At 42.6% G+C, this 285,255-nt stretch overlaps 15 protein-coding genes, 2 long non-coding RNA genes and 2 other non-coding genes across 27 annotated transcripts; 8 read left to right on the top strand and 11 right to left on the bottom strand.

Moving 5' to 3' along the window:
* Nucleotides 1-1,549: 1,549 nt before the first annotated feature.
* LOC125136678 (olfactory receptor 11H6-like) lies at nt 1,550-2,555 on the top strand. Its single transcript, XM_047797489.1, has one exon. It carries the CDS (start codon nt 1,605-1,607, stop codon nt 2,553-2,555), a length of 951 nt encoding a protein of 316 aa, XP_047653445.1. The 5' UTR covers nt 1,550-1,604.
* Nucleotides 2,556-7,207: 4,652 nt separating this feature from the next.
* Nucleotides 7,208-8,141, top strand: LOC125136091 (olfactory receptor 11H7-like). Its single transcript, XM_047796723.1, is given in 2 exon segments — nt 7,208-8,007; nt 8,009-8,141. Coding segments are annotated over 2 exon segments (933 nt in total).
* Nucleotides 8,142-21,151: 13,010 nt separating this feature from the next.
* On the bottom strand, nt 21,152-22,096 carry LOC125135585 (olfactory receptor 11H6-like). The gene has a single exon (XM_047795853.1). The coding sequence runs from the start codon at nt 22,094-22,096 to the stop codon at nt 21,152-21,154; it is 945 nt and encodes a 314-aa protein (XP_047651809.1).
* Nucleotides 22,097-36,491: 14,395 nt separating this feature from the next.
* Nucleotides 36,492-37,518, top strand: LOC125136418 (olfactory receptor 11H4). Its single transcript, XM_047797207.1, has one exon. The coding sequence runs from the start codon at nt 36,522-36,524 to the stop codon at nt 37,464-37,466; it is 945 nt and encodes a 314-aa protein (XP_047653163.1). The 5' UTR covers nt 36,492-36,521; the 3' UTR covers nt 37,467-37,518.
* An 8,058-nt stretch (nt 37,519-45,576) lies between these two features.
* Nucleotides 45,577-64,128, bottom strand: TTC5 (tetratricopeptide repeat domain 5). Of its 2 annotated transcripts, XM_047796684.1 has the most exons (10): nt 64,047-64,128; nt 59,863-59,995; nt 58,763-58,974; nt 57,976-58,126; nt 56,339-56,430; nt 53,263-53,319; nt 52,579-52,725; nt 52,188-52,402; nt 48,632-48,776; nt 45,577-45,736 (listed from the first exon to the last, which is right to left on the bottom strand). In XM_047796684.1, exons 1-10 carry the CDS (start codon nt 64,095-64,097, stop codon nt 45,617-45,619), a joined length of 1,323 nt encoding a protein of 440 aa, XP_047652640.1. In that variant the 5' UTR covers nt 64,098-64,128; the 3' UTR covers nt 45,577-45,616. The 2 variants fall into 2 exon arrangements, with proteins under 2 accessions (XP_047652640.1, XP_047652641.1); XM_047796685.1 differs by lacking the exons at nt 56,339-56,430; nt 57,976-58,126.
* A 3,275-nt stretch (nt 64,129-67,403) lies between these two features.
* CCNB1IP1 (cyclin B1 interacting protein 1) lies at nt 67,404-75,204 on the bottom strand. Its single transcript, XM_047797147.1, has 4 exons — nt 73,955-75,204; nt 72,381-72,713; nt 70,841-71,174; nt 67,404-67,967 (listed from the first exon to the last, which is right to left on the bottom strand). Exons 2-4 carry the CDS (start codon nt 72,675-72,677, stop codon nt 67,765-67,767), a joined length of 834 nt encoding a protein of 277 aa, XP_047653103.1. The 5' UTR covers nt 72,678-72,713; nt 73,955-75,204; the 3' UTR covers nt 67,404-67,764.
* Nucleotides 75,205-78,535: 3,331 nt separating this feature from the next.
* LOC125135940 (uncharacterized) lies at nt 78,536-81,541 on the bottom strand. The gene is made up of 3 exons (XR_007137082.1): nt 81,473-81,541; nt 80,250-80,440; nt 78,536-78,752 (listed from the first exon to the last, which is right to left on the bottom strand). It is a non-coding gene; the product is annotated as an uncharacterized LOC125135940 (long non-coding RNA).
* On the bottom strand, nt 79,069-79,217 carry LOC125137050 (small nucleolar RNA SNORA79). Its single transcript, XR_007137358.1, has one exon. It is a non-coding gene; the product is annotated as a small nucleolar RNA SNORA79 (small nucleolar RNA).
* LOC125137058 (small nucleolar RNA SNORD126) lies at nt 81,216-81,296 on the bottom strand. The gene has a single exon (XR_007137364.1). It is a non-coding gene; the product is annotated as a small nucleolar RNA SNORD126 (small nucleolar RNA).
* Nucleotides 81,542-91,251: 9,710 nt separating the features above from the next.
* PARP2 (poly(ADP-ribose) polymerase 2) lies at nt 91,252-107,179 on the top strand. 2 transcript variants are annotated; one of them, XM_047796360.1, is made up of 16 exons: nt 91,252-91,373; nt 92,276-92,425; nt 92,807-92,877; nt 93,906-93,956; nt 101,156-101,252; nt 101,686-101,761; nt 102,395-102,497; nt 103,258-103,420; nt 103,667-103,805; nt 104,807-104,870; nt 104,951-105,085; nt 105,343-105,470; nt 105,630-105,729; nt 106,366-106,464; nt 106,673-106,797; nt 106,914-107,179. In XM_047796360.1, the coding sequence occupies exons 1-16, from the start codon at nt 91,331-91,333 to the stop codon at nt 107,071-107,073; spliced, it is 1,704 nt and encodes a 567-aa protein (XP_047652316.1). In that variant the 5' UTR covers nt 91,252-91,330; the 3' UTR covers nt 107,074-107,179. The 2 variants fall into 2 exon arrangements, with proteins under 2 accessions (XP_047652316.1, XP_047652317.1); XM_047796361.1 differs by lacking the exon at nt 93,906-93,956.
* Nucleotides 107,180-112,073: 4,894 nt separating this feature from the next.
* TEP1 (telomerase associated protein 1) lies at nt 112,074-153,458 on the bottom strand. 3 transcript variants are annotated; one of them, XM_047795007.1, is made up of 55 exons: nt 153,144-153,458; nt 149,888-150,658; nt 148,348-148,527; nt 147,721-147,855; nt 146,815-146,976; nt 146,251-146,412; nt 145,863-145,937; nt 144,193-144,317; nt 143,823-143,980; nt 140,294-140,403; nt 139,765-139,855; nt 139,097-139,283; nt 135,062-135,230; nt 134,414-134,572; nt 134,153-134,233; nt 132,333-132,463; nt 131,914-131,973; nt 130,557-130,712; nt 129,771-129,947; nt 129,466-129,586; nt 128,768-128,892; nt 128,402-128,515; nt 128,195-128,312; nt 127,842-128,036; nt 127,530-127,705; nt 127,286-127,442; nt 126,994-127,173; nt 126,448-126,540; nt 126,024-126,156; nt 125,753-125,903; nt 125,375-125,508; nt 125,103-125,191; nt 124,711-124,825; nt 124,038-124,278; nt 123,721-123,844; nt 122,334-122,458; nt 122,116-122,215; nt 121,763-121,918; nt 121,405-121,617; nt 121,047-121,200; nt 120,450-120,662; nt 119,660-119,820; nt 119,277-119,390; nt 118,176-118,283; nt 117,395-117,527; nt 117,240-117,316; nt 117,003-117,135; nt 116,725-116,861; nt 116,437-116,561; nt 114,893-115,036; nt 114,655-114,745; nt 113,346-113,451; nt 113,035-113,240; nt 112,803-112,907; nt 112,074-112,307 (listed from the first exon to the last, which is right to left on the bottom strand). In XM_047795007.1, the coding sequence occupies exons 1-55, from the start codon at nt 153,189-153,191 to the stop codon at nt 112,185-112,187; spliced, it is 8,127 nt and encodes a 2,708-aa protein (XP_047650963.1). In that variant the 5' UTR covers nt 153,192-153,458; the 3' UTR covers nt 112,074-112,184. The 3 variants fall into 3 exon arrangements, with proteins under 3 accessions (XP_047650963.1, XP_047650964.1, XP_047650966.1); XM_047795008.1 differs by having other exon boundaries at nt 153,256-153,458; XM_047795010.1 differs by lacking the exon at nt 145,863-145,937.
* Nucleotides 153,459-162,415: 8,957 nt separating this feature from the next.
* On the bottom strand, nt 162,416-171,374 carry KLHL33 (kelch like family member 33). Its single transcript, XM_047796605.1, is given in 5 exon segments — nt 162,416-164,352; nt 164,459-164,626; nt 164,742-164,924; nt 164,926-165,664; nt 170,398-171,374. Coding segments are annotated over 5 exon segments (2,391 nt in total). The 5' UTR covers nt 171,146-171,374; the 3' UTR covers nt 162,416-163,799.
* On the top strand, nt 170,207-173,975 carry LOC125136016 (uncharacterized). Its single transcript, XR_007137090.1, has 3 exons — nt 170,207-170,311; nt 173,607-173,704; nt 173,790-173,975. It is a non-coding gene; the product is annotated as an uncharacterized LOC125136016 (long non-coding RNA).
* Nucleotides 173,976-179,744: 5,769 nt separating this feature from the next.
* On the bottom strand, nt 179,745-187,301 carry OSGEP (O-sialoglycoprotein endopeptidase). The gene is made up of 11 exons (XM_047794988.1): nt 186,763-187,301; nt 184,987-185,106; nt 184,614-184,789; nt 182,145-182,240; nt 181,959-182,008; nt 181,736-181,814; nt 180,812-180,877; nt 180,598-180,688; nt 180,292-180,367; nt 180,096-180,194; nt 179,745-179,943 (listed from the first exon to the last, which is right to left on the bottom strand). Exons 1-11 carry the CDS (start codon nt 186,875-186,877, stop codon nt 179,904-179,906), a joined length of 1,008 nt encoding a protein of 335 aa, XP_047650944.1. The 5' UTR covers nt 186,878-187,301; the 3' UTR covers nt 179,745-179,903.
* Nucleotides 187,302-187,396: 95 nt separating this feature from the next.
* On the top strand, nt 187,397-189,897 carry APEX1 (apurinic/apyrimidinic endodeoxyribonuclease 1). Of its 2 annotated transcripts, none has more exons than XM_047794989.1 (5): nt 187,397-187,482; nt 187,791-187,916; nt 188,129-188,316; nt 188,760-188,952; nt 189,096-189,897. In XM_047794989.1, exons 2-5 carry the CDS (start codon nt 187,859-187,861, stop codon nt 189,611-189,613), a joined length of 957 nt encoding a protein of 318 aa, XP_047650945.1. In that variant the 5' UTR covers nt 187,397-187,482; nt 187,791-187,858; the 3' UTR covers nt 189,614-189,897. The 2 variants fall into 2 exon arrangements, with proteins under 2 accessions (XP_047650945.1, XP_047650946.1); XM_047794990.1 differs by lacking the exon at nt 187,397-187,482 and adding an exon at nt 187,493-187,599.
* An 83-nt stretch (nt 189,898-189,980) lies between these two features.
* Nucleotides 189,981-194,494, bottom strand: PIP4P1 (phosphatidylinositol-4,5-bisphosphate 4-phosphatase 1). 2 transcript variants are annotated; one of them, XM_047794992.1, is made up of 7 exons: nt 194,084-194,494; nt 193,561-193,751; nt 193,085-193,191; nt 191,992-192,097; nt 191,737-191,789; nt 191,542-191,632; nt 189,981-190,817 (listed from the first exon to the last, which is right to left on the bottom strand). In XM_047794992.1, exons 1-7 carry the CDS (start codon nt 194,223-194,225, stop codon nt 190,674-190,676), a joined length of 834 nt encoding a protein of 277 aa, XP_047650948.1. In that variant the 5' UTR covers nt 194,226-194,494; the 3' UTR covers nt 189,981-190,673. The 2 variants fall into 2 exon arrangements, with proteins under 2 accessions (XP_047650948.1, XP_047650947.1); XM_047794991.1 differs by having other exon boundaries at nt 194,063-194,361.
* A 170-nt stretch (nt 194,495-194,664) lies between these two features.
* PNP (purine nucleoside phosphorylase) lies at nt 194,665-214,383 on the top strand. 3 transcript variants are annotated; one of them, XM_047796492.1, is made up of 7 exons: nt 194,882-194,923; nt 201,418-201,461; nt 210,021-210,190; nt 212,080-212,183; nt 212,386-212,561; nt 212,675-212,865; nt 213,713-214,383. In XM_047796492.1, exons 2-7 carry the CDS (start codon nt 201,430-201,432, stop codon nt 213,925-213,927), a joined length of 888 nt encoding a protein of 295 aa, XP_047652448.1. In that variant the 5' UTR covers nt 194,882-194,923; nt 201,418-201,429; the 3' UTR covers nt 213,928-214,383. The 3 variants fall into 3 exon arrangements, with proteins under 3 accessions (XP_047652447.1, XP_047652448.1, XP_047652446.1); XM_047796491.1 differs by lacking the exon at nt 201,418-201,461 and having other exon boundaries at nt 194,665-194,923; XM_047796490.1 differs by lacking the exons at nt 194,882-194,923; nt 201,418-201,461 and adding an exon at nt 206,759-206,893.
* Nucleotides 214,384-250,697: 36,314 nt separating this feature from the next.
* Nucleotides 250,698-251,454, top strand: RNASE10 (ribonuclease A family member 10 (inactive)). Its single transcript, XM_047797099.1, has one exon. The coding sequence runs from the start codon at nt 250,757-250,759 to the stop codon at nt 251,396-251,398; it is 642 nt and encodes a 213-aa protein (XP_047653055.1). The 5' UTR covers nt 250,698-250,756; the 3' UTR covers nt 251,399-251,454.
* A 25,127-nt stretch (nt 251,455-276,581) lies between these two features.
* RNASE9 (ribonuclease A family member 9 (inactive)) lies at nt 276,582-282,909 on the bottom strand. Its single transcript, XM_047797488.1, has 2 exons — nt 282,887-282,909; nt 276,582-277,203 (listed from the first exon to the last, which is right to left on the bottom strand). The coding sequence occupies exons 1-2, from the start codon at nt 282,907-282,909 to the stop codon at nt 276,582-276,584; spliced, it is 645 nt and encodes a 214-aa protein (XP_047653444.1).
* Nucleotides 282,910-285,255: the final 2,346 nt, after the last annotated feature.

Raw genomic sequence — 285,255 nt, 5'->3', positions numbered from 1 at the left:
AGTCCATTGAACTACATCATTTGGATAAAATTTAAATTTTCCTAAAAATCATGTTTATTAGTGGTCTTTCTCATCATTCTAAAAAATATTGTTAATCAATACAAATACCTAGCATTACTTTGGTAATAAAAACATTTATCCTCTGGATTTGCTCCAGGTTTTATCAGACACTAAGAGGCAGGCCTCTTTCACTCTGAAGATTATATAAACTGCAAAAGGATGAAATTTTGTGAGTATCTTAACAATGACATTAATAAATAATATGTTCAGTTATCCTACTTTTGTAATTAATATATCACTAAATTTAAAAAATATCTTGAAGTCTAATCAGGAAACTCCAAAACATAGATATAAGCCCAGCCCAATAGTTTTAGGAAGGTTGTTAGCAAAATATATAAGTTTATAGTCCTGTCTCAACTCCTAAATCAACCAATATTAGAAAGGTCTTGACCCATCTGAAGGCAAGGTCTCTACTCATTATTTAATTCAAGTAAAAGCAAGATGATGAATGGACAAGTTACGGTGTTTATGGCTTAATTCCCAGCAAAAATGAAGATACTCGGTGTTATATACCATATCCAGCTGCAAGTTACCTCAAGAGTTCCACCATGATGTGAAATAGTGAAGCTCAGGGGGAAACGACTCGGGAAAATGGTGGCTTCCAAAAGAAATCATGTTTAGGGGGAGTCAGTGGTTAGCGAACCCAACTAGGATCCATGAGGACAAGGGTTCGATCCCTGGCCTCTCGGGGTTAAGGATCCGCATTGCCGTGAGCTGTGGTGTAGGTCACAAACATGGCTCAGATCTGGCGTTGCTATGGCTGGTATAGGCTGGCAGCTGTAGCTCTGATTAGACCCCTAGCCTAGGAACCTCCATATGCCAAGGGTGTGGCCCTAAAAAATTAAAAATAAATAAAAATAAAGTGCTTTGAGAGAACTAGAGTGCCTCAAGATTGGGGTGGGTTGAATTGTTCAGCAAATCCAGATGCCACACAGAATGTGACCTAGAGAAAGCTGGATAAATGGTTTTCAAACCATTTTGCAGAATCCTGAGGGTTCTACAGCACCTCCCTAAAGACAGAAAAACAAAAGGGCTCAAGATCCCCGCACTGCAGTTCTACTCTTATCTGCTTTTTAATTAAACTTCTATAGATATATTTGCTTCAGATTTATACCCAATTTTATTTCAAAGTAAAAAGATATGTCTAAAGTTTATATCTGTATATAGGATAAATATCCAAAGGGTAATGATTTAAACATGAAAGACAAAGCACTCCTTAGCCTTATAGGAATATTTGAAATGAAGTGGGGTTTGTTTCAACCAGTCTCCCGATGAACCAGAGTATCTAGGAGTTACTGGCTTTGCACATTCAAGCAAACCCCTTAAACCTCTATGAATTTCAGTTTTCTTACCTGTAAAAAAGAAGGATAAAGCACACCTCCCTATAGCTCAAAGGGTCACTAGGAAGATAAAATGAGATAATGTATTTATAAATATTTTGTATATTTTCAAACAGTTTGTTAGCAAAACCTACAAACATCCATTATTATTCACTGCTTTGTTATTTCTGCTATCTACCAGTTCGGGGATCCCAGAACACGACAATGCATTTTGTGACTGAGTTTGTCCTCCTCGGTTTCCATGGTCAAGGGGAGATGCAAATTTTCTTCTTCTGGTTAATCCTGGTGGTCTATCTCCTGACACTGCTGGGGAATGGGGCTATTGTCTGTGCCGTGAAATGGGACAGGCGGCTTCACACACCCATGTACATCTTCTTGGGAAAATTTGCCTTTCTAGAGATCTGGTATGTTTCCTCCACTGTCCCAAACATGCTGGTCAACATGCTTTCTGATACCAAGACCATCTCCTTCACTGGCTGCTTCCTCCAATTCTACTTCTTTTTTTCACTCGGTACCACGGAGTGTTTCTTCCTATCGCTTATGGCCTATGACCGCTACCTGGCCATCTGTCGCCCACTACATTATCCTTCCATCATGACTGGGAAGTTCTGTGTGATCCTGGTCTGTTTTTGCTGGATGAGTGGATTTCTCTGCTACCCAGTCCCCATTGTCCTTATCTCCCAACTTCCATTCTGTGGGCCCAACATCATTGACCACTTTGTGTGTGACCCAGGTCCACTGTTTGTACTGGCTTGCATCCCTGCTCCTTCCACTGAGCTTATCTGTTACACCTTCAACTCAGTGATTATCTTTGGGCCTTTCCTTTCCATCTTGGTATCATATATGCTGGTACTCAGAGCTGTGCTTCGTTTTCCCTCTAGTGCTGGTAGAACTAAAGCTTTCTCCACATGCGGGTCCCACCTAATGGTGGTGTCTCTGTTCTATGGAACCCTTATGGTGATGTATGTGAGCCCAACATCAGGGAACCCAGTGGGAATGCAGAAAATTATCACTTTGATATACTCAGCAGTGACTCCACTCTTAAACCCCCTTATCTACAGTCTCCGAAACAAAGACATGAAAGATGCCATAAAGAAAGTCCTGGGTTTAAGAATTAATCAAAACCGATGTCTACCAGTTCGGGTACATTTCTGAAAGATAGCAGAATGCCATTTCTGACCTTAACTATTTAAAACAGCAATAGAGAAATGCTTCAATCAGTCATGTTCTGGCTCACACTTAAGTAGAAAGAGAGATTTATTCTCACAGTTCCTTAGCAATTCAAATTCAGCTCAATAATGATAAATGCTCAGTAAAACATTTTAAACATGCACAACCTCAGTGAACAATTATATGGTGTTGTGTGTGTGTGTGTGTGTGTGCGTGTGCGCATGCGCACGCGTGTGTGTGTGTGTGTGTGTGTGTGTGTGTGTGTGGTGTATCTTTGCTGGATTAATCTTATTTGGTGAAGAAATCAAAGGCATGTGTACCTGGAGCCTTTCAAGAAAGGGTACGCTCTTTTAAATTCAGAAAATAAATATTCTTAAAGACAATGGGTCAAAGGGTCATAAAAATAAAAACACATAGTAATGGACATTTTCCATTTTTTGAGGCTCTTTCACAGCAAAAACACAGTATGCTTCATATCTCTATCACTTACAGATAAAATACAAACTCTTCTTCCTGCCACTCAAAATGCTCACTCAATAAACTGCTCCATTCAGTCTTCTCTCCTACTGATCCACTGGTCCTATACTTCACAATGATCAATAATCTTATTTTGCCTGCAATATATTTTCTCCCAGTTGTGCATTTTTACTCATAGTGCTTCCTCCAAAATCAATTTTGGCAACCCCATTACCACTTGTAATATAGGATAACAATGCCCCAAACATACTTTGATGTCTCTCAGAAAGCTGTAGGGCAAAGTCTCAAGTGGGAAAGTATTCAGAGAAAATTATACCAAGAACAATTTCCATTTTTGCACCAAAAGCCATGCAGAGACAGGAAAGTCATCAGCTGAAAGGCTAATCTACTTAAAATGAAAGTATATCCCTTTAGTCATGGCTACACTGGGAATGAAATTAGGTGTGCCAGAAAGACAGTTCTGCTGGTGCCAAGTGATGAAACACTCAAGTACAGTGTTTCTCAAACCTTTCTATCACTGGAGGATGTTTAGCAATGGTGGCCAGAAAACATAGGGCATTTGGAGGTAATATTTCTTTGAATTCCAAAGTGCTATCTTAAAAATTATACTTTCTGCTCCATAGAACATACATATTTGGTATAGTACAAAGTTATCTCCTCTGAGTAAAACTGTCCCTTCCTCAGAAGGTATTTAACTAGGGCATTTGTGTATCCCATGGCACAAAATCACATACTCTGTTTGAGAAGCGCAAGCTTGAGGAGACTATGGGGTTCCCCCAGAGTCAATGCAGCACATTATTTCTAATAATCCCTATAGACCAACTTACCAAAAATATTAATGAAGTCCCAGGCAAGAAGTAAAGAAGGTCTCTAAGGAAAGCATGGAAAATTATAGGATCACATGTAAGAAGGAGATACCTGAGAATTCTCAACAGTGGCTAAAAATGATGCATAAATTAAGACCCTATACTTTACAAGGATCAATATTCATTAGCACATAGTTAGAACACCCTCTGTAGAAACAGGGCCACTAGAACCTTATCATGCAAGTGGAGTGAAATAAGCTATGCGTGAAGCTCTCACATAGGGCTTCCACATTAAAGCCAGTGAAGGAGAGAATCTACAGACTCTCCTCAGGATGACCTAGGAAAGCTTCACACCATGCAGAAGTCTTCTCTGCCAGGTACAGCTGTTATCATACACCACAGGTAGGCCTATTCACCTATACATTTATACATTCAATGTGCTCAAGAGATGAAGTGTCAAAAAAATATACTCAAGATCCAAAAAAAAAAAAATCTGAGAAAATTTAGATCACCATGGAACTCATATTCTCCAAATTAAAGGCACTAAACAGTGCCAAAGTCAGCCAAAGGTTTTCCCCTTCTCAGAAAGTGGCTGGGGCATCAGGAATGGGGTGACTTTTATAGATATTTTGAACAAAACAGTATGAAACTAGTTCCATCTACTGGGGCTAAACCCAAGAAAAAGAGATGTGGGGGGGGGGGGTTCTATCCTTTTTCAGTTGCCACCTCTTTGTCCGCCCTCTTATTCATCTTGAGGAAAAGTGACACTTAAAAATTGTTTTACTCTGCTATTATTTCCCGGGACACATACTTTTATTCATTTCTCATATATGAAATAATAGTATTCTGTATCCAGCCTTATAATACATTGTATTCATAATGGCCACGTATGATTTTACTATTGAAAATAGTTTAGTTTTTACGACTTGTTCTTTAAAATTCTATTAAAATTTAAATTTAATTTAAAATTTTAATAAAAATTTTACATTCAGAAAACAATGTTTTTACAGTAAAATCAAATCAGTGTGTATGAGGACTAAGATTCACATAAGGGTTTAATGGTGACTATATAAGAACTGCTGCTTACAATTATCTGAGAAATTATCTGTGAAATTCATTTACAATGATTTTGCTACAGTTGACTGATAGTTTTTCTGTGATTTTTCTTTTCTCTTTTGGTCACACACGCAGCATATGGAAGTTCCCAGACCAGTGATGGAATCTGAGCTGCAGCTGTGACCTATGCCACAGCTGTGGCAACAAGGGATCCTTAATCCACTGCGCCAGACCAGGGTCGAACACATGTTGCCACAGAGACAATGTTCAATCCTTAACACACTATACCACAGCAGGAACTCCTGATTTTTTTATTTTAATGTTAAAAAGTGTGGTCTACAGCTCAAATACATGGAGCTAAGTCTTGTGCATTTTGGTTTTGAGTCAAAGCCTATCACTCTAAGACTATGAATTTAAGTCATTGTCGGTGCTGTTCCAGGGGTGAACGGCTACTCTCTGCACCATTGCTTTCTTGTCTTGTTACAAACAGAGGGCTCTAGCTTGGAAAGAACCAAGTTACCATACTGAAGCACCAGTGGCTCCAATGGGGAGCCATTTTTTCCAGACGTCTCATCAAAATCATCATCGATGCAAGTTTAGTTCTTCGGAATCATCCCAGTTTAAAAAATTAAAAATTATCTAAAAATTATCTTCATCTCTCATTTTCCTTCTCCTCTTGATTTCTTACCCACAGGATACAACTTGCTTTGACATAACCAGTTCAATAGGAAGGCTATCTGTGCTTCTAGATGAGTAGGTTCATAGTTTATGTGTTACTAATCTACAGAGCCTGCAACATCTGTATTATTATAAATATATTTATCTTATTTAATACAACTTCACCGACTAGGATTTTTTTCTATTATGCCCAGTAGGTTCTATAAATATTATATATATATATACCATTTTATCAAAATTATTTTAAAGGAAATTTCCTCTTAACAGTTAAAACCATCTTGTTAAAAAATGTCTGTAGGAGCTCCCATCGTGGCTCAGCAGTAACTAACTCAACTAGAATCTGTGAGGTGGTAGGTTCAATCCCTGGCCTCTCTCAGTGGGTTAAGGATCCAGCGTTGCTGTGGTGTAGGTCACAGCAGCTCAGAGCTGGTATTGCTATGGCTGTGGCACAGGCCAGCAACTGCAGCTCCAATACGACCCCTAGCTCATATGCTTCCATATGCTGCAGGTGCAGCCCTAAAAAGCCAAAAACAAAAAAAAAGTCTGAAGTTCCCATTTTGTTAAAGGTATCATTGTGATGTTTTCTCTATGTTGCATTTGAATCTTGAAATGACATCTTCTTTGGAGATGGTATTCTAAAGAGAAAAAGGGTAAATTTTGGCATATAGGTAAATAATTATTTTTGAAATATTTCTGATTCTCTTGTTTTCTGTCATTTTGAAAATTGAGGACTACTGTTTAAATAAAGTAAGGTAAAATCTTTCAAATACTGAATATTAAGGGAAACCTGTGGCAACAGTAACAAGAGCTTTAGAAGAAAATCTCTTGGTTACGTTAATTTTCTTCTCCAGTACCTCTTATATGTTTTATTCATCTCTAATGAGATCTATTTTAAATGCATATGAAGCATGATAAATTATCATGTAGCACTAATCATGGAGTAAATAATAATGACTTTTCATTGCTAAAAACAAAGGATTAAATATCAAATTATAAGTGAGTTGTGGTGCAATATAAATGTCTTTAAATAGGAACAGCAAGATATATAAATAATTCATTATCTGAATACCCTTTTTTATTTTCTTCTGGTATCATGGGAGGAAATGACAGAAAATCTCCTAATGAAAGCAGCTCAAGAAAAAAAGAGAGAGAAGAGAGGGAAGGAAGGGACATTCTGAAGTAATGTCAAAGGTCAAATCACTCAAATCTGTAGCAAGAGTCAGGTTCAAATCTATTTTAAAATGGCAGCATATGTCGTGTCCTCCCATTTTTGAAGTGAATAGCATTAACTGCCATACATGAATCTTTTTCTGAAAAAAAAAAGACTAAGACAAACCATTTCCGCCACTATTTCGAAAAAATTTTATACTAAGAGGAGATGAAATTTAACTAATTTTGTCCACTGGCAAAGAAGGTTCAAGCAGCCTAGAATCATACATTTACAAAGAGTCAGGGTCAAAGTGCTCTTTCAGAATCAGACAGGAGTTATTCAAGACTTGTTTTAGAACATTCAATACATTTGCCTGCATGAATAAAACTCCCTGTCCAAAGAAAAGTTTCAAATGCCTCAGCAGCAAAGTGACTTTTCATTGTCTGTCTTCTCTCCACAGTCTGGGGACCATGAATAAGTCTGAGATATCTACAGTTACACAGTTTGTCTTGTTGGGTTTTCCTGGTCCCTGGAAAATGCAGATCATGTTTTTTTCAACGATTCTGTTGGTCTATGTCTTGACTCTAACTGGGAATATGGCCATCATTTGTGCCGTGAGGAGGGACCACCGACTCCATACCCCTATGTACATGTTCCTGGCTAACTTTTCCTTCCCAGAGATCTGGTATGTGACTTGCACAGTCCCCAAAATGCTGGCCAATTTTCTCTCCAAAACCAAGACCATATCCTTCTCCAGTTGCTTCACTCAATTCTACTTCTTCTTTTCCCTGGGCACAACTGAATGCTTCCTCCTCTGTGTCATGGCTTATGATCGCTACCTGGCCATCTGTCGCCCACTACACTATCCCTCCATCATGACTGGGCAGCTCTGTGCCATTCTAGTGTCTCTTTGTTGGCTCACCGGCTTCCTTGGATACTCCATTCCAATTTTCTTCATTTTTCAACTACCATTTTGTGGTCCCAACATCATTGATCACTTTTTGTGTGATGTGAACCCACTGATGGCATTGTCCTGTGCCCCCTCACCCATTATAAAGCATGTATTCTATTCTCTAAGCTCTATTATCATCATTCTCACCATTTTGTACATCCTTGGGTCCTATACCCTGGTTCTCAGATCTGTGCTTCAAGTTCCTTCTTCAGCTGGGCGACAAAAGGCTTTCTCTACCTGCGGATCCCACTTGGTTGTGGTGTCTTTGTTCTATGGAACCATTATGGTGATGTATGTGAGTCCTGCATCTGGCAACTCATAAGATTATCACACTGATATACTGCATAGTGACACCATTCTTAAACCCCCTCATCTATAGCCTACGCAACAGGGACATGAAATCTGCCCTCCATCAGGTCCTCTGTGGAATGAGAATTATCCAAAGTTCATGAAAAGATTTTGTGAAACCTGATGACCCTTTTTCTGTAAGTAGAAGAACAATCATTTTTCTACAATCCAAACCAATTTTGCTTTATTCATAACCATCATGGTCCTTTTGTGCAAAGCAAAATTCATCATGTACTTGATTATTTTTTGATGCACCTTTAGTTTCATAAATGTGTTTCTCTGGGAAGAGACTGCCACTTAACACATAGTAAAAATAACTCTTAAAAGAATTTTAAGGAGTCTCCTGGCAGCTCAGCAGGTTAAGGACCCTGCATTGTCACTGCTGTGGCTCAGGTCACTGCTGTGGCACAAGTTCAATCTCTGGCCTAGGAACTTCCACATGCCAAGGGCATGGCCAAGAAAAATATTAATATTTACTTCCAGGAAGATTTTTATTTTTTCAATATGTAATCTCCATCCACACAACTTTAAGAGACATGAATCAAAGTGGTTATTTGCTTACTTGGCTGTCTAACACTTTGTTTAAAAGATGTGTAACACAAAAAATGCCTGTTGTCCTGAATTTTGGGCAGAAACCCTGCACATCAATGTTGTATACACTAACAGGCTGTTAAACCAGTGTTACAATTCTTAGTTCATCATCCTCATCAACGGTGTACAAGGGTAGGCTATAAGTTTGTTTGAAACCATGAGTAAGAATATCTTTGGTAACACCATATGATATCACTTATATCTGGAATCTAATATATGGCACAAATGAACCTTTCCACAGAAAAGAAAATCATGGAAATGGAAAACAGACTTCTTGTGGTTGCCAAGGTGGGGGATGGGGTAGGGTGGACTGGGAATTTGGGGTTAATAGATGCAAACTATTGCCTTTGGAATGGATAAGCAATGACATCCTGTTGTGTAGCACTGGGAACGATATCTAGTCCGGAGCATGATAATGTGAGAAAAAAGAATGCATGCAGGTATGCATAACTGGGTCACCCTGCTGTACAGCAGAAAATTGACAGAACACTGTAAACCAACTATAATGGAAAAAATAAAAATCATTATTAAAAAAATATATCTTTGGTGAGTTGTCAGCATGCAAAACCCATAAGTAAAATGAAGATTACATCAAAAGAAACACTCAGAAGTCTTGCTCTTGTCTTCTGGAGTTTAAGAGACACTTGTACCGTCCCTGGTTCATACCCAGAAAAAAAAAAACTTAAATACTGTGGAAGAATTCGCTCTGAGAGCAGAGCAGAAAGACACAGGCTGTTAACAGGAGTAAAGTGAATTCCCACAAATAATAGAACAAACATAGAATACTCTGGCCTAGTTAGAGCTCATGGAAGATAAAAAATTGGAGGAATTCCCATTGTGGCTCAGCAGATTACGAACCCAACTTGTATCCACGAGGATGTGGGTTCAATTCCTGGCCTCACTCAGTGGGTTAAGGATCCAGCATTACTGTGAGCTGTGGTGTAGGTCTCAGACATGGCTCAGATCTGGCATTGCTGTGGCTGTGGTTTAGGCCAGAAGCTGCAGCTCTGATCTGACCCCTCGCTCAGGAACTTCCATTTGCCACAGGTATATGGAAAAGACAAAAAAAAATTTTTTTTGGACTATCTTTAAAGGGATTCCATACAAAAGTACTACTTAGAGAAGTAAGGTAACCCCAAAAGTTAGTCTATATGGACTGGGTCACCAGAATCCAGAAATGAAGGAATTATAAAGAGCTCACATCAAGGAATTGCAGTTTAGGATGCTCCCTTCTCCCAAAAAAGAGAGAAAAAAATCTTTCCATGAGAGAAAAAAATCAACATAAAAATTTTCATCAAGCCTGTAAGGCAACCATACCAGTGAAGGAAAAGCCTTTCTACCTTTGCTTCTTTCCCCAGTCAAACCTGAAGTAACCAGAGGGACTGTAGAAATGTGGGAGAGGAGGAATGACAGAGCAAAGGAAAAGGAGGAGATCAAAAGAAGTAGAAGCCTGAGTCAGACTGTCTTGAGAAATAAGTTTTAATTTAGATAAAAAAATTCAATTGGTTTTAGATTGTACTAGAATTGCTAATACCTGGATAAGGAAACAATGTATTAATACTAAAAGTAATCATAAAAATTATTCATACTGGCCTAAAATACTATCCATGGGTGAAGGCAAAGAGAACATCAGAAAGTCTTTGAAGTAGACATGACGAGAAAAAATAAAGTTCCTTCGTGTTTATACCTTCCCAATTCCAAATCATCCCATTAAATAAAGTACAAATGTTTAAGCACAGCTGTAGCCTAAGAAAGGAAGAAAACATTTATTTATTTATTTGAAAGTCCTCTTGGGCAACTGGGAGAGCACTATGCTTCAGCATGGGTAGAGGGACCTCAAAACAAGTGGGAAGAGGAATCCAAAAGTGTGCTTAGAAATCTACTAAAGACAAATTTGAAATACCCATCACAGTTGTGCCTTGATTCAGCACTAGTATTTTAATGACTCAACTGAATTCACTAGCTGAAAGAAGAACAGAAAACATTTTGTATAAAACTCAATAGCTCATAAGCATCCTATTGCTACAACATACTAGATATTGAATATGTAGCTACACCTGTTATTTCTTACATTAAGAGTATTTTTTCTTTCATGAAGATTCAACTCACATATCACCTCCACTAGAAAGTCTTTATATATAAAATCCCCAGGCTAGATTATGTGTCCCTCTATAATACATCTACAATACACCAGGTCATATTCCATCATTGTACTTAAAAGACCTCTTAAGGTGAGTCTATTATGTGGCTGTGTCTCTTCCCCTAGACCCTTTGAGGACAAGAACAAGATCTTATCTTTTTATCCCCAGCATCAGCATGTTAACTTACTGATTCATAGTAAGAAGGTGGTAAAAGAAGCAGTTTTTAGAATTGGATAAGTGAGCTAGTTCTTGAATCAGTCGTCTGTAGAGTTAATATACTTTGATGTCAAAACCACTATTTACATTTTCTAATATTTAAGAAATGTACCTGTTTTTAAAACTACATTTTGATATGTGTTTTTATTACAAAATAATATATGCTTGTCACAAATTTTTCAAATACATGAGAGTATTTAAAGTTAAGGGCAAAGGTTCCCACCCTACCTTCATACAATCCCACTTCCCACAAATAACAAATTTAGTACTTGTCAGTTTCTATCTATATACAAGCATGCAAACATATGTACATATAATGGTTGTCATTTCTTCAAACTGACCATATTATACAAACTATTTCATAGATATTTTTAATTCTCTTAAAAATTTGTAAACTTCAATTCAAATGAATACAATTAGACATGGCTTATAGTTTAAAACTGTCCTCCTGTGAATAAACCGTAACTTATTTAATTTTCCCTTACTGCTAGATACATGTATTTTAAAGTGTTTTGTTCTCTCATACGTTCAAGCTTTTAAAAAAAAAGTTTAGGAAGGGTCTTGTTAGAGACAATAATAAATCTACCACAAATCCTGTTTTAAAATTACACATCATACATACATAAAAATCTATGTAATACATATGCAAGTTTAAAGAATACGAAATTTATAAATGTCTGTGCCCTTCTTTATCCACGTAAAACAGATGGAATATTATCAGCAATTTAGAAGTTTCCTGTGATGTATCCCCAATATCAGTCTACGCAGCAAAGGGGAAAGGGAAATTTTGTGTTAATAATTTCCTTGTTTTCCTTCAGCTTTACCACTTATTTACCTCTAAACAAAAATGATGGAGTAGGAAACTCCAAAGATCCCATTCCTCCACAGAAAGACTTAAAACACAAGCAAAAATTGTGAGAATCAGTTTTATTAAAATTCTGGAAAATATCTGAAGATTTATAGCAACCAAATAAATGCCTCATCAAAGAAAAAGCAAATAAAACATGGTAGGAGAGCTTCATGGTATTGTATTTGAGCTTACCTTTGCCACATTCCTTTCTTCTCAGTTCAGCAGCATTTAAAAGATATAAGACCATATTCCTAGAAGGTTTTTCTTGTTCCAGAGTAAACAGAATAGATTTCACTCTCAAAAGTTTCCTATTTATTTTGACCTGACTAGGCACTTCCTGAAAGACTACCACAGAGGGCTTGCCTTTATTTCACCTAAATTGGAATTCTATCAGAACAGATAAACATGGAGTGTGTTCTGCAAAAACATTTAAAGGCAGAGTTCCTGTAGTGGCTCAGCAGAAACAAATCTGACTAGCATCCATGAGGACACTGGTTCGATCCCTGGCCTCACTCAGTGGGTTAAGGATCTGGCATTGCCATGAGCTGTGGTGTAGGTCATAGACACAGCTCGGATATGGTGTTGCTGTGGCTGTGGTGTAGGCCGGCAGCTATAGCTCTGATTGGACCCCTAGCCTGTGAACCTCCATACGTAGCAGGTGTGGCCTTAAAAAAAAAAAGAAGAAGAAGAACATTAAAAGAACATTAAAAGGCAAATGAACCAGCCACTGCCACCCAGGGTAAAGGATATGGATTGAGACAATGGACACATTAAAAATCCTGGGAAGAAAAGCTGGGGAGGTCTTATTACTTTGGATAATAAGGACTCTGAAGAGCTCCCATATATTCCTGGGGATCTTTCCTAATAGAGAATGTCAGTAAAGAGAAATTATACAAAAGAACCAAATTAAATTACAGAGCTAAAAAGTACAATAACGGAAGTGAAAAATTCACTATATAGGTTTAACAATATATTTGAGCAAGCAGAACAAAGAATCACTGAACTTGAAAATAGGTCAACTGAGATTATCCAATCTGAGAAAGCTAAAGAACGAAGTAAAACCAACAGAATCTAAGAGACCTGCGGGGAACATCAAATATATAAATATGCAGATAATGGAAGTCCAGAAGAGGAGAGAGAAGGAAAAAAATAGAAAGAAACTTTGAAGAAATAATCATTAAAATTTCCCAATGATGAGAGACATGACTCTACATGTTTAAGATGCTCAATGAACTCCAAGTAAACGAGATCACATTGAACCACATTATTATAAAACTCTCAAATACAAAGAGAATAAAAGAATCTTGAAAGCAGAAAAAGAAGTAATTTTTTATGAATAAGGGATACAAAGATGAACAGCCAGTTTCTCATGAGAAACCAGGAAAGCCAGATGGCACTGGGATGAAAAATTTAGAGCCCTAAAAGAAAAAAATCAACCAAGAATTCTGGCAAATCTACCCTAAAAATATGTCAAAGGGAGTCCTCCAAGCTGAAATGGAAGGACAAGAGGCAGTAACTTGAAACCATATGAAGATATAAAAAACACTGATAAAGGTAACTACATAGATAAAAATAAAGGCCAGTATTTTTGTATTTTTAATTTGTAACTTTTTTCTATGAAATGTAAAACACAAATGCACAAAACAATGAATTTAAATCTATGTTAATGGGAAAGCAATGGCATGAGAGCATTTTTCAGTTGGAAATTCATACCAGTAAATATCTACATTTAAAAAGAAGAGGACTTCCCTTCACGGCTTGGCAGAAACAAATCTGACTAGTATCCATGAGGACACAGGCTCGATCCCTGGCCTCACTCAGTGGGTTAAGGATCTGGCATTGCCATGAGCAGGTGTGGGTCACAGATGTAGCTCAGATCTAGTGTTGCTGTGGCTGTGGTGTAGGCTAGTGGCTACAGCTCTGATTCATCCCCTAGTCTGGAAACCTCCATATGCCTTGGGCATGGCCCTAAAAAAAAAAAAAAAAAAAAAAAGAGGAGTTCCCACTGTGGCACAACAGGATCAGAGGTGTCTTAGGAATTCTGAGGCTCAGGTTCAAATCCTGGCCCAGCACAGTAAACAGGACTATGAAAAAAAAGAAAGAAAGAAACACTCAAATTACAAGGAAGGAAGGAGGGAAGGAAGGGAGGGAGGGATAAATGGAGGGATGGAGAAAGACAGGCAGTGGAACACTGCTATCAACCTTAGAGAAATAAAAAGAATTATAAGAGATTACTCTGAGCTATTATATGCCAACAAACTAGATAACTTAAACAAAATGTACAAACTTATAGAAACATACAAACTACCAAAACTGACTCAAGAAAAAATAGAAAATATTACTATACTTACAAAAAAAGCAGAAATACTGAACTGATAATCAAAATCTGCCTAAAAGGAGAAAACTCAGGGCCATATCACTACAATGATGTAATCCACCAAATATTTAAGAAAAATTAACATCAGTCTTTCGCATATCCTTCCAAAAATAAAAGAGGAAAGAAACTTCCTAACTCATTTTATGAATTCAGCATTACCCAGACACCAAACCAGAGAAAGACATCAAAAGAAAATTAAAACAACAAGATTTCCCACTGTGGCCCAGTGGGTTAAGAATCCAACTGCAGCAGAGACAAGATGAGAATGTTTACTTTCACAACAATGTGAAAGCTTCTCAGCTTCCCCAGTTGTGTGGGGCACTGCCCAAGAGACCCATTTCTTTCTTGCCCACCCAGAATACTGAGGTAATCTGCACAATTGAGGGGTTAGGAGAGGCTAGGAGCATACAGCAACCAAGGCTCAGAATTCATCAAAGGGACAGTACTAATTGCTTCATGACTGAACCTACTGATTGCTTCAAGAATACCATTAAGAAGTCCACCCACAAGCTGCTTAGAACATCTAGCCCTCCGGTGCCCCCAGGGCTCCACAGACTTCACCTACCCTCACTCTTAAACACAATTCCAGCTCCCAACATGCACTCTTGCAGATGGTGAACGTTAAGTCTTTACAGACAGCTAGAGAGTACATGTAGAAAGTCAGCCTAACTCTTTGGGATTTGGAGAAGGCTCACAAACTTGAGTATTTCAGGGCACTACCCTAGGGAAAACAAATAGAAGGCTGATGGTGCCTGGGTGGCATTGCAAGATAGTAAAAAAAAGAATACAATCTTCAGAATTCTCCCACAAGAAAGAATAAGAAGTGTGGAGCAGATAAATCCATAGAAAATGGATTCCTAACCAAACTGACTATTGGAGGTATTTCTCTCCTGAAACAGTTAGCAAAGATCAGAGGAAATGCATCATCATCATCATCATCATCATAATAAAGATTGGAGGAAATGACTGTTCATTCAGTTGTGAATACAGCAGATAATTTTTTTAAAAAAGAAAGAAAATAAACTATCAAACTGTTTTCCAAAGTGCTGTACCATTTTTGTATTCACACTGGCAGTGTATGAAAGCTCCAATTCTTTTACATCATCACCAACACTTGTATGGTCAGTCTTTTTAATTTTAGTCATCCTAGTATGTATATAGTAGTAGCTCTTTGTGGTTTTACTTTGTATTTCCCTAATGATATTGAACATATTTTCATTTGCTTATTAGCCATTTGTATGTGTTCTGTTTAATGCCTTCAAAGAGATATATGCTGTGCCAATATTTTTTCCCAGTCTGTGGCTTGTCCTTGCATTAACATTTTTTTTTTAAGTTTTACTGATGTATAGTTGATTTACAATGCTGTGACAATTTCTGCTTCACATCAAAGTGATTCAGTTACTCATGTTCACACATCCATTCTTTTTCAGATTCTTCCATTACCTTAATAGTGTCTTTCAAAGGGCAGATATTTTTAATTTTCATGGACTCCAATTTATCATACTGTTATTTTGTGGATCATGCTTTTAGTGTTATATTGACAAATCTTTGCCTAAGCAGGGATCACAAGGATTTTACCCTATGTTTTCTTTCAGATTTGTGTGTGTGTGTGTGTGTGTGTGTCTTTTCTAGGGAGGCACCCACGGCATATGGAGGTTTCCAGGCTAGGGGTCAAATCAGAGGTGTAGCCACTGGCCTACACCAGAGCCACAGCAACGTGGGATCCAAGCGGTGTCTGCGACCTACACCACAGCTTACGACACTGCCAGATCCTTAACCCACTGAGCAAGGCCAGGGATCGAACCCATAACCTCATAGTTCCTAGTCGGATTCGTTAACCACTAAGCAACGACGGGAACTCCTTTCAGATGTTTTATAGTTTTAGGCTTTATATTTAAGACCATGACCCATTTTGAGTTGATTTTTGTAAATATTGTGAGGTTGTTCAAACACTGATGTTCAATTTTTCAGACATGAATAGTCAACTATTCCAGGACCATTTATTAAGATTCTCCTTTCTACACTGAGTTGCTTTTCCATTTTTGTTGAAAACCAGTTTTCCTTAAATGGGGTCTATTTATGGACTCTATTTTGTTCTTGTCGTCTATTTGCTTAACAATGCTGAAGCCACACTGGCTTGATTATTATAGTTTTATAATAAATAAGTCTTAAAATCAGATAATGTTACTCCTTCAACTTTGTTTTGTCTAGTCTAAGTTCTTTGCATTTCCATATAAATTTTAAAATCAGTATTCCAATTTCTACCAAAAAAAACCCAGTCCTCTGGAAGCTTGAGTGGGATTACAATGAATCCACAGACATTTGGAAGAATTGATACTTTAACAATACTGAATTTCCAACCAATGAACAAGTTATATTTTTTACGTTTATTTATATCCTTAATTCCTCATAGCTATGCTTTTTAGTTTTAATTGTATAGGTCTTTCACATCTTTTATCAGCTTCATCTCTATTTAATATTCTTTAAGGTACTATAGATGACATTTTTAATATCAATTTCTTATTGTTATTAGTACCTGTGTATAGAATACAAGAGATTTTTGTATGAGATTCTTTTTGTGCAAGATTCTTTAAATCTTGCAAAACTCGTGTTGACCAAAAATAGACTGCCAGATAGTTCTCAAAAAAAAAAAAAAAAAAAAAAAGGGTTTATTCGAAATCAGCCTAGGGACTTCCCATCATGGTGCAGTGGAAATGAATCCAACTGGGAACCAAGGGGTTGTGGGTTTGACCCCCGGCCTCGCTCAGTGGGTTAAGGATCCGGCATTGCCATGAGCTATGGTGTAGGTTGCAGACACAGTTCAGATCTCGAGTTGCTGCGGCTCTGGCGTAGGCCAGCAGCAACAGCTCCGATTGGACCCCTGGCCTGGGAACCTCCATATGCCACAGGTGTGGCCCTAAAAAGAACAAAAAAGAAAAGAAAAAAATTTCAAACAACCCAGTTCTGAGAAAAGTTTTGCCCTTAATGTTCAATCATGTCAGATTAACTATTCCAACTTCCCACTTCTTTTCAGTTCTAGGTCAGACTTTCCTTCAACTCCTAACTTTTCTTAAGCAACCAAGTGTGAGAGCCCTGCACAAAAACATTACTTCCAGTGGAGAAAGAAATTTAATAAACTTCTTGAGGGAAATATATAATATCAACAATTCCTTTCATTCTTGTGACAACTCCTCCAATGTTAACTTCTACATGAAAAAAGTGAAGCTTGGTATCCAAATTTAAGAGCTATTAATCTTTGACTTGGGTGAATATGCAATTAACTCTAAAATTTAATAAACTACAAAAATCTAGGTCAGATTTTTGGGTTAAGGGAGATCATCAGAAAGCTCATATTTGGACCACAATCCTTAAACCTGGGAAGAATTCCTTCTATTGAGTTGTACTTCTACATAATGCTTTCAAATTTTATTGAAGAACTCTATAAAAAGCAACTCTATTGAATCCACTATATACATATATATAACATTATTTAGGAGACCACAGTTCACTGTATCTCTGTCTTTTGAATATTAATCCCTATGAAGGAAGTTATTTTAGAACTAGAAGCCATTAATTTAGATTCTCCTAAAGAACCCATTTGTTTTCTTTTTATAGATAATGAAAGTCATATAACAGATAATATTTCTCCATTCCTCACTTTGCTTTAAAGGGAGCTGAAAATGCATTTGGGAATTTTACTTTTTATCAGCATAAAATCTTGTAATCCATAAAGCTTCATCCCATTTTTTTTCCTTTTTAATTAATATTTCTCTTCATTCTTTTTGAACATTTTGTGTTGAGTACATCAAATCCTTGATAAAACAGAGATGAATATAGTGAAAGCATTTTGTTTGTTTGTTTGTTTTGTCTTTTTTGTTGTTGTTGTTGTTGCTATTTCTTGGGCCGCTCCCGCGGCATATGGAGGTTCCCAGGCTAGGGGTCTAATCGGAGCTGTAGCCACCGGCCTACGCCAGAGCCACAGCAACGCGGGATCCGAGCCGCGTCTGCAACCTACACCACAGCTCACGGCAACCCACTGAGCAAGGGCAGGGACTGAACCCGCAACCTCATGGTTCCTAGTGGGATTCGTTAACCACTGCGCCACGACGGGAACTCCGTGAAAGCATTTTTAATTAAACGTTAGTAAATAAGTAGTTCCAAGTCAAAAGCTGCTTAGAAAATGGGATTTTCATTAAGCCTTCCCCTTAGTTTTTAGTATTGAGCAGGCTTCCCCAGAGTTCAGATAAAACATTCTTTATGTGACCTAGAAAATTCTAGGTGATCAGATAAGGCCTATTCCTACATCTTCATATACTATTTTCTTCTGGATAGCTGTACTTATGTGAAACCTAATTCCCCTATATCTTTGCATGCTTTATTCCATTACTTGAAATATCACCTGCTCACAAACACATTCTCTGAGCATCCAATCTAAACTATATCTGGAGTACCCGTGGTGGCGCAGTGGTTAACGAATCCGACCAGGAGCCATGAGGTTGCAGGTTCGATCCCTGGCCTTGCTCAGTGGGTTAAAGATCCGATGTTGCCGTGAGCTATGGTGTAGGTTGCAGACGCAGCTCGGATCCTGAGTTGCTGTGGCTCTGGCGTAGGCCAGATGCTACAGCTCCGATTGGACCCCTAGCCTGGGAACCTCCATATGCCTCGGGAGCAGCCCTAGAAAAGGCAAAAGGACAAAAATAAATAAATAAATAAAAATAAATAAACTATATCTTATCCTGCCCCAATAATTTCTACACCCATATTCTCCATCATTTTTATATTACTTATGACTTCTGGAATTACAGACTTATAGATGTAACTTTATTATCTAACTCTCTCACCAGAATGTGATTTTTACAGAGGAAGGAACTTGATCTTCTACACTGATGAAAACTCAGGGCACATCAAAGAGCTAAATAAATGTTTATTGAATGAATGAAATGTATCAACCTCAGATGTCAACTTGATTAGTTTATTTTTGACCTAATCGTTGGGCCAAATCGCCTAGAGCTATCATCAAATTCCTCTTCAACTGTTTTCATTTCAGTATCTTAGAATCACTGGCTTTTATTCTCTGTCTGCTTTTACCTTTTTTGGGCTTTATGCGTAAGTCCTTCCTTCATGTGACACTAACTCAAACTATATTGCCACGATATGCTAATCTTCTTTTAAAATATAAACCTATTTCCAGCTATATTAATTATTTTGTACAGGCAGAAAAAGGTAAGGAAAATGTAATCTATTTCTTATTTTATAAGTAGATCTGAAAACAGAGGCAGGAGAACAAAACTACTGCTACTATCATGAGTGTTTGAGTCACCTATACTACTCATTGTAACTTCCTTCATTTTTCCCAACTAATACAAGATTTTTATTTCTCTGTCATGTATTTACTTAAAATAGAGGCTCTATAAGATTAGCCTGTGACTTCAAAAATGAACATGGTTACCAACAGGGACAGGCATGGGGGGGGGCATTTGGGATTGGCATATGAACACTACTGTATATGGGATATAGGTCAACAGGGACCTATTGTATAGCACAAGAAACTTGACCCAACATTCTGTAATAACATATATGGGGAAAGAATCTGAAAACAATGGGTATGTGTATATGAACAACTAAATCACTTTGTTGTACAGCAGAAATTACACAACATTGTAAATCAACCATAGTTCAATAAAACTTAAAAAAGATTAGTCTGTGAACTGGTGATGGTCTAGGTATACCAGAATCATTTGAGTAACATAAAATAAGGATTTCCAGGGTCCCCTTAGAGATTCTGATTTAGGAGATTTGTAGAAAGGCCTAGGAATCTATTCTTCTAAAAAAAAAAAAAAAAAAAGCTCCTCAATTAACTATAAAACAGACAGATTTGCAAGACAGTGCTTTAGGTCAATATTAATCTTTGGATATCAACTAAGTAAAAATTCTGGCTCAGTTTTGACTTGATTGACACTAAATTCCACTTTTTTCTGAGTTAAAAGGCATGAAAGCTCTACTCTTCTGCAGAAGAGCAGAGATCTTTAAGCCAGAAAAACCAAATAGAACAACGGGTGTACTTATGGCCAAGGGGATCCTGCTGTATAGCATAGGGAACTGGGTCTCCCTTGGAAGAACTAATCTCTTGGAACAGACCATGATGGAGGATGAAATGAGAAAAAGAATATATATATATTTATGACCTGGTCACTTTGCTGTACAGCAGAAATTGCCACAACATTGTAAATCAACCATACTGTACTTTAATATAAACAAGCAAACGAACAAATAAGAATGGATTCACTTAACAGAAACCAAAAAAGCATGAGGTCAAGGACCAGGTAAGTGATCACTGATAAAAGGGCAAGTGCTTATTGAAGATCTGCTTAGGAAAAGAGTCTAAAGTCCAGACATACAGGACATTTAATTCAATTTACCATCTACCAAATCCTGATTTAAAGGCAAGGCCTGCTTTAACTCCATGTACTAATGTTCATTTTTAACTAGGCAGTAACAGATCAATTTGAGTCTGCATCTCCAGAACACCTACTTTTTTCAGAATATAAAGAATATAGGAGTTCCCGTCGTGGCGCAGTGGTTAACGAATCCGACTAGGAACCATGAGGTTGCGGGTTCGGTCCCTGCCCTTGCTCAGTGGGTTAACGATCCGGCGTTGCTGTGAGCTGTGGTGTAGGTTGCAGACGCGGCTCGGATCCCGCGTTGCTGTGGCTCTGGTGTAGGCCGGTGGCTACAGCTCCGATTAGACCCCTAGCCTGGGAACCTCCATATGCCGAGGGAGCGGCCCAAAGAAATAGCAAAAAGGCAAAAAGGCAAAAAAAAAAAAAGAATATAGATAAGACCATAAAGAAGAATATAAATCATATAAAGACTTAATTTTAAATGGGGCCTAGAAATGAGTTAAAATAATAATTCTGATCTTGAATCACCCATGGGCTCTCACTTACTTTGACTAATTTTTGTGCACATCTGGATTTTTCTCAAGGCAGCCTTCATGTCCTTGTTCCGGAGACTATAGATCAGAGGGTTTACAAGTGGCGTCACTGATGAGTACAACAAGGTGACAATCTTCTGTATCCCAGCTGGATTTCCAGAGGTTGGGCTGATGTACATCACCATGAGGGTTCCATAGAATAGTGACACAACGACCAAGTGGGAACCACAGGTGGAGAAGGCCTTACGTCTGCCAGCTGCTGAAGGGACACGCAACACGGCTCTGAGAACCAGGGTGTAAGACCCAAGGATGAAGAAGAAAGTGATGAAGATAATAAGAGAGCTCAATATGGAACAGGAGAGCTCAATTCCAGGGGCAGGGATGCAAGAGAGGGCCAGTAAAGGACCAGGGTCACAGACAAAGTGGTCAATGGTATTGGGGCCACAAAAGGGAAGTTGTGTGATAAGATATATAGGGACTGGATAGCAGAGGAAGGCTGTTACCCAGCAGAGGACCACCAAGTTCATGCAGAGATGGCTGCTCATGATGGTAGGATAGTGGAGAGGTCGGCAGATGGCCAGGTACCGATCAAAAGCCAGGAGGGGCAGTAAGAAGGTCTCAGTTGTGCCCATAGAGAAGAAGAAGTAGAACTGGAGGAAGCAGGCAGTGAAAGAGATGGTTTTGGTCTCAGAGAGAAAGTTCCTTAACATATTGGGAACGGTGGTGTTGACGTAACAGAGCTCTAGGAATGAGAAGTTGGCCAACAGCGTGTACATGGGGGTGTGGAGTCTGTGATCCAGCTTCACTGCACAGACAATGGCCCCGTTCCCCATCAGTGTCAGGATGTAGGACACAAAGAACAGCACAAAGAGGAGGACCTGAACCTCTCTAGAGCAGGGAAAACTCAGGAGTATGAATTCAGTCACTTTGTTGACTCCTGACGCATTCATGGCTTCCTAAGAGGTGAAAAGGAAAAACTGACAATTATGAAGACGATTTTATTTTTCCATGGCTGTACCCACAGCATATGGAATTTCCCTGGCAGTGGGTATGGAACCCATGCCTCTACAGCAACCCAAATTGCTGCAGTCAGATTCTTAACCCACTGCACCACAGGGGGAACTCCAGATGACTTTATTCTTTAATCCTCATGAATATTGCTTCTTAAGAGACACTTAGATCCCACAGGTCCCATTATTCCATTAAACAAATAATAATCTAACTATTCTGCTGAAGACTGTCAAACTTTAAGGATGCTTCCTATGACCAGACTTTGAATTTTGGACTTTCTCATGCCTCTTTCAAAATTTTCTCACATTAAAGACAGGCAGACATTAAAGACAGCTGCTTATAAGCAACTTGGAGGTTAACAAAATACTTATAAATGTAAGTTAAGTATGATAACCATATATTTGTATCTATATAATAAGATATAAAAGACTCTTAATATTGGACACAGAGGATTCCTGTTGTGACTCAGCAAGTTTAGTACACAATGTAGTGTCTGTGAAGATGCAGGCTCGATCCCTGGCCTCACTCAGTAGGTTAAGGATCAGGCATTGCTGTGGCTGTGGTGTAGGCCGGAAGCTATAGTTCCAATTGGACCACTAGCCTGGGAACCTCCATATGCCGTGGGTGAGGCCCTAAAAAGACAAAAAAAAAAAAGAAATAGAAAGAAAGAAATTAGAAGTGTTTATATCTTTAACGTGGCCTGATAACCAAGACTAAAAATGTCAAATGTGCTATACTTTCTTTAGCGTTCATCATGGTTTGTTAATTCAAGAAAAGTTTAAACATCCAGACAAATGGCTTTCAATCTGGTCCCATCTTTCACCTGTTGTATTTTTGATCTAAGTTAAAATTCTACTTAGAATTTTTTTTAAGTAAGCAATGTATCTGATACATTACTTAAGGATTTTGGAAGGTTTTGCCTGATGTGTCAGAATTCTACAAAGGCCTCTATTCTGCTTTAGGGACAGATTCAGAAAATCACAAATGCTTACAATACTGTTGTCAGTAGTTTGGACTTAATTTATTAATTCGTTCTCTGGATCCCTGCTGTTAGTGAGAAACAGTCATCATTTGGACCCAAATGATCCAAAGTGACATGATTAAGTGATGATATTTATTCAGGAAAATATAAACGCAGAATACAGCCCACATACTTTTAATAAAAGTATTCTAGCTGAGAATATTTAACATATTAGTTATAAAATGTGTTACTTTCCAGATCACGTCATGTCATAGCTTTAAGGATAATCTTGATGATTTCAATGAGTGACTCAAGGGATGAAAGAAATTCAGAATTTTTCATATCACATTTCACTGCAAGGCTCCTCTTCAGTCTGTAAAGAAATCACATATGGCATAGCAAAGCTGTGAATAATACCTCTGTATCAGGAATTGAGAGTAACCCGGAAGCCAAAGTAACCACGAGGAAAGAGTGAAAACAGCAAGGAATATTTGGTGCTATTGCGCCTGAGGATTCCAATGGCTTTGTAAACCATATAGGAGTGAACTCACCAATCTGGAGTGCTCCATCATCGCACTGCTCTCCCTCCTTGCAGAGGCAGCAGGCAATCATCAGCTCTGTGGCAGAGCCAAATACAGCTAAAAACAAGGAGAACTTAAGCTTTTTTCTGCCCTTCTCCTCAGAGCTGTTTTGTCAGTTATTTCCTTCCAGATGTCATTTTGCTAACGTCCTCTTTCCCCCAAAGCCCTGGTTCTGACTGGGTACAGCTCCTTGATTAGTAAGAACAAAACGTGCACACTGTTGAGGCTCTTTCCTCACCTTCAACACTCTCAGTTCCCTGATTCCCAGCCCTCTTGTTGTAAGGATGAATCTCCTTACATTAATTCACACATCTTGAAATGTTATTGTGTTGTTTTGGTTTGGTTTTTTGTTCACACACACAGCATGTGAAAGTTCCCAGGCCAGGGATGGAACCCACACCACAGCAGTGACCCTAGCCACGATAGTGAAAATGCTGGATCCTTAACCAGCTGCACCACAAGGGAACTCCAAGTGTTACTGTTTTCAAAGTCCCACGAAAGAAGGCAGAACTATAAAGAACACTTAAGAGCTGTATTATACTTGTACCTCTTCTGAACCTGTTTCCTCATTGAACTGGTTGGTCTGACTTGTAATCTTCTACTTTCACTGCACCAAAAGGCAGCAACTGCCCAAAGAAGGGGTTATCCTTACTGGACACTGATACAGGTTTAAAGAGAAACTGGCGTATTTGCCGCACAACAGAGACTTATCTACATTGCTCTGAAACCTATGTCTTATTCCTTCAAAAGGCTATATTCTCCTATGAATTCCAAAAGTGGGAACTTATGAGGAAAGATTGTCAATAGTATTTCAAATGTTCCCTTCCCTTGGAGCCCATTAATTGCCCTTTGGGACCCAGTTTCCCCAGTGGTGAATTTTCCTCTCATGCTATTTTTGGAACAAATGTTTATTTTGTCCTATAGATAGGTTACCTTCATGGCAGTGCAAACTCTGCAACAACATCAGCATAGCTGGAACACAAGGTTTTTATCTTTCTATTCCTTTACACTCATTTGGTTCATTTTTTCAGTCTGTCTGCAGGTCTGGAACTTTCTTATTTGTCAATATCAGAGTTATGTCATTGAAGTTATCATTTTCTTTCCTACTGATGCATCCAATGGCTTCAAAGGGGTTATTCCCTTTTTTAGTAAAAGGCTTTCTCTCCTGTGTCACCTCTGTGCTTCTGCGTGGTACTGATAAATAAATAGTCCATGGTGAGTAGGTCCCAGGAGACCGTGGCACAGTGGGGAAATGCCAAACTTCTAGGAGACTCCGCCCATTTAGCACTTCATAGCATTTCAAACTGCCCTCAGCAGGTGGCCCTAAAGCCTGGCATGAATGTTGAAATTTTCTTGCTTCTTTTAGGTAAGGCACTGCTGAGAGAAATGACTCAAACTTTTGAAGCCCTTCTTTCTTTTTTATTGAAGTATAATGACATATAACAGTATGTTAATTTTGGGTGTATATTACAATGGTTCAATAGCTGTATATACTATAAAATAATTGCCACAAGTCTACTTAATATACATCATTATACATCACATATTTTTTTTCTTGTGATGAGAATTTTTAAGATCTACTCTCTTAGAAACTTTCAAATATGCAACATAGCATTCTTTTCGTTTTCTTCCTTTGGCGGCACTGGCCCCATATGGAAGGTCCGCGGCCAGGGATCAAATCTGAGCTGCAACTGCAACCTATGCCACAGCCATGTCACCTGTCATCCTTTTAACCCACTGTGCCTCAGCGAGAACTTGAGCAACACAGTATTCTTAACTACAGTCATCATTCTATATATTACATCCTCAGGACTTATTTTATAACTAGAAATTTGTACCTTTTCATCCACTTTACCCATCTCACCTCCCATCTCCCACCTCTGGCAACCACCCTGGGTTCTCTGTATCTATGAAAATGGTTTGCCATGGGATGTGGGGGAGTTTTAGAGTCCACATAAAAGTAAGGTCACACAGTATTTGTCCTTCTCTGTCTAGCTTATTTTTACTCAGCATAATGTCCTCAAGGTCCATCTGTATTATTGCAAATGCTAAGATTTTCATTCTTTTTTATGGCTGAATAATATTCCATTACAGATATAATCTTCTTTATCCATTCATATATTGATAAACACTTAACGTTATTTCCATAAGTTGTCTGTTGTAAGTAATGCTGCAATGACATGGGGTTGCCTATATCTTTTCTTCTGTGTTTTCATTTCCTTTGGATATATCACCAAAAGTGGAATTTCTGGATCATATAGTAATGCTCTTTTGAATTTTTTGAAGAATTCCACACTGTTTTCCATGGTGGCTGCACCAATCTACAACAACAGTGCACAAAGCTTCCTTTTCTCTTCATCCTTGCCAACACTTGTTATTTCTTTCCCTTTTTATTATAGCCATTCTAACTGGTATGAGTTGTTTCACTGTGGTTATGATTTAATTTCCCTGATGATTAGTGATATTGAGCATCTTTTCATGTACCTGTTGACCATCTATATGTATTCTTTGGAAAAATGTCTATTTAGATCTTCTGCCCATTTTTAATAGGAGTGTTTGGGGGTTTTATTTGGTTAGCTATTGAGCTATGTAAGTTTTTCATCTATTTTAGAATATTAACCCTTTATCAGATATATGATTTGCAAATACTTTCTGCCATTCAGTATGCTGCCTTTGAGAGAAGGATCAAGATGGCAGAGGAGTAAGACATCACACAACCTTCTCCCACAAACACATCAAAAAAAAATCTACATGTAGAATAATTCACACAGAACATCTACTGAAATGCTGGCAGAAGAACTTAAACCTCCAAAAAGGGTAAGAAACTCTCCACATAGCTGGGTAGAACAAAAGAAAAAAAAAAGGCAGCATGTTGCCTTTTATTTTGTTGATGGCTCCTTCACTGGACAAACACTTTTTAGTTTGAGCTTTTATTGTCTTTGCTTTTGGTATAGCCAAAAACCATTAAGAAGACCGACGTCAAGAGACCTACTACCTATGTTTTCGTCTACAAATTTTACAGTTTCAAGACTTACATTCAAGTCTTTAATCCATTTTGAGTTAATTTTTGTTTACAGTATAAGATATCAGTCCAGTTTCACTCTATTACATGCGGCTATCCAGTTTTTTCAATATTATTTATTGAAGAGACTATTCCTTTCCCATTGTATATTCTTGCCTCCTTTCTCATAAATTAATTGACCTTATACATGTGGGTTTATTTCCGGGCTCTCTATTCTGTTCCATTGATCTGTGTGTCTGTTTTTATGCCAAAACCATACTGTTTTTATTACTATAGCTGGTGTGTGTGTGTATCTTTTTAGGGGCATACCTGCAGCATATGGAAGTTCCCAGGTTAGTGGTTGAGTTGGAGCTGCAGCCACCAGCCTACACCACAGCCACCAGCAATACCAGATCAGAGCCACATCTGTGACCTACACTGCAGCTCACAGCAACATCAGGTCCTTAATCTACTGAGCGAAGCCAGGGATCAAACCCGCATCCTCATGGATACTAGTCAGATTCATTACTGCTGGGCCATAATGGGAACTCCGATATAACTTTGTAATATAATTTGAAATCAAGACATGTGATGCCTACTGATCATCAGAGAAATGTATATCAAAACCACAATGAGATATCACCTTACACCTGTCAGACTGGTGATTATCAAAAAGAACACAAATAACAAAAGATGTCAAGGATGCCAAGAAAAGGGAACCCTTGTACACTATTGTTGGAAATGTTAATTGGTACAGCTATGTGGAAAAGAGTATGGAGGTTACTCAAAAAATTAAAACTAGCATATAATCCAGCAATTCTACTATCAAATAAATATCCAAAGAAAATGAAAACACTAATTCAAAAAGATACATCACTCCAAGGGTCACAGCAGCATTATTTATAATGGGCAAGATATGCAAGACATGGAAGCAACCTAAACGCCCATCAACAGATGAATGGATAAGGATGACTTAGTGTGTGTGTGTGTGTGTGTGTGTGTATACATATAGTATATGTATATATATTATATATATACACACTTAGTATATATACACAATGACTTACTACTCATCCATAAAAAAGAACAAAATTTTGCCATTTGTAACAACATGGATGAACTTGGTAAGACTTAGTGAAAATCAGTCATACAGAAAAAACAATACTGTATGTTATCACTTGTATGCGGAATCTAAAAAATAAAATAAACAAATGAATATAACAAAACAGAAACAGACTCACAGATATATAAAACAACGTAGCGGTTACCATTGAGGAGAGGGAAGAAAGGAGGGGCAAAATGCAGTAGGAGTTTAAGAGGAACAAACTACCATGTATACAATAAATATGCTATAAGGATATACTATACAGCACAGGGATACAGCTGATATTTTATAACTTTAAATGGAGTATAATCTCTAAAAACTTTGAATCACCATATTGTATACCTGAAACTAGTATAATATGATAAATCAACTATAGCTGAATAAAAATAAATAAATACAATTTTTAAACTAATTTTTTTTTATTTTTTGACCACCCTGCAGCACATGGAGTTTCCAGGCCAGGGACCAGATCTGAGTGGTAACACCATCTCCTTAACCCACTGTGCCAGACCAGGGATTGAACCTGCATACAGAGCACTGCTGATCCCTGTTCCACAGTGGGAACTCCTAAATAAATTAATTTGCAATGCAGCAATAAGAACATAAACAAAAAAAGCTAAAGGCTTTAACAGACACCTCACCAAAGAAGACATACAGGTGGCAAATAAGCATGATAAGACGTTCTGCATCATAAGTAATCAGGGAAATGCAAGTTGAAACAATAACTAGATATCACTACACACCTATTAGAATGGTCAAAAGCCAGAACTCTGACAAAATCAAATGCTCGTGAGGATGTGAAGCAACAGGAACTCTCACACACTGGTAGGAATGCAAAATGGGGAATACAAAATGGTACAGCCACTTCAGAAGACAATTTGGAAGTTTTTACAAAGCTAAGCATACTCTTACCAACAGCATTCCTTGATATTTATCCATAAATTAAAAGTTAAAAACTTATGTCCACACAAAAACCTGCATTCAGATATTTATAGCAGCTTTAGTCATAATTGCCAAAATTTGGAAGCAACTGAGACGTCCTTCAGCAGGTGAAGGGATAAATAAACTGTAGTACATCCTGCAATGGAATATTATTCAATGCTAAAGAGAAATTTGCTATGAAACCATGAAAATACATGCAGGAACCTTAAATGCATATTACTAAGCAAAATAAGCCAATTTGAAACAGGCTACAAACTGTATGATTCCAACTATGACGTTCTGGAAAGAGCAAAACTATGGAGACACTAAACATTAATCTGGGAAAGATGCATTCAAAACTACGCAGGGGCCTTTCCCCAGTTTCTCAAGATTGAAACAGTACTCTCACAGTTTGTAACTTTCCTCCCAGGAGAAGGAGACGCGGCGAAAGAAGGAAACATTAAAAGTGCTCATACCGCAAGAGTAAAAACGGAAACACGGAATTCAGGTGCATGCTCAAGCCCCACACCTCAGAGTTAGCCAGCCTCTCTTCTGACGTTTATCTCCCGGCAGGAAAAAACCGCAGCTCAGTCCAGCTCTCCTGCCCAGACTCCGGGGCGCCCTCCTGCGGCAGTGACGCGCATGCCTGAAGGGAGCGCTGACGTACCAAGCGTCGGGCGGGGCCTCCCTGACTGTGGGATAGGGGCGCACCGGCCCGGGTTAGCGTCGCCTGTTACCGCTGCTTGCTCTGGTGTCACAGGTGTGCCAGGCTTCTGCAGTCCTTCCCTGTTTATTGCGCCAGCGCTGTGCTTTACAGCCCTGAAGAATCTATGCTTTTCCCTTCATTTTTTTCCCTGTGGTAATAAATCCCACTATGGAGACCCGAAAAGGAAAAAACAAAAAAACTAATGCTCGCCAGGGATGGAGGAAGGGTGTTGGAAAAATGAATAAAGCTGTGTACAGAGGATTTTTAAGACCGTGACATGGGGGGAAAAATGTAATTGTAATGTATACATGTAAGGATAACCTGACCCCCTTGCTGTACAGTGGGGAAAAAAAAAAAAAAAAAAAGACCGTGACAATACTCTGTATGTTACTGTAATGATGGGTATAAGTCCAAAACCACAGAATGTACAACACCAAGCGTAAGATCTAAGATAAACCATGGACTTTGGGTGATTGTAATGTGTCTTTGTAGCTTTATCCTTGGTTTAAAAAAAAAAAAAAAAAGTTCCATTCTGGTGAGTGATGTCAGTAAAGGGAGAAGCTGTGTATGTGTGTGATTTGGGGATCTATAGGAAATCTCTGTGTCTTCTTCGCAATTTTGTTGTAAACCTAAAACTGCCCCTTAAAAAAGATGGTCTTAATTAAAAGTCTATCAGACTTATGTCAGAAAAATATGGTAAATATAAATGAACTCCCCAATAAACAACTAAAAGGCATGCTAAAATATATACTATACCTGCACGCTCATGACACATCAATAAAATACTGTGAGAAACAACATAAACACAAACAGGTCAGATCAATAAATAAAACTTTCAATTTAAGAATAAAACATTTTTGTGGATCCTAGAATCCAAGGCAAAAAAAAAGCAAAATAAATTATATTGTTCTGATTATATAATAAGACAATATATATCAGAGAAGCAAAATTTTACAAAGCACAATACTTCAAAAGCACTTGGGAGTTCTGTGGCCCAGCAGGTTAAGGATCCTGTAATTGTCACTGCAGTGGCTTGGGTTGCTGCTATAGCACAGGATACCATCCCTGGCCCCTGGGGTGGGGGTGGAGGGATTCAATTAGGTTCTCCATGATTTATCTAAAAACTTATTTATTACAACTTTCTTTAAAATGCAATACAAAGCAGAAAATGCATAAAACATATGGAAAGTATAATGAGTATAATGAAAAATTATAAAGCAAATATCCAATTGCCACTACAAAAGACAGGAAATAGGGCACTGTATGTCTTTTATTGTTTTTGATCATTCCTATCTCTCCCACTAATATTTATTATAAACTTCTTTGCTTTACATTTTTTATTTACCTACTAAAAAATAGATTTACCTGTTTTAAAACTTTCCATAAGAGGAATAATATTTAACATATTCTAGTTTTTTAATTTACTTACTTTTACTTTATATACAGTAAAATTCACTGCTTGAATTAACTTCACTTTGATCAGTTTTTGCTTATGTATTTTGAAGCTCTATTGTTAGGTACATCATACCTTTAAAATTGTTATATCTTCCTGAAGAAATGACTCCTTTTGAATCATGCTGTAGCCTTCTTTAGTCTTGGCAGTGTTTCTCATTCTAAAGTCTACTTTTTCTGATGTTAATATAACTATTGCAACTTTCTTTTGATTAATGTCTATATGGTATATGTTTTTCTAATAGTTTACATTTAATCTATTTTTAATCTAAAATCAAATTTCTTATAGAGAGTACAAAATTGCCTTATTTTTTTCCCCAATTTACAATATCAATCTTTTAATTTGTTTCTTTAGACCTTTTGTATTTAATTTCTGATATGGTTAGATTAAAATCTACCATTTTGCTAATTCCATTCTGTATTTATTCTATCCAGTTCTTTTTTCCCTCTTTTTCTGCTATCTTTTGGCTTTTTTTTTTTTAATGAACCCATCTGAACTCCATTATTAAATAACTGTTAATAACCATTTTTAAATGGATGTCCTAAGGTTTATAAGATATATATTTATTTAATCAGAGTCTAACTTCTAATATTGTTATACTCTTGGTATATATAAGAGATTTATAGCAGTATATTCCCAACCAATCCCTCACTCTTATCCTTTGGGATGTTTTTGTTATAGACTTTAACTTTATGCTGTAAACACCCAAAATATTGCATTTAATTACTGTATTTCACTTTTATTTCATTATTGCATTTAATTTTAATATTGCATTTCACTTTTATTTCATTTCCAGTGCTTTTCATGTCTTTTAGATTCCATACACAAGTGAAATCATAACAGTATTTATCTGTGTACTTATTTCAGCATATAGTTTATATTTCTTTTAGCATAGTGCCTTCCACAATCATCCACGTTGTTGCAAGCGGTAGAATTTCCTTCATTTTTACAGCTGAACAGTATTTCATAGCTTTGGCTATTTGGGTCATTTGTGGTTTCATGCAAAAATTAGGATTGCTTTTATTTCTATGAAAAATGCCATTGGTATTTTGATAAGACTTGCATGGAATCTAGTAATGGCTTTGGGTATTATGGACATTTTTTACAATATTTGTTCTTCCACTCCAGACACAGGATATTCTTCCATTTATTAGTGTCTTCTTCAGTTTCTTTCATCAGAGTTCTATAGTTTTAGTACAGCTTTCACCTTCTCAGTTAAATTTATTCTTAGGTTTTTTGTTGTTGTTATTTTTAGTATTTTATTGTTTTTGATGCTTGGTGGCAGGTGTATTTCTGGCATATGGCTAAGAGTGGCCAAAGCTGAGTTAACAGGCCATTTCAGGACCTGCAGATGGACTAAGATCAGAGAGCCTAAGGGACATGAAATTTTGTCTGGAACCACAAAAGATTCCCAAATATCAAAAGCAATCCTGAGAAAGAAGAACAAAATTGGGCATCAGACTTCTTAATTTCAAACTATGCTACAAAGATATAGGAATCAAAACAGTATGGTACTGGCATAAAAAATAGACACATAGACCAATGGAAGAAAATCAAGAATCCAGAAATAAACCCTCATAAGTACAAGCAACTAATATTTGACAAGGAAGCCAAGAATAATCAATGGGGAAATGGCATTGAGTGTCACTGAATATCAAGTTCACTTACAACCTGTCCCAATAACCATCTGTGAAGATTTTCTCATTGATCATCACTCACCTTTCCCTAGAGGTCATATTTTACAGAAGTGGTTTAAGAGGACCCTAGGAAGAATTCCCAGTTCTTTTAGAAGAAAAACAAAAGACCAAAGATTAAAGTTTCTTCTCACATTTCCACTGGTTTCAAATTCCCCATTCTTAGAAAGTGAAATCAGAGTGGAAACTGACAATTTGACTAGATAAGTCAATTAAATGATTTCTGCAATCTTGGGTTTTCTTCCACAGCAAGTAAGGTCATTCTAGATCATGATCAGGTCATGCAAGGCAGTTCTTACCTAGTACCAGCTACCTGGTCATTACAGTGAAAGACTCCAGGAAATTTTAGTGGATTTAATTTTAAAGTGACCAACAGAATACCATTTCCTGTTTCTCTGTGTTGTAGCACTTCATTTTAGCTAGAGAGGAAATATTTGTTCAAAAATATGTCGTGGGGAAAAAAAAAAAAAAAAAAGGAGTTCCCGTCGTGGCGCAGGGGTTAACGAATCCGACTAGGAACCATGAGGTTGCGGGTTCGATCCCTGCACTTGCTCAGTGGGTTAACGATCCAGCGCTGCCGTGAGCTGTGGTGTAGGTTGCAGACGCAGCTCGGATCCCGCGTTGCTGTGGCTCTGGTGTAGGCCGGTGGCTGCGGCTCCGATTAGACCCCTAGCCTAGGAACCTCCATATGCCGTGGGAGCGGCCCAAGAAATAGCAAAAAGACCAAAAAAAAAAAAAAATGTCGTGGTTTCAGAATTACAGTCAAGGGCAAAACTTCCATTTATTGTACTCATCCCTGCAGAGGGTGATTCCTTAGTGAAATGCAATCTCTGCAGTTAAAAGCCTCCTGAAATTTAGTCATTTCCCCTGGATTCTCTGTTTCCTTGACAGTAGCCCCCCCCCTAGAAGTTAATCTACTAAAATCCAGATGAGCCTGAAAGATGGAAAAGAGGAGCCTCTCCAGGGGAAACTTAAGGAAGACACTGAGACCACTTGGGAAGAGATATGGAGTTTTAGAGAAATCCCTGAGAGGAAACATGGATTAAACATTGCTTCATATGTTAAATATCTCTGCAGAGTCCTAAGAAACAAGTCTCTGGAGCCTCCAGAAATGAAGGCAGTCCAGTGGACCACATAAAATGCCCTCACCTGGAGTTTTCCTCCTCAGAGCCAATGAGGAGCAGATGACTTTATGTTCAGCTCCACTATGCCCATCCCACTCTCCAAGCTGAGCCAGGAAATCCACCATTCTATGTAAGAGAAAAGGATTAACTGTCCATATTACAACCACTGCTCTGCTATACTACAGGGGGGTACCTTTTACTTTCTATATCTGATTAGTCATTGTTCCTATGTAGTAGTATACTGAAACTGTTCCATAAATTAACATAGAACATTTATGTTAATTGGATAAAAAGTCATGCACCCTCTCTGAAGCCTATCTATAAAATGAACAGTTAGAATAGATCATCTGCACCATTTTTTTCACAATTCTATAATTAGTGATTATTAGGGATCATCTTTCTGAAAGCAGTTTCACATTCCAGGAGTAATCAGGTGGTATACTCTTCTCTCAGACTACCTCAGTATACCAAGTGAAGAACATTTGGAAAGAAGCTACTTCATCAAGCTATTATACTTGAGGTGGATGTACTAGTGAGTTGATTGGTTAGCTGGTTGGTTGGTTTCTTGTACTGGAAAGGAGTGTATAAAAATATGGTTCCCTAGGATTATCCTTATATAATGATTGATGAATCTCCAAAGCATGAGGTGTTTATGGCATAAAATGGTGGATATTCCACTCTAATACCCTGACTATTCCCAGCAAGTAGTTTTATTTTTTGTGTGTGTGTATGTGCTTTTTAGGGCCACACCCACAGCATATGGAAGTTCCCAGGCTAGGGGTCTAATTGGAGCTACAGCTGCCAGCCTACACCACAGCCACAGCAACGCTGGATCCTTAACCCACTGAGCAAGGCCAGGGATTGAGAACGCACAACCTCATGGTTCCCAGTCAGATTTGTTTCCACTGCGCCATGATAGGAACTCCCCCAGCAAGTAGTTTTAGAGATTTGGAGGGTGGAGTTATGAAGAACTTAATGGAGTCAGTTTAATCCATCAGTGGTTAAAATAAAAATTGATTACTCTGGCTTTTCCATTAAGCTTCCCACCCTTTTGATTGTCGCATTACTTATCTACACTTGCACAAAAGGCTATAGGAAAAATAATGTTGCTGCTAATAAATCTTACAGAAGATGATGGCAGAACAATGAAATGAGGCGTGAAGTTGTCAGTGTATAATGGAGAGTGTCCTGAACACTTAGTGTTATTCACATTAAGCAGACACGGTTCATTTTTTTCAGAAAGAAGGACAGGAAGCACAGATCTTATGATTCTGGTCTGGTGTAAATCTGTGAGCCTAGACTTAGGTTCTGACCTGTAGCAAAGAAAATGATTTAGTTATGCTTTATAAATAATCTGAGAATCATCTATTGAGCACTTTATTCAGTGAAAGTGGTAAGCAAATTTTTTTTTGGGGGGGGGAGTCTTTTTAGGGCCACACTTGTGGAGTACAGAAGTTCCCAGGTTAGGGTCTAATCAGAGCTGTAGCTGACGGCCTACACCACAGCTCACGTTACCACTAAGCCACGACAGGAAACTAGAAAGCGTTAGAGCTTGGATGTGCAAACTTCCTTTTTCATATGCTTTCTTAAAAACCCCCAACATGGTACTAGTCCCTAGTCCAAATCTTGGTTCCTAAATATCATACATGATCCTTCTTTCAAATTCTCTGTTCTTTGTCTCTCAAATGTCTTTATCTCACATTCCTAACAAAGTTTTGACTCGTGACTTCCAATATACAATGCAAGAGATTTGAAATGAACAAGAAAATTCAATATTGAAATTATTATTTTTAACTCTTAATAAGTGTTTTAATATTCACCAGTTACAAGATTACTCTGTTGTTTAAACACAAAGATTTACACATTTTTGTTCAATTTTTAAATACCACCTAGCACCTGCCTGTCCAAATATTTTAAAATGCCTTCTCTTCCTTTTCAGAAAACAAAATTAATTCTACCAGACAAAATTGCAGGCAAAACCCCATGTGATCGCAAATCCTTTTATTTGTTTTTATTACCCCAAAATACTGAATGTACTAAACCTTTGTATTGAAAACAACATTTTCTTTTAGGTTGGATCTGAATGTAAACGGTTCATTTTTGTATTATATATGTAAAAACATGAAAATAAATATTATAAATAGGGATATTTAAAAAATCATGTTCTCATTCTTTATTATAAACTGGGTCTTTTGTATTTTTTTAGGTATCACTCACTGGTCAGAGTACTATTTTAAAAGAAAATTTTAAAGGAAAATTTAGGAACAGCCTTGAGTCTTGAGTATAGTAATGTTTGTCACAACAAACTCAGTTGATTAGACTATTTTGAAAAGCCAGTGTTCAGGAGTAAGTTTTATCTCCATGTGTATATCAACTAATTCTGTTCTGTTGCCAAAGACTTAGCTCAACCTCACACTAGCAGTCCTCAAAATATATGTTGCTGGGGTTTTTTTTAAAGGTATGCTAAATAAGAGGAAGTAGATGAATTTGTCCATGAAGATCCATAATCTACTTTAGAGAAACAGACCAAAATCAGAAAAAGTGTTCTTCTTAAGGATCAAAGTAAAAAAGAAATAAATGTATACCACTGGTTGTACAAACTAATATGGATTTTGCTGCAGTGGATTCTAGGAAAATAATACTGAGATTTAGAACCACGGTCAATTCAAAAATGATATTTATTCCCACCTGCGTTCAGAATATCTCATATATTTTCCTGTAGTGTTGAAGTTCCCTTTCAAAAAAATCTTTAAAATATTCAGGAAGCAAAGCAACTTGCGTAACACTCGTGTCTTTCTTCCTCGTAGATTTAAGACCCATGAACAGGTCAGCAACACACATCGTGACTGAGTTTGTCATCCTGGGATTCCCTGGTTGCTGGGAGATACAGATTTTTCTCTTCTCACTGTTTTTAGTGGTGTATGCCTTGGCCTTGCTGGGGAATGGAGCCATTATCTGTGCAGTGAGATGGGACCCACAACTGCACACCCCCATGTACTTTCTGTTGGGAAATTTTGCCTTCCTTGAGATCTGGTATGTTTCCTCCACTGTTCCTAACATGCTAATCAACATTCTCTCCAAAACCAAGGCCATCTCATTTTCTGGCTGCTTCCTGCAGTTCTATTTCTTCTTTTCCCTGGGCACAGCTGAATGTCTCTTCCTGGCAGTAATGGCTTATGATCGGTACTTGGCCATCTGCCACCCACTGCACTACCCCACCATCATGACTGCAAAGCTCTGTGGAATGCTCGTGTCTCTGTGCTGGCTCATTGGATTCCTTGGCTACCCAATCCCCATTTTTTTCATCTCCCAACTTCCCTTCTGTGGACCCAATATCATTGATCACTTTCTGTGTGACATGGACCCACTGATGGCTCTGTCCTGTGCTCCAGCCCCCATCACTGAACTTATTTTCTATACTCAGAGCTCCCTTGTCCTCTTTTCCACTATTCTGTACATTCTTCGATCCTATACTATATTGCTCAAAGTGGTTCTTCAGGTCCCTTCTGCCGCTGGCCGGAGAAAGGCCTTTTCCACCTGTGGTTCTCATTTAGCTGTGGTGTCTCTTTTCTATGGGACAGTCATGGTAATGTATGTGAGTCCAACATATGGCATCTCAACTTTGATGCAGAAAATCCTCACACTGGTATACTCAGTAATGACTCCTCTTCTTAATCCCCTGATCTATAGTCTTCGTAATAAGGACATGAAACTGGCCCTGAAAAATGTCCTGTTTGGAATGAGACATAGTCAAAATTTATGAGCCAAAGACATGCCAAAGACTTCCAGGTTCTAATGAAGAATAATATGGAGATACAGAGTTTCTGTCTGTGTTCAATCCCTGGCCTTGTTCGGTGGGTTAAGGATCCGGCATTGCCATGAGCTGTGGTTGTAGGTCACAGACGCAGCTCAGATCTGATGTTGCTGTGGCTGTGGCATAGACCAGTGGCTACAGCTCCAATTGGACCCTTAGCCTGGGAACCTCCATGAGCCGTGCGTATAGCCCTGAAAAGACAAAAAAAAAATTAATTTTAATTTTTAAAAAAAAGAATAATGTGGAGATATGTAAGGTGGTCTTTTAGTCCACACTCTTGAGTAGTAGAGACCGTATTTTTTTTCCTGGAAGTGTGCCCAGCTTCAATACCTATACTGACTGCTAAAACCTTAGTTCACTGGATTTCAACAAGCAGTAAACATTTTTAAAGGCTGTCCTTATTGGAATGATAAAATAAGGTTGCTGTATGAGAGAAACTATACTTTCCTGAAAGATTTATCATCAGTTTTAGGACGAGTCTAAGGACCTGTACCAAATGGTTAAAGGTACTTTTTAAAAACAATTTTTATTAGGTATAATTGATATACAAAAAAGACTGCATGTGTTTAATGTATATTAAAGGTGCAGTGACTTTTAACAAACCGTGAGATCTTTCTATAATCTTTTTTAAAAATAGACACTTCTTTCTTAGACTTACTCTAACAATCTTATCTAAACACACTCTCAATTAAAATGAAAAGAGAGGGAAAAACTCTCTCAACCAGAAGATACTGTCAACATATTTTCTTAGGAATATAGTTCCTTTGTGGTAAATTTGAAATAAAACTTGAATACATGATAAATAATAATGTGTTGCTTTTAACACTTCTGTTATTACACGTACCACACTGTAGTATAATTTATTTACATGCACTTCTCCTTGAGAGAGCCCCTGAAGGACAGGAATTCCTGTTTTCATTTCTGGATCCCCAATACAAAGTGACAGAAAGGAAAGCAGTCCCTGGAATCTAGGAGCTGGCCTGGAACGATCACCCAGGCCATGGTGTAATCCTATTGAACATAAACAAGTTCACAGAATGTCAACATCAGACAAGGTCACTATGTGAGCATGATGGATCAAGATGAAATAAGATCACTCTATAGTCACCTCAGATCATAGACAAAATCAAGAACACTGTCCCAACCACAAAAAATAACCAAACATCCTCCCCCTTTAGGCTAATATGAGTGACTGCTGTCTCTTTACTAAGTAAAGCTTTAGCCCAAGTGCCTTCTAGATAACACTTAAGATAATCATAGAATTTTCTTCCACTTTCTGACAGCATCCAGATAAAAATATCTATCTACTCCCTTAAGTTCTCCCTGAAGTCACCTAACACAAGCTCCATTCATATAATAAATCCCATCTAACATTTTTCTGCTGAGATACCCCATGTTCTTCATGGCATATTCTCTCTCTCTCTTTGCAAAAAGCCCATCTTTGTTCAACTACAGGTGTGTTCCTAAGGGTCTTTGTGTCACTGGGAATCAATAGTAGTACAATATCTAACATAGAATAAGAGTTCAAAATTTTTTAAATACTTGTATCTCAATTTTTTACTTGCAAAAATAATACGTAATTGTTTTAACAAAGTCAAGCAATGAAGACATGTACAATGATGATGGATCTTCCACCTTCACTCTCATCCACATCAGTCCTTCACTCTGGTCCTCAGAGTCAGCACATCTCATAGGACCCACTAACCCTACTTTGTTTTCCATTGCTTCCCAACATGTAATAGTCACTTAACTACTCCACCCCCTATCATTTCCACATCTTTGCTTGGGGTGCTCTTTAAACCTGAGAGCCTCTTCTCATCTTCATGCAACTTGAGAAAGAGACTTAATACTAAGATTCATAGGGTCTTATTTTACAAAATGGATATGTAACATATTTTTAACAATGTCACAAGGAATTAAAGACAGTTATGTAAGTCCCATAAACACAGTAAAAATATATAGGAGGTTCTCAGCACGTGTGTTACCCTCTCATGTCTTTCAAATTTGCCATGAATAAGTTACTACTTATTCTCCTGGATTTTCACTATGCTCATGCAAGCCTTCATTGCCAGGTAATACATATACATATGTACACAAAGCTAATGCCTTAGTTAAAGTGCAAACACTGGAGTCAGATTTATCATATCCTAACTTATCTGCTTGCTGTGTGACCTTGGGCAAGTCTCTTGAATGCTACAGACTTCGGCTACTTTACCTGTAAAGTGAGATGATAAATAATAGCTATGTCATAGGGTTATTAATGAGTCAACACTTTTAAAGCTCATAGCATTGTGCCTAGCAAACAGTAGAGCTCGAAAAACATCAGCTAAAAGAATATTTTTTAACTCAGTAAAATATCATGATATCTTTCAAAGTCGGTACATATAATTTTACCTCAATTTAATAGGAATATTTTGTTCCATCAAATTATTGCTGAGGCTTTTGAAGGATGAATTTGTGGAATATTAACATTTTTTTATCCTTGGATGAGTCTTAGAGATACTTATTAGATACTGGATGTACTTTTTTTTTTTTGCCTTTTTGCCTTTTTGCCATTTCTTGGGCTGCTCCCGCAGCACATGGAGGTTCCCAGGCTAGAGGTCGAATCGGAGCTGTAGCCACCAGCCTACACCAGAGCAACATGAGATCCGAGCTGCGTCTGCAAACCACACCACAGCTCACGGCAACACCGGATCCTTAACCCACTGAGCAAGGCCAGGGATCGAACTCACAACCTCATGGTTCCTAGTCAGATTCGTTAACCACTGAGCCACGACGGGAACTCCTGGATGTACAATTTCTAAAGATGAAAAATTGTGGAGAAAGACAAAACTTATCACAATGAGCATTCTCACTGACTTATTCCTCTCTGTCATTTATTGAGGGGAAAATGAAGCAACCCTAGAAGCTTTTAGGGTTTTGCTTTCTAAACTTCTAGAAGCTTAGCCCTACAAATTTTCCTTTGTCCATGGTCTTACCCAGCCACTGTGCTCTGCTGCTCTCTGGTGGTCATCTTGCTTCCATTGTACACCTAAGTACAAAACAAAAAACCTCAACCCACCCAGACTTGTGGAAAGGGTAATGTTTATTTAAATATTCTTTAGGTTTTTATTATAGTTTATTTACAATGTTCTGTCAATTTCTGCTGTACAGCAAAGTGACCTAGTTACACATTTATTTACATTCTTTTTTCTCACATTATCCTCCATCATGTTCCATCACAAGTGATTAGATATAGTTCCCTGTGCTATACAGCAGGATATTTCAAACTTCTGGATAACTGAGGACTGATCAGAAAAATCCTTTGGATATTGAGTATTAAAATCTTTCTAAAGTGTATTTGCCAACTTTTGTACCTTGATATATTATAAATGACTTAATCTTTCACCACACAAGAACTCAGGACATGCAGTACACAGTCAGACCATAGTCATTCTAATTCCAATTCTACCACCACCACTAGTTATGAGTCCTTACATAAGTCACTTCACCTCTCTGGCCTCAGCTCCTCTATCTATAAGACAGAAGGTGAGTGAATCTAGGGTTGCTTCATTTCTCCCTCAATTTATGACAAGTCTCATAGCACTTACATATTAAGGGAGAACAGATGATGGACAGCCCAGTTTAATTTGATGTGTGTGAAGAACTGTCCTGTGGTAAACATAGGATGCTAAGAGCATATGGAAGGAGCATATGACCCAGTCAAGGCTGAGGGTATACAGGGGCTGGCAGGAAAATTAAAACTGGAGAGAGGGGATGAGTTATAAGGATAATGGTGACCTGATCTAGAACAGTACTTCTCAAAGTATGGTCCACAACAAGAAAAGAACAGAAACTGAGAGGAAACTTTGGAAACTTTTATAGCAAATCAATGTTATTATAATAGCCAAGTGCATGATCAAAGGACTCATCTCATTGAACAGGATATATACTGTTTGGGTACTATAGTCCTATCTGTACATATTAGTCATACACAATAGAACTACATTAAAATGGGTGATATTTTAAGGTCGTTTGTAAGCTATAACCCAAAGTATGTAAAACTTGAGAAAACATACACGTATTTATTTTTATATCTTGCTTTTACAATAATTTAAATTTTAATATATAGTTTAATATAAGTTAAATTCAGGGAAGAGAATTTATATTATTTTTAACTCTAATTTGTCTATGGCAAAACAAGCTATACAGAGTCTTTTTCAAGAAAAGACATTCCTTTCTGATTGTAGCCATAGTGGTAAACCAAATGACAACACTGGAAATGGTACCCAAGAAATGAACCAAGTTTATACTAGTTTACTCAGAAGAATGAACCCTCATTTATTTTAAACTATAATTGACCATGAAGTACTAAAACTACAATGTATTATTTGCAGAGAAACATTAGCTAATGAAACTATTAATCCTTAAGCATTTTATATGTAAAACATAAAGAAGTAAGTTCAAAACCAAAAGTTTTTTTTTTCTTTTTAGACCCACACCTGAGCCATATGGAAGTTAGCAAATCGGCCTACACCACAGCAGCACTGAATCCAAACCACATCTGTGATCTACGCCACAGCTTACAGAAATGCCAGATCCTTAACCCACTGAGGCCAGGGATTGAGCCCCCATCCTCACAGACACTATGTTGTGTTCTTAACCTGCTGAGCCACAATGGGAACTCCAAAAGTTTTTTAAAAGACATATTATTGAGGAGTTCCTCAGTGGTTAACGAATATGACTAGGAACCATAAGGTTGTAGGTTCAATCCCTGGCCTCACTCAAGTGGGTTAAGGATCCAGCATTGCTGTGAGCTGTGGTGTAGGTCACAGACACAGCTCAGATCTCGAGTTGCTGTGGCTCTGGCGTAGGCCAGTGGCTACAGCTCCGATTAGATCCCTAGCCTGGGAACCTCCATATCCCATGGATGTGGCCCTAGAAAAGACAAAAAAAGAAATGAAAAGAACTATTATTGAATTAAAAAGAAGAAAAAAATTAAAATGTTCAATATCCCATTTGAACATCAATGACTTGAGATCTTATAAAAAAACATTTTGGAGTTCCCGATGTGGCTCAGTGGAAACAAATCTGACTAGCATCCATGAGGACACAGGTTCGATCCCTGGCCTCATTCAGTGGGTTAAGGATCTGGCGTTGCCCTGAGTTATGGTATAGGTCACAGACGTGGCTCAGATCTAGCATTGCTGTGACTGTGGCATAGGCCAGTGGCTACAGCTCCAATTCAACCCCTAGTCTGGGAACCTCTATATGCCGCAGGTGCAGGCCTAAAAAAAAAAACAAAAAAAAATTAAAATTAAAAAAATACAAAAATAAAAGATGAACATTTTGAGCTGCTAAAACAAAGAACTATACAATTGCTGAGTCATCAAGGAAAGACTGTAAGAAAGATGCTTGCTAGCAAATCTTGAATGAATCCATGACCAAGAAGGTAGCTCAACCACCACTCTTCAATGACACCACAGCTCAATGTATTAAAGAACTAGATCATAGACTAAATAAAGTTAGCAAATTATTTTCCATGCGACTTGATGGATAGCTACCGCTATACAATTGTATATGTGCAATTTGAACATGTTGGTGATAAGAAGAGGATTTTTTTTTTGCCTTTTTGCCTTTTTGTCTTTTTTAGGGCTGCATCCGCGGCATATGGAGGTACCCAGGCTAGGGGTGGAATCGGAGCTGTAGCCACCGTCCTACGCCAGAGCTACAGAAACTCAGGTTCTGAGCCATATCTGCAACATACACAGCTCACAACAACATGGGATCCTCACTGAGTGAGGCCAGGGATAGAACCTACAACCTCATGGTTCCTAGTCGGATTCGTTTCTGCTGCACCATAATGGGAACTCCAGGAATTTTTTTTTTTCCAGCTTCATTCCTGACAAAACAATTAGCTCTAAATGGATATAACTATTAAGGATTACACTGTCAACAAATATGTTTGGGGTTTAAATATTGAGTATGTATATTCTGATGATGTAGCTTCAGTGACACAAAAAGATTCTCTAGCAGTTACCCAAATTACGGAGTTTATTCCAAACTTGCAAATTCGATTCATTCATTTATTTTAGCTCCCCTAAAGTCTGACTACTACTGATCTGATGAAAGTGAGATTCTAAAAGTTAAAGCTGAGGAAATCCGGTCCTGATTCATTTGTCACAGTTTGCATTCCACCTTCAGATACTCCTACATCCTGGTTGGTCCTTTTTTTGTTTGCATAAAGCTCACTTTTTGTGATGTACAGTTCTGTGAGTTTTGATAAATGTATAGTCATGTATTTACTACCTACCCCAATACAATACGATACAGTTCCTATACCCTAAAAATCCCCCTGTGCATTCCTTTTGTAGTCAACCACTTCCCTCTCCCTCACTCCCTAGCAATCACTAATATATTTATTGTCCCTATAGCATTCTTTAGCTAATAGCCCCTTCTGCTATCTTCAAATCTATCAGCATAATATCTTCCAATCTCCATCTCTCTGTCTCTCCTTTAGCCATCACATTATCTGTCTTTGATTTTCCTGCCTTCTTCTTATGAGGACCCTTATGATTACATTAACCTATGTAATTACAGCTAATATAGCATAACCTCCCCCATCACAATATATTTAGCCTAATCATATATGCAAAGTCCCTTTTCCCATGTAATGTAACATTCAGCCTACCACACTGCCAGAGAGGAAAGTTACAGTTGAGCAAGCAAATAAAGCAAGAATAAACTCTGCATTACTAAGTTAGTGTCAGAGACATCATTATGAATTCATACTTATCTCAATATATATATACATATGAATATATAATTATAAAGATGTGTATATACATGACATGATATACATACATATATATTATGCAGCTCTGTCTGCTAAAAGAGCATGGAAGCAATGACACTCCAGTAGCAATAAACACCGCTAGCATCCATTTATTGGTTTCTAAATACCATCTTTCAGTAAAAGGTACCAGGACTCCTTGGATAAATGACTGATTCTAGAGCTGGGACAGAGAAAATACAAGATGAGCCTGAAGCATCTTGTAGTACAAGAATAAATTCTCAAAAAGCAAAAAGATGAAGACATGTCAAAGGGATACAGGAGCTAAACTGAAAGTCCTCACAAGGCCAAAACTGGAACAATTTGAGCAACAAAATAAATAATGTAGTAGTGGATTTTAACTGGATTATAAGTATGAAATAAATATACTTGAGTCCATACTGAAATAAATAAATGATTGAATAAATAAATAAATTGGGAGAAAGAGACAACTCTTCCTTACAGAAGAATTCTAAGTAATATATGTAGATACTCCTTCCTCCGGGAAGTAAAGCTTAAACCCTTTTCCTGAAAGTGGCCTAGACATAGTGACTTGCTTCCAGAGAATATTAAGGAGAGGGAAAAAGAGTAACTTTACAGTGAAGAAACATGGCAAGCACAACATCAACCATGTGATAAAGGTTAATATCCCCAGTGATATGTGGATATTATATCCCCTGATATGACATGACAAGAAGGGTACTTTACCTCTGTGGTATCTTTCCCTAAAACTCACAGTCTAATTATGAAGAAAGCTACCTCACAAGACCTTTTAACATTACATTTGTCAATAACAGAAAAAGAAGAGCTGTGGAGATTTAAAGAATGATCACACCCTTAAATATGATCGAAAGAGGTTGAATTATCCAAATTCTGGTTAATAACCAGAGAAGAGAGAAAGCAATGTATATCTACCATCTGCTACCATGTATTTATGCAAAGAAAATTTCTCATCAATGGTAAATGCCTAGAATTTGAAGAGATTGTCATTCAAAGTCTTGACTAGGAATTGCATGAACTATACAAGTTTTAAGAAAACTGATACTTTAAAAAAGCGGTATATTTAAAAATTACATGAAGTGAAACAGATTCAAATTTTCACTTGAAACTTAAAAAATATATTATTTAGAAAATTTAGGAGTTCCCATCATGGCTCAGTGGACAAGACTTAAATATACTCCTGGAAGAGAATATAGGCAAAACATTCTCTGACATCAACCTTACAAATGTGTTTGCAGGTCAGTCTCCCAAAGCAATAGAAATAAAAGCAAAAATAAACCAATGGGACCTAATCACACTGTGGCCGAGATGCCACTGTGGCAGCAGCCTGGCTGCTGGAGCCCTGAGGCTTCCCATTCACCACTAACAGGAGGGGCGTCTCCACACGAACACTGGAAAAGGAATAGTCCTGGAAAAGACAAAAACACAGAGGCTCGTTACAGATTCTAACATGGAAGAAACTATAGCACAGGGATATACCACCTGTGACATTCTCCTCCTCCTCTCTGCTCTCCTCAGTAGATACACCCTTTATTTCCACCTCACACTAAACAAAACTGAGCTGACACAGGGAATGTAATTTTCCAAGTTTTCAATCTTCAGAAGAAAAATATGGGTCAAGTAGGGTGCCAGTGCTGTCACTGTAAGAATGGGACAATTCTCTTGATTCAAAAAGGACAGGATCCTGGCAATGCCCAAAAAAACAAGGATCCCATCACCTCTACAGAATCTGCCCTTCCCACAGAGTTTATCAACAATTATAACTAATACACACAGCAGCCAACCAGAGCCAATGAAAAGTCTGAGAAACTCTTGGATCAAGTTTGTAAGGCCATAAACTGATCTGTCAAATATAAATCAGACTTACTTCTTCTTTTATATCAGGAAGAATCAACAAAATGTAAACACTGTCCTAATAACAGAAGATGTCAGGTCATTTTATCAGTTCAAATGTATTTTAAGCTGTAAACATGCTGTTTGAACCATGAGGTTGAGGGTTCGATCCCTGGCCTCACTCAGTGGATTGAGGATCCGGCGTTGCCGTGAGCTGTGGTGTAGGTCACAGACGCGGCTTGGATCTGGCATTGTTGTGGTTCTGGTATAGGCCAGTGGCAACAGCTCCAATTGGACCCCTGGCCTGGGAACCTCCATATGCCTTGGGTGTGGCTCTAAAAAGACAAAAGACAAAAAAAAAAAAAAAACTTCATCCAAAAAATACTATTCTACTTAGAGTGTAAAGAAGGTTCTTTTAAGTCAAAGTAAAGAAGTAAACTGAAAAGTTCTCATAAATCAATTTTTTGATGACATCCTAACAGGAATATAGGCAAGTGACCAAAAAAAAATTTATAAAAGGATTATAAATAGTCAATAAACATATGATAAAATTTTCAGCCTCACCAATAATCAAGAAACCAAAGCCAAGCAATATTGATACTATACTTTTCATATAAAAGCAGCAAATAATTTTCCAGAGGTTTCTATACAGAGGTGCAAACAAAACTAGAAAAAAACAATTACTCATATCCACTGTTGGTAATAACTGATACAACATTCCAAAAAATAATTTGGTAATATGTATCAAAAGTCTTAGAATTCTGCATACTCTTTAGAGCCAGCATTTTATCTTAGAAATTCACTTAATTTCTTTAATAAATTAAATGTATTTAATAATCATGGATATGGGCCGATATAAAAATATTTACTATGGTACTTTTATAATAAGAAAAATTACAAATAATCTAGATCTGAGATCAGCAAATTTTTTCTATTAAGAGTCAAATAATAAATATTTTATGCTTTGAGGATCATATGGTCTCTGTCACATAACTATTCAATTCTGACACTGTAGTGCAAAAGCAGCCACAAACAACAACAAATTAGTGACTTTGTTTTAAAAAAAAATTAGTTACAGACACTGAAATTTTAACTTCCTGTAATTTTCATGTATCACAAATTATTATTATTCTTTCAACTGTTTGATTTAAAAATACAGAAACCATTTTTGGCTTACAAGCCAAATAAAAGCAGGCAGTAAGTCAGATTTGGTCAATCAGCTATAGCTTGCTGACTCTTCATCTAAATGGGGAAAATGTGGTTAAATACCTAGAGTAAACGAATCACTGTGAGCAGTAAAGTTCTTAACACAGTGTTTAGCAGTCAGTTAAGTTTCAGTTAATTTTAACTAACATCGCCACCTCTATGAGTTAATTCAAAACAATGTTGCAGAATGTAGAAAACCATGGGAAATGTTCGCAAACATTTGCATATAATATTCCATTCGTTATTTAAAATATACATAGGAATGTGTGTATATATGTTAAGAAAAGACTGAAGGTTTACATAACATACTGTTAATAGTAATAACATCTGAATGACAATATTTCGGCCCATTTTTTTAATGTATTTTGATTGAAATAACTGGCATATAATATTTTGTAAGGTTAAGGTATACAATGTGGTGATTTAATACATTTATATATTGCAATATTACCACCATTGCATTAGCTAAAATCTCTTCCATGTCACTTAACTATCACTTCTTTTTGTGGTAGGAACAATTAAGACCTACTTTCTAAGCAACGTCGAAGTTTATAAAACCATATTACTGCCTATAATCACTATGCTGTGCATTAGATCTCCAGGACTTATGTATGTAATAATTGCAAGTTTGTACCCTGAAACAACATCTCCCCAACTCCCCCATCCCCAAGGCAACCAGCATCCTACTCTCTGTTTTCAAAAGTTTGGCTTTTTAGATTCCACATGTTAAGTAATATCATATATATCTGTGTTTCTCTGTTCAGTCCATTTTTGTCTACCATTAGTTTTTTAGTGGAAATAAAAAACTACTTTTTAGTATAACTTTTAGTAAAACATAAATTATATATATAGACATATATGTGTATGGATATATGATATCATAGAACACACACACACACACATATTCATTACTTCACATATACTTTTTGTTTGTTTGTTTTGTTTGCTTTTTAGGGCCACACCTGCAGCCTACAGAGGTTCCCAGGCTAGGGGTCCAATCGGAGCTGTAGCTGCCAGCTTATGCCACAGCCATAGCAATGTGGGATCCAAGCCGGGTCTGCATCATACACCGTAGCTCACGGCAACACCGGATCCTTAACCCGCTGAGCGAGGCCAGGGATCAAACCCGCAACCTTGTGGTTCCTAGTCAGATTCGTTTCCACCGCGCCATGATGGGAACTCCTACATCTACTTTTTAAAAGAGGTAAACTTGGTCCCTCTTCCAGAGCCCGTGAGCTGAGAAAGAATCCTAGCCATCACTCACCTTTCCCTTGTGCTGAATTCGATGAAGCCGAAGGTTAGGTTCGGGGATGGCTACAGAGTCCCCAATGAGCACTCCCCAACTCTGCACCATATTATACACCATCACTGCACAGCAAGGTCCATCTGAATCTACCAGGCCAAATGTACTGCCAGGTTAAGATGGGTTAAGAGAGAGAAAAAAAAGGGGTGGAGGGGTAAGTGGACAGGAAAGAAAAGCAAAACTAGTGGTTTTAAAATACCAGCAAAATAAACATGTTTTCTTACTTACTTAGAAATCCTACGATAGGTGCCATCATTCACTATGTACATCTGAGTGCTCATATGTCTCAGATATATAATATCTTTAGAGACCATGCACAAGACCCATCAGTCTGTCATTTTTGCAAGAACTTGGGACACATGCACATGGAGGCCATTCAACAAATATTAATAACCAACTAGCTCAAAATGTTGCGGCTGAACATTTCCTGCTCTATCCATTTAACTATCACAACTTTCATCCTGGTCTCTAACCATAACTGTCAATTTAATTCCACAAACTTTCATGGAAAACATGTAATGTGTCAGGTATTGCACTTAGTTGGCAGTGAGACACCAATCTAGCTATGAGCAAGCTTACTGGTCTAGCAGTATCAGACAATTAAGCCATCACTTACAGTACAACTGCAATAGGTACTAGAATAGCTTTTCCCTGTGCTGAATTCAGTGAGGCCAAAAGCAGGATTTTAGGAGCCAGAGGAGAAATGTCTAAATCAATGGAGAGCCAGGAAGGTTTAACCCTCAAACTGAATGTTAAAGGACAAAAAACTAGCTACGTTAAAAAAGGAAAACTAGGAGTTCCGGTTGTGGCTCAGCAGATTAAGAACCCAACTAGTATCCACGAGGATAAGCATTTGACCCCTGGCCTTGCTCAGTGAGTTAAGGATCCGGTGTTGCCATGAGCTATGGTATGGGTGGCTGATGAAGCTTGGATCTGGAATTGCTGTGGCTATGGTGTAGGGTGGCAGCTACAGCTCTAATTCAACCCCTACCTAGGAACTACCATATGCCACAAGTGCAGCCCTAAAAAGAAAAAAGAAAATAAATAAATAAATAAATAAATAAAATTAATCCTCGGTGGAAACAAAAAAACCTCTGGGGGGAAGGGAAGAGGACTTGACTGGGAAGGAACATGAGGGAACTTCCTGAGGTGGTGCTAACATTCTCTATAGGTGTCTGGGTTACATGGGTGTATGCATTTGTCTAAACTTAACAAATATTCACTAAGATTTGTACATTTCATTGTATGTAAATTTTACATAAAAAGAAGAAAAGTATAAACAGATACTGAACTCCAGTTAATGACTGCATGCTTAACTATTTAGAGGAAAGTTTACTGGTGTGTGCAATTTACTTCAAAATGCACCAAAAATAAGAGAGATCAATAGATGAACAGGAGTACAGATAAATATGTGATAAACTAAGTATAGTAAAATATTAACAGTAGAATATAGGTGGTTGGGTACACAAATATCCACTATAAAATTCTTTCAGTTTTGCTACATATTTGAAAATTTTTATAATAAAATGTTGGGGGAAAACTGTAATCTATATCAAAAAGCAAGCACAGTAACTGTGTAAAGACATAGAGGCATAAAAAGAGCTATTCTGAAACCTACAAAATAATCCTATGGTTAGAACAAAAGGCACAAGTGGGAAAGTGACAGAAGATATTGGACAGAGGTAGGCAGGGAGAAAATCATAGAGCTTTTGTAGGCTAAGCCAAGCTAAGGAATTAAAACTTTATCCTAAAAGCTACACAGTACCAGAAAGAAATTTTAAATAATTAACAGCAATGGCCAGAATGCATCTGGGAAAAATTTATCTGCACTGTGGAACACTAGAGGAAAAACAGGGAATAGGGAGACTTGTCTGGAGAAATGTTAAGAGGCTAAATTAAATTAGAAGAGACAAGAAAGTAGGAACTAAAAGGCACATCTATTGGACTTGGTGACTACCCCAACGCAGGACACTGGAGAAGTCTAGAACAATTTTCAGAAGTCTTAAGAACTGAGGAGAGGTGGTACCATTGATTGACAAAGAATTTAGGAAGTAGAAGCCCACTGAAAGAGAAAGATGAGGTAAGTGATTCTGAACATACTGAGTTAAAGAGATTTCCAACTACACCCCAGAGGTAGCTGGATACAAGAATCCAAAACGTGGAAATGAGGCCTGCTGAGATAAACCTGCAAGCACAGTGTAGGCAGCCAAAGCCTTAGGTTTATAGGACATCACCAAACAAGATGACCTATAAATGAGATGGTGAAGAATCGGTGTTCATGCCATCACTTGGCACACCTGAATTCACAGCAAATACTGCAATCAAGCACAGCATTCTCCTGGGAAACCAGTCAAAGCCTCAGAATCCTTCTACACAGGGAGTCACACATCACTGCCAAGTGATCAAAGGTAGCATCTATTTGTCATTCTTGCATAGAGAGAAAAGAGGAAAGGAACAAAAACAGAGTCCTTCTAGAACTTTATATTTAGAAATTGGGCAAAAAAAAAAAAGAGAGAAAAACCAGGAGGTGGCAAAATACTTGTTCTCAAGGGCCCCTAAATCTAACTTCTATTTCTTTCTCATTCCTCTTAACTCTAGGGTCTGGTCTAGCAACTAAACTTTTTTCAACTATCTTCTTGCTCTTCAATTCATCAAACAAATACCCCATGAAAATGCCATGAAGGAAAATCAGGCATACAATGGGAGTTGTATTTTGTTTTAAATGGAGCAGAAGAGATAGGAAAGGGAATAGTGAGAGATAAGTCAGAATGTTATAGAGCCATGTAGTAGAAGCCACTCAATCAGACATGGTGATTCCAGAAAAAAAAAAAAATTTTTTTTTCAGTAGAAAACAGAAAAAGGAAACCAGTCAACCAGGGATTAGAAAGTCCCTGAAGGACCAAGGAATGATGGCACTGACTAAACCCTAATTTTTCAAGAGTTAAAAATTTTCTAAACAAATATTCTTAACTCATTTCTAACCGCTAGATTATAAGCACTTTTCACTTAGGTGTGTTACTTTTTTTTTTTTTTTGCTCCCTACAACATATATAGCAGATGCTCAATAAATATCTGCAGAATAACATCTGAGAGAATCAGGCCTTAAATTCAAACTCAAAGCTCACCTTCCAGAACTGCTTAAGCATATCTAAGTCCAATCAGGACTTAGAATTCTTCCTCCTTTAACTTGTATGATCATGTAAACACAAAGAGGTAAGAGAACTTTAAGGTTTCCCTCTGTCAATTAAAAAAACAAAATGCAGCTGTCAAATTTCAGCTTCAAATGTAGGAGACCAGAGAACACCAAACTCAGGAAAAAAAAAACTGTTGGTGACAGAATCTACAAAGAGATTGCTAGACATCACCTAGACAATACCTGCTCTTGGGACAGTCACAGAAAGAACACAGAACTCACTAATATCCAACCACTAATAAAGTCCTCAACTTTGAGAGTAAGGCCAGGAAATGACAGCAAATATTTCAAAAGGATGCACAAGAGAATGTAAGGGACACGCACAAGGGGACCTTCTCCTCCGTGGTGAGGCTGAACACCACCTTTCCCAGGACCACAGCTCCACTGTTTACACCAGGCTGCAGAGCACTCAGTGGCTTGCGCTCCAGGGTCACCTTCTGCCCAGAGGCTGACTGATAGCGCCCGTCACCACAAGGGCCTAGATGGGCTGGGCGCAAGCTTCCCAGCATGCTCTGTAACTTTTTGGTCTTCACTTTTCCCTGCAAAGGAAAAGGAAATAGGTAAGAAGCTGGCAAGCAGTCACTCTCCTTGAGAATCTAGTCCTCCCCTCCCAGCTTCTCACTATACAGGGTTACTACCATTGAGGCCTATTTTATTCTTATTTTACTGACTTATAGAAGAATAAAGAAGTAGGATTCAGCCTTTAGATCTTTACCTTGCTCTCAAGGAGGCTGGTTAATCTGTTTAGGAAATCCAGGAGTTGCTGCTCTCGTTGCCGGGGCTCTGGCCAGGCAGGATCCAGTGCTGCAGCCCGAAAGAAGCCCTCCAAAGCCTCCCCATAATTCTCTTCATATTTATGTAGCTGCATAAGACATAAACAAAAACCTCCCAATTATAAGTGTATTTAACACAAACAGCACAGGCTAGGGATCTAAAGAAATAGTTTTCCTTCCCAATCATTTTCCTATTCTACAAATGAATAGCCTCAAGAGCTAGTAAAACCTTACATCCTTCTTCCTGGCCAAGGCGATTACAACCCCAAAGATGGAATCACTTCAAAGAAACTAACTTCCAAACCCTAAAACAGTTAAGTTGCATATACTGGGTGAAACTAATTTTATGCTTACAATGAACATTTCAGTAAAGTTTTCTACTAAACTGTGTCCCCCATCCTCTACTGACCCTCCCACCCCCTCAGGCCCCTTTTCCTTTCCCTCCAGATACTTCAGTCAAACTAAGATAGCTTTTCCTAGAAATAAACTGGCTTTCTTCTGTCAGTTTGTACCCAATCTTGTTCCTATGAATACTCAGTTATCCTCACAAGCCAACACCTAGATGTCTTATTTATTCAATCTTGAGATGACCACTTCCCAACACAAATGATAATATTTTTTTTTACCGTTGCCCTATTCAGATGAAGATCAGGATTGCTGGAAGCTGTCCTGTCAACCTTCTCCTGTAGTAGGATAAAAAGATCATCAGTGGCTCTTGTCTCAGTCTTAAGGATGACCAAACACACATGTCCTAAACCTCCTCTCCCTGGAAAAACTTAACTTCCTTGCTTTTCGAAATGTTTCCTATACCCACATAGTTATACAGTAACTGCTTATATGGCACAGATTACCCAGTCCCTGAAACTTCAAGGATGTAAGGGTTTTGTATGCACATAAAACTTTAAAATATGAATATAAATAATCCATGCAAAAGTATAAAAACAAGAAGAAATATAGGATTAATATCTGACAAGAAAATTTTCAATAATGAGATACAGTATAAATGAGGAAAGAAATGATGTTGATTTAATGCGTTTCCTCTGCCCATGAGCACAGCTCCAGATACAAACAGAATCATGTTTCTATATGCAAGTCCCCTTAAAACACACAATGAAAGTCAAATTCTGATTCTCTAAGATGGCCAGAAACCATATAATGGTGCAGACAAATTTTTTATGAAGAAACTGATGGCTATGTTCATGCCTATAATCACTTTATTTTTTAAAATCTATTAAATCCTATTTTGCTGCACACTGCAAAAGCATAAACAACATGAATCAAACTATTTAAATGGTTGGTTCAAATATGTTTAAAAATGTAGGTCTGAGTGAAGAAATTAAAGTGTTAAAGACAATTTTTTTTTTTTGGATCCTTTTAGGGCTGCACCTGTGGCATATGGTGGTTCCCAGGCCAGGGGTCGAATCAGAGCTGTAGCTGCTGGTCTACACCACAGCCCCAGCAATGCGAGATCTGAGCCACATCTGAGACCTACACCCCAGCTCATGCCAAAGCTGGATCCTTAACCCACTAAGCGAGGCCAGGGATCGAACCCACATCCTCATGGATGCTAGTCAGATTTGTTTATGCTGAGCCATGATGGGAACTCCAAAAAAGGAACTATTTATCAGAAGCCAAATATAAAACTTTAAAGGCATATACAACATATGATGCTTTAAAATGTAAACATTTGGGAGTTCCCGTCGTGGCGCAGTGGTTAACGAATCCCACTAGGAACCATGAGCTTGCGGGTTCGGTCCCTGCCCTTGCTCAGTGGGTTAACAATCCGGCGTTGCCGTGACCTGTGGTGTAGGTTGCAGACGCGGCTCGGATCCCGCGTTGCTGTGGCTCTGTCGTAGGCCGGTGGCTACAGCTCCGATTCAACCCCTAGCCTGGGCACCTCCATATGCCGCGGGAGCGGCCCAAGAAATAGCAACAACAACAACAACAAAAAAGACAAAAAAAAATGTTAACATTTATCAGATTAAGAAATCAGAATAAAATATAATCCCTCTGCCTGAAAAGTTCCCTGATTAAAAAAAGAACAGTCCCACTGGCTACACAGGTTGGGTTGAGTTAAATGCTGCCATTAACGCTACAGTGAGAAGCATAGTATGTGAGGAAATCATATTTGTCCTTTTGAAAAAGCATGTTCTTCTGTCATGAGTGAGTCCCATCAGGTGAACTGCAGTTATCATCACCTCAGCAAGGACAGACCATAATGCACAGGTGTATGGCTACACCAGAGTTTAACCAGGGTAATATGCCAAACAAATATTATAAGAAGTGTACTTTTTTTTTTTTTGCTTTTTAGGGCCACATCCGCAGCATATGGAAGTTCCCAGGCTAGGGGTCGAATCAGAGCTACAGTTGCCGGCATACACCACAGCCACAGCAACATAGGATCCGAGCCACATCTGCAATCTACACCAGAGCTCACGGCAATGCTGGATCCTTTAACCCACTGAGCAAGGCCAGGGATCGAACCCACATCCTCATGGATACTAGTTGGATTCATTTCCACTGCACCACAACAGGAACTCCCAAGAAGTTTACTTTTTAAGAAATGAATTGAGATTTTTTGAAATATGAAAAACGGTTGAATTTTCTAAAGCTATAATTCCTGTAGCATTCTGTAGTTTAAAAATTTGAGCTTATTAAAAATGGTTATCTAGGAATTCCCGTTGTGGCTCAGTGGATTAGGACTCCAACTAGTATCCATCAATCCCTGGCCTCGCTCAGTGGTTTAAGGATCTGGTGTTGCTGTGGCTATGGTGTAGGCCAGCAGCTGCAGCTCCAATTTGACCCCTAGCCTGGGAACTTCCATATGCTGAAGGTGAAGCACTAAAAAGAACCCCCCCAAAAAATGGTTATCTATGTTCTGCACTTCAGCTTTATGAAAAATAAACCTTCTGTGGGAAGGTAGAAAAGAAAAGATAAATGAACGGTCCCTAAACTGCAAACATGAATATAAGACAGCTATATTTCTTACTCTGCAATTCAGAGTAAAAATAAGTCATGCTCAGCTTAAAAGCAATTCTCTATGTCAAGAGAAAGCAAAAGAAGGTGAATATGAGGCCTAGATATGAAGGGTCAAAAGGTCAGTATGAACTTTGTAACAATGAGCAGTCAGGCACTCAAGTCTGAAGGAAACCCCCCTGCAAGTGGCTATCAATATAAAATTGCATGAAAGCCTAAGTGAAGCATGAGCTCCAGTGAATTAATCCCTAGGAAATAATGCAGAATGGGCTACATACCATTTTCTTTCTTAGTTTATGGGAAATCCAGAGCCATACGATCTAATGGTCAATCTGGGGATAGTGCTTAATTTATACTTAAGTATCAAGAGTTTTTATTTTTTCTTTCAAAATGTACACAAATATTATTAAGCTATTGTAACATGGACTTTTTTCCCATTAAAAAAGATGAACATGTTAGGATGGGCTCTATAATTTGATTATACATGCCTGTAAGAAGTCTAGACTGTTCAAGGAGCTGAGGCATATGCTGCACATGGTTGCTAAAACTCAAGTTATATGAAGAAATACATCAACTCTGCAGACCCAGCTTTACCAAACCACACACACTGGATGCCAGCAAACACTGCCCATGCTGCTTGCTAAAAAGCTACAAGTAAGACTGAATGATACCCTTGCTACTGTTGCTGCCTCTGTATATCTGGCCTGGGTGACCATAAATACTTACTGCTTGGGCATAGGCACTGAGGGCTTGCTGGGAGATCTTAGGGTTCTGGCCAGTATTGAAGTAAAGAGAAAGGTATGCATTCCCCAGAATATCTGAAAAAAAAACACAGGGTTTCTGGTTCTACATATTGGGAGCTTAAAGTCGCCGGTCTATCCTAACAAGTAAAAAGCTAAACAGACTGAAAAATCCACAACTCTTCTCAGATGCATAAGAAAAGGGAAAACGGAGTTTCCACCATGACACAGCAGAAACGAATCCGACTAGGAACCATGAGGTTGAGGGTTTGATCCCTGGCCTGGATCAGTGAGTTAAGAATCCGGCGTTGCCATGAGCTGTGGTGTAGGCTGCAGACACAGCTTGGATCTGGCGTTTGCTAGGGCTCTGGTGTAGGCTGGTAGCAACAGCTCCAATTAGACCCCTAGCCTGGGAACCTCCATAGCCACAAATGCAGCCCTAAAAAAGACAAAAATACAAAAAAAAAAGGGAAAACACAGGGTAAACAACTGCCCCCAAAACTGGAGAGACAAACAGGCAAACACAGGGAGTTATGGCTTACCAAAGCAGAAACTCCTGAGCTGCCACAGGAAAAGGGCTGGGGGAGGAAAACCTGAACTGAAACTGATGAATCCTGGAGGCTCAGTGTGGACAAACCTGGGAGGTAAAGGCTCCAGGGCTCCCGGTCAGAAGGGAGACTCCACAATATTGTGAGATTTTACCTCCAGGAACTTAACCAGATTCTCACAGAAAATATCAGAGAAAAATACCCTCATACTACCAGCGGAAGGAGACAAAGGAACTATTTTAAAATATCCTAAAGCACTCCATTCTTTTTTTTTTTTTTGACCACACCCACAGCATATGAAAGTTCCTGGGCCAGGAATCGAATCTAAGCCAGCTGCGGCAACACCAGATCCTTAACCCACTGTACCTGGCTGGGGATTGAACCTGCACCTCAGCAGCAACCCAAGTCACTACAGAGACAATGCTGGCTCCTTAACCCCCTGTGCCACAGATGGAACTCCTGAGCACTCCATTCTTAGCAAAGCCTGCCCTCAAGACAAACTACTTAACCAGAGCCCAACTGACCTAAAGAAGGGAAAAAAACAACTTCAGCTGATTCTAGCTTTCCACATGGAAGAAAGGGAAAGGAAATACCCAATTCCAGCCCACTCCAGCCAACCTCTCCCACCTAAGGCAGAAGCAGATAAAAAAGCTAAGAAACACAGTGATGGCTCATCTAAGAGCCAAGTGCAAAGCATAACTATTTTGGTCACCCTCAAAAGTCTGTATGAAGGGCCCCATGTTTGAAACAAATCAGTGATGACACTATACTTAGCATACCCCAAATTCCACTGGGATAAAGGCAAACGAGGACCCAACGGAGAAACTTCAACAGACGGCACATACATCCTGCCCTGCTTATGTAAAAACATACACCTCTCTTCAATGAAAAGGTTCAAGAGTTCCTAGAACAGTGGTTCATCAAAATACACCTTTTGGGCTTCTTCAAAGCAAAGACACCATGGCTTCACACTCAGAGTCAGTCTCAACAGATGGGCTCCAGATGATTCTGGTGTGCAGCCATGGTTGAGAACCACTGCTCTAGAAACCTGCTGGAGATTTTTGAGAACACTCACACCAGGAGCGGCCATCAAGGATGTCCATCTGCACAGCCAACTTAGCCTGCCGGACACTGTCCATGACATGGCGAGAATGTTCATCTCCAGAGTCAGTCCGCAGCTGACGAAGCACCATTGACAGGTTTTGAAGGGAGACTTTGTTCTTGCACTGCAAAGAAAGCCGGCATATACTCAACCTTACTGATTCTATTTCCCCTTTCCAGATCTATTCTATCTCAATCTTCTTCTGATTTTTCATCTTAATTCTTCCTGCTGGGAGTTCCCATCATGGCTCAGCAGAAACGAATCTGATTAGCATCCGTGAGGACGAAGGTTCGATCCCTGGCCTCACTCAGTGGGTTAAGGATCCGATGTTGCTGTGAACTGTGGTGTAGGTCGCAGACACAGCTCGGATCTGGCTACAGCTCTGATTCGATCCCTAGGCTGGGAACCTCCATGTGCCGCAGGTGCAGCCCTAAAAAGACAAAAAAAAAAAAAGAAAAGAAAAAAAATTCTTCCTGCCATCTGTATCTTAGACCCCTATCTACATGCATCAACTTTATTTCTTATCTACCCCTGAATCTGACCCATCTCCAGTCCCTGTTCTCCTCATCTAAGTCTGCTCCCCTACCCTTCCTCCCTTCTGATTCTGTTCTCCTAGTTCCAATACAGTCCTACCCTGGTATTCATTCTGCTAGGGAGACTCTGCTAGGGAGACTAGGGAGACTTCTGCTAGGGAGACTCACAGAACCAAAGAAATCCCATTCTTCCTGTTTTCTGAGGGAGGGGATAATGGGCAGCTCACATGGGTGAGGGCTCCTGAGAAGCAGGTGTGGGCAGCTGCGACATCCCCTTTCTTCCAATACACCTCACCCAACTGGTTCCAGGCTTCCACCAGCTTGGGCTCCAGCTTCACAGCCTTTGACAGAAGCTCCTCAGCCTTAGGGCTATAGTCAGGAGTCACATTCAGTGCCTTCCCAGTTAGCATCAGAACCTGTGCATTGCCCTGGATAGAACCTAGGAGGAAGGGAAAAGATAAAGGAGAGTGGAAAACTAGGCAGCCTTACAGGTAAGACCAAGGTGCTCTCTCTCAAGGAATAACCCCATGCCAGCTTTATGAACAAACCATTGATTGAAAACCTACTACATGCAGAATACTATGTTAGGAAAGAGGGTAACAAAGAAAGCATTATCTCTACCTTTAAGGGGCTTACAATCTAGCAGAAAGGACAAAACATATACAAGGAAAATTAAAACAATGAAAAAGAGGATATGGCATACACTCAATAAACGGACTTTAAAATGTGAAAAGGAAAAAATACAGATACTCCAGGGAGAAAAAAATGATGTAAACCATTATAAAGAGGCAGAAATACATGTGGCCTGTTCACAGGAGAGTGGCTGGTTCAAACTGAATGAAACAAAAAGTTGCTCTGTAAGTAATCAGATATAAGGGTGGGGGGAAAAAATAGACAATGGACACTTGAATACCAGGTAAAAGGGTTTAGACTTCAACCGTCAATAGCAGGACTCTTTGAAGATACTTGAGCAAAGAGGTAGACAAGGCTTGGTATTAAATGCATGAAGTAAGGACTCAGAAAGATAATGGCCACGGTCATTATTTAAGCTGATTTGGAAGTAAGAGAAATTAGAAGCAGAAAGCCCAGGTAAGAAGATTACTGCAATAGTAATCAAGCAAAAAATATGCTCTTTTTTATTTCATGGCACTTGGAGTTTAGAGAACTGAAAGGTTGCCATCCCACACAGGCACTGTGAGCAGAAATAGTCTGTGGTACCATCTTGTAGGAGCCACAAACAAGATACCAAAGAGCCTGCAGAGAGAGAGAGAGCAAAAATCACATGTGGCAAGGGAATGGGGGTTGCATACTCTCTTGGGACTCATACCTACTACTTCCTCCATTTGCTGCAGGGTCTTCTCCATCTCTTTCCGCACATCCTGTTGTTTCCTCCCAGCATCCTCAACACTATGTGTCTCGAAATAGCACTCTCGAAATGTATAAAGCTGATCCACCAGTTCCTAGGAAGTATAAGGATGAAGAAGACACCAGACAAGTAAATTTGAGACTGGCTAGCTACACCAGCTTTTGGTCTAGAAATGCTGATTATCTATCTCAGCTAGTAATGACACAAGAGACAGGTGGACAAGTCTATCAAAACTCCACATATCCCGAAGGAAAGTGTCCCAAATAAAACAAAGTTAATAAGATTAGCCTATCCAGTACTGGTCCCCAAAGTATAAAGCTTTGATATTTACCCTGAAATCTAGACTTCTTAATAAAAACAATTCCTTATCCCTGATTTTTCCTATGCTGGTATCTGAAAATACATGACCTTTGTGAATATGATAAACATGTGAGAGTCATGTTTTCCATGACAAACAGACAAATTAAAGCTTGATGACCTTGGTATTTTTTTTTTTTTGCAGTTTTGTTTCTTTAAATACCTGTGGGAGTTTTTTTGGTTTGGTTTTGGTTTTGTCAAGTCACCTTTTGGCACTCTTGCATTCTTTCCAAGTAAACATTCTCTTTTCTCTTTTAAATACCTCCATGCCTGAGCCTTCCTGTGACAAAAGTCAAAGCTTTTCCTTTATCTCTCCATTCTTTCCTAAAACAAAACAATAGCACGAAAGTATAATCCAACACCACTAAGTCTTATCACTACCTCCACAGCACATCCTAAATCCACCTACCTGTCTTCAGCTCTCTACCACTATCCTCAACTAAATCAGTATCATTATTTGCCTGGACTATTTCCACAGCTTCTTAACTGGTCATCTTCTACTCTTTCCCATTTTCCTCACTATAGTTGCAGTGGCTTTACAGAAATGTACATCATATCACAAACCCTCCAATAGTTTCCCACTGCAGATAGAATAAAGTCCAACTCCTCATTATAGCCTAGAAGGCTGTAAAGTATGGAGACCCCATTGTGGCTCAGTGGTTAACAAACCTGACTGGTATCCATGAGGACGAGGGTTCAATCCCTGGCCTTCTCACTGGGTTAAGGATCCAGTGTTGCCATGGGCTGTGGTGTAGGTTGAAGACGCAGTTCAGAGCCTGTGTTGCTGGGGCTGTGGCGTGGGCTAGCAGCTACAGCTCTAATTCGACCCCTAGCCTGGGAATCTCCATATACTGTGGGTGTGACCCGAAAAAGACAGGGGAAAAAAAAAAAGACTGTACAATCTAACCTCCCACTACTCATCCCGCCACAAACTTCACTTCTTTTCACTCTCCTACAATACTTGAGCCTCACTGACTTTCATTCAGTTCCTCAGATCCACTAAGTTCAATCCCACCTTTACACATGCTGTTTCCTTTGCCTGGACATGCTTTCTCCAGACCTTTGCACAGTTCATTCCTCATCATATTCAGATCTCAGTTCAAATATCAACTTCTCACAGGGGCCTTCTCTGACTGCCCAAAAAAATCCCTTCCTCCTCTGCCCACTCTTAAATCACATCCCTACTTTCCTTCCTGGTACTTATTGGAAATTATATGGCCTATTCATTAATTATCCATTATCTGACTCCACCATTGGAATGTAAAGTCCATGATGGGAGGATCTTAATAATCCATTTTCTTTAGAGCTATACCTGAGCACTACAATAGGGCTTGGGATATGATAGGCTCTCATTAAATAAATGAATGAATTTCCCTTTATCTTGAAAATACTATGTACTATACTTAACTTCAAGTCCTAGCTTGAATGAAGAAATTAGACTAGCACCTTCTGGAGCTAAGTTTTTCAAGTTTTATTGCGTGAATTATTTCTAGGACCCTAAATAAAGATTCTGATTTTAGCAGAACTCAAACTTCTGCATTAAAACAAGCACCTACTTTAATGATCTTAATAAAAATAATGTGTAAAACATGCTTTGAGAAATATCCTTTTTCCATTCCTTCCTCCCTAAAACACCTGTAACAATGGAATACAGCTTACTACTATTCCCACAAATAGCATCACCACCATTCTTTCCTCTATTCCATTCCCCTATTCCATCTGTACACCTTCCCCTCTCAGGCCCAAGATACCCTAGATGCCCTCTACCTAGTTGTTTAGGGCATCTACCAGAAATGAGAGCAGGAAAAGACAGTTCTCAGCAAAAATTACAACCCGTTTCTTTTTGTCCTGCAATCAGCATGACTTCAAATTAAGAATTATAGAGGGAGTTCCCATCATGGTGCAGTGGTAAACAAATCCAACTAGGAACCATGAGGTTGTGGGTTTGATCCCTGGCCTCACTCAGTGGGTTAAGGATCCAGCATTGCTGTGAGCTGTGGTGTAGGTTGAAGACGTGGCTTCATCTGGCATTGCTGTGGCTCTGGTGTAGGCCAACGGCTACAGCTCCAATTAGACCTGTAGCCTGGGAACCTCCACATACCTTGGGTGTGGCCCTAGAAAAGACAAAAAGACAAAAAAAAAATTATAGAGAAGGGAGTTGCTGTTGTGGCTCAGCCAGTCAAGAACCTGACTAGTATCTATAGGATGTGGGTCCAATCCCTGGCCTTACTCAATGGGTTAAGGATCCAGCATTGCCGCAAGCTGTGGTGGAGGTCGCAGATGCGGCTCAGATCCCACATTGTTGTGGCTGTCGAATAGACTGGCAGTTTCAGCTCTAAGCCGACCCCTAGCCTGGGAACTTCTGTATGCCACAGCAGTGGCCCTTAAAAAAAAAAAAAAAAAAAAAGGGTTATAGAGAAGGTTTTATTGTGTGTTTTTAGTTATTATAGTAAAATGAAAGAAACTATTTGGATTTGTTGGTTTGTTTTGCCAAAGTGAACATTTTTAATAACGTTTTTTCCACATGGCAAAATCAATATACATACAGTGTTAAAATTTAAATAGGTACGTGTAAAAAATACAAAGTAAAAATTCCTCATAATCACTCCAATAATCTCAGAGGTACTGTTCAGTTTACCTTTTCAGGTTTTTTTCTATACATATACAAACAACGTTTCTTTTTTTTTTTTTTTTTGCTTTTTAGGGCTGTGCTCAAGGCATATGGAAGTTCCCAGGCTAGGAGTTGAATCTAAGCTACAGATGCCGGCCTACACCACAGCTCACAGCAACTGGGGATCTTTAAGCCATTGAGCAAGGCCAGGGATCAAACCCACATCCTCATGGATACTAGTCGGATTCGTTTCCGCTGAGCCAGGACAGGACCTCCCAAAAACAATGTTTCTAATATGGAGCCAGGATTGAGCAGTCAGCCACGGTAGGGAATAAAATTAAATTAATCCAAGTCAAATGGATGTGAGATAAAGTTCACACTCTTCTGCTCAAGAAACAAAGTAATCTCACCAATGTTTAAGCTTTTGCAGTAAAAACCTTTAAGTAAGTTACAAGCCTATCATCATAAGTCTAATGTTTAAATTGCAGGCTGTCTTGGAACACAAAGAAGTAAGTGTCTGAGGTTTAAGAAAAATCTCCAGTCATCAAAAGAAAAGTAAAGAGCACCAAGCAATTAATTAGCTCCTACCTACCAAGTACAAAAAACTTGTAGTCCCAGTCAATTGTGGACTGGATAGAGTCTGGAGCCTTCTGCATCAGACCCAAAACTGGAATTGTAGAGTATGCAAAAAAATCAAGGGGAGTAACCAGATTCCATGAGGTGCAAGCCATTACTGTGACTGTTGCCAATTTGAAAGCAGAAAAGTACTGAAGACCTGGCTTTTTGGGAGATCAAAGCAACTTGTGATAGGTAATAGCTTCTGCAGATCTGCCAAATACAAGTGTATTCTATTTGTTATGGGTGAACTGAGAAAAAAAAAATCCTAAAAATGTAAGGGAATAAAGTTAGAAGCAATAAATCCTCTTCCCTACGGGACTGAAATTGGGTGCAGTCAGGTCACAGACAGGAGGTTCCAACATTCGGGCTACGCCCCTCCGCTGACCCGGAGGGCTCCCCTAGTCTACTGCGGCGGCACCTTCGCTGGTTGTTATAGTAACCACACAGACAGAAATAGCGTCGGGTACACGCCAAGAAATTCGCAGGTACTGCATTAACTGGGCTCTCTACTTTTTCCTGAGTAACAAAAGCGGATACAGACTTTAATCTATGGCCTCACCTGCAATTTCTGCAAGACCTCCTTGACTTCTCCCTCTTCATCAGCCATCATTTCCCAGCCGCCCTCGGCTTCTCCGCCCCCAACTTTATAACCACAGAGACGCAAACCCGTCCCCATCATGGAGCCACAGCGACATCTAGAGCTCTGGAGGCTTACCTGCACCGGAGTAAAGGAGCTGGTTTTTACAGAAGGGCGTCGCTAAAAACCAACTTAACGCAACGTCTATAGCTCAAGGGGTATGGTCTGCAAACACCTTTGAGTTCATAAGGTTCTTTCTTTCCCAAATCCTGGAAACAAAATGTCTTCAGCTTAAGTGCATGCATATTTCTGTTTCATATATTCCTATTTATTTATACAAGATTATGATACCCCAAAAAAGAAAATAGGCTGAGACAATGGATGCCTACATTTTAAGTTTAAAATGTTAAAGAGGGAGTTCCCGTCGTGGCGCAGTGGTTAACGAATCCGACTAGGAACCTTGAGGTTGCAGGTTCGGTCCCTGCCCTTGCTCAGTGGGTTAACGATCCAGCATTGCCGTGAGCAGTGGTCTGGGTCACAGACATGGCTCGGATCCCACATTACTGTGGCTCTGGCATAGGCTGGTGGCTATAGCTCTGATTAGACCCCTAGCCTGGGAACCTCCATATGCTGCGGGAGCGGCCCTAGAAATGGCAAAAAGACAAAAAAAAAGTTAAAGGGAATGCAATGCAATGGTAAGGTAACTTGTCTGAATGTTGTTTTCCAGACTTTACAGTGATTTTCTACACACGAGTAATTTTATCACTTTAAACATACTATTCTGGGGAGCTCCCGTCATAGCTTAGCAGAAACGAATCTGACTGGTATCCGTAAGAACACAGGTTCGATCCCTGGCCTCTATCAGTGGGTTAGGGATCCGGCATTGCCATGAGCTGTGGTGTAGGCTGCACATGTGGCTCAGATCTGGTGTTGCTGTGGCTATGGTGTAAGCCCTCAGCTACAACTCCAAATCGAGCCCCCTAGACTGGGATCCTCCATATGCCACCCGTGTGTTCCTAAAAAGACACAAATAAATAAACACATTATTCTAATAAATCTACTACACTTGTGGTGGTATCTAAAAGCCACAAGGAATTCTCTTTCTAGGGCCACTGCTATGGTGAGGGTTCCATCCCTGGCCCAGGAACTTCCACATGCCATGGGCATGGCCAAAAAAAAAAAAAAAACCCATAATTTTTAAATTTAAAAAAAAAATTGCTTCCACGTAGTCTATCTCTGAAAGAGACAAGGCACTGGCAACAGTCATTGCTTTCAGAAAGGGGAAATGAGTGGTAGGGGAATAGGGGTGAAAGGTAGAATTTTCACTGTGTGCTTTTTTGGTAGCTTTTGAATTTGTACCATGTAAATGTTTTCAACTCTTCAATAAATAGCTTTTTAAAAAGCAGCATATAGCAAAAAAAAAAAAAAAAAAGGCATGTAATAGTCCACCAGAGTTTTTCTTTACTTTTTGGTTGATTGGTTGTTTTTTTGTTTGTTTGCTGTATGGCCCCACCTACAGCATGTGGAAGTTCTGGGGGCCAGGGATTGAATCCCAGCCATAGCCGAGCACAGCCACACCTGCTATGGCAATGCTGGATCCTTTAAACCACTGTGCCAAGTGGGAATAGAACCTGCAACTTTGCAGCAACCCGGGCCACTACCCTCAGATTCTTAACCCACTGAGCCATGGTAGGAACTCCTTACTTTTTAGTTTTAATTACAGCTTACTTATACATCAAACTGATTCTGTAAACCTAATGAAGAAAGAAGCAAAGTTTCAAAACAGAAATCATGAATGTAAATAATATTATTTCTTCAACCCACTTTCCAACAAAATTTTAAAATGCATAGGGAAGGGGAAAACTTTGTAACCTATTAAATCTGTATAATTAGCAATGAAATAGGGAGAAATGTTTTGCTTTGTTTTGTTTGCTTTTTTTAGGGCTGCACCTGCAGTATTTGGAAGTTCCCAGGCTAGGGCTCTAATCAGAGCTGTAGCAGCCAGCCTACTCCACAGTCACAGCCACAGCAGCTCCAGATCCGAGCCTCATCTGCAACCTATACCACAGCTCATGGCAATGCCGGATTCTTAACCCACTGAGTAAGGCCAGGGATTGAACTTGCACCTTCACAGATACTAGTCGGGTTTGTAACCCGCTGAGCCACCACAGGTATCCCCTTTTAAACTTTTAAGTCAAGATTTTTCATCCTTTTTCTCAGACACCATTTTAACTTTGGGATACAGTAAAAAATATTTTTAAAGAGATTTTATACTCCATACTCCTAAAGAAAATATTACTGCTTGCTAGTAAATTATATAAAGCAAAAATATCCACTTGCTTTTCTGCAATGACTAAATATAAATTATCCTCAAATGATTTTAGTTTGACTTTATTACCTAAAAAACAATGGAATTTGGCATTTAGGGTAATTTTTTTTTTTTTTAAGGAGGAAAGAATAGCTTTATTCCTTTGCCAGGCAAAGGGGGACACAACCAGGGCTCATGACTTCAAAAACTGTATGTCCGTCAGGGCAATTTTTTAAAATTCAATCCCTCATTCTACAGATGCAGAAACAAAAGCCCAGAAAGTTTAAACTTAAACATCCACAACTAATATATGGAAAAAAAGATAACTAAAACTTGGATGTTCTGCCTCCCCAACCAGTATGTTTTCAAATCTTGCCTCTAATAGGATGTAAAGTTACTGAAAGTGTCCTTCAAATTTCTCTCATAGCTCAACAGTTTAAATAAGTCTTCTGTGATAGTAGTCAGAAATGATCACTATTTAATAAAGAAAAACCATTAATAAATCTTTAAAGTATTTTAATTAATATAATCTCTAGAGATAAATAATATATTAGTAGTTGGCACAACATTGTAAACCAACTATAATTTAAAAAATAAAAAAATGTACACATTGGTAAGTTTTTCACAGTAGAAATACATTCCTAAATAAGCAGACCCAGGGCAAAAGGGTAAAGAAAGAAGTAATTTTATTTTAAAATAAAGGCCAAAAAAATCAACTACAAAATAACTTTATCAATGTAAATTATTTTTAAATAGAAATAGGAACTAAACATACATGCATCAAATTGTACCCTCATTCAGTGACATGAGCACTTCTCCAAACAAGCTAATACAAGGGCAAACACATTAAACATACACAAATAAATGTACACACTCAAATAACAAGATACAGGATCACTCACCATTTCCTGAAACCAAAATCTTCACATAAACATACTGTCAAATACAGCAAAATATCAATGTGAAGGAATATATATATATATATATATATATATATACACACATATATGTATAAATACCACAACCCAAAGTGACATGTATACATATAACATAGGTGCTTATATACGCACGCTTAAACACATGGTTCAGTCAAAAATAACCCAGACAGAAACAAATGGTGATCTACAAAACACCCAATAATATTGTAAGCTTTTTACTACCAGTGAAATAGAAGGTGACAATAAAATTGAGTTAAATAAAATGCTCATGCCTTAAATAGAAACAGAAAAAGAGATGAGACTCTCCCTCCACTGCCACTGAGTTTCTTGTAAATTGAAAACGGGAGGACAACTTTGAAGACTCAATAGCAAGCACAGGAAGGTTGGTGCCTCCTATCTGAAATAAAGATTATTTGCTAAATAAAACTGCTGAAGGAACATTCTATAAAGTGAGCTAAATTCTTTTTACTTTAAAGGCCCTGCTAGAGACCTGCTGCTGCTCTAATTCATGACTTGGGGAGGCAAAATTAAAAAAGCTGTTGCTGGGTTCAGGTGCTGTGGGAGAACTCACAAAAAATGGTTTGAACTGAAAATCTCCATCTCCACCACCCCGACTTCGAATTGGTGTACTGTCCAAAGGAAACTTGGAGTTGTTCCCTAGGAGAAAAAAAGGGAAAAACTGAGGCATCCACTTGCTTACAGATGTTCTGGAACAAAAAGACAAAGTCATTCAATATATATTCAGCAGAACTCAACTCTGAGGCGATGGATAAAACTTTTTTTTTTTTGTCTTTTCTAGGGCCGCACCAGCAGCATATGGAGGTTCCCAAGCTAGGAGTTTAATAGGAGCTGTATGCTCCTAAACCAGCCTATGCCACAGCCACAACAACACCAGATCTGAGCCGCGTCTGCGACCTACACCACAGCTCATGGCAATGCCAGATCCGTAACCCACTGAGCAAGGCCAGGGATCGAACCTGCAACCTCATGGTTCCTAGTAGGATTTGTTAACCACTGAGCCATGACGGGAACTCCATTAAACTTAAACCTAATGTTGGACAAAGACAAGGACTATGACAGTCCCATCCCTGACCACAGTATATACACACTACCTTCTGTGTGCAGTTTCCAATGATAGGCATTACCTCATCACCAAAAGTAGTTTGACACAATGAAATATTTTAGTAGAACTATAATTTATAGTATCACAATTTTATTAATTTGTTATCTATTTAATCTATGTCAAAGGAATATCATATATATTCATGTGTGTGTGTAAACTTTCGTCCCAAATAATTCAAAGAAAAAAAATTTAAGATTTCCATAAACACTCTAGAAAATATATGACAACTATGAAAATATAGCACATATTCAGGACCCAAGATCAATTAGAATAGCCTTAAGAAAAATTAGACAATAGATCTGACTAAATAAGCATTTAACAACTTCCATTGAATGCTCTCTTGGTTTCTACAGGCTTTATAGGGAACGGGTAACCAAAGGAGAATACTAACTGTATCTGCTTCAAGCCAATAATGGTAGCAAGAAGTAAAAGTAAAAAGGTAATTACACACAAAAAGAGGAACAAGAAAGAACTGGTGAAAATGAAAGAAACTGAAATAAATGTGGATAGTGACAAGGAAAAAATAAGAACTCCTACAATGCCCATAGACAATAACACTATGATTGACTAAATTATATGATTAACTGAAAGTTAAGCAGAAACTTGTTTTTGTTTCAGTCTCATATCTGATATTCGTCATCTCATTACTCATGCTTTTTCTATGACATCATCTCCTCCCTCACTAAATCATTTTTCTCAACCAATAAAAAAAAATTTTTTAATGAGTATCTAGGAAAATCCAGCACAAGAGCTTTACTTTGTTTGTGTGCTAAAAACCATTTATTAATAGCCCATTAAAACCTAATGTAGGGAGTTCCTGTCGTGGCGCAGTGGTTAACGAATCCGACTAGGAACCATGAGGTTGCGGGTTCCATCCCTGCCCTTGCTCAGTGGGTTAACGATCCGGCGTTGCCATGAGCTGTGGTGTAGGTTGCAGACATGGCTCAGATCCTGAGTTGCTGTGGCTTTAGCGTAGGCTGGCAGCTACATCCCTGATTAGACCCCTAGCCTGGGAACCTCCATATGCTGAAGGAGCAGCCCAAGAAATGGCAAAAAGACAAAAAAAAAAAAAACCCACAAAAACAAACAAACAAAAAAAAAACTAATGTATTCCGTTACATTAAGAGTCATATAGGGATAAGCAATATGATCCTGCAGTACAGCACAGGGAACTGTATCTGGTCACTTGTGATAGAACATGATGGAGAATAATGTGAAAAATATATATATATATATATACACACATATATATATACACTTACATATATGACTGGGTCACTTTGCTGTACAGCAGAAATTGACAGAACATTGTAAATTAACCATAATAATTTTTTTAAGTAGTATAGGAGTTCCCATTGTGGCTCAGCAGTAACGAACCCAATTAGTGTCCATGAGGATGCAGGTTCGATCCCTGGCCCTGATCAGTAGGTTAAGGATCTGGTGTTGCTGTGAGCTGTGGTGTAGGTTGCAGACGCAGCTCAGATCTGGCATTGCTGTGGGTGTAGTGTAGGCCAGCAGCTGCAGGTCCAATTCGGCCCCTAGCCGGGAACTTCCATATGCTGTGGGTGCAGCCCTAAAAAGAAAAAAAAAAAAAAAAAAGGAGTAGTATGAAAGGGAGAACTCGGGAAGAGACATTGATTCATTGCCTCTAACAAGGCATCTAACAAGCAAAAAAGCTAATATCATCCTAGACTATACATTTCCAGAGGGAAGGAATCCTATCTGGATAATCTTTACATCCTCATTGCCTAGGATTATGCCTAGCAGTCTGGCATATGAAACATATTTGATAAATATTTGATGAATGTATGAATGAACAAACAAAAGAACAAACAAACCAAACAATGGACAATAACTTAAGAACTCTTCAATCAGTACTCCCATGGGAAAGAAATGAAAACATGACCTTCTCAGATAGCATATAGTTAAGAGTGTGGGCTCTAAAGATAGTTCTGTGACCTTGACCAATTTACTTAAACTTTCTGTGCTTCTGTTTTCTCATCTATAAATTAGGGATGATGATAGTAATACCTACATCTTCTAAAGTTTTGAAAATAACACAACTATATGAAAAACTATAACAGTGCCTAGAACTTAGTAAAAACTCAATAGATGGCAGCTAATATTGTCATATTACTGCAACTAAATAGCTTTTCATTTAAAGTGGCAATGTGCAAAGTTCAATTCTGGAGAAATTTACTCTCCATTCAAATTGAAGATGTAACTTAAATGTAAGCAAATAAAATAGATTAAAGTAATTATGTGCAGATTGGGACACAATGAAGAACCTAGAGCCTCCTACCACTCTAGGTCTTCTGGAGTCTCCACTAACCACTTGGAACTATGCAGAGTATAAAAAATCACTCATTTAAAGAAGAGATATTAGATATTATATGGCCTTTCTTACCTAAAGGGAAGCCAAAAACACCAGACTGTGCAATCATGGATGGTTCAAGGGTACCATCTTGGTTAGCAATAGTGATATTTCGTAGCCTAAGGCTATCATAGAGGCCTTGGAGCTTTTGATACTGGCGATTTCGCTCCATAAGTTTCTCGGAGATGTCACTGAACTTTTTCTTGTATTCTTCTAGCACTTTCTTCATGGAGGTGACCTCCCCTTTCATAGAGGTCAATTCTACATCTTTGCTCTGTATTTGCTGAGTATATATCTTCTCCATCTGTTTCAGATGCCCCTCAGCCTTGCTGAAATTGTATTCTTGATAGAGACGCTCCTGGTGTACCTGTCCCAAAAGAGAAAGAAAGATTATTAAGGTAATAAATGTAAAATTTATATTTTAACTTTATACAAACACAGAAAAAGACACACATACTGGCATGTTATTACGTTAAAGTTTAGAACCAAATTAGAAGCAATTAGGATGGTCATTATAGAAAATAATACAAGAGGATGTATACTATAGAAAAAAATATACAGTAATATTGTACAAGAGGATGGCCATTGTAGAAAATAATACGTTATGTCACTAAATGCATAGAAAAAAGCCTGAAGGAATACTCTCAAACCAACAAAAAAAAAAAGTGAGTATATATCTAACTTAACATATGAAAACTTGAACAGAATATATTTGATAAAATAACCTTTAAACAATCAAAAAAGTGAGTATTTGTCTAACCTTAACAAGTGACATGTAGCCTAAAGTTTTCTCAGAAAGATAATACTATATTTCAAGTGATCTATAGCATGGAGAACAGATTATAAGATAGCTCCCAATTATCCCTGCCTCCTGGTACTTCTGTCTTCCCCTTGAGTGTGGATAGGACCTGTGACTAGAATACAGGAAAAAATGAAAAGACATCACTTCATGAGTACTTTACATAACAATATAGAGTCTATCTTACTAGCCCACTCTTTCTCTTGCTGGATTTGTGGAAGCAACAGACCAAGTTGGAAAGGCCAACAAGGCATTTAACTAAGGGAGCCTCTGGGTAACAACCAGCAAAATACTGAGGTCACAATGAATCTAAACATAGACTTTACAGCCTTCAAAAAATTAACTCAAAATTGATTACACACCTAAATGTAAAACACCAAAACTACAAAATTATTTTAAGATAACATGGGAGGGAGTTCCCATTGTGGCATGGGCAGAAATGAATCCAACTAGTATCCATGAAAATGCAGATTGAATTCCTGGCCTTGCTCAGTGGGTTAAGGATCCAGTCTTGCCATGAATTGTGGTGCAGGTTACAGACACAGCTCAGATCCTGTGTTGCTGTGGCTGTGGCATAGGCCAGCAGCTGTAGCTCTGATTTGACCACTAGCCTGGGAACTTCCAGATGCCACAAGTAAGGCCCTAAAAAGAAAAGACAAAAAAAAAAGGTTTTCCATTCGTTCATAAAAAATAAACACAGTGAAGGAAAAGCATCAGATGCTTTCACACATGCCTCAAAGCATACTCTTCAGAGAAACTAGCCTAGGCACTAACCTGATACGTCCAGAATGCCAGTGCTCGGGAGCTAATGTCCAACACAATCTCTGGTCGAAGTCCTGCCAACACCATGGCTTTATACTCCTCTGATGGACTGAGTTCTGTGCGGACAATATCTAGCTTCCCAGAAAGAGTACTGTTGCAAGCAGGGCAGATAGCTGGTGAACGGCTAAACTCACCACTGCCATGCTGATCACAGAATATGTGAGAGCAGGCAGTGACCCATGCATAGCCTGAGAGTTTGATGCGACACTTGCGATAATTACAAAGCAGCATGTCTTCACACAAAGACATAACAGTCAATGAGGTCTCCAGATGCTGAAAAGACTCCTAAATAAGGGAAAAATGATAAAGTCAAATTGCAGTTAAATTAAATAAATAAATAAAGCATGTATCTATTTTATTATGGTAAAATAATGTACCTGTTATTATGCTTTTGTATTTATTATAATCAATATACCATATTGACTTCAGTCACTCAACAACATTGTGTTCCTTATTTGTGCAAACTACTACAAAGGCCATAAAAAATTTTAAGGAAAAAATTAGATACACAGGTGGTTTCAAATCTTACAAGTCAAAAACAGTATATTCATGGAAAAAAAGGTTTAGGAACACTTACAAAATACAAACAAATAAATAAATTAGTGCTTTTTGCCATTATCTACCAACAAAAATCCAAATTTATTACCTATTCATAGTTTGCTAGAATATTTTAGTATCACTTCTCACACTTGGCATATATAAAAGTCCAGTCACTGATACGAGCCATTCTTTAATGCAAAGTATTTTAAGTTACATTTCTAGGTTTTCATATATGCTGATTCCTCAGATTCTTTGACTAAAAAATAGAAGTAACCTGATAGTATTAAATGGAAATTAATCTAATTCATCCAAGTAATTGACCATTATGAAGCCTGAATATCTATATAAAAGCAGATTTTATCACTTAAATAATTCACCTATTAATATAAATACTAGTCAATGCTATGCTTCTATTCAAACATTTGTAAAACTATGTAAACACATTTAAGTTATTTTTTCAATATCATGTCCACACTCACTGGAGCTTTACTAATCCAAACTAGGCAGCAATATTCTGAATATGCCGAAATAAGTCAAATGTTGTATAAACTAATAGTGACACACCAATTACACACACCAAAGGAAAATATTCACTTTGTAAGCAGATAAATTCTGTCAAGAATGTTGCCCTGGTCATAGGGGCGGACAAGGACGCTCTGACAAATGTCCCTGCTGAGTGTGACTCCACGGGTCTATGGCACTTGGCAGCGAGCTTCAAGATCTATTTTACCTCCAGCAGGGTACTGTGCAGAGGTGAGGCATAAGAGTTGGGAAGAGTTAGGAACTGAGACCCTTCTCCGGCAGAGCGAGGTGCAACTCATTCTAAATATTCCGCAAGGTGGGGGAAGAGTCAATTTAGTGAGCTGTCCAAGACACCACAGACCAAGTTTTGAGATTTAGACTCACGGAAACTTCAAATTCACAACCTGCTTTCTGCGCTCAGAAGAGAAAACAATAACAATAAAAACACAAATGAAATACCTAACCTGAGGCGTCCAGAAAAAGCGCGGGAAAACGCAGTTGCCTCAACTCGTGAGGATTCGCCGCCGGCGGCGCTAGTACGTCTGAGAGCGCATGCGCGGAGTCGCCCTGGAGCCTGCTGGGTAAGAGCTCCCGGGTTCCCGCCTCTCAGGATTCTGGGACCCACAGGCTGTGGCACCCGGGCTATGGATCGCGCACCCACCTGGCACGCGCATTTCAGGGCGCGAATCTGAGCTTGATCTAAGCTTCTCACCTGGGAGCCCCTCAAATAGTGTCATTTTGTGCCTTTTTCAGCCCTCAGTTGGCACAGGAGTGATATCCTAGCTGTCGTGGACCTAACATTTGAGGTCAAAGCAGAGTGGGGACGGTTGAGAAACTAACAGCCTCTGAGCACACGCAGGTGTTTGCCCTGGGAAAACTGGGGGAGTACCTCTGGGCAGCACAGCCTCCCGAAGTATTTCAGGAAACATTTCCATAAATTCTGATACCTATAATTGGACACCTAACACCTCCATGTTGAGGTAGATTCTGCCATTTTATTTATTAAATTTTATGGCCGCACCCGCATATGTAAATTCCTGGACCACAGATAGAATCAGAGCCAAGGCTGTGACCCACGGGCAGATGTGACAACGGCCAGATCTTCCAACCCACTGGGTAGGGTGGGGACCCAAAACTCAACCGACAGCAACCTGAGCCACTGAGGTAGGATTTAACCCACTGCTACAGTAGGAACTCCTGACGTTTTAGTTTTCTATCCATCTTGAAATAGACATCTTTCCAGCTTTTACACATCCTATACATTTAAAAAACTTTTCTTGATTTAGCATCTGCACTATGAACATTCATTACAGCTCTCAGAACGAAGCAATAGGATTGGGTGTCACGGCTTTTTTGAGGTCATTTCATCTGCCTGTGTGCTTTCCTGGACCTGCTTGTTGTTAAAATGTTTGTACCAATTTTATCCTAATACTGTTGCCTGTCATTTTCTTTTCTGTTCTGTGCTTATTGTATGCCTTTCTGCTCAATCTATATGAGCCTATTAGAATTCATATTAGAAATTAATCTGAGGAGAGCTTGAGGGGACCTCAGGAGGCAAATCTTAATGCTGTCTTTTACATCCACCTTTCCAGGTGATGTGACATCAGTACGAATTAGTAACAGAAACAATCTGATAAATCAACAACACAATGGATACTAAGCCCTGGAAATCCCTTTATGGGTCATGAATCTATATACTCACCCTTTCTCTTTCAAACAAAAACCTATTCTAAACCAAAAAAAAAAAAAAGTATTCTAATTAAACTACTTTCTACTAGCCTTTTGTCTATTTGGAACTGGTTCAGTAATTAGGGTCATCTTGGCCATTGTATAAACTTTCCTAAAATATCTGAGAGTTTAGAATAGTAACTCAATTTTAGTGGTACAAAATAGGTTTGAGGTAAATTAGGGGTTCATGTGTTAACCATGTAACCCTGAACATATTTTGGCTATCTTAGACTTTTGTGCATCTTCTGGTTTTACATTTGGTATTTCTGCCAAATGTAGAAATACTACTTAAAGTACAGTAAAAGTTCAGTCTCATTTCATTATAAAATATAAAGCACTCAAATTCAACCAGTACCCAACTTTATGATACACACACACACACACACACACACACACACACAGGAGGGGAGGGGAGGGGAGTGGCAGGATAAGGAGGGCATGTTTTGCCAGATAGGAAAAAGGGGAGGAACCACAAAGTCTTAATATCCCAGTAGCCTGACCTAAACTGTTTCTTGGTGGCATATGTCCTCTTTTCTCATGGCATAGACTGACCTTTCAATGGACCCATTTCTAAAGTGGCTCCTGGGAATGATACCACTGAAATCAATCAAGGCTGGAATACAGAGACCCATCTACCAAAAAGAGCTTTTGTAAATATTGGCTTTTATTATTAAGTATCATCTATCAAAAATATGAATGACCATCACTCAGCTTTAAAAAACCCACACCTTTCTCACATTTGATATTTTTCAGTGAGGTAAAAAGTTACAGATACAGGAGTTCCCATGGTGGCACAGCAGAAATGAATCAGACTAGTAACCATGAGGTTGCAGGTTTGACCCCTGGCCTTGTTCAGTGGATTAAGGGTCTGGCTTTGCAGTGAGCTGTGGTACAGGCGGCAGACAAGGCTTGGATCTTGCGTGACTGTGGCATAGGCCAGCAGCTGTAGCTCCTATTAGACCCCCTAGCCTGGGAACCTCCATGTGCCTCAGGTGCAGCACTAAAAAGCAAAAAAAAAAAGGAAAAAAATAGTTACAGGTACAACTGGCGCCTCCCCTGTTTACACCTCAATACATTTTCCTCCTAGCTCTCTGAGGGTAAATAAGCCAGATTTTGGTGTTTATCATTCTCATGCATGTTTTTATACTTTTAGTATATGTGTATACATCAACCTTTGTTTTGCATGTTCTAAAACTACTAAATCTTTTCACACAACACAGATCAGTTGGCCATTTTTTTAATTCATTGTTTTTGAGATGTAAATTTAATATACATGCTTCATATTAATTCATTGTAATAGCCAAATACTACAAACATAGCACAACTTATTCATTCTTCTAATGGACATTAGTTCCAGGCTTTTACAATTAAAAATATTACTGCAATGAACTTTCTCTACATGTCTCCTTGAGTATACATGTCAAGAATTCCTATAAAATATAATGCCGAGACTGAGTATAAGCATCTTCAAATAAACTAGATGTTGCCAAACCACTCTCCACAGTAATAATATAAACTTCACTGCCACTAGCAGAGATACATACCACTACTCCAACCTCAGGAACATAGTTGGTTTTTGTTTTGGCCTCACTCACGGCAAGCACAAGCTGCCATGTTAAGGATCAAACCTGTGCCACAGCAGTGACACCAGATCCTTAATCTGCTGAGCCATTAGGGAATTCCTCAATGTTTTATTTACTTATTTATGTATTCATCATCTTCTTTTTTTTTTTTTAGGGCCGCACCTGTGGTGTGCGGAGGTTCCCAGGCTAGGGGTTGAATCGGAGTTGCAGCTGCTGGCCTACACCAGCCACAGCAAACAGCAATGCCAGATCTGAACATCTGTGACCTATACCACAGCTCATGGCAACGCCCAACCCTCTGAGCCAGCCAAGGACCAAACCCACATTCTCATGGATACTGGTCAGATTTGTTTCCACTGCCCCGCAATGTGAACTCCCATTTATATATCTTTAATCCATTCTCCCTAACATAAACTGAAGGCACAATTTGTGCTTACAATATCACTTTAATTGCAGGTTATTTTCACCCTTCAGAAATGGTATTTTTAACCATGAAGTTTGATTTTGATCTTGTTTAGCTATTATGAGTACCTATTAGCCAATATTATGAGTACTTATGTACCACAATCCTCTAAGATATCCGGAGGTAATCTTTCCCATTATCTTTGAATCTGAGACTCTTAATTTCTAGATGACTCTGGATGATCTAGTCGACATCATCTACTCTAATTTGATGCTTATATTTTAAAATAGTAATCTAAAGAACATGTTTAATAGTCTTAACAGTAGTTATTATAGTTGTATAACATTTGTGTGATTCTCACATAAGCACAAGTATTAAAACTCATTCCAAAATAGTGAAGTATACCAAACTTCCAATAATTGGATGTTTATTTTGTACCCCTTGCATGTTAAATATAGCTTAATGGATGTAAATAAAGTATATAAGGCAAAAAAAATCCATGAAGTATAATTTAACCAAAACAATTGAGTCTATTTCAACATTAAAAATACAGCCTAAAGGGGAATTCCCGTTGTGGCGCAGTGGTTAACGAATCCGACTAGGAACCATGAGCTTGCGGGTTCGGTCCCTGCCCTCGCTCAGTGGGTTAACGATCCGGCGTTGCCGTGAGCTGTGGTGTAGGTTGCAGACGCGGCTCAGATCCCGCTTTGCTGTGGCTCTGGCGTAGGCCGGTGGCTACAGCTCTGATTCAACCCCTAGCCTGGGAACCTCCATATGCCGCGGGAGCGGCCCAAGAAATAGCAACAAGACAAAAGACAAAAAAAAAACAAAAAAATACAGCGGAAAAAATCTTTTTCTTTTACTTTTGGCCATGGCCAGGGCATGGGGAAGTTCCCAGGCCTGGGATCGAACCCGTGACACAGTAGCAACCCAAGCCATAGCAGTAACAATGCCAAGTCTCCAACCCTCTGAGACACCAGGAACTCCTAAAAATGACATTTTAATCATACGTGAGTGGTAAATACAATTTAAATCAATGAAAAATATCCATTAAGGCTATACATAAAATCTTCATCATAAAAGATTTCCTATTAAACATAAATAAGCCTTTATGTATCTATTACTCACTCACACAACTCGCTTTGGCAACCAGTTGCCATTGCCTCTTAAAGGATCAGCATCATAATCACCTATTGGTATCCAGATGGTTTATTTATCAGAATCAAAATTTAAATCCCAGTTATTCCATGTAAATTTCTTGCAGAAATGCCATTAAAATGGCTGCCGTTTTCCAGGGATTAAAAACAAAACATGAAAACAAAACAACTATGGAAATTTCAATTAACTTCAATTTTTTATTTTTATTTTTTGAGTATCTATTCTGGGCCAGTGTTTAGGGATAAGCAAGTTATCCTGCTTTCGTGGGGTAAGAAAATATTTCACTCTTTCTTTTGCTGCCTCTTTACAATTTTGCAAGTTGATTCTATAAACCATTTCTGGTGAGAAGTCAGTGTCCATCTTTAATCTGAAGAATCATTTACCCTTAATCTGCAAAGAAAAAGATAATTTCAATACCACCCTGAAATGTGTAAACAAATACTCAATAGAAACCTGAGTAAACTAGTTAAAATTTAAGCATGAATGACTTCAGAGTATATGTTTTAGTAACTGCTGGAATCAATTTACTAGAGCTCTTTTATAGCTATAGATCAGTGCTATTCAAATACTATCACAATTAAAGAGTTCTCTATACATTATATATATATATGTACACACACACACACACTCATGTTTTAAAACTAGTGGGGTTTTTTTCCCAAATCACAAGTATATTTTCTCAATCTGGAATCACCACCTGCTTTGCAATTGTTTGACTCCGCAAAATTCAGAGGCACTAATGGGGACAGCCAACCCATCCCCATGGTGCCCTGAGTGAAGATAAGTCAGTTTAGATATATGATGGACTAAAATCCCACTACCTAAGGCTTCAAGCAGTGAGAGGAACAGCCATCAAAGATTATCTCCAGTTATTCAAATAAACCTTTTAATAAATGTTTTAAGAAACTTTCATCACTACATCTAAATTTTAAAGTCAGTCAGAAGAACCAATAAGACCCAACTGGTCCACCTAGATAGACAAAAAGAGTAAGTAGATGATAAATAAGAAAATGTTATTGGAACCATTATATACAGTATACACTATAGTCTTTTTTTTTTTTTTTGGTCTTTTTTGGCCGCACCCGTGGCATATTAAAGTCCCCAGGCTAGGGAAATAGAGCCTCCCACCTATGCCACATTCGAGGTGCGTCTGTGACCTACACCACAGCTCACAGCAATGCCAGATCCTTAACCCACTGAATGAGGCCAGAGATCAAACCCGCATCCTCATGGATACTAGTCGGGTTTGTTAACCACTGAGCCATGACAAAAACTCCCGCTATAGCCCTTATTACCATATTTTGCCTAGGTCTAGAACTAAATTAGTCTTTATGTGCTAGGGATAAAGATAATAGGGGATAGACTTGTTGGCAGTAAGATGCACATAAACAATAAAAACAAAGAATTCCTGATATCCTATTATGCAGAAACCTCCAGGTCCTTACAAAGCCTAAGATAAATATATACATGGACTCTAATGATAAAAGAGCTGCATATCTATTGAGCATTTACTATATGCTAACAATGTTCTAAGCCCCACACATTTGTTTTCTGATTTAATCTCCCAAGTCAAGTATTATTCCTTTGAGTCATGTACTATTATCATCTTCTAAGAAATAGACACTAAGACATTAAGATGTTAAGAAACTTGCCTAGATAACATAGCTGCTTAAATGACAGAGAATGAATTTGAACCCAGTCTGACTCTAGACCCATGTATAACTAACTATGCTATGCTATCTCTTAACATCCTTAGTTGATTTTTCAAATAAAATTTATAATAACTGAATCACTTTGTTGTACAGCAGAAATTATCACAACATTGTAAAACAATTATACTTCAATAAAACTTTAAAAAATAAAATAAAAAATAAAACTTGTTAGCACCTTAGTGGCTAGCCATGAAGTCACCAAGCTGAGTTTTCAGATTCATACGTATGTCAGAGCTTCTCAATTTCAACATAAGCCTTATCATAACAGAAAAACCACTATATATCCAGGACTTAGAGCACCCAAGTGTTCCAGGCGAGGAAAGAAGTCAGACTCTGATCTAGCTTCAGTCTCTTGAAATTCCATTTCTGCAAAAGATATAGACAAAAGCCAAAAAATTAACCTCTACCTAAGTTCTTTCCTTAATTACCATTCCTTTAAATAAAGTAATTTAGTACCCCCCCAAAATAAAAAGGTTTAAGCAGGATTACACATATTGCTCTGTAACTTGTTTTTAACTTAATGCATCATGAATACTCTTCCACTTCAAGAAAGATGAACTTGCATATCTTAAGTGACTAGAAAGTGTTGGAGTATATGATCTTGATTTTAAATTGATTTAACCAACTCTGCAGTTCTCTTACTTTTATATAGAGATTAATAAAATAGTGATTAGTTAAAAACTGACAAGTGGTTGACAGAATCATACCAGCCATCAGTGCTTTTTTTGTGGTGTTGGAATTTTCATTTTGTCTTTTTAGGACCGCACCATCAGCATATGGAGGTTCCCAGGCTGGGGTCTAATCAGAACTATAGTTGCCGGCCTACACCACAGCTCATAGCAACCACAGATCCTTAGCCCACTGAGCGAGGCCAGGGATCAAACCCGCAACCTCATGGTTCCCAGTCGGATTCGTTTCTGCTGAGCCAGGATGAGAATTCTGTGTTTGATTTTTCAGACCAAGGATTCTTGACCCAAGTTCTGTCTGTCTCAAGGACATATCACAAAACAGCAAAGCACAACAAAGTGCTATGGTAGTAAATTCATAGTTCAAAGATTTAAGAGTTATCTGAGATCATGGGCTACATCACAGTAAGAATTCCAAAAAGCAGAATTCAATTCCAGGTGTTTGCCCTACCTTCAGTCTGCATAGAGCATATGTTGAATCAGGGTGATCAGCCAAAATATGGACTTAACAGGCCTTTCTTTCACTCTGGCAAACTGTAAATGACTGACTGGTGAAGGACAAACCACCAGAGCATCATCCCTAAATAAACGAAATTCTCTTAATGTTAGAACTAAGGCTTCTTCAACGACCAAATTTCAGCCACTAAGAAAATTGAGCCCCCAAACTTGCAAGGTGATTAGAAATCCAAATGAAGTTTTCTTTTATACTCACTTCAGATAGCAGGTGGAATTCAGCTCCTATGTAGGAATCAAGTTGAACTATCAACTATCTGGCATCATCTCTGAAAAATAAACAATTAATAAATAAAAAATATACAAAGGTTATGACTACAAAACTTGAATACACATCAGCCTACTCCTATAGCCTCAAGGAAAACTAACCTCAAAGAAAACTGTTCATTCTTTATTTGCATCTTCACTCAGTAATATAAATTGACCCATTTTATCATCAGATGCCCAACTCAGTATCAGACTAGGGAGGGACTTCTGTATAAACTCTGCTTTTTGTATAAATTTAGAAGTTTGGGTAAAACGGTACCAGTACAACCAACCTCAGAAAAGTTATAAAAGTCAACAATCTAACAAGAGAATGGGTATGCAAAAGGAAGGCGCCATGTGCTGGCTGCAACCAGAGCAAATTCAAGGAGATAAAGCATAAATGGCATGGGTTTCATCCAGTTCACAAGATATGTATGTGGTTGCAGAAAACACTCCTAACTACAATCATTAAAATCACAAAATCCTTTTTTTGGGGGGGAGGGGCACACAATGGCATGTGGAAGTTCAAACTCAACCCACAGCAGGGACAATGCCAAGTCCTTAACCACTAAGCCACCAGGGAACTCCCACAGAATCCTTTAAAAAAAAAAAAAAAAAAGAGGGGAAGGAAGGAGATAAGAACACAGAAGATTCAGATAAATGAGAAGGTAATTTAAATCAGCTTTTTTTTAAAAAAGTATGTTTCAGTTTCATTTGAGCCTATTTCAACTGTATTTAATCTCTACTTTTGATAAAATTTTATCACAATAAACTGAAGAAAACCTTCCTTTGACACAGCAAAATTGAATTAGCATCATTTGGAGCCCAAATGGCCACAAGATGGCAGTATACATATTTTTTAAAAAAAGCCTTTAATTTCTTCTTGCAGCGTTTGAATGTGATCTGAACTTTCAAGTGAAACAGTAGATACAAAGTTCATCACTGCAGGCAACCTTCATACTATTCCCTATTCTCTACCTAATTACTAACTAGAACACTTTTTTCTGTTACATTTAATGATCATTTAAAGCTTATTAACTACAATTGTATTTTATCCTCTTCCTTTTTATGTGGTGGTATCACCGCAGCTTCCCAGCAGCCCTGTGCCTAAGGGTATCGGCTCTAGTGACAGCCCTGTGGCTGCAGTGTATCAGCTCTTTTACCTGGCAAGAAACCAAGGGAGCACTTGGGAGAGTTGGAGAACTCAGGTTTATCACATGGGCGGGCTCAGAGGAGATTGCTCTCTGGAGTCTGAGCCCCCAAGAAGGGTTTCACAAGGCTTTTATGGGCTACCTCTTCTGGGTCCATGCTTGGCTGGTCGGACCAGAGTGAGGTCAGGCAAGGTAGCAGATGTGGAAGCAAGCTTACCGAAGCAGATGCGTGGGGGAGGGGTGGTTAGGGGCAGTTGGCTGGACTTTGCTTAGTCATCATGGCTGGGGTCTCTCCTTTCTACCTTTTTATAGAGACATTTTCTCCTACAGTGGGGGTGGGGGAAATGACACGCCTATGGCATGCAAAAGTTCTCTGGGTCAGGGATGGAATCCATGCCAGTTTGTAACCAGAGCCACAGCAGTAACAATGCTGGGTCTTTAATCACTGAACCACGAGGCAACTCCTGTCATGTTCCTTTCCATGCAGCAATGGGGAAATTTAAAAATCCGTAACTTTAAATACAAAGACAAGAGTCATGTAAATTAATGTCCATGTCTCAAATAAGTGGTAGAGAGAGCCAACTAATGTTAAAAAGAACCATTGGTCAAAGAAGGCTTCATGAAGGAAAAATATAGGTCTTGAATAAGCCTTAAAATTGCACTTAATTTGTACCAAGGTGTGGTGATGCATCCTAACTAGACTTATTTTGGTAATCGCTTCACAGTATATGTAAGTACTAAATAGTTATGTTGTACACTGAAATGAATATAATGTTATCCATCAATTATATCTCAAAAAGAAAAACTGGGAGTTCCCATTGTGGCTCAGCAGGTTAAAAACCCAACTAGTATCCATGAGGATCCAGGTTCGATCCCTGGCCTTGCTTAGAGGATTAAGGATCTAGTGTTGCTGTGAGCTATGGTGTAGGTTGCAGATGTGGCTCAGATCTGGCATTGCTGTAACAATAGCATAGGCCAGCAGCTGCAGTTCTGATTCAACCCCTAGCCTGGGAACTTCCATATGCCACAGGTGCAGTCCTAAAAAGGGGGGGAGGTGAGTGAAAAATTGCACTGCCCAATAGGTAACACCACCTGCAGCCTAAATTTAAAATTAAATTCCTCAGCCACATTTTAATTGCTCAATTGCCTCATGTGGCTGACGACTACCAAACCAAATAGTACAAATATAGAGCATTTCCATTATCACAGAAAGTTCTCTTGGATACCACTGCCTGAAGGGTGGGTATGACTAAAATAAGCTGACAGGAAGTAGTAGCTATCATTCTTAAAAATTCCTACAATCTGTCAAGAACTACTGAAATCGTCTTACTGTAACTTTACAACTACCCCATATTTCAAAATTTGAGGTTCAGAGAGGTAAAATTTCTTAAGGCCACCTAGCTATTAAGACCTACGATTTCAACCCAATTTTGTCAAAACTCTCTATTTTCACTTCACCATGCCAGTTCTTACATGAAATAAGCAGAGCTGTAAGAGATGGTCTGCTTTAGAACATAGTAAGAATGGCATCCTGGCTCAGTAGGTCAGAAAGAAAACAGGTGTTTTAAGTACCTTGGAGATATAATCAAAGTGTTATTTTACTCCTTCTTGTCCTATACTTGAATAACACTTTAATTATGCAAAATGTTTTGGAGATCAGCAACATGTGAGATTAACTAATGTAACATAGGAAGCAAGGCTGTGAGATTTCACCATTTCTATTGTGAGTGTTTTAACACAGTATACCTCAAAACTCCATGTCCAAGTACTTCTTATGGGAAAATAATTACAGATTGAAAAGTATAAATTCTCTGTCTCATCTCACAAACAAAACCCAGACTGCAAAGGGCCTGGTCTTTGTGTCCTTGATGTGCAGCACAAAGCCTAGCACATAAATCCTATTAATATATGACACCATGGAGTTCCTGTGGTGTGGCTCAGGGGTTAACAAACCTGACTAGCACCCATGAGGACTAGGACTAGGGTTCAATCCTTGGCCTTGCTCACTGTCAAGGATTTGGCATTTCTGTGGCTGTGCAGTAGCCTGGCAGTTACAGCTCTGATTTGACCCCTAGCCTGGAAACCTCCACATGCCACAGGTGCAGCCCTAAAAAGACAAATATATGCATATATATGATGCCTTTCCCAATGTGCGATGCTCCCTACAGGAGTCTAGTCGTGCTTCCAGTCACTCTACCACATAAAGGCCACTGCATATTTACTGAGTTATTTAAGGAACTAAAGTAAACATTTTGTAAATAGCCTATAAACAATCAATGACTCAAACATTTTGTTCCTTGTGGCCATAAGTTCTTCAAAGGACTGGAGTCTCATGGCCAAAATGTACATTTTATATGTGAACAGGTGCTTCATAAAGGCCTGATACAAACCACAAACTGATAATACTAAATCAGCTGATGCTTCCACTTCAAGATTCTATTATCACTCCCTTTTACTCAGTTCCATTCCAATTTACTCATTGTCTACTCTGTATCCCACAATATGGAATACAATGGCAACTCAAAGAACCTCCTATCTTTTTTAGATAGAAAACACATATGTACATGTGAAACAGAGAATAATTTAAGGCATATCTTGGTCAAAGTTCAAGTACTTGCCTTTCTGGTCCCATTAGCCTTTAACCATTCCTATTGAGAATGTCCAAATCCAAGCCCTCTTGATTTTTAGGGGTCTTTCCCAGCTTCTGGGCTGACACACAGTGCCAAAGACCTAGGCCTTCCTTCCTCAGTGGATTCCATCTTCAACCTGAAGCAAAAAGAAAACAATACATAAACGTTGCATAGATATAAATGCTAAATTGGTTGCTTGGCACAGTCCTCTTTCAGAGACAGCTCTATAAGGAACTACTATCAGAACAGATTACCAAGTTTTGTTTTCCGCTCACTGTCAGTTATTTTAGCTGATTTCAATTGTTTTAACCTCTCAGTACAGAAAGAATCTGCTCAGAGTACACATGAAATGAAAGTGGTGAGATCAGAAATATTGACTAATCATACAGCTCATCCCAAGAGACCACCATTTCACCCCATCCCAAACTCATTGCTAGCGGAGCAAAATAAAAATATAGTACCTGAGGGCTTTGGGTCAAAACAGCGGAAAAGGAATAATTTGAAATCAGCATGCAAAAGACAATAAAAACATTTTGTTAACTTCATATTTCATCTATCTCATAATACTTTGCCTATCTTAGAATTTATAAAGCACTGTCTATATACTACCTCATTTCACAAGCACTATGTCATTTTCATTTTGTAGGTACGCAAGCAAGGTCTAGAAACTAAATAAATGGTAGACAACTTAGCTTAGTGGTTAAGATAATGGATTTTGAAGTTAGACAGAACTGGACTTGAATCTTAACTCCCCCAGCTATTTGCTGTGATCTGGGGGCAAGTTATGCAATTTCTCTAAGTTGAAGATTCCGTTTTTGTAAAATGAGGACAAATACCATCTACCTCTTAGAACTGCTGTGAAGATTAAATGACATAAAATAAATATAAAATACTTTGCACAACAGCTGGCATGTAATTAAATGTTTAGCATGTTGTTTGCATTATTAAGTGTACAAGGTCAACCAGCTAATGAATAGTAATGTAAATAGTCTGCCTAAAATTTCATACTTTCACAATAATCCTGAAGCCAGGAAAGTCAATCATAAAGCCCCTTCCAAAAGATTCAAGATTCTGTTAACTTTTAAGGAAAAAAAGAAGTCCACTGCCCCCTTCCCATCATTCTCTACTTAAGAATGAAGACTCTAGAATATTCGATATAAAGTTACTCTTTAACAATAAAAGCATACTTCCATTTAAAACTAATTTATTTCCCAATCAGCGAAATCTCCTAACTGGAAAACCAGATATTTTACAAAATATGATCTGGGCCTTTAAATGCTTTTAAAATAAATAGCTTTGGAGGAATTTCCAAAGGCCTCCTCTTTTATTTTGCATGTTTACAGCCCCAAAACATTTCCATTTTCCCTAACTTTAATGCTAAAATATGAGTTTATTCAGTCAACACCATTATTTCAAAATTTGTCCAGCACACATTTTGTTAAGTAAACATGGCAAACTTGCCCCTTCTGCCCTTGAGAATATGAAGATCACGTGGTTTCCGATTCATGCTGCCATTCCTTCACATTAAATGTGTTCAGGAGTTCCTCTCATGGCTCAGAGATAAGGAACTCTACTAGCATCCATGAGGTTCGATCTCTGGCCTCCATCATTGGGTTAAGGATCCAGCATTGCCGTGGGCTGTGGTGTGGGTCACAGACATATCTCATATCCCATGTTGCTGTGGCTGTGGTGTAGGCGGAGGTTACAGCTCCAGTTCTACACCTAGCCTGGGAACCTCCATATGCCTCTGGTGTGGCCCTAAAAAGATCCCCTCCCCCCAAAACGGGTTCATAGAAAAATAAACCATCCCTCACCTAACTGAAGTGGGCAAAGATATATTCACATAAAAGCCATCAGCAAGGTTTTACTTTTAATAGAAAACCCTTTATTGATCAATCAAGATATTTAGGGTGTTGGTTTCTAGCCATCACTATGTCCACAAAATAACAGCAAGTACAGTATATTGAGAGTCCTTATGAAAAATAACATATCAAAAACTCCACTGAAATGTCACATGTGACAAATGACTTATGCATCACTAGGTTTTTCATTTTGCAGGAAATAACAAGACTGTAAACCACCTAAATGTCCAACAATAAAGGTTAAGTAAACTATAGCATGTGCATACAGATTGTTATGTAACCATTTTAAAGAATGTGGACACTCTATATTTACTCATTTGAAAATCTAAGTGGGAAAAATAAGATACATGGTAGAGTAGGTATAAAAGAGAGGAGGGGTGAATACACATATTTGCTTATAGATGCATAAAATATCAGGAAAAATACACAAGAGATTGTTAACACTTATTGGAGAGAGGAATCAGGCTTAGGAAACTTCATTATACAAAGTCTATAACCCCTTTTGAACTTTGAATAATGTTAATATATTACTATTCAATAACATTAATTTTAACAGTAAAACTTGATAATTATTGTAAGGATTATGAAGGGTCTACTACTGGCTATTCCCATTTTCCATGCATTATTTTGTCTTTCTCACACCTTTTACCTATAAGGACCACATTATATTCAAACTAGTGTATATCATCACTCAATGTCACTAAAACTTTTTACAAGGAAAATAATATCCAGAATAAAATCATTGCTTACTTCTAGAAGGTATTTAACATTTATTATATATCGACTAGTGCCTGGACTTCATACTTTAATCTTCAAAAGCTGAGCCTCAGAATGGTTCACTGACTCACCCAAGGTCACTGGAGGAGAAACCAGTGGCGTTGTAATTTGATTTAGGCCTGAACTAAGCTAAGGCCCCTCATCTTTCTAAATATATCTTAAGCTTTTTAAGGCACCATCACCACAATGCTAACTTTAAAACTGGGATCTCCTCTTAGAGCTCATTAAAATCATCTCACTTGAGAGTCTGCAACCTAGTCCCACTAAGAAAGTCAAACTACTCTGAGCAAAGATCACGACAAAGACAACCATTGCAGCTCCCACAAACCCAGTAAGTACCTGGGCCCTGCAGATGCAGAATTCTGCAGATGCAGAATTAAAACTCCTCCTCCCAAGAGATACGCACTCACTCAGGGAGACAGAAGTCAAAACAGCATTGAGACATTGCTTTGAGAAATATCTGTGGCATTCTCCTTACTTGCTACAAGTAATAAATCTGTCCTTTTCCAAAACAAAAAACAAAAAACCAAGAATCCACCGGCATAGAGATAATAAGTGTCTTTTCTCCCAAGCAAAATGAATCCAGGTGTTTTCCAGGAGCACTCTGTAAATGAAGCAGAGTCTACAGTTTTTAGGTCACTCTGTCTCGGAGAAGGCAGGCAGAACTGCAGAGACCCACGTGGAAACAACCAGGAAGATCATTTTATTGCTTTCCCCCAATCTCCACACGGCCAAAATTAATCACCCTGTAACTTACACTCTGATGCAGACTTAAAATAAAGGCCCGCCGACAGGATACAACAGCTCAAGTCAAAGAAAAATTCAAACAATTAGGGAGCAAAATTGAGAGCACACTCACCAGCCCACCACCAAAATGGAGAGAAAGCAGAGAGACAGGAAGTGACATTGGGAAATGGCCTTTGAGCCCGATTGGCTGATGATGATTCCCTCCTCATTTACCTTAAATGGTGCTGAAATGATGTAATCCCCTCCTTCTCCTGGTCTCTTTAAGGACCGGTGATGCCACTTGCACTGTTTTTAGGTTGAACTTTTTAAACCGAGTTTCCTTTTGAGTTAATACACTTAGCACAAGCAAAGACAGGCTAATCCAAGCTATTTACATATATTCTTGTTTAGATGGACTTACTGCAAACAATTTTCATTCCTTTAGGATAATTACCTATCCTTTATGACCTCGACATGGTTCATTTATGTAAGGTTCATTTATGTGAGGTATCATCATAAACAGTCTAGATCTACTCAAGTTAGAATTTATCATCAGGGTAATAGTCAAGTTAACAGGCTTAGTAAGAAAGACACTGCAAGAAAAAAAAAAATGTTCCCGTCGTGGTGCAGTGGTTAACGAATCCGACTAGGAACCATGAGGTTGCGGGTTCGGTCCCTGCCCTTGCTCAGTGGGTTAACGATCCGGAGTTGCCCTGAGCTGTGGTGTAGGTCGCAGACATGGCTCGGGTCCTGCGTTGCTGTGGCCCTGGCGTAGGCAGGCGGCTACAGCTCCAATTAGACCCCTAGTATGTCATCTGCAATCTAAAGAGAGAGGCCTTAGGAGAAACCAATACTGCCAACACCTTAATCTTGGACTTCCAACCCCCGGAATTTTGAGAAAACAAACTTCTATTGTTTGAGTAACATAGTCTGTAGTTCTTAGTTATGGCAGCCTTAGCAAACTAATATACTGTGCGATCTAGAATAAATTATTTAAATTTTTCTAAAGTTCAATTTCCTGAACTATAAAATGGAGATAAGGATAATACGTACCCTGTAGGGTTGCTGTGAGAATTAAATAATAAATGTAAAGCTTACAGCATAGTAAACACTAATTTCTAGTTATTATCAATATAAAGATTAAATGAGGTTATGCATGTACAGCACTTAGTTCAGTGTCTAGTACACAAAGAAAGCTCTAGTAAATATTAGACATTTTTAATGAATTTCCATTTTTATACATCTTCCTATTTCCAAAGTAATGCCTTTTAGGCCCGTCTAGCTTATTTGTGCCATAAAGTCAGATGCAACAAGCTTTGATTTATCTTCAGAAACAGATCAACCAATGCAATACAGCAAACATTTTGTTGAGCAAGTACTTACATTTTGTCAGATTTATTCCCAAGTACTTGATATGCTTTTATGTTATTTTAAATTGTATCTTTTCTAAAAAATCTTTTTCTATTTCTTTGAAGCTCTTTTTAAAAGATAAAATTTATTCTTACATGTTATTTTTCTATTAGCCTTGCTAAGCTTCCTTTTTGAGTTAAAAAAATTATCTCCCAGTATCTTCCGATTTTTTTTAATATTTGTAATCAAACAGCATTCAAATAATGAAAAAATTTCTTCTTCCTTTATGTTGATGAACAAAATTTCTTAATTTAATTTTTTTTGGCTTTTTAGGGACACACTCGTGGCATATGAAAGTTCCCAGGCTAGGGGTCAAATCAGACCTATAGCTACAGGCCACAGCAACACAGGATTCAAGCCACGTCTGTCACCTATACCACAGCTCAGGGTAACATCGGATCCCTGACCCACTGAACAAGGCCAGGGATTGAACCTATGTCATCATGGATCCTAGTCCGGTTCGTTACTGCTGGGCCACAATGGGAATTCCCAAAATTTCTCTATTTAATGTAATGAAATTTATCAATATTTCCCTTATCCTTTATACTATATATCCCTGAGAACACCCCGCCCCATTCCTTACCTCAAGATATTCCTTGCCTCAAAAGATATTTCTGTGTATTTCAAGTTCGTTTTTGAAGATCAGTGCTCACACAGGCATGCGCTTAAATCATGCATTTCTTTAAAAAGGACGGAGGGAGAGTAGTCTGAATTGGGTTATGAGGCCCCCTGATGGGATACCTCACCTCAGCCATTGAACTCACTTCGCTGGCCGTGAGTCTGTTCCAAGCTCCGGCTCAGGAGGCATCCGCCAGGCCCCTCCTCGAGGGCGGGGTCTCATGGCATCTCCTGCCCAGTCTGCCCTCGCGCGGAGACCCGTTCTCTGGGAACTCACCTCCCTGAGGTTCAAGGAGGGCCCTGTTAGGGCCGCTCTTGGCCCTAGTCTCAGACCTTCCCAAGGGACATGGGGTAGAGTGACTGAATGCACTCAGCGCGTAGCCCCACTGATGAGCTTCTCTCCGCCCTACGTAGGAAATTTGCTTCGGTTAGCACTTATAAAGAACCCATAAGTAGAGAGATTTCGTAGTTACGGTGACTTCCCATGAGACATTGCGACATGCAAATATTGTGGCGCGTACCTCCCCATCCAGGGCAGGCAGCTTCGCTCCAGGACGCACGCGCACTACATGTTCCCGCCTTGAGACTGCGCCGGCGATTCCTAGGAAGTGGTTGATGACGTCGATGTTAGGGCTCCATGGCTGCGCGCGGGAGAGGGACCTGCAGCCGCAAGACGCGAGGTTTGGAGCACTTTGCTGGGGGCGGAATGCCGGGAGGCGGGAAGTCGGAAAATGAACGGTGCTGTCAACTGTAGCGCTTCCCGTTTCCATCGCCCTCTGAATCAGCACTTGTTTTGGTGCTGTACTTTGACAATCAGTTTTAAGAGCTTTTTGGATTGCAGAATTGTGTATAACAGGTTGTTGATCTATAACAACTAGCCTGGTGCCAACACTATTTTAAATATCTAATGTCATACAATCTAAAAAATTAATTATAAGGTGTCTAATTATTTTATGTAGCACCAAGCAAAGAAAAACGCTTCCAGTTAAAACATGATTCACTGCTTGTAAGTTATCAGTTGTAAAATGCATCCAGTTTCAGAGATGATAAAATGCAGCTCTTACAATTGATTTATGATGAGATACTCTATCTCTCTGTATATTGTGTTCTTAATGTATCGATCCACCCTACAAATTCCATATTGTTGTTGTCATCCTCTGGACTTTTCAGTTGGGGCAACTGAAGTACAAAGAGATGAAACAACTTAAGATTCCACAACTAGAAAAAGACAGGGCTGGGCTCCTAGTTAGGCACAGACTTCAGACTTTAGCACTCTGCTACCACCTTAGGGAGTTTGGGGGATGGGACACCAGTAAACAGAAGAGATAAACAGGCAGATGAGAATCATGCCTCAGGCATGGTCTTACAAGAGCCTCAAGGCTTCATTTTATTTTGTTTTGTTTTATTTGGCTAGAACAGCAATTCAGGAACTCACACTCTTTTCAAGAACGGTGATGCGGCAGTTATTAACTTTTTTTTGTAAATTTACAAAACCATCACAATCCATTTCTTTCAAAAGGTGTTTTTTTCATTGTGTACTCATTCTTTCTTTTGCTTCTTTGTCCATTTGTCTTGCCCATAGCATTAAATGAAGCTGCAAGAATTAATGGCAAAACAGCTACAGAAGACACTCCTCTTGCAAAGAAAATTCGAAGATGTCAGAGGCAGCAGGTGCAAAGGGAGCCTGTGGCTGGAGGAAAGGCTGACAATGACAGGACAGAAGACAAGCAAGGTCAGCTACCTGTGGTAGGCCAGAGAGGACATCTGCCAGCAAGAGTGTTCCTGGGAGGGGTGAGGCTGGGGGATATCTTGTTCTTTCAACTCTTATTTCTTCCTTTCTTGAAGATATAATTAACTTTCTACCTGTGGGGCATACCGTACAACTAATCTACTTTCTCAAAATGTTCAGTTTCATGTATCTGAGATAAACTGAGACCTGGGTAGATAAGGTCTATTATAGCCCTTCCCATTTCCATCACCCTCTGAATCAAGCACTTGTTTTGCTGCTGTACTTGGGAAGGGCAAAGTTCATTATGACAGGTTTCCGTCTAACCATGACAGCTGTTTTTGACTTCCGTCGAAGTAGATGTGTTATGTATCTGTCTTTCCTCAGAGTCTGTGAAGACCTTGCTGTTAAAGGGCAAAGCTCCAGTGGACCCAGAGTGCACAGCCAAGGTGGGAAAGGTGAGAGACTCCCATTGATTTCTCAGAGAGCAGTTCTTCCTTGTTATTGAGATTCCTGTCTGAAACATTACTAGTATCCATTTTAAGAATCCTCTCCAAGGGAGTTCCCTTGTGGCACAGTGGGTTAAGGATCTGGTATTATCATTGCAGTGGTTCAGGTCGCTGCTGTGGCACAGGTTCCCTAGCCAGGGATCTTCCATTTGCCACCAGCAGACAAAAAAAAAAAAAAAGAGAGAGAGAGAGAGAAAGAGGGAGAGGAGTTCCCATTGGCCCAGCAGAAATGAATCTGACCAGTAACCATGAGGTTGCAGGTTCCATCCTTGGCCTCGCTCAGCTTGCTACCATTGCCATGACCTGTAGTGTAGGTTGCAGACGAGGCTCAGATCTGGTGTTGCTGTGGCGTAGGCCAGCGGCTGTAGTGTAGGCTCATCACTGTATCTCTGATTTGACCCCTAGCCTGAGAACCTCCATTATGCTGCAGGTGCAGCCCTAAAAAGCAAAAAAAAGTAAAAATAAAAGAGAGAGAGAGAGAATCCTCTTCAAAATACTACTGGTGATTAATTTTCTCCAAGGCTGAAAGATAGGAGTGGTGGGGTTTAGGGGTAGTAAGGTGTTTTTAACATGGTTAACTTCAGGGTTTTCATCAACTTTCCATACCTCATTCTTTTTCTCAATTAGTTAATTATATCATTATCAATGTTCTGATGGGAAACTGTACCCTCGTGTGGCATAAGTTACTGAGGAATAGAAAAAGGATTTGAAGATAAAAAAGGCTTCCACTGGAGTGGGTTTCCTTTAACTGAGTTAGAATCATTTGTGTTTCTGTAATTACAAAAAGGCAACAGGTTTTCCTTATAGGAATGACAACTTAAGTGTAGGAGAATGTACTTTTGCATTTCTTTCTCTGGAAGATACATGTTGATAGTGCAGGGGAAAGATACCTTGAGGTGAGAAACTTTAGAGCCTCACTTAGGATCTCATCAGGGTTGGGACTATACAGATGTCAGTTTTTTTTCTTTTCTCTCTAGGCCCATGTATACTGTGAGGGGAATGATGTCTATGATGTCATGCTAAATCAGGTAAGGGAAGAAACTATTCTATTTCTGAGAATTTTTTCTTGATAACTTTTTTTTTCTTTGTCTTTTTAGGGCCGCACTCTCGGCATATGGAGGTTCCCAGGCTAGGGGTCGAATTGGAGCTATAGCTGCTGGCCTACACCACAGCCACAGCAACACTGGACCCCAGCCGAATCTGTGACCTACACCATAGCTCACGGCACCATGGGATTCTTAACCCACTGAGCAAGGCCAGGGATCAAACTTGGCATCCTCATGGATGCTAGTCAGATTTGTTTCCACTGAGCCCGGACAGGAACTCCCTCCTGTTAACTGTTGAGAGCAGTGTCCCAGTGCCCACATTATTAATTTGAAATCCCTTACATTAACCCCTAGAGATTCATACTCCCAAGTGCTCAGCCCTAGTGCACTCTACCTGATCGTGGAGTCCTCTGTGACAAGCAGATCTTTTAGCAGATTTTAGGCCTTTTTTTCCTTCTTTAAAAGAAAAAAAAAGGGGGGGGCGTTTGGCTGTTCCGGCAGCATTTGAAAGTTCCCAGGCCAGGGATTGAACCCACACCACAGCAGTAGCCTGAGCCACTGCAATCACAACACTGGATCCTCAACCCGCTGTGCCACAGGAGATCTCTGGACTTTATGTCTTCTATTACACCTATTAACTCTGGAGTTCCCGTTGTGGCTCAGTGGTTAATGAACCGAACTGGGATCCATGAGGACATGGGTTTGATCCCTAGGATCCATGAAGACAGTGGGTTAAAGATCCGGTGCTGCTGTAAGCTGTGGTGTGGTATAGACCATAGATGCTGCTTGGATCCTTTGTTGCTGTGGCTGTGGTGTAGCCTGGCACCCGAAGCTACACTTCAGCCCCTAGCCTGGGAACTTTCATATGCCGCAGGTGTGGCTCTAAAAGACACACATGCGCACACACACACAGAATACCTATGAACTCTATTCGTATCATTTTGCACATTTTCTAATAGGTTGTTGGTCTTTTTCTTACAGGCTTTGAGAACCTTTATATAATATGGAGGATAGTCGTTCGTTTATAGCAAAAATTGCTTATATCTTTTCCAGATTTGTCATTTGCCTTTTGATTTTCCTTATGGAATACTTTTTGGCCTTGTTCAAGTTTTAGGTTTTTATATGGTTAAAATTTTTTCCTTTTTTAAATTTATTTTTTATTGAGGTAACATTGGTTTATAACATTTTTTAAGTTTCACATGCACAGCATTGTGTTTCTACTTCTGTATATACTACAGGGTGCTCACCACCAAAAATTTAGTTTCTGTCACTGTTCAGTTCTCGATATTCATCAGAGATATGGGCTGCCAGTTTTCTTCTTTTGTGTTGTCCTTGTCTTGTTTTGGTATCAGGGTAATGTTGGCCTCGTAAAATGAGTTAGAAAGTATTCCCCCTCTCTTTAATTTTTTGGAAGATTTGAGAAGAATTGGTATTAAATCCCCTTTGAATGTTTGGTAGAATTCATCTGGGAAGCTGTCTGATCCTGGACTTTTGTTTTAAGGAGGTTTTTGATTACTATTTCAACTTCTTTACGAGAGTTTGGTCTATTCATACTTTCTTCTATTCAAGATTCAGTCTTGGAAGGTTGTGTGATACTAAGATTTGTCCATTTCTTCTAGGTTGTCCAGTTGTTGGTGTAGAGTGCTTCACAATATTCTTTCATAATCCTTTGTATTTCTGTGGTACCATTGTTTTTTCTCCTCTTTCGTTTCTGATTTCATTTATCAGAGCCTTTCTCTTTTTCTGATGAGTATATCTAGAAGTTTGTCAATTTTTTTTTCTTTTCAAAGAGCCAGCTCTTAGTTTCATTGATCTTTACTATTGTCCTTTTAGTCTCTCTCTCTCTCTTTTTTTTTTTTTTTGCCTTTTCTAGGGCAGCTCCCATGGCATATGGAGGTTCCCAGGCTAGGGGTCGAATCAGAGCTGTAGCCTCCGGCCTGCACCAGAGCCACAGCAACACGGGATCCGAGCCGCATCTGTGACCTACATCACAGCTCACAGCAACGCCGGATCGTTAACCCACTGAACAAGGTGAGGGATCAAACCCTCAACCTCATGGTTCCTAGTCGGATTTGTTAAACACTGCACCACCACGGGAACTCCCAGTCTCTCTTTCATTTATTCCTACTTGATCTTTATTATTTCCTTCTACTGACTTGGGGCTTCATTTACTCTTCTTCTGGTTCCTTTAGGTGTGAAGTTAGATTGTTTATTTGGGATTTTTCTTATTTCTTGAGGTAGGCCTGTATAAACTTCCCTCTTAGTAACTCTTTTGCTGCATCCCATAGATTTTGGCATGTCATGTTTTCATTTTCTCTTCAGTTCTTTTTAAATTTCTGCTTTGATTTCTTTGTTGACCCAGCAGTTTTTCAGTAGCGTGTTGGTTAGTAGTGTATTGTTTATTCTTCACGTATTTGTGATTTTTTTTCAGCTTTCTTTCTTGCTTTTTTTGCTTTTTAAGGCCACACCCGAGGCATATGGAGATTCCCAGGCTAGGGGTCGAAACAGAGCTACAGCTGCCGGCCTACACCACAGCCACAGCAACACCAGATGTGAGCCGCACCTGTGACTTACACCACAGCTTACGGCAACACCAGATCCTTAACCCACTGAGGGAGGCCAGGAAACAAACCCGCATCCTCATGGATACTAGTCAGATTCATTTCTGCTGCACCACAATGCAAACTCCCAGCTTTCTTCTTATAGTTGATTTCTACACTGCTGTAGTGGTTTCATGCAGTGTAATCAGAAAAGTTTTTTATATGATTTCAGTCTTCTTAAATTTATCGAGACTTGTAGCTTAATGTGTATTCTTAAGAACGTTTCATGTGCACTTGAGAGGAATGTGTTTTCTGCTGCATTTGGATATAATGTTCTGTACTACTCTATCAAATCCATCAGATCTAATGTTTCACTGAAGGCTCCTATTTCCTTGTTGACTTTATGTCTGGGTAATCTATCCATTGATGGAATTTGGGTGTTAAAAGGCTTCAACTTTATTTTGTTGCTGTCAGTTTAGGTCTGTTAATGATTGCTTTATCTATTCTGGCGCTCCTATATTAGGTGCGTGTGTGTTTTCTATATGTAGATATTAATAACTTTTGTGTCCTCTCAGTGATTTGTCCCCTTTGTCATTATATACTGTCCATCTTTGTCTCTTGCTACCTTTTTTTCCTGGACTATTTTGTTTAATGTATTAGTTAGTCCTGCTTTCTTTTGGGTGCCGTTTGCTTGGTATCATCTTCTGTCCCTTCTCTTTGAGCCTGTGTTTGTCTTTAGAGCTGAGATGAGTCTCCTGGAGGCAGCACATAGGTGGGTCTTATTTTTTTAATCCATCCAGCCACTCTGTGTCTTTTGATTGGTGATTTTAGTCTGTCTGTGCCTAGGCTGATTGATAGATGAGGACTTAGTACTGCCATTTTATCTTTTTTTTCTGGTTGTCCTTTATCTCCATTGTTTCTTTTTCCATGTGTTTCTGTCTGAAATTTTAGTTTGGTGGCTTCCTATGATGTTTTTCTCACTTTCCTCTTTTTCTATGGTTAGTGCTGGTGCTCTGTACTATTTACATTTTGTGGTTACCACGAGGTGTATATTAACATCTCTTAGACAAAATAGTCCTTTTTCTGCCAGTAACATCTTACCTACATTTCCCTGTGTGGGTTCCATCCTCTTCCTCTTCCCCTTTTATGTTTTTATTGTCTCAAATTATCCTTTTTTATGTTGTGAGTTAAAAATTGAAGTACCTAGTTATTTTTTTTTGCTTTTCCCCCCTTTAACATTTATGTTATAATAAACTGTTTAAAACCTATTTTGATAGAGAGTTGCAGTTTTCCGATTCTGTCTCTTTGTCACATTAAAGTTTTGTGTACTTTTGCGTTTTTGTTTCAGGTAGAAAAGCTCCTTTCAACATTTCTTGTAAGGCAGGTGTAGTGGTGATGAACTCCCTCAGCTCTTGTTTGTCTGAGAAAGCCTTTTTCCTCCCTCATATCTGAATGATAACTTTGCTAGATTGAATATTCTTGACTAACAGTTGTCATCTTGCAGTATTTTGAGAATGTCATTCCACTCCTTCCTGCCCTGTAGAGTTTCTGCTGAGAAATCTGATAGCCTAATTGGGATTCCTTTTTAGATGACCATCCTTTTCTCCTGGTTGTCTTTAAAAATCTGTTATCATTGACCTTTTTTTGTTGTTTTTTTGTTTGTTTGTTTTTTAGAGCCGCACCTGCTGCACATGGAGGTTCTCAAGCTAGAGGTCAAATCGGAGCTGTAGCTGTTGAGCTACGCCAGAGCCGCAGCAATGCGGGATGCAAGCCAAGTCTGCAACCTACACCACAGCTCATGACAATGCTCGATCCTTAACCCACTGAGCAAAGCCAGGGATCAAACCCGCAACCTCATGGTTCCTTGTCAGATTCGTTTCCGCTGCACCATGACAGGAACTACAAAAATCTTTGACAGTGTTTTTTGTTTGTTTGTTTTAAATTTTGACTTTTGACAATTTTAATGTAATGTATCCTGTAGAAGATCTTTTTGTGTTAAAGCAGTTAGCTTCATGGACTTGTGTATCAGTTTTCTTCCCCAGGGTTTGGGAAGTTCTCAGCTATTATTTCTTTAAGTAAACTCTCTACTCTTTTCACAATCTCTGCTCCTTCTGGGACACCCATTTCCCTAATGTTACCCTTCCTAAAAGAGTCAGATAGTTCTTATAAAATTTCCTCATTTTTTTCTTAATATCTTCTCTTTGCTGTATCTTTCTTAGATTTCTATCTTTGAGCTCACTCTTTCATTCATATGGTCTGCTCCATTTCCAGTGCTTTCTTTTCTTTTCTTTTTTTTTTGTTGTCTTTTTGCTATTTCTTGGGCCGCTCCCGCGGCATATGGAGGTTCCCAGGCTAGGGGTCGAATTGGAGCTGTAGCTGCCAGCCTACACCAGAGCCACAGCAACTCAGGACCCGAGCCGCGTCTGCAGCCTACACCACAGCTCACAGCAACGCTGGATCGTTAACACACCGAGCAAGGGCAGGGACCGAACCCGCAACCTCATGGTTCCTAGTTGGATTCGTTAACCACTGCGCCACGACGGGAACTCCTCCAGTGCTTTCTAATGCATTTCTCATCCTCTTTATTCTTCAGCTCCAGAATTTATGCTTGATTATTTTTCAGAGTTTCAGTCTCTTCAGTAAAGTATTTCTGTTCATTAATTTTATTCCTCAGCTCATTGAGTTTGCTTTCTGAGTTTTCCTGTAGCTCATTAAGTTTCTTCACAACAGCTATTTTGTATTCTGTATCAGATGGCAGTGGTTTCTGGAGAAGTGTCATTTTCTTTTTGTGATACAGTGTAACTGTGGTTTTTCTTGGTGTTTGATAAGTTGTTCCTCTGCCATCACCTTTGAAGTAGAACACCTTGGTAAAGCTTTAACAGATTGCTCAATTAGAAGGCCTTTCTGTAGCTTTCCAGCAGATGGTGCTGTAGCACAAATTTTTGGTGTCTCTTATCTGACCTGCCTCTGATTATATTTGAGAGCTCTTTCCACTGGCCATCACCTCTGTCAGAGGGGTCACTCGGTGCCCCCTTCATCGCTACTGTGCCTCCAAAGACGTTGGTGCTTTGTTGATGCCACATCACTGGCATCACCACCTGGGGCACCAGGATGGCAGGAGCTTCTGTGCATCTGGAATCTCCTGAGTCACAGGTTCCACCTCAGGGAAAAGGGAGTGAGGAGCTGGTTGCCAGTGCCTTTCTGGTGTATGGTATTATTGCATTTGGCAGGGAGCTGCCACTGAGGGCAAAAGTGCAAGAGCCAGAGTCATGGGCCTTCCACAGCAAGGATAGAATCATAGGCTCCCCTCACTGCTGCCCAGTTCCCTGTGGCCACCAGCACCAGTGCACCAGGAGACCAGATTGCTATGCACCACCTCACCTGCTGCTACTGGGTTCTGAGAGGCCATGGGGTCATCTGCCATGGCTGAGGAACCACGATTGCAGCCACCGCCTCCACTGTTCCCTAGGCTCCACCTCCTCTGTGTGTTCCAGTCTAGCCACCTTCAGATGTACGGATGTGTGGAATTCTCTGGAGTCCATTGTGGTGTACAGAGGCACCTTTGTTGAGTCGTGGATCTTTTACTGGTTGTAAATTGAAGGGGAGAAATGAAGGGAGCATCTTTCTCCACCATGATGCTAACATTCTTTTTTTTTTCTTTTTAATCTTTTCGTTTTTATTTTTGTTGTTTTGAATAGATACTACACATGTCTGGTTAATGAATTTCCTGAATATATCTTTGTATTTGAATTTATTGATCCATCATATATCCTTTAAACAGCTACTTAGTATTCCTTTGTTATCGCTTCTTTCACTTAAAATATCGTGAGCAGATCAAAGAGCTTTTAAGGCCCCTTTTTATTCTTCCATCCTGTGACTTTATAATGTGAGTAGCCAGGAGGTAGGAACAGGCAACACACTTAACAAAGACGAGTACCTAGATAACAAGGGCTTGGCCTCACCATACAAGCTGCTGTTCCTTACCATGGACTGTTCCCTCTCTTCACTCGGAGTAAGTTACTTACAGGATGCCTCCTTTTAGATGCTAGTCACATTTTCTCTGAATGTCTCCAAGTCAGGTCACATTAGCTATGGGACTGGTGTGGCAGTGGTTTCTGCCTCTTCGCCACCTCTTCCTAACCTTATCCTGCTCTCAGCTCATTGTCAAATCACTGCAGCTGACAAACCAAAGCTGTAAGTAAAACTGTTAAAAAGAGTAAGTTATCTAAACAAACATGCATAATAGTTACAGATCCTAGTGGCATCCACATTGTTTTCATTTGGAAAATAATGATTAGGAATGGATTGGGAGCTGGAAAACACATATGGAAATATCTTGGAAATACCTGTGGAGGGAGGTGAGGCAGGAAAAAACAGAGGAGCCAATTAATATAGGATATGTGAGGTCGGGGTGAGGTTTTAGGAAGCTTCCAGCCATTAATTCCCAGGAATTGAAAGTTTAATGTAGAAACCCTATCCTGCCTTTCTTATATGCTTACTCTTACATGAACCCGATATTCTCAGCCCATGCTATCCTTTCCTCATGGAAATTACTGGCTCCTCTGATCAGAGAAAAGCCATTGGTCTGTGTGGCTTCCATTTGCATGCCTCTGTCCTTTTATGTTTGTATTTCTCTCATAGACCAATCTCCAGTTCAACAACAACAAGTATTATCTGATTCAGCTGTTAGAAGATGATGCCCAGAGGAACTTCAGTGTTTGGATGAGATGGGGCCGAGGTAATGACTTTTATTATGGATTTTACAAGGGGTTATTCAAAAAGCCAGAAGCAGCTTAGAGATTAGCCAAAAGTGAAATGGAGTCTCTGTAACCTAAAAGAGGCTCAGGAATCTGTGCTACTTGAAATGGAGGAGTGGCAGGCATCCTCGTTAGCAAGTTCCTAGTGGAAAAGCTAAGAGCAGCCTGTTGAGGCTGAGAATTCCATGCAGCTTGGATGCTAGTGCTGTTCAGAGGCTCTGACAGTTAGCGGCTTACTAATCAACAGGATCAGTCCCCAAGCCCTTTCACATTTTCCTCCTTCCCTTCTTCCTTTCCATTTGTCGAATGCTAAGCAGAGAGACCTTAGAGAGCTGGCTTGTTCCTGTTAGAGAGCTTTCCTTGGGTTGGGGGCAGGGGCAGGGAACCATCTTATATGTGGTATTTACTTTGCAGTTGGGAAAATGGGGCAGCATAGCTTGGTGGCTTGTTCGGGGGACCTCAACAAGGCCAAGGAAATCTTTCAAAAAAAGTGAGTGCAAGAAATGAATACAAAAAAATATATATCCTTCTTCTTGAATATATCTTCTTTTAAGAATTTTCTAAGTGTGGTTTGGCTTAAATGATAATGTCTTTCCACTGACATTGTATGACTGGAGCACTAAACTGGGTCCTTAGCTAGCGATTAAATCACCTGGAACCATGAAATTGACTGAAAACTGAAGCAGCTAATATATTCGGCATATGACCAACAATTTAGGAAATTTGGGGAAACTGAGGTGAGACTATCCAGCTACAGCTTAAAAAATTCTTTTTACTATGATATGAAAAACTTTCTAGAGTCTCTGGGAATGTTTCTTTCTGAGAGAAAGATTGAATATAGGTCTTTTTTCTTAAATCTCAGTGACTTTTGTGATATTTGGGGCCTTTCAGTAGTTCAAGGGTCCTTTTTTTCCCTTTTTTGTTTTTGTTTTTGTTTTTGTTGTTGTTGTTCCCTTTGTCTCCAGAGCTTTTCTGTCCATTCAGGGTTATAATTTAAAATCCAGATTTATGGAACATTGATATTGTAGGAGATTAAAGTTTGGAAATGTTGGAAATAAGTGTAAGCCCATCTCTCATAGTAGACCCTATTTGAAAGATTTTCTCACCACCTTGAACTTTACAGATTCCTTGACAAAACAAAAAATAATTGGGAGGATCGTGAGAAGTTTGAAAAGGTGCCTGGAAAATATGATATGCTACATATGGACTATACCACCAATGGACAGGTAAACTCTGACTATATATACATTTAGTGGAAAACCGTTTCCTCTTAACCAGGGTGACGCCTAGCAGAGTGACTCAGAGAAGGTCCTAGACCAGAACAGGCCAGGATAGCTTAAGTCTTGCTCTTTCCCACCTAAGAAAAGATTACAGTTCCCTCAGGGGGAAGCTTCACTGATCTTTGTAATCTTAAAGGGACAGTAGAAGATAGAATGTGCTTTTCTAGTCTCTGTTATTTATTAAGGATCTTACAAAATCCTAGGTCCTATTTCCAGAAATTTAATATTGGATCAAGTGAGAAGAAACAGTTAAACTGATAAAACTACATTTAAAGTTGCCTTCACTTCTGGCTATACAACACAGTTTAAAAAAAAAAAAAATCAATTTTGAGTGTTAAGGTGAAACCAGGATGCTAAAAAGATCTTTCCTGAAAACTATCAACTATCTGAAAAATGGAGAAATCAATCTTTTTTAAGGTGAGAAGATTTGAGACATAATAACCGTCTTTACAAATTTAACTTCACATTAGGACAGCCTTTTAGACTTATTCTGAGTGGTTAACTATGAGAGGCAGAATTAGGACTAGAAGGTGGAAGTCACATTGGGTACTCTAAGTAGTTAATAATGGACTGGGCTTAGGTTCAGGCAGAGGCTGATGTTCACCCACCAGGAGTATTGTAGAGCCAGTCCCTGCAGCAAGGATAAAATAGATTCTTTCAGATTTTATAGTTGGGGGGTTTTTTGTTTGTTTGGTTTTTGCTATAGAGTGAAGAGGAAACAAAAAAAGGAGAATCTCTTAAATCTCCCTTGAAAGCAGAGTCACAGCTAGATCTTCGTGTACAGGAGCTGATAAAGTTGATCTGTAACGTCCAGGCCATGGAAGAGATGATGGTAGAAATGAAATACGATACCAAGAAAGCCCCACTTGGTAGGACTTCAGATTCCTATCCAGCATTCTCACTTCATGTTGCTAGTTCCTTTAACGGATTTATTATCACTGTTATGATATAAAGCTTGCTATTACTGTATAGAGATTTGGGGTAAGAGGCTGTGGGCAGGGGAGGAGGATTAATTTTGAAAGCTGAAAGGTGAGAGTCTTTGTTGGCAGGGACATAAATACACTTTACAGGATGGGGCCCTAGTGGTGGAGTCTGATCTCTGGCTGGGCCTGCAGGGAAGCTGACAGTGGCACAAATCAAGGCAGGTTACCAGTCTCTTAAGAAGATTGAGGATTGTATTCGGGCTGGCCAGCATGGACGAGCTCTTGTGGACGCGTGCAATGAATTTTACACCAGAATCCCACATGACTTTGGGTAAGGCCCATGCTGTTAACTTTGCCTCGGTCTTATTGTCTTCTTCTTTTTTTTTTTTTTTCCTAGGGCTACACCTGCAGCATACGGAGTTTTCCAGGTTAGGGTTTGAATCGGAGCTATAGCCACTGGCCTACATCACAGCCCCAGCAATGCCAGAGCCTAGCTGCATCTGCAACCTGTACCACAGCTCATAGCAATGCTGGATCCTTAACCCACTGAGCGAGGCCAGGGATTGAACCGGCGTCCTCATGGATACTAGTCAGATTTGTTTCCACTGAGCCACAATGGGAGCTCCCTGCCTTGGTCTTCTGCCCAACCATATCAGCTACATCACTCAGCAGCAACTATAATCTTTTTTATTTTTCATTTCTAAGTGATTATCATGAACAGATATAGATCCAAAATGATTTGTAGATAGCCTATTTAATCAGTTTACAAATATGGGATGCAATCTCCTGGCCTGATTATGACCGTATTCTCTCACCACATGGAAGTTGCCAATTCAAGAGAGAGTGGGTCCAAGAGAGAGTGGGTCAAGTTATCCAACCAACATGTGACATACCTTCAGGCACCCCCCCCCCCGCCCCGTTCCCTATTCTTTAGGTGACTGTAACACACTAACACTATTTCTATGAACTCAAATGATATTAGGTATATAAAATACATTTTATCTTTGTTGATTTTGCACTCTAGTGTTTATTTTTATTCTGTTGCTTCATAGAGCACTGGGACCTAGGAACAACCTTGAGTTGGGTCAACAGGTCCACTGCTGCTTCTAGATAGGACTTTATCCATACTACTCCTTATTGATGTCAGTATATCTTATTTTTTAAAAGTTCCCATAGAAAGGAATTTTAACTCGTCCCAAATGTCAAAATGTATGTTTTTTGTTTCATCTTACTCAGAGTATGTACATAATATCTCTTTATGTATTTGGAAGTTAAAATTATGTGCCTTTGGGCCACACATCAGAGAATTATTGTTTATATCTCTGACCTTAGACTCCGTACTCCTCCATTAATCCGGACAGAGCAAGAACTCTTAGACAAATTACAGCTACTAGAGGTGAGATATGTGTGGATTGGGAAGTATTAAATCTCATTACCCCAGGTTTTTCCTGCATTGACTCTATCTCATCTCGTCAGGCTTTGGGAGACATTGAAATTGCCCTTAAGCTGGTGAAAACAGAACTGCAAAGCCCAGAACACCCACTGGACCAGCACTATAAAAAACTACATTGTGCTTTGCGCCCTTTAGACCATGAGAGTAACGAATTCAAAGTAAGTAAGAAAAATGATTATTTATTTTTATACCATTGAGATCAACCCTTCTCCACCCTGTTCTGACTGCTCCTGGTGAAGAGAAGACTTTAGTATAGGGCAGAATTTCTATTTACTGGGAATCTGGGAAGGTGGGGTCTTTCTAGCTACCTGGTGAGATATTTGGGCCAATTTATACCAGAAGCCCTGAGGTTCTTCAGCTCGGCCTGCTCTCCTCTAGAGTCCACATCAGCCATTTCTTTCACTCTTTTTCACAGGTGATTTCCCAGTACCTACAGTCTACCCATGCTCCCACACACAGTGACTATACCATGACCTTGCTGGATGTTTTTGAAGTAGAGAAGGAGGGGGAGAAAGAAGCCTTCAGAGAGGACCTACCTAACAGGTCTCCTTTTAGCTTTGGGTTTGGGAGGACAGTCCCTTGCCTGAAGTACAGTTATAGGACTTAGAAGGATGGTAGGGACAGCGGTTGGCTTTTTTTATGCTTGTGGCCTTTGTTTGCAGGAAAGCAACAGAGAGTACAATAATAATGGCTTTTCCTTAGGATGCTGCTATGGCATGGTTCCAGGCTGAGTAACTGGGTGGGAATCCTGAGCCACGGGCTTCGAATTGCCCCACCTGAAGCTCCCATAACAGGTTACATGGTGAGTAGAAACTGAACCCTACAAGCAGGTACAAAGGAAAAGGACATAATTTTCTCAAGCTTTATCCCCCCTAGGTTAGGATTCGGTGGTGCCATTCCAAAAAATTAAACCAGCTCACTCATAACCCTGACTTTTACTATGACCCTCCTTTCTTTTTTTTTGTTTTTTTTTGTTTTTGTCTTTTTGCTATTTCTTTGGGCCGCTCCCGCGGCATATGGAGGTTCCCAGGCTAGGGGTCGAATCGGAGCTGTCGCCACTGGCCTACGCCAGAGCCACAGCAACGTGGGATCCGAGCCGCGTCTGCAACCTACACCACAGCTCACGGCAACGCCAGATCTTTTACCCACTGAGTGAGACCAGGGATTGAACCCGAAACCTCATGGTTCCTAGTCGGATTCGTTAACCTCTGCGCCACGACGGGAACTCCAATGACCCTCCTTTCTTAAATCCCTAAAGATATCCCTCCCTTCCCCTCAGAAAGCAGAGATTTCATTGGGCCTCTGCTTTCTTTAGAACAGGATTGTGAGGGAAAATGGAGAACGGTCTGTGTTGTATTCAAGATAATAGAACACTGGTATGAGCCTCCTTTCTAAATGAGTTAAGCAGTTGATATTGTTATTCATTTATATATTTCAGTTTGGAAAAGGAATCTACTTTGCTGACATGTCTTCCAAGAGTGCTAATTACTGCTTTGCCACTCGCCTAAAAGATACTGGACTGCTGCTCTTATCAGAGGTAAGGCAGGAGCACATCTATGATCTCCAGTTTATTATTAGTTCTCATTTTTCACCTTGGAGAACTTGAGAGAGAACCCAAGTGCAGTTTCCATTGCATTCGATTCTTCTGCTATAATAGGAGAAGTACTGATGGGGTTTTCTGTTCGGCTTTAGAGCCATCCATTTCTCAGGAGGACATGAGTGTTCAAAGATGTTTTGCTTTGCAGGTAGCTCTAGGTCAGTGTAATGAGCTATTAGGGGCCAATCCAGAGGCAGAAGGATTACTTCAGGACAAGCATAGCACCAAGGGGCTGGGCAAGATGGCTCCCAGTCCTTCACGTGCCATCACCTTGTAAGTATGCAGAGCCTGGAGGGCCAGAGCACTCCTTTTGGCCAGATAAGACTACTTTCTCGGTTCCAGCTTCTGAACCAGAGGTAGATGTTGACATACTTTCTTCCATTTGGCAGGAATGGGAGTACGGTGCCCTTGGGACCAGCAAGTGACACAGGAATTCTGAATCCAGAGGGTTATACCCTCAACTACAATGAGTTTGTTGTCTATAACCCCAATCAGGTCCGTATGCGATACCTTCTAAAGGTTCAATTTAATTTTCTGCAGCTGTGGTAAATGTTGATATTAAATAAACCAGAGAAGAGGTCTTCAAGCAAGAAAACAGACCATGTTGTACTTTTGATTTTCTTACATTTTCTGAAATAAAGATAGTACAGATCTACCACTGGCTTCTTTGGGCTTTACTTCTGCAAGCACATGTCTTCTGATGTTAGTGTATCTTCTTTTCCAGGACAAAAAGTACAGTTGCTCTGCATATCCCACAGCTAGCTGCAGGTCACTCAGGATCCTGTGCCTTCACAGTGCAATAGCCTCTATGCATTGAGGGAGACTAATGGACATTATGCTTTTCTGCATTTAATGCGGTTTTTCTGCAAACTGGAGTTTGATAGGTAACATTACAGAAAGGGTGGAGGCACTGTTTCCCATACAAATCTTCCCCTGTTTACCATCTGCAGACCAGGTCTCTCACCACCTAGCATCCTCGGCTTCAGCAGATATCCAGAAATTTGGAAAGCACTTGGAGGACTGTCACTAAGTCTAAATACATCTCAAGGAGGAAGAGAGAGAAGTAGAATGATTTTGATTTTGATGTATCCCACTCTATCTGAGAAGTACCAAAGCCTAAGTCAGATCCAAAGTCTTCCTGTTTGTAAACAGATACAACACAGATAAACATATACACACAACATAATTCCATAGTTAACAGTGAAGGTTATTTAAATGACAACAATAGCCTGTAAATCTTTAGAGATACCAGTATCTATCAAAAATTTTAAATGTATACACCCTTTGACCTAAAATTACAGATGTACATTAAATTTACATAAATCATGTCACTGCAGAATTGTTAAATGCAAAAAGACCCATAAATAAGGAAGTAAAATATATTCATTCACTGAAATACTATGCTGCTGTTAAAACTGAAGTAGACTACACACTTTTCACAAAAATGTAAGAAGAGGGAATGCTTTGCAACTCATTCCATAAGGCAGTATACAAAACCAGATAAAGATATCAAGAAAACTATAGACCAGTACCTCTTAAGAATGTAGATATAGGAGTTACCATCGTGGGTTAGGGGTAACAAACCTGACTAGTATCCATGAGGAGGTGGGTTCAGTCCCTGGCCTTGCTCAGTGGGTTAATGATCCCATGTTGCCGTGAGCTGTGGTATAGGTTGCAGACATGGCTTGGATCCTGCGATGCTGTGGCTGTGGTGTAGGCCTTCAGCTATAGCTCCAATTTGACCCCTAGCCTGGGAACTTCCATATGCCATGCCTGTGGCCCTAAAGAAAAAAAAAAATGTAGATACAAAAATAAAATACTAAGAGTTCCCACTGTGGCACAGCAGGTTAAAGATCCAGTGTTGCTGCAGTTATGGTGTAGGTCACAGACACAGCTCAGATATGCCATTGCTGTGCCTGTGGTATGGGCCAGCAGCCATAGCTCCAATTCAACCCCTAGACTGGGAACTTCCATATGATGTAAGCATGGCCCCAAAAAGAAAAAAATTTTAAAGAAATACACATACTGTGATTTTGACTGTTAAAATGCAGCAGGCTCCTGAAAAGTAAAATAGGTATTCATGAATGTGAATGACTCAATAAATAAGTGGGAAAGAAGAGACTAAATATTCCTTTCAGGATAATTTTTTTCATTTTTTCTTCTTTTTTTGGCTGCACACATGGCATGGAGAAATTCCTTACTCATATCCTTAACCTGCTCTGCAAGAGAACTCCCAGAAGTTTAAAATAGAAGGGCTGAGGGAAGTAGAAAATTACTATTAGAAAATCACAGTAGGCTTCCTTCCTACACTGTTGATGGGAATGTAAACTGGTACAACCACTATGGAAAACAGTATGAAGGTTTCTCAGAAAACTAAATATAGAGCTACCATATGACCCAGCAATCCCACTCTTGGGCATATGTCCTGACAAAACTTATACTGAAAAATATATTTGTACTCCTACGTTCACTGAAGCACTATTCACAATAGCCAAGACATGCAAACAGCCTAGATATCCATCAACAATGACTGGATTAAGATGTGGTGTGTATATATACACAATGGAATACTACTCAGTCATAAAAAATGCCATTTGCAGCAACATGGATGGAACTAGAGACTTTCATACTAAGTGAAGTCAGAGACACCATATGATTTTCACTTATATCTGGAATCTAATACATGGCACAAATGAACCTTTCTACAGAAAAGAAACAAACTCATGGACTTGGAGAACAGACTTGTGGTTGCAAGGGGCAGGGGAGGGAGTGGGATGGACCAGGAGTCTGGGGATAGTAGATGCAAACTATTGCATTTGGTGTGGATAAGCAATGAGGTCCTGCTGTATAGCAGAGGGAACTATATTTAGGTGCTTGTGATGCAACATGATGGAGGATAACATGAGAAAAAGAATATATATATATTGAAATTGACAGAAAATTGTAAATCAACTATAATGGAAAAAATAAAAATCTTTAAAAAAATCACAGTAATAATTGCTCAGCCAAGATTGATAGATGAATACCAAAACTTAAGTGAAACAGGATATTTGCATAGTTTAAAAAAACTTAGGGGAGTTCCCGTTGTGCCTCAGTGGAAACTAACCTGACTAGTATCTATACGGATGAGGGTTCAATTGCTGGCCTCTCTCAGTGGGTTAAAGTAGGTGTTGGGTGAGCTGTGATGTAGGTCACAGATGCGGCTTGGATCCCACATTGCTATGACTGCGGTGTAGGCTGATTCGACCCCTAGCCTGGGAACTTCTATATGCCACAGGTGTGGCCCTAAAAAGACAAAAACAAAAATAAAAATTTTTTAAACTTACCTCTAAATGTATTGATTATGTGGTGATTACCACAAATGCTTTGATGCCTCTCCCCCTATAGGTTTAATCTCCTTCCCCTTGAGTGTGATCTAGACTTTCTAGAGTAGAGCATCTCAAACTTTCTTTGAGGAAGCACCAGTTGTTTGTTCCTTTGTTTTAATTTCTGACCTGTCATGGAACAATACTTGTGTAAAACATAATAAAAACGAAGTACTAGGAAAATGAACCATTAACAATTTATGGAATGGCACTAGTCCACAAACCAAACTTTGAGTAGATCTGCTCTAGATTTCAAAACCAGATTGTGAACAGATGTGTAAAGACAGGTGTTTGGCTTATGTGCTTTTGGGTATGGGTGGGAGAAAGACTGTTTCAAGGTCCTACGAACCAGTGGCTATAACTGGAATGCAACCAGGCACCAGGAGACATTCTGTTTAATGATAAGAACTCAGAAAATATTTAATGCGAAACCCCAATTTATTTTTGCTTTAACTCCCTTGGGCTCATACGTAATGTTACCTAGAATCTATCCTTACCTTCACTCACAGCAATCATACTATGACCTCGCTGTAGATCTCTAAAATAAGAAAGACCCTTCAAGTGGACCTGGCCAACGAGGCTGAGTTTCCTGAGCAAGTTAGTCTTTACTTTCTCTGGCCCCACTCCTCCAGCCTCGGCTGGGGTGCTTTTGCAAGATCTTGAGAACAGGGAAGACAGATATCTAGGGCCTCCTCCTGTCCTCGGCCTATGCTTTCAGGGAAACAAAAGGCAACAGAATGAAACGAGTGACTCTCAAGATTATGCTCTGTCACGGTTCTCTGTAGCATTTCAGGGTAGTAGGATGAATCATACATTTCAGATTACCTTAAACTGGACATCTAATCACAAGGTACTTGTGGAGCAGGTGGTCCAGAAGGTGTATTTACAGCCTTGGCATGAAACCCATGAGCAAACATAGAAGCATGACCCATGATTAAGATTTATCAGCTGATAGCATTCCTTATGTCCTTATGAGAGACAATACAAGGCATGGGTAAAAACAAGGTAATGTCCTTCAAGTGATTGCTCCATTTAAAATCTGGATTCAGGTCAAAGTAAGAACAAAACCGAGTACCCCTCAATCCCCTAAATCCTGAAAACTCATTTCTAGACCACAGTACTGTGGTATTCTCTGAGAGAACCCTACCAACTCAGGATAAAATCCTAAAATAGCTCTGGCTTATCACATAAAAGAAAGACAGGACCTCAGGGGAACCCCTCTCCCAAAAAATAGAACTATAGGAAAATAAGTTTATAGATTTTTTTTTTTTTTTTTGCTTTTTAGGGCCACACCCATGGCCTATGGAAGTTCCCAGGCTAAAGGTCGAATTGGAGCTACAGCTAATGGCCTACACCACAGCCACAGCAATGCCAGATCTGAGCCACATCTGCAACCTACATCACAGCTCATGGCAACACCAGATCCCTGACCCACTGAGAGAGGTCAAGGATCGAACATGCATCCTCATGGATACTAGTCGGATTCGTTTCTGCTGCACCACAATAGGAGCTCCTACTTCAAGCTTTAATGATTAAAAATTTCAGCAAGCTGTTGCATTTTAAAAAGTGAAACTACATACTACATTTCTAGCTGGGTAAACATATGAACCTGAATGACATAACAATTGAGCATTGCACAGTATATCTTATAAAGACCAACAAATTAAAAAATTACTGGTTTAAAGTTAGCGATTATGAAAAAAATATGTATTCACAGTTTCTGCTTTTATTTTCTTCCTCAGCCATCAGGGGCTCCATCCACCTCTCACCTGGGCAGCTGGCTCTGAGTAGAGGGGGGCTGGTTTCTGTGACAGAACTCAGTGCTGTCCTCGTCCAACTTATCCTGGTTCTTTCCAAAGGCCCTGACCAGGGGCACGACTGACCCATTCTTCCTTCTCCCTCTTTCCTGAACAAGTGAGAGGTCTTCAGATCACTCTTCAAACTAAGTGCTGGTCAACACCACCTTCATTCCTCCTCCTTTTAGGAATCATAGCTTAGGGTCCTGGCGCCAGCAAAGGACACGAGAATTCTAAAGCCTAGTTTCAAAGACTATGTTCTAAAGATCCAGCTCCCTTTCTTGTAGTTCTAGTAAAGATTAATGTTAAATCAGAAGAGAAACTTTAGAATATCAATATTCTTCCCTCTTGGTCCAAATCCACACGAGAACACAGGCAGGACTCCATATGAGATTTTCTGATACTTTATTGATATAATTGTATCAAGAAAGCAGCCACTGGTATCTTCAGGCTTTCCATCTCCAGCACAAGTGGTCTCTTTGTCCTGAGTAGCACATCTTCATTCCCAGGACAGAAAGTACACATTGCCCTGGGTATCTCCTACTGCAAGGTGCAGGGTAGAGTTAGGACCCAGCCAGGGTTCCAGGCAGCTCACTGGCCCTTCGCATCGGAACAGGCCCAGCTACAGTGGGAACAAAAACAGGAGATGAGGGCTAAAAGCCTAGGACTGCCTTACTAACTCGTTCATCTAAAACACTAATGACTTCTGTCTAGAAATAGGTTAGTTGCACAATTTTGCAAGGGTAGAAGGAAAAAGAGGAGGTCCCGTAGTGGCTAAGCGGAAACGAGTCCGACTAGGAACCACGAGGTTGCAGGTTTGATCCCTGGCCTCTCTCAGTGGGTTAAGGATCCGGCATTGCTGTGAGCTGTAGTATAGATCACAGACATGGCTCAGATCCCGCATTGCTGTGGCTGTGGTGTAGGCTGGCAGCAACAGCTCTGATTAGACCCCTAGCCTGGGAACTTCCATATGCCATGAGTGTAGCTCTAAAAAAAAAGAAAAGAAAAGAAAAAGGAATTTTGATCTTTTGCCCTTTCTTATCCCAAGTTTGCTCTATGACATTCCTTTAGACCTCCTTACACACACACACACACACACACACACACACACACTTACCAGCTGCATACTGGGTCTCTCCCACAGTTTAACATCTCTGTCCTTTGAAGCTGTCACCAGCAACCCAGGCAACACATGGAGGGCTGTGACAGAGCTCGTGTGAACCTTAGAGAGGAAGGGAAAAAGGCGTGGTGAGTTCTCTGTGGACCCTCCTCAATCAAGGGAGCATAGAAGGCTGCTGGGTCACCTAGAGCCTCCTCCCCAGTATTTGTGACCTTTCTCTCAAACTCACCTTTTTACGCTGCCGTGTCTTTAGTTGTGGAGTTGTTTGCCAGACAAACCCAAACTCAGAACACACAGATGAGTCTGAACCTGGAGTTTGGGATTCAGGCATTTCTTTTTTCTCCCAGATATTCTCTGTGGTCCATTCTCCTTCATCAGTGCATTTGGCTAGGTTCCACAGCATCCCATCGGAGCTGGCACACAAAAATGAGGACTCTGCCATTTCAAGGGCAGAATTAGAGCATGATCTTGGCTTTAAAGGATCTACCATCCTCCCCTGGACCATCTCTGCATTCCTTGGGCCCTTCCATTACCACTCACCAGATTCAGGTTTGGCCTGAGTTACTGATATGAGGGTCTTATTAGGATTCTCTAAGTTCAGATCAAATTCCAGGCACTTTTCAAACTCTCCTGATTCCTTTTGCCTCTGTGAAAGGATAGATCATTTTGTTTAGCCTACTTATATTACTTACTGCTGCCCAGACAAAGCACCTCTTTTTTGCTCTGGGCTGGTCAAGATTATTATTATTATTTTGTGTTTTGGGCTGCACTCCTGGCATATGGAAGTTGCCAGGTTAAGGGTCAAATCAGAGCTGCAGCCGCTGGCCTACGCCACAGCCACAACAATGTGGAATCCAAGCCGAATCTGCAACCCACACCACAGCTCACGGCAATGTCAGATCCTTAACCCACTGAGCAAGGGCAGGGATGGAACCCGCAACCTCATTGTTCCTAGTTGGATTCGTTAACCACTGCGCCACGATGGGAACTCCCTCCTGAACTTCATTTTAAGTGAAATCATGTACTATGTACTCTTTTGTGTCTGGCTTCTTTTGCCCAACATACTGTTTATGAGATATGTCCATATTGTTCCAGATACTGCTAATATTCACAGTGGCAAGATAAGAGAACTATGAAAAAAATGCAATTAAGGAATTGCCTAAGGAGTTCCTGCTGTGATGCAATAGGATTGGTGGTGTGTCTGGAGTGCTGGGAGGTAGGTTTGATCTCTGGCCCAGCACAGTGGGTGTTTGGATCTAATCCCTGGCCTGGGAATTCCATATGCTGTGGATGAGGCCAAAAAAAAAAAAAAAAAAAAAGCCTAAGTTGATGGTTTCCCATTATTCTTTTAAACACTAGAATCCTTTTTTGTATCTATTAAATCTTTTTTTTTTTTTTTGTCTTTTGTCTCTTTAGGGCCACACCCACAGCATATGGAGGTCCCCAGGCTAGGTGCCAAATTGGAGCTACAGCTGCTGGCCTATGCCACAGCCACAGCAAAACAGGATCCGAGGTGTGTCTGCGACCAATATCTCAGCTCATGGCAACGCCAGATCCTTAACCCACTGAGCGAAGCCAGGGACCGAACCTGTGTCCTCATGGATACTAGTTGGGTCCATTGGCCACTGAGCCACAACAGGAACTCTGTGTCAATGAAATCTTATAGAGTAACCCAATATAGGAATGCTCTTCAACAGAGCTGCTCCAGTTGAAAGAAGATAAGCATATTTAGAACCAACTGTCTTTCCTTTCCCTCTTCCTTCCTCTTATCCTCCATCATGACCCCAAGGCTCTAAAATATTGGTCCTGGACAAATGCTTGTTTTAACACGCACCCAAACTGAACTTACCGAAAGAATTCCAAGGTTCATTGACTGCAGGACAAACACACCATAGTGCTGGTGGGTAGACAACATCATGGGATGTTCTGAATAGCTTTCCCTAGATCATGAAAGAAAAAAGCTGAGCCCAGGCACACTAACTGTAAGATCCCAGTGTTTGTTACAAGTTAGACCCAACCTCAGAGTAACCACTGACCCGCTTTTCCTCTTTTTCCAGCCCAAGAAGAAAGAGCACTTTGGATCTTACCAGATTTTAGATGGATCTTCCCCTGGCTTCATTTGCATTACTTGCAAATCTGCTTTGGCCAACATGAGGGACTGACTGTCAGGGGCCAGGCTTACACCTGTCAGGAACCCTAAGTCTTCCTGCAGAACTCGATTCAGGTGAAAACTGCACCTCAAAAACAGTACATGGACAGAGAAAGATCCTACTTTAGTCCACCTCTCTCAGGCTCCTTGGTTCCCCATGAATTCCTCAGGAGTAAAGTATAAAAGAAACTGTATCACCTTCCCTACAAATCCCATTCCTGTCTGTTTTTCTTATATTAGTATTCATTATACCATCCCATTACTTGCTCACACTATGAATCGCTAACATTCTTGTCCTTTCCTTCCCTCCTAGCCTCCAATAGACTGATAAACACTGTGGATTCTACTTGTAACACATGCCTAAATCTATATCTCTCCTTCTCATCCCCACTGCCCAGGTCAGGGCCCACATGTCTCCTCTGAAGTGTAGCAACACCTGTAAAAGGGATTTCCCTACCTTTAGCATCTGTCTACTACTATTCATCCTCTTCTATACAGCCACTAGAATTCACTTTCTAAAATTCAGATAAGGAGTTCCTGTCTCGGCACAGTGGTTAACGAATCCGACTAGGAACCATGAGGTTGCGGGTTCGGTCCCTGCCCTTGCTCAGTGGATTAACGATCCGGCGTTGCCGTGAGCTGTGGTGTAGGTTGCAGACGCGGCTCAGATCCCGCGTTGCTGTGGCTCTGGCGTAGGCCGGTGGCTACAGCTCCGATTGGACCCCTAGCTTGGGAATCTCCACATGCTATGGGAGCAGCCCAAAAAATAGCAAAAAAATAAAAAAATAAAAAAATTTTTAAAAATTCAGATAATTATTCTGCTCAAAATTCTTAGCACTCTGCCCTCTAAAGCCTGGGCCCAGTTTATTTTTTCAATCTAATTCCCCACCCCAGCTCCCACCAAGAACCCCAAAACTTGGCTTTACTCAGAATGCACCATGCCACTCCCATGGCTTCATGCCTTTTATTAAGCCTACCTCTTCTTCCTAAAACATGATTCCCCTTCCTTACTGATCCAGAAAACTCCTACTCATCCTTTAAGCCCAATTTCAAATAGCAACTCTTTTGTAAACAGTAAATTTCTTAAATTCTGCAGCCCTAGGAATTACCTACATATAATATTCACATATTCATATGAATATAATTCACTATATATAATATTCATAATATACATTCATTATAGCAGCAATCATTCTGCATATTGATGACAGTTTACTTACATGCACCTTCCTCTATTGTGAACTTCCTTAATTAAAAATTAATTTCAATCTGGTTCACACTGCCCGGCCCAGAGCTTGGCATAAAATAGACACTTGATAATTATTACTTAAGTTGATATGATGGGGAGCAGAACACAATTTCTCAGGGACTTTTCCCTACTTACTAACTAATATCCTATTGACATAGTTTAGAAGTAGAGGGGAGTGATTTGAGCAAAATCCTGGGTGTAACCACATCCATGAACTCAGCCGCCTCATTCACCTGCAATTTCTGGGTGCTGAGCCCTTCTGCAGTTCCACTTGCCACTCGCTGACTTTTTTATCAGCACTGACAACAATCAAGGTATGTGCTGAGTACCAGATCAGAGCACTGATGCAACCTGGAGCCTAGAGAATACAACAAGTTTATTTTAGTATTTCTGAGGAGCCAGGATTAACCTTTTTTTCCCCTCCCAGGCATCTATACAACTTTTAACCTCAGCACATACCATCAGATACCTAGCTGGGACAGAATTCACAAAATTGAAAAACAGAGGTTGACCCAACTCACCTGTGCTGTGGCCACAGCTTTAGCTTCCTGCCACAGTGTTAGTTCCCCAGCTTGATTTCCCGACACCGCTACAGAACCGTCTGGGGCCCAGGCCACAGCAGTGATGGCAGCAGAACTCCTGGGTATATGTGTGTCATCTGGAGAAGAAAGGAAGTAATTCATGAGGAGCTGGACCACTGCTAGGATACGAGAGGAGATACTGGGCTACCCTTGACCTTCTCAGTAGTCCTACTAACACACCTCCTTTCACATCTTGCCTCTCTCCACACCTCACTCACCTGCTTCTTCAGGCACCTGCCAGAGCCGTATGGAACCATCCTCTGAGGCAGTCAGCAGGAGGCCTGAGGTCTCTGAAACAGCAGCTGCATTGACTGAACCACTGTGTCCCAGAAGGGTGTGTATCTGAAACACCTAGGAAAAAAGATGGAGATGGAACAGTGGGGAGTTGACACAAGAGAAGGTTGTCCTATTCTACCCTCTCCGCCTCCCCACCCCAGTCCTTACGGGCAACTCACCAGGAGTGGATGCCACAGCCGTGTGGCCCCATCCAATCCAACAGTCACCACCAGAAGCTCTGACCCTGGCTGGCCCGCTGACAAGACAGAGACTTGGTCAGAGGAAGGGGAGAAGGGAAGAGGCAGCAGGGAAGGGAATGCGGCTATTTTACTACCTGCTCGGGGCTCCTGAGCAGCTGCACAGTGGCTGATGGGTCCTAAGTGAGCAGGGATACTGGTCATCTCCACACCCTGATGGTCCCAAACTTTCAAGGTCCCATCTCGGCCCACCGATACCACGTGTTCCTCCTGCCGAGGGCACAAGATCAGAGAAGAATCACACTGAGCAGGACGTGGAAATTATGATTCCCCCATAGAGGTGTGGACTGAGCGTTAAGGGCCTAGACGATGTCAAAGAATGAGGACAACCGCACGATAGTGGGCCTAGGAGGCTCAGGAATGCCATCCTGCCGCAAGGTCACGATACTAAGATGCTGAGTTTTCATGCTCTCCCTCCCCTCACACTAACTCTCAGCCTCAATACCCTAATCATGCTCTAATCCAGGCTCAAGTATCTCACTGCCTTTTTTTTTTTTTTTTTGTGGCTGCACCCGGGGCACATGGAGGTTCCCAAGCTAGGTGTCGAATCGGAGCTGTAGCTGCCAGCCTACACCACAACCACAGCCATAGCAACACCAGATCCCAGCCACATCTGTGATCTACACCACAGTTCCCAGCAACCCCAGATCCTTAACCCACTGAGTGAGGTCAGAGATCGAACCCGCAACTTCATGGTTCCTAGTCAGATTCATTTTTGCTGTGCCATGATGGGAACTCCCAAGCATCTCACTCTTTATATACTCTTTTGCTTTTGGGATTAGATTCCCAGCGCATGCAGTCCCAAAGTCCCCTTGGCCTTTCCACGGATCCCCACTGAGCTCTCCATTGCCTTCTCACCACAGCCACCACGGCGCTCACAGCACTCTGATGACCCAGGAAATGACCAAGTTTCTGTCTCGACTCCGGGTCCCATAGCCCCACAGAGCCATCACTGGAGCAGGAGACCTGCAGAGTCAGGGGGTAGAGGAATGGAATTATCAGCATCCCTCCAGCCTTTCTGTACATTATATATAATGTAGGGTGGAGGGGAGTTAAGTCTTATAATTAAGAGCAAGGGTTGTCCTGGGTTCAAAACCTAGTTCCACCATTCATTACCTGGTGACCTGGGGCAAGTTCATTTCTCTGGGTCTCAGATTTCTCATATATTCAACCAAGATAATAACAGTGTACCTACCTATATGGGGCTGAAGCACCTACATAAAGGACAAAGCATGCTGCCTGGTATACAGTGAGCATTGACTAAATAATAGCTATTGTCCTTGTTATTATGTCAATAATAACAAGCTTATTTATGTCAATCAATAAACTTCTAACAAAGGTGAAAAATGTACAACACCCAGGAGAGATCTGGCTACCTAGAGGTCAGGGCTAAGACAGACTGTGACAAGTCTATTCAACTGACACACTTATTTCTTTTCAAGAACAACAAGAACTCTGCATTGGAAAACGAGGCAGCACCAACCCCGAGTACATAATTTGAGACTCATTTTTCCCTTAGGGACAAAGAAATCAGGGCAGTCCCCTTGACCTGCAGGGTATCCTAAGCCCATCAGGAGACAGTTCTGCATTTTGTTAAGACTATGGGCTTTCTTACATAAAGTTTAATAGCTCAGTTTCTTCACTTACATGACCCTGGAAATGGCCTTTAATCTATCTGAGTTCAATATCCTTGTTTATGAAACAGAGGTAATAGTAGTATCTTCTTTAAAAGGTGTTGGAAAGACTAAATGAGGCAATATAGCCTAAGAGCTCAGTCCAGTGTCTGGCACATACTAAGCGCTCAAAAAATGTAAGCTATTATATTGGGTGTTAGAAAATTAAATTAATACTATATAATACTGTATTATAAATGGATGTTAGGAACAAGATGAGGTGGGAAGTGACATCATCCCCCAGAAACCTTGCCTAGCTTTGTGCCAACCCCACCATGTCACTCACCAGGAGGTTGTCTTTGGTCCAGGCACAGCCAGTGACCCAGTCTCGGTGACAGGCAGAGAAGGAGCAAATCAGAACAGGGGCTTTGAGTGTCCTCACATCCCAGCAGAGCAGACTCTGGATAGGTCCCAAGAGAGGGAGCCATCAGGACCATAGGACAGAGGAAGGAACACCAAGGCCATCTCAGGAAAGACGTTTCAAGGAAAAGGGGAGAATCAAAGACGAGCAGGTGGACAGATCCAGCACAAGAGATTTGGCAAAGCAAGAGGCCAGAGAAAGCAGTGGTAAGTGAACTGTTCAGGAATCCAGGACCAGAGGGGTGTGGGGCCTAGGGGGCTGAGGATCTGGGGAAGGGGGGCCCGGGGTTGCATCCTTCTGTAGCTCACCCGATCCCTGCCCCCGGTGGCCAAGCTGCATCCATCAGTGCTGAAGCTACAGCAGCTTACGGGGCCCTCATGTCCCCGGAGCTCAATGCCACAGGGAAAGTCTTCTGTCTTTTGGGGCAGTGTCAGCAACTGCCTTGGCCACAGCCGCACCGTGAAGTCCTCTGCATTGGAAATAGGGAGAGAGGAAGATCCCCTGAAAGAAGTGACACAGGCCTGGGAGGGGCTGAGGGCAAGGTCTGAGGGCACAGCTCCAAGGGGAGGACGCTGTGAGTCACAGGCTGCAGAGAGGCCCTGGACAAAGGCTCTCGTCGTGTGAGGACACAGGACAGGGATGCCAGGCTCTTCCAGCTCCGGTCTGCAGCTGCCTCTCTCTAAGTCTCTACTGCACCTCCTCACCCTCCTCTTCTAAAGTGCCCAGTGTCACTCTTACCAAGCCTCCTATCTAGAGAGGACTGAGTTCATTCCACATTTTCACCTCAAGCTCTCTCTCTCTCCTCCTAAAGGAAGCTCATCCCTCTACACAGCAAGATCTCCCACTGGGAAGAAATTCAAAAGGTTATAGGGCTTACAAAGAAGTCCCAGAATCAGGGGTAGGGAACAAGAAGAAACGGCCTAGACTGATTATGTAAGATAAATGCACTTAAAAGCACTCTGAAAGTTGTTTCAAAAAAAAGTTAAACAGGTGTGTGTATTTTCATGCACACATATACATATAAATTGAAGAAAGGTACTAGCATATTTAAAAGGAACAGTGACTCACAACCCTGCCCACCGCTCAGCCCAGCCGTACCTGAAGCAGCAGCCAAGAGTTCCTGGGAGGCGGCCAGTCCCAGCACAGCCTTCCAGTGACTGGACCAGAGCCAGAGGGACTGAAGGGAGCTTCCCTTGAGCATCCAGCCCTGCAGGGCCCCATCTTGGGCACCACTCACCAACACCTGAGGGCTGAGCCAGACTAGTGCAGACACTGCCACGTCTAGTGCTTGACATTGAGCCCCCTGGGAACCTAGAGAATGAGAGACAACAAGAGAGTAAGATGTGGAGTTCCCATTGTGGCGCACTGGAAATGAATCCAACTAGGAACCATGAGGTTGAGGGTTTGATCACTGGCTTCGCTCGTCGGGTCAATGATCTGGCGTTGCCATGAGCTGTAATGTAGGTTGCAGACTTGGCTCAGACCCTGCATTGCTATGGCTGTGGCATAGGATGGTGGCTACAGCTCCTATTAGACCCCTAGCCTGGGAACCTCCATATGCCACGAGTGCGGCCCTAAAAAGACAAAAAAAAAAAAAAGAGTAAGATGCTGGGAAAGGGGGCCAGGTTGCAGGGGCAGGGATTGGGATGGGGTTCTTTCCAGGCTCAGACACTCCAACCTTTCTTCCTTTGGTACCTGAAGAAATTCTGTAAATCCAAATGCCATCTGCTTGGTACCCAACAGCCACCCGATCACCATCTGGGCTGAGAGCCACAGAGAGGGCAGGAGAGAGGCAGGTGGTTCCAAGGCACCCGCGGGGCCGACCAAGAGACCCGGACCACACCTGAACCTGAGGGTCAAGAAAGGGGCTTAAAGATCACACATTCCCACCCCTATTAAAGTCTTCCCAGAGATTACCCACCCGTGCCCCTCGCCCTGTAGCTCATACCAGCCAAGCACCTCCAGCCTTCTCAAGGCCCCACCCTTATCCAAATATTCCCATGCCATTGCTGCCCCCTCCTCGTAACCCACCACCAGCCCTTGGTAACCTGACCTTGCCATCCTCTCCGGCCGTCAGTAACTGGCACCCAGCACGCAGGAAAAGGGCAGCAGCAACAAAGCCACAGTGGGTGGGGAAGGCAGCCAGCCGTGCCCCCTCGTGCCAGGCCCACAGCTCTACCATCCCGTCCAGCCGGCCCACAGCTGCAACTCGCCCAGACACAGTGAAGGCCAAGGTACGGACAGAGGCTCCTGGGGCCCCCAGCTCCTGTGGGGTTAAGTACAAACTGGAATGTCAGGGCCTACTCGCAACCCAAAAGTAAAATGACACAGGATGCAGATGTCTGCCACCCCTCAGCTTCCACTACCACCCTCCTGTGGTTCCTCCCCCAGGGCCACCCAGCACGTCTCACCTTAGTGACTCTGAGCCCATCCACCTGGACGAAGCTGAAACTGCCAGCCCAGCTGCCAATGGCTAGTATTTGCCCCTCTGGGTGAAAAGCAGTACAGTTTAGGGGCTTGGGACAGGTGTGCTGGGAGGCCAGCTGCCCGCGGACTGTGTCCCATAGCTGGAGGACAGACACGGGAAAGAATTGGGATGCTGAATACAGATGCCTGAGCTTCTCAGTCCCAGAGCTCCCGGGGCCACCTTTCCCAGTCTCTGCCCACCAAGCCGTCAGAGCCTCTGCCACACTGAAAGAACCACCTCACAGGGCTGATGCCACACTTAGGGGCACTTAGGGGCACTGCAGTCCCTGACTGTTACCTTCAGGCATCCTCCCAGGCACACGGTGGCCAGCAGCCGGCGGTCTGGGCTCAGGCAGCAGCCAGTGATCCTGTTTTGGTGAGCCTTGGTCTGGAGCACCCTACCACAGGAGGCAAGGTCAAGGGCCTGGGGCCCCCTGGCCACAGGCTCCCACCTCAATTCCCCTGGTGTGTCAACAAACAGGGAGAGCTCTTCTTCAGACACATGGGGCCTCTTACCGACAACCATGCTGCAGGTCCCAAAGCTCCAGAAGCCCATCAAAGGCAGTAAGAAAGAGGGCATTGTCCGAGAGGAACAAACAAGAGGAGACCCCATCACAGCCACTCACCAAAGACCTCTCCTCCTGTGACAACAAGCAGAGAAGTGCACTCAGGACACTCTCTTGATCACCCCATGTCCAGCCACTCCAAGCCCCAACCAGGAAGGAGACAGTGGCAAGAAGGGCTGGAGCCCAGGGCTTTCCATATTCCCTGTACAAGTCTCAAAGTCTGGCCCTCGGGCCCCAGAGCAGGAACACCTGTTAAAAGTGCAAAGCTCTGGGAGTTCCCTGGGAGACTAGCAGTTAAGGGTCCAGTGCTGTCCCTGCTGTGGCACAGACTGGATCCCTGGCCTGGGAACCTCCACCTGCTGCAGGTGTGGCCAAGCTCAAACAGGTTCAAGTGGGACCTCATGATCCAAGTGAGATTACATCGTCTATCCTCCTTCAAACCCCATATGCCTCCCCAGGTCACAGAAGATTTTGATGGGATTCTGATGAGTCTGAGGAGGGAACAACATTACACACATGCATACATATGGGGAGGGGGCTGATACGGGTGGAAGAGGAGAGAGAGGCTGTGGTTGAGGGACCCATCTCTCCAGCCTAATCTACTGGCACCCTCCCTTAGCACACAGTGCTGCGATCACTCCCAACAGGAAACATTTCTCCCATGTCTCAGCTCAGGCTCCTCACTCAGCCTAGAATGCCTGCCCTTCAATCCAGGTTCTCCAGTAAGTGCACAACTCTCTTAGCTCTTATCTGTGTCACGTGGCTATGTTCTGGTTCCTTTTTTATCTTATATGCTTTATCTTTCAACAAAACTGACCGTCTGATGGGCAAAGACAATGTCCTAAATCCCACATTCCTTGCAGTGCTTAGTGCAGTGCATTGAGTGGAAGGTATACAGCAAATATTTGCTGTGGGATGGATTTTTTTTTTTTTTTTTGCATTTTTAGGGCTGCACCCATGGCATATGGAAGTTCCCAGGCTAGGGGTCGAATCAGAGCTGTAGCTGCTGACTTACACCACAGCCACAGAAACTCGGGATCCAAGCCATGTCTGTGACCTATGCCACAGCTCACGGCAATGCCAGATCCTTAACCCACTGAGTGAGGCCAGGGATTAAACCTGTGTCCTCATGGATACTAGTCAGGTTCGTTAACCGCTGAGCCATGAAGGGAACCCCGGAACTGATTTTCTTTGACGAAGTTTTTGTAATCTGATGTGAGGAGAGTAAAGCTGCTGAATCAAACAGGGTGATAACAGGTAGCCTTGGCTAGTCTGGGCTTCGAGGCAGTGCCTGAGGCTTTTTGAAGGTAAACTTGGCCCCACTTTGAGTGTCATACCTGCCAGGTTCTCAGGTCTAACAGGTAAACCGTCCCATTGGCGGTGCCCACAGCTGCTCTTTGCCCATTGGGGGAGAAGGCCACGGCTGTGGGGGATGAGGAAACCGCCAGGGACACACTGGAGCTAAACAAAGAATAGCAAGAAAGGGAAGAAATGAGAAATGTGGGGAAGGACGTGATTAGGAATTCATTCTTGTATTTCTGTGACTGAAATCCCCTCTCCATGGTGACTCGGGTCTGTTCCTTATTCTCCAGATTCAGAGTGCCGCAGCTTTCTCTTTGGTGGGACTGCCAGCATCTAGGGTCAAGGGTTTTACCTTTGCTGGACTCCCAGGGTCTGGGGTTTGTTAAGCCAACGTAGCATGTGCTGGAGATGCCATCGCTGGGAGAGCTGGGGGGCCTGGTGACAAAGAGGGGAGTCTAGAGGCTGGTTGGCTGCCTGTTGGTGCAGGAGCAGGGGATACTGGTTGAGGACTGGAGCCTGATGCCTCAGGAAGGTGTGAAATACAGCAACATCAGTCTCAGGGAGCTTCTGTTCCTCATCAGGAACAGAGGAAGCTATAGAAGAGATGAAGAAGAGTGTCACTGGGAAGCCAGCCCGGACCCCCATTAACCCCAGTGCCAAGTCCATCATAAGATGTGTCTAAATCTCGAATGTGGTCCCTCTGGTCCTGAATCAGGAACACCTGATAAAAGTACAAAGCTTTGGGCCCCACTCAGGGCCTAGGAAACCAGAATCTGGAGACCCAGGGATTAAACAAGTTTCCCAAGTACTTTTATGCCCACTAAATAAAGTATGAGAACCTCTGGTTTAAGAAATCTAATCAATAGGTCTCCTAAGAATCACTTACTTACCCTCTTGGCATTTTCAGCTTGGAATAGAAATTTAACTGAAATTCTTCCCGTTACACCTTCCTCTGAGCAGGTCCCCCATGAACACACCCAGGAGCCCATGGCTCGGAGAAGATGCCACTTTGTTACTCATCTCACCATAGAGGGCGTGGGCCTCCAGAAGCTGAGGGACCAAACCCAGTTCCAGGTGTGCAGCCACCACATGGAGACTGGTGAGGAACTTTGCAAGAAGGCCATGGTTCCCACTCTGGAGCTGGGAAAGCCAAATTGGGTTCATTAGGGATGTGATGAGGCTGGTGCAGAGGGGCAGTGCAGTCTGGCTCCCTGCCTACATAGCCAAGACTAGATTCAGGTGCTGGGATGAAGGCCCTGAAGGAGAAGGGCAGGAAAACCAAAAGGAGAAAGGTAGAGGGAGTTTGGGAAGTGGGTAATGGCAGTGGGAATGGTGCTAGTGGTCAAGGGGGAGATGGGTCTCAGAACAGCCAAAGCAGTTCCTTGGGAAAAGGTGCTGATGGGGTCTGCGGACTAACCAGGTGATGAGGCAGGTCTCCCAGAGCTGCAGGAGGGCAACTTCGGAAGGTACCTGAGGCATCAGGGTCACACATCTTCCAGAGCTGAGCTGCAGGTGTGGGTCATAGGAACAGACACTGAGATGGGCTCAGCCCTGAAGCAGCACCAAAGACCACATCTCTCAGGCTACGGCAAGAGCCAAGCACTACTAGGGTGGCAGATGAGGGGCCAGCCGATGGGGAGCACCAGACTCCCCACTCAGCACCCTGGGGGTTAACCAGGCTGCAGTCACCTGCAATGAGGAGGTGTGCCGTCTTCTCCAGCTCTGGCCTCTTCCCATAGCGACACTTGGCAGCTGTTCTCAGGGGCCCGTCATGGAGGCAAAGCCGGGCACCAGGGCGCTCGAGGGGGCCCTCTCCTAGCAAACTGACCCCATGGGAGGCAGAGAAGGCAGGAAAGAAGAGGGAGGAGGCCTGTAAGTGAGCATCCCCGCATAGCTGTGGCTTCCCATTCCCACCTCGAACAGTGGCAATGTGCATGACGGCCATTCAGGGCCTGAGAGACAGGTGTCAGGGGCTATCTTGAGGGAAGGGCAGGATGAAGAGAGATCAAGTGGGGCCCTGGCTCAAAGACAGGAGGTCAGTGGGAGCTCAGCTGGGGCCACCTGTACCTGCGCAGACTCTGGATGAGGTAGGCAAATGGGCCCATGGGGTACAGGTCCCTGCTGTTACCAGCAGCCACGGCTCCTTCCCAGGTCTTGGTCCCCCTGGGAAGTATCCGCCATGCACTCAGCACTCCATGCAACTGGTCCACAGTCAGACCTGAAAACCCAAGCTCTCTGAGTTCCTAAACCATACAGCCTATGTATCCCCATGACACCTGGTCCCTCCCTACACCCAAACCAAGGTCATCCAACCCCTGAGCCCTCTCCAAACACTGACCGCTCCGTGTGACCTCAAGAGTGGCCAAGACTTGGGGAAGGACATCAGGGCCATGCTCTTGCTCCAGGGTGCCCAGGATGTACTGCAGCAGCAAGGGGACAGTGGCGGGCAGGGTCCGGAGTCTCTCCGACACCTGGGAGAGGAGGGGGAGGGACCTCGGTCAGTGGTGGAAGGGGGAGAGGCAGCTTTGGTTGTGAGTAGGGGAGAAGGCAGTAGGAGAAAGTGGGAGGGATGAAGAGGAAAGAGGAATGCAGGTGGGACAGAGGTGGGGTTGGGGGGTAAGGAAGGGGAATAGGGGATCACAAGATGCAAAGGATGAGGGTGGGAGAAGGTGAGGGATGAAGATGAAAGATGCTGAATGAAGAATGGGAAGTGAGATTAGGATTTAGAAGATGAGGAGTGAGGGTTCACATCCCCAACTGACCTGCTCATAGAGCGTGAAGAGTCTTAGGTGATCGGTGACCAAGCGCAGGTAGAGAGGCAGGGCTGACCCCCGTTTCACCAGCAGCAGCCGCATCTGACAAGACTCAGGATTTAGTGCAAGGACCAGAGAGCCTGCCCACAGCCAGCCGTCTGCCCCACGTCCACCACCCTGGCAACAAGCCCACTGCAGGGCAGCTTTCCTGTGAAAGCCCCCACCAGGAGAGAGACCCATGGCATCACCTCAGGACACAGCCATCCCTGCCCTACAATGCTCTGCCCAGTCAGTCCTGCTCTCAGGGAAACCCTCATGGTTCAGCCTACCCCACTGGATAACCATGGCTCTCTCCTCCCCTCACCCAGACAGGCCCTGGAGAGGCCATTAACTACGGGGAAATGGCTGGGTGATGTTAGAAGGAATCGTAGTTAGTAACAACTTCCCCTAGCACAGAGTCCTGAGAAAATGAAGGCGCTGGTAGCTTCAGCAGCCAGGGTCCTCTGAGCTCCAAGATTCACCCCAAACACCCACCAGCCCTAGTCTAGACTGCACCTGGTTGTTAAATGGTGACTCTTCCAGCCGCTTCCCATACAGAGCCAGTTCCTCTCGCACCAGCTGGGCCCGGGCTGACGGCTCCAGTGGCTCCAGAGCCACCACGTGGGCACCTTGGCTCTGCTCAAGGGTCTCCCCCAGACTTGAATCACCAGACACGCTCAGCACCAGGTGCACCCACTGCAGTTTGGGCAATAGGATAGAAATATAAAATGAAAAGGAGGAGAGCATTGTTGAGGAGGCCACCCCCCTTCCCTCCTGCATCCCACCCCTACCTCCTTCTCACACTCACCCGGGGAAGGGTCTTTGGGATCCAGTCTGAGATCAGCTGCCCATGTTGGTCAACCAACCTGTCAGCCCCATCAATGATCAGCACCAGAGGCTGGCCAGGTTTCAGGGACTGAGCAGTCCTGGGCAGCAGCCTCTGCTGCAGCTCCCACACCAGGCTCCTGCATATGGAGGGGAAGGACCAGGGTCAGCAGGGGTGGTGGCATGAGGTATCAACAAGGCTGGGCTGGGGTTGGTGGGGGACACACCGGTAGGTGCTGGGGAGGGCACTTGGCTCTTGCAGTTGGCCATGCAGATAGGCACAGAGGCGTCTGAGCAGGATGAGGGCAAGACCCTGGTCAGGGCGGGCCCCTGAAAAGTGGAAGAAGACTAAGGGGGCCACCGTGGCCCCATCGGAAGCCTGCAGGGCTGACACAAGGGACGCCTGCATGGGAACAGAAGAGAAAACATGGGCACATCTCACATGCACAAGCTCCCTGTACCCCACTCCATAGCCCTCCTTAGCTCACATGGCCCTCCCTCCCTCCCTTCCTCCTGTCCAGGCCTCTGAGACTCTGTACCAGGAAGGCGGTCTTGCCCTGTCCCGACTGCCCAGTCACCACGGTCAGCCTCCCCTGGTGCTGCATCAGCTGTCGCATTGTGTCCTGAAGAAGGCGGGGTCGGGCAGAACTCGGTGGGTTCTGTAGCTGCTGAAAGGTAGCCTGGACCATGTCATCATCCAGGATGGACCCTGGCTGCTCCAGCTGGGCCCCAGGCTGAGGGCACATGGGACAGTGACTATCTATCTATGTGTCCATGTTCCCCAAGACCCCAGGCCTAAAACTCAGAGCACCCACCAACTTACTTCCCACCCAGGACCACCCAGACCACTCCACCCCCTCTCCACTCCCCTAGGCCCCAGCACTCCCATGACCTGCAAGTAAAGCTTTTGGATCATATTCCACACATCCTGCAGAACCAGCTGCCCAAACTCCTCCAGTCCCCCAACATAGGGCCGGCCAGCTGCCACACCCCCCCACTCGCAGCAGTATCTGTGGGCAAAGCGAGCACAAGCAGAGTCAGAGCAGGCCTAGCCCCACTCATGTCTCTCCAGGCAGGCACTCTACCTCTCCCAGCTCACCTGCGACAGGTAATCCCTTTCTGTCTGTTCAGGTAGCTCTTCAGTTCTGAGATCCGATGTGCAGCCTCTTCAGACTCAGAAATGAAGTCAGGTTTCCAGGCATCTGGCACAGAGCTGACCACCAAAGATACCCCCCAAATGGGGCTGGACTCAGACCTCAGCCTCTCTCCACCCTCAACCACCAGACCTGGCTGTGATTCCCTGAAACTCCTGACTTCAGCTGCAAGGCTGCTTCGGTGCTGCAAAGCAAGCCCTCTGATCTCTGTTTCTCTCTCCTAGGCCCTCATTTTATACTCTGAATGTTGGGGAGAGAAGACACTGCCTGGCCTTCCATGGTGACAGAGGCCTGAAGGCAACAGAAAGTACCTGAGGAAGCTAGAATCCCGGAAGTAGATTAGAGGCTGGGCAGAGGGCTGCAGGCGGAGGCCCCGATTCAGGAACTGCATCACCTCCATCTCTGTCACAGAGCGACCCGAGGGGTACTGCTGGGCCTGCAGGGAGAGGACGGAGGGCACGCGGATTCAGTCCTGGCCACACTAACCCCTCCTGTGAGACCTGCCAAGATCCCAGGACCCCTTCATCTCAGTAATGTTCCTTTCTCCCTCCAGACACAAGCCAATAAATATAGGAGATGGCTAACAATTGAATGTCTGTCACATGTTGCCACGTTTTTAAAATAGATTTCTAATTCCCATAATAACCCTGCAATGGAGACGTTACTGTTACTCTTCAGTATATGAAGCTGAGCCTAGATTAGGATAAACCATTTTCCACAAAGCCGCACAATGACGGAAGGAAGATCAGAACCCAGCTCTCTCTGATGGCAAAACCTAAAGATGTACTGCTTATCCCTCGTATCCCATGGCCAAACCAGAGGAATTTCTCAAGGCAACTGGCTTATCTAGGTCTTGGTCACTCACAGAAAGAACCTTCTGTCTGTATTCCACTTCAAGACTCAAGGACCTGCCTATGCAGAGTCCCAAGGTTCTAGACCCACCATAGCCTCTCCTGCCCCTGCTTCAACCTTTCTTTCCTCCCCAGACCCTGAACCTTGCCTGCCTTACCCAGCGGAAGTGAGGATGGTCAGGGAGACTGTAGTTGGGGGGAACATAGCCATAGCGGGAGCCCAGGATCCCCACAAACAGCTGCGAGTTCTCCACCTCCCCAAGGCACACTTCCAGTTGTCTGCAGGATAGTTATGGGGGCACCGTGTCAGGGAGACGGGGCCCTGGCCCATAATGATAGCATCCAGGGAACAACCCCTGCCTCAGCCCTCAGCAGCCCCTGCAATCCCAACCCTGCCCACATCAGTTCTACCACTCAAGCCCCTCATCGCCGACCCAGCCCCTCTTCTCTGTGGCCCCCACACCTGTTCCGACGGGTCTCCTCCTCAGTGATGCCCCAGCGCAGGTCGATGGCGTGAAGGCTGATGCAGTGGGGGGCCGCTCGGGCCTGCAGTGCTGGCAGCAGGGACCTCAGCAGCAGGTCCCGCTCCCCATGCATGTCCCGGAAAGTGGAAGAAATGAAGAGCCGGACGCTGCGCCATCTGCAGGTAAGTTGGGGATCAGCCCCACAGCCCAGCTCCAGAGAGATGGCTGTGACCACCCCTCGGCACTGACAAGCCAGGTACAACAGCCAGCTGGGGGGTGTCTGGGAGAATAATCTGCTTGGGACCTCAGCTACAGAGCATGGAAATTAAACCCTACTTGCCATTTCTCAAGCGCCTCTCCTGTGTCAGCAATAATTGTTACCTACTCTGCCCACGAAATGCTCATGACAGCACTGTGAGGTAAGCGCGATCCTTATCTCCATTTTACTGATCAAGAAACTATAGCTTAAGATGTCCGGCAATTAGCCTAAATTTGAAGTTACTATTTGACAAAGCCAGGATGGGAAAGCCAGAACCTGTACCTTTCAGCTCTCGGCCTTAGCCCTGGCTGTATGTCCATGGTACCTGCTGCCCACCTCACATTCTAACCCCCTTTTCCTAGTACAGAAAGGGGCATGCTCACCATCTGTATTAAGAAACCCCTGCCTGGGAAAGAGGAAGCAGGCCTCAGTGACCAGAATAAGCAGCATCCCAACAGCCAGAACTATAGTCACCTGAGATTATAGTCACCCCCTCCCAATTCACAAAGGCATAAAACAGACCTACCCCTGGGAAATCGGAGCCAAGGGGCTTGGAGTATTCTCTTCCAGTGGCCGGAGAGACTGGACCCCTGTCTTTCCTGGAGGTGGTGGAATCTTGAATATTTTATCCATTTGGCCTACATGTTCTAATAGGCGGGAGGCACCACGCTCTGCGATGAACCTGACATAAAGAACAACAAAATAAATGAGAGTGAAATAGAGAATTAGGAAGATCATCTAAGAGGGCTGGGGACAAAGATATGGCTAGAGTAGGTCACCCAATTAACTGGATCTCCTTAATAAAATAACCCTTAACAGGGCGTTCCCGCCATGGCTCAGTGGAAATGAATCTGACTAGTGTCCATGAGGACGCAGGTTCAATCCCTGGCCTCGATCAGTGGGTTAACGATCCAGCATTGCTGTGAGCTGTGGTGTAGGTCACTAACATGGCTTGGACCTGGCATTGCTGTGGCTCTGGTGTAGGCCAGCAGCTACAGCCCTGATTTGACCCCTAGCCCGGGAACCTCCATGTGCTTCAGGTATGGCCCTAGAAAGACCAAAAAAAAAAAAAAAACACCATAAACAATAAGTGTAGACTTAAAGTAAGTGAGGAGCAGAACCACAGGAATGATGGAACAGAGAAGAAACACAGTTATAGACCCTCTGCTGTGTGCATAGTTATCATAGGCTTTCTGTTGGGCCACAGGTAACTGGGCTGAAAGAAGGTGCAAAGATGAAGGTCGTTCCAGTCTGGGCTTGATCAGTAATGCACCAGCCATGAAAGCTCCATGGATAAGGAGGAAAGTATATAAACCTTCCTAATGGAACTTAGGAGAGTGGGGATTAAGTGCCATCCAAAGGAAAAGGCACGGGATAAAAGAATTAAGTGGGAAGCCTAGAGGTGGAGAGAAAAATAAAGTAAAAAGATTTCTGCATATTTGGCATAAATAAAGTTAACATAAGATTTCCTCTGAAATGCAATGGAACAGATGCCACAGAGAATGAATAGAACTGATAGGACCAACTACTGAGTTGTTCCCGTAAAAGCAAACATTACAATCTCCCATGTACCCTTTTCTCCTTTCCTACTACATGTAATATAAAAAATGATGCTTGGAGTTGGAGCAGCCATCTTGAACTATGAGGTGGAAGCAGAGTATTTGAGGATGGAATATGAGCAACAGATAGAAGATGCCCAAGTCGATATAATACTGTGTTGTGCCATGCCTACAACATGTAAAAGAGGAAGAAATTTTTGTCTTGCTTTAAAAAGGATGGGAATGGAGCAGAGGCCACAGATGATCTCTAAAAGATGTTCTAAAAAAAAAAAAAAGATGTTCTAACAAAGCCCCCGACCTCTTCAGCATCCATCCTGTACTCACTTCAGTATCCCGTCAGTACAGCCTGAGAGTGTCACGTCATTGGGATTCAAATCTGTGCACCTGGCAAAGGAAGAAGCAGCCACTAGTAGTCAGAAACAGTACCCCAAAAAAAAGAGTCACTGACCCCTAACACCGTAGGATGGACACCACCCAACTTCTGCACTTTTAATAGGGTTCATTACTAGGCTGGGACTGGGATGGACCATCACAAAGAGGTATGAAGCCAGGCTGAAGACTGCAGAGGAGGTTCTAGCACTTGAAGTGCAACAGAGGAAAGAAGGGAGAAATGGGGAGGGGCCTGGCGAGTGGGAGTAGGGGTAGGCAAAAAGCAGTAGGGGTACCCCAAGCTTTCGTAGGGCTAGGCAGGAAATACGGGTCACTATCTGCTGGCATTGGGCAAGGAATGTGAGCACCCTTACAGGTAACCTGTCTTTCTCAGAAGGACACCAACAAAGAGGCACTTGGGATTCACGTGCTGCCAGAAAAGCTGTTTCGCTGCATTTATCAGCTTATCATCTGTACTTTCGCCAAAGATGATGACCCTGTCCACCTGTAAGATGAAAGGGGAGAGGCTGAGACCAGGAACAGAGGGAGAACAGAGGTGCCAAAGAGCTCAGGACAAGAAGAGACAAGATCTCTGAGGACTGGGGAACTAGGAGAACTCTGAGGACATTAGAAACTTTCCTGAGAGCAAGTAGGGTAGGAAAAGCCACTATGCCCTGATTTGCAGGGCATCAAAGTGGAGTGTGGGATTGCCAAGATATGAAACCAATCTAAGTGCCTGTCAATAGATGAATGGATAAAGAAAATGTGGTAGGAGTTCCTGCTGTGGCACAGTGGGTTAAGAATATGAATGAGTGGTTCAGGTTGCTGCAGAAGCAAGGGTTCAATCCCTGGCCCACTGCAGTGGGTTAAAGGATACAGTGTTGCTGTGGTATAGGTCATAACTGCAGCTTAGATTCGATTCTTGGCCCAGGAACTTCCATATGCTGCAGGTATGGCCATAAAAAAAACAGATTTGATTAAAAAATATATATATATATATATTTCTAAACACACACAAATATATATATAATGGAATACTACTCAGTCATAAAAAATAATGAAATTTTCCCATTTGTTACAACATGAGTGGACTTGGATGGCATTATGCTAAGTGAAATAAGATCAAACAGAAAAAGACAAATACTGTATGATATCACATGTATGTGGAATATAAAAATATATAACAAACTGTGAATATAACAAAAAAGCAGCAGGCTCGCAGATATAGAGAACAATTACTGGTTACCAGTGAGGAAGGGCAACATGGGGTAGTGGAGCGGGAAGTACAAACTACTGGGTGTAAGATAGGCTCAAGAATGTATTGTACAACATGGGGAATATAGCCAATATTTTTTAATAACTGTAAATGGAAAATAACCTTTAAAACTTATATTAAAAATTTTAAATAAAAGTAAAAACTAACGTAGAGCTTGGGTTAGGGGCAGTGTGTAGCTGGCTCATTCAGGCTCACAAAAGCTGACTCTCAAACCTTTAGGAATTCTGTGAGCCAGCTGTGAAACATAGCCATCATTAAATATTAAATTGTGTAGGCTTGGAGTTTCCGCTTGGCACAATGGGACTGATGGCTTCTTGGGAGCACTGGGATACAAGTTCGATCCTGGCCCTGTGGAATTGGTTGGGGATCCGGCGTTGCTGCAGCAACTGCAGCTCAGATCTGATCCCTGGCCCAGGAACTCCATGTGCCACAGAGCAGCCAGAAAAAAATAAATAGAAAAAAAAATAAGTTGTATAAGCTTACAATTGAATAAATTATATTAAAGGCAAAGGTAATAAATACTATAAAATCATCACTTCCTAATTATTTTACTACATCTCGCCATTATCTACTCTTGAACTTATTTATATCTACTTTATCTATATTGTGGAAATACTATACATAAACGTGCTGCTGAGGAACCTCTTTCCAATTCTGTGTCACTGACTGCATGTTGGTAGCTTGAAACTTGCCATTAAAGGAGTATTTACACTATGGAAATTAGAAAATGATATTAACCAGGACTTATTTTTCCAGATTGCTGGTTGTGAAATATTTACCAGCATACCACTGAGTATAGGGTTGCAGCCTGTACGGTATCATACACAGTTTGCAAGAAAGTTTTAAGAAATGAGGTACATCGGTGTGGACGAAAATGTGGGTGAGGGGAGGTTTTCTCAGGGATTAGGCAGTACTCACAGGGACCCTTTGGGTAGCCAGGGACAGCAAGTGCTCCCCCAAAGCAGACAGGGACCATTCATCCAACTTTTCATCCAGCTCCTAAAAGAAAGAGGCTCGTGTCATGTGGCTGCATGGGAGATGATCAGTAAACAACAAACACTATAGTCTGCTCAGGAAGTCGTCAGAGCTGAGTATACCCAAACCTTCCCTGACTAGTCAGGCTGTTCCCAGGCCTCTATCTACTCCTACATTTCTGCAAGGTGGGGGAGGGTGTCTGACCTGGACTTGAGCTTGGAGTTCAGTGGCCGTCTTCAGGATACCTTGCTCTGCATTAATCACAGGAGTCTTGACAATGCCTCTTCCACACAACAGGAGATCCACCTGCTCTGTCCGAGCCATCATCATTCCAATCAACAGGAGCACATAGTTCAGAGGGGGCTGATTGGACATGTATCAGGGTGAAATAAAGCTCCCTTATTCCAGAATCCACCTTTGCCCATCCAGCTCTGGAGGCTAAATATCTCCACTGGTTGGGGAAAAGTGGACAAAATCCCCAATTAAGAAAAGGACAGCTTTAGCAGCCCCAAGAAAGGGCTAACTGAGGAGGAAAGTGGAGAAGGGCTAGGGATGCCTGCCCAAATTCAACAATGGGATGGAAGGAGGTGAAAGTGGTACATATTTTGGTGACAGAAACATAAAAAATATGAAGGACCAACCAAATGTGAAAGGTTGGTGTTACCGTCCATGAACAGGCCTGAGACCACATTCTAGGAATTGTTCCTAGAAACCAAGGTCTGACTGAGAAGCTAGTGCATGACCTCTCTTTTAGTCCTGAGTGCTTGCCTGGGGGAACCAGGTCTGGGAACAGGATGCCACTCAGGATCCCCAGTAGCCTACCAACCACCCGTCATCTTTTTATTCTTTTACCCCTTGCAGGTTGCTCTTGGGAAAGATCTTGTCTGCATTAGCATCTGTCAGATAGGCCAAGAGGGTGCGGCCTGGCAGGGGGGGCAGGCTGTGTTTGACGGAGAGGTTCACAGCTGTCTCCAGGGCCTGTCGATACCGAGCCAGCATCTCACGGTCACATTTCCACTGTCTGCAGGCAGGAAAGAAACAGACAGAGGGCTCAGGAGCTTCTCTGTTTGCCACTCTGAGAAAGATGGGTATACTTGCCATTCAAATATTAAGTCTTCTCTCCCTCCACAGCCTGTCTCCAGTGTCGGTAGAGAAAACAGGGATGGAGCTTCCCCTGGCCCCCATTCTACAGGACTCCCCTAATCCATTCTCATGGCAGAAGAGAAGTCACCTGTAGACCCACTCTCTGAAATCGCTTGCCATGCTCACCAAATTAATCCATACTTACCTCGGGGGGCAAGATTTAACTGCTATATATATATATATATATATATACACACACTTTTTTTTTTTGGTCTTTTCCAGGGCTGCACCCACGGCATATGGAGGTTCCCAGGCTAGGGGTCTAATCGGAGCTGTAGCCGCCAGCCTATGCCAGAGCCACAGCAACACGGGATCCAAGCTGCATCTGCGACCCGCACCACAGCTCACAGCAATGCAGGATCCTGAACCCACCAAGCGATGCCAGGGATCGAACCCGCAATCTCATGGTTCCTAGTCAGATTTGTTAACCACTGCGCCACCAAGGGAACTCCAACTGCTACCTATTTTTAAATGTAATGTAAAGAACAAATGCTGGAGTTCCCTTACGGTGCAGTGTTTTAAGGGCCCAGTGTTGTCACTGCTGTGGCTCAGGTTGCTGCTGTGATAAGAGTTCCATCCCTGGCCCAGGAACTTCTGTATGCTGCGGGTGTGGCAAAAAAAAAAAAAAAAAAAGAACAAATGCTAACTTTTTACTCTGAAAAATGAAATGGATGAAATGGAATTTAAAGGAGGAAGAATTGAACATCCTACCCACTTTTCCAAGACAATTTCTATTTTAAAGTATTCAAAGTTACTAAGTAGCTTTAGTTCATGAGAACAGTTTTTTTTTTTTAGAGTTCCAGCTAATAAACATGGGGAATGATAGAAAACCCCCATTCTGTAGCTGCTAATGAAACAATTAATTCAGGCAAAGAACATCAATTAATAAACCATTAGCTTTACAGTGAAGAAATCAGGGTATCATCACCTAAGAGCACTAATCAATCACCAGTACTATGAGTAGGACCACTAGACTTCTTGTGGTAGTGAACCTCCTGATCCTCTATCCTATCAGGGGGCGAAAATTCTGTTAGTCTTACTCACAGTGCTGGTACAAAGGATCACCTACAAAATATTCTTGCAAGGAAAAAAAAAAAAAAAGTTAAATCTAAACCTATTCAAGCTTTAGAGTTAATGCCCAGGGTACATGAAATAGAAAAACGAGTTAGATGACACTGAAGAAAGAGACAAATCTGGAATGTGGGACATTCTGAGAGGCCCCCTGAGCATAATTTCCACAGTAAGGTAACGGCATGAAAACAATTAAAAAGATTTTAAGAGATTTAAGAGCCTTAATAACTAAATGTAATCTGTGTATGCCTTGTTTGGATTCTGGCTTGAATAAAACTGTGAAATGATACTTTTAAGACAATTGGGAAATTTGAATATAGACTAGATAAATGATAATACCAAGCAATTATTTTCAGTTTCGTTAGGTATATTAATGACATTCTGACCATACAAGAAAATGTCTGTTTTAAGAGACACATGTGAGGTATTGAGGGGTGAAATAAAGTGTATCATACTATTTGACATTTGTTTTTAAAAACATCTTCAAGGGGTTCCCATTGTGGCTCAGTGGAAAGGAACCTGACTAGTATTCATGAGGATGCAAGTTCCATTCCTGGCCCCGCTCAGTGGGTTAAGGATCTGGTGCTACCTCAAGCTGTGGTATAGGTTGCAGATGAGACTTGGATCTGGCGTTGTTGTGGCTGTGGCATAGGCCTGCAGCTGTAGCTCCAATTCAACCACCAGCTTGGGGACTTCTATATGCTGCAGGTGCAGCCCTAAAAATCAAATTAAATAAAAAAGTAAATAAATAAGATAAAAATAAAAACACCTTCAAAAGGAAAGGAAACGAGGAATTTCCCTGTGCCGCAGTGGGTTAAGGATTCAGCATTGTCACTGCAGTGGCTCAGGTAACTGCTGTGGCATAAGTTTGACTCCTGGCCCGGGAACTGCCACATGATGTCACCACAAAACAAGGAAAAAAAAAAACAAGAAACAAGAAAAAAAAAAAAAGAAAAAGCAGAGAGAAATCAGGAAAGGAAGGCTAGTGAAATCTAGATATTTACTGAATATGGCTAATAGTTCATGGGAGTACATTTTATTATTCTCATTATTTGTATTCATGTTTAAAATTTTTACCTTTTTTTTTCTTTCTTTCTTTCTTTTTTTTTTTTTTTTTTGGCTTTTTAGGGCCACACCTACAGCATATAGACATTTCCAAGCTAGGAGTGGAATCAGAGCTGCAGCTGCTGGCCCACACCACAGAAACAGCAGTACCAGATCCAAGCTGCACTGTGACCTATGCCACAGCTCATGGCAATGCCGGATCCTGAACCCCCTGATCAGACCCAGGGATCAAACCCACATCAGAGTTCCTATTGTGGTTCAGCTGTTAACAAGCCCAACTAGCATCCATGAGGACTTGGGTTCAATCCATGGCCTCACTCAGTGGGTTAAGGATCTGGCATTGCTGTGAGCTGTGGTGTAGGTCACAGAATCGGCTTGGATCCCATGTTGCTGTGGCTGTGGCATAGACTGGAGGCTATAGCTCCAACTAGAGGAACCCCTAGCCTGGGAACCTCCATATGTGTGGGTGCAGGCCTAAAAAAAAACAAACAAACAAACACATCCTCATGGATATTAGTTGGGTTCGTAACCTGATAAGCCACCAATGGGAACTCCCTCATTTTTTTAATCTAGAGAATTCAGTAGTCTCCAGCAGTGCTAACCAAGAGAATTAAACTACAACTAATGAAATTAAATTTAAACTACACATGTAATTTAAATTTTTCCAGCAGTGGCATTTAAAAAAGTAAAAAGAAACTGGAAACATTAATATTACATTTAACTTAGCCATATATATATAAATATTTTCATTTTGACATGTAATTAATACAAAAATTGTGAATGAGATAATTTATATCCTTCTCCACCCTGTCCTCGAAATCCAGCACATCTCAGTTTCCATTAGCCACATTTGAAGTGCTTAATAGGGACATGCGGCTGGTGGCTACACAACTGGGTCGTGAAGACAAACTGTTTGGACTGCACCCTCAGCTGAATTCTTTAATAACCCTGTGTTCAGCCAGTGACTCACTGATTCAGGTGAGTCCTAGCCGACGAGACCTACTAGATAATCCCTGCATGTGTCTTGAATGAAATGAATGAAGATACTGTGGAAGCATTGAATGCTGGGACTTTATCAAGCTTTCAGAACAGGTTTTATGCCCGCCTTTAAATCTGCTTGATGATAACTATCTTTATATGTGTCAAAAGAAAAAGGAAAGTGAATGGGTCAGAAAATACACGCAAAGAGAAACAAAAAGAAAAACAAACATCACAGAGAATTAAAAGAAAAGTGCAAACTAGAGCCTAAGCAGAGAGGCACTATTCATGCACCAATTCCTCTTGGACTACATGCTGACTCACGCACTAAACGCACTAAAATGCTACAGGGGCTGATGGAATCCACGGAAACCAATAAAAAAAAAAAATCACAGATAACAGAGTGAAGGCCCAAACATAGATTTTGTCTCATGATCTCTCTAGAGGACAACGTTAAAGAAGGTTTGCTGTGCAGGAGACGACTGGAACCAGGAGAGTCTCAGCTACTTGGATGACCAACAAGCATGTCTTTGGAGAATAAAAGCTGGGGTTTCCAGATGGCTCCCCAGCCCTTTCAGGGTGCCTCTTGCCCACCCATTACTCCCAGATAGCACACACTCGCACACACACCTGGCCTTGTGTATTTTCAGCTTCGTCCGCTTGAGCTGCTCATATATCAGAGGGATCATCATTGCTGCCCGAAGTTCCCGACGACTTGGTTTGCAAGACTGCCAGTAACTGGCAAACCTCTTACCATATCTTGTGTTTTTAATCATTATCCGCTGTAGCAGTTTCATATTGGAAGGAAATGGCAATGCTGTGTGGCAACAGGTAAGTATATGAATCAGGAGATTCTATTCCCGCATCGTGTCCTCCCATAGCTGTCCTGAGTCCTGACCCTTGGAGTTGGCCAGTGTCTGACCTCTGCCCACCCCACACCCTGAGACTGGAAAGCAAAAGGCTGAAAAATCCCAGTGCTGCTGTCTTTTCTTTTCTTTTCTTTTTTTTCAGGGCCATACCCACAGCATATGGAAGTTCCCAGGCTAGGGGTCAAATTGGAGCTGCAGCTGCCACCCTACACCACAGCCACAGCAATGCCAGACCCAAGCCGTGTCTGTGACCTACACCTTAGCTCACAGCAACGCCAGGTCCTATCCCACTGAGTGAGGCCAGGGATCAAACCCGAGTCCTCATGGATGCTAGTCGGGTTTGTTACCACTGAGCCATGACAGGGACTCCAATCTCATCTATGCTCAGACATGAGAGACAAACAAGAGTTGGAAAAAGAGAGATAATACCTTTCTTTTCAAGTTGAGCCTCAAGGTCATTGATGGAATCATGAGCATTAAGGAATCTGAATGGAAACTGTCGACTGTGGATCACTGACCTCTGGAAAGCAAGGGAGGCTCATGAGTAGAGGACCAGGGAGGTATCTGGGGTTTCAGGGACCAGGAAGATGAGATAAGCACTCTATTAGATCTGCGGGAAGGTGAAGAAGAGCAAAATGGATATTAGAGAAAGGTGGAGAAATACATAGAAAGACGTCACATGGTAATATGAAAAGAGGTAAAGAAAGGAGAGGAACAGAATGTTCTGTTTCTTTTATATCAGGTTCTCTGAAGTTAGTTACATCACAGAATCATCTCAGAAAACAAAAAGGAAAGTTCTCATACTCCAACCTCTCAAAGGGATGATGAACCCCCAGATCTGTGTCCCCCAACCCATCTGTACCTCCATACCTGCTTACAGACCACATGGAAATAGCCTGGTGGCTACGACCTTCCCCAGCCACCAGGAGAAGCCTACCCCCCTGCCCCTCATACGTACAGCCTGCTGGAGTCTCTGGAGCACAAGCTCGTGGTGGAAGTCGCTGATTCCAACCCGCAGCAGGTTGCACAGATTCCGAAGCATGGCCATGAAAGGAAGCTTCCCCCTGTCTGTGAAGGTCGGCCATAGGTGAGAAAAGCAAACAAAGTTTGAGTGAGAGAGGTCAGAGACCAGAGCAAGAAGCTCAGAGGCCATGCTGAATCTTCAGGTTGAAGGAAATGAGGTGCTAACATATGATCTATCCTACACAACATGCTTTAAAGGTCTGGAAAGATAAAAATGGGGTTGCCTGAGTTTGGAGTAAAATCTATACAACCCATAAACAGGATTTAGCTATTTCTTTCTCTTTTTTTTTTTTTTTTTTTTGCTGTTTTTTTTTTAGGGCTGTACTCGTGGCATATGGAAGTTCCCAGGCTAGGGGTCAAATCAGAGCTGTAGCTGCTGGCCTACACCACAGCCACAGCCACAGCAATGCAGGATCTGAGCTGTGTCTGTGACATACACTGCAGCTCACAGCAATGATGGATCTCTGACCCACTAAGCAAGGCCAGGGATCAAACCCACATCCTCATGATACCAGTCAAATTCATCTCTGCTGTGCCATAACCAGGAATTCCCAGGGTTTGGATATTTCAATAAACTACTTAGGTTATCACTTTTGTCTGTTGGCTCTAGCCCTGAGACTGGGCTCAACTGGCAAACTACATTCTCTATAATCTAGCATAATGATTTCCAAACTTTTTAGATGGCTGAAAGAGAAATTTCCTAGTATAATCATATTTATAAATTATGTACATGTAGTACAATCATTCATATATCAAGGTACAATACACACTTAAATTATAAATTCACCATTAACAGTTGAGTGTAAATCCATATTACAAAGAGTCTTCTTGATAATTCATAAGTTTTTTGGCCAATGTCTAATAAGAGATGGTTAAATTATTTTAAATTATTCTTTATTTGAAGATAGATGAAAAAGATTTATCCTGAAGCAGAATTTTACTTCTGCCACTTTCTCATTGTTCACTTGTCTCTTGAGATTAGTATCACCTTCAATCACAGTTTCTTTATAATGAAGGTTTAGGTCAATTTTAGAGGGTTAATTTGGTTAATACTGAATAATAATTCAAAATCCATTTACAATTCAAAGGTAAGCTGCAATAAGTCACATTATGCAGAAACCAAAAAAGAGTGAGGGGCACCTTCAATGCCTTTGTATTGTAGAACTCCTACTCGTCCTTGATAACCTCAACTATCATACATGACATACAGCCACATAACAGGCACTAAGTGACTATAGGGGTTCAATCTGTACAGTAAATATTGGAGACATTCTTTCTTTTAGACAAAGGTAAACATAAATAGGAAGTACCATCTAGAGATGCATTCAGACCACATTAAAGACCACACCAACTTGCCTGCCCTCCCTCCCCCCACATCCCAGGCACTAGCCTGCACCATCAGTAGAATTAGGAAAGCGGTGGCATCTTTTTTAAGGTGATATAAACCCCATCTGAATTATAGCTAGACGCTTTCAGCCTTCTGGAAGCCTGGGGCTCTTCAGTCATAATTCTTCTTTTTTTTTTTGTCTTGTCATATGGAGGTTCCCATGCTAGCAGTATAATTGGAGCTGCAGCTGCTAGCCTATGCCATAGCCACAGCAACACAAGATCCTTAACTCACTGAGCAAGGCCAGGGATCGAACCCGCATTCTCATGGATACTAGTCAGGTTCATTAACCACTGAGCCACGACAGTCATAATTCTGATTTATAGTCTGTGTAGAACAATTAGGTGGTATACACAGCATAAATGATATGTTACAACTCATGCACTATTGCACCCTTTGTCAACTCATAAGTTTTGCTCTAATGTTGATAGGGATGAAGGTTTTCTAGATCATTTTGATAAGAAATTAAGTTTAATATCATATTTAGGATACTAGAAAATAAAATGAAGATTTAACCTATAGATTGAGAAAATTCAATGATTTCATTCCAAAAAAAATGTGTTAATGAGTTATTAATGAGCCTGTGGTTTACAAAGAGGGATCTGTATATCTGATTACATTTTATCTTACACATCCTGCCTTCTCTCCAAGCCCCTTTATCCTACTCAACCCAAAGTTGTATCAAACATTGGGGAAGAGATTGTCAAGCATGTGTGTGTTTGTGTGTGTGTTTATATGTGATTCTGATACACACTCCACCAATGACAACCACAAAGTGAGAGGAGTGATAAGAAGCTGAGCAACTTGGGCTGTCCTGAGTATAAACTATAAATGGCAGCTCACAGAGAAATAAAAGCCAGCTTTGGCTGCTGATGCTCCAAAATATGCAGTCTACAGAACTCAAGCAGTCAGGGAGGGAGTGAGATGGACTGGGAGTTTAGTGTTTGTAGATACAAACTACTGCATTTGGAATGGATAAGCAATGAGGTCCTGCTGTATAGCACAGGGAACTATATTCAAGCACTTGTGACAGAACATGATAAGGATAATGGAGAAAAAGAATGTGTGTGTGTGTGTATATATATATATATATATATATATATATATATAACTAGGTCACTTTGCTGTACAAGAGAAATTGATAGAACATTGTAAATCAACTATAATAAAAAAATTTTTTTAAACTCAAGCAGTCAATGGGAGTTCCTGTCATGGTTCAGTAGTTAATGAATCCAACTAAGAACCATGAGGTTGTGGGTTTGATCCCTGGCCTTGCTCAGTGGGTTAAGGATCCGGCGTTGCCATTAGCTGTGGTGTGGGTCACAGACGCAGCTCAGATCCTGCATTGCTGGGTCTCTGGCGTAGGCCAGCGGCTACAGCTCCAATTAGACCCCTAGCCTGGGAACCTCCGTATGCCATGGGTGCAGTCCTAGAAAATGGCAAAAAGACAAAAAAAAAAAAAACAAAACCTCAAGCAGTCAAAAGTCAGATAGAAAGAAAGAAGCTGACTTTAAATCTCAAAGATGAAAGAGGAAGTAAAAGAAAAAATGGAATAGAACCTTCTATCATTAAAAATAAACTAGCTATCCTCCCCCTGCAAAAAAAATAAAAAAGAAAAAAACAGAAAGAGAAGATTGTAAGTAACTTGGTCTTCCCCATTTGAATTCATTATCACAATGTGCAAATTACCTAAAACATCCATGCCCTAAAAATGGGTTTTGGTAGAGATTCCAATATGCCATGGACAGTCCTACCTTGTTTGGATAAGTTACACAGATACTGACACAAGTGAAATCAGAGAGAAAGTACCACTTTTGTCATGTGTTGATAAAGGTTTGTATATCCCCTAACTACATCTGGAATTATGACCAGTTACCTATAATGCCAGTGCTACTCAAAGCAGGCCCACTGTCCACTTCAGTGGGTCAATGGCAGACCTTACAAACCCAATCATTTTCAGGGATGGAACCACCAAGCAAAAGAATAATAGCGTCATGCCATGGAAATCTAGGGTGCAAAATGCAGAGGCACGAATGAGGAAGGGAGGGAGGGAGTGTGATGGTCAAGATTACCCTACCAAGGAGTTCCTCCCAGACAGAAGCTTTGTTTCCCCGCAAGCTCAGCTCCCGCTCCCAGGTCTCAGGCCGGGCGAGCTTCATCCGTTTCCCAGCTCTGCTGGAATCCCAGGGGCCCGGGAGGCGACTTCGAGAAAAGGCCTGTAGGTCGGAGGGATATCTGGAACAGAGGAGGAAAAACTTATCATTTCAAAGCCAGCCAAAACTAACTCAGAAATGAAAAGGTGAGTCATCCAAAACTAGTCAGTTGTGTTTAAGGCCAGTCTGCCCAAACTAATGTTGCTGGGGCCCAACTACAGGAACTGGGGCCAGGGGTGTTGAAGAGTCGGGGGTTACCAAGATGGAGCATGTGTTCAGGGTACATCTGCTCACCTGCAGCCCAGCAGGGCTTGGACATGCTGGGCAGGCTCCCTGATGTGCAGTCGCTGTACCAACTTTTTCAGGGTGAACCTTGGCTCACTCTCTTTCTTTGATACTGCATTGTAGGTCGCCTCAAACTGTGGAAATATCCCCAAGTCCCCCAGAGTCATTCAATCTAGGACTGCGGTCACTTTTTTCAGAAAACAAAAACCAAGATTATCCTATTCCTATGAGGTAATTTCTTTCCCCAGAGTAGATCTCGGTAAAGAATAAGAATAGGGGGTAAAAAATCTCCAGCAACAACAGCTCCTACGGCGAGCATAACAGAATAGGTCTGTGGGGTCACCACGTTTCATTTACACAAGGTTGAACTACCAGTGGTTAACATGGGATGACTGGCTTGTGAAAAACATGAGGATAGAATAAAGAGAGAACATCTTGTTCTTGAAGGGTGGGAGAGGGAAGAGCAGCTCTTATTTAAATCAGTCAGACATGGAACAGGGAAATGGAAGCATCAGCACAATGCAGGCTGTGAGGTGTTTTAAAAAACGGAAAGATGCTGGCTTTCAGAATTTTCTATAAGAGAGGAGCTAAGTTTAGGGTGTAGTAATAGGATGAAAAGATTGGTGGACCAAATAAGGATACGTATTCTTATAATATTAATAAATATTTTCCTATTTTAATGATGATGGTGGTGACATCATCACTTATTCAGTGCCAGGAACTGTTAGAAAGACCTTAAACACAGTCCCTGATTTATTTAATCCTCACAAAAACCCAATGAAGTAGGTACTGCTATCATCCCCATTTTATTTATTTTTATTTTTGGTTGTGTCCATGGCATCTGGAAGTTCCTGGGCCAGGGACCGAACATGTGCCGCAGCAGTAACCCAAGCTGCTGCAGTGATAATGCTGGATCCTTAACCTATTACGCTACCAGAGAACTCCAATCCCCATTTTATATGTAAGGAAAATGCAGCAAAAAAAGGTGCATCATGCTGGCCAAGGTCATGTAGCCAGCAAGTGGTGGTGGTGGTGGGATTCAAATCCACGTGGTCTGATCAGGTTCTATGCTCTTAACCACTAAGTGCAGTGACTTATTTGTTAATTAAGTGAAAAAAGATTTTGTGTTTGGTTTGTTTTTAAAACTTCCTATGGAAGGGAGATATTTCATAATGTTTTAATCACTTATCCAGCTGGATGTACCTCTTGTCACTCAAGTAGGATACCAAAGGAGAGCAAAAATGGAAATAAAAGGAGCCTTTCCAGAATTCCTGTTGTGGCCCAGCAGGTTAAAAACCTGATTAGTGTCCATGGGGATGCCGGTTCGATCCCTGGCCTCGCTCAGTGGGTTAAGGATCTGGTGTTGCCATGAGCTGTGGTGTAGGTCACAGACGTGGCTCAGATCTGGCATGTAGGCTGTGTAGGCCAGCAGCTACAGCTCTGATTAGACCCCTAGCCTGGGAACTTCCATGTGCTGTAGGTGCAGACATAAAAAGACAAAAAAAAAAAGCCTTTCCCAGTGCCCCCATAATCACAGTTGAGAATTCCCTAGGTAGGACAGTGGCATGTGCCTGCTACACTCACTATTAGTACTTCTAAGCCAAGTGGAATTCCATTTCTAAATATTAGTTGAGAAAAGACTGTACATGTACATTCAGAACCCCAGAACAAGGACTCACCATCATTTGTTCACCTTGAAGAGGCCGAATGAACTTTGGCAAAAATTGCTTTGTCTTAGAAAATGTATGCTCCTTCTGTAGGGACAGAAGCCATTTTAAAAAAGAGAAGTGGAGACTGTCCCTAGAGAGACCTATTCCAACAGTCCTAAAAGCCCATTGCTACCAAATAGGAAGCCGGCTGGGAAGAAGCAGGCCCTGCCCTCTGCCCTCTGAGCTCTACCCAGCTCCTCTGCCTATCTCTGACTCCTTCTTTGCCTGGTGGCAGAAACATGTCAGGTGCTTAATGTGGGATCCTGGCGGAGGGGTGTCAGTGTGTTCCCTCCTCCCCCTACTTTCCCAGGGAAAGAGGCCTAGGCTGTGAATGACCAGGGATGAGACAGGGACTGACTGGAGGGCGGGGTGGCCGGCGGGGGCGCCTCTTGGCCCTGTGCTTCCGAGGGTTGTACTTGGCCAGTTGATACTCGTCAAACTGGGCAAATTTGTCCGTCATCGCAGCACGTAGGCAGGCAGGCAAGGGCACCAGCTTGTCCTCCTCTCCTCTGGCCAGGCTCTGTCAGGAAGAGGAGAAACCATCAGGAATGAAACCCTCTAGACCATTCCTAGGGTTAAAAGAGAGCACAGAATCGGGAGTGCGGCCCCAGCACCAGCTCTACAATGACAGTTTCTGTGGTCCTGGGCCTGGTGGCAGACCTCTCAAATTCTCATGCTCTTCATTATAAACACGAGATCCAGAACAACACCAATTCTTCTCAAACTCTGTCCAGCCCTTCTCAATAGTATTCTCCCTGTTGGATGTCCCAGCCTGGTAGAGGGAGAAGCTATCTGGTCTGGGTACCAGGGTTGAGGATGGCCAAGAGGATGCCAAAATACCTGACAATTTTCTCCAGTGATACAGCGAGCAAAGGAGAGGGAACCCAGGGAGGGTCAAAGCCCAGGGAACTGAGTACCATACCTGGTAGAACTCAGCTACCTGGATCCAATCAGAAGGCAGCTGGACGATGGCACAGAAATATCGTCGCAGGTGGGGGCGGCAGACTGGCAAGAAGGCAGCAATAGCCAAGACGTTGTTGGCTACATCCCGGACATTCAGCTGCTGCCTGGCGTACAGAGATGCCTAGGGCACAGGGTAGGAGGGCTGGCATCTCAGCCACTTCACAGCATCATGCTCTAAACTAACTTGCTTATCTAATCTGCCTGCATAAACCTTTTCCTGAGTCCTCCAGATAGTCTATAAGATATAAAGTCCAAGCCTCTTGGCCCAGCATTCTACATGCTCCATAACCTAACCCTTATTCACCAGTCTTCCCCTAAGTCTGCTTATCATCTCCCAGTTTAACCAGGCCCTTTCCCTCTTCGGAAGACCTCCCACCATCAATGTCTATCAAAAACTTACCCAGGGTTCAAATTGCTGCTTTATGCTGCCATCTTCCAAAACCTCTGAGGAAACACTTTGCCCCTCTTCTCTACTTCTGAAACTTTATTCACTATCTACTACTCCATTTGCATGTATATAATATTTGGGATTGGTTTTGCTTCCCTAATAATACCATACACTCCTTAAGAGCCAGATACAAGTTTCATTATATCTGTTGGTATAACCCCTCAGGCCTAGCATTGTGTATTCAGCCTGAGTAATTACTAAATAAACAAATCCCAGTATACTCTTTCTCAATCCTATCTTCCCCTAGTCCTAAGAGAACCCCAGAGACTGGGCCTCAGACTCACCCAGAGACCCTACAATCTAAGTAAATCTCCTTCCACTCCAGTATAAAGCTGGTCACTATCCCGCTCACACAGCCTAACTAAATTCCCTCCCTCTGAGCTTCCCACCCCGATCCCCTCCTTCACATCACAATACCTTGAGGATAAATTCAGGCTCCAAGGGGGCAAGCTCACTACAGAGCTCAAGGAGGAAAGTCTGGATAGAGTAAGCCTCATTTTTCATGTTTGCATTTGACGCCAGGGTAGAACAAAGATAGCTGATCAGAACCATCTGGGAATCGGGAAAGAAAGGGAAGAACAGAGCAGAGAGGTAATAAGGACCAACTTCAGCATCCACTCAGGGCAACTTACAAAGTCAAAGACAAAGAGAATGAACCCAGATTCAGGAAGATGTTTGTCCAGCTGAGAGGTTAGAAAAGGGGACTAGGGGAGTTCCCTTCATGGCGCAGCAGAAACAAATCCAACTAGGAACCATGAGGTTGCAGGTTTGATTCCTGCCCTCGCTCAGTGGGTTAAGGACCTGGCATTGCTGTGGCTGTGGGGTAGGCTGGCAGCTGGTAGCTCGTATTAGACCCCTAGCCTGGGAACTTCATTATGCCGCAAGTGCGGCACTAAAAAGTCAAAAAAAAAAAAAAAAAAAGGGCAGGAGAGACTAGGAAATGAGAAAATAGTTTCTTCCCCTTCTGTCGGTAGAGATCTGGTTCAGCCTCTGGTGACTACTCCTCCCACCACCATTAACCTTCCCCATCTCTGGAACGTTTACCTTCTTTTCCTGAAGGGCCTGGTCAGTAGGCTCGGGATGAGATTCAGAGTCCCCATGAGTGAGCTTCAGAGCCAGCTCCTCCACCTCCTCCTTCTCTCCCAGGCTTAGACTATAAAAAGGCATTTCAGCCTCTGCCCATTCCTTCTCATCCGACTTTTTCTCTCCTGAAGACCAGCGACCCTGGAGAGAGCAGCAGTACTTAATCCCAGCTTGCACCCACAGCCCCTCAGAGAGGGAGCTGAAAGCAGCTCCCAGGGCTAGGAAGAGTCCACATCTATCTTCCAGCACCTGAACCCCTCTCCCTTCACAGCCCAGCATGGATCTGTCCTGTCTGGGACAGATCTATATCCCCTTTCCCAAACCCATAACCTGAACCTTTGCTCAGATGCTTCATGATCCTCCTCATTGATGCCACAGCCTAGGAGCCTGGGCCCCTCGCGACACACCTATGAGGCTATTAAGGTATTCTGGAGTCAGAAGAAAAAGGGCCCATCTCCCAACAACCATGAGCTTACCCTTAGCCTCGGCTTCCTCATTCCCGGCCACCTACCTGATGGGGCTGTTAGAAGACTAAATGGGATCACTCATGTATGACTCTGCAAATCGCAAAGCCCTAAATAAATGTAAGATCATAGTAGCTAAAACCCTGACAATGACCCTGTGAGGTAGATTTTCGCTGACATCATCTCGAAGGTAAAGAAATTACAACTTCACAAGCTTGGAGTTCCCGTCGTGGCGCAGTGGTTAACGAATCCGACTAGGAACCATGAGGTTGCAGGTTCGGTCCCTGCCCTTGCTCAGTGGGTTAACGATCCGGCGTTGCCGTGAGCTGTGGTGTAGGTCGCAGACGCGGCTCAGATCCTGCGTTGCTGTGGCTCTGGCATAGGCTGGTGGCTACAGCTCCGATTCGACCCCTAGCCTGGGAACCTCCATATGCCACGGGAGCGGCCCAAGAAATAGCTATAAAAAAAAACCAAAAAAAAAAACTTCACAAGCTTAAGAGTCTTGCCCAAGGTTGAACGGCTTGCAACTAGCAGATGGTAAAGGGCTCAGATTCACATTCCCCTCTGTCCAAATACCCAATCTACACAGAAAGATTGTGTGCTTGTCTACTGATCCTGACCTGTACACCAAACATACTTAGATGTGTAAAAGTGAATGTGTGTTTGCACATACACACTCAGAGAAGTGGTCCAGGATACAGTAAAGTGTCTCATGCCCTATGAGATCTCAAAAGCACTTGATTGATTCTGCTACTGCAATATCATGCATCCCCCGATTCCCCCGCCCCTGACCAGAGGCTTTCTAAGGACAAAACCTGTTTTTGCTGTATTGTCCAGAATATTGAACTAGATATTCAATAAGAGTAATGCTGCTTATGAAGACAGCCCTGGGGTAAAGGACACCTCAGGAAGAGGTTCTGAGGAAAGAAGGTACACAGATGCAGAGCAGCACAGAGAGACACTGTGACACTGAAAGCTAGTAACCAGAGCACCTAACAAATACGGCTGGAGTGAACACAAGTGCCTGGAGCTATTACCAAAGCTGCTTCCTGAGCTGTCTCTGTGGCAGAGATGGTTTTCAAGACCCTGGGGCAGGTCAGAAGGCTTAATCCTTCAGAGAGGCACTGAGCCCTTGAGGCTGGAGGCTCAGAGACCAAGTGGTTGCTGGCATTCAGGCTGCACAGATCAGCTTGTACCAGTCGAGACAGCTGGAGATTATGGAGCAAGGGGCTAGGAGACACAGTGCTCTTTAATATGGGGAGTGTGGCCAAGCACCGGTTTTCCAAGGAGAGGATGTCTCGGTGGACAGACCCATGACCACGTGGTTCTTCTAAAGTCTTCAGGTCAGGAAGTGTGGCCAGGCAATGGTTCTCCAAAGAGAGGATGTCCAGGTGGGGAGACACAGGCCCGTGTGGTTTCTCCAAGGTCTTCAGGTCAGGAAATGCGGCCAGGCACCGGTTCTCCAAGGAGAGGATGTCTGAGTGGGCACACCCAGGCCCACATGGATCCTCTAAGATTTTCAGGTCAGAAAATGTGGCCAGGCACTGGTTCTCCAAAGAGAGGACGTCTGAGTGGGCAGACACATGCCCATGTCGTTTCTGCAAGGTCTTCAGGTCAGGAAGTGTGGCCAGGCACTGGTTCTCCAAGGAGAGAATGTTCAGGTGGGCAGACACATGCCCATGTCGTTTCTGCAAGGTCTTCAGGTCAGGAAGTGTGGCCAGGCACTGGTTCTCCAAGGAGAGAATGTTCAGGTGGGCAGACTCATGTCCATGGATTTTCTCCATGGCTGGAGCCCAACCAGTATATGCCTAGAAGGAAAGACAGGTGATGAGCAGCTGGCTGTGTTGGGAGTGCCTGTGTACTGGCACTAAACTTTTCCCATAGTCCTCCTGATAATGCCAGTGAGCTTCAGGCAGAGAACAACCAATATTTATTTTTCGAGGACTGGGTCCAAACTAAGGATGTATTCAGGGAGTACTCTATAGGGAGTATTTTTGTTTGTTTGTTTGTTTTTTGGTCTTTCATCTTTTTAGGACTGCGCCAGTGGCATAAGGAGGTTCCCAGGCTAGGGGTCGAATCGGTTGTAGCCACCGGCCTAGGCCAGAGCCACAGAAATTCAGGATCCGAGCCAAGTCTGTGACCTACACCACAGCTCACGGCAACAGGATCGTTAACCCACTGAGCAAGGGCAGGGATCAAACCCGCAACCTCATCGTTCCTAGTCGGATTCGTTAACCACTGTGCCACAACAGGAACTCCTGTTTCTCCTTATTAAAACTCCCTGAAGGTCAGGGCTCTTTTGTCTTGTTTACATCTGTATGTATCACACACATAACCTGGCTTCTGATCTCCCAGCCTCATCCCTTACTGCTACTCTCATCTAACTTTTTTTTTTTTTTGGTCATTTCTAGGGCCGCACCAGTGGCATATGGAGGTTCCCAGGCTAGGGGCTGAATTGAAGCTGTAGCCCCCAGCCTATGCCAGAGCCACAGCAACATGGGATCCAAGCTGCGTCTGCAACCTACATCACAGCTCACAGCAATGCCGGATCCTTAACCCACTGAGCGAGGCCAGGGATCAGACCCGCAACCTCATGGTTCCTAGTCGGATTCGTTAACCCCTGAACCACGACGGGAACCCCAACTCTCATCTAACTTTAAGCTTAAACCATACAAACTCTTTTTAGCTTATGAATTGCCAAAGCATCTCTTGACTTTAGATCTCTGCACAGGCAGACGGCTAGAACGCTCTTTCTTCTACTAAGACCACACCACCCTTCCCCAACTCCTTCTTTGCTAACCCAAATTCTACTTTCCTATCACTCTGAAGGCCTCAATTTAAGTCATTTCGTCCAAGAAGCCTCAGCTGACAGCCACCCCTTGTCTGGTATGGTGGTGCTTCTATATTCTCACAACCACTGTGCCTCCTCTATCACAGAGCACATCCCCTCTATTGTAACCGCCTGTTCATTTGTCTTTCACGCCACCAGACAGTAAGTTCCTGAGGACAGAGACCCTTTAGCCTTGTTCACCACTGTTGCTAAAATGCTACTCAGTGTGACTCAAAAGCTTTTGAGATTCTGCTAAAAGCTACGGAGTTGGAGCTTTTCACAGAAAAACATGAGTATGTACTATTTTGCATTCAGTTTTCAGGGATTCCATCTATGGATCTCCTAGTATCTCCAGTAACTGCAAATTAAGAACCTCTGCCTGAGAGAGTACTTGAATTCATATCATTAGGAATGTATATACTCTCTTATTTGGACAAATGCTTATCTCCTATTTACATTTAAATATTTTAGGAATAATTATGTTGTTAAGTAAATCACTTAATCCCTTATACTCAAAAGCTTATGGACAGGAACATAGAACACTTCCAAGAAGACTTGAATGGACTGACAATCCAAAGCCAGAATGGCCAATGGATATTAGTGCAGGCAAAATGAATCAAAAGTAATGGCCTGTGTGTCCTGTACATTTCCCTCATATCTTTGCACTATATAAGACCCCGGTGTCAGAGCAGGAAATCTCAGAATTGACTCAAGATTTAAAAAAGAAGTCTCACAACAAAAATTAACTTAATAGAAATATAAAGTTAGATTTTTGGGGGTTTTTTGCACCCTGGTGTTTGTGAAGGGAGATTCAGCTCACCTACAAATGAGAGCAAAAATATCTACAAATGAAAAGTAAAAATCCTCATCTCTAGTTTCTAGCTCCATTCTCCAGGGATAACCACTACTATTTTTTTTTTTTTTTTGGTCACACCCTTGGAAATTCCCAGGCCAGGGATAGAACATGAGCCATAGCAGTGACAACGCAAAATCTTTAACCACTAGGCCATCAGGGAACTCCCACATGCTAAGTTAAGTTTTATATGAAGAGTTTCAGACACTTTCTATGCATATATACAATTATATGCATAGGTTTATATGTCTGCTTTCCCCATATCCTTCCCCCCCCCCTTTTTTTTTTGCTTTGTACAAAGAAGTTCATACTTTATAGATACTTTTCTTCACTTAGTATGTCTTGAAGACCTTGCCGTGTTAACACATTAGTATCAACCATACTTTTAAGTTGGCTGACAGTCTACCTGGCTCAAGCACAGCCCGGTTTCCGTCATTAACAAACCGTGCTCGTACCACGGTCTGTTTGTGGCAGCTACTCTCTCCTTCCCAGAAGCACCCGGAGCAAGGAAAAGTGACCCCCTTCTCACTTAGTCCCCACCTTCCTCTCCCAGTGTTCTTCTAGCCCTGGGCCCGCCCTTTCCCTCATCCTCCTACGCTCGCTCTCTCACCTGCCCTTCCCACTTTCCCTTCACACACCACTCCCGCTCGGGGAGCATTAGGAGCAGCCAGACAGAGGCCCCCGCCCGGCGCCCATCTGGCCAAAGCCCGGGAGGTTACTACCTAGCCGCGCTAGGCCCTTCCCACCGGCCCGGGTGCCGAGGCCACGCGTGGACCCGAAGCCAGGGGCAGCTGCTGCCGGCGCTCGCCCCTCCCCGGAGTCACCCAAGCCTGGAGCAGCTGGCTGTCACGCGGGGAAGCTCCGGTCCCGGGGGCAGGAAGAAGAACCCGGTTCCTGGTTCCGCGGGTGGAAAGAAGGGAGACGGGGCGGGGAGCGGGCCGGGCGAGGAGCGGGGGAGGAGACTGCGCGCCGCCGGAGACGCTGGGCGGGGGCCGGGCCCTGAGCCCCCGGGAGGAGAGCGGCGCCGCTGACGGGGCGAGTGCAGAAGAGGACTTTGCAGCTTTTTCTGAGAACTGAGTTTACTTCCATTCCCTCCCTGCACCTTCTTCCACCGCTTCCTAGTCCTCTTTTCTCCTATCCCTCAGGCTTCCTCCTCTACCATATTCCCCTCTTTTGCTAAGTTTTCTCTCTTTTGTTTTATCTTTCAACACCGTTTCTTGAAAAGATTTTGGCATTTTCGCTACCGACCTTGACACCTTTTTTGTCCTGGTATCAAATATAGTGGGACACTAACTTCATGCAAAAATTACTTGGTGAAAACAGAAGTAAAGGGAGATTAAAGCAATAACCTATAACCGGGTGTAAATATCAAATAATTAAGGCAGAGTGAACCAAGAGCATGCCTATGCCCCCTTAGGAGAGATTCCTGGATTACAGAGAATTTTTTTGAGCCATCCTGAATGGTTAGTGCGGATATGTTTCCCAGAAAGTGGGACTAGGCTCAGGAAAGAGACAAGTGACTTATAGACTGGTAATGTTAGTACTTTTCTATAAACAGGGCCGGAGTTCCCGTCGTGGCTCAGTGGTTAACGAATCCGACTAGTAACCATAAGGTTTCGGGTTCGATCCCTGGCATTGTTGAGCAAGTTAAGGACCGGGCGTTGCTGTGAACTGTGGTGTGCTGTGGTGTGGGTTGCAGAAGTGGCTTGGATCCCGCGTTGCTGTGGTGTAGGCCGGCAGCTACAGCTCCAATTAGACCCCTGGTCTGGGAACCTGCGTATGCTGCTGTTGTGGCCCTAGAAAAGACAAACAGAAAAAAAAGAGCAGGGCTAAACAGAGTAGCAAGGAAAACGGGCTTACCTCTTGGAAAATAGATTATCTGTCTTCTGGAAAATATCCCTTTCCTAAGGGTGGGTGAGGATGGGTGAGTGGGGGAGTACCCTTCATTCTCAGATAACAAATGAGCTTCAACTCAGAATCCGGGTCATCCAACTTATTGAGCCAGATCCCACCTAATTTCCTTAGCTGCCTCCTTTACCACCTACCCCGTCAGTCTCAACACTCTTTTTATAAGAAATATTTTTCTGTCCCCTTTAAAATCCTGTACTACAAATTATAAACAACTAATGTTAGACACACAACTTAAAAATTTATGGAAGTTCTCTTGTGGTGCAGCAGGTTAAGTATCTGGCGTTATCCCTGCAGTGGCATGGTTCGGTGCTGTGGAGCCATTCCACATGCCCCGCGCGCAGCCAAAAAAAAAAAAAAGTGTAAAATGTCTAAAGATATATAAAAGAATAGAAGGAAGCTGATTTATTATAAAATACTATGCATTTATATATGTAAATAGTTGGCCAAAACAGGAAGATACAATGAAGTACTCAGATGCATGCATTTCTCTATAGAATTACCCCGAACATAACAGCTAAAACTGCAACGTGATACAGGGATGTTATGATGGTGATTTAAATACCACCAATAGAGCTGGGAATGTGGCATGATTTTCCAAAATAACTTTTGGCAAATTTTCACGCAAAACAAGGTATAATCATCCCATGATATTCACATGGTGGCATACCTAGGAGGTTCAGTGTATATTAAACTATGCATAAAATGCCTTGTGTTTATGTTTAAAATAAATTTAGGAGTTCCCGTCATGGCTCAGCAGTAACGAGCCCAACTAGGATCCGTGAGGACGAGGGTTCAGTCCCTGGCCTCGCTCAGTGGGTTAAGGATCCGGCATTGCTGTGAGCTGTGGTGTAGGTCGAAGACTTGGCTCAGATCCGGGGTTGCTGTGGCCATGGCATAGGCTGGCAGCTGTGGCATAGGCTGGCAGCTGCAGCTTGGATTGGCCCCCTAGCCTGGGAACTTCCATATACCATGGGTGTGGCCCTAAAAAGCAAAAAAATAAAACAAAATAAATTTAGATCCTAAAATAAGGTTAGATGTGGTTTTTCAAATTACGTGAGTGACTGGCTAGTCATTCAAATTTGTCAGAGATGCAATAATGACCCTAAGTGTGTGGGAGTGCCCCTCATAGCTGCTGAATGTCTAGCTGTCTGAGATCTGCCCATTAAATGTGTATGGATAATCCTAATCATGTTGAGAACCAAAAAAGAAGAAAAATCACCACAAATTTCTGAAGTAATACCTTCCATTAGAGGTCTGTCTATAGGGGAGTGGTGGGGGGAGGATTGGGGGCGGGAACACAAGTCCTAGGAAACCTGAAAGAAGAGGCTGTATGTAGAAGGAGACCAGAGCGGCAGCATAATGAGGAAAAGAAGGCAAGAAGAGAGGGGAGTCCCACAAGGACTCTCCTTCCAAAGGCCTAAATCTATAAGGCCCCCTACCCTTGGAATATACCTTAAATAATTGTGCCAACTTCAGGGCCTCCTACAGCTCTGTGGGGGAACTACCTGCCCCACTAGTGAAAGAACAGCATATGCAAGCCCTTCCATGCTAGTGCAAAGAACATTGAAGCATCTAATCTGTGGATACTGGTGATACAGGAAGAAGAGCAACTGAAGACCATCGCTTCCTGGTTAACTAGGAGGACCTAGAGTTTACCTTCTGGTTAGCTGCAACAGCAAAGAAATTCAAGGCCAGCAAGGCCTACACACCAGAACCACTGGAGATCTTTAAAAAAATTCCAAAATGCAAGTCATACCCTAGACTAATTAAATCATAATCTTCAGAGCAGGACCTGGGCATTAAAAGTTTCTGAAGTTCCCCAGCCAGTACTAATGTGCAGACAAGTTTGGGAATTTCTGCCCTAGGGTCTTGCTAATCAAAGTGTAAGCTGTGGACCAGCATCATCAGGCCCCACCTCAGACCTACAGAATAAGAATCTGTAATTTTAAAGATTCCCAGATTATTCCCGCTCACATTAAACTTTGAGGAGCACTGATCCAGACAAGTGGAGTGGGGCCTGGATTCTGCATTTTCAAACACAAGAGGCCAGGCCCAGCAATCTGTATTTTATAAGCTCTCCAAACAATTTTGATACATGCTAAAGGTTAGGAACCCCTGATTAAAACTGGGATTGTTGGAGTTCCCTGATGGCACAATGGGTTAAGGATTCAGCATTGTCACTGCTGCAGCTCAGGTCACAGCTGTGGCATGGATTCAATCCCTAGCCCCAGGATTTCTGCATGCCATGGGCATAGCCAAAAAACAAAACAAAACTAGGATGGTTGTTCACCTTGAAAATGTCTGATTTAGTAGATCTAGGATAGGACCTGAGAATTTCTGTTTCTAGCAAACTCTCAGGTATTGGTGATTTTGATCTCTAATTACCATTTGAAAACCACTGGTGTAGAATGATTTCCCTAACAGAGAAACAGGAAAGTCGGTCTTCAAAAGATATTTCAGGAGTGCCCAACATGGCTCAGCAGAAACAAATCCGACTAGGAACCATGAGGCTGCTGGTTCGATCCCTGGCCTCACTCAGTGAGTTAAGGATCTGGCATTGCCCTGAGCTGTGATGTATGAGGTTCGCACCTGGCGTTGCTGTGGCTGTGGTGTAGGATGGCGGCTGCAACTCCAATTCGACCCCTAGCCTGGGAACTTCCATATACCACAGGTGTGGCCCTAAAAAAAAAAAAAATTCAGCTGGATTTTGAGTTTGCAAAATAAACTGTCTTTGCCTTGTAACAGAGGAAATCTCTCAACTCGCAAGATGTTTACAAAGTCCAACTCAGCTTTTCTTTTCAGTAGATAGTGCTTAATGTACCTTGGAATATTTGTTCCTCTGCGTCCTGCTTTTCTAAACTAGCCTCTCCCTTGGGTTGAAACAGTCTTTCTTCAGATTACTAATATTGATTAAATCAGATTTTTCCAATCAAATAACTCCACCAAAGCTGAGGAGGCACTCTGTTCACCACTGGGTTAACTCTCACAGAGCTTATTTCTAAGTTCTTAGAGAATGATTGACTTTCACTTCCATATATAACCTGCACCCCTAATTGTTAATCAATGGCATTGAGCTGAAATAGTCAACTGATGAGTGTAGTGTCCAGACTTTCTGGGGGGAAAAATTTCCATCTTCTCAGCCATTAGAAGCCCCTATACTAAGGGCCTTACCACCTATTAAAATTGCTCACCTCTAGACATACAGATGGCCAACAAGCAAATGAAAAAAATGCTCAACATCCCTAATTATTAGAGAAATGCAAATCAAAACTACAATGAAGTGCCACCTCACACTGGTCAGAATGGCCATCATCAAAAAGCCTACAAATAATAAATGCTGGAGAGGGTGTTGAGAAAAAGGAACCCTTCTATGCTGTTGTGGGAATGTAAATTGGTACAACCACTATGGAAAACAGTGTCAAGTTCTCCTTAAAAAACTAAATATAGACCTACCATATGATCCAGCAATCCCACTCCTGGAAACATATCCAGAATGGGTGAAAATTCTCGTTTGAAAAAATACATACACTCCAATGCTCACTGAAGTACTATTTACAAGAGCCAAAACATGGAAACAACCAAAATATCCATCGACAGATGAATGGATTGAGAAGATGTGGTACATACATACATGAAATAGTACTCAACCATTAAAAAAAATGACATAATGCCATTTGCAGCAACATGGATGGGCCTAGAGATTATCATACTGAGTGAAGTAAGTCAGAGAAAGACAAATATTATATGATACCACTTATATGCAGAATCTAAAAAAAGGATACACGTGAACTTATTTACAGAGCAGAAACAGACTCACAGACATAGAAAACAAATTTATGGTTACCAGAGAATAAACAGGAAAGGGAGGGATAGATTAGAAGCATGGGACCAACAGATAAATACCACTATATATAAAGTAGATGAACAAGGAGATTTACTGTATAGTACAGGAAACTATATTCAGTATCTTATAACAACCTATAATGGAAAAGAATCTGAAGCTGTACTCTTGAAACTAACACAATATTGTAAATCAACTATAGTTAAAATTAAAAAATTGCTCACCTCTTCTAGTCAGTTTTACTGCGCGCTTCTTATCCTTGATCACTTTAAGTCAATAAACATTTGTTAAGCGTGTATGACATACAAGGATAGCATGTAAAATATATAAAACATGCCTTCCTCTCTAGGCTTCGTGGTCTCATGAAGGAGGGCGACACATGCAGAAGTCGCAGAAATACAAGGCAGATTATGAGAAATGCTGTATTCTACTAAGAAGCAAACCACAGGATTCTGTTGGGCAGGGACAATGAGCCACTCCCTGGAGGGAATAGACTTTGAACCGGGAAGGGCAGGTCTCTGAGAAGTTGAGAGAGAGGGGATGAAGTGCCTGGGGACTGTAGAGGCTGTTTGTTGCACCAGAATTTTTTCTCTTTTGTGAATAATTACCTTTAGATTCATAGCCTGTGCTTCTGCTCAGTCGAACCACTGCCAGCGATGATTTATAGACAAATGCCTATTCGGTAGCACTTGGCATCCCAGAAGAGCTTTGGATTATTTTCCTATCTATAGGTGGTTTCAAGATACTGATATTCTTTAATTTCTCCCCTTTGCAGAGTCCAAGAATGAGTTTCTTGAATAAAGCCTATCACTCTGTGGAGGTGAATCTACATTGAAGATATGACATAATAAAGAAAGCAGGTTTAGGAGTTCCTCTGTGGCTCAGCAGGTTAAGGATCCAGCATTGTCACTCATTGCTGCTGTGGCCACAGGTGTGGCCAAAACAATGATAATAATAATGATAAGTTGGTTTTTTGTTTGTTTGTTTTTTAAAGAAAGCAGGTTTAAGTCCTTCTACTTGAGTTTAAATAGATGTTCAGGAAGTTCCCCTTGTGGCATGGTGGAAACTAATTCAACTAGTATCCATGAGGATGCAGGTTTGATCCCTGGCCTCACTCAGTGGGTTAAGGATCTGGCATTGCCGTGAGCTGTGGTATAGACTGCAGACATAGCTCAGATCTGGTGTTGCTGTGTTTGTGGTATAGGCCGGCAGCTGTAGCTACTACTAGGATTTTTGTGTGACTTTTTTACCCTCATTTTTTTTTTTTGGTCCATTTTTTAGTCTTTTCGGCTATCAGTTTTCCAGATGTCCAGGGCATAATATATATATTTGACAGGGAAAATATTGAGAGGAGAGACCAATTGAGTTCCCATTTCAAGAGTTCAGAATTACATGATGACTCAAGTGAAGAAAAAGATAAGGGGAGAACAAGCTCGAGATGTTTACAAAAAAGATGTTTTATGGACTATGTTATTTATTTATCAATTTATTTATTTATTTATAGCTTTTTAGGGCCAAACCTGAGGCATATAGAAGTTCTTGGGCTAGAGGTTGAATCAGAGCTGCGGCTGCCGGCCTATGCCACAGCCACGTAGCATCTGTGACCTACACCACATCTCATGGCAACGCTGGATCCTTAACCCACCGACTGAGGCCAGGGATTGAACCTGCATCCTCATGGATACTAGTCGGGTTTGTTTCCACAGAGCCACAAGGGAAACGCTGATTATGAAACTTTATGTCTAGGAAAAAGGAAAAATGATAATGTCAACAAAGCTTGATGAGTCTGAACTGATGAGAGTGATACATTCAAGAGAAAGTGAGGGCTGCTGAAAGAAAAATCTGACTAGAACCAAGTGGGTCATTAAAGCTTTGGATAAAAGAAAGGTGAGCTTTCTGAAGAGGAGCGTGAAGCAAGGTTAGAGAATTTGGACAACCCAGAATTAGGCATAAGAGACTCATAGTCCAACTCACTTATGGGTACTGAACCTGAACCCCCAGTGCTGAGTCAACCTTGAAAAATGAGATTGATATGGGAATTTCACCCTCACTCACAAAGGAGGTTGAAGGAAGAGCAAGGGGCAGCTAGTAGGGGAGAATCTTAAACACCTTGGCTCATTATCTGATTTACCAAGATTAGAATCTTGCACCTCTAGGCACTCACCAAACTGTAGCCTAATCCCTGCATTGCCATGATTGCCTGCTCTGCAGGAAATGTTTCCATCCCAATTCCTGATTCTCACTCCACTTCCCTTCTGAGGTTGAAATACTACCCTGAATCTCAGTGCACTTGGGCAGGGCCCCAAATTGTTGCCTTGCCTAGATCAGGCCCCTCCCAATGAAGACTGTACCATTGGTCAGTGTCCTGCTTCAAATCAGAGACTTCTTCCAACCATAATTTTAAAACTAAATAACCAAAGCTAAAGACGTCTGCAACTAACTCCCCCATCTGCATACGTTTGGACCTTGGCTGTCAGCTCCACCTGCGTTATGCACACCCTCTTGGACTCCACGATTTGAATTTCTGCCACCTATTTGTATTGGAGAAGTAAGAGTAGGCCCAGGAGAGGGTGCTATCTCTGGAGCCAGGGAAGGAGACATTTTTAGGGTAAAAGCCAGTTTGTTTGTTTGTTTGTTTTTCTTTTGGGGGCTGCACCTGCTGCATATGGAAGCTCCCAGACTAGGAGTGGAATCAGAGCTGTAGCCTCCAGCATACACCACAGCCACAGCAACATCAGATCCAAGCCGCATCTTTTTTTTTTTTTTTTTTGGTCTTTTTTGTCTTTTTAGGGCTACACCGTCGGCATATGGAGGTTCCCAGGCTAGGGGGTCTAATCAGAGCTGTTGCTGCTGGCCTACACCACAGCCACAGCAATGCGGGATCTGAGCCGCGTCTGCGACCTACACCACAGTTCACAGCAACGCTAGATCCTTAACCCACTGAGCAAGGCCATAGATCAGACCCGAAACTTCATGGTTCCTAGTCGGATTCGTTTCCACTGCACCATGACAGGAACTCCTAAAAGCCATTTTTTAAGCCAGTCAATGTCCTGCAGAAAGATGGAGAATGAGGACAATGTTAGGTTATTTGATTTGGTGAGAAGTAGGTCTTGGTGACAATGAGGGAGGGGTGGGTTCAGTAGGGAGGTGGAGACAGAAACCAAATTAGAGGGGATACAGGGATACTGAATGCTTTTTATAACAGAGAAGCTCAGACAAGAATGATTCAGTCATGATGAAACATTTATTTAAGCCCATCTTTGCATACAGATCACAAAGAACCTATTCACAGACTTTCACCCTAATGACTCAATCCTCGTAGTTTCTCAATGCTTCCAATTTCCTTCTTCCCTATCTTCTTCAATCTTTCTTCTCTTATATAGCCTATTTACCCCTCCTCATTTTCAACTATGTTCCTAAACAGAGATATAGGAAAAAACCTTAATAAAATAATAAAATCTCAAAAAGTAAACAAAAAACACATCAAGTCCCTCCTGGACATGACGAAGAAGATGCAAGGGAGGCTCCCTAGCTCATCCTTAGCAGTGGGAGAACCTTAATAAGCAATGGTGATAGAAAACTGACCTATACAAGGAACTGGCCCTTCTTTGCCCTGTGCTGCTCAGGGATCAGAAGTGGAAATACCAGACCAGAAAGATTTAGAGGAGCTGTGGAGGGAGGGAATAGACAATTGTTAATTGAGGACAATTGAAAGCCATTGTCCTCAGGAAGGTTCCAGGGAAGAGAGTAGGCTGGCAAAGGCAGGAGAATTCTCTGAAGAACCCCTGGAGTGCTGACTTTCCCTTTGCTGTGGAGACACGGGGCACCACACACCCCACTTTCTTCTTTCATCTGACTGGAATGCTTTCCTCCTCTGATGGGTGAGTTTCCAGGCAGCCTTCAAGATCCAGTCTAGGAGTTCCCGTTGTGGCCCAACAGGTTAAGAACCCAATCCATCCATGAGGATGCAGGTTCAATCCCTGGCCCCACAGAGTGGGCTAAGGATCCAGCACTGCCACATGCCATGGCGTATGTTGCAGATGTGGCTCGGATCCAGTGTGGCTGTGGTGTAGGCTGGCAGCTGCAGCTCCAATTTGACCCCTAGCCTGGGAGCTTCCATATGCCGCAGATGTGGCCATAAAAAGAAAATAATTTAAAAAAAAAAAAAGTCCACACTGTACCCATCTGCTGATGCCTTCCTAACAGAAGCCTTCTCTGGGCAGCTGCCCTCCTCCATCCTCTGAGTGTTCATGCCTCTATGGGGTATAAGAGGTACACAGCTCTCACAAGAGGCATGAGGCAAGCATCCATACTTCTTAATTCTACAGTAAAACTTGTATTTGTTTGCAAATCTGTGTGCTGGTCAGGAGCTCCCTGTCCTTAGGATCCTTAGTTCCTCCTATAGGACCTGACACACAATAGATAATAACTGTGAGGGAAAAAAGAGAAGAGAAAAGAAAGGAAAGGGGAAAAAAAGGGGGGGGGGAGGAAAAGCAGGGTGGAGGAAGAGAGAGAGGAAACATCTGACTCGACTTTCCCTGACTAAGAAAAAGGGAAATGGATTCAAAGAACTCTGGAGGAAATGGACAGAGGAGAAAACCTCTTTTCTAAGTCTTTTCTACTTCTCCCTCTTCTCTCGGCCACTTCCTCTCACGGCTCAGGACCTCACACCACGACTGCACTGTTTTCCCTCCTGATCCCTCAATTCACCGCAAAGGGAAGGAAAGAGCCAGGCCAGGCTCCTGACTTCTCCCACCTCACAACCTCACACCTTGTTTCATCCCTTTCCCACCATAGGCACCTCCCTCCTCCTCTCTGCCCTGTTCATCCTCCCCACGTGCAGTACTCCCACCTTGTCGCCCTGGCATCTAGGGCCCCTGTGTTGTGCTGGATCCGGATGTGAATTCTGCCTCAGATTGAAAACCAAGAGGCCCTTAGGGGCAGCCTGCAGTGGGTGACTGAGGAAATGCTAGACTGGATCTACAAATTACCTGAGATAAAATATTGTCAAGAGGGTTTAGGTATCCCAGGGATTGGAGAATAAAGAGAAGCAACAATTACGGTCCGTCTCCTACACTCCTCAACTCTATGATGGATAGCCTTTCCACTTTCTTCCTCATCCATTGGTTAGAATCATCATTTTCCTGACTGTCCTCTCATGGCCCCTTCACCTTGGCGACTGACACTTCTGGACTGTCTTCCCAGCCAGATGCACTTTCCCCACCAAGAATCATGCCATGGTCCCTAAACCTTGTAGAGTAGCCCCTGGGTCTCCCCTCCTTACTTAAGTATTCAGTAGCCTCCCCTTCCCCAACGCTCTTGCTCCAGGAATTCTGAAACCACCCTTTCCTCAATGAAGAGCATATATAAAAAGCAGTTTCTGAGTTGTAAAGCACTGAGCTAGAATGAAATACGACCATGACTAAAACCTTTTTCTGCTCCACCCTGATCATCTCCATCCTTCCCTCATGATGTCTCTACCCCTTCCTCCCCCAATCCACTGCTGCTCCCCCCTCACCCAGCAGGTTTGGTTTGGTGCCCCATGGAGACCAAAGCTCTGTGCTGCACAGGGGGCAGTGTCAGGATGCAGGCAGGCATCTCAGCCCGAGGCCTAGGCAGAGTTCCCAGGCACAGCCATCGGCCCAGGCCAGGACAATAGGCATGGATGAGGTGGGAGGGGGCATAAGTACGGTGGCTGTAGCCCCCCAGCACTAGTAGCTCCCCCTGCAGCACGGCACCTGCAGCCCCTACATGGGGGGAGGGCAGGGGTGTCAGCTGAGTCCAGCTATCAGTCCTTGGTTCATAGGCCTCGAAGCTCAGCAGATCCCCGGTCTCCCCTAGCCCACCTGCTACATACAACCGGCTACCCAGAGCAGCCATGACGTGGCCAGCCCGAGGCACCCCCATTGGGCTCAGATGTGTCCCTGGCTTCTCAAGGTTGGGGTCATAGTGCAGCAATGAAGCCAAGTATTGGCCAGTCCCGCTGCAGCCACCGCTCACATACAACTGGCCCTCCAAAACAGCAGCTGCGTGGGCAAAGCGTGGTGCTGGAAGAGCAGGTGCTGGCCTGAGGGAGAAGAGGGCACGTGGTCAAGCAAAAATCATCTTCAACTCTCCTCTGCCGACTCTCCAAACCTCTCCCTGATGCCTGAAACACCCCCTTCCCTGCTCACCTCCAGACATTGAGCTTAGGGTTATAAGTCTCCACAGAGCTGAGGGCAACACCATTGTTTCGTCCACCCAGGGCATAAAGCAGTCCATCCAGAGCCACCAGGGGGAAAAAACTCCGAGCCTGGCACAGAGGTGCCATCTCCTCCCAGTTCTCTTGACTGGGGTCCCACCTGAGCACAGAAAGACAAGAGATGGGAAGAGTGAGCCTGGGAGTCTATGGTTGGCTGGGCCAGCAACCTCCCTCAGCTGCCCACCTGGAGACCTGCCAGTCTCAGGGGCCCATACCTGAGAGTTGAAGCCAGGGTGTTCGAGTGGCTGTAGAAATCCTGTCCCCCACACACGTAGAGTTCACTTCCTGCTAGGCTCGCAGCCCCATGCCGGAAGCGCCCGGGGGCAGGCAAGGCAGGCAGCCGGCCCCACTCCACAGTTCGAACCAGTCCTGTTCCGCAGCAAAAGGCCCGGGCCTTTTGCTCCTCGGGATGGCTGTCTCATGGCCATGTCTGATCTGAGCCCGTCCCCACCGATCACTACCAGTGCCTGGTCAGGCTCCCTCCGCCTCTCTTGTCCTGGTACCTCAGCTTCCACCAGCAGCTGATGCAGCAAGTCTGAGGTGAAGGGTGGAGGCAGCCCAGCCGCCCGTACCCTCCGCAGCTCCCTGGTGGACATACGGCCAAAGCGGACACATCGAAGCAGGGCCTTGGCCTCTGACTCCTGAGTCTCAGGGTTGGCAGCTAGCCAACACCGTGCAGCCACAAAGGCCTCGAACTCCTCCTGCAAGTGTAGCTCATCGCTATCCAGGAGTTCTGCCAGCCAGGCGGCCGGTAAAGAAGGGAAGGCAGAGCACAAAGCCACGGCGGGCAGGTGGGTGAGGAGATAGTGACGGGCTTTGCTCCAGAGCCTCTCCAACCCAGGGGCTTCAGCCATGGGGATCAGGGCCAGGCAGCGAGCAGGGCTGAGGCCTTGTGCCAAGGCTCTCTGGCACAGGGCCAGGCAGGAAGAGCTCTGGTACTGCACAGCAGCCTGGGCAGCTCTCAGCAGTCCTGGCCACCTTTCCCGTACAACCCCTGAGTAGGCAAAAGAGACGAGGAGTCGTAGGTCCTGGGCAGAGATGGTGTGCAGAGACACCTCTGTGCCCTGGGATTCCCTCATCCCACTCAGGAGCATGGCCCCAAAGAACTCGCTGCCACAGGCGAGGGCTGCTCGGTGCACTGCAAGAGGGAGAAGCAGAAGGATCCAAAGTGTTGCAAATTGCTAGGCACTCTCCCAACTTCACAACCCTAACTTGGAGCCAACCACCCAAGACCACAGGACAAACTGTGGTATGCACCAGTATACCATGGGGTGCTTGTTAAAATGCAGGTTTCAGGGACCCACCCACCCCCAGAGATTCTGATTCACTAGCTCTAGATGGAGACCCTAGGAATTTGCATTTTAACATTTTCAAGCACCCTGCATAATTTTCATGTTAGTGGCCTGAAGATACTTTGATAAACATTGCTTGAGCCTTTTTGATGCAGGTCAATTAGAAAAAGAGTCTTGATCGATCAAGTGGAGAAGATACTATAGAGAACATGTGCTAAAAGAGGACACAAAATAAACTGCAAAGATCAATGTGCAACATACATAGATGGGTCTTTCTATGATGTGCACAGAATAAATTGCTTTTCTCTACAATTGCAAGAGCCACAGACACCTGCCATTATGCTGGTCAGATTTTACTCAGAAAGTGGTAACACTCAGGAATGGCTGTGACTCAAATTCATCTAATTGCCATCTCCTCGTTCCCAAGATTTAGTGCTTAATATTTCTCATGTGTTCTAGATTTTCTCTGCCTACCCACCTCTCCATCTTGGTATAATTCATGAAATTGTGACACTGGAAACTGGAAACCTTCAAATCACCCTGTTCAATTGCTCCTTTTAAGATAAAGAAACTGAGTCCCAGTGAAATGGAGTGATTTATTTTCTATCTCCATGCAGCGGCTGTTGGGACAGATCATTATACACTGTGCCTGATGCCAGGATGCAATGAACATACTTGTGTGTCAGTTCCCTCACCTGCATAGCCCTCATGACATTGAAACTGTCCCATTAACTAATGCTGTTAAATAACTAGACCTCATGTGCCTGCTAATGTAACTCAATCTGAGGCACTTGGCATGAAGTACAGTGTATTCCGGCCAAAACTGTTATCCTAAATTCAAACCTTTAGATCTAAAAAAGGTCAAACCTTTAGATCTAAATTCAAGTTTACAGCAAATTGAAAAGAACATGTTAAATAAAACCATAAGGGAAAATGCCTACAAAGCTAGAAAATGAGGAGTTCCCATCGTGGCTCAGTGGTTAACGAATCCGACTAGGAACCATGAGGTTGCAGGTTAGATCCTGACCTTGCTCAGTGAGTTAAGGATCTGGCGTTGCCATGAGCTGTGGTGTAGGTCATAAATGCGGCTCGGATCCCTAGGTGCTATGGCTGTGGTGTAGGCCAGTGGCTACAGCTCCGACTGGACCCCTAGCCTGGGAACCTCCATGTGCTTTGGGTGTGACCCTAAAAAGACAAAAACAAAAAACAAACAAACAAACAAAAAAAGCTAGACAATGTAACATTCTATAGGATAACTAATCTTGTTTCTTCAGTAAATCAAGTCATAAGAAAAGGGAGAGAGGACTGTACAAGAGTAAAGGAAACTTAAGAGACGTACATTTGAGTTTAGCATAAACCCTGATTGGCTCATGAGTTGAATGAAGCAGCTCTAAAAGACATTTTTTGGACAAATAGGAAAATTTCAATGTGGATGAGGCAATACTAAGAAATCGCAGTTAATTTTCTTAGATATGATAAAAATATTGTGATTGTATGAGAAAATGTCCTGTTTTAGAGAGACATATACCCTAGTATTTATGAATGAAATGCCTGAGATTTACTTTAAACCTCAGCAAAACATAAATAAAGAAATGAACAAATATAGTAAAATGTTAATTTTTAAGTCCGGGTGATGGGTGTTTGGGTATTCATCTTAATTTCTCTTTTCTTTGTTATGTGTTGAAATACCCCATACTAGAAAAGAGGGGAAATGCTATGGAAGTCCTCTCAGGCAGGTCACACAGGCTCAAGCTCCCAGTGAGGCTTAAAAACCTCAGGCTGCTTTGACCAATTGTGGCATGTTTACCTCCACCTCTCTCGAAGGGCAGGTGATAAGACATGGCTTTCCATTGTCTGTTTAAGCAGTAGATAGTGGCTCGGTATTTCCTAAGCTGTAAACATCAGTGACAGCTTTTGCATATAGAGTGCCTGAGAAAATCTGCTTTCCTCAAAGCAGGTGAGGCATCTTCCATATCATCAATCAGCCTATATAGCTCAGAGCCAACTGTCAAAGGACTGACAACCATTGTATTTCACACCACCCTTGCTCATCATTCTTCCCTAGAATTTTAAGTGACAGGTTCCCATCATTAAGTTGGAGTGTTTCTGAAGGAAGGGAAAGCAGTGATGGAAGAATGCTTAAATTCCAAACCCTAGTGAGAATTTTAAAACTATGAAATCTTATTTTTTATTTTTTTGTCTTTTTTTTTGTCCTTTTTTTTTTGGCATTTCTTCGGTCGCTCCCACGGCATATGGAGGTTCCCAGGCTAGGGGTCGAATCGCAGCTGTAGCCACCAGCCTAAGCCAGAGCCACAGCAACGCAGGATCCGAGCCACGTCTGCAACCTACACCACAGCTCACGGCAACGCCGGATCGTTAACCCACTGAGCAAGGGCAGGGACCGAACCCGCAACCTCATGGTTCCTAGTCGGATTTGTTAACCACTGCGCCACAACGGGAACTCCTATTTTTTTGTCTTTTTTATTTTTTTATTTTTTTTTGTCTTTTCTAGGGCTGCACCCGAGTGCGCGGCATATGGAAGTTCCCAGGCTAGGGGTCTTATCAGAGCTATAGCTGCTGGCCTACACCACAGCTCATGGCAATGCCAAATCATTAACCCACTAAGCGAGGCCAGGGATCAAACCCGAAACTTCATGGTTCCTAGTCAGATTCGGTAACCACTGAGCCACGATGGGAACTCCTGCCTCTCTGCCTTTTCTTTTTTTTTTAAAGGGCTACACCCATGGCATAGGGAAGTTCCCAGGCTAGGGGTTGAATCAGAGCAGCAGCTGCTGGCCTACACCACAGCCACAGCAATGCTGGATCCTTAACCCATTGAACAGGGCCAGAGATAGAACCCATATCCTTCCTCATGGATACTAGTCAGGTTCGTTACCACTGAGCCATGACCGGAACTCCAAAGCTATGTTTTAAATTTCCCCTCCATCTAGTGCTATTGGAAATAACAAACCCTTTAGAAATGTGTTATGAACTGAATATTTATGTCCTTCACCCCTCAGTTTATATGTGGAAGCCATAATCTCCAACGCGATGGTATTGGTGGGTGGGCCTTTGGGAGGTAATTAAGTGTGGGTGGAACCCTCATGAAAGGGATTAGTGCCTTTATAAGAAAAGACATAAGAGAAATAATACCTCTCTCTTCCTGTCATGTGAAGATACAGTGAGAAAGTAGCCATCTACTTTCAGAAAGAGGGCCCTAACCAGAACCTGACCACGCTGGCACCCTTCGGCTTCTAGAACATGAGAAGAAAATTTCTGGGTGTTTTTTGATTGTTTTGTTTTTTACTTTTTAGGGCCGAACCTGCAGCATATGAAGGTTCCTAGGCTAGGGGTCAAATCAGAGCTACAGCTGCTGGGCTACACCACAGCCACAGAAATGCCAGATCCATAACCCACTGAGCAAGGCCAGGGATCGAAACTGCAACCTCATAGTTCCTAGTCAGATTCATTTCCACTGCACCACGAAGGGAACTCTGAAAATTTCTGTTGTTAAACCAGCCAGCCTATGGTATTTTTGTTATAGTAGCCCAAGCCGACAAGATAGGATGCTTTTCCTTTCCTTCTAGGAGCCCCAGAAGCACTTTGGTCCCAGTCATTCCGGTAGATATGTGACTTTGGAAATGTCTTAAAGTCTGATTTCCTTATCAATAAAGAGCTGAACTAGATAATATTGAAACTAAGCCCTTTAATTTTAAACTTGTACGTGTCTGCACTCTGACTCCATTTGCCCTGTCCTATGTGTCTTTGGCTTGGCTGCCTAGGAGGCAATGCATGGCCTAGTGAAAGCAGACTGGGCTAGTGGATGTGGATTTGTATCCTGGTTCTCACCAGTTAATATTTCTGAGTTTAATATTCTTTAACTGCACCTAGGCATAATGATATCTAACTCACTAGTTTTCAGTGAGATTAAGTGAGATGGCATGTGTAAAAATTCTTGGAACCCAGTACCTCACTAAATGTTAGTAGAATATGAATAACACTCAATTTTTTCAACCCTCCTTAGCTTTCCTGGTAATGAGCAGAGTTAACTTCAAAGTCCCATGACCCAGTAGCCTTAAGATTATGGCAAAACAGTACCAGATCTTGCTCATTAGCTGTAGGGTCCACGTCTGCTATGGTGTCAGGCACACTTAGAGAAAAAGACACACTATGAATTTTTCTACTGTGTTCCTCTGGCTTTTCCTGTCTCTTAAACAGCAGATACCAAGAAGGACCTTTGGTTACTCCCTATTTAATCACCTCCTGCTTGTTCTACTGGCATGGACTATAACTTTCCCTCCCGCCAGCTGGAGAAAATTTCCAGCTGGCTGGAAATCCCTTGTTACTGGGCCCAGGAAAAGCCACAGTATAAATCTGTCAGTGCTCAGAGGAAAACAACTCAACTGCGCATGCTCCATTTTCAATGGCTCAGGAGAGACACCAAAAGCCACCCCAGAGAAATTCTGTCTGCAGCGGGGATCAAAACTCCTATGGTAGGGATGGAACCACCTGCTGCTTGCACACACAATTCCAGGTAGCATATGCACCTGCATTAATATAACGCCCCACATGCCCTCACCCCGCAGCCGGCAACCGCCTGCCTCCAGCTCCAGGTCACACCCGATGCCCTCTCGGTACAGGAGCTCAATGCTGCGCAGGTTCTCTCTCAGCTCCTCGGCCTGGCCGGGCTGCTTTTCATCTTCCCTGGCGCTTCCAGCCCCTTGGCGTCCCCTCTGGGCCGCGGCCTTCACCCGGGGCGCTCCCAGGGTTTCAGCAGCTACCAGCACATCCCCCTGCGGGGCGGGGCCCAGCACCCCCTCATAGGCAAAGGTCAGCACGGCCTCCCAGGCCCTGGGGGTTACGTCCAGGCTGAAGGGGGGTTGCGGACCTCCACTGCCCAGCAGCCTGCCTCTGAAGAGGCTGCTAACAGCAGCCAAGATCACCCGATGCACCCCATATATTCGCCCCCCAACTGACACCTCTTCATCCAGCAGCAGCCTCTGCTCCCGCAACCGCTGCGCTTCCGCAAAAAACTGGCTGGGATGCTCCTCACTGCACAGCCCCTCGGGCTCCGCCGCGTCTTCTCCGTCCTCATCCTCTTCTTCTTCCTCTAGGGACAAGGCTGGAGAGGGAAGGCTCCCTGGGGCCATAAGTCTGGGGCCAGGCTCTTCCAGAGGAAAGGGGGGCAAACTGGGATCCTCATCTGGGGACGGAGGCCAGGAGGGGGTTCTCCGGGCAGGCGAAGGGAGGCCAAGACCATCCTTCTGGACAGGAAGAGAGACATGCTCTGGGTCTGAAGGACGATGTGCTGAGTCCAAGACACTCATGGCGCAGGTTCACTGGATTGCTGCAGTTGAACAAAGAGAAGAGAGGGTTAGAGCTGGACCCAGAGAGGCCAGAGGAAGCTTTGCCTCCTGTCCCCCAACATGTCAGTCCCTCTCCCTATTTCAACACGCCCCCACCCATCCCAAGGCCTGAACATCTAGGATACACGGCGCAACTAATGAGGTTCACAAGGTGCAGTGAAGCACGGCAAGAAGCATGTGTAAAGATCCAGTACCCAGAACTGTACACCCCCCAACCCCGTCTTGCCCCCATCCCATTGTCACCCCCCTAAGACACCAGCGTTTGCTTGTCCTCTCACTTGAGCCTGCTCTACTTTGGACAGCATGGCAGAGGGAACTCACCCTGCTTCCCTGTCAGTGGCCCCACCACCGGGCTAATTATAGCTGGTGCTGGAGGACTAGGGGTTGGGCTCCTGGTGCCCAAACTCAGACACCCAATCCCCTGGGCCTGTCCTAAGATGACCTCCTTTCCCCCTTCCACTTGTAGGCCAAGTCCTGGTGCTGAGCTAGGCAAATTCAGGAGCCAGGAAGGATGCAGGGGATCAGGTAGTGAGCAAGGCCAAAAAGACTACATTCACTGGACTGGGATGGAGGGGTGGGTGAAGCACGTCTGGACTGTGCAGACCCATGGGAAGGTGGGACGAAAGAGTGGGGCATATGTTTTGAGTCAGTCCTGGTCTTTGAGTGCTGATTTTTCTAGATAAAGCTGGGACCTTGGAGCAAACAATAGTGGTGTGAAATTCAAACACAATCCATCTGGTTCAATGAGGGCAAAGGGGTGGGAGAGGTAAAGGGGTGGGGATTAGGGCTGTGGACCATAGGAGACCCACTCCCGGCCAGGGGTTTCATCCCTGCTCTGTGTGGAGTCTGTGGTGAGAGAGAGACACTCAACCCCGGGACTTAAGAAGTATCTGGAGGGATCTAATCCTGTTAGTGGCTGGGATGAGGGTGAGACAGTGCAATATGGGATTGATCTCTGCTGCTATGGGGACAAGTGTCTTGGACTGGATGGCCTGGGTGTGTACAAGCATTCTCACTATTTCAAAAAGACAACCAACAGCCACTCTCTCTGCCCAGGACAACACCCCTTGCTCATCCTGAGATCCCCTAAATCTGCACAGTCATTCTTCACTGCAGTTCCAGGTACCCTCATGGGAAAAGAAATTAAAGAAGGGGCAGCGATTTTCCTTCCTTCCCTTCTCCCAGGAAGGTAGAGCAAACCAAGGGCTGTTGAGTGTGAGTTTCCTGGCCTATAGAAAAACCTGATCTGGGCTGAATAGATTGCCCAACAAGCTGACAACCGGGAGCCAAGCTGGATTGTTCCTTAGGACTCCTGTGAGATGAGTGGTTTTAGTATGGGGGAGGTTCGGGAAGGTGGATTGCTCTGCACAGCACCTCCTTAGGCTTTCAGGGACGCTCCTGTTCTCCACTTGCAGCCTGGGTACCCTCACCAACCAGGGTAGTGTTTCCTGGGCAAGCCCAGTCTGCTCTCCCCTAAATGGGTTGACGGAGAGAGGCACCCCATGATTGAAATGGGTGATATTGACCAGCCTCTGCACCCTCTCCCCCAGTTCAGACATTTTGCATCCTCTTATTGGCCTCCCCTTGGCGAGACAAGGTAGCCAACACCTTGGGCCCCACCAGGAAGAGGAAGAACTGCTATTCTTCAGAGACAAACCTCAGGTTGGCCCCATCTATGAGAACAAGGACACTAGACCCCGCTCTGAGTTCTCAGCCAACCCCATGGTCCTGAGATGGCTCCACCATAGCCACATGTCTCTGCTCTGCTTTGCCACAGTGAAACCCAAACCCTACAGTGAACCCCAAAATGTTGGATGAAACCTCCTTTTGAGCTATCATTCACCCTCCCTTAAAATCCTTGGGACTGACCTTTCCCCATAGCACCTCCAGGTCTATTAGCTCTCCTTTTTGTTGCTGACATGCTGACTGGGGAGAGGTCTTAGCATCCCAGCCACATCTGTGCTGTCTCAACAAGGGGACAGTGTGGCTTCCACTTCTACTGAGGAGCCCTGAGCAGAGCCATAGTCTCAAGAAGAGGATCCTGAGAATCCAGGGACCAGTCCTGGTAAAGCCCCCCAGCATGCTTTAGCTGGGTCATGGGATTCATGGTAATGGATTAGCACTCAGGGTTCCCAAAAGTTGGGGATCAAGTCAGGGAAAGAGATCTTTGCTCTAGAGGAGAATCTCAAGAGTACCTGTGAGGGTGAGAGGAGAGAGCTAAGGGTTACCTTGGTTCTTCCCCCTCTACCCTGCTTCCCCTGATCCACTGCATGCTGGACATCTAGGGCATCATGCTCCACCTATAGCTACATTAGGTCACTGCTCAGGTGGGCACAGGTATGAGCTCAGGGCTCTGCTGGACAATAGAAAGGGATGTGGGACATGGTCTGAGTGAATGAAAGGAGCCTCATTTCCATCCCAGTCCAGGGCTCACATGGCTCATTATCCTGTTCTCAGCTTCATCACTACTGTCTCCAGCCTGTCTATCTCAGCAATCCATCAATAGCAAAGTCAAGGCTGGTGAGTCTGTTGTGATTCCATGATCTCCCAGACTTGTCACGAGTTGCTGAGACCACAGACTGACTCTTCCTTCTTCTCTTCTAAGGTGGCATCTACTTCCTTACCTTGCACAACCTGGATGCAGAGCTTGGCAGTTCCATTGGAGTCATCTTTCCTTTCACCAATGCAGTAGCCATGGCTGTGAACAGAGACTCTTCTTGCAGACCCTTGTGGAGCTGTTCCAAGTAATGCCCAGGAGTTCCCATTGTGGCGCAGTGGTTAACGAATCCGACTAGGAACCATAAGGTTGTGGGTTCGATCCCTGCCCTTGCTCAGTGGTTTAAGGATCCGGCGTTGCCGTGAGCTGTGGTGTGGGTTGCAGACGCGGCTCGGATCCCGCGTTGCTGTGGCTCTGGCGTAGGCCGGCGGCTACAGCTCCAATTCAACCCCTAGCCTGGGAACCTCCATATGCTGCGGGAGCGGCCCAAGAAATAGCAAAAAAAAAAAAAAAAAAGGGGGGGGCCAAGTAATGCCCATCTCTTCCCTTGGTATGTCCTTTTCTCAAGTCGGCTGCCCACCCCCACAACCCCTGCAAGCTTGCACTTTTGTGGCTCCAAGCTGGGAAAGTCATTTTAAGAGTCAGATGGAGGCATCAAATCAGCCAATAAAGTCTCTGATCCCTGACCTGTGTTCTGTCCTTCCAGGAGCATGGGATGCAGTGAGAGGTGGACAGATCATGAAGGTGTGGGTGTGTGTGTGTGTGTGTGTGTGTGTGTGTGTGTGTGTTTGATAGAGCAGATTTCCAGGGACCCAGACCTGAAACTAGCTAGCTTTGCTGGGAGAAACTCCACATGCCAGTTCTTGAGCGGGAAAGTAAGGAAGACTCCTTCTAAGGATCAGTTGGGATGAGCACTAGATGCAACTACTGGATGAGAAATGCCTTGTTTATTGCCCTCAGATATTTACAGAGATTCACCCCTCTGGCATGGGAAGGGACACTTTGCAGTTTGAGGCAAGAAGGAAAAGGACGCCCATTTAGCAACATCCTTTAATGGAAAGAGATTGGTGGGAAAGGGAACTATAGGCTTAGAGAGGAGAGTAAGGATGAGACAAGGAGAGTGGAGTTACTCCTTCGCTTTCACTCATCTCCCTCCCTCCCTCTCCATCTCTCCCTCCCTCTGTCTCAGGGGAGGAGTCAGCCATGGCATTCCGGGGCCCAAATTACCTTCTTCTTCCCAATCCTCCCCTTTTGTCAACTACCTGCTGGGGACCCTCCTCCTCCTCACAAACCCTAACCAACAAGCCACTGGCTTCTTTGAGTATCAAGGTGAGACATTGGGAAGCTGACAGAGAAATGTATTCTCCTAAGACCCCTTGATTTCTGATAGTCTGTCATTTACAAGTTGACTATCAGACCATTCTGAGTCCTAAAGTCCCTGGGCCAAAAATTCCCCTATGCTTCCCAACCTAACCTAAGCCACTGACACTAAACAGGGTAGAAGGGTAATACTATAGGCTGAATGAAGGAAGCCAGGAAGTGCTCCTCAAAACCTCATCTTTTCTCTCTGTTCTTTTATGTAGGAAGCATCTTCTTGGAAAAATTGGTCTCACAATGGTGTAGTCCAGAGGGCAATTTCCCTGGTATGTTTTCTATCTTCCCTCAGCCATTTCGGTACTTACCAGATCTGTTATCTCTGGGGATTTCAAGGTGAGAAGGATGTCCAGGAACACAGTACACTATTACTCCTCTTTTCTTTTGACTAATAGTTCAACTTTTGTTAGCAGGACCCTGCTACTGTTATCCCCAGTGGAACCCTCCTTGCCATCATGTGGACCACACTTTCCTATCTGGGCATTTCTGCCCAGCATCAGTAAGGCCCTCCACTCCTGCCTTTAGTGCAAAATGACTGGAACCCTGGTTTCTGCTTCTCTGAGGGACTAGGTGATGAAATGAGGAGGCAAGGTGTGAGTCTGGGAAGATTCCAAACTGCAGGAGCATTGAGCCCAAAGGTGGGACTGGTCCAGAGGCTAGAGAAACTGAGGAACAGGTTCCATTTCTCACATCGCCTTCCAGGGGCCTGTGATTTCTCAGTCAGCCTGTCCCAGGGCCAGCTGGAGATGCTCTCAGGAGTCTGACATCCCCCACTGCCTTCATTTGTGAAAATGAAGTTCCTCCTCTACTACAACAAATCAGCAGGACACATTGACTCTAGGCTGCTACTAAGAGACTCAGGAGGAGACAGCTAAAAGGAGGAATCCGTAGTTCAGGACTCAATGAGCCATGATTTCAGTCTCCTAGCTCCACAACCGTTAATCCTACCCTTGGGTAGCCCAAAGCTTTGGTAACGCCAGGGTTTTATGAGAGCCCAAAGCTTCCTAAGGAAAGAACTCCCCTACTAAGCAATACCAACCGGGGCTACAGTGCCAAAGAGAGTCCTCCAGCTAAGATCCATCCCACCCCATAATATTAATAAAAAATCTAAGTACCCAAGGTTAATGCATAACAGACCTGAAATCTCCCCAAGCCTAAAGAAACAGATCATTCCTGTTCTCAATATAGTCAAGAACTTATCTTCTATCTTCCATCTCAAAATTTCCACTTTATTATTTACTTAAATCTCCACATCTCAATGCGTTTCAAGCCATTTATGTCTATCCTTTGTAAATGAAAAAAAAAAGGTATTTATCGTCACTTTCTACTTAGTATGTAATCAGAAACTTACTCTTTTCCCAAGCTCATGCAATCCCAATTTAAATCTTTAGCCCAAATCTTTTTTTTTTTTTTTGCTTTTTAGGGCCACACCCACAGCATATGGAGGTTCCCAGGCTAGGGGTCAAATCAGAGATACAGCTGCTGGCCTACACCACAGCAACATCAGATCTAAGCTGTGTCTTCGACCTACACTACAGCTCACAGCAACGAGGGATCCTTAGAACCCACTGAGTGAGGCCAGAGATCAAACCTGCAACCTCATGGCTCCTAGTCGGATTTGTTTCCACTGTGCCACGATGGAAACTCCCAGCCCAAGTCTTACTTCACAGTCATTTGATTATTTCTTTGGTTTACCTCCCCATCAACTTACTCATTCCTTTGGTAAAAATTAATTCAATGTTCACTATGTGCCAGACCCTGTTTTAAGTACCAGGAGATGACATACAAATGATACGCCTCCCCTCGTGGAGTTTACATTCCAACAAGAGGAAACAATGAACATAATAAATACAACTGTTAGATTACAAGGTGATAAGTGCTATGATGAGAAATAAAACAAGGGAGGGGGAGAGAAACTGCTAGAGGAGCAGTTCCCATTATGGCTCATGGGTAACAAACCTGAACAGTATCTATGAGGACACTGGTTCAATCCCTGGCCTCGCTCAGTGGGTTAAGGATCGGGCATTGCCATGAGCTGTGGTGTAGGTCACAGACTTGGCTTGAATCCCATGTTGCTGTGGCTGAAAAAAAAAAGTGCTAGAGGAGGAGTTCCCTTGTGGTGCAGCAGGTAAGGATCTGATGTTACTGCAGTGGCTTAGGTTCAATCCCTTGTCCAGGAACTTCCACATGCTGTGGATACACCCCCAAAAGACCCCAAACAAACAAACCAAAACCCAGCAATAAACAAAAAAAATAGAGCAGAAAAATTGGAAGCAAATGGTGGGAAAATGGGGTCAAGAGAGGTTAATGTATTTGTAAAATGAGAAAAATGACAGCATACTTGTATGCTGACAGAATGCTCCAGGTAAGGGAAATAATGACCCTACAGAAAAGGAGGGAGAGGAATTCCCTTTGTGGCTCACCAGAAATGAATCTGACTAGCATCCATGAAGACGAAGGTTGGATGCCTGGCCCCACTCAGCAGGTTAAGGATCTGGCAGTGCCTTGAGCTGTGGTGTGGGTCATAGACGCAGCTCGGATCTGGTGTTGCTATGGCTGAGAGTACAGCCTTTAAAAAGACAAAAAAAGAAAAAAAAAAGTAAAGAAAAAGGAAGGAGAACTGTTGAAAGATGTCCTTGAAAGCTAGAGGATAAAACCAGCTGCCCAAGGATTTGGACAGGTGCCTGGACAGCCTGTTCAGAACAGCATTTCTTAACCTTGACACCAATAGCATGTAAGCCCAGACTCTGTTGTGAACTGTGCTGTGCACTGTAGGGTATTTTAGAGCATCCCTGGCCTCCACCTAGTAGCACCACCTCCCTGTTGTGACAACCAAATGTCCTCTGGGAGCAAAATCAGTCTGGAATACAGCAACAAAAGAGAAAGCAGAGTGTTTGGGTATAAATGCTGGAAGTCATTGAGTTATGTTTAAAAAAAAAAATACTGGAAGGTATTGTAGGTGTAGTTGTAGGAGCTTGTGAATTCTATTTGTTTCTATTTTCTATCAATGTAAAAGTGAGACTAGGGGAAAATGGTGAAGATTTGAGGGATTAAAAGGCATAAAACGGTGACCACAAAATAGGGCAGCAGAGTTCCCTTCATGGCTCAGGGACTAACGTATCTATTATCCATGAGGATGTGGGTTCAATCCCTGGCCTCACTCAGTGGGTTAAGTATATGGCGTTGCTGTGAGCTGTGGCGCAGGTTGTAGACGTGGCTCAGATTCCGAGTTGCTGTGGCTGTGAAGTAGGCTGGCAGCTGCAGCTCTGATTTGACCCCTAGCCTGGGAACTTCCATATGCCACTGGGGTGGCCCTAAAAGAAACGGCAAGTAAAAGGACTAGGGAATATTGCTAGTAGCATAAAGGACCCACTTACGGGAGTTCCCATCATGGCTCAGTGGTTAACAAATCCGACTAGGAACCATGAAATTGTGGGTTCAATCCCTGGCCTTTCTCAGTGGGTTAAGGATCCGGCATTGCTGTGAGCTGTGGTGTAGGTTGCAGACGTAGCTCGGATCCCGAGTTGCTGTGGCTCTGGCGTAGGCTGGTGGCTACAGCTTGGATTAGATCCCTAGCCTGGGAACCTCCATATGCCATGGGAGCAGCCCTTGAAATGGCAAAAAGATAAATAAATAAATAAATAAATAAATAAATAAATAAGGACCCACTTATGTTTCATGGTAGTGAACTGAAAGTAAGACAGGTCAGCCTGGACTGGCTGTTTTATCCCAGCCCTTTCAGCTGAATGGGTCTAGGCATAAAGTGGGTGAAGAGCAGATTGTGACAAAAAGTGAGATAGGCTAGGGGGATGAAGTGTTTGCAGTGAAGTGCTTGTGACAGGAATTAGAGACATAAACTAGAAAAATAGGAAGTAATTATAGGAGAGTGGGATAACTGAGATATGGAGAAGGTGCAAGTCTAGACATGACCAAGGGAATGAGTGGTTGATATAGGGATGGAGGACAAGATCACTGAAGGAATAAAGAACTGAGACCAGTGTTACAAAGGTCATCTACCTAGATATTCAAATCATCAAGATTTATGATAGTTACTGGAGTTCCCATCTTGGCACAGTGGAAACGAATCCAACTAGGAACCATGAGGTTGCAGGTTCCATCCCCGGCCTCGCTCAGTGAGTTAAAGGATCCGGTGTTGCCGGGAGCTATGGCGTAGGCTGCAGGCACGGCTTGGATCTGACATTGCTGTGGCTCTGGCACAGGCCCACAGCAAGAGCTCTGATTAGAACCCTAGCCTGGAAATCTCCATATGCCAAGGGTGTGGCCCTAAAAGGACAAAAGACCAAAAAAAAAAAAAAATTAAAACAGAATTTCAGGAGTTAAGACAGAGGTAGGTGAAGACAAAAAAAGGGAATGGAAAGCAATGGTTATTAGTGTTTGAAAGATGAAAGGTGACTTGGTGGTTTGTGACTTCTTTGGTGACTGACATAAAAACAAGAGAAAGGGCATGAAGAGATTAGTTCTGGTGGTTGTGACATGGAGGAATGTGTACCTGGGACCCCCTCAAACCTGATGATGGAAGTGCATGGGTTCCAGAGCTGCAGATCCCAAGGCTACCTGCATGGTCAGCCAGGATGCTCCTCTAACCCCTGCCTCCTTACTCACCACCCCATTAACAAGAATTTATCCAGTGCCAACTATGTTCCTCAACACAAGTCGATCACTAACACATAAAACCAAAAATATTTTTATTACAGAGTCATCTTGAGGTTCAAATGATGGGAGAGGGGCGTCCACAGTCTTGCTAGGGTCTTATGTCAGGATGAGGTTAAGGCCCAGGGTCCCTGGGGCTCCACTTAGGGCGCTATCTACTTGATCCTGTTCACCTTGTCAGTCCCTCCAGGTCACTTCTACTTCATCTGTCCGATACCTGTGAAAAAATGGGAAAAACTTGGTGGACAGTTATCCTTAGCACCTCATACTCTTCTCTGACCTCATGATTCTGAATCCTCTTCCCTGCTAATAATGACTCTGGCCTGCTTCCCATACAATCCTGTCTACCTCCTGAAAGGGGTCACTCACCTCTGTGTGACTCCAGATTCACTGAGGGGGGTCCTATGTCCAGCCTGAAACATCTCCCAGCCAGCCTGGGCTATCATGGCTCCATTGTCAATGCAGAATCTGGGACAGAAAAAAAAAGGTATGATATTCATGATCTAAGGGTGGAAAAATCACAGTAACTGGAGGAAAAAAAGAAAGAAAGGGAAAGAGCCTTTACCTCTCATCTGTGGCAAAAAGCCGGGCTCCGCGTTCCTGGCACATTGTCTCCATCATTTCCTGTAACCTAATATTACCTACAAAGAGGCAGGGGTAGGGTTAGCTTAGTTTCAGCCATTTCTCCAGTTTAGCCATACACTTCATGTGCACTGACTTAGGAAAATGAAGTAGGGGTTCTAGGAGGAAAGGCTGGGACGCATAGAAGAGACAGAACTAGTAATTTCTCCAAACTTTTAAGGATTTAGAATATCAGGAAGAAGATGCACGTGCCCCAAAATAGGAAAGAGCACAGTTCAAGGATACATACAACCCACTCCTCCTACGATGAGGGCCTCCTGGGAACCGCAATGTGCCATGGCCCGCTCTGTGATCTCTACCAGCATTGCAAACACAGTTTCCTGGGGGGGAGGGGGGGGGGGCAGACAAGGTGGAAACATCAGAGGTGATCTCGGCTTAGTTCTGTCTACTACAAAAGAGCTTCTCCAGCTCCAACTTTCTGTCCCAGTGTTTTACTCCATTACCTGCAAGGAGAAACATAGATCCTCAGGAGTACACTCGCCTGTGGCCAGCATCCGCTGGGCTACATCCTATAGTTAAAGGGGAAAACAGATAAAACAATGAACATTGGTTTTGGGATGACATGGGAGCAAAAAATTAGTGCACTTGGGGAGTGCGTATTAGTGTACATCATGGTGCAGTAGAAATGAAGCCAACTAGTATCCATGAGGATTTGGCTTCGATCCCTGGCCTCACTCAGGGGGGTGGGGATCCATTGTTGCCGTAAGCTATGGTGCAGGTTGAAGACACAGCTTGGATCCCAAGTTGCTGTGGCTGTGGCACAGGCCAGGAGCTATAGCTCTGATTTGACCCCTAGCCTGGGAACTTCCATATGCCACAGGTGTGGCCCTAAAATGCTAAAAAAAAAAAAAAAAAAAACCAAAAAAACAGTGCACTTGGAGGATCACTGTGTTCCACCACAACTCCACTTACTAGTACATCCCATAAGACACCTTGCCCTTCACTGGCACTGAGCTATAAAACCAGCAACATTCTTTCTAGAGTCAATAATTATGAATGTCTGCTCTGGCAACTCCCCCACCAACCTTGGTTATTTTCTCTCCACAGCACCTGTCACCACTTGACCCTTTTTATACTATTATATTCCCCCTTTCTTTCTTTCATTCATTTTTGTTTTTGTTTATCTCCCCACCACAAGAATGCAAGCTCCAAGCAAGCAGAGATTTTTGCTTTATCTTGTACCACCACTGCCTCAAACAGTGCCTGGCACACAGAATATGTTCAATAAATATTTGCTACCTGAATTTATTCAGGATCTAACATGGGTCAGCACCATGCTATATGCAGAAAATACAATGGTGAGCAAAACACATACGTTTCGTTAAAAAGCATCACAGTGCGCATCTCCTCACCTCTCCCACACTCACCTCAATGAAAGACAAGATCCCCGAGAATGAGACGTCCATGCCCTTTACAGTGTATGGCAGCTCAACTAGCTTCTTGCCTCTAAGTGGGAGTGAGTATATGAGGCACTAAGCCTATAGTCAGCTGGCTGCTTGCCCTCCAAAGCCCTCCCAAACCTCGTTAATACATAACAGGGAAATCCGTGACACCCCGCCAGTCAGCCTCCTTCTACCTTATTCCCCTTACCGCTTTGCCATTTGTTCAATGTTGTAGCCTGGACTTGGGTCATTGGAAATCTAGCACAAGGAAAAACAGGAGGAAGTAAGATATCTAGGAATCGTAAGAAGCTGGTTTACTACTTTCTCCCGCCTCTTCCCTGGCTCCCCAGAAATTCATTCACATCTTATGTTCTCGGTAACTCCAATGGCTCACCTTCAGGACTCGAGCAAAACGATCCAGACAATTACCCACAGCAATATCGATGGTTTCCCCAAAGATGCGGTAACGATGTTCTGAATATGCAATCACCTAAGGGTGATGAGGATGTCCATGAAACCTCAAGTCTGTAAAGAGGAGTATTTGGCTTTGGGGAAGAACATAGCAGAGGATCAACATGGACACTAGAGCTTCCAATAAGCAAAGGAAAAAAGTACTTTCCTAAACCCTTGATGGTACTTTTTTCTAGCTCTTAGATCTGAGAAGCCTATATACTACAAAGATTCCCAGAGCAGATTCCTAACCTACAGAAGGTAGTCCAGGTCAGGGCAGAAGCAAGCTGTCACTTTAGACACACTTTTCTAGCTTGGAGGTTCCTGATAAGTCTTTTAAAAGCAGGCTAGACAGTGTGGACTAGAGAACAGGCTTTCCTTCTTGGAGGCGGGAATAATGTAGAATAAAGTTCTACATTATTCTACTAGGGCAGTGGTATTAGGGAACAAGAGGTAGAGTTAAAAAAAAAAAAAAAGAGTTCCCATTGTAGCTCAGTAGTTAACGCATCTGACTAGGAACCATGAAGTTGCGAGGCTGCTCAGTGGGTTAAGGATCTGGCATTGCTGTGAGCTGTGGTGTAGGTCACAGATGTGGCTCGGATCCTACATTGCTATGGCTCTGGTGCAGGCCGGTGGCTACAGCTCTGATTAAACCCTTAGCCTGGGAACCTCCATATATGCTGTAGGTTCAACCCCAGAAAATGCAAAAAGACAAAAAACAAACAAACAAAAACAAACAAAAAAACCCAAATCCCATATTGGTTCAGACTAATGGCCCACCCAACTCAGCACTGGCAGTCAGTTTATGACCATTCTTCATATGTGACCAACTTCTAACAGAAAGAGTATTTACCACCCACTGATATAAATGTCTGTACTTCTGAGAGTCAGCACTTCCTAAGGATAAGTCTCTTTCCCCTTCTGGTGCTGCTACAGATTTTTCTTCCATTCTGATATAGATTTTACCCTATTGTCAAAGGCTGGTGACAAACAGAGAAAGAAAAAAATTCTGCCTTTCTGTTTCTGTCATCCACTCCTCCCAACCCAATCATCCGTTTTTTTATAACAAAGCAGGCTTCAAAAGGGAAGAGGAAAAGAAAACTCCATCACTACTCCCTCTATTAACTCCTGTAAGCTTCCATTGTACTTTCCACACCCCAAGTCCCTAACCTTGTATGACATCCTTCAGGCCTCAACCAGTTACTTGCCTTCTACTCGTTAAAGTTCCCAAATCATTTTCATGGGAATGTATGCTCTATCTCTGATAACTACTTCACAAAGTGAAGTTTCAGAACATAACCCTTTCATAAGCTGGGGACAATGACCATTTCCGGCAATAATCTCATCAGGTGTTATGTGGAAAAAGAAGGCTAGAATTCTCCAATCCCAAAAAGATCTTGTGGGGTATCCCAAACAACTCTGGACTCACCTATAAACTTAAAATATCTTCTAACATTCATACAATGTTTTTTAACATTATTTCTATTTTCACATGCTTAGAGTAAAAATTCCTATATGCTTACCACCAGTAACTAATAAAACAAACATGCAGTTATCATAAAGAAACATATGGGATAGTGCCCCTTAGTTTTAATTGCTAAGGTTTATAGGAAAAAAAGCTTCAAAATAATGAAAACTCTTTCATTATTTTAAATACTTCCATCCTTACCGTTCTCTCCTTTTCTAAATTGGAAATTACTCATCTCTACATAACCATACACATAAAAGTCAGCTAATATTCTAATCACAATGCCCAAATATGAAGTATTACAAACTCTGCTGTGGGTTTTCTAGTGTATCACATTTTAGATTCAGATGAGCCCAGCTTTGCTGCTGCGGTTCCCATCACTCAGGTAGAATGTGAAAGTTGTTGGTACATACAGTGCCTTAGAAATTAAGAAGGAATGGTGGAGCTTTTGTGCTGTAGTCCTGAGTGGTTGCTGTCACAAAACCTGGGAAGGGGGTGCTGCTCCTGGCTGGACATCATGAAAATACTGATGATAGCATCTCAGACTAACCCTACAGCCATGCTCCGGTGGTTGTAACTGACTGCTATCCTTACAAAGTGATATCCACCACAGACAAGAAGAAAATCACCAAGAGATCAAAGATAAAGTCTTTTGTGAGAGTTCATAACTATAATCAACTCATCTCCACCAGGTCTTCTGTGGATACTCCCTTGGAAAACCTATTGTGTACAATGATGTCTTCAGAGACCCTGCTCTTAAATGCATGGCCCAACAAGACGCCAAGGTTAAGTCTGAGGAAAGACACAAGACCAGCCAGAACAAAAGGTTCTTCCAGAACCTTTCTACAACACGTGGTTTTAGACGTGTTTCATTTCAATCTTTAAAAATAACCAAAAACCTCTAAAGAAAAAAAAAAAGAAGGAATAATGAAGTACTCTAAATACCTGTGTATTTCCTCCACTGACATACAGCACAGTTGGGCTGGTGGCTCCAGTGATGAGGCGGCCCATCTCAATGTGGCCTATGCAATGGTTAACACCCACCAATGGCTTATTCCACAACTGGGCAATAGTACGAGCCACAACAGCCACAGAAACCAATGGGGCACCCATACCAGGACCTAGGGAGATAAAAATGGGAGTTAGAATCCAATAGGGATCAGGATAAACAGAATTGGGAGGAAAGAAGGAGGTGTGAGAGGTGGGGTGGGGTGGTGGCAGTAGCAGAGATGGTGGCAGTAATAGAGGCTGCAGCCTATTTTGACCATGCTAGGCTCCAGGTATATCCTTCTTTTGTTGACCACTCTCCCAGCCATACCTTTAGTATACGCAATGCAATCAATATCTTGTGAAGTTAATCCAGCCTCTGTTAGTGCCTCCTGCAGCAGGTCCAGGATAACAGCTCTGTGGTGCCTGGCAGTATCACCTGGAAGGAATCCTAGAAGATGGACATAAGTCAGAAATCATGGGGTCCTTCTACAGAAAGGTAGGTAGAAGTCAAAAACAGACATTTTAGTAGGGTAGGAAGAGTCTCTTTCACTTTCCTCAAGTATCCTGTCTTCTATGTTTTCAGATAGTTTTTCCAGCCTGTTCAGCTAGACTTATAGCTCTCAGAAATGCCCTCCTTCATACCCAACTCCTACTTAGCCTTTAGTACTCAATTCAAGTGATGCCTACCTCATATGTTTTGGTGATCTTGTGACCCTACAAGCCTGTGCATGATCACATCACTGTATTAACACACTACATGTAACATAGTAATCACAGCATTACTATTATTCGTAATTTTCCCAGTTTAACCACAATTATCTCAAAGCACTAGCTACTTTATTTTTGTACACTTGGTGCCAAAATGCCTAGAAGAGTGAGTGTTAAACACACGTATATATTTGGAGTTCCCACCGTGGCGCAGTGGTTAACGATCTGACTAGGAACCATGAGGTCTTGGGTTTGATCCCTGGCCTTGCTGAGTGGGTTAAGGATCCGGTGTTGCCGTGAGCTGTGGTGTAGGTCGCAGATGTGGCTTGGATCCTGCATTGCTGTAGCTCTGGCATAGGCCGGTGGATGCAGCTCCAATTGGACCCCTAGCCTGGGAACTTCCATATGCTGCAGGAAGCGGCCCTAGAAAAGACCAAAAAACAAAAAACAAACAAAAACATACATATATATTTCAAATAAGCAATCTGTCACAACATCACCCGACTTTCAGAGAGACTTTTCAGGTATATGCAAACCTCCCATGTATGCAGGTGTTTGGGGGGAGGTTATGCAAGACACAACATAACTTACAAATAACATTTCTAAAAGTGGTAATGGGGAGTTCCCATCCTGGCTCAGTGGTTAAGAATCCCACTAGGAACCATGAGGTTGCGGGTTCCCCGGCCTTGCTCAGTGGGTTAAGGATCCGGCGTTGCAATGAGCAGTGGTGTAGGCTGCAGACCTGGCTGGGATCCCGCCTTGCTGTGGCTCTCGCATAGGCCGGCAGCAACAGCTCCGATTGGACCCCTAGCCTGGGAACCTCCATATGCCACGGAAGCGGCCCCAGAAAAGGCAAAAAAAAGGAAAGAAAAAAAAGTTAAAAGTGGTAATGTGTCTGGTGTTTTAATTCTCAAGTACACAAAGAAACATATTATCATTCCCTTTTAAGAATAAGGAAAAGAAGTCCAAAACCAAAGACTGAATATTGAAATGCAAGCCAGTTCTGGTACTTAAGCTGGGAATCTTTACATTATTTCTCATTCTACAATATTTTGATTGCATCTACGTTATACTGTTTATTACACCGTAGTGTAAGTTCTGCTTTTATGTCCAGCTCCACAGCAGGATTATACATCTATTTTTGTATTCAGCAGCCAGTTCACAACTGGCACATAAAAGGTGCTCAATAAAGGCTGAACGAACTCAGAAGATCCAGATCCAAGCGTCTGTGACTCCTCAAACCATCAGCCTTGTAATGCTAATACTGTCACACAATCTCAGAGTCGGATCAAAAATTGAGGGGACAATGCGCTCCACGCCCTGCTTCACTAACGTTCAGGAAGATGGACGGTGACGGAGAAGCTCGCCGCAAATGACAAGTTTCCTACTAGCGTACCTGTACCCGGAGGCGTGACGTAAGTGCGCCGAGGGTTCGCCAGCACGGTGCCATCCCGCACCACTCCCACGCCAATCTTGTTGGCGCTGCCTTCAAAACCCAACACCGCCGGCATGGCCGAGCCTGGGAGGAAACGCCGGCAGGGTTCCTAGCTACTACTGGAGCCGGAGAGCCTTCACCAATCCGTGCTGGAATGCAGAAACCAGGTCTCAAAGGAAGAAAACGAGCTCGCGGCTACCAACCGCGCACCAGGACACCAAACAAGTCCCGCGTTTAGCGCGCGGGCCCGCCCCTCGCGTCAAGACCCCCTTGAGGGCCTGTTCTCTTAATTGCCAGGGACCTTGAGCCGGCATCTGCTCGTTAAATTCCTATCTGCTTCTCTGCCTCTCTCCCATGGTCCAACCCAGCCTTCTCCACTGATTTTGTTCCCTCCTGCACAGCTTTGGGATCTCCGGTCGGGGCGGCAGTAGGAGTCAAGAATCTGGCACATCGATAAACAGCCCGAGAACGGAGAGCTGGGGCCCTCAGTGCCCTGGAGACACAGAGAACTGAGGCAAGGCTGAGCTTTCGGGCACGTGGCACCAACAAACCAATCATACGCCTTCCTTCGCCTCCAGACACGCATCTCAGATCACGTGACCACACCAGTTACCACGTGGGGACACAGCGTGTTCCATTCTTTGTGCTAGGGTGAGGAGGAGCTTGACTGGACTCAAGCAGGTCAGTTACAGAGGTGCTCTTCTTTTACCCATCATAGGGGCTTCCCTGGACGTCTGATCGGCAAGCCTGAGTCAGGATTCTTAATTAAGTCCCTGGATTGTCCTGAGGCCCAATATCGTAAGGAGGGTACAAGGCAGTATGAAATGATCTAGTCTTGAGGGTGAGGGGCCGAAAGGCGGACATTGCATGGAGGCGGGGAAAGAATTCGGAGATAACGTGGTTTGAAGGGCGGGACCTGGTGCGGGGGCGCTCTAGAGAAGAGTCTTTCCCCAGCCCTAGCAGGTTTCACGACTTTTTTGCGTCTGTAGGCAACGCGGTAGAAACACTGCTTCGGTGGGCGACGTGGAACTGCTACAGAAGGGCGTTTATTACAGTGATGCCGAAACGTGGGAAAAAAGCCGCGGTGGCAGAAGACGGGGATGAGCCCAAGTCTGGTAAGAGAGTGAAATGGGCCCCCTCTTCGTTTAAGCGGCGGTGGAGATCTCCGTAATTCCCTTGATGAACGGGAAGTACAGACCATTTGATTCATTTTTGAAGTTTGTGAAGAAGTCGCGGCAACTGCAGGTTCTCAGTAACTGTATATTTAACTCCGGATCAAAGTTAAAATACCGCCAACGTTTATCACCATGTATTACTTATTTTATAGAGCCAGAAGCCAAGAAGAGTAAGGCGGGAGCAAAGAAAACCGAAAAAGAGTCAGCAGGTGAGGGGGCAGTCCTGTATGAGGACCCCCCAGATCAGAAAACCTCACCCAGTGGCAAATCAGCCACACTCAAAATCTGCTCCTGGAATGTGGATGGGCTTCGAGCTTGGATTAAGAAAAAAGGTTTAGATGTAAGTGGAATGAAGGGAAGGGTAGAAGCCGATTTTGGGGTTTAATTACCTTCTCCTATTTCTGTCCCCAGCACTTAGGTTTAATTCTGTCGGTAGTTTTCTTATGGGAGAGGTACAAGGTTTTCACCAAGTCATACTACTTATATTTCTTAAATGTCATTAGGACAGTTCTACTGTCATTGTCTTAATGTCATCTCTTCCATAACTAAGGCTTAGAAAACCTCAGCTAGCTCTCCAGTGCCTATAAGGGAAAAAAACAAACTTTTCAGTGTTGTATATAACACTTTCTTGCCTCCCTGCCACTTATGCAGTTAATAACTGTTTAAATATTGTGACTTAAATTCCTTATACAGAGACTGTGTCTTACCTGTGTACCTCTAGTACTTAGCACAGATTCTTCAGTAAATCTTCTGAATTGATAATACCTTTCATTTTGCTCACAGTGGGTAAAGGAAGAAGCCCCAGATATCCTGTGCCTCCAAGAGACCAAATGTTCAGAGAACAAACTGCCAGCTGAACTTCAAGAGCTGTCTGGACTACCCCATCAGTACTGGTCAGCTCCTTCTGACAAGGAAGGGTACAGTGGTGTGGGCCTGCTCTCCCGCCAGTGCCCACTCAAAGTCTCCTATGGCATTGGTGAGACCTTGTTGATTTCTAAAGCCCAAGCTCTTCTAAACCAATTGTTTGTATCCTTTCCAGCCCCAGTTCTTCATTCCTTTGTTCTCTGCTGTGCCTTTTTTTAAGCTCCTTTTTTGCTAATTGTTTTATCATCTCTGTAGGTGAGGAGGAACATGATCAGGAAGGCCGAGTGATTGTGGCTGAATTTGATGCATTTGTGCTGGTGACAGCCTATGTACCCAATGCAGGCCGAGGTCTGGTACGCCTGGAGTACCGCCAGCGCTGGGATGAAGCCTTTCGCAAATTCCTGAAGGGTCTGGCCTCCCACAAGCCCCTTGTGCTCTGTGGGGACCTTAATGTGGCTCATGAAGAAATTGACCTTCGCAACCCAAAGGGAAACAAAAAGAATGCTGGCTTCACTCCACAGGAGCGTCAAGGCTTTGGGGAATTGCTGCAGGCTGTGCCACTGGCTGACAGTTTCCGGCACCTCTACCCAAACACGGCGTATGCCTACACCTTTTGGACCTACATGATGAATGCGCGATCTAAAAATGTTGGATGGCGGCTTGATTATTTTTTGTTGTCTCACTCTCTGTTGCCTGCATTGTGTGACAGCAAGATCCGTTCCAAGGCTCTGGGTAGTGACCACTGTCCCATTACTCTATACCTAGCACTGTGACCTTTCCCCAAATCAGTTTGAGCCTGGGATATAAGCCAATCAAACTAGCTTTAAACTTCTTACGCCCAAACTTCTTTAAAAACTGCTCTCTAGAGAAATCTGCACTGTATTTTCCTTCTCAACTGCAGCTTTTAACCAGGCTTCTAGTAACAGATGTAGGTTTCCTTTAAGCCCAAGGATTTTTGTGTGTGTTGGGATGTCTTTTTTTTTTTTTTTAATATTAAAAACTACTGATGAGTTCCTTTGAAATGCCCATGTGAAAATAAAGAGCCATAGTTTCAGCATTGCTGTCTTTGTATTCTACCCCTTTGTGGGGCTACAAATTCCCTTCATGTTTTCATACACACAGATTTAACAACTGGAAAAAGACAGTCATGACCTTATTTATTTACAAGCACAGGATGAGTCCCTAACCTCTCCCATGACAGAGCAACCCTACCCAGCCCAGTTAAATACTTCAACTGGGGGGTAAGGCTGAAAGGAAGAATAATGGGAAATTCAGGACCAGGGGACCATACCCCACATTAAATAGTTATATACATCAGTTCCTGTGGTTCTGTACAGAGCAGCGGCTGACCCCACCCCCAAAGGACACATAATGGGGGGAGAGGAGACTGAGGGTGCTGAGACCAGAGCCAGCCCCTGGTGAAGTGCAATAGCAGCAGCAAGGTCCTAATGGTGCACACAAGGGAGGGAGACCCCCCCAGGGCTACCCACCCCCACCCTGCCCTGGAATGTGTAAGGGACAGGAATGGCTCTCAGGGAGCATATAGGAAGGACAAGGCTAAGAACCATCTTTTAGGACCCAGGTTTAGGGGCAACATTTCACCTACTTCACCCTAAACACGGCAACTGTTGGAGAGAAGCAGATGGCCAGTAGTGGTCTTACCTACTCCTCCAAACCTAGGCCTGGCTCCTTCCTACCTCTCCCCAGGGAAAAGAAAGGCAGCTGCTTGGCTCCCCGATAGAAGCCCAGGGAGCCTTTTACCACTGCTCCCTTTATAGTGTCACTGTCCCCACCAGGGAGGGGACAGGCACAGTCTGTAGGTCGTCGTGGGGCTCAGGAGAAGTTCTGGACAGGGTGGCTGACCTTCATACAGGCCCAATAGAGGGCCCGGCCCAAACACAGCACAGCCAACAGGATGACAAATGCCCAGGCTGCATAGATGCCTCCATATCGCCGTGCATGTTTCCATGTGCCAAACTGATTATGAAGAAAAAGAAAAATGGGGTTACTGTTGATCTCTCGACACTTAACAGAGGCCCTAGTAACAGTAATACAAAACTCAAGCTTCAGTCTCTCTCCAATACCCACTGTGGCCACCTTTAAGGAACCCTTTTTTTTTTTTTCTTTTTAGGGCCGTACTTGCAGCATATGGAGGTTCTCAGGCTAGGGGTCCAATTGGAGCTGCAGCTGCCAGCCTACACCACAGCCATAGCAATGGGGGATCCAAGCCACGTCTTCAACCTATACCACAGCTCACGGCAATGCCAGACCCTTAACCCACTGAGCAAGGCCAGGGATCGAACCAGCAACCTCATGGGTGCTAGTCGGGTTTGTTAACCACTGAGCCACTACGGGTACTCCTAGGGGCCTTTGAAAAGGCCCAGTTGTTCAGCTCCCTTCTGGTAGGCAGGAATATACTCAAACAATCCCAGACATCAGTCAGTTTTTCTTCACGTCTGACAACTGAGCCGGGTTTCCTAATAGTAACTCAATCTCCATTATTCTATCCTCTGCATAAAGAAAATAGCTCTTTTACTCCTATAGTAACAATGAAGACTATGAATTTCATCTACACATTTAAAAAAAGACAAAGCAACCAAAAACCCTTTTGTTTCACTTTTTTTGAGGGTAGCCATTTCCCCAATCTTAGCCTATGGAGATGAGGCTGCAGAATGAAAGAAGCTGGATCAAAGTTACTCACAGCAAGGCCAGTGGCAGTGACTGCCAAGAGTAAGCCAAGCAAGAAGCAGCAGATACATCTCTTTCGTGGATATCTGCGCCCAATAGATGACCTGTGGGGAGGCAAATAGAAATGCATGCTTACAATGGCCCTGTAGCTTTTAGTCTATACATCATCGGATCAGCAGCTCAACCATGCCACTCTCTAATCACTCACACTTTCCTGCAGTGAGGGCAACGGGCCAAGGTTCGGTCTGTGAACTCTGTCCACTATGGAGAAAGAAAAAGGGAGAAATCAATTAATAGTAGAAGCAGGGCCATCTTCAAAGAGGGCCCTGAGGCAGTGGTGAGTGGGGAAGGGATCCTCATAGAACAGACTTTTTCAGGATTATCATAACTCAGTAATATATTCATGACTACCACTCCCCTCACCACACCCGCCCCCCCAGGGCTGCCCAATACCTCTCCTCACCAGAAACGTATTCTTGCAATGTCCACAGATGACCCTGACACCCACAGGTTGTGGTTCTGGACTCAGAGGTCCTGGATGCACAGGCCCCAGGTTGATGATCCTTTTGCTATACAGGAGAAAAAGACTACGTTTTACAAGTTTTTAATCTTAAGGATCCCCACATTGTTCCTCCTTCACATCCCCCACTCCTTGCCTTTCTATATTGCTCTACTTCTCTGTACATTTAAGATACTTTGCACCCTCCGGAGTTCCCATAGTGGCTCAGCTGTTAACAAACCTGACTAGCATCCATGAGGACGGGGGTTTGATCCCTGGCCTTGCTCAGTGGGTTAAGGATCAGGCGTTGCCATGAGCTGTGGTGTACATCGCAGTCATGGCTCAGATCTGGCACTGCTGTGGCTTTGGCGTAGGCCAGCAGCTGTAGCTCTGATTAGACCCCTAGCCTGGGAACCTCCATATGTTGTGGGTACGGCCCTAAAGAGACCAAAAAAAAAAAAAAATACTTTGCCCCCCCAGCCTTTCCCCAGAGAACCCTTAAGGAAGAACACCACTTAAACTTCAGAGGTATCTAACTTCCCTTTAACCCTAGGATAATTCACCCAGTCTCTGAGACTCTTTGACTTCCTGAAGTACACCACTTTTATCCCAATCTTTTTATTGAAAGATGAGAAAGATGGCTGCCACAGACTATTGCTTTTTTTTTTTTTTTTTCCGCTTTTTTAGGGCTGCACTTGCAACACATTGAAGTTCCCAGGCTAGGGGTCGAATCAGAGCTGCAGCTGCTGGCCTCTGCCACAGCCACAGCCATGCCAAATCCAGGCTGAATCTGTGACCTACACCACAGCTCACAGCAACACTGGATCCTTGACCTACTGAGCGAGGCCAGGGATTGAACCCATAGTCAGGTTTGTTAATCATGGAGCCACGAAGGGAACTCTCAGATGCTACATTCTAGAGGGACAACAGTCCTTAGCTTTTTCTCCATCTAAATAAAAACCAGGCTCCCTCACCTTTATGTTCTCTATAAACTTTCATCCATTTTTGGCTTTCCAATTTTCCCCACTGATGCCCTTCCCCAAACTACGCCTCTCACCAGTAAGGCCGAGGGCAGGCAATCCGCTGGGAAGTCACTTTGCAGATAAGGAGACAGTTGCAGGGGCAACGAACATATTTTTTCCCAGGGGGTGCATTCTTGATTGGCTAGAGAATAATGGGGACATCAGTAAGCAAACTTCTAATCCCAATCCCTTCCAGTTCTTTCAAAAACACCTTCTGAGAAAAGATCAGAGAGATAAAGTCTTAGCCAGGACAGACAAATGAAAAGCATATAACATGAGATGTGCAAATGAAAACTAGGCTTAAGTATCCAGGATAGGTATGAAGGTGAGGGATGGCCAACATTAGCTTTAGTGAGTGGCTTCTGGGGAAATGGCTGTTTGAGACTCCTGGAACTGAAACCTGGGTTTCATGAAAGCACTTGGCTAACGCCTGAATGTCAGGGTCTAGAATCAAGGGATCAGAAAGAGGATCCAAGAAACAGGGCCCATTTCACAGGTATGTATAACTCACAGTGGCTTCATTGCAGACGCCACATTTGACTACATGCTGATGCATCTTGCCTTCCACGTTGATGAGAGACTGGCAGACTCGGCAGGTGATCATGGGAGCACTCCCACTGTCCGGGCTGGTCAGAGGTGAATAGGGGGGTGGGTCCTCCCCAGGCAACACAGCTGGGTGTCCCTCGGGGAACGGGGGAAATGCTGGAGAGGAAGTAAAAAGATGGGCTGGCATCACTTGCAGACATCCCCACGAGGTAAGGCAACTCATTCTGGTCCTCAACCCTTCTGACCAAGCTCAGCGGGATTCTCATAATCAGTGCTTCGATCACATCCCTCAGAACCCCCTTCGGTTCCTAAGGTCCGGTAGCGATTGTGGAGAAAGGAAACCTCATCCAGTCACAGGTGCAACAGCTCCGCACCTGGCACTTGGGCCCCGCCTCCGCCCTCGGACCCGCCCCCTCCGCCTCTCTGTAGAGTACCCCCGGGAACACCTCGGACCCGCCCCGGCTTACCCTGGGGCGGGGCATGTTTACCCGCTCCGTACGGTGGTGCGGAGGGGGTCAGGCCTCCCCCAGGCCCAGCCCCACTCCCGCCCGGCCCTACTAGTCCGTTGCCGCCGGCGCCACCATCGATAGGCTCGGAGAGCAGCGGAGATCGCTCTCCATCTGCAGCCATGGCCGCCACCGCCGTCTCCCACTTCGGCCAGGGACCTGGCTCCCTTCGCCGCTGCTGTAGCCGCAGCCACCACCGCCGCCGCTACCGGGTCCCCAGGGCGCCTGCGCGCCGCGCGCCCCGCTCGCCCCGCAACCAGTGGCCTGCCCCGCCCCGCTCCGCCCCGCCGCACGTGATAGGCTATGCCCGCCCCCGCCGTGCTGTTATTTGCGGAGATAAACCAATTTCTGGTCCGGCGAAGGCAGCTCTTATTTTCCATTGGGCAGCATCGCGCTAACATCAACTGTCACATGACCTTCAGGAAGCAGCTAGGCAAGCAAAAACTGCACGTGACGAGAAGTTCTTCAAGCCATTGGAAGCGTGGCCCATCGCGCTACCTCCAGACCAGGAGGTGGAGCAGGACTGCTGCTTCTCCGTGGTCACGTGTTTCAGAAAGCCGCCCATCCCTGTGTTAGTCGCCCAGTGGGGGCAGACAATCATTGCTCCGAATCCGTCCAAAGATATCACTAAAAGACTTTTCTCCTTGTCGCGGTTATAATTGGCCTCTCATTGGCTTAAGGCTTCCCTTCCCTGGCCCTGCGATCCTTGGGGCGCAACTTTACTGCCCCGAACTTGGCGCCGGAACCCGGGGGCGTGGCTCAAAAAGCAGCAATGAAAGAGTGCGGGAGTTTGGACTCTTCTAAGCACCAGCAGGAGGAACGGTAGGCAACAGTTAGCCACTCTATTCAAAGGAATACCGGTAAAAAGTCAGTGGAGATGTGTAACAAGGCAGTGGATTAAAATGTTAAGATTATCACTCCAGCCTTTCTCGCTGGAGTCACAGAATACAGGACTGGCTTTCCCAGGAAGCTGCCTTGTAGACTCCACCCCCCCTTCGTCCCTGATTAAATTACGAAATTATATGAGCCTGTCTATCACTACAATTATCTCATCGTTTATTTTGTGACGCCCAGTTCTAGACATATGCGTGGTAAGAGTTTTTTGACAATCAATTCCAAGGATATTTTGGTCACTTTGTTTTGTGATATGAGAGTCTTTAGACTTGTCTCACCTTTGCCCCCAGCCGCGAGGCAGCTAGTGGAGGTTATTCTGACAGGTAATGGAAAAGATCTTAAGCAGTTCAAACATTTAAACATCCAGCTAATCCACCTACCCACTCTCCTGTTCATCTATATTCATCTATATTCAAGTTGCATAGCAGATAAGACTACTTTTCAAATCTATCAAGGTGCTCTACTAAATGGGTACCCAGAGATGAAATGTGCAGGATCCCCTCCCACAGCTGAAAGGAACTTTTTTATTATTTCAGGATAGAGCAGGAAAGATGACAAAGTTAGGCAATGATTTGGAAGGATTTCCCTAGTCATGTAAGTGTAGGATGAGCAAACTATTATTCTGGAATTAATGGTGGATGATAGAGTAAAAGTGAGTCACCTTAAAGATATCTCTGTCTTTCCAGTGTTACTAGAGTAATTTCCTTTAGTTAAGCAGTTTCAGGAATGGAAGGGCCTCATTGTCACAGAAGGGAGCACACAGAGGTGCAGCTCATGCTTTTGGGAAATATCTGATTTCTACAAATGGGAACATGTTAGCTCAGGTCTATTAAATGTAGAGACACCTTGATGGAGAATAATGCTGAAATGGCTGCCTTTTTCTAAAGAACTCCACAGATGAGAGTTCTACCTTACCCTTTCCTAGAAACCAAAGCAGAACCCTAAGGGTCTATCAGTAACCTCTGAGCCCAATCTTTGGGTGCCAGCTCCTTCTTCAACCTCATGTTATCTTTATAGGAGCTTGAACCACATTTGAGTTTTCCCCATATTATAGCCCAAATTGTGACTTCTACATCTGGGAGGCAACAGGAATTGAAAAAACAGGGTGTTCCCATTGTGGCACAGCAGAAACGAATCCTACTAGGAACCAAGAGGTTGCGGGGTCAATCCCTGCCCTTGCTCAGTGGGTTAAGGATCTGGTGTTTCTGTGATTGTGGTGTAGGCTGGCAGCTGTAGCTCTGACTAGACCCCTAGCTTGGGAACCTCCATATGCTGGAGGTGCGACCCTAAAAAGACAAAAAAAAAAAAAGGAAAAAAGGGAATTGAAAAAGCAACTCCGAGGACCATGACTAGTTTAGTTAGAAGCCTCTCCAGTGAGCCTAACATTGAGGAAAGTACAGCCTACCCCAAATATTTAATACTAAAGAAACTGTTACTTTCCTGGCACTTGTGGCTGCTACAGAGGCTGGAGATTTCACCTGGGTTCTGATTTTTAGACACAGCTTTTCCAGGCCAGGTAGGTTCCATAGACACTTAAGAATCAAGGAACCTCTGGATACAAAATAGAGAGGGAGTTGTAGCTCTACAAGGGAACAGGCCAGTCTGCTGCTCTCTCTGCTGTTTCTGGCACACAGATGCTCAAGTGTTTACTCTAGGGTGGAGTAGCGTTCGTTATTTGCACCTCGATAACATGCGCATTCTAAAACCTATCCTTTTGTGACTCTCCCCACCCTCACCAAAGTCATATTTGATTTTCATTTCAATCTAGTTTTATTCTTATAAAAATGTGGGAGAGATGGAGAATTGGATACAGTACAAAGGATCCTATGGATGAGTACAATGGCTTATTTTTTTTAGTAGTTTGGTCTCTTGGTGATGTTTTCATTAGAGGTTAAATATATGGGTGTGTAGTTAGAGAAGTAAATGAAGAAGTGGATGTTAACCAATAGGAAGAATATTCTTTCTGACTGGTATGTGAGGCTGAAGGAAAGGTGTGATGGAATAATCCCTGAATATGTCCCTTCTAATGTCAGACTAGTCCCTGCCCATTTAGGTGTGACACAGGGTTAAGGGAAGTATGGTGACTTTCTAAGTGCTCGCTTATGAAACTGCCTTATAGTAAACTCCTTTGGGACTTGAGTTCCAAGATGCCCTTAGAAGGAGCCATCACTTTGCAAATTGACTCATTACCAACTACCTCCTTTTCCGGGCACAGTAATTTAGAAGAAATCTAAGATCGACAAATTGTCTCATCCTCAGTGACATTACAGTCTGGTAGTGCTCAGAATATACATACCCAGAAAGCAAGGTGTTTGTGAGAAGGGCCACAAAAGAGATAGGAAAAAAATCCTATCAGCGTGAAGGAGAGCAATACCTCTTCTGGTCTTCCTTTATCTATTGCTGCTTAATGAACAATACCCAAACAAAATGATGTGTTATTTCTTCATGATTCTGTGGGTGGGCTAAATAGTTCTTTTACTGGTCTCACTCAGGCTCATTCATGAAAACAGCTGAATGGTCCAAGATGACCACATTCACATGTCTGGCAACTGTATGTACTGGGTTGGCTGGGCTTCTTTATAGTACTTAGGAAAATGATCCAAGAGAGTGAAAAGAGAAGCTGCAAGGCATCTTTAGGCCTAGGCTCCATCACTAGCATAAATTCTTTCCTACTTAAACTCTGGGTAGGGAGGCACAGTAATATGAAAATTCACAGTATAGAATATCAACACTAGCAGTCTTTTATTACATGGGAAAAAATATCGATACTAGAAATTCATAATGCTATACATGCTTCATAGCAAATGAGTTAAACAGTACAAGTTCTAGGAAAAAGGAAATCACTTTGAGCCACAACTGCCAGAGAAAACTTTAAAAACTTAAAGGATTATTATATTATTATGCATAGATTACTTGGATTTAAGCTCTGACTTAAGTAGGTCACTAAGCAGAGAAATGCAAATGGTAATAATAATTGTAGTTTGCTCTCAGTTAATAAAGCCCTTTTTATCCATATTCATTTGATTTCAAAACCCACTATGAGATGGACAGGGAAGGCATGACTATTTTTATTTTGCAGCTATGGAAACTGAGACTCCACAAGCTAGAGACACAAGCTAAGTGAAAGATTGAAATGGGACTAAAAGTCCATGTCTTCTGACTCACTTTTAATGCTTTTGCACTCATCATCTACTAAGCAGATTAAAAAGGGCAGAAGTGGGAGTTCCTGCTATGTCTCAGGGGATTAAGAATCTGACTAGTATCCATGAGGACTGGGGTTTGATCCCTGGCCTTGCTCAGTGGGTTATGGATCCAGCATTGCCATGAGCTGTGGTATAGGTCATAGACACGGCTTGGATCCCACATTGCTGTGGCTGTGGTATACGCCTTCAGCTGTAGCCCTGATTTAACCCCTAGCCTGGAAACTTCCATATGCTGTAGGGTGCGGCCCTAAAAAGCAAAATAAAATAAAATAAAATAAAAAGGGCAGAGGTGCAGATGTTGCAGAATGCATGGGATCTGAATGGAGCCCTTTTTATGCTCAGTGCCTGGCACATGAAAGTTGCTTGATAAATGACTGTTTTTTTTAAATGTGGGGTTTTTTTGTTTGTTTATTATTTGCTTTTGTGGGCTGCATTTGCGGCATATGGAGGTTCCCAGGCTAGGGATTCAATTGGAGCTACAGCTGCTGGCCTATGACGTAGCCACAGCAATGCTAGATCCATCCCAGCCTTGTCTGGGACCTACCCCACAGCTCACAGCAATGCCAGATCCTTAACCCACTGAGCCAGGCCAGGGTTTGAACCCTCATCCTCATGGATCCTAGTCAATTTGGTTAACTGCAGAGCCATGATGGGAACTCCTATTTGTAGACTTACTGATGATGGCCATTCTGACTGGTGTGACTGTTAAATTAATTAAATAATTAACTTAAGGCCCACCATGAGGTAAATTGGTCTACTGAGCAATATTGTCACCTGTAGTTCTAAGCATAGTGGATATTCAGCTGGTTCACTCCAGTGTGGCTGACAATTGTTTATGGCTGGCATTGGTTCTGATTAGTTGGTTCCTGAACTGTTCCAGGTAAATAATTTCAATATTACCCCCAAGGGTCTTACTTAAGGCATGAGGGTCTTCTCACTTAGATTGAAAAAAATCAGGCTATGGAGGTATATTAGTTTGCTAGAAGTGCCATAATATCACAGACTGGTTGGCTGAAACAGCAGAAATGTATTTTGTCACTGTTCTGGAGCCTTGAAGCCCACAATCAAGATGTCAGCAGGCCTTTCTCCTTAGTTTGTAAGCAGCCACCGCCTTCTCCACTGTGTCCTTGTGTGGTCTTTTCTTCTCTGTGTGCACATGTCCCTGCTGTCTCTTCCTCTTCTTATAGGGAATTAAGGCCCCTTATGACCTCACTTAACCTAATTAACTTCTTTTAAAATCCTGTCTTCAAATATAGTCACATTGGGGTTCTGGGATTAGGGCTTCAACATATGAGTTTTGAGATGGTCCATAAGAGTCCATAACAGGAGAATATAAAGATAGAAACTGCAGGAGTTCCCGTCGTGACGCAGTGGTTAACGAATCCGACTAGGAACCATGAGGTTGCGGGTTCGGTCCCTGCCCTTGCTCAGTGGGTTAACGATCCGGCGTTGCCGTGAGCTGTGGTGTAGGTTGCAGACGCGGCTCAGATCCCGCATTGCTGTGGCTCTGGCGTAGGCCGGTGGCTACAGCTCGGATTCAACCCCTAGCCTGGGAACCTCCACATGCTGCAGGAGCAGCCCAAGAAATAGCAAAAAGACCAAAAAAAAAAAAAAAAGATAGAAACTGCAAAGATTTTGAAGGTTTTTTTCTTCAACCTTCCAATCAAGTGGCAACTGCCATACTGTGTAGATGGCAGAGAATGGGGCCGTGGTGGGAGACACCTTCCTGGCCTCTGTGACCCAGTGTCCTCTTTTGTTTTTTGTGTGTTTGTCTGTCATTGTTTTTGTAGCCATGCCCATGGCATGTGGAAGTTCCCAGGCCAGGGATCAAACCTGTGCCACAGCAGTGACCCAAACCATTGCAGTGACAATGCCAGATCCTTAACCTGCTATGCCACAAGGGAACTCTCTAATGTCGCCAACTGATTTCTCTTTCCACATATCCTATTTTTTTCTTTACCCTTCTCTGAAGTGGTAGTTTACCATCTGTATGAAAATAACATGGTTCCTTGCTCCATTTCTAAGGCAAAGAATTTTTGCTATTATGCAGAGTGAATTCACCAAGATGAGGGGTAGTGTGAGAGGTTGGATGGAGTGGGATAGTGTGTAGTCTAGTTTTAAGGGATTGATTTCTATTTATCACTCTGAGCCTTTGATCCCTTCTGATCCATGTCCTGTCCATGCCCCAGTGCTTGGCCCCTTCCTTTTTTTTTTTTAATTAATTAATTAATTAATTAAATTTATTTTGCTTTTTAGGGCCTCACTTGCAGCATATGGAAGTTCCCAGGCTAGAAGTCGAATTGGAGCTATAGCCACTGGCCTACATCACAGCCACAGCAACTCAGGATCTGAGCCATGTTGGTGACCTACACCACAGCTCATGGCAATGCTGGATCCTTAACCCACTGAGCGAGGCCAAGGATCCAACTCACAACCTCATGGTTACTAGTCGGATTCATTTCCTTTTTTTTTTTTTTTTTGTCGTTTTGCCATTTCTTGGGCCGCGGCATATGGAGGGTCCCAGGCGATAGGGGTCGAATCGGAGCTGCTGCCGCCAGCCTACACCAGAGCCACAGCAACGCAGGATCCAAGCCACGTCTGCAACCTACACTGCAGCTCATGGCAACGCCAGATCCTTAACCCACTGAGCAAGGGCAGGGATCGAACCCGCAACCTCATGGTTCCTAGTCAGATTCGTTAACCACTGCGCCACGACGGGAACTCCTAGTCGTATTCATTTCTGATGCACCTTCCTTTAGGGTGTAGTCAGCTTTCCTATCTGAGAATTGAAGGTATTGAATCAGTCTGTTTTGTCTTCATTCTGTTCCTTCACTGAGTGAGGCACGAATAGGGATCTCATGCAGAGAAGAAAAATGAAAATGATCCTTTTAACAGGGAAGGGAAGGAGTTTCCATCATGATGCAGTGGTTAACGAGTCCAACTAGGAACCATGAGGTTGCAGGTTCGATCCCTGGCCTCACTCAGTGGGTTAAGGATCTGGCGTTGCCGTGAGCTGTGGTGTAAGTGGCAGACGCAGCTCGGATCCCATGTTGCTGTGCTGTGGTGTAGGCTGGCAGCTGCAGCTCCAATTAGACCCCTAGCCTGGGAACCTCCATATGCCACAGGTGCAGCCCGAGGAAAGACCAAAAAAAAAAAAAAAAAAAGACAAAAAAAATCAGGGAAGGGAAAAAACTAAACTAAATAATATTTTAATTTCAGGACTTGGAGAAAATGGAAAGTCAAAGATTCTTGGTGACAGTGAGGTAGGTGTTTATTTATTTATTTATTTTATTTTTTGTCTTTTTGCCATTTCTTGGGCCACTGCCACGGCATAACAGAGGTTCCCAGGCTAGGGGTCTAATCGGAACCACAGCCACTGGCCTAGGCCAGAGCCACACAGCAACATAGGATCCGAGCCGTGTCTGTGACCTACACCACAACTCACAGCAACACCGGATCCTTAACCCACTGAGCAAGGCCAGGGATCGAACCTGCAACCTCATGGTTCCCAGTCGGATTCCTTAACCACTGAGCCACGATGGGAACTCCGAAGTAGGTATTTAAATAGGAGAATTTAAATAGTTGTGGTCTAGAGAGAATGAGAAATCTCATTCCAGAGGGCAGAAATAAAACAGATTCTTTGCCTAAAGAATATTAAGAGGCTGAGCTTGCTTCTATAAATGTTGCCATTGGGAGTCACTATCTCAAAACATCTTCTTGCTCCATAAGGCAATACTTAGTGACTTAGAGCCTGTGACTTCTGTTCTTTAGTCTCCTTGATACTGAGTGTAGAGGATGGATGTGTTACTGAGGGTATACCTGGATGTGGGAGTCCCTCAGAACCTGAAGAAGGGCAAAAAGAAGATAGAAGTAAGGGTAATAAGGCAGTCATGTGTTATTTATTTATTTATTTTTTCCCACTGTACAGCAAGGGGGTCAGGTTATCCTTACATGTATACATTACAATTACATTTTTCCCCCAGCCAAGGCAGTCATGTGTTATAATCACCCTAAGGTTGATGATTATTTGGTTCCTGACTATAGGACCCCTACAAGTACAGAATAAAATATAGTTCCAGCTTTTAAAAATGTGGATACAGGGTAGCAATGACTAGAAAAGATAAGAACAGTGCTGTGCAATACAACTTTCTGTAATGATTGAAATGTTTCTGTGCTATGCAGTATGGTAGCTACTAGTCACATGTGGCTATTGAGCAGTTGAAATGTGGTTAGTATAACTAAGAACTGAATTTTTATTGTAAATTTTATCTCAGCTTTATTAAAGTTTAATAGCTTCATTTGGCAGAACAAGTGTTTGTTTATTTGTTTGTTGTTTTTTCAACTTGCCATTCTTTCTTTTTTTTTTTTTTTAATGGCTGAGCTTGCAGCATGTGGAAGTACCTGGGCCAGGGATTGAATCTGTGCCACAGCAGCAACCCAAGCCACTGCAGAGACAATACTGGATCCTTAATCTGCTGAGCCACAGGAGAACTCCTTAGGCCACTGTTTTAAACAATGCAGAATTAGAGTTGGTGTTGATGGCGTAGGTGTACCTCTAGTTTTTGTACTGATCCAGTTCAGTTAGCTGAGTCTAGAGAAATCAAAATGAAAAAGAGACAATGGGGAATAATAATTAGCCAACACTTTCTGTGTGCTTACTAAAATCCAGGCACTTATCTAAACACTTAACTGGCATTTTATATAATATTTGCAACAACAGTAAGTGCTATTATTATCACCATTTTACAGATGAGAAAATTTTAGGAAGAATTTTACTTGCTTTGGATCACACAGCTGGTAGCTAAGGGGTGCAGATGGGATTCATTCACAGGTAGTTTGATTAGCATCCACTCAGTTATATTACACAGATTTAGGAATGAGGTGGCATGGATCTGGAGCACCTGGGGCTATAGTTCCCAAACTCTGTGCCACGGTGCAAATTCACAGGCGTACCATGAGATATTTAAAAATTTAAGGGAAGAGTTCCAGCTGTGGTGCAACAGAATCAGCAACATCTCTGCAGTGCTAGGGTGCAAGTTTGATTCCCCCACACAGTGGGTTAAGGATCCAGTGGTGCCCCAGCTGGGGCATAGGTTGCAACTGCTGCTCAGATCTAATCCCTAGCCCGGGAACTCCATATGCCGAAGGGCAGAAAGAAAAAAAATTTTTAAGGGAATGCAATATTCAATGTCTCTTGTTTACTCTGTGAACTGCTAGGTCAAGATTATTCACAATTTGAATATTAGATTATGCTACATTGCTTTTGATGACAAAATATCTTTGCAAAGCAGCTGGGTTTTAGGTGGTCCCTCTGATTTAAAAAAAAAAAAAAAAGTAAGTTCCAGCACAGAACAGGATATGAGCAGTGCTGGATTCCAAGGCTTCAGAAGTTGTGTAGTGCCCAACAGGAATGCAGTCCATGAGTAATTCTTTGTGGTTAAGGGAAAAAAAAAACAAACAATTTTCCTTTCAACATCTGTCTGTTTTTTTAATCGTTACTAAGTTATTAGGCACCAGCTACCTAAAAAGCAAAATTCTTAGGTATTGCTCTTGACCTAAGAGTGCTATGAAAAAATTGCTGAGATCCTCACTTCCCTAAGAAACTGGGAACCTCTGGACTGGGGTGTTGAAAACAGATTAAAATGGTCATAAAGACATAGAGTACGGGGACTAGGCTTGAGATGGCCTAAAGAGAAATAATGGACATTTCATATAGTTGACCATTAAGTATTGAATACCAAATGAATGTGCAAAAGCTTGGTTGCTAAACTTGAATGCAGAATAAAGTATGTTGTATAGTTATCAAGGTTAGGTCACCCTGGCCCAAGTGCAGTCTAGTAAACCGTTCTTGCCTCTTATAACAGTGCATTTTTGTAGAGCCCAGAATGATTATATATACTGCAGACTCTTCCCCACATAACACTGAAGAAACATTACAGAAGACTGAGCCTTGTCCCCCAATCTTGCTTTTGCAGGTATATTACAGAACATCTTCTGGTTTACATATACTTAGTTTAGACAAGAGTCCATTAAAATTCATTAAGTTTGTACTTTTAAAGACATGATCATGTTTTAATCTTGATTTTTGTGTAAACTGGTTTGGATTTGGTGTTTAAAAAGAACCTTTCAGCAATTAAATATTAAAAGATATTATCCGGGCTGATTTTTACTTATGGCCGAACTCATCCTTCATTCAAAGCCATGCTTTCAGAGTTCCCACTATGGTGCAGCAGAAACAAATCCGACTAGGAACGATGAGGTTGCAGATTCGATCCCCAGCCTCACTCAGTGAGTTGAGGATCTGGCGTTACGGTGAGCTATGGTGTAGGTCGAAGACATGGCTCGGCTCTTGCATTGCTGTGGCTATGGCTATGGCTGTGGCCAGGAGCTGTAGCTCTGATTGGACCCCTAGCCTGGGAAACTCCATATTGCCACAGGTGCAGCCCTAAAAAAAAAAAAGAAAAAAGAAAAAAACATGCTTTCAATGTCTCAATTGTACAGAGTCACATTGCTAAGGTGAAACCTTACTTTTGTCTTTGCTAAAATTACTGGATGAATAAGGATAACAAAATAATAATAAAACTCTGTAATAACAATAGAATAAACCATTCATTTGGCACTGGGTTCAGTTTTGTTTTTGTTTTTTTCATTTTATAGCTTCACTTGCAGCATATAGAAGTTCCCATGCTAGAGGATGAATTGGAGGTGCAGCTGCTGGCCTATGCCACAACCACAGCAACACCAGATCCTTAACCCACTAAACAAGGCCAGGGATCGAACCCACATCCTTATGGATACTATATGGGGTTCTTAACCTGCTGAACCATAATGGGAATTCCAGACTCAGTTATTTATATATATTATTTTCATCCTTACATATGTCGTCATTACTCTTTTGTCCCTAACACTAGATCAGTTCTGGTATATAGTTGAAGTATTTGTTATGTGAATGAGATAGAAACAGGGCTGGGAAATAGGGTAACACAGCAAGCAGTGTTCAGAAGAGTAGAAGCAAGCAGAGGATTCCAGTAGCTAAGCAAAGACCATTGACTTGTGATTTTGTGTGAATTTGGTTAAACTTGTAAAAGTAGGGGTAGAAAATAGCTGAATTATTACAAAGATGTTATATTGTGTACTTCTGTTACAGAAATTTTCATTTCATTATCTGAATTGCTTGGACCCAGTATTGTGTTTATCAAGGAATTGTCTTCATTTCCCCACCCTTTCCCCATCCTTTCTCTGTGTCAAGGATCCAGGAGTGTGTGCGCATGTGTGTTTTCCAATAAAACTTTTATTTGGAGTTCCTGCTGTGACGGCAACAAAATTGGCAGCACCTAAACTGCAGCTTAGGTTGCACCTTCAGTTGGGGTCTGATCCCTGGCCGGGGAACCCCATATGCTACAGGGCAGCTGAAAAAGAAAAAAACAAAAAAAACCCTTTTATTTACCCAGACAGACTGTGGCCTGGATTTGGCTTGATATTGGAATAATACCCAATAATGCTTACCAACTTTCTCAAGAATTTGAATATTTTTTATAGGCTACAATCCTTTGTAAATGCTATTGAGTTTATTTCTTTTGATTTAGCATGGTTTGATATCCATAATAAAGAGTAAAGGATGTATGGAAGTATTTTATAAATAACTCATAATTGGAATTCTGGGAAAATGTCCAGAAATTCCCATTTCTCATTCCCAAATCCCAAAGTTTAATATCTATAAAGAATTTGGAAACACCCGGAGAAGGGGATTTGCTGCATCCTTGCACAAGAATCCGGGAATTCTTTTTTTTTTTTTTTTTGTCTTTTTGCTATTTCTTGGGCCGCTCCCGAAGCATATGGAGGTTCTCAGGCTAGGGATCGAATTGGAGCTGTAGCCACCAGCCTACGCCAGAGCCACAGCAACGCGGGATCCGAGCCGCGTCGCCAACCTACACCGCAGCTCACGGCAACGCCACATCGTTAAGCCACTGAGCAAGGGCAGGGACCGAACCCGCAACCTCATGGTTCCTAGTCGGATTCGTTAACCACTGCAAGAGTCCGGGAATTCTTGTCCCTAGAACTTTTTCTTCTCCCATCTGGGACTGGATTTAGATCCCTGATGTTTTCCCAAATCCTGTAACCTCCAGATTAGCACTATTCTTAGAGCACCCCCCCCTTTCTTTTGTCCAAGAAGCAATTCAGACGCAGGCTCACTTAATTTTATTCTGGGGTTGCATGGTTTAAGGTTTAAAATTTTCTCTTTTCAACCCTTTCACGGTTAGCTGTAGACACAAACAGGAATGGGACTGCAGATAGATGGTTGAGGGCTCCCCTCCCTAGTTATAGCTCTTTTCCCGCATGGGCTTCCGTGCGGGAATGGGTGCAGAGGCGAAATGCTGGATGCTCCCACCCCTCCCTACCGAGGGATAGGGTGGAGCTCCAGGAAAGTGCTGCAGCTGGGAGGAACTCCGATTAGATTTACACCCTAGCTTCAGGCGATTGAGTCTGGGCGTGTCACCATGGAGACGGGCCGGCCGCTTACTCGCCTGCCATTGGCTGAGCACTCCAGAGCTGGAGATAAAAGCCGGCGCGTTGCAAACAGTACACTGACTGTGTGGACCGCACCCGGGGGGACTGCAGCTCAGCTCTACCGAGCAGATCAAAGCAGAGACCGGCAAATTCATCGCGAGGGCGTCAGCGGGACCATGGAGAACGGGTGAGGCGAGCACCAGGCCCAGGGAATCCCAGAGGTCTCGGGGGAGGAGAAATGGCTGTCATGGAGACCTGCAAACCCCCGCACTCTGGGCCCCGAGCGGGCCAGGAGAGGGAGCGAGTGCCCCGGAGATGTAAAGAGGCCTGGCTTGGAGCGTGGTATCAGGGGCAAGGCGACAGAGCAGCGGGGCGGCCGGCGCTGGCAGGGGCGCGCGCGGGAATCGAGCAGGGGTGGCGCCATCAGAGCAGGAAGAGAACAGGTTAGTAGAGAATAGTCTGTTCAGAAAAAGAGCCGGTATGCGTGTGCGTGCGCGCACGCGTCGGGGTGTGAGTATAGAGGGAACATACTCCCCCACCCACATAAAGAGAAGAGGTTTTCTCAACCCATGTGGTCATCACAGATTCCCATTACACAATCTAGGTAAATCCCCAAGGTATTGTTGGAGCCCATATTTAGAGTTCCTCTTTCAAAGGAGACCTTACTCACGTCCTTGTCACTTCTCTACACGGTGGAGGCCCAAGTCGAGGATGGAGACTCCTAGGAGAAGGAAATTCTTATTCATCGAACTGAGCAAAGACCTTGACCTCTCCCTCCCACTTCACCTTTGAAAACCCCTATTAATGCTTTGGTTCTTGAAATCCCAGCCCCAGTCTCCAGCTTTAGGGAGCACAGTGGCTTTGGGGTGCCCAGGGATTTAGGGTGTTCTTGGGAGACTGATGGCCAGCTGTGGTTAGATCTGCTGGGTGGCCAGGGCTTCACCCTTCCTTAATTTCCGTTGCACCTCTTGAGGATGCTATTCGATTAACTTTTACCATCTCACTGCTTCTCTCTTGTCCATCATCCTGTGACTCATTTCTATTGCCACCACCCATCCCCTTACCCAGATACATCCCTGAGGGTGGCCTGGTGTATGGTAGAGTCATCTGGTTTCAAAGACAGTGTTTTGAAGAAAAAGATTTCCTCAGGAGGCTTGGTTAGTTGTGATCAGCTCTCAGTCTCCCCCTTTCTAACCCTGTCCCATCCCTTCTCCTTGGTTTTTCCAGGTAGCTGTGAGAGAATTGGGCTGAAATTGTGAGAAAAATTCCTGGTTGATTTTTGGGGATGTCTGGGTTCTCAGTAAGTGTATGCCTTACGTCTCTGAAGGGCAAAGAACCTTGGACCTTGGCAAAGAGAAAGAAAGATGGAAGAACGCAGGGAAGAAAAAAAAAAAAGGAGGAAGGGAAAGTTGCAAAAAAGGTTCAAGTGCTGTGGACCTGAACCATGATTTAAGGAGTCAAAGTCTTCGGAGCTTGTTAGCAAGATTTTAATTCATTTTCAGACTGAGCCTATTACATGCCCTTGCTTTATACCATAGGAAAGACTTCAAAGCACAAGTTATTTGCCTAAAAAGACAAAGTTGGAAATAGAATCCAGGCTGAGTTCTGCTTCCTGGTAGACCAGAAATTCTGAAACTTTGTTTTTGAATCAGACTTACATAAGAAATAGAGATTATGGGGCCTCTGCCCAGAATTATCAATCTGTAAGGATGAGCTCCAGAGTCTGTATTTTCCACAAGTTGCTACTGAGAAACTTATGCAGTCAGTTCTGCTCCAGCCATGGACAACCAGAGTTGTGGCCTGGGTTTGCCTTTTTTTTTTTTTTTTTTTTTTTTTTTGGTCAATCAAAACAGTTATTAGCTCTCAGTATTTGAGTGCTGGAAGAAGTGGGTCCAAAATGAAATGTTTATCCCTGCCCTCGAGGATTACATTTTGAGTGTTTCTAGCAAATAGGTAGGGTACTAAGGAAGACTGTATTGGGCTTGTCAGGCTGCCCCAAGAAGGGCCTTAATCCCATTTTGAGTGTACTCCTAATCTTTCCTCTTCTGGCCCAGCCCTTTCACACTCCTCGATTTGATTATTTCACTGTACTTCTCTGTAGACTGTAATCCCTTTCTCTCTAAATCTTTGTCATAATGGAGTTCCCCTTATGGTGCAGTGGAAACACGGAAATGAATCCAAAACGAATCCGACTAGGAACCATGAGGTTGTAGGTTCAATACCTGGCCTCGCTCAGTGGGTTAAGGATCCAGTGTTGCCATGAGCTGTGGTGTAGGCTGGCAGGTGTAGCTCTAATTCAGCCACTAACCTGAGAACCTCCATATGCGTCGGGTGCAGCCCTAAAAAGCAAATAAATAAATAAATAATTTTAAAAAAAAAGGAACAAAGAACCCCAACTGTGTCCTTACAGATATTAACCTGCCAGTAGTAGCAAAACTGGAGTTGGGGGAAAAAAAATTAATGAAAAAAGGAGTTCCTGTCGTGGCGCAGTGGTTAACGAATCCAACTAGGAACCTTGAGGTGGCGGGTTCGATCCCTGCCCTTGCTCAGTGGGTTAACGATCCGGCATTCCCGTGAGCTGTGGTGTAGGTTGCAGACGCGGCTCGGATCCTGCGTTGCTGTGTCTCTGGCGTAGGCTGGCAGCTACAGCTCCGATTAGACCCCTAGCCTGGGAACCTCCATATGCCGCGGGAGTGACCCAAGAAATGGCAAAACGACAAAAAAAAAACCCAAAGAAACTGGAGTTGGATCTGGTGATGGAAAAGTAGGCATCTGGGAGTTCCCTTCATGGCTCAGAGGTTAAGGAATGCAACTAGGATCCATGAAGATGAGGGTTTGATCTCTGACCTAGCTCAGTGGGTTAAGGATCTGGCATTGGCGTGAGCTGTGGTGTAGGTCTCAGACACGGCTCGGATCCCACATTGCTGTGACTGTGGTGTAGGCCAGCGGCTGTAGCTCTAATTCAACCCCTAGCCAAGGAAACTCCATATGCCGCAGAGTGTGGCCCCAAAAGCAAAAAGAAAAAGAAAAGTAGGCATTATTAACTTCACCAGGCTCTCAAATGAGGAGGGAATTTCATGTCAGACTTTGAGTAGGTCTGATAGGTCTGATTCAGGAAGAGGAATGGGTGGGTGAGCTTTGAGTGACCTTTTCTGAGAGAGAAGAGCCTCCCCTCTGGGGCAGCTCCTTGGTCAGCTTCTCTGTCCCTTGTCAACCTTGGTACCCCTGCCAGCCTTTTTACACTGAAGGTCATTAATTTATGATGCCCTTGGGATGGAAGGGAAACTCACCTTGGTTTTTCCTTTTTTTCCTAGATTCACATTTGAAGATTATCAGAACACTGCAAAATGGCTTCTGTCTCACACCAAGCACCGACCTCAAGTGGCAGTGATCTGTGGTTCTGGGTTGGGAGGTCTGACTGACAGACTGACTGAGACTCAGATCTTTAACTACAGTGAAATACCGAACTTTCCCAGAAGTACAGGTACTGGCAAAGGGGAGGATCAATGGGACTGGGGGATGTCTGTTGATGGGATTCTGATGGGAAGACAATGCTTCTCCACCGGATCCTGGTTATCTTCTATAGCGTTCGACTAGAGACAGCTGTTGTAGCAGAGGGGAAAAGATACCCACCAAGAATTACATGACTTTACGAGGAAAGTCCCCCCCGCCCCCGTAGAACATTTCAAATAGACAGGACATGTATGTGTCAATGGTACTGTATGATGACATGTTTCCTTTGTGATAATGACTCATCTCCTTAACAGCCTACAGCACTTCCCTCATACACCGTTTCCCCACACACACCCTGGTCACCACATCCTCACACACCCTTCTCATCTCATTCCATCTGAAGCTTAAGTCGAAAAAGCAATGCCTATAACCTCCCAGGACAAAGTCCAGCCTCCCCTGTCCTCTGTGTTCCTGCCATTCCCGGTTCTTCCAGCTCTAGCTCCAGTCCTAGGATAAGGCACACACTGGTGCACAGCAACAAATGAACATACAGACGACCGTGTTCTGACAAATACCCAGATAATACATGAACACACAAGACTTGATTCTCATTGACCCTTTGGAGGGGGAAAGGACCCTCTCTGTATAGTGGAGCTCTGAAAGATCCAAATAATAGTGTAACCAGCATTCTAACAGCAGCCAAAAGCCCTGAGGCAAAGCTTAGAAGAGGGCGAGGTGAAATAAGGGCAAGTTAAGGACAAGAACAGTTTATTTGGTTTACTTATTTATTAATTTCTCAGATAACTTACTTCCCTTGGTTTAGTTATTAATTTTTCAGATTTCTACCTTCCTTCCTCTTTTCCTTGGACAATTAAGACTTTTAACAGATATTTTTCAAACCCTTTGGCGTGAGACTGGGAAACCAGAGCAGGGAGGTGGGAATTGGGTTGGAGAAGAAAATACTAAAAATATAAGAGGGAGGGAAAAGTTTTCTGAGGGTGATAGCAGTGACATTGGCTCCACCTGCCACTCCTGCCCCAGGGAGAAGGGCACTGCACTAAGTGATAAGTGGATTAATTTTTTTTAATTTTATCAACTTTTTTTTAATACTCCATTTGGGTTTTCCTAACTATGTCGCTTCTGCTCTATTACTGGTAATTTTTTAAATAAACTCCTCAATTTCTGAGTATCTCTCAACTCTTTCCTCTTGGTTTTAGTCCCTCTCCCAGACCATCCATTCCCTAAGGGATAGGTTGGCCTTGTCCATTAAAGGATAAATGCCACATATGCGATATGATAATAATAATTACCGTATCTGTGTGGGGAGCTATCTTTACACTCCCACGCCTCTGCATTTCCCCCCCCCCCATCAAGGGCATGTATTCCCACAGGACTGTTTTGTGGGAATCCAACCTCAGCCCCTTTACCTCTTTTAGGAAGCTAGAATATACCATGAGCTCCTTTTCCGGGGGGAGGAAGCGTATAGTTTAGTTAGGACAATAAATATAAGAAATTTGAAATTTGAAATTTTTGAAAAAGAGGTCTATAATTATGACACTGCATGTATTATTACCCACTTATCCTATTTTTCACCCATTTTATTCTCTTGCAATATGGTTTTCCCATGCTTTTGAAATTTCTTTAAAAAGAAATTGGTGTATGTTCACATTGAATGTTGTTACCCCCATAGCTCTAATCTCAGGATGTACTAGTAGGTATGCTTATGATGAATTTCTGCCTTCCCCGCCAGACTTAAATTTTCTGAGAGTGGAAATAATAATGTTTTCTTTTTGATAGTTGTACCCTCACATGCTGAGCACAGTGAGTTGGCTCAGAGGAGGTGCTCAAGATTATATTGTATGTATATGTTATAGGGAAGCTTCATTCCATTCATTTCCCTTTCTTTTTTTGTGTGTACAGTGCCAGGTCATGCTGGTCGACTGGTGTTTGGGATCTTGAATGGAAGAGCCTGTGTGATGATGCAGGGCAGGTTCCACTTGTATGAAGGCTACCCGCTCTGGAAGGTAAATCCGGCACCTGAGTGATTGCATCTGAAAGAGGGGAGAGAGAGCTCTCTATCCTGTTTTGTTACTTAGCTACCTGGTTGAGGTAGAGTTTTGGTCCCCTCCTTTCTCTTCTTTCATGGTGTGTATCATGTTTATCTGCATGGGTGGATTAGTGAAATTTTAAAGAATACTCCCTGATCTTCTATCTTTTGCTTCTAAGGTGACTTTCCCAGTAAGGGTTTTTCAGCTTCTGGGTGTGGACACCCTGGTGGTCACCAATGCAGCTGGAGGGCTGAACCCCAGGTTCGAGGTTGGAGATATCATGCTGATCCGCGATCACATCAACCTGCCCGGTTTCTGCGGTGAGAACCCTCTCAGAGGGCCTAATGATGAAAGGTACCTATCCTGTTCCTTTTTGTATAGCTAGGTAGGCTTTAAGGACTTGTTCAAGGGTTAGGCAAGCACTCACTGTATTCTATCAATCTGAGATAATCCAACTTGTGCCCTAGGTTTGGAGTTCGTTTCCCTGCCATGTCTGATGCCTATGACCGGGATATGAGACAGAAGGCTCACAGTACCTGGAAAGAAATGGGGGAGCAGAGGGAGTTACAGGAAGGCACCTACGTGATGGTGGCAGGCCCCAGCTTTGAGACTGTGGCAGAGTGTCGTCTGCTGCAGAAGCTGGGAGCGGATGCTGTTGGTGAGAAGGGGAACTGGAGGCTTAAAGAGGGAGGCTTAAAGAGGCTATTGTGGTAAAATAGGATGTGGAGGAGGGGAAGATTATAGACCTAAACCGTAAATCGAAAGAGGGTCTGACTTAAGGGAAGATTGAATTAAACTGACTTCCTAAAGGTGGTGGGAAGTCTGGTGCTTTGTAGCATTAACCCACCACCCTGCACCAAGGCTTTTAACCACTGTAATGCTAATGACCTAATATAATTTGATGACAGTCAACATAATTTGATGACTGTTTCTAAGGATTATTCTAACAAATATTATAGCCACCTTCTATACCTCTGGCTGGAGGATAGAACTGCATCTTTAGAACTGACTTGAGACTGACCACAAACATATAAAAAGAAAACATTGCAATGGCAATATTTATAAGAAATACATTAAGGCCCTCTGAGGCCCAACTCTTTTAGGCAAAGCTAGACATTAATGTCTTTGGATGTTTTCTTGATATAAATTTTCAATGAAGTGATGGATGGAGGCGAGTCTAAAGAGTGAAGAAGGGAGTTCCTGTTGTAGCTCAGTGGAAACGAATCTGACTAATATCCATGAGGATGCGGGTTCAATCCCTGGCTTTGCTCAGTGGGTCAGGGATCTGGTATTGCTGTGGTGTAGGTCGCAGACATGGCTCGGATCCCATGTTGCTGTGGCTGTGGCATGGGCCAGCAGCTGCACCTCTGATTTGACCCCTAGCCTGGGAACTTCCCTATGCCATGGTTGTGGCCCAAAAAAAACAAAAAAGTAAAAAAATAAGGAATGAGGAAGAGAGTCATTTGCAGACCCTGATGGTTGTTTTCCATCTTTCTCTACATCAGGCATGAGCACAGTACCAGAAGTTATAGTCGCAAGGCACTGTGGACTTCGAGTCTTTGGCTTCTCTCTCATCACTAACAAGGTCATCTTGGATTATGAATGCCAGAAGAAGGCCAATCATGAGGAAGTGCTAGAGGCTGGGAAACAAGCTGCACAGAAATTGGAACAGTTTGTCTCCATCCTTATAGCTGGCATTCCACCGCCTAAGGCCAGTTAACCAGCCCTAGAGTGGTCTGGCCTCTCCCTTAGGGGACCCAAGGAGGTGCTACCTACTTTGACCTCTTACTGTGGTCACAGGCCTCTGCCCTTAGGTAATGGCAAAAAGGAGAGGAAGATTCCTATTCATCACTTTTCCTACTTCTCACACCAGACTTTTCTGATGCTGGGTCCTCTTTTTCTCAATTGTCACCTCAAAAATGATATCTACCCCTATTCCTCTTCAAGAACTGAAGCTCAAGCCTGACCACACATCCCCAGATATGCCCAGGATTTGACTTGGGGTCATCGGACTTGGCACAGTAGCTACTGCCAGCTTTTTGAGATGGTCCTCTCACATTCCTGAGGACTCCATTGTTCCCCCTCAAAGTATCGGAGACCACACAAGGAACAGCCCATAGCTCCTTTTAGAATTTTATACTATCATATTTTAAGAATAAAGAAAGAAATGAAATCATTTCTTCATTTTCGTGTAATTTGGGATAAGGCTGAGGCACAGGCCAAGACTGGCATGAAGCCAGTCATGAGACCACATGTCTTATTTGACTCTGCCTCTCAGACATGAGGTGGTATGTGGATGCAGGAAAGGATGAAGGAAAGGCAAAGAGGTGAAAGATAAAGTGTTAGGAGATAAGGAAAGGCTAACTTCTGGCACATGATGGCCACTTCCCTAGGACCAGTCTATCTTCTGTCCCTTTGCTTTCTGGCTGTTTCCCTACCTGTCTCCTCTCTCAGGAGTGTCTGAATTAGTTCATTGATATCAGCTTCTGTTCCATCATCGCCACTTCCTTGTTAAGTCCTAATTCTATTTCCTTTTGGTTTTCTAGGGTTCCCCCACCCTAACATCTGCCATAATTAGTGGCAGCCATACACACCTTCACTCCATTCTGACCGTGCAGTGGCAGATGGCCCCGTCTCTACTGCCAGCCACTCTGCTGCTGATTAGAGCCTTGCCAGAGCCTGTGAACTTGGCTCTTAACTCAGCTGCTTCTCCTGGAGCACCTCCTTCCTTCCTATTGCTTTTTCTGGCTCTAGTCTTCTTTTCACTGGGCTTTGGTCACAACCTCCCCTGACTTCCCTGTGACGTGAATCCAGGCATTGCCCTTTGTTGGCTCACTGCACTATTTGTGCTTATCAGCCTGCATTCAGCTGGCTGGCATGTTTGAAAGCCATACCCCCACCCCACCCCCACAGGCCTGTTTGCCTTTTGAGAGAGGATAGAGCTGGGTGAGCTCTAAATAGAGCTGGGTGAGCTCTAACAGTGGTAACTTTGCAATTAGTAGTAGTATAATATGGAAGAGGCACTTGGAAGGAAAGCTTTTGGAAACTCTTTGAAAGCATCCTTTGTCTGGTAGCTGACCTACTTAGCTGAGCCCAGCACAGAGAAAAGCACCCTGGAGTGGCCCTGTAACCACTCTTCCTTTCCTTGGTTCTTTGTATCTACACCCTATCTGGCAGAGTTCCAGTCGTGGCTCAGTGGTTAAGGAACCTGACTAGTATCCTTGAGGATGCAGTTTTGATCCCTGGCCTTGCTCAGTGGGTTAAGGATCTGGCATTGCCATGAGCTGTGGTGTAGGTCAGACGTGGCTCGGATCCTGATCTGCAGTGGCTGTGGTGTAGGCCAGTGGCTACAGCTCTGATTCGACCCCTAGCCTGGGAACCTCCATGTTGCCATAGGTGCGACACACACACACACCCCTATCTGGCAGTCTGCTGGCATCTGCCATTTGTCTCAGAGCTGGTGTAGAGGGAAGGACTGGGCATCCTGTAATATTTACACAACTGTAATTCGTTCATCTAGTAAGATGGCTCATAGACATTTCTTTCTTAAAGTTTATTGAAGTATAGTTGGTGTACAATATTATATGTTACAAGTATACAATATAGTGATATACAATTTCTAAGCAAGTTATTGAATATAACACTCTTAGCTAAAGAAATGTTAAATTGAAAAATATAAAAATCGCCTTTTCCTCTCAAGCGCCGTACGATTTTAAGAGATACCATGTTTGTAAAGCAATTACTGTTAATATAAGGCAGTATAAAACAGGTACACGTCACAGGTTGTGGGAGCACAGAGGATGAACTGATGGTGTACACTGGACTGGGAGGATAGGTTACTGAGAGAAAAGTTGTTTAAGCTTAGTCTTAAAGGATGAAAGGGAGGAAGTGGAGTTCACATCAGGGTGAGCCAAAGCACAGAGCCATGAAAAGCACTAGGTGTGTTTGTGAGTCATTGTTGCAACAGACGTAACTAGAATAGAAGACATGGAGGAAAATTACACATTGAATGTCCTAATCCAAGAGTAATTCTTTATTTAGTTCTAAGTATGAAAAGTAGGACACACCTGCTTTTAGACAAGTAAATACATATACTACTGTATTCATACTAGGGGATTAAATATACTCCCAACAGCAGGTTGACATGGAGATAACAGAAGGTTATTTGTATGTTGAGAGGATAGTGGCATTTAGTGCTTGGTTTTGTTATCCCTGAACGGCCTCTTGGTGTGACAGATCAGGAACCAGAATGGTGACACCTGAAGAATATGTCCTAGAGAGACTTGAATGGAACATTAGGGCATTTCTAGCTTTTTAGACTTAGAAAATGTGTATTTCATAATACAATACTAGATCCATGAAGATTATACATTCGATGTCTTAATCCAATAGTAATTCCTTAGTTCTAAGAACAAAAAGTAGGGCTCACCTACTTTATATACAAATATTACTATTCGTGTTAGGGCATTAAATATACTCCCATTGTGACAAAACAAAAATGTATTCTTTAAAGTACAAACCAAACTATGACAAGGAAAGTAACTACAGGTAATATAATAATTTATGTAATAATAATTTTTCTAAATTCACTAGAATTCTAGGTTCAAGAGGGTATAGGTTGGGAGGAAAAAACCATGAACACATAAAGTGTCTTCAATGAAGAAGAAACAGCTTTAGGAGTTCCCGTCATGGCTCAGTGGTTAATGAACCCGACTAGTACCCATGAAGACATGGGTTTGATCCCTGGGCTTGCTCAGTGGGTTAAGGATCTGGCATTGTCAAGAGCTGTGGTGTAGGTCGAAGACGTGGCTCGGATCTGGTATCGCTGTGGCTGTGGCATAGGCTGGCCACTCTAGCTCCAGTTTAACCCCTAGCCTGGGAACTTCCACATGCCGTGGGTGCGCCCTCAAAAATAAAATAAATAAAAATTTAAAAACAGCTTTCTGTACAGTGAGAAAAAAAAATTAAAAAAAAATAAAAACAGCTTTACTGAGATATAAATCACATAAATAAAATTCACCCATTTAAACTGTATAATTCAATGATTTGTAGTATATTTACAGATAAGTATAATCATCATCAGAGTCAATTTTATCACCTCAGAAGGAAATCTTGTACGTTTTACCTATCATTCTATACTCCTCACCCCCACAACCTCCCTAGCCTCAAAAAACAACTAATTGGCTTTCTGCTATGTAGATTGAAATGTTTTGGACGTTCATACAAAGAGAATCATATGGACTTTTGTGACTGGCTGCTTTCACTTAGAATAATGCTTTCAAGTTGTAACATGTATCAGTACTTCGTTCCTTTTTATAACCAAGTAATATTTCATTGTATAGTTATACTACATTTACTTTATCAAGTATTTTCCTTTTTAAAAAAAATTTTTTTTTTTTTGTCTTTTCTAGGGCCGCTCCTGCGGCATATGGAGGTTCCCAGGCTAGGGGTCTAATCGGAGCTGTAGCCGCCAGCCTATGCCAGAGCCACAGCAACACGGGATCCGAGCCATTTCTGTGACCTACCTCACAGCTCACAGCAACGCCAGATCTTTAACCTGCTCAAGGCCAGGGATTGAACTGGCAACCTCATGGTTCCTAGTCGGATTTGTTAACCACTGAGCCACACAGGAACTCCCCTTTTTAAAATTTTTTAATTAAATTATAGTTGATTTGCAATCTTCTGTCAATTCCTGCTGTACAGCAAAGTGACCCAGTCACACACACACACAGAAACACACATATATACATTATGTATATAATATATATATTCTTTTTCTCATATTATCTTCTATTGGTTTAACCGAAGTGTTTTCAATTTCAAAGTGTCAACAAACATTCCAAAAGGAATGTATCAGTTGAAGTGAGCAAAAGAATAAAGAATAAAAGCACAAAGTCAAGGAGTTCCCATCGAGGCTCAGTGGTTATTGAATCCGACTAGGAACCATGAGGTTGAGGGTTCGATCCCTGGCCTTGTTCAGTGGGTTAAGGATCCAGTGTTGCCCGTGAGCTGTCGTGTAGGTTGCAGATGCGGCTCGGATTCCGAGTTGCTGTGGCTGTGGTGTAGGCCGGTGGCTACAGCTCCAATTAGATCCCCAGTCTGGGAGCCTCCATATGCCGCCCTCAAAAGACAAAAAAAAAAAAAAAAAAAAATCCCATCAAGTCAAGTTCTCTTCCCTGACCCTATCATGATCATCTTTACCTACATTAATAACTCTTTTTTTTGGTCTCTTTTTTTTTTGGTCTTTTGAAGGCCACACCCTCGGCATATGGAGGTTCCCAGGCTAGGGGTTGAATTGGTGCTACACTACAGCCACAGCAACACCAGATCCGAGCTGCGCCTGCAACCTACACCACAGCTCACGGCAAGTCGGATCCTTAACCCATTGAGCAAGGCCAGGGATTGAACCTGTGTCCTCATGGATGCTAGTTAGATTTGTTTCGGCTGAGCCACAGCGGAAACTCCGATAATGTTTATTAATTGTGCACTTTGTATAGAACATTGTGTTAAAAGCCATAATATACATTGATAAGACAAAATACTTGCAATCTAGACAGGGGACAGAAAATATGCATAAAAAAGGAAAATCAAGGCTGAATTAATTGTACCCTCCACACCTACTTTTAGTCTTTTCATGTGTTATAGTGTCATGTTTATTTATTTGGCTACACCCATAGCATGCAGAAGTTCCAGAGCCAAATATTGAATCCATGCCACAGCAATGACAATGCCAGATCCTTAACCACTGATCTACCAGGGAACATCTGTTATTGTTTAGAAAAATTATTTTTGAAAGAGGAATACAATAGTAGCATATGCTAAGTGCCAATGATAACATGTGCTACAGAGGAAGGGGAGTGGGGAAAAGTTTGGCAGGACTTGGACTTTACAGGAAAGATAGGTGAAAAGGCGCTACATGTAGGCAAAGTCAGGAATGTCTAATCATTTAACAAACTGGGATGATTAAATTGAAAAAAATCATGAATGGGAGAAATTGGAGATAAAGTGGAGAGGGGCTAGATTGTTTAGGGCCCTGATTTCAGGCTAAGGAGTACAAATCTTATTCTCTAGGCAAATGACCAACCACTGAAGGCTTTTTAACCAAGGATGGGTGGGTGAGAAATCACACTGGAGTATTTTGATGGATTGAAGAAGCAGGGAAGCTTGTTCTGAGGGTAGAATTATTTTCATCCCAAATTAGCTGCATAGAGTAACCTAATTGGAGTTCCCATTGTGGTGCAGCAGATTTGACCCCTAGCCTGGGAACCTCCATATGCTGTGGGTATGGCCCTAAAAAGCAAAAAAAAAAAAAATAATAACATAATTGGTGGTATGAAGCATTTAATTTTTTTTTTTTTGGCTTTTTGTCATTTCTTGGGCCACTCCCACAGCATATGGAGGTTCCCAGGCCAGGGGTTGAATCGGAGCTGTAGCCACCGGCCTACGCCAGAGCCACAGCAACTCGGGATCCAAGCCATATCTGCAACCTACACCACAACTCATGGCAACGCCGTATCCTTAACCCACTGAGTAAGGCCAGGGATTGAACCAAAACCTCACGGTTCCTAGACAGATTAGTTAACTACTGAGCCACGATGGGAACTCCCTGAAGTATTTAATTTTTAATGAGGTTGTGGTCTTTTGTAGTGTTTGAAAGAAAATGCTGTTGGAGCTCCCTGGTGGCTCAGCAGGTTAAGGATCCAGCATTGTAACTGCTGTGACTCTAGTTACTGCTGTTGCTCAGGTTCAGTCCCTGGCCTGGAAATTCCACATGTCCCCACATGACCAAAAGAAAGAAAGAAAGAAAAATGAAGATTAACACTTAAGTCGAATTTTTTCTTTTTATAGATTAAAGTTTTGAACAGGTGATATAATCACAAGTAAAAAATTAAGCAACAAAGGGAACACCACCTTTGGTGGGAATGTAAATTGGTACAACCACCATGGAAAATAGTATGGCATTTCCACTATAAACTAAATATAGAACTACCATATAATCTAGTAATCTCACTCCTGGGCATATAGCTGGACAAAACTATAATTCAAAAAAGTACCAGCCCAAGAAATAGCAAAAAGACAAAAAAAAAAAATCCAAAAAAAAAGGAGTTCCCGTCGTGGCACAGTGGTTAACGAATCCGACTAGGAACCATGAGGTTGCGGGTTCGGTCCCTGCCCTTGCTCAGTGGGTTAATGATCTGGTGTTGCCGTGAGCTGTGGTGTAGGTTGCAGACTCGGCTCGGATCCTGTGTTGCTGTGGTTCTGGCGTAGGCCAGATTCGACCCCTAGCCTGGGAACCTCCATATGCCGTGGGAGCGGCCCAAGAAATAGCAAAAAGACAAAAAAAAAAAAAAAGTACCAGGAGTTCCTGTCATGGCTCAGTGGTAACAAACCCAACTAGTATCCATGAGTACGGGGGTTCAATCCCCGGCTTTGCCAAGTGGATTAAGGATCTGGCATTGCCATGAACTATGGCATAGTTTGCAGATGTGGCTCAGATCCAAGTTGCTGTGGCTGTGGCATAGGCTGGCAGCTGTAGTCCTAATTCAACCCCTAGCTTGGGAACTTCCATATGCTGAACCTGCAGCCCCAAAAAGGCAAAACAAAAAACAAAAAAATACATGCACCCCCATGTTCATTGTAGCGCTATTGACAATAGCCAAGACATGAAAACAACCTAAATGTTCATCAACGGATGAATGGATTATGATGTGGTACATATATTTAATGGAGTACTACTCAGCCATGAAAAAGAAAAATAATGTCATTTACAGCAACATGGACGCAACTTGAGATTCTCATACTAAGTGAAGTAAGTCAGAAAGAGAAAGACAAATACATAAGATATTACTTACATGTGGAATCTAAAATATAGCATAAATGATGGAGTTCCCATTGTGGCTCAGCAGTAATGAACTCAACTAATATCCATGAGGACTTAGGTTTGGTCCCTGGCCTTGCTTGCTGGGTTAAGGATCTGGCATTGCCATGAGCTGTGGTGTAGGTCACAAACATGGCTCAGATCCAGGTTGCTGTGGCTGTGATGTAGGCCGGCAGCTCTAGCACCAATTCGACCCCTGGCCTGGGAACTTCCATAATGCTGGAGGTGTGGCCCTAAAAAAAAGGAAGATAAAATATAGCGTAAATGAATCTATCTACAAAACAGAAACAGACTCACAGACATAGAGAACAGACTTGTGGTTGCCAAGGGGAAGGGAGGAGGAGAAGGATGAGGATGGACAGGGAGTTTGGGGTTAGTAGACCCAAACTATTACATTTAGAATGGATAAGCAATGAGGTCCTGCTGTATAGCACGTAGAACTATAACCAACCTTTTGGAATAGATCAGATGGAAGATAATATAAGAGAAGGAATGTGTATATATGTATATATGTATATATATGTGTGTGTGACTGGGGTCACTTTGCTGTACAGCAGAAAATGGCACAGCATTGTAAATCGGCTATACCTTAATAAAATTTTTTTCTTTGATTAGGCAATAGGAGTTCCTGTTGTGGCTCAATGGAAACAAATCTGACTAGCATCCATGATGACGCTGGTTTGATCCCTGGCCTCGCTCACTGGGTTAACACTGCCGTGAGCTCTGATGTAGTTCTCACAGACCCGGCTCGGATCCCGAGTTGCAGTGGCTGTGGTGTAGCCATAGGCCAGCGGCTATGACTCCAATTCAACCCCTAGCCTGGGAACCTCCATATGCCGCAGGTGTGGCCCTAAAAAGACAAAAACAAAACAAAACAAAACAGGTATAATTAGGCAACATAACATGTATACAGTGAAAATTTTCACCTCATGTCTGTGCGCCATCTGTCCTTTCTTCCCCCACTAACAGGAACCACCTTTATTAGCTTCTTTTGTGTTCTTCCGGGATTTAAAAAAATATATAAACAAAATAAAACATATCTTAATTTTTTCCTCTATTATACATGAAAGTTAGCATGTTATCTGTCTTGTTCTGCACTTTGCTATTTTATTTTATCAAGATATCATTATATCTTGGAGACCTTGTCAAATCAGTAAATCATTGAACTTAAAGAAGAAAACAATCTTTTTTTTTTTTAATTTTAGCTATTTCTCAGTGTATTCCTTGATTACTATTAGGAATAAAGACAAAGAGATAATGCCACCTTCGACCCCTTTAAAAACTGGAGGTGAAGGAGAACAGAACTATTCCTTCTGTGTTGTGCTTTGCATCTAAATTTGATTTGGCTTAGATTTGCACTGCCCTTTTCTTTGTAAACAGGCCTCTGTTTTTCACAAATACACTTCATTTTTAAGGGACACCTTTTGAATAAACACTGGCCATCTGCCTTGTATTTCCGTTATTATAAATTGGATTTTAATAAATACGGAAAATTTCCTGTCTTTAATCTCTTTGCCAGAGTTTTAGCTTAGGCCTAAATTAGATTTGATATTATTTGGAATTAATCTGCCTTTGTTCTCGTTTTGGGGTCAGAAAATCCTCAACTCTCCACTTGGTTTTCATTTTCACTTCTACTCTGAGTTTGTTCAATTAGGAGGCTTAGTTTATCTCACCTGCAAATCACTTTTTTCCTTGTTCCCTTTCCCTTCCCTCTTTCACTCATTTTTAAAAATGTCACATTGCTTGTCAGCCAGCAATTTGATTTTGGCCTTAGTCTTTCCTTTTCCCAGTTTATTTTGAGCTTTTCTACTTGAACTTTGGCTACATTTTTATAATAAAAAATTAGTAGGACTATAGTGCTACTTTGCATGTAGCCTGGCATGTTCTAGTTCTATCAAGTGTTCTTTTTACCCATCAAAGTTTGTCTCAGGTTAACTCCAGTTCACTAGATTAATCTCCACTGCTCCCTCCAAATAATAGTGTATACCTAAACTATGGTTAGTTTCCCACCTACTCCATCAAACAAAATATGAAAATAATTTCATTGCCATCAAGGAATAAAGTTGATATTTGGCAGGGTGGTTGTTTTTGATATGCTTGCTTGGAGGTTGGAAGGTTCTTACTCTGGTCATCCACTGATAGAGCTACAAGATTATGAATCTGGGGGACAAGAGAAAGTCATTAGGTTTCCTTGGATGCTTACTCCCCTAACTCACCCTCCTCCCTCACAAATGGATAGGAACCACCGGTGTTTAAAAAAATAAAAAAATAAAAAATCAGGATTATGGTAACAGTAATGTGGGACATTTTCTGACAATATGACATTCTGTAGGCGTGTCCAGCTTCTAAAACATTTCCTACTTATTGACTTATTACTTGAGGATACCTCTATGGTCAGTCTAAAGGCTTGTTTGCAGGAATCTCAAAGAACAAGAAAACTGACCCCTGGTACGGTTACGTAATACTGGGTTCAGGAATGTTCTCGGACCAGAATGTACTTGCCTGGAGAGTCTGGGAGAGGTGCCTTCAAGAACCAAACTATACCCTCCAATAGTATTGTGCATTGTATAAACCTTAGACACATAAGGTGCTTTCACCCAAGGAGGGGCTCTGGGCATAGTCACATTTGCTTATGAGTACAAGAAGGCTAGACTGAGAACTACTGTTATATTTCCTTAGAGTCTAATATGACTCACTTACTTAGAGCTTTCAATAATAATACACACTCTGGTGAAGGTGTGGGAGTCAAGAAGTTTGTACTTCTGTCTGAATTGAAAAAATTGTTAATCTTCCTGACTGAGCTGACTTTTTGCTGTACTCTTTGCTTTTTTTTTTTTTTCCTCCTTTATTTATTTATTTTTTTAGGGCCGCACCCATCGCATATGGAGATTCCCAGGCTAGGGGTCTAATCGGAGCTGTACTTGCCAGCCTACACTATAGCAATGCCAGATCCAAGCTGCATCTGCAGCCTACACCACAGCTCACGGCAATGCCAGATCCTTAACCCACTAAGCAAGGTCAAGGACTGAACCTGCGTCCTCATGGATGCTAGTCAGATTTGTTAACTGCTGAGCCTCGATGGGAACTCTTATTCTGTACCCTTTGGATAAGTAACCCTATTTGATTTATTCAAGTAATGTTTATGTCAGGGCTTGTCATCAGTCTTTACCTAATATCGGCATTTTTTTTTTAACATGATGACCATAAGATAACCATAACATTTACTTGACAATACTGTACTGCATTTATTTGTCCATTTCCCCCCATTTATTTTGAATTGTGTCCTTTTAATAATTAGATGAATTAAGGCCTATATAGAAATGCTGAGCTGTGTGTGTGCATGTGTATACATGCATATACACATCCAAAACTCCAAAATTATCAGCTTATAAACTGTTGTCTGCTCATGAATCTTTGAGAAAGCCTGAAGCTTTTCAATGCCCTGGACAAGGCACTTGTTGAGTGTACCTTTCTAGGCTGTTGAGCAGAAAGATGAACACATGAGGAGGGTATGTTTATCCATTTACTCAATAACTGTTCTAGGGACTGGAAAAACAGGGAAGAGCAGGACAATGTTCTGCTTTCAAAAAGTGTATATTTAACTGGAGAGTCAGACTACAAATATATGTAAATGTAAAAAATCCTAAATTAATATGTATTAGGAAAAAAATAATCGATGTAAGGGGATGGCAAATATAGAGGAAGGAAAGGCAAGTTAAAACTATAGTGAGTGGGAGTTCCCGTCGTGGCGCAGTGGTTAACGAATCCGACTAGGAACCATGAGGTTGCCGGTTTGGTCCCTGCCCTTGCTCAGTAGGTTAACGATCCGGCGTTGCCGTGAGCTGTGGTGTAGGTTGCAGAAGCGGTTTGGATCCAGCGTTGCTGTGGCTCTGGCGCTGGCCTCCGGCTACAGCTCCAATTGGACCCCTAGCCTGGGAACCTCCATATGCCGCGGGAGCGGCCCAAGAAATAGCAAAAAAAAAAAAAAAAAAAAGCTATAGTGAGATAACAGTTCACACTCACTATTATGTCTATAATTGATGGGACCAGCATTAACAAGTAATGGGAGAAAGCTGAGAAATAAGAACTGTTGGAGACCACTGAACAACTGAACTCTGCAGAAGGCAAATATCTGCTGATGCAGAGTTCTAAAGTACAGGGTCTCCTTCAAAGACAAAATAAGGGAGTTATGCATAAACTATGCTATTCTAGAAGCAGCTGCACTATGCCCTAGAGGGATGCACCAGTGCTAATAGTTTCTTTTGTTATTCATTAAGAGGTAGCTTTGTCATTGCCTATCCCTGTTCCTGCTCACTAATCTACATAGGGCACCTTCCTTAATAAAAAGTCATGTGGGCTAAAGCCCAGCGCCTTTGTTCTGCAGAACAGAGTGCCTCCTGGTCCCCTACTTGTGGGTTTTGTTATACCACACTATCCCTCTTCCAGGATTCCCTGTTGCCCTGCAGCGCTGGATGAGGCAAAGAAGTCTTATACATTGCTGCTGAGAATGTACAATGGTGAACCCACTTTGGATAACCAGTTTGGCAGTTTCTTAAAAAGTTAGACATGAAAATTCTATATGACACAGTAATTCCAAGAGAAATAAAAACATATCCACAAAGACTTAACACACAAATGTTTACAGCAACATTTACTAAAAAATAGCCCCAAACTGGAAACAGCTAGTGAACGGATAGCCAAAATGTATGTCCATACAATGGAATAATATTCAACAAACTAAAGGAACAAACTAATGGAGTTCTCTTGTAGCAGGGTAAGGATCTGGCATTGTCACTGCAGTGGCTCTGGTCACTGCTCTGGTGGAGGTTTGCAACCTGGCCAGGAAAATTTCCATTTATCCAAAAAGAAGGAAAAAAAAGGAACAAACTACCGATGTATGCTACGTCATGGATGAGCCTCAAAAACATGCTGAGCAAAACAACCTAGATACAAAACAACATGTATCTTATGATTTTAATTATATGAAATGTCCAGAAAGACAAATTTATAAAGACAGAAAGTAGATTAGTCATTTCCTGGGGTTCAGGGTAGAAAGCGAGATTAATGTAAATGGGCAGAAGGGGTCTTATTTAAGGAGTAAAATTATTCCAAAAATGATATCTTGAGGGAGGGGGGTAGCTGCCACATGCACCAGCCTGATGTGCGATCTCAACTTCCAGACTAGGGATTGAACTTGGGCCGCAGTGGCGAAAGCACCCAAATCCTAACCATTAGACCACCAGGATGGTAGTTGTTGCATTATGGAGTGAACTTACTAAAAAAAAATCATTGAATTGTACACTTGAAATGGGTGGATTTTATGATGTGTAAATTATATCTCAGTAAGCTACTAAAAGAGAAAGTAATAAGGAAATGAGCCATTTCAAATAGGTTAGTACAGGAAAGGCCATCTTGAGAAGCTGGCAGTTGAATAGATGCCTGAATGAGTGAGCAATGAAATGATTAGGGAATGGTGTGCAAGCAGAAGGTGCAGACAGCATGAAGTTTCTGAGGGGAATTTAGGGTTTTAACAACAGCGAGAAGGCCAATGTTATTAGAGCGAACAATGGAAATAGTGGTGGGAGACAAGGTTGGAGATGTGGGCAGGTGTTGTAGTCACAGAAGTTTGGATTTTATTTTGAGTATGAAAAGACAGTGAAAGTATTTTTCACTGATTTACTTTTAAAAGGAAAAAGCCCAAACAACTCACTGCCTCCTTTACAGAAAATCCATGGTATGGGGTAAAATTGAAAGTAGGGAGATCAGATAGACCATTGTGGAACATTAGGTTAGAAGTTGTTTTGCATCAGTGATGATGATGGAGGTGGTAAGAGATCAGATTCTGGAAATATTTTCAAGATAGAGAAGACAAGACTTGCTGATATATTGGGAATAAGATACAAGAAAAAGATAGGAATGAAGAATCATGCTTAAGTTTTTTCCCTGATGGATTAGGTGAATAAAGCTGCCATTTACCGGGTGAGACTCTTAAGGGAGGAAGAATTTTGGTGGATAATCAAGAGTTCACTTTTATAGCTGTTAAGTCTCAAAAGTCTGGACCTCCACCTGAATGGACATGTGGGGTATGCAGTTGGATAAATGAATCTGGAATCAAAGAGGGGAGAACTGGAGTTCCTGTCACGGCTCAGTGGTTAACAAACCCAACTAGTAACCATGAGGTTTCGGGTTCGATCCCTGGCTTTGCTCAGTGGGTTAAGGATCTGGCTTGCCGTGAGCTGTGGTGTAGGTCACAGACACAGCTCAGATCTGGAGTTGCTGTGGCTGTGGTGTAGGACAGCAGCTCTGATTACCCCTAGCTTGGGGAAAAAAAAAGTAAAGAGGCGTAAAGAAATTTTTTAATTACCCCCAGCTGAGACTTAGGTATGTTATGAGGGAGGAGTCAAGATGGTTTGTAGTATCGACTGGGATTTAAATGGGGACCTTTAATTGATTACAGATTATAGTAATTTATGACTTGGTAATAGTACAGTTACAACTGCACCACATTGCAGGGACTCCTGATAATGAAAGGAAATGAATTAACACTGACAGCTTTGTCTTTGACTTGATAGCTGTCCATAAGAGGGCAGCAGAGAAAGAGCTCTATAAGGTGGTCCCTGCAAGGTCATAACTGTTACATAACTTCAAAGATGTTAGAGGGAACATAGCCCTTTCTTCCTAGAACCTCAGTGCTAACATCCAGCTTAGATTCCTCAGTCTTCAGACTTTGGGACATTTCCAGAAAATGTGGCCAGGCTTTGTGATCTGGAGGTAAAGAAGCAGGTAAGATGTTCCCATCTTGGCGCAATGTAAACTAATCTGACTAGGAACTACGAGGTTGTGGGTTCCATTCCTGGCCTTGATCAGTGGGTTAGGGAATCCAGAGTTGCTGTGAGCTGTGGTGAAGTTGCAGGCGAGGCTTGGATTTGGCGTGGCTGTGGCTGGCAAATGTAGTTCCGATCAGGCCCCTAGCTTGCGAACCTCCTTATGCCTCGGATGCAGCCCTAAAAAACAACAAAAAAAAAACCAAAACAACAAAAAAAAAGAAGAAGAAACAGGTAAGGAAACAATTACAATACTGATTGAATGTGGAGGAATGGTTAGTGCAGAGGGAAGTTGCAGCTATTTTGCTGAAGCTTTTTTTTTTTTTTGGTCTTTTTGCCTTTTCTAGGGCCGCTCCCGCGGCATATGGAGGTTCCCAGGCTAGAGGTCCAATCGGAACTGTAGCTGCCGACCTACACCAGAGCCACAGCAACGTGGGATCCGAGCAGTGTCTGCAACCTACACCACAGCTCAGGGCAACACCGGATCCTTAACCCACTGAGCAAGGCCAGGGATCAAACCCACAACCTCATGGTTCCTAGTCGGATTCGTTAACCACTGAGCCATTCACATATAAGTAGACTGATTCCGGAGGAGTAATCACTGCCAAAATCTTTCCAAAGGACCCACTGATGCTGAATCTCAAAGTGTGTGGCCAAGGTTTACAAATAACCACCCCCCAACCCCGGAAAAACGGGGGAAAAAAAAAGCCAGGTATAGAAGGTTCCAATCGGTAATGAGGTGGATTAAGGGAAAGACATTTCTGCTGCTATTGGGTCTTTAATGTGAACAACCACAGCATGTAACATGCACAGAGTCAAAAGATTTTACTTTCTTCTTCCTTTTTGCTTTGATATTTATGGAGACTAATAAGCATCATTAATATTATTCTCATTTTGGAGTTCCCATTGTGGCTCATCGGGTTACAAACCCGACAAGTATCACGAGGATGCGGGCGGGTTGGATCCCTGGCCTCGCTCAGTGAGTTAAGGATCCAGCAATGCAGTGAGCTGTGGTGTAAGTTGCAGACGAGGCTCAGATCCCGAATTGCTATGGCTGTGGTGCAGACTGGCAGCTACAGCTCCAATTCGACCCCTAGTCTGGGAACTTCCATATGCCACACCTGCAGCCCTAAAAAGCAAATATATATATATAAATAGACACACATATATATACACACACACACATATATACACACATACATATATATTTCTCATTTTCATTTTTCAGATGAAAAAAGAGAGGCTTAAAGAAAAGTCACTAGGAGTTTCCGTCACAGCACAGTGGTTAACCATCTGACTAGGAGCCATGAGGTTGCTGGTTGGATCCCTGGCCTTGCTCAGTGGGTTAAGGATCTGGCACTGCCGTGAGCTGTGGTGTGGGTCGCAGACACAGCTCGGATCCCACGTTGCTGTGGCTCTGGTGTAGGCCGGCGGCTACAGGCTACAGCTCCGATTAGACCCCTAGCCTGGGAACCTCCATACGCCGAGGGAGTGGCCCTAGAAATGGCAAAAAGACAAAAAAAAAAGAAAGAAAAGTCACCAGACTTTTCCATCATTACATTGCAAAGGAATGACTAAGCCAGACTTCATATTCATGACTTTTGTCCCTATATCTTTGAATCTACAGAGAATGACGTAGGTGGGTAATGTGTGGAAACATACCACATGTTTAGGCTAAACGTGAAAGGTCTGATGAGTTGTGCTCAGTGGCAAATTGGAGATGAAACAGTAGTGAGGAATGGTCTTCAATCATTTTAAAGAATTGTTGATGTAAAAGGAGAATCAAATTTATCTTGGGCAACTTCGGAGAGTTAAGACTAGACAAGGAGTCAGAGTCCACTCAATTTGTGAAGAGCTTCACTAAAAAGAAATTGCTGAGTTACATTCTTGAAGTGTGGAAGCAGGGCTAGATAATTATTTGGCAAAGCCTTAGAGCAAACTCTTTGGTCTTACAACCTCTAAAATTCTATTCCAAAAAAGTAGCTTGAAACTTTAGGATTTGTTTGAAAAAGACAGAATAGCAATGGTACACTTTCCCAACACTTAAATTATTTTTATTTGGTCTTTTAGGGCCGCACCCACGACATATGGAGGTTCCCAGGGCAGGGGTCCAATCAGAACTGTAGCTGCCGGCCTGCACCACAGCAACAGCAATGCAGGATCCGAGCCGAATCTGTGACCTACACCACAGTCGAAGGCAACGCCAGATCCTTAACCCACAGAGTAAGGCCAGGGACTGAACCCACAACCCCACAGATGCTAGTCAGGTTTGTTAACCACTGAGCCACATCGGGAACTCCCCCAACACATAAATTATATGGAAGAGAGTTAAGATGTTACACTGTACTTTTCATGTTGCAGTAGATATCTGTTCATGCATGTCCTGTCTGCTTGACCTGCTGCAGGTTGGGAGGCAAAGTGCTGGGAGAGCAGGTTCGGAAGAGTTGGGAGCTATGACTGATCTCAGATTAAAGTGGAAGCGATTCAGTACTTCATCAGCTTGGGAAGGGCATCGCTTTAAGTGAGCAATTGAGAAATATTTAGCAACACACCTGGAGGAATTCACCAGGGGATTGAGGCAGTGGCTCAGAAAGTTCAAGTGGAAGAAAGGTTACACAGGAACTTTGAGGAAGGAACGATTTATGGGCAGAAGACTTGCAAAGAGGTACAGTCATTGGTGAAGAAAGCCATTTGTTCCAGGAGAGCAGTTTAGAGGAAGTATGTTTTGTGTGGGCAGTAATTTATGGGGAAAGTATTTGTGGCAAAAGGAAGATAGGGGCTAGTGATATGCGTGAATGCCCTTGTTAAGAAATGCGGTTTGGTAACAAGCTTGCTTTGCTGGGGCCGTGAAGGGGTGGGGAAGTGAGTGGTGTAGACAGAGGCCACTGGGGCAAGAGAAAGAGTCTGGCTATGGCTTTTAAATATAGATATAATGTATATAAATTGAAATAAAAATTGTATATGATTACAAAAACAATACATTTTACTGTAGAACAATTGGATGATATAAAGAACAAAACAGAATCCCTATATCTCCTCAGCCAAGATAAACACTGTGACCAGTTTAGTGTACTTACTATGAATTTTTAATATTTTTTGGAAATTGAAAAAAATTTATATGTAGTTAACTTATACTACTGCGTAATTTTGAGGTGTACAACAAAGCAATTTGCTTATACATATGTACGAACATATCTACAGTCTTTTTTTTAATTTGAGAAATAAAATATTGCCTGCCATATCAGTAAACGAAGGATGCCATAGTCATCAGTGATTACAGCTCCTCCAAGGGTGAGCGGGTGAGCCCTAAGGGAACTCAGGAAGGAAATGAAGACTACCTGCCACCTAGCAGCCATGACAGCAGCCACTCCCCCGGGTGAGCCCTGTGGAAACACAGGCTGTAAAACACAGGACCCTGGCCCCAAATAGTTCAGGTGCATATCAAAGGAATAAATTCAGTGAGCCTGGACAAAGTTCATCTCCCCATACATTGAAAAGTGCTAAATTCCTGAACTTGAGAAGTCTAGTTTTCTGCTTTAATCTTTTGTTCCTACTACCTACCCTTTATTGCAAAACTCCTATATATCCTTGCTTCTTCCTGGCCTCCTCTGAGCAATTTTCTCGGGGTTACATGAGATGTTGCCCCCCAGGCTTAAGTCCTCAGTTTTATCCACTGATTAAAACATAATTCAACTTTTAGGTTGCATGTATTTTTTTACTCAATATATTCTCATCCATTATAGTCTATTATAAGTTACTGAATATAGTTCCCTGTGCTACACAGTCAATCTTTGTTTAGTTTGGAAAATTTTAATGTCCATTTTCTCCAAAATTTTTACTTTAAAAAAATCTTCAACCTATGGAGTTCTCTTGTGGTGCAGAGGGTTGAGGCTCCAGCTTAGTCGCCGAAGTAGCTGGATCACTGCTGTGGCTTGTGTTCAATACCTGGCCCTGCACAGTGGGTTGAAGATCTGACATTGCTGCAGCTGTGGCATAGATCACAGCTGGGGCGCAGATTTTTTTCTGGCCTGAGAGAATTTCCATATGCTGTGGTGTGGCCAAAAAAACAAGGAGTTCCCGTCGTGGCACAGTGGAAACGAATACGACTAGGAACCATGAGGTTTCAGGTTCGATTCCTGGCCTCGCTCAGTGGGTTAAGGACCCGGTGTTGCCGTGAGCTGTGGTGTAGGTCACAGACGTAGCTCAGATCCTGAGTTGCTGTGGCTGTGGTGTAGGACAGCAGCTTCCACTCTGATTAGACCCCTAGCCTGGGCACCTCCATAATCTGTGGGTGGGGCCCTAAAAAAACAAAAAGACAAAAAAAGGTAAAATAAAAGTATTTTTAAAAAACCCAACAAAACAAAACAACAAAACTGTAAGTGAAGCCAACAGCCAGTGCAGCCAGCCTGACAGTATTCCCTGAGGGGAATTCAAGATGGAGGAAAACAAGATACTGGCCCTAGATAGTTAAGATGCATATCTCAGGAATAATTCCAGTAAGCCCAGACTTTTGCATCTTCCTATGCATAGAAAAGCACTAAAATCATTAATTTGAGATACTCATTTTTCCTGGCTAGCAGAAATCTTTTAATGTCCAACTATATATATTTTATTTTCAGCAAAAAATCGTATGCATCCTGGCTCCTCCCTTACCACTTGGAATTACACAGAAGTTGCCTTGGTAAGGTCCCTGAATAAAATATAATTCACAACTTTTAGGTTGTGTGATTTTCTTTTTTGCTTTTCTTTTTACAGCCGAACCTGTGGTATATGGGAATTTCCAGGCTAGGGGTCTTAAGTGGAGATGCAGCTGTGGGCCTTCACCACAGCTCACAACAATGCTGGATCCTTAACCTACTGAACAAGGCCAAGGATGGAACCCACATCCTCCTTGATACTAGCTGGATTTGTAACCTGCTGAGCAGCAATAGGAACTCCAGGTTGTGTGTTTATCTTTGGTCAACACCACTGTTTGTAAAATCTAACCACCCAAACTCCTAATCTGTCGATGGAGACGGGGTGGCCACTAAGAATTCAGACTCCGGAGTTCCCATTGTGGTGTAGCAGAAGCAAATTCAACAAGTATCCACAAGGATGCGGTTTCAATCCCCGGCCTTGCTCAGTGGCTTGGGGATCTTGCATTGCAGTGAGCTGTGGTGTAGGTTGCAGATGCAGCTCGGATCCCTCGTTGCTATGGGCTGTGGCATAAACTGGCAGCTGTAGCTCCTATTGGATCCCTAGCCTGGGAACTTCCATATGCCGTATGAGTATGGTCCTAAAAAGCAAAAAAAAAAAAAAAAAAAAAAAGGAAGAAAATCCAGACTCTAATTTTTGGGACCAAAGTGCAGTGATTTTAGCATCCTCACAGCTAAAATACAACCAATCAAAGTTTATCCTGCCTTTTTTCCTCTCACCTAAATTTGATTTGTGTTATCATGTATTATATGTAATTTTGCAAACTGCTGCCTTTGTTACAGAACAAAAGTTGGTGTTCCCAACACACAATGAGGCCAAACAAACTGAAATGTCAGAGTTTGGAGCAGAGAAAATTTTATTAAAGGGTCAAGCCAGGAGAATGGGTGGTTCGTGCTCAAAAAACCCTTAATTCCTCACTGGCTGGGGGTGGGCGGTGGGGGGCGGTGGGAGGGGAAGAAGTTTTTTTTTTTTTTTTTTTGTCTTTTGTTGTTGTTGTTGCTATTTCTTGGTCTGCTCCCGCGGCATATGGAGGTTCCCAGGCTAGGGGTTGAATCGGAGCTGTAGCCACCGGCCTACGCCAGAGCCACAGCAACGCGGGACCCAAGCCGCGTCTGCAACCTACACCACAGCTCACGGCAACGCCGGATCGTTAACGCACTGAGCAAGGGCAGGGACCGAACCCGCAACCTCATGGTTCCTAGTCGGATTCGTTAACCACTGCGCCACGACGGGAACTCCTCCGGAAGAAGTTTTTAATAGGCAAAATTTGGAGCGAGGGCTGCAAGGTGTGTGACTTTATTCTGATTGGTTGGTGGTGAGGCAACAGAGTGGTGTTCCAGGAATCTTGTGCTCTGCCTGGAGTTACCATCCTTCCCCTTGGTGGGGGCCTTAGTTCCCAAAGAAGGAAAAGATTTTGTTATGTACATCCCTTGGGCAGGAACCAGGATTCTGCTTCAATAGCTGTACTATCTTGTCTTGATTGCCTCTCCTTTGTTCCTACATTCCTTCACTTTCCTGATTAAGTAACTTTGATTCTGCCCTTTGATATTCAGAAGAGCCTAGGAGGCTGAATAAAGCCTATTTCCTACAGAGAAGAAATGGGATCTAGAAAGCATTTGTATGTGGGAGGACCCCACAGAGGCCACCTTTAATCCTATCTTGGAATAGATGGAATATAAAAGAATACAAACCAACAAACATGCTAATGTGTTTTAAAGAGATGGGGAGCTTGGAGACTAGAAAGGGAAATTCTACACTATGGGAATTTCTTTCTTCTAAGCCACTGCTCCTCAGTAGTGTGGCATTGACTCAGCCCTTAATTCCAAATCAGAAATATTTCCCCATCCTTGTCCTGGCCTGAATGAATGTCAACACTCCCGCTCACTAAACTTTGTGGTTTGGGGCAGGTTTATTTTTCACTGCATATTTTTTCAGTGTAGCTCTTTTTATTTTGGGATTGGTTGATGTGAGTCAGTCTTGAGACTGAAAAATTTCAGATTCACAAACAAAATCCGAACCTGTGAGTTGAGGACGGATCCAGTGTGGCCTTGTGCTGTGTCCACTACCTGACGATTTTCCTGCAGGGCCGTTGGGCTTTTCTGGATATCTTGCCTTAGTCTAAGCAAGAGAAATAACTGTAGCTTACAAAGATAATTTATCACCCAAGAGGTCCGGGAGTAGTAAGTGTCTGGTGATTAAAAGATCAAAAGCCACCAGCTTAGATGGTATATCGTCTTTTGATTTCAGAGGATTTTGCCAACTGAATTGAATGTGGTTCTAATAAAACTTGAGGACTGCCTCAAGTCACAGTGACTGTTGTTTGAAGTTTGGTCCTTTCTCTGCTAAGTTCACTATTTCAGTATTTAGTGGCCATGCTAGAAGAGTTGTGTTACAATTACCTTTCATTCTAAAAATTACCTTTTCATTTAATTACATTTAATTACAATTTAAATACATACAATTACGTTTTCATTCTAAAAGAGTTGTGTTATAATTACCTTTCAGCCGTTTAATAACCTGTCATCTTCCATCCCGGCAGGCACACACACAGAGACACACACTTCTTTGCTCGTGCTCATTCTTTCTCATTCTTAGTGTCTAGCACCATTATGCACCACAAGGATTGCCAAGAATTCCCCACTGGCAGTCTATTTCCATACTTCTTCCTGTCCACACTGGAATTTCCAAAAACATAGATTTTTAGTCAAATAGATCTGAACTCAAGTCCTGCCCTTGTCATTTACTAGCTGTATGATCTTGGGTGTTTTACTAAAGGTTCCTAATGCTTTGTTTTTACATTTATACAACAGGGATATAGTATACATATGTTACTTTGTAATATTAGATGAAATAATGTAAATAAAATCCTTAAGACAATTCCCTGGTACTTATTCAGCACTTTATATATGCTATTATTTCTTTTCATCTCCCAGAGGCAATGCACCCCGTTATAGGAAATCACACTAAGTTAATATTGACTACAAGTCTAATTAAAAGTGTCAAACCTTTTATTTTTCTTTCTTTCTTTTTTTTTTTTTTTTTTGGTTTTTAGGGTCGCACCTGTGGCACATGGAGGTTCCCAGGCTAGGGGTCGAATTGGAGCTGGAGCTGCTGGCCTATGCTGCAGCCGCAGCAATGCCAGATCTGAGCTGTGTCTATGAACTACACCATAGCTCACAGCAATGCTGGATCCTTAACCCACTGAGCAAGGCCAGAGATCGAACCCGCAACCTCATGGTTCCTAGTTGGATTCGTTTCTGCTGCGCCATGACGGGAGCTCCCTGATTTTCTTTAACAGTAATCTTTTGATGTTCCAACTACCTGGTTTTTGTTGCAAAAACTCCTGTATATCCTGGCTCCTCCCTTTCCTCTTCTGGGCAGTCCCTCAGAGTGATCTCAGCAGACCCACTAAATAAAACATAGGTGGTATGGGTTTTTTTTTTTTTTCTTTCCCGCATTTGACATGAACAATATTCATTCTTTCTTGGCTTTCTTGCTCCCAGGACCAGGCTGACTCCACTTGCTCTGGATTCGCCATGTCAATGTGGGGGGAGGGGAATGACCAGGAAAGAGCACACTGCTTCCCACCTTCCTCCTGTCTTTCCCCTGGTCTCTAGCACTGATTCACCCCACATACCCCCATCTCCAGCTTTGTCCTTGGCCCTTAGAGAGTTCCATTCCCCGGTCTGCTGACAGCAGTATCTGGCCACCGCCCAGTCTCAGATCTGATCGGTTCAGACAAATGCCCCTGTGTGGGGTGAAGCTTGCCAGCACTCAAGGCTGAAACAAGGCCACTTGAGCACGTCCTCCCTGGGCTCACTCTTCCCCCAAACCTCTGGTGTTTTGCGTATCCTCTTCTAGAGAACAGTTAGCAGAGGTGAGTCAGGGAGCAGTTAAACTACTGAGTGCCAACTCCCCCCCAAAACAAAACAGAAAAACCGCACAAGGCCTTCAGACTTCCTTTTTTTCATTTCCTTCCCTGTTCAAGGTAATTAAAAAAAAAACCAAACTGTTTATTATGACAAATTTCAAGCATACGCTGAAGTAGAGAAAAGAGTATGATTAGTTTCCCAGTGCCCACCATATCCAACTTCAACCATAATAAAAAATTTGCCCATCTTGTTACTTTTCTCCTTCTTATTTTATTCTTACCTGTGCTCATTTCTTCCTAGAGTATTTTTAAGCTAATTATATGTTTTTTATTTTATTTTGTTTTGAAGGATTTATTCTAAGGATATAATTGTAATTGAACCTTGGAGTTCCCAATGCGGCACAGCAGAAACGAATCCAACTAGGAACCATGACATTGTGGATTCAGTCCCTGGCCTCACTCAGTGGGTTAAGGATTCGCCATTGCCATGAGCTGTGGTATAGGCCGCAGATCTGGCGTTGTTGTGGCTGTAGTGTAGGCCGGCAATTGTAGCTCTAATTTGACCCCAAGCCTTGGAACTTCCATATGCGACTGGTGCATCCCTGAAAAGCAAAAAAAAAAAAAAAAAAGTTGTTGTTGCCCTTTGAGATTTCATGGCAAGACTCCAAAATATCATCAGTATTTGTTATCTCCAAGAGTTTGAATTTCGCCATCAGGTATGTGGCTTTGTCATCAGATTGCCTGGATTCATATCCTGGCTCCACTATTTGCTGGCACTATTAGCCAAATTACTCAATTTTTAGCGAAATTACTCTATTTTTGTTTGCTTCAAGGATCTCATACATAAAATGGAATTAATATTTGCAACTACTTCCCAGAGCTCTTGAGAAGATTTGAAGGATCAGTAAAAATGATGTACTTCAAACAGCTCCTGGCACCCAGTAATAACTGGGTACCTGTGAGCACTTATTGTTTACAGATATGTGTTCACTCTTTGTGGATTTGTTCTTATTTTTCTTGCTGCAGTTGCTACTAACAGCAGAGTTAGAGCCTTTGTATTCTCTGAAAACTTTTATCTGGTAATTATGAGTTTGTTTTTGATGGACTCTCCTTCTCCCTGAGTTAAAGCTGGGGTTTGGGAGGAGAGAATCAAGTGTGGTGACTTCTGCCCCTCACCCTGCCTCCCTGGCTCTTCTTGCTGCTTCTCAGTTGGAATCAGGTGCAAATACAGTTTCATAACCTGATATTGATTCTTCTAATAAATTATGTTGATTACGTTCTGTATGCCAGACACTAGGCTAGGCACTAAGAATAAGAAGAGGGTTAGGCGTTCCCGTCGTGGCGCAGTGGTTAAAGAATCCGACTAGGAACCATGAGGTTGCGGGTTCGGTCCCCGCCCTTGCTCAGTGGGTTAACGATCCGGCGTTGCCGTGAGCTGTGGTGTAGGTTGCAGACGCGGCTCGGATCCTGCGTTGCTGTGGCTCTGGCGTAGGCCGGTGGCTACAGCTCCGATTCAACCCCTAGCCTGGGAACCTCCATATGCCGCGGGAGCGGCCCAGGAGATAGCAACAACAAAAGACAAAAAAAAAAAAAAAAAAAGAGGGTTAGGATAAGAAACTCTGTATAGTGGGAAATAAAAAAAGCAAAAAGGGCAAGACTGTTGGGTTGGCCAGATTATTCATGCAGGCGTATCAAGAGTGTTAATTTACCACAGAGGCTCCTTGAGTCAACCCTGTGAATCTAGGGCCATAAATTATTGCTAAGGCCTCAAAATTAACTCCTTTTTGGAAGTTTCCCAAGGAATCCCAGATTGAACTTTCAAAAGCTTCTGTTATTTGCTATGGTGAGTTTAGAAAAACCAAGTCCAAGAAATTCTTTCCACCAGATTTCACCCATGGTGCATACAAATTTGGGTGAGTTCCTTTCTTCTCAAGGTTCCAACAATTTCTTAAGTTTCCTGGCCTGCCAGGAAGTGATCTTCCTTACCTTCTACAAGCCCAAGACCCCATAAACCAGGTCTTAGACAAGTTTTCCTGAGAGGACTTTGTAGGTATTGATTCATCACACTAGTTTATTTATTTATTTATTTTTATTTTTTGCAATTTAGGGCCACACTGGTGGCATATGGAGGTTCCCAGGCTAGGGGTCTAATTGGAGCTGCAGCTGCCAGCCTACACCATAGCACAGCAACATGGAATCTGAGTCACGTCTTCAACCTACACCACAGTTCACAGCAACTGGATCCTTAACCCACTGAGCAAGGCCAGGGATTGACCCGCAACCTCACAGTTCCTAGTTGGATTCATTAACCACTGAGCCACGAAGGGAACTCTCCATCATACTAGTATAAATTGGCATCATTCTCAAAAATGATCTCTGCGCGAGGCTTTGGTTGCATAAATTATTTTTCCATTATATCCTGGTAAAAGGAGGGCAGATTCTGACTGAATCTATGCAAATATCTATATTGCTATGAAAAGTAAGATCTGGTAAATTTATGGGCTAATTGTGTGAGTCAGTGAGAATCAATATCATCTATTTTTTTCCCCCCTTTGGCCTTGCCTGTGGTATATGTGGAAGTTCCAAGGCCAGAGACTAAACCCATACCTTGACCAGAGCCACAGCAGTGACAATGCTGGATCCTTAACCTACTGAGCCACCAGGGAACTCCCCAATATCACATTTATATGTTTATTACAGTTTGAGAAATCAGAGTCTAGCAATTTGTTATGGATTACAGAGAGTTTAAGAAGAAAAAAGCCTTTTTTGCATTGTCAACTAAAAAAAATACAACCTGAAAATTGACGGTTAAGTTTTATTTGGGGTGAAATTAGGACTTAAGCCCAGGAGACAGCATCTCAGGTAGCCCCAGTAAACCGCTCAGAGCAGGTGAGGTGGGGATGCCACATATATGAGTTTTGCAACAAAGGGAAGGTAGTAGGAACAAAAGATTTACAGATAACCAGATTTACAGAAAACCAGTTTCAATGGGAAGATGGGAAGGTCTGGGCTTCCTGGAGTCACTCCTTTGATATACACCTTAGCTGTGGGCCAGTCTTCTTTGTTTCTTCCCTGAGGTCCCTCAGGGCTCACTTGCCCTCCCTTGGGAGGGGTTTGTTGTCACAGATGACCTTGACATCCTTTGTTTTGTTCACTAACTACAGCCCAGGAGGCAGGAGGCAGTATTTCAGATGGTTCTGAAATACTGCCCTAAAGAAGAAAGGGGGAAATATCAAGATATAAGTCATAAAGGTGAAGGGGGAGGTGCATTCAGCCATGCACATCTTTTACAGATGTTTTCTGCTGGTGACCGATGTTGATGACATCAGTCATCACTGAAGGAAGGATTGTAGTGTTTTTCTAGATGTGAGGAGATGCAAGAATTGGGCTCATCAAATCTTCTCCTAAAAATATCTAACTATCTGAAGGCCCGTTCTTTCAGTTTTCCCAGAGCACGGGTGCCTCCCTCCTGGTCTCCACCCTGAGCTCCACTCAGGGGCTGCTGTGGGTTGGTAGCTGCAGTGGCTCATGTTCTACTCCATGTAGAGGCTGATGGAAAGTGCCAAACTTCAGTTTACAATATATTCAGAATGGAACATTAGGAGTTCCCATCGTGGCGCAGTGGTTAACGAATCCGACTAGGAACCATGAGGTTTCGGGTTCGGTCCCTGCCCTTGCTCAGTGGGTTGATGATCCGGTGTTGCCGTGAGCTGTGGTGTAGGTTGCAGATGCGGCTCGAATCCTGCATTGCTGTGGCTCTGGTGTAGGCCGGTGGCTACAGCTCCGATTGGACCCCTAGCCTGGGAACCTCCATATGCTGCAGGAGCGGCCCAAGAAGTAGCAACAGCAACAACAACAACAACAACTACAACGACAAAAAAAGACAAAAACAAAACAAAACAACAACAAAAAAAAGAATAGAACATTAAAACAACATTAACACTGAGGTAGAACATTAAAACAATACTCCTGGAATCCTCTTGTGGGGCAGTGGGTTAAGGATCTGGCATTGTCACTGCAGCAGTTTGGGTGGCTACTGTGGTGAGGGTTCAATCCCTTGTCCAGAACTTTCAAGCTCCATGGGAATGGCAAAAAAAAAAAAAAAAAAAAAAACCCGAAACAAACAAACAAACAAAAACCAACCAAACCTAACAAATGACCACAAGTGTTCCTTAATAAAGAACAATCTTATATAACTAACTCTTGTTCTGCTGGATCTTGAGTCAGTAGTCTCAGAAGCAGTCTGCTTTTTGACTAAAAGGAGTTCTGAATATCCTACTCAATCCACTGTTTTGGTATGAAAGATATCTAAGTGATGTTAATTCAAAAACCTGTATAGTTATCCCTTGGTATTCATAGGGGGTTGGCTCCAGGACCCCCACCCATATCAAAGTCTGTGGGTGCCAAAGTCCCCTATACACATAAAATGGCTCAGTACAGTTAACCCTCTGTATTCTAGGATTTCATGTCCATAGATACGGAGGGCACATTATACTTCAAGTTTACACTTTCAAGTGTTAGTGGCTTGGAGCTTCTGTTGTGGTTCAACGGGTTAGGAACCCGACTAGTGTCCATGATCATGTGGGTTGGAGCCCTGGCCTCACTCAGTGGGTTAAGGATCAGGCATTGCCGTGAGCTGTGGTATAGGTTGCAGATGTGGCTCAGATCTGGCATTGTTGTGGCTGTAGTGTAGGCTGGCAACTGCAGCTCTAATTTGACCCCTAGCCTTGGAACTTCCATATGCTGCTGGTGTGGCCCTAAAAAGAAAACAAATAATAATAAAGTGTCAATGGCTTGAAGCATCTAGTACAGTACTTTTTCATGAGGCTGTAAGACTTTTTTAATTTTTTTTTTTTGTCTTTTTGCCATTTCTTGGGCTGCTCCCACGGCATATGGAGGTTCCCAGGCTAGGAGTCTAATCGGAGCTGTAGCTACCAGCCTACGCCAGGGCCACAGCAGTGCGGGATCCAAGCCGCGTCTGCAACCTACACCACAGCTCACGGCAACGCTGGATCATTAACCCACTGAGCAAGGGCAGGGACCAAACCCGCAACCTCATGGTTCCTAGTCGGATTCATTAACCACTGCGCCACGACGGGAACTCCCAACTTTTTTTAAATTTTTAAATTAAATTTTTTTTTTTCTTTTTAGGGCCCCACCCACAGCATATGGAGATTACCAGGCTAGCGGTCAAATCAGAGCTACAGCTGCCAGCCTAAGCCACAGCTACAGCAATGCCAGATCTGAGCCTCATCTGCAACCTACACCACAGCTCAAGGCAACACCAGATCCTTAATCCACTGAGCAAGGCCAGGGATGGAACCCGAAACCTCAGTTGGATTCGTTTCCACTGTGCCACAACGGGAACTCTGACTTTTTTTTTTTTTAAAACTGAAGATGCAGGAGTTCCCGTCGTGGCGCAGTGGTTAACGAATCCGACTAGAAACCATGAGGTTCCGGGTTCGGTCCCTGCCCTTGCTCAGTGGGTTAACCATCCGGCGTTGCCGTGAGCTGTGGTGTAGGTTGCAGACGCGGCTTGGATCCCGCACTGCTGTGGCTCTGGCGTAGGCTGGCGGCTACAGCTCCGATTGGACCCCTAGCCTGGCAACCTCCATATGCTGCGGGAGCGGCCCAAAGAAATAGCAAAAAGACAAAAAAAAAATAAAAAAATAAAATAGAAACTATCAGTAGGTGACAGAGCCTTAAAAGGCCTGTGGTTCTTTTCTTTTTTTTTTTTTTTTTTGCAGGGTTACACCCACAGCATATGGAAGTTCCTAGACTAGGGGTGGAACTGGAGCTGCAGTTACCAGCGTACTCTGCAGCCACAACACCAGATCTGAGCCACATCTGCGACCTACACTACAGCTCATGGTAACGCCAGATCCTTAACCCACTGAACGAGGCCGAGGATCAAAACCGAATCCTCATGAATACTGGTTGAGTTTGTTACTGCTGAGACACTATGGGAACTCCTGCTTGTGGATATTTTAAAGCTGATAATTTTCAAGTGTGAAAGGTTATGGAGGTTTGTAATAAAATTAGTGCAAATTACAGGGAGATTTGTTTGCTTCTTTGGCATGCAAAACCTGATAATAAAGTCACTTTGAAAACATTTCTTGACAAAATGTCTCTAAGAGAATTGTTGGGAGTTCCCGTTGTGGTGTAGTGAATCCGACTAGGAACCATGAGGTGACGGGTCTGGTCCCTGGCCTTGCTCAGTGGGTTAAGGATCCGGTGTTGCCGTGAGCTGTGGTGTAGGTCGCAGACATGGCTTGGATCCTGCGTTGCTGTGGCTGTGGCTACAGCTCCGATTCGACCCCTACCCTGGGAACCTCCACATGCCATGGGAGTGGCCCTAGAAAAGGCAAAAAGACAAAAAAATAAAAAATAAAAAATAAAAAAATAAAATTTAAAAAAAGAATTGTTGGAGTTCCTGTTGTGGCTCAGATGGTTAAGAACCTGACTAGTATCCATGAGGATTAGGATTCAATCCCTGACCTCACTCAGAGGATTAAGCTGTAGCTTAGGTTGCAGATGCAGCTTGGATCCAGTGTTGCCAAGGCTGTGGTGTAGGCAAGTAGCTGCAGCTCTGATTCAACCCCTAGCCTGGGAACTTCTGTATACCGCAGGTGCAGCCCTAAAAAGAAAAAAATATAGGTAGAGAAAGAATTGTTAACCCTATTTCAAAGAAGTCAGTGAATGTTACTTACCTTCGTTGATAAAAACATATGAACATATTTTTACAGAGGATACAACCTAGAATTTCAGTGAGCTGGCATCATTCCTGGCAGAGATGTAGGCTATAAGAAGACAGAGCACTTAGAGAGGGGAGTTGAAGATTAGATGTGATTTGGGGAGCTCTTTCTTTTAGACTTTGTTTGGTTCTGGAAGTTGCGCTGCATCAGAATAGTTTGGTTGTGGTCAGTTTCATCCATCATATGTTATTAACAAAACTCCTCCAACAGTACAGATCTGCAAAATCATTCATTTATAAAGAACAAGACGTAGTGTAATAACAGCCCCATAGTGTCAAATGGACCCAGGGCTACGCAGGACCCAAACAAGTAAGAGCCTGATCAGGAGAACTGCAGTGATTAGAGAAGGGATAAAATGATTATAACAGTGAAAGATCAGCAGAGGTTAGAAGGGTTGGGTTCTACGGATTGGAAGCTGGTGTATGTATCACACTTTACACTTGTTATGTGAACTGTTATGATTCGTGTGTGTGTGTGTGTGTCTTTTTAATGCTGCATCTGTGGCATATGGAGGCTCCCAGGCTAGGGGTCAAATTTGAGCTGTAGCCGCTGGCCTACTCCACAGTCACAGTAATGCCAAATCCTTAACCCACTGAGCAAGGCCAAGGATCGAACCTGCATCCTCATGGATACTAGTCAGGTTCCTTTCCACTGAGCCACAAAGGGAACTCCTGATTCTTGATAACAGCTGAAAATATCCATGCATAAGCAAGAGTGTTTTAGGCATTAATGGTGACTGATTTTTCTCTAGACCCAAGAAGAAATGACCTCAACTGGAATAGACTATCAGGGGCAAGATGTGTAGTATAAGGGAAGGAACAATCCGTGGGAGTCAGGTAGATCAGGGTTCCATTCCGGTTCTGCCACCCACTACTTTTGTGGCCTCAGTTGTATTTTAAAACAGAAGAAATCATTCTTACTTGGTGGAGAAGTTGTAAGGGTCATAATATGAGGTCATTTCTGGGAAAATGGACTAAAATGCAAAGCTATCTATTTAGGTTCCTGGAAGCCTAAACATCACTTTGCATGGATTGAAAGAAAAGCCCCTTCCTCTGAGGGATGTCAGCTTTGTGCCAGTTTGTACAGTTTGCTGAGCAGAGCACAGATTAGGTTTCACACTCTACTTACCTTGATCTGAGCATAAGCTTCAGAACTGTTTCTGTAAAAAGAAATATGCTACATAATATCCTGAGGAGGCATTCACTAGCAAGATATTTGCTGAATACCCTTAATAGACTAAACCCCCTAATGTTCCGTGGGCGATGGTAAACGGATGCTAAAATTTGCACACTATTGTGCTAGTGCTCTGAGATCTAACAGCGTCAGTGTTTAGATATCAGGTCATCCATCTTTGAAAAAATGAGCCCTTTCCACAACCCTGGATTTTTTTGTATCTGGAGGGTGTTTGAGTGACAAAAACCCCAGGGAAATAAGCTCATGGCTTATTTGGGACCCGAGAAGAGTTGGGTTCCTAATTAGTAAGACATTGTTCAGCATTCTTCCCTTTCTTTTGTTTCAATGTCTCCCATCTTAAGAAACTCCTCACAGCTGGAGAGCTTCCAGCCCAAGGGCAACCTGGATTCTTGTACCCAGTCAACTGTCACTAAGCAGTAACACTTGCAACTGCAGAATCAGGGAAAAGACCCCCTGTCCACAGTAGCAAGACCCCTAACCATTATTACTTCTTTTAAATCAGAGGTTCGCCATCATGTCACTAGAGCCAATCTTTCGTAGCAAACATGTTGTATGTCCCCTTTACTATCCTGTAGTGTGACTCACGGTTAACATAACACATTTAGGAGTTCCCCTCGTGGCGCAGAGGAAATGAATCTGGCTAGGAATCATGAGGTTGCAAGTTCGATCCCTGGCCTCGCTCATTGGATTAAAGATCTGCTATGAGCTGTGAGCTGTGGTGTAAGCCGCAGACGCTTCTGGGATCTGGCATGTCTGTGGTTGTAGCATAGGCTGGCAGCAACAGTTCTGACTGGACCCCTAGCCTGGGAACGTCCACGTGCCACGGGTGCGGCCCTAAAAAGACAAAAGACAAAAAGAAAAAAAAAATTTACATGAGTCCACACAGGTAATCCATCTTCAGAGTCTGAGCACTCAAAATCATTGCTCTAACAATTCTTTCCTTTTTCTCCTGCAGTTTTTCTTCTCTACTTGGTCTTTATTATAGTAAAAAAGCTGTTATTTTTCCCATTTAGAAAAAAAAAAAAAAGGAGTTTCCATTGTAGCTCAGTGGTTAATGAATCCGACTAGGAACCATGAGGTTGTAGGTTCGATCCCTGGCCTTGCTCAGTGGGTTAAGGATCCGGCATTGGCGTGAGCTGTGGTATAGGTCGCAGACGAGGCTCGGATCTGGCATTGCTGTGGCTGTGGCATAGGCCAATGGCTACAGCTCTGATTAGATCTCTGGCCTGGGAACCTCCATATGCCGTGGGAGTGGCCCTAGAAAGGCAAAAAGACAAAATAAATAAGTAAATAAATAAAATAAAACACCAACCTTCTCCTGGGACTCAGTCTCCTCCAGTCTTGTGACTTTATACCCAGGCCTATGCTGATGTCTCCCAAATGTGCATCTCCAGCTCTGCCTCCTTTGAACTCTAGACTCCTATGTTTACTATGTTCAGTTGTCATCTGACATCTTAACTTGTGATTTTCTTTTTTCTTTTTTGTGACATATGGAGCTCAGGGTTAGGGATCAGATCTGAGCCGCAGTTGTGACCTGTGTCACTAGATCCTTTAACCCACTGTGCCAGGCCAGGGATTGAACTTGCCTCATGGCACTGCAGAGACATCGCCAATCCCGTTATGCCACAGTGAGAACTCCTCAACTTTTAATCGACATGTTACATTTAGCATCAATACAGGGTTAGGTGGGGTGGGAGGAAACTGCAAGGATGTACATCAAAATGTAAATGACAGTCTTGATGAGACTCTTGTGTGTGTTGCTCTATAGTATTATGCACACATTTTATAATGAGCATTAACGCTTGAAAAAACTTTTTTTATTTTGCAATAGTAATTGATTCAAAGATAGTACACAGAGATCCCGTGTATCCTTCGCCTGGTTTCCTCTACTGATTACATCTTACCTGTCTATAGTATAATATCAAAACCAGGAAATGAACATTAGTATAATGTCTGTGTGTGTATGTGTGTGTACTTTTGTGTCATTTTATTTCATGTGTAGATTCATGTAACTACCACAGCAGTCAAGGTACAGAACTAGGAGTTCCTATTGTGGCTCAGCAAAAACAATCTGACTGCTGATAATGAGGATGCAGGTTTGATACCTGGCCTCACTCAGTGGGCTAAAGATCCGGAGTTGCCATGAGCTGTGGTGTAGGTGGCAGAGGTGGCTCGGATCTGTCATTGCTGTGGCTGTGGCATAGGCCAGTGGCCATAGCTCCCATTCGACTCCTAGCCTGGGAATCTCCATATGCCACAGGTGCAGCTCTAAAAAGACAAAAAGAAAAAAAGATACAGAACCATTTAATCACTACAAAGATCTCCCTTCTGCTACCTCTTTAGAGTCACACCTGTATTCTTATCCCTCCCATCCTAAGCCCTGGCAAACACTACTATATTCTCCATGTCATGTAAATGGAATTACACAGTCATGACCATTTGATATTATTATAATTTCACTCAGAATAGTGCCCTTGAGCTCTATCCAGGTTGTCAGGTGTATAGGTATTCCACGGGGTACAAGTACCACAGTTTGTTCAGCCCTTCACTTATTGAAAGATAATTGAGTTGTTTTCTAGATTTTGGTTGGTATGAATAAAACTGCTGTGACTAGTCATGTAGAAGTTTTTGTGTGGATATATGGGGTTTTTTGTTTGTTTGTTTGTTTGTTTTGGTCTTTTTAGGATCAGACCCACGGCATATGGAGGTTCCCAGACTAGGGGTCAAATCGGAGCTACAGCTGCCGCCTACAACGCCAGATCCAAGCTGCATCTGCGACCTATACCACAGTTCACAGCAATGCTAGGTCCTTAACCCACTGAGCAAGGCCAGGGATCGAACCTGCGACCTCATGGATACTAGTCAGATTTGTTTCCACTGAGCCATGGTGGGAACTCTGATATATGTTTTTGTTTCTCTGGGATAAATGACCAGGAGTGTGATTGCTGGGTTGTATAATTGTATGTCTAGTATTTTCAGAATCTGCCAAATTTTCTAGCATGACTGTATCATTTTACATTCCCACCAGCAAGGTATGAGAGATCCAGTTCCTCTGCATCCTTATCAGTATTTGATCTTATCACTTTTTTTTTCTTTTCTTTTCTTTTTTTTTTTGGCTGTGCCTTTAGCATGCAGAAGTTCCCAGGCTGAATCTGAACCACAGCAGTGATCAGTGCCACTGTAGTGACAATGCCAGATCCTTAACAGCTGAGCCACACAGGAACTCCTATCACTATTTTTCGATTTTAGTCATTCTCTGCGGAATGCAGTGATATCTCTCTGCTGTGGATCTCTGGAGTTCTTTCTGTGCAGTCCTGTCCCCTCTGGTTACTTTACAGTGGACTTGAGTTGCCTTTACTTCCTTGGACTCCCAATTCCATCTCCTCAACTCAGAAAGGCTAATAGAGGGAGTTCTTGTCCTGGCTCAGTGGTAACGAACATGACTAGTATCCATGAGGATGCGGGTTCCATCCCTGGCCTCGCCCATTGGGTTAAGGATCTGGCTTTGCCACAAGCTGTGGTCAGAGATGCAGCTCTGATTCAGCCCCTAGTCTGGGAATTCCCATATGCTGCAGGTGCAGCCCTAAAATAAAGAAAAAAGTTACCTCATGATGTCACTTTCAGCTAAAGTGAGTAGACTCATCATTACAACCCTCCTGGTTTTACTTACCCATAGGGAATGATAGCAATGGTGCTGCTTTGGGTAATCTCATATTTAGGGTTCAATTATTGGCTTTCCAAAACTTGATATGTGGTTATTGGCTGTGAGTTGAAAAGATAGAGAGTGAAGGGCTGGGATAGGCTTCATCAGTAAAGATATGTAAAAATTCATCATTGACTCAGATACTCCAAATCTTCTAACGACATCATGGTACAGTTCTAAAATGTGAAAATCAAAATAATCACTTTGAAGGGATGACCTAAATACAGGCCAAAGATTTTTTTTTGAATTAAATGAATTTTACATTTATAGTTGTATAGCCATCATCACAACTCAGTTTTACAACATTTCCATCCCAAACCCACCGCCCATTCCCCCCTACTCAACCTGTTTCTTTTGGTAACCATAAGTTTTTCGAAGTCTGTGAAGGCCAAAGATCTTGACATTTCAGAAATGACAGGGAAGGGTTAAAGGAAGTTTGTGCAGAGACTATGAGGAAATGACTTGGTTTGAAATTTATAAGGAAGGTCAGGCTACTATAAACCACAGGATAGTGGGTGTAACTCAGGCGTGGAACAATTGATTGGAAAACAAAGCTGTCTGCAGTTTCCCAGGCTGGAGACATTTCCTGTCTTGGATGTCTGGATCTGTTTCAATGTCCAAACAGACTTACTTCAAAGTGTTTATGGGAGCAGAAAGGACAGTTGGCTGCGTGCATTTATTGAGTGCTGGGCCGGGGGCATGGTAATGGGGTTGGGCGTAGGAAGTAAGTCTGGGTTTAAGAGCACATGGATCACAAGGGGATATCCATTTTTCTGCAGACCAGCATCCAGAGAAGGAAACCCTGGGAGGGAAGAACTTGGGAAATAGGAGGACGCGAGCATCTTTGAAGATATTTAGGTATGTAGGTGAGTCACAGTGGTGATGGGTGCTCCAGAGAACAACATGGGGAATTCTCTTTCTTTTTAAAGAATTAAACAAGTTTTGAAATAATTTCAACTTTAAAGAAAAGTTATAACAACAATACAAGGAACTCCTAAATGCCCTTTATCCAGACACAATTTTTTTTTTTGTCTTTTCTAGGGCCACACCCGTGGCATATGGAGGTTCCCAGGCTAGGGGTCTAATCGGAGCTGTAGCCGCCGGCCTGCACCACAGCCACAGCAACGCCAGGTCTGAGCCATGTCTGCGACCTACACCACAGCTCACGGCAACACCAGATCCTTAACCCACTGAGCAAACACAATATTTTAAAAATTTATTTCCCTCATTAGAACAGTTTTTCTTTCTCACTCTGTAAACACACATGTACACACATACATATAATATCTATTTTGAACCTTGGAGAGTAAGTTGCCAATATCATGCCCCTCTGCATCTTAATATTTCAGGATTCATTTTCTAAAAACAAATATATTCCCTTAAACAATCAGGGTACATTTCAGATTCAATATATCAAACACTGATATAACACTCCTATCTACTCGACTGACAATATTCTAATAGTATCAATTGTCTCAAAGATGTTCTTTATAGCAATATTTTTTCTGGTAGGGGAAATCTATCTCTTTTTTTTTTGTCTATGCTGGCAGCATGCAGAAGGTCCCAGACCAGGAAGTGAACTCAAGCCATAGTAGTGACAATATTGGATCCTTCACCTGCTGAGCCCCAAGGGACCTCTGGGAAGGTCTCTCTTTGATGGGGGCATGAGACTGCCAGAGCAGAATGAAAACTTGTGCTCTTTCTCTCAGTCTCATTAGAATCTTTATTAGTAGGGGATCTCCAGTGGGTCAGTTGTTTGGTTTTCTTTGGTTTCATTCTTTTTTTTTTTTTCATGTTCTCTTTAAGAGTACAAAAATTAATCATCAGGAAATAACCAAATGCTAAGAGAGCTGTAGTAGTAGAAATGAATCTGCCATGACAAGATGTGGTTTTAGCAAGATGAAATTGATCATTCCCCACCAACCTCAGTTTAGGTGTGAGAATGGACTAGAGTACTTTTCCTATTCTTTTTGATCTTTTTTTGGGGGGGGGGGTAGCAGGGAAAATAAAACATACTTGAATGAACAAAAATAAATTTGAGATAAAAAGAGGAAGATGGTCTCCTATGGTAATTCTAGTCTTTTACTGAGAATAAGACTTCTTACAAGAATTTCTCGCAAGGAAAGAATGACACTGTACTTTTCTTCTTACTCTTTCCTTTTTGGAAGGAGCTAATTTCTGTTTAAGAGTCAATTGAAATTTGCAGTTCTCCTGGGGCATGAATTAAGGATCTGGCATTGCCACTGTAGTGACTGGGGTTGTGCTGTGGCTCAGGTTCCATCCCTGCCTCAAGAACTTTCACAAGCCACAGGTGTGGTGAAAAAAAAAAGTCAGTGGATGTCAGCTTTCCCCACTGATTCCCCATCTGTGAGTCAGTTGCAAAACTGCTTCCACTGGCCATCTTTCAGTTCTGCTACATCCAAATGTTATTACACAGCAACAGGGAACGTGATGGGGAGGAATAGTAGAAATGGGAAAGGATCTCTGCCTTGGGGGGAGGGGACGATGTGGAGAAGGGAGAAGAGACCCCAATGACTATGCCGTCAGGGTTTAGGGGAGTCTAGTATCGCTACTGGAGCCAGGTTTCTCAAAGTTGGTCCTTCTGTTTCCCTCCTTCTTTCTAGGCGAAATGAAGCTGACTCTGGTGCAGTTCTTCTTCATGATGTTGCTGCTGCTGCTGGGTCTGGGGGTGGGCCTGGGGTTGGGACTTCAGATGGCTGCAGCAGTCTTGGAGGAAAGTGATCAGCTACTGAGTGAGTTTCAGTCCAGTGACTCACAGGACAAGACTCAGGCCACTAAGAAGGAAGCGGGCACCCGAACCATGGAAACCCTGCTGCTTAGTGACAATGTAGTGATGCAACCAGAAGAGACCATCCTTAGTGAAGACGAAGTTGGAGGAAACAAGATGCTCAGAGCTCAGGCTTTCTCCCAGAGCTACCCAAACTATCTCAGGTCTGACCTGATGGACAGGGAATGCAATACCCTGATGGCAAAGAAGATGAAACCGCACAATCACACATGCATATCCCAGTACATATTCATCCATGAGGAACCAGATGAAATCAAAGTTGTCTGTAAGAGTCCTCCTGTTGCCTGTGAGCTCAAGGGAGGCAAGTGTCACAAAAGCGCCCGTCCTTTTGATTTGACATTCTGCAAGTTATCCAAACCAGGCCAAGTCACTCCTCACTGTAATTATGTAACTTTCCTTCTTGAAAAGCACATTTTGATATCCTGTAATGACATGAAAGTCCAGGTAATGTCTGGATCATGAAGCAACTTCTCTTCTTCACTTTCTCATCTTTGTCTTTCTCTCCACTTGCTCTTTTTCATGCAGTTTTCCTCCTTAGGTATTCTGCCAAAAAAAAAAAAATTCTCTTTTTTTGGGGAAGAGAGGTTAGCCTATTCTTTATTACATATGAAAATATAAATCTTCTTTGCCCTAGAGTTCACCCAACTTGCATTTTGTTCCTAGGATTAGAGGCTGTAGAACAGGGTGATGAAACGGCTTTGGTCTCTCCTATAATCCTGGTCATCAGTCTGTTCCCTAGTCTGGCGGCCTTTAGGTTAGGTATGGAACAGAAGAGTTTAATGCATCCTTTACCCGTGTCCTTCCCTGCTACCCACTGTGAACCCCTGGGGCAATCACATAAACCTCTGGGGGTTCCCACGCAGCACTTTTGCAGATGCAAATTAAAGTGATTCAACCTGTGACTGCATCTGGCCCCTGCATCTGGCAACGGGTTTCTTTTCCTGGCCCCTAGGTGTAGGGTCTGCTACTGAGGTGCTATGGTGGTGCAGACTGAGATAGAACATGTCCTGGGGCAGGGACAGCACTTGTTTTCTCGACCCTTCTTCCCCTTTTTTTTTTTGCCTCCCATCTTTTACTATCTGCCATTTTGTATCTTCCTTTCTCTCCCTTTGTTTCTCCACCTCCCCGCTTTCTTCTGGTCTCCCTTTCCTCTTCTTTTTGGGCTCTCCCGGTTCTTTGAATCCTTTTGGAAATTCATTCAGCCGATACTGATCTCTTAAGCCATGAAAGGTAAGAAGGTGTTAGCCCTGTAGCTAGAAGGAAGTGGGTCGAGAGAGTGATTAGGAGAGAGAGCCATTTTCAAAAATTACGTCCAGTAAGTAGAATAATACTCATATTAAGTGCTCAATAGATGTAGACTGAACGGGTTCAGAAGGAATTTTTTTTCTTTTTAGGACTATACCTGTGGCATATGGAAGTTCCCAGGCTAGGGGTCAAATCAGACTTGCAGCTGCTGGCCTGCACCACAGCCACAGCAATGTGGGATCCAGGCCATGTCTTCAATCTGCACCACAGCTCGTGAAAATGCTGGATCCTTAACACACTGAGAGGGGCCAGGGATTGAACCCACATCCTCATAGAAGTTAGATTTGTAACCCCCTGAGACACAATGGGAACTCCCTCTCCCCCCACTCTTTTTTCTTTCTTCCCCAACCCTTTTTTTCTTTCTTTTTTTTTTTGCCCCACTTTTTATTTATTTATTTTATTTTTTATGTATTTATTTTTTTGGTCTTTTTTTTTTGGCATTTCTTGGGCCGCTCCCTCGACATATGGAGGTTCCCAGGCTAGGGGTCTAATCGGAGCTGTAGCCACCAGCCTATGCCAGAGCCACAGCAACGCAGGATTCGAGCCGCATCTGCAACCTACACCACAGCTCACGGCAACGCCGGATCGTTAACCCACTGAGCAAGGGCAGGGACCGAACCCGCAACCTCATGGTTCCTAGTCGGCTTCGTTAACCACTGCTCCATGACGGGAACTCCTTTGCCCCACTTTTTAAAATTTATTTATTTTTTTTAATTTTTAGGGCCACACCCACAGCATATGGAGGTTCCCAGGCTAGGGGTCGAATAGGAGCTACAGCAGCCGGCCTACGCCACAGCAACACAGGATCCGAGCTGCATTTGCTACCTATGCCACAGCTCCTGGCAACGCCTGATCCTTAACCTGCTGAACGAGGCCAGGGATTGAACCTGAAACCTCATGGTTCCTAGTCAGGTTTGTTTCCACTGTGCCATGGCAGGAACTCCCCCACAGAGGGAATTTTATTCTCACTCAGCACCTCTTTCCTTTTTTCCTTTGAAGAATAAGACAGTTGGTGAAAGAATAATTTCAGCAGAAAAGGGATTGGATCTACTCAAAGAGGAGAAAAATTGTAGGGTCGAATAAATAGAGAATGTAAATGGTTGCCCTCAGCCTATTTCCTCTGAATTCAAATCTATCAAGAAATAGCACAGGAAACTCTACCAATATTATGTGATAACCTATATGGGAAAAGAATCTGAAAAAGAATGGGATATGTGTACATGAACAACTGAGTCACTTTGTTGTACAGTAGAAATTATCATAACATTGTAAATCAACTGTACGTCAACAAAACTTTAAAAATGAAAGGAAAAAGAAAGAAATAATGTAGTTAGACATTCATGGGTACAGGGAGGAATCCTAGAAAATGGCAATGAGGAATCACTATGTGACTTGATTTTGAGATTTCCTCCCCGCCACGGGTGTTTCTCAGCTTCAGCCTCCTAGACAGTAACACACTCAAGAGTCAACGACCAGCATTCTTGTCGTGGCTCAGTGGTTAACGAATCCGACTAGGAACCATGAGGTTGTGGGTTCAATTCCTGGCCTCTCTCAGCAGGTTAAGGATCTGGCATTGCCGTGAGCTGTGGTGTAGGTCGCAGACATGGCGGCTACAGCTCCGATTAAATCCCAGCCTGGGAACCTCCATATGCTGCAGACCTGACCCTAAAAAAAAAAAAAAAAAAAGAGTCAAGGACCTACATAAATGGGAAACTGGAGGGAAGGAAAGGATTGGCTTGCCCAGACCTGGCTTTTCCTTTCCTGTTCTTTCTACATTTAGTTCCCAGTTTCCCTTAGCTTTCCTGTTCTTGCAGGCAGGCAACCACTTAAATGCTTTCCCTCTGCCTCTCAGACTCTCCTGTTTCAGCATTTTCCTTTATGCCTCGGACTTACCTCTCCTGGAAATGATCTCTCAGGAACAGAGTTGTTGAGCAGGAAAGTTTGCCTGCATCTGTGGGCTGCCTTGGCATTTCAGAGATGGGTGGAGGAGTGGCAGGAGACAGGGCCCTGACAAGGCAGATACTTGCTTTTCCTGATGAGGAATCCTTTTCAGGAGAAACAATCAAATGGTGATCTAAGGGAGAAAATGAGAAGTGAGGTGTGAGAGAGGAAAAAAGAATAGGTTTCAGAGAAAATCAGTTAGGAATTTGTCTAGAAGGTAAACAAAGGCATTGAAGATTGGGAATGGCATGGGAAAGTTTCCAAGTCTGACTTCTTGCCCAAAAGACAAAGGATCCATTGTGGGTGGTGAACTATTAGGAGACTGGCATTAGCAAGGAATGGAAGCCCATGTGCTTTCATTCACAGATGAGATTACATCATCTTATAGGTTCCCACCAGCTTCTCCCCTTAAGGGTTCCCACATTCCAACAAGTACTGTCATCACCCTCTTTCAGTCTCCACTTTGGACAAATCTCAGTGGTCAGGCTTTTATCTGACTGTGGAGACTACCTTAAGAAAGCAACTCACAAAGCACTCTGCAGGCTCCTTGTGGTTCAAGCAGGAAAACACAACTTGGTAGGTATAATGAGTTGACTAGATGCTGTGGAAACCTCAGTCACCTCAGGGAATGGTGGGACGCATTAGATCCCAAATGATGCCCGATGACAAAACTTTCACCAACTCTTGGAGTTCCCATCGTGGCGCGGTGGTTAAACGAGTCCGACTAGGAACCATGAGGTTGCGGGTTCAATCCCTGGCCTTGGTCAGTGGGTTAAGGATCCGGCGTTGCTGTGAGTTGTGGTGTAGGTTGCAGACGCGGCTCGGATTCCACATTGCTGTGGCTCTGGTGTAGGCCGGTGGCTACAGCTCCGATTGGACCCCTAGCCTGGGAACCTCCATATGCCGCGGGAGCGGCCCTAGAAATGGCAAAAAGACAAAAAAAACAAAAAACAAAAAACTTTCACCAACTCTTTTAGCTCCAATGTAGCTCCCTCTATGCATTCCCAGTGTATATGTTTAGTCCTTATCACAAGTCCTCAGTCCTTTATCCAGTGTTCCCTAACCCCCAAATTTCTGAAAACTGAAAGGTTTTCTTTCAGAGTGGCTCCAGAATTCAATGAGATGCAAAATCTGACTAAATTGATGATGCAAGGCAAATTTTTTTTTTTTTTTTGCTTTTTTAGGGCTGCACCCTGTGGCACATGAAAGTTCCCAGGGTAGGAGTCGAATCAGAACTGTAGCTGCCGGCCTACGCCACAGCCATAGCAACACAAGATCTGAGCCCCATCTGCAACCTATACCACAGCTCATGCAATATCGGATCCCGAATCCACTGAGTGAGGCCAAAGATTGAACCTGCATCCTCATGGATCCTAGTTGGGTTTGTTACCAATGAGCCATGATGGGAAATTCAGGGCTATTTTTCTATTTTTGCCTTTTTTTGGGGGGGGGGGGCTGCACCTGCAGCATATGGAAGTTTCCAGGCTAGGAGTTGAATTGGAGATACAGTGGCCAGCCTACACAATAGTCAGAGCAACACCGGATCCTTAACCCACTGAGCAAGGCCAGGGATTAAACCTGCATCCTCTTGGATACTAGTTGGGTTCATAACCTGCTGAGCCACAATGGGAACTCCTCAAAGCTATTTATCTTTATTTATGCTCTATGGCCATACACATTTCACTGAGGAAATATCAATATGTTTGATTGTGAATACTGCCTCAGATAAGCTTTTCTAGGGATGCATAAGTAATGCATCACACACACTCACACAATGTTGCTTTTTAAAATCCTAAAAATTCTGTTTCCAAATGGATTGGCTCCCAAAATTTCAGGTAAGGGATAGTGACCTATATATACTATTTAGTTATCCCTTGATTAATTTCAGTATACGATATGATTTTAGTGAGACCACAAGCATTTTTTTTGGCCACACCTACATCATGTAGAAGTTCCCTGGCCAGGGATTGAACCTGTGACACAGCTGTAACCAGAGCCACAGCAGTGATAACACCGGGTCCTTAACCCAGTGAGCCAGGAGATAATTCCACGATAAGCATTTTTGGGAAAGTAACTCTATTATACATTTCTCCTGTATTCTTCAACACATTTATTGATCCATGATTACCTGCTTTTTTTAATATTAACTTAATTCCAGTGAGCTACAGAAAATTTAATCCTGTGTAGCTCTGTTTTTTTTATTACTCAAATTAATTTATCACATCTGTAGTTGTATAATGATCATAACAATCTAAATTCACAGGATTTCCATGATTACCTACTTGTTGATTATCCAGTGCCTCTTCAGAAGTTATAAAGTTGTATGAAACAGAATCATTTAAAGAGAAGCCAGGAGTTCCCGTCGTGGCGCAGTGTTTAACGAATCCGACTAGGAACCATGAGGTTGCGGGTTCGGTCCCTGCCCTTGCTTAGTGGGTTAACGATCCGGCGTTGCCGTGAGCTGTGGTGTAGGTTGCAGACGCGGCTTGGATCCTGCGTTGCTGTGGCTCTGGTGTAGGCTGGCGGCTACAGCTCCGATTGCACCCCTAGCCTGGGAACCTCCATATGTCGCGGGAGCGGCCCAAGAAATAGCAACAACAACAAAAAAGACAAAAGACAAAAAAAAAAAAAAAAGAGAAGCCAATTTTCTGACTCCTGTCAAATACTGCACAGGCAAATAAAAACAGCTGAGTAGCTTAATTCATGTTTCAGAGAGGTCAATATGAATTCTTCTCTTTTTAAGACAAGCAGGAAGGAAATTGCCATTGTATGCTGGGTGCTCTATACTAGATGCTGTCCATGTCTGGTTTTCTGTAAATCCCTGTAACGAGGTGATATTATATTAGCTCTATTTTGCAGGTGATAAGCAACAGGCTCAGAGAGCCCAAGTTTACCTGAACCAAGATCACCCACCTTGAAGTTCCTGTTGTGGCTCTGTGGTAACAAACCTGATTAGTATCTATGAGGAGGCAGGTTCGATCCCTGACCTTGTTCAGTGAGTTAGGGATCCAGAGTTAATGTGAGCCGTGGTGTAGGTCACAGACTCAGCAAGGATTTCAAGTTGCTGTGGCTATGGCTGGTAGCTGCACCTCTGGGAATGCACCTATGCTGCTGGTGCAGCCCTTAAAAAAAAAAAATCACCCAGCTCATAAATGACTGATCTGTAATTTGATTGGAGGGTTCCTGCCTGTAAACAGAGATGTTGAAATGGTTTGAGAGATACTGGGTTAAACAGAGCTAAGTAGGTTTCTTTTATGTAGATCGGATAACCTTTAATATTAACTGGCCTGTGAATCTCTAATAGGTAAAGATCATATTTAGCATTTCTAAATTTCTCTAACCATAAAATCCCTCCTCTCTCTCTTTAATCCTTTAATAACATTTCCTAGAACTAATGTTTCTAGTTGGGAAAAGTTGTTACAGACTTTTCCTTGTTATAGACAAGTCCTTCACCTGACCCATCTCTATGGTTATCCTAGGGTCTACCCTAAAGGTGAACACCTAGTTAACATTATAAAGTCAGATTTTCAACAAATCCCATGTTGTATACAATGGGAGAAAAGAACCAGTTCTTGGGAATCAGATAGATGTTGAATAAAATTGAAGCTTTGCCACTTAAAAGCGGTTGTGACTGTGGATAACAGCTCTTGGGTCTCAGAACTTCAGGTTCCTTATTTGTAAAATGAGATCATGAGAGTGCTTACTTTACAGGGTTGTTCTGAGAATGATATGAGATTAAAGGGCTCAATGAATGGCAGCTGCATTGGGTGGTGATGTTGTGGGCTCAATGCCCATAGAAGGCACATAAGCATTTTGACAGCATCCTCTGTCAAGCAGTGCTATGACACGAAGTGCAATGCCATTAGCTCGGTTTCAGTTTGGGTCACATTGGCTAGTATGTGAATAGGTGGAGTCTTGTAGAACTCAAATGCCATCCCCTGCGTGGCCACGAAATGTATATACTTGAAGCCAGTGTATCCTTAGGCCTGAGCAAGCAGAGCCCCTGACCTAGAGCCCAGCCCTTCAGGGATCCTCTACATTTTGGAGTGCCTTTTAGTTTGGGAGTCCCCTCTAATATCTGGGACTGACTGGGGCTAGCAGTCCCTTCAGAATTGGGTACTCTGAGCTAGGACTGGGACTTCTCTGGGCCTGAGTCCTATTTCTCCCCTACGGGGCCACACTCCCCTATCCCAAGTATGGGGCCAAATAGCTGTTTCCCCAGATTTATAAGATTTGCACCTATGGGGTCATCCTAGGGCCCCAAAGCCAGGTCCTATTCCCAAGAGAGTGACCTGATACATGGATGGTTCCGCCCGGCTGATGTGGTATTTATTTTTTGGGATCACACAGCAGTGGTGCTGACCAATTGATTTTGGGTGGTTCAAACACATCCTGCACACAGAATGAATTTAGGAGTTTGGGTCACCAGTGGTCACTACTCACTCTTGGATTTGAGTGCATATATGGGAGGCTTTCACCCAACCATGATCCTGCTGCTCTGCTATTTCTGATCTATGGCTCATGAGGTTGGCAGAGGCTATAGCACATGACTCTTACCCTGTGAACTGCCCACTGCTGCCATCCAGGCTGGTTGCTGCACCCCTGTGCAGCCTGCACAACTTGTGGAGTTATGGCGGGCTGCTCCTGTCTCCTGCAAGGACTTTTGAGACCATTGTTCTGCAGTGCCAATGGGACAATTCAGATCAGTGCCCTCCCTCCCTTGCCTCTGATTGACAGCTGATGACCTGCTCTCTTAATCTGTGCAAGATGAAGGGGTCACTCTTTGTGTGAATGGACTTGCTCTTTCACTCTGCCCACGGGCCACTTGCCTATCCTCCTGGATGGTGGCGAAGTGTGGAAGGCAGGAGTGTGTGTGGTGTGATCAGTTATGAAAGAGGTGGCATTCCAAGAATGTGGTGATTATGGCCTAAAGAGTTCAAGAGAATTGTACACCTGGAACTAATATAGTATTGTGAGTTGGAGTTCCTGTTGTGGCTCAGCGGTAACGAATGAACCTGACTAGTATCCATGAAGCAGGTTCCATCCCTGGTCTCACTCAGTTGGTTAAGGATCTGGTGTTGCTGTGGTTGTGGTGCAGGACAGAAGCTGCAGCTCTGATTCTATCCCCTAGCCTGGGAACTTCCATATGCCACAGTGTGGCCTTAAAAAGAAAAAAAAAAAAAATCAGTCAGTTAAGCTTCAGTAAAAGAAAAGAGAAAAATATATAGATTCTCAAGCAGTTCTCGAAAAAAAAAAAAGAGTTCAGGAGAAGATATGCTTGTTGGAAGATGTGTTGTTTTAGATTTACACAATAAAACTCTAAATGACAAATTTCTTTTTTTTTTCTTTTGTCTTTTTGCTATTTCTTTGGGCCGCTCCTGTGGCATATGGAGGTTCCCAGGCTAGGGGTCCAATCAGAGCTGTAGCCACTGGCCTACGCCAGAGCCACAGCAACGTGGGATCCGAGCCGCGTCTGCAACCTACACCACAGCTCATGGCAACGCCAGATCCTTAACCCACTGAGCAAGGGCAGGGACCGAACCCGCAACCTCATGGTTCCTAGTCGGCTTCCTTAACCACTGCGCCACGACGGGAACTCCCTCTAAATGACAAATTTCATACAGCCAGAAATTATCATTCTCATTTCCCTGCGTACTGTGAGTGCTGTGGTCTAACCATGTATTCCCTCTAAAATCACATGTTAGAATTGTAAGGCCCAATGTGATGGTGTGAGGAGGTGGGGCCATTGGGAGGGAACTCAGTCATAGAGCCCTTCGGAATGGGATTAATGCCTCTACAAAAGAGATCCCCGAGGGATCCCTAGCCACTTCTGCCCTGTGAAGACTCTCCTTGACCGTGCTGACACCCTGATCTTGGTCTTCTGGCTTCCAGAACCGTGAGAAATAAATTTCTGTTGTTTGTAAGATACCCAATCTTGGGTATTTTAACAATCTGAACTGGACTAAGACAGTGCTTGCTTTTGCAGTCATTATCAACAATGTTAAAATAACAAAGTAACCTCTGAGAGAGTCACTGAAAGCTGGTCTTTGCAGGCAGCACAGTGGATGATTCGGTGCTATGAGTCACGATTCAGCTGGCATGAAATAAATGGCATTAGGAAACTGTAGAAATAAGATCTATAGCATTTCAATTCAGATGGGTTTTGAAGAGCCATGACCTTGTGCTACCTTTATCATGTGGTGGGAGATAAGGAAATAATCCAGGAATGCTACACCTGTCAATAAAGAACATGAAGAAATGGCTTTTAGATCTGGCAGGAAGAGATGGTGCCCAGACACTACAAAAAGTCTGCAAGGCACTGATTAAACAATAAGCAAATACGTATGTTTCCACCACTCGTAATTCTAAATCTTCACCGATAAGTAACTACACTTCACTTGGGCCTATGAATTTTATAATATTTTTATAAAATTTTATAAAAGGTTATTTATATATTTATTTATTTATTTTGCTTTAAGGGCTACACCTGCAGCACATGGAAGTTCCCAGACTATGGGTCGAATCGGAGCTGCAGCATCAGCCTACACCACAGCCACAGCAACGTGGGAGCTGAGCTGTATCTGTGACCTACACTACAGCTCATGGCAATGCTGGATCCTTAACCCAATAAGTGAGGAGGCCAGGGGTCAAACCTGCATCCCCGTGGATACTAGTTGGGTTCGTTTCTGCCGAGCCACAATGGGAACTCCCTATAATACATTTAACATTTTTTTTGGATAGGGGTCTTATTATCCACCCCTCCCTGCCCCCCCCCCAAAAAAAATTTGGCCAGGGTCACACACACCTTAGAGGCAGCTCCAGTTATGGTCAAATCCAAGCATACTCTTGTGCCATAACCAGGCAGCTCTGGTTGTGGTCAAATCCAAGGACACACACTCTTATTGTGTCCTTGTTGGACTCTTAACATGAACACTCCTCCTCAGATCCCTCTGATGCTCATTCTTGCAGGTAGAATAGACTGATCTGCATTCCTCACTCCTTCGTCTTCCCAAGGTGGCAAAATTAACATCATCCTACAGAGATTCATTCCTGGTGGGATGAAAAAAAACTCCATAGGACAGAATTGCTGCTGTTTTTGCAGAACTTGGACCTCTTATGTCATCTGTGGATGTTCCTGCCTCTGCACCCCGGATCCTACCCATAGGCCTGCCCTCTCCTCTTCACATTTGCAGACCAGGCATCAGTTAGTTTCCAGAAGATAGTTCCAATTACAGAGATGCCACTTCTGGGAAGAGCTGGGCTGGTCTTTATTAGAATTATGATTCAGAGGCCAGGTAAAAGTTGGATTTAAAGGAAAAATAAGGGAAAAGAGAAGATGGCTAAGCAGAACATGAATGCACAAGTCATCGAGCCATCATGGGTCTTTTCCTACTTATACAAGATTTCAGGCAGCACTGGAATATCCCACTGTTTGAAAATATCAGTGCTCCAGCATTAGCACGAGGCTAGTGTTTGGAATTACACCCTTATAAACTTACTGTGCCTCCTTATACATGGGATATAATTTTTTTTTTCTTTTTTGGCCACCCCTCGGCATATGGATTTCCCGGGCCAGGGATCAGATCTGAGCCACAGTTGTGACCTACTCTGCAGCTGTGGCAACAAAGGGGATTGAACCTGTGTCCTGGTGCTTCAGAGATGCTGCCAATCTTGTTATGCCACAGCAGGAACTATGGGGCATAAAATTTTTAACTTCAAAGAAATAGTGGAATTTTCAGCACATTTATGAGGTGATGATAATGACAACAACAACAACAACAACAAAAGCAAAACAGCAGTTACTCTGTGAATGCTTTTGTATGAGTTTGGAAGGGTGCTAGTTACTGGTTGTATAGTCATTAGAAAAAAACCTGAAATCAGTCATTGTATCTGCCTTTTTAGCACATCCACACGTGAGACCCATAGGGGATAGAAAAGAAAGAGAGAAAGTGATATGATTAAATCCAGTACTCAGCAGTGCCCTGGAAAGCTGCTCTGGCTAAGGACCAGCAATATGGCATTAGGAGGCTGGGGTTAGAAGAATATAATTCCAAGGTGAAGAGACAATGATAAAAGATATTCTTTACCAGAAAGGTATAGCCATCTCCCAGCTCTTGTGAGTGTTACCTGCCAAGAATTCACAGGTATACTCTTCTCTGGAAGAAAAGGAAATATATTACAAAAAAAATATGGTAGAAGGGGGTTATAAATACTGAAATGGGATTATATACTCTGACCCAGAATCAGTCAGTGGGAAGCCCTTCTAATTTGGCTTCTATGTGCTTCTTGACATGCCCCTGTCATTCTTTTGGCACTTCTTCATTTTGAGAAACAGCAAGATGGTTCAAGCTCACCTATATTTTACTTGCCTTGGAATCAGTCATTTCTCCAAAGATAGTGGAGAAAAGAATTTTTTGTTTCGTAGTGTTTTTTTGTTTTTTGTTTTTAGGTCTGCACCCCCGGCATATGGAGGTTCCCAGGCTAGGGGTTGAGTTGGAGCTGTAGCCACCGGCCTATACCACAGCCACAGCTCACGGCAATGCTGGATCCTTAACCCACTGAGGGAGGCCAGGGATCACCTCATGGTTTCTAGTAGGATTTGTTTCTGCTGCGCCACGACGGGAACTCCAAGAACAGAATTTTGGGTCCAAGATCTAGATGCCATGTCTGTGTTCATTGTTGTGGTGAGAAGATTCCAAGACTCCCTCAGTGGAGAGCATAGGAATGTAGGAAAAAAAGAGAGAGAGAGAAAAAAAAGGCAATTACATGCACCCACACTCTGAACACTTTCACGTATTTTATGTACGTATTTACATTGAAAACCATGAAATCACAATACTTTCAACTCAAATGCAGCCCCACAGGCTCTCATTAGTTTTCTCCTTTCCCATATTTATAGTTCCGTTTTATTTTATTTTATTTTATTTTTTTTGTCTTTTTTGTTGTTGTTGTTGCTATTTCTTGGGCCGCTCCCGCGGCATATGGAGGTTCCCAGGCTAGGGGTCGAATCGGAGCTGTAGCCACCGGCCTACGCCAGAGCCACAGCAACGCGGGACCCAAGCCGCGTCTGCAACCTACACCACAGCTCATGGCAACGCCGGATCGTTAACCCACTGAGCAAGGGCAGGGATCGAACCCGCAACCTCATGGTTCCTAGTCGGATTCGTTAACCACTGCGCCACGACGGGAACTCCCTATAGTTCCATTTTATATTTATAATCCCCTTCTACCATATTTTCTTTTATGTATTTACTTATTTGCCCAATCTCCACATATGTAACTAATCTGCCACTGTTCCTCTTTCCATACAGATGCTCTTTGCCACTCAGACGCTGACATTCTGTACCAGGCCGCCCCCCTACATGGATGCTGCCTATTTGGGTTTTCGTACCCCACTCCAGGTTACCCTCTGAGTAACTACCTCATCTGCCTGCTCAGGCTGTAACTCTTTTTGCTGGCTCCCCCGCAACCCTCATGCCTCACTCCTTTCCCCCTAAGCATATGGATGCCCTTTTCACCTCTCTCTCTGGCTTTCTATTCCCCATGCTAGGCTGACCCTCCTTATGGATGCCCACCTGGCTTTGCCCCATCTAGTAGCTTCAGGACTAAATTGTTTAGGAAGGGAAGGAAGGGAAAAGAATGGAAATAAACAAAAGGGAAGGGAAGGGAAGGGGAAATAAGCTAACGGAAGGGAAGAGATGTTACATCTTTTGAAAATTAAAATTATGTATTAGTATTTTGGAATATTTTAGAAGTTTTTCTAGTGATGTATTATTCTATTTTGTTTATGCAATATGATTTATTTAACTACATAGAGGAAAAATTTGACTTCTACTTTTGTTTTTTTTATATGGTGATTTTTATTTTTTTCATTATAGCTGGTTTACAGTGTTCTGTCAGTTTTCTCCTGTACAGCGTGGTGACCCTGTTACACATACATGTATAGATTTCTTTACTTTTGGAAGTTAAGGTGACTCCTAACAATAAATAATTTGCACAGATTCTTTTCCTTAAAGCATATTCTTCCAAGGGGAGTCATTTGGTCAAAGAACATAAATCTTAAAGCTTTAGGTAGCTACCCACATATTCCCTTTCAATAAAGTTGTGCTTAGACTCTCACCACCTGTGTCCAGAATGTCCTCATGTCACTATGTACTTTGCATAAGTTGCTATTATCTTTTACTTTCATCTCTGACAGTTTGATAGGCAAAATAAAGCATCTCATTATTATTTAACTTTGCATAGCAGTTATAGAAGGGGCCATATCTAAACCAATTCTTAGTGACTCAACTCAGTGCCTCTTCTTCCCAGAGATTCTCTCTGCTTCCTGACTCAAAGCCTCATGAACCCTCTTTTGGTACATATGCTCTGTAACTCTGTAAATGCACATTTAAAACTCTAAATTTGGGAGTTCCCCATCGTGGCTCAGTGGTTAATGAGTCTGACTAGGAACCATGAGGTTGTGGGTTCAATCCCGGATCTCGCTCAGTGGGTTAAGGATCCGGTGTTGCTGTGAGCTGTGGTGTAAGTTGCAGATTTGGCTTGGATCCCGAGTTGTTGTGGCTGTGGTGTAGGCCGGCGGCTACAGCTCTGATTGGACCCCTAGCCTGGGAACCTCCATATGCCGAGGGTGCGGCCCTAGAAAAGACAAAATAAACAAACAAAAAACCCCAAAAACCTCTAAATTTGAATGGGTCATTCATGATGGCTGCCTAGTATCATCAGCCATGGGTGTTGAATCCAGGTTCGTTCAGGAAGATATACAGAGAAAATGTGGCTCAGAAATTTCTTGTAGAGGAACATTGCATCATAGTGCCATGGCTCTCCCATTATTTACCCACCTTCAGTCTGGCCACATGCCCTTCTGTGGGTAATGTCATAATCAGTGCTTACTATTCTTGAGATTTTCTATACCAGCCTGGACAAACTATTGCCATACCCAGGTGTCTTCTGACTGGCTCCTCTCTTGTAATCTGTTTTGCTCAGCTTAGTCATCCCAACTACTTTTGAAGTGACTCTTTTTTTTTTTTTGGTCTTTTTGCTGTTTCTTGGGCCGCTCCTGCGGCATATGGAGGTTCCCAGGCTAGGGGTCGAATCAGAGCTGTGGCTGCCAGCCTACGCCAGAGCCATAGCAACTCAGGACCCGAGCCGGGTCTGCAACCTACACCACAGCTCATGGCAATGCCAGATCGTTAACGCACTGAGCAAGGGCAGGGACCAAACCCGCAACCTCATGGTTCCTAGTCGGATTCGTTAACCACTGCGCCACAACGGGAACTCCTGAAGTGACTCTTTCAATGTTAATCCTAAAATGGTAAGAAGATTAAAGTCCCAAGACTACATTGACAAAAGAAAAAAAAAAAAAAGTAAGTCAATTGTAAGATGGGAACTTTCTCACTTGGCAGGCCCTGTATAATGAGAATAAAAGCTGAACAGGCAGCTTCACGTCCAGAAATAATCAAATGTCCTCATATGACTTATGTGATTCCCTGGTTCTGCAGTTCTGTAGTCTTTGCTATTGCTATTACATAAATCCATCTTCTGGAATTCTAGGGCTAATCATTGCCCTAAGCAGAGGTGTTACAGGAGCTGAACTCAGAAAAGATGAATCTTAACCTCAGGCCACACTTAAAATATATGTAAACCTAAAACTTGCCATTTTAATCATGTTTAAGTATATAATTCAGTGGCATTAATTACACTCACGAGGCTGTGCAATCATCACTACCATTTATTTCTTTTTTTAAAATTTTAGCTCAATGAATTTTATTACATTTATAATTGAACAACAATCATCACAAACCAATTTTATAGCATTTCCATCCCAAACTCCCAGCCCATCCCCCCCATCCTGTCTCCTTTGGAAGTCATAAGTTTTTCAGTCTGTGAGTCAGTGTCTCTTCTGCAAAGAAGTTCACTGTGTCCTTTTTTTAGATTTCACTTGTAAGTGATAGCATATGACGGTGTCTCACTGGCTGAGTAACTTCACTTAACGTAATAATTTCTAGATCCATCCATGTTGCTGCAAATGCATTATTTCTTTCCTTTTAATGGGTGAGTAATATTCCATTGTGTATATGTACCCCATTTTCTGTATCCTCTCCTCTGTTGATGGGCATTTAGGTTGTTTCCATGTCTTGGCTATTGTATATTGTGTTGCAATGAACATTGGAGTACATGTATCTTTTCAAGCCATGGTTTTCTCTGGACAGTTGCCCAGGATTACTACCATCTATTTCTAAAATTTCTTTTTTTATCATCCTCAGTAGAAATGCTCTCAGTCAACGCATTTTTTATTTCTCAAAACAATACATGTCCACAGTTAAAAGCTACAGTCTCTCTCCTCACCACTTTCCAACTCTCCAGTCCAAGTCCAAGTGGTGCCAGAGACACAATTTCTCACTCTTCTCTCACTCTCTCTATACAAGGCTCCTTCTACTTTTTCATTCATCAAGTGTCTATTGACTTCATGTTCTCCCAGATTAGGTTTAGCTCTATTTCACCTCATCTCCCTCTCCTCTTCCTCCTAATATAGCTATAGTTTAGTCTCTCTGTTGCTTACCTTTCTAACCTAATACTATCCTAACTCTCTTAATACCTGCTTCAGCTAAGCGCTGTATATTTTGAGACCCTAATTTGCAAGATGAGGATATTACCATCCTTATCTTTCCTTTATTCCATCTCACAACTTCAGTCATCTGTCCTTTAGTTTTACATTGTCATGTGGTTAATATTAATATTTCATTCTGTAATCAAAATTAAGACTTAGGTTCATTAACTCTAACACTGGAAATCGATGTAAATTATTTGTTAATTTGAATATGCAAATAGTATTTTTTTTTTAAGATCCAGAAACACCGTAATTTTTAAAAACACTTTGTATCTCCGGGCATTTATTATTATTATTATTATCATTTGTCTTTTTGCCTTTTCTAGGGCCACTCCCATGGCATAAGGTGGTTCTCAGGCTAGGGGTCTAATGGGAGCTATAGATGCTGGCCTACACCAGAGACACAGCAACTCGGGATCTGAGCCTTGTCTGGGACCTACACCACAGCTCACAGCACCGCCGGATGCTTAACCCACTGAGCAAGGCCAGGGATCGAACCCGCAACCTCATTGTTTCTAGTTGGATTCGTTAACCATTGAGCCACGACGAGAACTCCCAGGCATTTATCGTTGTCTTTTTAATTTTGTTACACTTTTTGCAAGCTGTACATCCTCATGTTCATCTGTTCTCTGGATCAAGTTAAGTGTTCTATCAAGTATTTCCTCTCCCCAGAGATTTTTCTCCTAGAGCCTCTGCCCCAGTAGTTCTATTGTTCAGCTGCGATCCTGTAATAATTGTTGTCTGGACACCACACCTTCCTTTTTCTTGGTCTACTCTTCTTTTTCTTTTTGTTGGAGCCTATGGCCAAGGAAATTCATAAGAAAGTGTTCTTGGGATGTACATTTTGTGAACTCTTGCATACTGGAAAATGTATTTATTGTATTCTCAGGTTTGATTGATAGTTTGCTTGGGTATGTAATTATAGACTGACAAGAATTTCTCTTTAGAACTGTGAAAACACATGGCTTCCTAGTTTTCTCTCATCCAAAGCTCTTGTTGAGAAGCCTGATGCCCTCTCGGGTCTTTGTAAATGACATTTTCTATTTCCCTAACAGCTTTTGGGATCTTTTTATGACTGTCCTCAATTTTCACGTTAATATGCTTAAGTGTAGGTTGAGGGGTGGTGGTGGCCATTGTAGGGTTTAATTTATAAACAAATTTTCAGGTCTGGGAAATTTAATTTATTCAGTTTTCAATTTTCCTTTTTCTTTCTCCTCTCTTTCTGAAACTCTATTAGTCAAATATTGGATCTTTTGGATTTTCTCATCTCTTCTACTTTTTTCTCATGTCTTGGAATGAATTTCTTGGAAATTTCTTTGACTTCTTTTTTTTTTTTTTTTGTCTTTTTGCTATTTCTTTGGGCCACTTCTGCAGCATATGGAGGTTCCCAGGCTAGGGGTCGAATCAGAGCCGTAGCTGCTGGCCTACCCACAGCTACAGCAACGTGGGATCCGAGCCGAGTCTGCAACCTACACCACAGCTCACGGCAATGCCGGATCGTTAACCCACTGAGCAAGGGCAGGGACTGAACCCACAACCTCATGGTTCCTAGTCGGGTTCGTTAACCACTGTGCCATGCTGGGAACTCCTAAACAAATTCTTTTTTTTTTTTTGTCTTTTTGTCTTTTCTTCGGCTGCACTCATGGCATACAGAGGTTCCCAGGGTAGGGGTGGAATCATTGACTTCATTTTTTGACCTTAGTAATGATTATTTTGTTCCTCCTGACATTAATATGTTTATTCCAAATATTTATTCTCTTCTATTGTTACTTCTTCATAGCATTCTGGTTTTGTTTTATAGAAACAACAGTTTTCAAGTAACTCAGAATACACTAATTGGAGGTATTAGCCTCTAATTATTATTATTTTATTATTATTCAATGAATTTATTACATTTATAGTTGTACAATGATCATCCAAATCCAATTTTATAGGATTTCCATCCTACAACCCCAGCGCATCCTCCCACCCCCCCAAACTGTCTCCTTTGGAAACCATAAGTTTTTCAAAGTCTGTGAGTCAGTATCCATTCTGCAAAGTGCATTGTGTCCTTTTTTCAGATTCCACATGTCAGTGAAAGCATTTGGTGTTGGTATCTCATTGTCTGACTGACTTCACTTAGCATGATAATTTCTAGGTCCATCCATGTTGCTAAAAATTCTGGTATTTCGTTCCTTTTAATGGCTGAGTAATATTCCATTGTGTACATGTACCACATCTTCTGGATCCACTCCTCTGTCAATGGACATTTAGGTTGTTTCCATGTCTTGGCTATTGCATATAGTACTGCAATGAACACTGGAGTACATGTGTCTTTTTGAGTCATGGTTTTCTCTGGAGAGATGCCCAGAAGTGGGATTGCTGGATCAAATGGTAGTTCTATTTTTGGTTTTCTGAGGAATCTCCATACTGTTTTTCATAGTGGTTGCACCAATTTACAATCCCACCAACAGTGAAATAGGTTTCTTTTTTCTCCACACCCTCTCCAGCACTTATTGTTTGTAGACTTTTTGATGATAGCCATTCTGGCTGGTGTAAGGTGGTACTTCATAGTGGTTTTTATTTGCATTTCTCTAAAGATGAGTGTTGTTGAACATCTTTTCATGTGTTTTTTGGCCATCTGTATATCTTTGGAGAATTGTCTGTTTAGACCTTCTGCCCATTTTTGGATGGAGTTGTTTGTTTGTTTGTTTTGGTACTGAATGGTAGGAGGTGTTTATAAATTTTGGGGATTAATCCCTTGTCAGTCGATTCATTTGCAAAGATTTTCTCCCTTTCTGTGGATTGTCTTTTCGTTTTGTTTAGGGTTTCCTTTGCTGTGCAGAAACTTTTAAGTTTCATTAAGTTCCATTTGTTTATTTTTGTTTTTACTGTCCATACTCTAAGAGATGGATCTGAGAAGATGTTGCTGTTGTTTATGTCAGCGAGTGTTTGGCCTATGTTTTCCTCTAAGAGTTTTATTGTATCTAGCCTTATATCTAGGTTTTTAATCCATTTTGGCTTTATTTTTGTGTATGGTGTTAGGGAATGTTTTATTTCATTCTTTTACATGTGGCTGTCCAGTTTTCCCAGTACCACTTATTGAACAGGCTGTCTTTTCTCCATTGCATATTCTTGCCTCCTTTGTCATAGATGAGTTGGCTGTAGGTGCGTGGGTTTAATTCTGGGCTTTCTATCCTCTTCCACTGATCTATATGTCTGTCTTTGTGCCAGTACCATACAGTTTTGATGAGTGTTGCTTTGTAGTATAGTCTGAAGTCAGGGAGCCTGATTCCTCCAGCTCCATTTTTCTTTTTCAGGATATCATTGGCTATTCTGGGTCTTTTGTGTTTCCAAACAAACTTTAAAATATTTTGCTTGAAAAATGTCCTTATTAATTTGATACGGATTGCATTAAATCTGTAGATTGCCTTGGGTAGTGTAGTCATTTTGATAATATTGACTCTTCCAATGCAAGAGCATGGTATGTCTTTCCATCTATTTGTGTCATCTTTGATTTCTTTCATCAGTGTCTTAGCCTCTAATTATTAATTAAGACCTTATCCTCTAATTTCTGCCTTGTGACTTTTAATTCATATTTTATAAGTGAAATCTTCAGAGAAATATGGGGACAGTTCAGCATGAGAAAAGAATAAATTCCACAAACAAATAGAACTAATTTTATAGTCTTGGGCAAATAAATTTCCTTTAAAATTGAAGATAATTCAATGTTGTTAAATGTGTTATATATATATAAATATATGTTATATAACATTAAATGGTATGTGCTGAATTTATGGTATGTCTAATTTTTCCTCCTATATGTATTAACTTTTCAAAAATAACAATGCCCCACCCCCACCTCAGCATCTATGACGTGCATAAGGAATGTCACCAGATGGCGCCAATGCACTAGTTTCATGATTGGGATTTGTAAAGAGGATGCTTGACTTTCACATCTGTCTCAAGGTTTCTTGGTAAATTTGAGAGAATAAAATCTGAGAAGATATGTATCAATAAATGAATCATAATTTTCTCTAGAAGAATATGATGAATTTTTAAATAGTGCAATTTTCTTAGTCTTTACTAATTAATATGCATATACCAGTGATAAAAATCAAAATGATGTATCTTGATAAAACAGTTAACTTTCAACATTGGATGTTACAATATATTGCTCTTAACATTTGGGAGGGAAAGAAATTAACATACAGGTACAAACTGGGGATTCACTAACTCAATACATTGAGTTTGAACTGTAATTTCACTTTGATCAAGAAAAATAATCAAACATATTACAATTTAAGTATAACACAATTAAAGAAAAGTCCACAAAATGGAAATGTACATCTTTGTGATGATGACAATTGCCTCATGTAACCCATGAAGTTTAACTTCTAGGACTCTGCCCTCTGGAAATATCCCCAAAGGCAAACAGAGAGTTTATACAAGGGTATTCACATCTGCATATTTTATCATTGTTTGTATTTTTAAAATTTTTCTGTTTTTGGAGTTCCCGCTATAGCACAACAGGATGGGGAGCACTGAGATGCAGGTTCGACCCCTGGCCTGCCACAGTGGGTTAAAGATCCAGTGTTGCCACAGCTGTGGCTTGGGTGGAACTCCGTATGCCCTGGTGTGTGTGGGGTGGGGCAAAAAAGGAAAATTTTTTTTTCTATTTTCTTAAAATTTAATTTAAAAAATGTTTTTATCTGACCATAGCTCTGCTCTGGATAATTAAGGGAAAGACAGACCTAAAAGAAAAGAGGAAGCAGAGCTCTTTCCCCTGAAGCTGGGGCAATGGTGGAAGTAGGTGTGAAGACAGGGCAGTCAGTGGACTCCATCCCTCCAAAGAGAGTGTGGGAAGGACCTGAAGGCGCTGTGAGAATGCATTAAGTGAGTACCAACAGGGGGATCAGAAGTTATCCAAGGACATGAAAGGACAGACTATATTCCTATCTGGGGACATGGACATCTGAAATCTTTAAATTTTTTTTTAAATGGAAATGTAGCCTTATTTTATACTTCCAGGCTATTGAAGCCTGGATATGTTGCTTCATGACTTTTTTTCCAGAATCTCCTCCCACTTAGGGAGAACAGTTGACCTGTATGTATCTTGAATAACGAGATGAAATAAAATTATTGTGTGCATGGAATACAATATCAGAATGTTCTGTATCTCCTGCATGTTTTTTGTAAACTGTTGACTCTGTCCTTTGATCATGCCCCAGCTGTGCCCCAGGGGTTTCTCAAGGTCTCGCAGTAAGGTCGGGAGTTGTTATTATTTTACTTTTTTGGCCCTCAGGAGAAATAGAAGGCCTAGGGCAGATTCCAGGTCCAACATCATCGGGATTTTCCTGTGCACTAAACCCTTAGCACTGGCCGCAGGGGATGCCGATGGCATCAGGCTATTGAGGAACAGAAGGTATAAGGGTTGATGTGAGCATTTGAGTGTATCCAAAGAAGTTTTTCAGAACCTATTAAGAAGTTTATTTTGGTTTTAACAATGAGAATTAAATTGGTTAAAATAAAAAATTAAAACTCATAGTTCTTCCTTAAGCTTTTAAATTTAGCTTGAAATAGTATTATTCAATTTATAAATTCAGTCAATATTGACTGCATTTGGGCTATCCCACAAAGCTGTCTTGCATCCCATGGTTATAAATTATGAAGTGGTTATGATGGGTGCAGAGCGCTTAGAATCTCAGTTTGGGTCATGGATTGGGGCTTAGAGAGCTGAAATCTTGACGAAAAAGCTTCACTTCTGCCTGTAATAGTATCAAAATTAAGAAGGATCTTTTGAGGCTAATGAAGCATAAAGAATTTCTGAGATCCTTCAGACTCATAAATAGGTCAGAAATGCATCCTGAATTGTTATTCCCAACCTGAGAAGTATTTCTACTAATCTTTTTTTTTTTGTCTTTTTGGTAACACACCTGTGGTATATGGAGGGTCCCAGGCTAGGGGTCGAATCAGAGCTGTAGCCGCCGGCCTATACCACAGCCCCAGCAATGTGGGATCTGAGCCGAATCTGTGCCCTACACCAGGTTCACGGCAACTCTGGATCCTTACCCACTGAGCAAGCCCAGGGATCGAACCTGAGTCCTCATGGATATTAGTCTGGTTCATTAACCACTGAGCCACGGCAGAAACTCCTCTATTCTCTTCCTATTTGAATTTTTTGTTGCTCTTCCATGCCAGAGTATTTGAGGTATTTGAGGTAGAGAGTGCGGATTGGACAGCAGTTAGAAGAGGTTTTCTCTACTCATATGGGAACTTCCATGTGCCGCAGGTGCGGCCCTAAAAAGACTAAATAAATAAATAAAAAATAACAAACAACATTAAGGATATTGACACAGGAATTTGTAAGGAATGTCTTTATTAAACAACCAAGGGCATAGGTATAAAGAAAATGAAAGTCTTGAATACACACATATATGTTGAACTACATACTCTTATATACGGGTACACAGAAAACCTTACATGAAACAGCCAACCTAAGTATAACCTCTAATGGGAAAATGTACCGAAAATAAATTTCGGGAACCAACAACAGCTTGGAAAAAATAAAGATATGTGCAGTATGAAATTGCTTCTCCAACTCAAGTGCAAGGAAAGTGTGAATTTCTTTCCTGAATCAACATATCCTCATCAAAATCCCAACTCTCAAGGGTGAAGGCAAAATTTACTTAGTGCTGCACTTGCATATGGAAGTTCCCAGGGTAGGGGTCAGATCAGAGCTGCAGCTGTTGGCCTACACCACAGCCACTGCAAATCAGGATCTGAGCCTCATCTGTGACTTACACCACAGCTCACAGCAATGCCAGATCCTTAACCCACTGAGTAATGCCAGGGATCAAACCTGCATCCTCATGGATACTAGTCAGATTCATTTCTGCTGGGCCACAGTGGGAACTCCCTAGCGTCTTCTTTTTTTTTTTTTTTCCATTTTTAATTGTTTTAGAAGATTTTATTTTTTTCCATTATATCTGATTTATAGCGTTGCCAATTTTTGGTGTATAGGTTCTTATTTTAGTTGTCTTCTATGTTTCCTTCCATAGGTAGAAAAGTCAACTTATCTGAATTTGTCTGTGTGTGTGCGTGCGTGCGTGTGTATGCACAGGCTGATTGGCATCATCCATTTCTAATACTGTTATAAATTACCTGAATGTTGAACATAGTGCTGTTTTGTTCTCACCTTTCAGATGGATAAAAAATTTTAAATTTCCACTTCTTGATTCATACCCAGAAAAACACAAAGCAAATACTAGAACAGCTCCTTGTACATTCATGTGCAAAGCAGCATTATTCACAATAGCCAAATGGTGGAAGCAACCTAAGATTTCAGCAGTGGATGAGTAAATAAACATGTGGTATATACATTGAATTGAATATTACTCAGCCTTCAAAAGGAAGGAAATTCTGGCATATGCTACTATGTGGATGACGCTAGAAGACACTATGCTAAGTGAAAAAAGCCAGCACAAAGGGACAAGTAATTTTACCACATTGAAATAACATGAATGTGTGTCAAGGGACACAAATAGGAAAAAGAAATGGGAACGGGAATCCAGGTATGGATAGTATTCATCTGACTTGATTGGTGTTATTGAGGAGGGAGTGTTAATGGGCACAGGCAATACTCTTTTGAAATCGCAAAATGCATAAAGCAGAAGATGACAGGGTTTTTTTGTTTGTTTGTTTGCTTGCTTTTTAGGGCCACACCCTCAGCATATGGAGGTTCCCAGGCTAGGGGTTGAATCGGAGCTACAGCTGCTGGCCTAGGCCACAGCCACAGCAACGCCAGATGCGAGCTGGGTCTGCAAACTACAACACAATTCACGGCAACACCGGATCCTTAACCTGCTGAGCAAGGCCAGGGATAGAATCTGCAACCCCATGGTTTCTACTTGGATTTGTTTCTGCTGCACCACAATGGGAATTCCAGAAAATGACAGTTTTGATTTTTCTTATGGAGTCTAGTGGTTAGGGACCAGGATCTGGATTCCTTTCTTCCTTTTTTTTTTTTTTTTTTTTTTTTGCCACACCTATGGCATGTGGAACTTCTTGAGCCAGGGATCGAAAATGCACCACAGTTGTAGCCAGAGCCCCAATAGTAATACCACCGGATCCTTAACCTGCTGAACCACCAGGGAACTCCCAGGAGCAGGCTTTCATATGCAATATTAGATAAGAGAAGCAATCCATGGCAATAACTTTTGTTTTTTTCCATGACTCTATTTTTAGAATGTTCACAGATCAGATCATTTATGTGGAGAAAAGAAGAAATATTGTGCTTAGTTCATGCCTTAGGTATTGTACTATACAATACTCTCCTAAATGTATTTATTGTATGTTGTATAACCCCAAGATAGTTGAGGTGAACATGACCCAGATGAGATAGTCCACAGCACATACTCAGCAGAACTTCTTCAGCTGATGTCTAGAAGTTTGGCTTTTAGAGGATGTTGTGGTGATTCTCAAAAGTAATGTGTCATTCACTCAGACATGACAAGGAAAAGCCATGAGTTTCCTCATGAAGAGTGGTATCTAGAGGCTTGATTTTTCTGGTCTCCTCTCCTTAGTCAATGAATGGGGTCTGACAGCCATGCGCCCCAGGGTTTTAATTACATCAACTTATCAATAAATTCGGACCTCAGCTCTGAATCTGAAGACTGGAAAGGAATGGGGAGGAGATGTACAGATTGGGTTGCAATGACACGTGCAAAAGTGACAGGCAACTTCCCCCCCACTACTCCTTAGCCAATTTTGAGGAAGTTGTGGGGAATCACGATCAAAAGATATGAAGGAATTTTACAAAGAAAGAGAAGGTATTATCTAAACTGGACAGGTAGATTTCTTCTCTCATACTGAGTCTCCAGCCACCTTGGGAAGTGGTCTATTCCCAGTTGAAGCCACAGCTACTGGAAAGTGAGAATAGGAATTGTGAATAAATAGGACTATACCAGCAAATGAGGAATTGTTTGTAGTTGGGTGAACAGTGATGTCTAAGTGAGAGCAAACATGTTGGGATCCACAAAAGTAACACTGGAAAACTGGGAGCTCTCTTGTGGTGCACTGAGTTAAGGATCTGGCGTTGTCACTGCAGTGGCTCAGGTCACTGCTGTGATGTGGGTTCCATAGGCTGTGGGGGCAGCCAAACAAAGAAAAAAAAAGGAATGTTGGAAAATTGAAAGTATCTGTATCTGGGAGAGTTTGCTAGTCTCAATATTCAAGTCTATCCTGAGATGTCTCTGATTAGAATCTGAACCTTCATGTTCCCATGAGCATTATGCTGTATGGAAAGAAGTGATCCAGTGGAATATCTAAAATCTAGTACCAGGAAGATGAATTTCGCCATTTCTCGGGGGGCTCCAAATTCTTTTTGTTTCAACTTGTGTCACGGAGGAAGATCAGTCCAAACCCAGAACCCCCACACAAACATACACTTTGCTATGTCAATGCACTTTATTATTTCTACTAATAAACTAGAGAATCACATGAATGGCACTTTGGAGCCCATTGCAGGCAACCATTGCCTGTTCCTCTTGGTGCTGCTCATCCTGTCACTGCAGTCATTTATCCTCATGATACATTCAAAATGTGCTGAACTGTGTGACCTGTTTGAAACCACATTTCAGAGCACTATCTGTTAACCTAGTTCTCCTGGCCCAGAAGGTAGATGATTAAAATCAAACAGTTTTGGCCCTAAAGGATCACTAAGGATAGGGTTCTATCATCTCGCTCTAACCTCTTAGAAAATATTCTTCTAGAATGGTGAGAAGCAAATCCATCGTAGTGGATGACACTTTATACCAGTATAATATCATTTACATGATTAGGAATAATATCTCCAATTTCATTTTCCCATTGACAAGTCAGAAGGACCAGTCCCTCCTTGTAAGTAGATTTGTACATACAGGTTGGCATTGTGATCCCACTTATTAACAAACAATGCACTGCTTTTATTATTTCCCTACCTCTGTGACATTTCCTAACATTATTTCTACATGGCACAAATAAATTGTAACAGATCTGTTGAATGCTCTCATATGATGCTTGGAGGAAGAAATGTTCTTTAACACAGAAGAACCTGTTGTGAACATTTTTCATCTTCATTTCTTCATTACAGTAGTCTTTATCAGCTAATGGTTTCCCATCACTACTAACAAGGACGCGCTTTTTAAATGATTCTCTGGTGGGTGGTTTTGTAGGCCCTACAGCATATAATTCTTCCGTGTAATCATAAAATTCTTCTTCTTTTGCTCCTGATATAGCATAGTCATCTGTCTTTAGGAACAGCAGTGGCCTCAGAAGCAGGAACAGCAGAAGTAGGGGCTGCGTGTTGATCAGAGTCCACATGTTTTCCTGGAGGGAATGCAGAAGAGAAGGGGTCATGTTCCACTTTGAGGCTGTGTGCCTGCTTCTGTTGCTGTGCGGGGCCCATTTCTACCTCATCCTTCTCCTTTATCTATGAATAAAGATGGTTGTGGTTTCAGGCTTCTTAAAATCTGTGCTCACTCCAAAGTATACGCATTTTTGCCTTCACTCTATCTTATTACTTTCATGGATTTTTAACAATTTAAGCCTTTCATCCAACTGGAATTTATTTAGGAGTAACGTGGGGGGTTGTTCCCCTCCATGGTTTCTACGTCATCTCAGTACCAATTATTTGAGGAATAAAATTCATTCTCTCACCTCTAATTTAAAGGTTACCTTACAATGTGGCAATGAGAATGAAATATGTATCAGCTTTTTTCCATGAACTTAAGAACAAATCCATGAATTCTAACTTTCAACCACAAATAAGGTTTAGTTATGCTTTTTTTTTTTTGCCTTTTTTTAGGGTCGAGCCTGCGGCATATGGAAGTCCCCAGGCTAGGGGTCAAATTGGAGCTACCGCTACTGGCCTATGCCACAGCCACAGCAACGCAGAATCTGAGCTAAGTCTGTGACCAACAGTTCATGGCAACACTGAATCCTTAACCCACTGAGCAAGGCCAGGGATTGAATCCCATCCTAGTCAGATTGGTTAACCACTGAGCCATGAAGAGAACTCCCAGTTATGCTTGTTCTTTAACAGTGAATATTTGATTGTCTTTTTGCTAACAAAGGAGGCTGGAGAACAAATGGCGGCTATCATTGCTTATGTGTATATAAAATACTTTTATAAGGACTATCGAAATAAAGAAATTCTCTCAAACTAACAAAGAAAAAAAATTTTTTTTCCCGTTTTTTGCTATTTCTTGGGTTGCTCCTGCGGCATATGGAGGTTCCCAGGCTAGGGGTTGAATCGGAGCTGTAGCCACGGCAATGCTGAATCCAAGCTGCGTCTGCAAACTACACCACAGCTCATGGCAATGCGGGATCGTTAACCCACTGAGCAAGGGCAGGGACCGAACCTGCAACCTCATGGTTCCTAGTCGGATTCGTTAACCACTGTGCCACGACGGGACCTCCTAGCAAAACAAAATCTTAAAAAATAAAAGCTACCTTATATATCAGGTAATTCTCTTTCTGAATGTTCTATTTACTGTGTTCTAATGCTACATTTATCTGTTTGCCAACAGTGTTGTTTTATTTATTATCCTTGATAAACATTTTAATATCTAAGAAAGTAATCCACAGTCACTTCTCTTCTTCTTTTTTATTTTTATTTTTTGCTTTTCTAGGGCTGCACTTGTGGCTTATGGAGGTTTCCAGGCTAGGGGTCTAATCGGAACTGTAGCCACTGGCCTACGCCACAGCCACAACAATGCAGGATCTGAGCCACATCTGTGACCTATTCCACAGCTCACCACAATGTCAGATCCTTAACCCACTACGCAAGGCCAGGGATCAAACCCGAAACCTCATGGTTCCTAGTTGGATTTATTAACCACTGAGTCATGACTGGAACTCCCCACTTCTCTTCTTATTCCAAAATTTAGTACAAGGACACAACAGAAAGTACATCAGTGGTGGCCGGGGGCAGAGGGTAGGAATAGAGATGAAGTGTAAATGGGTAATCGAGAAAGACACAGACAGACAGGAGCAAAGACAGAAAGAGAGGACACAGACTAGTGTGAGACACACTCATGCAATGTTTCTTATGTTTCCACCTGGTAACCTTGCACAGCAGAACCGCCTGGCCTTCCTGTGCAATGTAGATTCCATGTCTTTTCCTCTGACCTCATTCATTAGAGTCTCTATGGATGGATCTAGAAATGTGCACTTGAAACCAGCTCACGATGGTATTCTTAGCCTACTAAAGTGTGAGAAGCATTTTCTTAAAATTATAGACAATGTTTTATTTGATAAGGACAAAAATTTGAATTTTTTAAAGTCTTTTGTGTGTGTGTGTGTGTGTGTGTCTTTTTAGGGCCACACCTGCAGCATATGGAGGTTCCCAGGCTAGGGGTTTTATCAGAGCTGTAGCTGTTAGCCTACACCACAGCCACAGCAACACCAGATCTGAGGCACATCTGCAAACTGCACCACAGCTCATGGCAATGCTGGATCCTTAACTTACTGAGCAAGGCCAGGGATTGAACTCATATCCTCATTGATACTAGTTGGGTTCATTAACCACTGAGCCTTGATGGGAACTCCAAAAATTTGAATTTTGAAAACATAAATATACAAAAATTATGGCAAAGTTCAAATTAAGGCTGATATGTTCATAGTAATGGCAAAATCCCTACAACAATAGCCACCACAATAAGAGCCAACATTTGCGATAATTAGTATTCTATATTCATAGAATTATATATTCTTAGAATGGATTATTTTCCAGAATTTTCATATATATTAATCAGTAAGTCTTTAGAGGTATGGACTATTTGTAATATTAGAGTAGTGGGACTACCTGGTTACAAATGACAGAAATACCAAACAAATTAACTTAAGCCCAGGAGGTCTATTGACTCACGGCAGAAGACAAACATCCAGAAGGCACAGCAAGATGAAGACTTTAAATCCTTTACTAGTCTCTCTCTCTCCACTGTGTTCTCTCTGCTAACTTGATTGTCATGCAGGGTGTCCGCACGTCATGTCAGAGAACATCATTATCACCTTTCTAGACTCTATTTAGGGTCATTGCCAGAAAGGCCATCCTCTCCCACTTTCATTCAACATAGAAAATGACTTCTCTGATTGGCCTTGTTTCTGCCACATGTGTAAATCCAGGAACGTGAGCTCCTCTGATTGGCCAAGCTGAAGTTCTTGTCCTTCTTTGAGAAGTAAAGGCAAAACGACCCAATGAAAACCCCAATAGAATTGCTATTTCTGACAGAAGGGTTTTCCCTACAACATACAAAAAAGAATGGACACCAAATACGGAGTTCCTGTCATGGCTCAGTGGTTAACAAGCCTGACAAGCATCCTTGAGGACGTGGGTTTGATCCCTGGCCTTGCTCATTGGGTTAAGGATCTGGCATTGCTGTGAGCTGTGGTATAGGTCGCAGAGGTGGCTTGGATCTCATGTTGCTGTGGCTGTGGCGTAGGACGGTGGCTATAGCTCTGATTCGACCCCTAGCCTGGAAACCTCCATATGCCACAGGTGCAGTCCTAAAAAGACAAGGAGACCAAAAAAAAAAAAAAAAAGAAAAGAAAAGAATACAAAAGTAGCCAATGTCCATTAGAAACAGCTGGAGAAAAGAAACCCAAACACTAAACTCTATCTGCAATATGGTCCCAAGGAATGGAAATAAAGTTTACATGGCGAAGGAGAAGGGGCACCAAGACAAAACCTTATTAAACTGCTATTTCTGAATGGTTCTTTCAGTTTTTTATTTCTGGCCACTCTGGGGCATGCGGAAGTTCCTGGGCCAGAAATCAAATCCATGCCACAGCAGCGACCCAAGCAGCTATGGTATAAATGCTAGATCCTTAAACTGCTGAGCCACAAGGGAACCTCTGAATGGTTGGTTTTTTTTTTTTTTTTTTTGTCTTTTTTGTTATTGTTGTTGTTGTTGTTGTTGCCATCTCCTGGGCCGCTCCCGTGGCATATGGAGGTTCCCAGGCTAGGGGTCTAATCAGAGCTGTAGCCACAGGCCTACGCCAGAGCCACAGCAACGCGGGATCCGAGCCGCGTCTGCAACCTACACCACAGCTCACGGCAACGCCGGATCGTTAACCCACTGAGCAAGGGCAGGGACCGAACCCGCAACCTCATGGTTCCTAGTCGGATTCGTTAACCACTGCGCCACGACGGGAATTCCCCTGAATGGTTTTTTTTTTTTTTTTTTTTTTAATTGTTATCTTGAAAGTTGACTATTTTTCAAAATATAAATAAATAACTCTAAAGGAAATATGATATAAGCAATGGATTTTTTAGATCTGCTAAGCATGTTCTTAAATATTTAGTGCCAGTTTCTCAGAATGCCACATTTTGACATCAGTGAACTCCCACTTTTAATAAGCATCAGGAAATATCAGTTCCTTAGCTGGAGTGGTTGAACAAAGAGATTCTAAAGACAGTCTTTAGAATTAGACTTACTTTTGTGAGTCATTCCCAGAGTATCTCTTCATCAAACTCAGGAAGTAAAGTCTCACTTTAGCCAGCTTCAAATGGATATATTTCACAAACATTTGGAGGTAATATTTATGCTTCAGGCTTTTACACCCACAACCAAACTGAGAATGGTGTAAGTTTGAGAAAATCTGGAGAACAATGCGATCTGTATGGGTCATAAGAGGGTCACTGGGTTCTCTGAAACTCAAATCCTTTGCTCGGTTCAAGAAAATTCTTCCTTCTGGAGTTCCCGTCATGGCTCAGTGGTTAACGTATCCACCTAGGAACCATGAAATTGCGGGTTCGACCCCTGGCCTTGCTCAGTGGGTTAAAGATCCAGTGTTGCTGTGAGCTGTGGTGTAGGTTGCAGACGTGGCTTGGATCCCCCTGTTGCTGTGGCTCTGGCCTAGGCTGGCAGCTACGGCTCCAATTTGACCCCTAGCCTGGGAACCTCCATATGCCGTGGGAGCCCTAGAAAAGACAAAAAGCCAAAAAAAAAAAAAGGAAAAAGAAAAAGAAAATTCTTCCCTTAGAGTCACTGTGAAGACTGGAGTGTCTAAGCTTACAGAGGTGCCAGAATGGACACACACAAAGTAAGAGTTACTCAGGAATTGAAAATCAATCTCCGGAGCACAATTGTACAATCATTTTGACATCTAATTTTGCAAAATCAGTGTCAAAGCCAGGTCGGGATGACAAAAATCTTTCTATTGATTGCAGTTTTCCACAAATAAATACTTATTCATGCCTTGTTTAGCTTTTTTATTGTATAATTCTAGAAAAAAATTTAAAAATTTGTTGCAGTGATAACTTGCCTTTATTTTGGTAAGGTCAACTTGAGTTTAGTATGTATAGACCAGGGAATATAGGATATGGCCCCTGGTTTGTTTGGATTTCATAATTTGGTCCTTTCAGAGATTAGGAATCACAGAAAAATAGAAGTATGGAATATGTTAGGATAGAGCATCTCATAGATTTTGCTTGGGAAAGGAAAATAAATCCAGTGAGACAATGGGCTCTCTATCAAGGAAAAACATAACATAGATTTCAGTGTTCATTCTATACACCGCCCCCCAATACAAACACACTCCACAATGTGTGGTGGACTAGAGATTAAAGTAGTATTTAAAAAACAGCATTAAAGGTATTGATACTAGTAGAATAATTTTCATAATTTTGGAATTTGTAAGGAATGTATTAAACAAAACAAAAGCACAGACATAAAATAAATGATTGAAAACTTGATTACACACACATAGACTGAATTACATGCCCATATACATGAGACTACAAGAAATGTTACCTGAAACAAATAACATAATAATAATCTCTACAGGCAAAAGACCTCCAAGATAAATTTCAAACCCATAACAACTTGGAAATATACTTTAACTTTAGATATCATGTGCAGTATGAAATTGCTTTTCACACTCAGGTGCAAGAAAAGTGTGAACTTCTTTCCTAAATCCAATATATCTGCATCAAAACCCCAACTCTCAAGGGTGGAAGCAAAATTTAGCTCAGTTCTTATTTTAGGTGTCTTCCATGTTTTTTAGAATTCTGGTGCTGAGGCACAAGATTGAAAACTGCCTGGTATTCTGGTCAGGCTGCCAGCACTTACCCAGCGTTCCCTGAAGCCCCCATGGGGCTCCTGTTCTAGCTCCTCCTGTTCCAGTGCTGCTCCCTGCTAAGGCAGAGAGCAACAGTGCTACTGCATGTGCACATGTCAGTGTACACATGCACCAGGAAAGGAACAGAGCCAGCTAAGAAGTATGGCTCCAATCCCTCATGCGCTGACCCGACCTCTAATCAAGTAGGCGCCCTGGAGGTTGCAGGGGAGCAGAGCTCAGAAGGGCAGCTCCAAGCCCTTGGGCCCTGGCCACATCTTCAGCCAAGGTAGAGCCTACTATTCTCCAAAAAGTCGCCCTATTCCCTCAGGTCTTCTGCTCCAGTCCCTCAATAGAGCAGCTACTGCCACTGAGCATAGGAGAAACTCCAGCTTGCATCTGGCTCTGGCTCTAGCCCCTCAAGTCCAGCGCTACCCCCCATCAAGGGGGCAGTTGCCTATGTACCCCAGGAGAAGATAAGACCTGTGCTCACTTCAGACCCATTCCTCCCACCTAAGCCACTGGGCACATGCATACTGCATAGGGACACTTCCACACAAGGACGTGCCTGCAAGACAGGAAAATGTTTCACCTACTTTCACAGAGACAGGCAGATAAAGTTAAATGAAAGATAAAGAAATATATTTGATATGAAAGAATAAGGTAAAACTCCAGGAAAAAACCCTAATGAAACAGAGATAATTCACCCGATAAAGTGCTCAAAGCGGGAGTTCCTGTCATGGCTCAGAGGAAACGAATCTGTCTCATATCCATGAGGATGTGAATTTGATCCCCAGCCTCGATCAGAAGGTTAAGGATCCAGTGTTGCCATGAGCTGTGGTGTTGGCCAGCAGCTGCAGCTCCGATTCAACCCCTAGCCTGGGAACTTCCATGCGCCACAGGTGCAGCCCTAAAAAAAAAAAAAAAGACGAACTCAAAGCAAAAATAATAAAAATTGCTAACTGAACTTGGGAAAAGACTAGATCAATGTGGTGAGAATTATTAAAAGTACCAGTCAGAGATGAAGAATAACTGAAACGAAAAATACACTAGAAAGAATTGAGCAAATTAGGTGATACAGAAGATTGTCTAAGAAATTTGGAAGACACAAGAGTAGAGATCACCCAGTCAGAACAGTAAAAATTAAAAAAAAAAACCTCTAAGACAACATCAAACATGCTAACTTTTGCATTATGGGGGTCTCAGAAAGAAAAGGGAGAGAGAAAGGGGTAGAAAATACATTTGATGAAATTATGACTGAAAAATTCCATAACCTGAAGAAGGAAACAAATATCTAGGTACAGGAAGCAGAGAGGCCCAAATAAGACATACACAAAGACATATCATAATTAAAGTGGAAAAAGTTAAGATAACACAACGAGGGGTTCCTGTTGTGGTTCAGCGGGTTATGAACCTGACTAGTATCCATGAGGATGAGGGTTCGATTCCTGGCCTTGCTCAATGGGTTAAGGATCCAGTGTGGCCGTGAACTGTGGCATAGTTTGCAGATGTGGCTTGGATCCCAAGTTGCTGTGGGTGTGGTGTAGGAAATGAGAAAAATTTTTAAATCAGAGAGGTTAAAACAAAGAATCACATACAGGGGAAGCCATATAAGGCTATCAACAGATTTTTCTGCAGAAAACTTTGCAGATCAGAAGGGAGGGTTATACAGATTTAAAGTGCTGAAAGGAAAAAAAGAAAAAAAACAGATAATCTAGGATATTCTACCTGGCAAGGTTATCATCATTTAGAATTGAAGGAGAGAAAAAGCATTTTCTAGACAAGCAAAAACCAGGAGTCTTTTACCACTAAACTGACCTTAAAAGTAATGTTTGGGGAGTTCCTGTCGTGGCTCAATGGTTAATGAATCTGACTAGGAACCATGAGGTTGTAGGTTTGATCCCTGGCCTTGCTCAGTGGGTTAAGGATCTGGTGTCGCCGTGAGCTATGGTGTAGGTTGCAGACGTGGCTCAGACCCCGCTTTGCTGTGGCTTTGGTGTAGGCCAGTGGCTACATCTCTGATTGGACCCCTAGCCTGGGAACCTCCATATGCTGCAGGAGCAGCCCAAAATGGCAAAAAGACAAAAAAACCAAAAAAACAAAAAAAAAAACAAAAAAGGAAATGTTCAAGGGTCTCTCTTAAGTGAAAAAGAAGAGGTTGTAACAAGAAATAAGAAAATATAGAAAGGGAAAAATCCCATGGGTAAAGACAAAAATATATGAAAGGCAATGGATCAAACACTTAAGCTAGTAAAAAGATTGAAAGACAAAAACTGTAATATTAACTAAAACTACAATAAAAAAGTTAAGGGAAAAACACAAAGATGTAAAGTATGACATCAACAGAGTTCCCTCCTGGCTCAGCAGATTAAGGATTCAGCAT

The sequence above is a fragment of the Phacochoerus africanus genome, chromosome 9 (genome assembly GCF_016906955.1).
Source record: "Phacochoerus africanus isolate WHEZ1 chromosome 9, ROS_Pafr_v1, whole genome shotgun sequence".
In the NCBI taxonomy this organism is placed as follows: Eukaryota; Metazoa; Chordata; class Mammalia; order Artiodactyla; family Suidae; genus Phacochoerus; species Phacochoerus africanus.
This window is presented reverse-complemented; position numbering and strand designations above follow the sequence as displayed.

Excerpts from the sequence above, each read along its gene's own strand:
- LOC125135585 (XM_047795853.1), bottom strand. The coding sequence starts at position 22,096 with ATGAATGCGTCAGGAGTCAACAAAGTGACTGAATTCATACTCCTGAGT.
- TEP1 (XM_047795007.1), bottom strand. The coding sequence starts at position 153,191 with ATGCTCCCCGAGCGGGAGTGGTGTGTGAAGGGAAAGTGGGAAGGGCAG. Across the intron at positions 129,587-129,770 it reads GAGGAGACCCGTCGGAACAG|ACAACTGGAAGTGTGCCTTG; the intron begins GTGTGGGGGCCA and ends ACTATCCTGCAG. Across the intron at positions 123,845-124,037 it reads ACCCTGGGAGTCCAGCAAAG|CTCCAGTGTGTCCCTGGCGG; the intron begins GTAAAACCCTTG and ends TTCTTTGTTTAG.
- RNASE10 (XM_047797099.1), top strand. The coding sequence starts at position 250,757 with ATGAAGCTGACTCTGGTGCAGTTCTTCTTCATGATGTTGCTGCTGCTG.
- PNP (XM_047796491.1), top strand. The coding sequence starts at position 194,874 with ATGAAAGAGTGCGGGAGTTTGGACTCTTCTAAGCACCAGCAGGAGGAA. Across the intron at positions 210,191-212,079 it reads GAACTTTCCCAGAAGTACAG|TGCCAGGTCATGCTGGTCGA; the intron begins GTACTGGCAAAG and ends TTGTGTGTACAG. Across the intron at positions 212,866-213,712 it reads GCTGGGAGCGGATGCTGTTG|GCATGAGCACAGTACCAGAA; the intron begins GTGAGAAGGGGA and ends TCTCTACATCAG.
- RNASE9 (XM_047797488.1), bottom strand. The coding sequence starts at position 282,909 with ATGGGGGCTTCAGGGAACGCTGG. Across the intron at positions 277,204-282,886 it reads GGGGCTTCAGGGAACGCTGG|CAACAGAAGCAGGCACACAG; the intron begins GTAAGTGCTGGC and ends GGCCCCGCACAG.
- APEX1 (XM_047794989.1), top strand. The coding sequence starts at position 187,859 with ATGCCGAAACGTGGGAAAAAAGCCGCGGTGGCAGAAGACGGGGATGAG. Across the intron at positions 187,917-188,128 it reads CGGGGATGAGCCCAAGTCTG|AGCCAGAAGCCAAGAAGAGT; the intron begins GTAAGAGAGTGA and ends CTTATTTTATAG. Across the intron at positions 188,953-189,095 it reads CAAAGTCTCCTATGGCATTG|GTGAGGAGGAACATGATCAG; the intron begins GTGAGACCTTGT and ends TCATCTCTGTAG.
- TTC5 (XM_047796684.1), bottom strand. The coding sequence starts at position 64,097 with ATGATGGCTGATGAAGAGGGAGAAGTCAAGGAGGTCTTGCAGAAATTG. Across the intron at positions 58,127-58,762 it reads TCTCAGGAGCCCTCACCCAT|TGCAAGAACAAAGTCTCCCT; the intron begins GTGAGCTGCCCA and ends CTTTCTTTGCAG. Across the intron at positions 52,403-52,578 it reads CCAGCCTCCTTGAGAGCAAG|GGAAAAGTGAAGACCAAAAA; the intron begins GTAAAGATCTAA and ends TTTCCTTTGCAG.
- LOC125136418 (XM_047797207.1), top strand. The coding sequence starts at position 36,522 with ATGAACAGGTCAGCAACACACATCGTGACTGAGTTTGTCATCCTGGGA.
- PARP2 (XM_047796360.1), top strand. The coding sequence starts at position 91,331 with ATGGCTGCGCGCGGGAGAGGGACCTGCAGCCGCAAGACGCGAG. Across the intron at positions 103,806-104,806 it reads AGAATCCCACATGACTTTGG|ACTCCGTACTCCTCCATTAA; the intron begins GTAAGGCCCATG and ends CTCTGACCTTAG. Across the intron at positions 104,871-104,950 it reads ACAAATTACAGCTACTAGAG|GCTTTGGGAGACATTGAAAT; the intron begins GTGAGATATGTG and ends TCATCTCGTCAG.
- LOC125136678 (XM_047797489.1), top strand. The coding sequence starts at position 1,605 with ATGCATTTTGTGACTGAGTTTGTCCTCCTCGGTTTCCATGGTCAAGGG.
- OSGEP (XM_047794988.1), bottom strand. The coding sequence starts at position 186,877 with ATGCCGGCGGTGTTGGGTTTTGAAGGCAGCGCCAACAAGATTGGCGTG. Across the intron at positions 182,009-182,144 it reads GTTTTGCTCGAGTCCTGAAG|ATTTCCAATGACCCAAGTCC; the intron begins GTGAGCCATTGG and ends TCCTTGTGCTAG. Across the intron at positions 180,368-180,597 it reads CATCGTAGGAGGAGTGGGTT|GTAATATTAGGTTACAGGAA; the intron begins GTATGTATCCTT and ends GCCTCTTTGTAG.
- CCNB1IP1 (XM_047797147.1), bottom strand. The coding sequence starts at position 72,677 with ATGTCTTTGTGTGAAGACATGCTGCTTTGTAATTATCGCAAGTGTCGC. Across the intron at positions 71,175-72,380 it reads TGGCATTCTGGACGTATCAG|GTACACCAGGAGCGTCTCTA; the intron begins GTTAGTGCCTAG and ends CTTTTGGGACAG. Across the intron at positions 67,968-70,840 it reads TGTTTTTGGCTTCCCTTTAG|GGAACAACTCCAAGTTTCCT; the intron begins GTAAGAAAGGCC and ends TTTTTCTCCTAG.
- PIP4P1 (XM_047794991.1), bottom strand. The coding sequence starts at position 194,225 with ATGGCTGCAGATGGAGAGCGATCTCCGCTGCTCTCCGAGCCTATCGAT. Across the intron at positions 192,098-193,084 it reads GCCTGCCCTCGGCCTTACTG|CAAAAGGATCATCAACCTGG; the intron begins GTGAGAGGCGTA and ends TCTCCTGTATAG. Across the intron at positions 190,818-191,541 it reads TCACTGCCACTGGCCTTGCT|TTTGGCACATGGAAACATGC; the intron begins GTGAGTAACTTT and ends CTTCATAATCAG.